The 241,238-nt window shown below is 42.5% G+C and overlaps 6 protein-coding genes and 2 pseudogenes across 8 annotated transcripts; 5 read left to right on the top strand and 3 right to left on the bottom strand.

The window, feature by feature from the left end:
• Positions 1 to 4,743: 4,743 nt before the first annotated feature.
• Positions 4,744 to 153,908, top strand: IL37 (interleukin 37). Its single transcript, XM_063616630.1, has 8 exons — positions 4,744 to 4,842; positions 84,506 to 84,731; positions 146,058 to 146,189; positions 147,907 to 148,037; positions 148,736 to 148,798; positions 152,070 to 152,189; positions 152,572 to 152,714; positions 153,494 to 153,908. The coding sequence occupies exons 4-8, from the start codon at positions 147,956 to 147,958 to the stop codon at positions 153,740 to 153,742; spliced, it is 657 nt and encodes a 218-aa protein (XP_063472700.1). The 5' UTR covers positions 4,744 to 4,842; positions 84,506 to 84,731; positions 146,058 to 146,189; positions 147,907 to 147,955; the 3' UTR covers positions 153,743 to 153,908.
• Positions 4,744 to 220,841, top strand: IL36G (interleukin 36 gamma). The gene is made up of 9 exons (XM_063616631.1): positions 4,744 to 4,842; positions 84,767 to 84,806; positions 205,823 to 205,930; positions 207,969 to 208,093; positions 213,649 to 213,841; positions 214,384 to 214,457; positions 214,983 to 215,087; positions 215,767 to 215,906; positions 220,627 to 220,841. Exons 6-9 carry the CDS (start codon positions 214,403 to 214,405, stop codon positions 220,834 to 220,836), a joined length of 510 nt encoding a protein of 169 aa, XP_063472701.1. The 5' UTR covers positions 4,744 to 4,842; positions 84,767 to 84,806; positions 205,823 to 205,930; positions 207,969 to 208,093; positions 213,649 to 213,841; positions 214,384 to 214,402; the 3' UTR covers positions 220,837 to 220,841.
• IL1A (interleukin 1 alpha) lies at positions 7,879 to 17,930 on the bottom strand. Its single transcript, XM_055241642.1, has 7 exons — positions 17,880 to 17,930; positions 17,161 to 17,215; positions 16,153 to 16,201; positions 15,042 to 15,264; positions 12,899 to 13,069; positions 11,404 to 11,528; positions 7,879 to 9,215 (listed from the first exon to the last, which is right to left on the bottom strand). The coding sequence occupies exons 2-7, from the start codon at positions 17,205 to 17,207 to the stop codon at positions 9,015 to 9,017; spliced, it is 816 nt and encodes a 271-aa protein (XP_055097617.1). The 5' UTR covers positions 17,208 to 17,215; positions 17,880 to 17,930; the 3' UTR covers positions 7,879 to 9,014.
• Positions 63,772 to 70,840, bottom strand: IL1B (interleukin 1 beta). Its single transcript, XM_055241643.2, has 7 exons — positions 70,727 to 70,840; positions 70,205 to 70,266; positions 69,588 to 69,639; positions 67,416 to 67,617; positions 66,704 to 66,868; positions 65,303 to 65,433; positions 63,772 to 64,591 (listed from the first exon to the last, which is right to left on the bottom strand). Exons 2-7 carry the CDS (start codon positions 70,249 to 70,251, stop codon positions 64,379 to 64,381), a joined length of 810 nt encoding a protein of 269 aa, XP_055097618.1. The 5' UTR covers positions 70,252 to 70,266; positions 70,727 to 70,840; the 3' UTR covers positions 63,772 to 64,378.
• On the top strand, positions 87,909 to 88,858 carry LOC129462943 (baculoviral IAP repeat-containing protein 8-like). Its single transcript, XM_055243418.2, is given in 2 exon segments — positions 87,909 to 88,019; positions 88,122 to 88,858. Coding segments are annotated over 2 exon segments (828 nt in total). The 3' UTR covers positions 88,839 to 88,858.
• Positions 155,888 to 169,789, top strand: LOC129462942 (cyclin-dependent kinase 8-like; annotated as a pseudogene).
• LOC129462175 (uncharacterized) lies at positions 216,423 to 217,198 on the bottom strand (annotated as a pseudogene).
• Positions 220,769 to 234,384, top strand: IL36A (interleukin 36 alpha). 3 transcript variants are annotated; one of them, XM_055241649.2, is made up of 5 exons: positions 220,769 to 220,856; positions 231,833 to 231,946; positions 232,443 to 232,582; positions 233,681 to 233,894; positions 234,241 to 234,384. In XM_055241649.2, the coding sequence occupies exons 1-4, from the start codon at positions 220,829 to 220,831 to the stop codon at positions 233,891 to 233,893; spliced, it is 495 nt and encodes a 164-aa protein (XP_055097624.1). In that variant the 5' UTR covers positions 220,769 to 220,828; the 3' UTR covers position 233,894; positions 234,241 to 234,384. The 3 variants fall into 3 exon arrangements, with proteins under 3 accessions (XP_055097624.1, XP_055097623.1, XP_063472702.1); XM_055241648.1 differs by having other exon boundaries at positions 234,225 to 234,384; XM_063616632.1 differs by lacking the exon at positions 220,769 to 220,856 and adding an exon at positions 231,313 to 231,740.
• The last annotated feature ends 6,854 nt before the right edge of the window (positions 234,385 to 241,238 follow it).

The following is a 241,238-nucleotide window of genomic DNA, read 5'->3' as shown; positions in this document are numbered from 1 at the left end:
TCATATCTGGGCACCTGTTGACCAGGTTCAGCTCACCAGTTGGGTACTCAGCAGGGCATGAAGCCACTGCAGCAGCCCTTCTCTTTGGCCGTAAATAGGGAGTTTGGAAGAGAGCCAGGGTTTCTGGATTTATGCATTTTGATATTTTCAATAGTGTATTAAATGTTTAAAATAGGAAAACTGATCATTATTTTTGTTAATGACTGAGAAAGGGACTCCTTCACCAACAGTTTCAGAAAAGTGAAGATGGTTCTGTTTTGGTCTCTGTAGAATCTAGGTGGTTGAATGCATCTCAGTTTTAGAAGTCACCTTGCCTGATATCCCACCCAGTGCTGGAGTATTCCACAGACCCCATGTAGGTACTGCACCTTTGCAGGAATACTGCTGGTGTTGGTGAGCTGCCTTACCTGTCCTGTTATTGGAGACCCCTGCTTATTAGGAAACTTAAAATAAACTCAAATGAGCTTCTTTGCTTACTGGTCCTAGTCCTTTGGAGCAACATAGGCCAGTTCTGCCTCCTTTTTTCCATCCTTTGGGTATTTGAAGGTCTATTTTGTAGGACACAAAATGTGGGAAAATAGCTAGGTAGGTTTAAAAATTCTCAACTCTACCAAACATGGTGGCTTATGTCTGTAATCAATCCCAGCACTTTGTGAAGCTGAGGCAGGAGGATTGCTTGAGCCCAGGAGTTTGAGACCAGACTGGGCAACATAGCAAGACCTCGTTTCTAAAAAAAAAAAAAAATACAAAAATTAACCAGGCATGGTGGCACACACCTGCAGTCCCTTCTACTCAGGAGGCTGAGGTGGGAGGATCACTTGAGCCCAAAAGTTGAAGGCTGCAGTGCACTGTGGTCATGCCACCGCACTCCAGCATGGGAGGCAGAGCAAGACCCTGTCTCCAAATAAATAAATAAATAAATAAAATTCTTAACTCATTCATCAAAGTATCCACTGTAGCTCTCCATGATCCTGGTGTTTTTTTTTTTTTTTTTAGAAGGATCTGGATCCATTGCCCAGCTGGAGCGCAGTAGCATGATCTCAGCTCACTGCAGCCCCCACCTCTCTGGCTTAAGCAATCCTCCCACCTCAGTCACCCATCTGGGTAATTTTTTAATTTTTTGTAGAGATGGGGTTTTGCCATGTTGCCCCAGGCTGGTCTCGAACTCCTGGCTCAAGCGATCCACCTGCCTCCATCTCCTAAAGTGTTGGGATTACAGGTGTGAGCCACCACACCAGGACGATCCTGGTGGCTTTAACGGTTTTCCATTGCTCTCAGGCTGATGACCGATAAGCCCCTGCAGTACTTGGCCTTTTACTCCCTCAGCCTTAGCCACCTCCCTTAGCCTTAGCCCACACTACTCTCCCCTTACTCAGTGTTATCCAGACACTTTGTTTTTTCCTTTCCATACTCCTCTCTGTCTGGGAATCCAACCTTTCTTTCTCATTTCTCTTAGTTGATTATTATTATTTTTACTCTAGCAGCCTTATTGAGATATTCGCATACCATACAATTCTCCCACTTACAGCATACAATTCAATTTTCTAACATTTTCATCACCCCCTAAAGAAACCCTATACTCATTAGCAGTCACTCCCCATTCTCCCTTCCTCTCAGCCCCTAGAAACCATGAATCTACTATCCATCTTTATAGATTTGCCTTCTGGACATTTCATATATATGAAATTATGCAATTTGTGGTCTCTGATGGGATTCTTTTGTTACCAAAATATCATGGGTTTGGTCTAGGTCCTGCTGCTCGCTGCACAGAAAGCCAATCAGTGGGATGACAAGGATTGCCAAGGAAGAAGGCTTTAATCAGGTGCTGCAGCTGAAGAGATGGGAGCTCAATCTCAAATCCATCTCCCTGACCTAAAACCAGGGGTTTACATAGCAGGGAAGAAATGTAACAATGCATAAGAAAACAGGAACCAGGGAGGGGCAAGGAAGCAATCCTGATGAATGAGTGGTCCCAAGTCTCATTGCCTGGATGTGGTGATCTGGCAAGTTTCAGTTCTTTGATACTTTTTTTGAGAGGCCTGAAGGTCTTTTGCCCAGGAAGGAACTCAAACAAAACAAATATAAGCTTCGAGCTTTAAGACCAGCAGGGTCAATTTCTATGTTTATCCAAAAGAACAGTCTATGGGACTATTGGTTAAATTTCACTTTCACTTAATATGCTGTTTTCAAGGTTTATCCACATAGCATGTGTCAGTACTTCATTCTTTTATGACTGGGTATTCTATTGTGTGAATATACAATATTTTATTTACCATTCATCAGTTGATGGATATCTAGGTTCTTTCCACTTTTTGGCTATTATGAATAATGCTGTTATGAACTTTCATGTATAAGTTTTTGTGTAGACATGTTTTCAACACTCATGGGTATATACCTAATGAGAGGAATTACTGTGTCATACGATAATTCTATCTTTAACCATTTGAGGAATTGACAGACTGTTTTCCAAAGCAGCTGCAGCATTTTACATTCCCACCAGCAGTGTATGAAAGTTCTAGTTTCTTTACATCCTCAACAACACTTGTTATTGTCCATCTTTTAAATTACAACCATCCTAGTGGTTGTGAAATGGTATCACATTGGGGTTTTTATTTGTATTTCCTTGATGACTAATGATGTTAAGCATCTTTTTATGTGTTTACTGGCCGTTTGTATATCTCCATTCAGAGTCTTTGCCCATTTTTAAATTGGGTCAGTTGTCTTCTTACTTTTTTTTTGAGATGGAGCCTCACTCTGTTTCCCAGCTGGAATACAGTGGTGTGATCTCAGCTCACTGCAACTTCTACCTCCTTTGTTCGAGTGATTCCGGTGCCTCAGCCTCCCAAGTAGCTGGGATCACAGGCACCTGCCACCATGCCCAGCTAATTTTTTTCTTTGTATTTTTAGTAGAGACAGGGTTTCACCATGTTGGCCAGGCTAGTGTCTTTGTTGACTCTTAATCATCCTTCAGTCTCAGGCAAAACATCCCTTTCTCAAGGATTGTGATTAGCTTGATTATTTGCTTATCTGTCTCCCTGCTAGTCTGTAAACTGAGGGTAGGCCACTATATTCATTGTTCTTGGCACCAAATAGAAACTAAATTAATGTCTTTTGAATGAATAGGGCTTTCTCCTTTTAAAGATCCCTTCAATACAGTAACCACACTATGTATCAGTAGCCACAAGCCCATTCAATAATACTACTAGCTCTTATAGCCCATATGTCTCTGCCTTGTCTACCACAGTATCAGCAGAGACTTTGCTAAATGCAATGGTAAAAATCAAAATACAGGCTGGGTACGGTGGTTCATGCTTGTAATTCTAGCACTTTGGGAAGCCAAGGTGGGAGGATTGCTTGAAGCCAGGCATTTGAGACCAGCCTGGGAAACATAGACCCCATCTCTATGAACCACACTCCCAACCCTCCCAGAAAAGAAAGAAGTATGGCTGGGTTGAAGTCACCAAAGATGGCTGACTGGCTGGTCAAGTGACTTTACCTGATGGTTTGTAGAATATTTACCTTCACCCAGGTGGGGGAAGTGCTTGAGCCAATCCTCAGTGTGGATTCAGGAGCTTGATTTAATTGGTGTCGTGATTGTGGATTAGATTCTAAGGGATGCATTCACTAAGTAAAAGTGATAATAGCTACTTTTAAGTAAAATAATGAATGAATCAAACACTCTAAATCCATGGTGCTATGCTAAGCTCTTTCTGTATTTTATCTCATTTGATATTACAAATATTCGATGTGTTAATAGTAATGACTATCTCTATTTTTACAAGTAAGGAAACTGACATTGAGAGATTAAAAGACTAGCCCAAATCACAAAGTAAATGAGATTTGAATCCAGTCTTGATTCCAAACTCTACAGTATTCTAAATTCAAGGAGACTAAATTATAAGATGGAGCGCCAATTTTACTTTATAACAGGGTTAGAATGGCAGAAGAGACCTGACATTCATACCTCTAGCCAGTGCATCATCTTCCTGCAGGCAAATATGCAGGAAATCTATAATAAGAACTTCCTTTGGTGAAGGCCAGGTGCAGGGGCTCACACTTGTAATTCCAGCACTTTGGGAGGTCAAGGTGGGAGGGTCGCTTGACGACAGGAGTTTGAGAACAGCCTGGGCAATATAGTGAGACCCTGTCTCTACAAACAAAAACAAAAACAAACACAAAACAACTTCAAGAAAACTCCTTTGGTATGGATCAGAACAAGACGAATTATCTATCTGATCCAAATGCTTAATGGCATTAAGCCACAGTCCACTCACTGCCACAATAGAGATATACCTGCCAATGCCACTCAGGTAATCCCATCAAAAGTGGTAATGAGGTCTGCAGCATGACTTGTTCTTAGTGATCCCAGCCTGAGACCTTGGGATTGCAGCATTTTATTCTACATATGCACAAAACATCTGTTGAATAATCTTCTAAATCAATGCGATACATTCATATCAAGAATACCTGTCTGTAATCTCCATAAACTCTCTCCTTTCTGTTTTAAAAAATAGTAACAGCATTTCTCCTTACATGACAAAGAAATGACTTCACCATCTATGAAATAGTGAATAGGAGCTGTGTGGAAGGAAATTAACTCTACTTCTTGGTGGAGATGAGAAGGGAGTGTTCCTCTGAAAATCAAGGCTCTTGTCATGCTAGGAGCCAAAGTCATTTTTTAGAGTGTGGAGAGTTGAGAAGATAAGACAGGGACCATCCACTGATGTTTTTCTTATTTCATAGGCCTCTCTCAATTGGACAAAGCACTCCAGACCTTTTGGAAGAGTGACTCCAAAGGCAAGCACCTGCTTGGCAGGCCCCTCAGCTTCTATGCAAGTATAAGTGAGTATATAAAATGGGGGTACTTGTGTTGTTGAGTACCTTATTTCCAAATAAGGACTGCCGGTGTCACTGTGGCTATGAGAAGGCCTCTACTGAATTGTTGGAAGTTGTGTGTTCTCATCTCTTCTAACCCTGGATTGACTTGCCCAAAGGGAAGCCATTATTAACACTACAATAAAACCATCCTTAATCTGGGACTCTTTTCATTCAGTGGTTCTTAACCAGTGATAAACATGAGAGTTACTTTTGGAGCTTAAAAAAATTAAGATGCTCAAGGTCTACCCAAACTGACTGAATCTCCAGAGGTGAGGCCCAGGGATGTATACTTTTGAGCCAGACCTCAGTTTACCCTCCAGAGCTTAGCCTCTTTGCTCATAAGGTTGCATAATACCCTTTGTTTATCTGTCAGCCACTCTGATAAAAAAAAAAAATTGGTAAGGGGTAAGTTTTAGAGAAGAAGGAGCAAAGGTGTTCTTGGCCAGTAAGAGCCAATGACAGGGAAATGCAAACAATGTATCCACAAGAAAGGTAAATTACCCTATAGAGCATTTTAGGATAAATGAACATCTCATGCCTAGGGTTGAGAGAGGGTACAAAAGAAAAAGAAAAGACCACTCTGGATACACAACGCAATAAATGGAATAAAGATTTTTTTTCCTTGTAAATTAAAAAAAATCCCTTGTTACTGAGGTATAATTTAATCTATTTTATGTGTAGTTCAATGAGGTGTTGTAGATAATAAATTTTTTGTAAATTATTATGTCATATAATCATACATTCATTTTTAAAAGTCAGAAATGTATATAACCATTAAACTTATAAATCATTCAGTCATTCAGAGATATAGATACACGAGCATATTTTATATCCACCACAATAATTATTACCATCTCAACAATTCCATCACCCCTCAAATTTCAAGTGTAGGTGTTTTTAAATGTCAGAGGAGTCTACTCAGTGGGAGGAAGGTTAGGGAAATATCTTTTGGCTTTTTGCCTCTGTCACTTGGGTTTAAAGGCAGGGATTTGGCTTTACTCTCATTGACTTGGAACCTGATATATAGGACCTTAAGAAAAGAAATAGACTGTAACAGGTTCTGTGCTAAGACTGTTGAGTCTCACCATAGTGACTCTCTTACTGTTTAGGCAATGAGGGAGGTGGGGCAGACCATAAGGATAGCTGGCCTGGGAGAATAACACTCCAAGGCCATTTCTACAATGATTCCATATTTCACTGTTAATCAGAGACTGAGCAGCTATTATACTTTTTAAGATTTCTTGAATTTGTGTTGCTTGCTCAGTGTTTGTATTTCCTTATTTCTTAAAATATATTAATATTAAAACAATTCTTTAATATTTCTTAAAACCAAAGGACAGTAAGGAATCAAGTCTTACTTAGTCTTGCTCTAGCCAGACTTGGGGTAAGGAAACCTAGGAAAGTCGTGGCTGCTAGGAAGAACAGGGTGAGACAAACGAGAGACCAGGTCTCTGTGGCGCTCTGTATCAGTTAAGCTAGATTTGATGCAAGTCATAGCAAACCCAGTGAAAATGGCTTAATAACAGTAGCATTTCTTGTTTTCTTAAAATCTGGAGGTAGGTTCTTGGTGTAACAATGTTGTCAGAGATGCTGGCTCCTTTTCTCCTTCCATTCTGCATTCTTCATTGTGTGGCTCTGACTTCCCAGTCGTTGCAAGTTGCTGACCACAGTTCCGAGCTTCACTTCCTCATAGAACATATCTCATTCAAGGAAGAAGGAAGATAAAGGACCATCTATATGGCTCTTTATTTTATCAAGGTAGAAAATCTTTTCCGGAAGTTGTTTCCAGATCGACATCTCATTTGATAGGATTAAGTCAACATGACCTAGTCATGTAAGAATAGAATGAACATAATCTTAAACCAATTGGATTCATCCACTGGGGAAGGGCATGTTGACGTCTCAATGAAATCAGGGTTCTGTCAGTAAGGAAGAAGGAGAGATGGCAATTGCATGGATAACCAACAGTGTTCACCATATACTTCTCTTCTCTCTTTGACATCACTTTTAGGATTTTATCTACTACATACCTACTGATGTCTTCCATATCTATATACAGTTATTTTTCTGAGTTCCAAATATGTTATCATCTCCCCATTGTACATCTGCAATTGACTGTCCTTCTAGTAGCTCAAATTACATGCCTAAAATTTTACTCATCATTCATCCTGGAATGAAGACCTCCATATTTCTACCAAAAATGTGGTTAAGACGCTGCCACTCATCCAGTCTCCAGTACCAAGAAACGGGGTCATCTTAGACTACTCCTTACCCAAATCTACCACACCTAATTCCAAGATCCCTTGATTTTAACCTTGATTTTCCAACTAAATATATATTGCATCCATGCTTGGATCTATTAGTTGTTCTTTTAAAATTCTCTTTTTTTTTTTTAACATTTTAAAAAATTTATCTTTTGAGACTGGGTCTCACTCTGTCACCCAGGTTGGGGTGCAGTGGTGTGATTATGGCTCACTGCAGCCTCCATCTCCCAGGCTCAAGTGATCCTCCCACCTCAAGCCTCCCAAGTAGCTGGGACTCCAGGTGTGTACTACCATGTCCAGCTCATTTTTTTATTTTTTATTTTTTTTTTGTAGAGATGAGGTCTTGCTATGTTGCCTAGGCTGGTCTTGAACTCCTGACCTCAAGTGGTCTTCCCACCTTGGCCTCCCAAAGTGCTGGGATTACAGGTCTGAGCCACCGTGCCTGGCCTATTAGTTGTTTTTAATGCAGCTCTGTATGTGTGAGTTTGTATAAAGATGGGAACACGTGTTTTGTGTATGTGTAATGTGAGCTTTAAGTGAACCCGGAAATATTATCATTCTTAATGTCATTTATACATACTGGCAGCTAACAAAGAGGAGAAAAAAATATAAAATCTTGGTTTGATTTTATAAAGTAACACTAAATACAATTATTTATGTAAATGTTTACTATTTGTCCCTAATTACCATGCAGTAAAATAATGATTAAGACAATGAATAGCTGTGTGTCAGAGAATTTTGTTGCAAGCTTTATTCAGTTATGACTGATAATACTCTATCAGTCACTATTGTTGATAATAATGTAACATTATGGTCTGATCACAATTTTCAGAACCTAGAAGAAACATTGATTACATTCCAGAAAAGAAAGTTTTGATAACAGTGGTCTCATGGTTGTCAAAGTTGAGTTCATCTGATTTTAGCATGTAGGACTTGATTGCAGGTGGAATTGAATGAAACAACAATGCCCAGGTAAGTTTAACGGCAAAAGAGTCAAAGATCGGACCAATTACTGGCTCAAAGTAATTAATGTACATTTATTATATGATCACAGGTCTCCCAAGTACTAGAATGCAGAGTTTCCTGGCTATGGGATAAGCACAGCTTGGAACAAAATGCCCTGTATTAATGAAATCAAACTTACTCATCCCAGAAAACACTGTCTGCTATTGTGGAGGATGCCTGGTCACACTCAGAGGATGAAGGGGCTCCCATAAATATAATATGTTATAATTATCTTAAATATATTTATAAATACATATATAAATAATAATTAAAAAATAACATTTAGTGCTTTGCCTTCATCTTGAGGCTCGGCTTCAAGAAGTATTTTACCAAAATGACCTCCCTGATTAGCATAAAAAACTGTTGCGGCAGGAAGGCTTAGGTATTATTCCCTCCATTTTGAAAATGATAAAACTGAGGTCCCAGAAACTTACGCTATTTGATTAAGAGTTCATCAGCAACTTAAAAGTAGAAGGCAAACAGTTGAAATGAAATCCTAGGTCCGTGGCTTCTTATTTCAACTGCTATTGTGCATATTTCTTAGTTTTCTTATGCCTTAATTTGCCCATCTGTAATATGGGTAGAGTCTTTTTGGTAGCCATAGTCAGTAGCTCTGGTCCTCCTAAGATTGTTATGAAGAATAATAATTAAAATGATTGGTACTATGCAAAATATAGGGTGTTCTTTAAATAACAAACAACATTATATGTTAGTGTTGGTTCCACTCTTACAAAGAGTGTAAACATTCATTTAGAATTACAAGGCTCAGTACGTGCTCAGCAAATGACTAACAGTAAAGGATTTGGCTTCTTCATGTACATGGTACATATGAACTGTCAACACTGCACAAGTGAGCAGACTCCAGACCTAAGCCTGGTCTTCCAGTATCTGAAAGTCAGTGATAGAGGGTGGCCCCTCTGCCAAGCACACCCAGTAGTCTTGCTTTGTGGCAATAAACAAGTTTGGATGGGCAACTGATGTGAAGTAGTTCTTAGTGCCGTGAGTCTCCCAGAAGAAGAGGAGGTTGGTCTCACTACCTGTGATGGTTTTCGGTATCTCAGGCATCTCCTATGAAGAAAAGAAGAGAATTCTGTTAGAGAACAAGATGTTAGAAAAAGGACTGGAGCTCAATCCCTTGGCATTTGGCCTTCATGAAAGACAGCACTTTAGGACTATGGCTGTAACATGATGCTATAGGCTCTTCATTCATTTGTTGATTCAGCAAGCATTTATTACATGCCTAGTAGATATGTGGCCCAGTCTATTAATAAGAGTTGATTTCCTTAGTTGATTGGAGAGAGATCTAAATTAGTTATGAAGATTGCCAGTGACACTAGTATCTCACTGTATCCAGGCAGGTAGGAGGGAAACATTGTTTCTGTCCTGCCTTCAACATAGGCCTAAGACATTTTGCATCAAATCTGAGCACTGGTGATTCTAAGCCCTCTAAACATTTTGATCTCCAAGTGAACAAATCATACCTTTGGGAAATCAATTTAGCATTTAGATGACATTTATCTCAGTATTTAAGTCAACAATTGAAGGTTAAACACACACACACACACATACACACACACACATATATACAAAATTCCTAAGTATATCAGTAACTAAACTCTTTCAATATACTCTCTTTAGAATGTACTTGTCTTGTGAGTATGAGTAGAATTTAACAATACTTTTATGGAAAAATAGATTTCAAATTCCAAGTTGAGATGCTTCTTTCCTACTCTTTTAAATCTAAAGCAAGTAAATATACTTTTGAGGCTTCCTTGGGGTTTCCAATGTCAGCAGGATTTATTTCCCAAACCTATTCCTCTCCTAGTTTTCCCTTCTCAGTAAATGTTGTTTCTCCTCTTCCTTCTGTTGGTTCTATCTCCAAAATATAACCCAATTCTGTCTGTTTCTTTCCACTTCTTTTCCTTACTCCACCCCCATGACTGCTGTGAAACCTCCTCATTGGACTTTCTGCTTCTCTATTGCCTTCCTTCTGATCTGTTTTCTATTTTAGGAAATATAAGTGAGGTCAGGCCATTGCACTGTCTGAAACCCATTAATGGGTTGGGTTTTCATTGTACCTCAAATGAAATCCAAATGCAAGCTCTGCAAGCACTAGTCTCTGCATATTTTTCCTCCTTCTCAAAATGCCCGAGTTCCAAGAGTGCTTCTTCTGATCCTTGGAGCTGTCCTTTACCATCTTGAAGTTGTAGGGCCTGGGTGCATTCAGACTCCTCTGAATGTCCTACCCCCAAACCCACAACCATGACCCGCCCCCTCCTGTCGGCAGCTCTCATCTCACAAGGGGCTTTGTTCTTACCACTTTGTCTAAATAGCACTCTCCTACTTTTCTCTATCTTAGCACCCTGTTCATTTTTTTTTTTCTGCAGCATCTTGCTCTTTTGTTGGTTGTTTGGGTTGTCTGTTTTCCATATCCTCCAGAAGACTAAGTTCTATGAGACTAGAGGCTTTGATGCACCACTGTCTACCTACACTGCTGTTGGCACTATGCCTGAAAAATAGAAGGCTCTCAATGAATAATGCTTGTTGAATGAGTTCATGAATGAAGCTACTGCCCTACTCTGTAGACATCACTTGCTCCAGGTAGGAAAGCACAGGCAGGCACATAAATTCTAGTTGGGAATAGAAGGTCTTGGATTATATATTTACAAATTGAGTCACCTACTTATCAGTGGAGAAGACATCTAAGGCTATTGTGTGTGTGTGTGTTTGAGGGGGAAAGTGGTAGTGGAGATAGGGCTGGGACGAAGGATAATGCTGACGTCAATGCAGAGAGAGGGGCACTGGAAGCAGCAGGCCCCATTTTGGGACTTGGCTCCCAGCTTGTTGCTTTGTGCCCATTGGCAGGTGATTAATCCTCTCTGATCTCAGTTGGCTTATTTGAGTTTCTTGGAGGCAGGCCACATTGTCCTAATGTCTGGTATTGTGTAGGTCAGATAATAGATGTCAGTAAAGATCAGTGGAATAAATGGATGCTCTAGGATGGGAGGTGAATAAGGTCAGGCAGGGAAAGGAAAAAGAAAGAAGAAGGTTATTTTCCTCTTACTCTCTGTTATATTTTCTCATAGATCCTGCCTAGGCATGCCTCTGGAAGCGATGGGAGCGGGGTGGGCAGGTGGGGGCTGTGGTAGGAAGGAAAGAGGACGGTGTCACCTTGTTAGAGGTGTCTGCCTATTGGGCTTATTTACAAACATATGAGATGTAAATGAGGGAAAGTTGGAGACAAAGGACAACCGACCTTCAGCAGCACCGGTTGGTCTTCATCTTGGGCACTCACATACAATTGAGTTTTTGAGATTCTTAGAATCACGGTAATTTTAGCATCATCCTTTGATGACTTATAAGCACCCATGTCAAATTTCACTGGTGAAGAGAAGAACCAAAAAGAAAGTAAATTCATTGTATTTGTATAAAATCAAGTATTGATGTAGACTGTGTGCATGGTTGTGTGTGTGTGTGTGTGTGCGCGCGTAGTTAGGTCCCCACCTATGGTGTAAATACCTGGAAGTCAGGAATGGAATTCTATACATCTTTGTGTCCTTCACAATGTCTTCCACACTCACCAGGCAGGTAAATACTTGGTTAATGTTCTTCGAATTTTCTACATTAAATGAATCTTTGGGGGCTGAGTAAGTGTTGAATCTCTTATAATTTCATTAGTGGGATAAGACCCTGTAATTCGTTAGATCATAAGTTCATAATGACCTAACATGGAGGGGTTTAGGAAGCTGATACACTCATATGTTGCTAGTGATACTGAAAAGTAGTTCAGTTTTTACTTACAGAATAACGTTTAGTAAGAGCTGTCAAATTATTTATGCCCATTGATCTAGGCATTCCACTTTGGGATATGCTCAAAGAAATTACCAGATAGGAGAAAAAACAATAATATATACAAAGATATTTGCAACAAGCTATTTAGAGTAAACCCAAGGGACCAACATAGCAATCTGATTGAATTGTCTAGTGACATTAAAAATGGAAAATACATATATGATGTCAATATTGGGAAAATTGCAGAAATAATATTAAGTAGGAAAATAGAACACAAAATAATTTGTAAATGTAGAGTGGAAAGCATGTTAGCTGAAGTGCATCCAATCAGAAAAAGTCTTGCTTGTTTATTGCAAAATTGCCTCTCTGGACCTTTGAAAATATGTATACTGTTGAGACTAAAACATGTCCGCCATGAAAATTGGATGCGTGTGATAAAAGTTTTTGGACGCTAAACTTCATCCTTTAAGCCATATTTGTAGCTTATTGGAGGTTTTGCCTCACAAATATGTTATCAGAGATAATAAAGACCTTCCTAATTTGGTGTTACTTGTGAGTTTGATCAACAGACTTTTTAAAGGAGAGTGATTGTTCTTCATTGGCTTCTGGGTAAATCTGAGTAAATCATTTAATATGTCTGACAGTCAGTTTCCTCAGTTTTAAAATTGAGGGTAAGAATGTCTGAAAGAACCAAAGAGGTAGTACATCAGCTAGCTTTGTGCACAACCCTTTACTCTCAAAGACAGGAAACTTCTCTCTTGTGGAACTTCCAGATTTAGTTGAACCTTCTGCCCTGGCTTGGGATTTTTATGGGGGTGCTGTGCTTCAAGCTATTCTAGAAGAATTGTGCAACCCAGAACTCTGAAGATGTATGTTTTTTGCAAGCAGAAAGATTGAAATAAATAAATAAATGAAAGGAGGGGAGGATGACAGAAATGTCTGGTGCCATTTTAATGTACCTGCTTCATCCAGATTATGTAATGCAGCAGCCGTTAGGTACTGATCATTGGCTCGAATTATACTTTGATTGAGTGCGTCATTCAGGATGAATTCATGTTTGATGATCCTCATAAAGTTGTATTTCACATTGCTCAGGAAGCTAAAAGGTGCTGACCTGGGCTTGATGATTTCTAAAACCATGATCACAAGTACAGATTAATGTCTATGTACAAACACAGATGATATACACACTCTAGTACAAGCAGGGAAAATAGTTCTGGAGGGGATAGTAGGAATATTCTAATCCAGATGAGGAAGCAAAGAGAAGTGAAATCATGCAGTCAGCAGTAGAACTGGTTTTCTAGGATTATCCTTGTTGTTACTTATGTGCTTCTTTTTAAACTTCAATTCCTCAGGCAATAGTTTCATTGTTTTTAAAGACTATTTGAGCAACTTTCTCATTTTTCATTGTTTGGGTGTTTCTAACTGACAAGGAAGACTACCAGTATTTCCCGTCTATGTTTTCAAACGAATGCACTCAGAAAAAAATGAATGCATTAAAAATAATTATATATGTCACAGAGAGTGCAGATCCACCACATTTCTGCAAAGTGGCACATATCAATAGCATCACAAATCCTCATGGCTCTAGGAAATTCTACTTCTAGGAATATATTCTAAGGAAATAAAGGGTGACAGAAATGAATATTTATTTATACAGATGTTCATTGTTGCATTGCTTATAATGGTGAAAAACGGGCACTCTAAAATGTCCTCAATACATTGCCAAGTAAGAAAAGCTGGATATGAAGTTGTAAATAGTGTGGTCTTGATGTTAGGCATATTTGTTCACATGTAGGTATGTGTATAGCAAAGATTTTAAGGAAACATACCGTAGTGCTGGCAGTAGTAAACTCTCACTGACAATATGAGTGATTTTTATTTTCTTATATTTTGTTACATTTTAAAACCTTCTAGGTGAACACGTGTTATTGCTTAGGTATTATCTTAAAAACAGGAATATTGGTTTATAGTTCATGTGGAGGCTTGTACAGTAAAGGGATGGAGGAGAAACCATGATTTTTTTACTCAGGTAGAACTGAATTAGATTTGAGGCTCTCCCACTTACAGATGTGTGCCATTGGGCAGTTTACCTATCTCAATGAGCTTAGTTTCCTTTTATGTAAAATGAGAAGGTAGGATTCTTGTGAGGTTTAGACATAATCCAGTCATTAATAAATTAGTATTGCTGGTAGTATTCATATAGGTAGTAATGATAGTAAGTAATAATAATAATAATAGGCCGGGTACGGTGGCTCACGCTTGTAATCCCAGCACTTTGGGAGGCCGAGGTGGGCGGATCACGAGATCAGGAGATCGAGACCACTGTGAAACCCCGTCTGTACTAAAAATACAAAAAATTAGCCGGGCGTGGTGGCAGGTGCCTGTACTCCCAGCTACTCGGGAGGCTGAGGCAGGAGAATGGCATGAACCCAGGAGGCGGAGCTTGCAGTGAGCCGAGATTGCGCCACTGCACTCCAGCCTGGGTGACAGAGTCAGACTCTGTCTCAAAAAATAAATAAATAAATAAATAAATAAATAAATAATAATAATAATAGCTAACATCTATTGGATGCTTACTATGTACTAGACATTATTCTAGTCCAGAAGTTAGGGAATGTTGACTCATTTAATCTTTATAGCAGTCAGGAGGGCCCAGCTAGCTCAGTCTGTAAAGCCTGAGACTCTTAATCTTTACAACAATCCAATGAGTGGAGGATTCTGATTATCTCCATTTTACAGTAGAAGAAACTGAATCACAGAAAGATTATGTAACATGCCCAAGGAGGCATAGTTAGTATGAGAGGAACATAGCTTGTAAGTGGTCTTATTACTGCTTTCTCCTGAAAGGCTAAAAGTCACATGACCTTTACAGTATGGCTAAGAAATAATGGCTGTGAGCAAGTATTCTCGATTCAGGCCACTTCTCATCTCTCCCTCCTGGAGAAGGATAAAAATTAATTTTCCTTCTGTATAGTTATCAGACTAATGCTTGGTTGTCTTCTTGTTATTCTGACTCCAGGTTTAATTTTCCCCTAAATTCTACTGTCCCTACTTGCTTAAAACTGTAAAAGAAAGATATTATTGTGCTTGACCCCTTACCTTCCTCTGAGTCATTGGTGATGGCCTTCAGGTCATCGTCAGTGATGGATTGGCTTAAACTCAACCGTCTCTTCTTCAGAACCTTCCCGTTGGTTGCTACTACCACCATGCTCTCCTTGAAGGTAAGCTTGGATGTTTTAGAGGTTTCAGAGATACTCAGAGACACAGATTGATCCATGCAGCCTTCATGGAGTGGGCCATAGCTTACATGATAGAAGGATTTCTGTGAGGAAGGAAAACAGAAACTGAGAGGCTGTTCATGGTCAGGGAATGAAAGTTCTTTCAGTAGGTGCTGTATTCAACAGATGTAGTGAGGAGGATCTCCATTCTGGTCTTAGGTAACTCATGTTTCATTAGACTTCCCTCCCTCTTTCCCTTTTGTCTCACCTTCCCTCCTCCTTCCAGGATAGAAAGATGATTTTTTGGGAAGACTTTTTCATTTATTTGCATGCTCAAAAATGAGATGTTGTAACTAAATAGGTTAACAATGATTGTAGTGAGTGGTAGCTTTCCAATTAGTTCCCTCTCAGTAGGTTAAAAATCTACTTAACAATGCTCAAAATATTTTAGAAATACTCCTTTGGGGACAGCTTTTAAAGCCAGTACTGAAGACATACCAGGCAGTACTTATACTGTCTATTTGTGGTCTCCAAACACAATAACACAGATTGGTGAGTGGCTGTGGATTTCTCACTTTCAATTGACTTGCTTCCTCTCTCTCAGCTTCATGTTTGGAGACTTTCTCTAACCTCTGATGCTGGTGTCAGAGAGGACAACCACAACACATCAGGTTAGGAGACAGACCCCTGGTGAAGTGGCCTGCAGGGCCTTTCTCAGGATGGCATAACTAACATCCCGATGAAGCCTGCCCCAGGAGACTCCAGTTCTCAGGGATTTGGGATAGTTCTGCCCTGTTCTAGGAGAAGCCAATGCACATCAACTATTAGTTTAGAGAGGCAGCTGGTCTTGCTTATAATGAAAGACAGGTCTCTGGACCACTAGTGAGGGTAAAACAAAAGCATTTAAGATTCAAGTCATTGCTGTTCTCTTTTGATGAAGAAACCACTGTGTAAGAATAGCAGTCCCATGAGAATTGCAGTCATTTGCTTACCTGATTCAGAGACAGATGATCAATGGAGGAACTGTCTTCTTCATTTTCACTGTCAAAATAAGATGATGAGAATGTAATTGTTGTTATTTCAGTGTGGTCTCTGGCCAACGTATTTTAATGGCCATGATAGTTGTGGGTCACACACATGCACATGGCCATTACTGTCATCTTTGAAATTTAAGGACTTCTACACATACACATAGATAGAGTAATTCATACCTTACTAATCTGGAATTAGTAATCATCAAAACAGGCTTTGAGCTTTACCTGTGCTTTATCTGTAAAAATTGGACTTGGCTAACAAATTGAAGAACTTTAATTGAAGTTCAGGGAAGAATGTTAAGCTCCTTAAGAGAAAATAAAGGTTTTGAAGCACTTCATTTTTATTTTAACCAAATAGATTATATGTTACACATTGCTTTCATGTATTCACTAAAACAGATTTCATAATTTATACTTAGTAAAATATCCAGGCAAAATTTTGACAGCCTAGTTTGCGTTAGTATTTACTACAGATAATGGAAACATCATGTTAGTTTAATATGTTCCGTAATTTTGTCTTTGTGTTCATTTACCTTTCTTCTACATCTGAGTGAGATTTGCCTGCATATGTGAGTTCACATGCCCAGCTTGCTGTGGAGCCATTTCCTGTTCCTGAATGAGATCAAGTTTTCCTGAGAATGGACCAGTAAAACCCATTCTTATATCAGGGCATGTGATCTCAACAGAGGCTGTGTCTAAGTTGATGCTGAAATTCATGTAGGGCTCAGCAGACCTCAAAAATAATTTTTCTAAAATGGCGGTCTCCCTGCCAATGTAATCTCAGTTTAACACGCTGAATGCTTAGTTTTTCTGGGTCTTCTCTGAACCTGCTCTGACTTCAGGACTAGTACACATCTCTACAGCCTCTGCCGGCCTGGCCCCATGCTGGTCACTGTTATGCCTAGCTGGATTCTGGTGAGCCTTGAAACCCTCATTAAATCATAAGAGATAAATCTTATTCCTTACCTGTAACAGTTCTTCAGGTCTTCAAACATGTCTGGAACTTTGGCCATCTTGACTTCTGCAACAGAGAACACCAGCCACCATCAGCTCAGCCAGCCTCTAATCCAGATACCTGTGAGTGGAGCCCCTCCTCTTTGTGCTTCCTGAAAACTTTGTTGAATGACTTCGTCCACATTCAGCATTTTCTCCATCTTCTAGCTCCTTTGAATTAGTTTGCTATGTACCTGTCTCCTTTATTAGATCGTAAACTTCTTTTAGAATATTTTATTTATATTGGTATTCCTTATGTGCCCAACCTAATGTATTGCACAGAACAGGCATTCAATCAATGAAAGTTTGAAGAGGTTACAAAAACACCACAAGAATAAGGTATTGGCCTTACGCAGAGGTAAGAGAGAGACAGAGTTGGAAATGTTCAATTTTCTCCTAATAATTTCGGATGAAGAGATTCCCTCCCATGAGAAGCCTCAGTTGTATTCACCCATGCCCTCACAGGAAACTAGTTCTGCCGTCCCTCAGTAAAATGAATCAGTCCTTATCAGCAAAATGAGAGAAACATTTTCTGAAATCTGACTGTAATTCTAGGTCACATACCAAACCAGGGAGGGACAAGAAAAGAAAGGAGAGGCTGTAGCTTTAGAGAAGGCAATGTGAGAGAAAACAGCCAAAGAGAAAAACAACAACAGAAAATACTTTAATAGCCAGAGATGTGAGGACAATACCTTTGCTGACTCAAGCGCCAATGAAATGACTCCCTCTCTGGCTGGCAGCTTAAGCCTGAGTCAGTCTTCTTTGCCTTTTGTAATTGTCTTAAGTAGGCGTGGCTACATGGCTACAAGTGCGTCGTCAAAACGGGGAATTTACAGGGAAGAATTCAGTTTTGTATTTTTCTATGTTCATTCAACTCGATACTGGCTAAAATAATGAAAGATGGCATAGCTGATATTATTGTTGTTTGCAGATATTCCAGAAGTTATTGATTTGGTTCATATATTCACCGCTTTGCTTTATAAGATGACAAACATGTAGTCTTAGAAAAAGGGAAGCGCAGGAAACTTATCAAGTTTCTAGGAGGAAGGGAGAAATCATGAAATCAGAAGTCAAGGGGCTAGATTTGGAGAGAAGTTTATTAATAATAATAGTTCTAATAGTAGCTGTAGTTGTGTTCTGGCTGAATTTGTTGACTGTGCTCCAGGGTTGAGTGTGAATTGGCAGAATACTTGGCAGCTCCTGGCAACTTTTGAGGGAAAATGAGCCATCTTTTCTGAAGAGGGACGTTTGCTTGATTAAGGCATAAATCACCTCAGAGTATGGGGCGACAAGCTCCTGGTTAGGGCAGGGTAGAGAAGAGAAAAGTGGTATTTGAGCACAAAGAAGTCTTGATCCTCTTACCCTTCTGAATATTGTCAACACATTTCCTACAGAGGAGATGGAGCTTCAGGAGAGAACTCTCCACCCTGGCCCTGTTACAGTAAAGTAGCCCTCTACCAAGGACCAGAGAGAAGCCTGGTCTTCTGTAAGATACACCCAAGGTGTGTCTTCTGTAGAAGGTGTATGCAAGCCCCGGGAGGTATGCGTAAGGCCTCAGCCAGAAGCCAGTGGCTAAGGTTGGGAATGGAGATTGGGAGAAAGGAAGGCATGGATTTTTACATATGAGACTTCAATGGTGTTGCCTGGTTACTATTATTAAAGAATTTCTCAGCTTTTATAATTCCCGTGGCCAGCCTAGTTCAGGTGGCAGAACACCAGACTCTTAGCAAATGAATGTTTTGGGTTGCCAGTTGGAGTTTAAGCCATGTATATTTTAAATAAAGGAAATGAACTAGGTGTGGTGGCATGTCTCTGTAGTCCCAGCTATTCAGGAGGCTGAGGCAGGATGATCACTTGAGGCCTAGAGTTTGAGTCCAGTGTGGGCAACATAGTGAAGCCCCCATCTCTAAAAAATAATAAAAGCAAAAAAGCGTGGATCTGGGAGGAAAGCATCTTGTGTGAGTTGGATAAAGTATTCCCTCTGTTCCTGTTTAATTGTAAATAATGGGGTTGGTTAGATGCCATAAGGTCTATTGCAGGTGCAAAATCTCTTATTCTGATTTAATGCCAGTCTAATTCTCCTGGTGATAGACCTGGTGCTATAATAGTTACAACAAGAGCCACAGAAATAACCACACTTGGATGTAAGCAATGTAAGTGTAGCACCAGACTAGGGTAGAAGCTTGGGTGTCTAAGGATGAATCCTAAAGCAACAGTGATGCCAGCCAACTGGCTACATTTCTGCTTACCTTGGTTCTTCCTTAGGCAACACAGAAATGTTAATCCTGATTAACCCTCTCCTCCTGAGAATCTTGTGAGGCCTATTGCTAAGGAACAATTGCAAAGCACATTGTGAATGTGAGCTGCTATGGAGATGCAGCTAAACAAAAATAATAACAACGCTAATGATGGCTTCAGTCACTCAAGAACCTGTATAGTCATCATTATAATGCCTTAGTTCACCAAAGAAAATATAGTTCTTATGAAAATACTGGTTTGAAAGCTTCAACAGGGATAACATTTTCAGGTAAAGGCCACCATTGAAAGCCTGAAGATATTTAGTTTCTGGGAGCAATGCGTACCATCTCTTTGGTAATCCAGGAAAAAACCCTGGTTCCGCCAACATAGGCAATACCCATCCTGGTCCCATCCTCACTCCTCTGTTGTAGATAATTCCCCAAAGGTGGCTGTTGAATTTTTCAAAGAGAACTTGCTTGAGAAACAGCCAACTTGGGTTAGAATATCACCCAACCTTTTCCTTCACATGATCTTCTTGTAAATTGATTTTTAAAGGAAAACTAGGATGGATGAGGTTCAGAGAGAGGTAGATCCTTGCACTGTTTTGGGGAGCCCGCTTTTCTGGGACTGTGAACAACAGTCACCTCTTCTAGGGAAGGGATAGTGGAACATACTGGGCAGGGCTCTACTGGGTAAATAGTGGAATATACTGGGCAGGCCTGTGGTGTGTGCGTTGGGAGCCATCCTGTGACAGGGACTTTGGGTGGCTTCAGGCACCCACCTCTCAACTCTGAGGAGGCCTCAAAAAACCCTTAATGAGTCACTGTCATCTAAATCATTTAGGAAAAAAAAATTATTGTGCACTTATTCTATGCCATGGGTTTTGCTAGGAATAAGCAGTTTTTTCCCATGATCCACAAAATCAGATATGCAAGGTGAGATTATCTACGTTGGTAGGTGACTGGATATGTTTTATAATATTGGAGCTTGTGGGTCCAAAGAACCATTGTGATGCCTTTCATGTGACAATTGTTTTATAGTTTACTTGCACTGTCTCACTGCCTCCTCACTGCACCTACAAGAATTAGCTGATACTGTCCTCTTTCATAGCTGAGGACACTTGAAGAGGTTAAGTGACCAACCCAAGATCACAAGACTGATGAAACCAGTGCTTGAACTCAAGCTTCTGATTCCGAGTCCAGTCTTCTCTTTCCACTGCATAAAGATGCTCGAGTCTCTTATCACCACCAACACCAAGTGATGGCTTAAAAAGATCATCCTTAGGGTCTTTCCCCCTCAAACATGCTATCATTCGGTAACTCTAGGATCCTTGTTAAAAAAACAAAAACAATGGCCGGGCGCGGTGGCTCACGCTTGTAATCCCAGCACTTTGGGAGGCCGAGGCGGGCGGATCACGAGGTCAGGAGATCGAGACCACAGTGAAACCCCGTCTCTACTAAAAATACAAAAAAAAAATTAGCCGGGCGTGGTGGCGGGCGCCTGTAGTCCCAGCTACTCGGAGAGGCTGAGGCAGGAGAATGGCGTGAACCTGGGTGGCGGAGCTTGCAGTGAGCCGAGACTGCGCCACTGCACTCCAGCCTGGGCGACAGAGCGAGACTCCGTCTCAAAAAAAAAAAAAAAAAAACAAAAACAAAAACGGGGGTTGGGGAGAAGGGATTGAAATATCTCCTCTCCCTCTCTTCATCTCCTCTGATGAAATCTGATTTTATTCTGTGATATATAAGACCTGAATGAAGGTGAGTGAAGTAATTGGGTACATGGTTAGTGGTGGAATCTGGATGTGAACTTGAGTCATGTTCTTGCCATTGTTCCATGAAGACAGGAAATATTTGTAAATATATTTGGAAGCAACTTTAAAATTGTTGCATGTGGTTGGGTCTGACAGAATCACTTGAATAAAGAGAAAAACATAACTTTGTCCTGTGAATTTTCAGAGAAATGCAATTATTTCCTTTCACGTGGTATAAAAGCTCTTCAGAGGAATAAAGCATGCATGAGCCAACACATGCAGAGATAATTGAGCCTTTAGTCGCAACTCATGCTCTAGTTATAATGTGTTTTTAAATTCCATGATAGCTACAGAGAAGGAAGAAAGGACTTAACATAACAGCCTACCATGTTCAAGGGATTATAATACATTATCTCACTTAATCCTCTCATGAAACCCGTGAGGTAGATGTTCTTATCACATCTTACAGAAGAGGAAGTCAAGGTCTGGAGAAATTAAGCAATGTGCCCAAGATTGCAAGGTTACCAAGTTTCCTAAATGGGATCCAGACACCAGGGCATACACTTCTTCAACCATGAGGATGTCTCGTTTCCTTAATGTAGCTGCTTCCTTTCCTGTGTTCTTTTAAATTAAGTTTTAATTATTCTGCTTTATCTTAGTTTATTGAAGGTCCCAGAATATGTTAGAGAAGGATGCATGTCGGAAACCATCTAGTTTAAACTTTTACTTTTATAAAAGAGGAAACAGGGTACAGGGGAAGTATGGCCCGAGGTCACATGGAGAATTCATATGAGAGTGGGAGGTAAAGTTAAAATTCAATTTCTTGAATTCTGGTTCAAAGTATCCTACTACTTAGTGACCCTGGTGCATCAGTGAAGAGAGAAAAAAAAAGAAGAAATAATCTCTAATGGCTTCTCACCCATAAGTAAAAAAGGAGTGGCTGGATGCCGTGGCTCATGCCTGTAATTCCAGCACTTTGGGAGGCTGAGGTGGGTGGATCGCCTGAGGTCAGGAGTTTGAGACCAGCCTGGCCAACATGATGAAACCCCGTCTTTACGAAAAATACAAAAAATTAGCTGAGTGTGGTGACAGGCACCTGTAATCCCAGCTACTCAGGAGGCTGAAACAGGAGAATCACTTGAACCCAGGAGGTGGAGGTTGCAGTGAGCCAAGATCTTGCCATTGCACTCCAGCCTGGGCAAGAGTGTCTCCATCTCAAAAAAAAAAAAAAAGTTACAAAGAATGAAACCCCGTTAAGTAAGTAAAATCAGCTATGATTCCTGCTATCCTGAAAGCTGACAGTGAAGATCTTCATCAATACTTTTCTAAATGAGTAGATAATTACAAACTGAGATAAGCACGGAAAGGGCGTGTGACATAAGCACATGTCTTAGACTGGGAGTGGACAGTTCAGTGGAGAGCAAAGAGGGAAAATTCCAGGCTGAGATAAGTCCCTGGGGGTCAAAAAGGGTGGAAGTAGGTAATTGGGAGTCTGGAGCTCAGAGAGAGGAGGGGGAAAGAGTGAGGGGTAAGAGTGGAGGGTGACTTGGTGAGATGAGGATGAGGAAGAAAATAAGAGCCAGATAGTCATGGCCTTATGTAGGCTCCATAAAGTCTTTACTCAAAGTTTAATGGGAAGCCATTAGAGTGGTATATATAGGTGACACAATCAGCTTTGAGCTTTTAAAGAATCACCTTTGTATTCGTAAACAATTTCTAGATTTTAAAGCAGTAGACAAAGGACAGAGATTATATAGAGAAATGAGAAAGCTTCCACAAAGTGTGCATGGAAACCAGTCTTTCTGCCTTAACTCAAACTGTGTGACGAAGGCAGCAAGTGCTTGGGAGCCCAGAGAGTCAAGGGATGGCCATGGCTTGGAGGATATGGAGCAATTCAAGTGGGCTAAAATCTGAAGTCCATAGCGGGAAGGGACAGCTTCATGTTCAGTCAGCAAATTTCTATTTAGCTGCAATTACCTCTTCACCTTAGCTCATCTGTTCTCTGATGGATGTGTGTATTTTTGGTTCTAAATTCCCTTTTCCTTTTCTTTGGAGATGGGTGATTGGTGTAGTCTGGGTATTTGTTCTCTCCAAATCTCATGTTGAAATGTAATCCCCACTGTTGGAGGTAGGGCCTGGTGGGAGGTGTTTGGATCATGGAGGCAGATCCCTCATGAATAGCTTGGTACTATCCTCTCAATAGTGAATGAGTTCTCCTGAGATATGGTTGTTTAAAAGTGTGTGGCACTCCCCCTTTGCTCTCTTGTTACTGCTTTCGACATGTGACATCCCTGCTCCCCTTCGCTCTCTGCCATGATTGGAAGTTTCCTAAGGCCTCGCCAAAAGCTGAGCAGACGTGGGTGCCACGCTTGTACAGCCTGCAGAACTGTGAGCCAAAATAAACTTCATTTCCATATAAATTACCCAGCCTCAGATATTTCTTTATAGCAACATAAGAATGGCTTAATACAGGCCGGGCATGGTGGCTTACGCCTGTAATCCCAGCACTGTGGGAGGCTGAGGCGAGTGGGTCATGAGGTCAGGAGATTGAGACCACCGGCTAACATGGTGAAACTCCATCTCTACTAAAAATACAAAAAATTAGTCGGGCTTGGTGGCGGGTGCCTGTAGTCCCAGCTACTCGGGAGGCTGAGGCAGGAGAATGGCATGAACCCGGGAAGCGGAGCTTGCAGTGAGCCGAGATCGCGCCACTGCACTCCAGCCTGGGCGACAGAGTGAGACTCCGTCTCAAAAAAAAGAAAAAAAGAAAAAAAAAAAAGAATGGGTTAATACAGAAAATTGGTACTGAAGAATGGGGCATAGCTATTAAGATATCTAAAAATGTAGAGTCAACTTTGGAACTGAGTAACGGGCAAAGATTGGAAGAATTTAAAGGGCTCAGAAGAAAACAAGAAGATGAGGGAAAGTTTGGAACTTCTTAGAGACTGGCTAAATGGTTGTGACCAAAATGCTGTTAGTGATACGGACAATGAAGTCCAGGGTGACAAAGTCTCAGATGGAAATGGGGAATTTATTGGGAACCGGGGCAAAGGTCACCCTTGCTATGACTCAGCAAAGAAATTGGGTGCATTGTGTTCATGTCCTGGGGATCTGTGGAAGTTTGAATGTAAGAGTGATGACTTAGGGTATCTAGTGGAAGAAACCTCTAGGCAACAAAGTGTTGCTTAGAAATTTCTTTTTTTTTTTTTTTTTTTGAGCTGGAGTTTCGCTGTGTTGCCCAGGCTGGAGCACAGTGGCGCAATCTTGGCTCACTTCAAGCTCTGCCTCCTGGGTTCATGCCATTCCCCTGCCTCAGCCTCCTGAGTAGCTGGGACTACAGGCACCTGCCACCACGCCCGGCTAATTTTTTAGTATTTTAGTAGAGACGGGGTTTCACCATGTTAGCCAGGATGGTCTCAATCTCCTGACCTCGGGATCCACCTGCCTCGGCCTCCCAAAGTGCTAGGATTACAGGCATGAGCCACCCTGCCTGGCCTGCTTAGAAATTTCTAAGCCAGGATATGGTCTGTCTGCTTCTAACAGCCTATGCTTAGGGGTAAAGAAATGACTTAAAGTTGGAACCTATATTTAAAATGGAAGTAGAGTCCAAAAATTTGGAAAATTTGCAGCCTGGCCTTGTGGCAGAGAAAGAATCCAAGTAGGCTGCAGAGCAATCATTGCTAGAGAGATTAGCATGACTAAAAGGGGGCCAAGTGCTAATATTCAAGACAAAGGCCTTGAGGGCATTTCAGACATCTATGAAGCAGCCCCTCCCATCACAGGTGCAGAGGTTTGGTGCGCTAGGCCCAGAGGTTTTATGGGCCAGGCCAGGGCCACACTGCTATGCACAGCTTTGGGACACTGCTGCCCGCATCCTGGCCACTCTGCTCTGGCTCCGGCCTTGGCTCAAACGGGCCAAGATACAGCTTGGACCACTGCTCCCGAGGGCACAAGCCATATAAGCCTTAGTGGTTTCCAAGTGGCGTTAAGCCTGCAGGTGCACAGAATGCAAGATTGAGGGAGCTTGGGCACTTCCACCTAGATTTCAGAGGATGTGTCAGAAACCCTAGGTTCCCAGGCAGAAGCATGATACAGGGGCAGAGCCCTTGCAGAGAACCTCTACTAGGGCAATGCCAAAGGAAAATGTGGGGTTGGAGTCCTCACACACAGTCCCCACTGGAGCACTGCCTGGTGATGCTGTGGGAATGGGGCTGCTGCCCTCCAGACCCCAGAATGGTAGATGAACCGGCTGCTGCCACCCTGAGCCTGGAAAAGCTGTGGGCACTCAACTCCAACCCATGAGATCAGCCACATGGGCTACTCCCAAGGAAGCCCACAGAGGCAGGGCTGTCTAAGGCCTTGGGAGCCTACACCTTGAACCAGCTTGCAGGACATGGAATCAAAGATTATGTTGCAGCTTTAAGGCTTAATGTCTTCCCTGCTCAATTTCAGACTTGTGTGGGACCTGTTGCTTTTTTTTTTTTTTTTTTTTTTTTTTGGTCAGAGGTGTTTGAACCAGAACAATTCCATCTTGAATAGGGGCTGGGTAAAATAAGGCTGAGACCTACTGAGCTGCATTCCTAGGAGGTTAGGAATTCTAATTCACAGGAAGAGATAGGAGGTCGGCACAAGATACAGCTAGCAAAGACCTTGCCGATAAAATAAGTTGGAGTAAAGAAGCTGGCCAAAACCCACAAAGCCAAAATGGTGGTATGGTTTGGCTCTGTGTCCCCACCCAAATCTCATCTCGAATTATAAATCCCATAATCCCCACATGTTGAGGGGAGGAAGTGGTTGGAGGTGATTGGATTTATGGAGGCAATTTCCCCCATGCTGTTCTTGTGATACTGAGTGAGTTCTCATAAGATCTGATGGTTTTATAAGTATTTGGAAGTTCCTCCTACACACATGCTCACACTCTCTCCTGCAGCTTTACGAAGAAGGTGCTTGCTTTCCTTTCTGCCATGATTGTAAGTTTCCTAAGCCTTCCTAGCTATGCAGAACTGTGAGTCAGTATAACCCTTTTTCTTTATAAATTACCAGTCTTGGGCAGTTCTTTACAGCAGTGCGAGAACTGCTGGCGATGAGAGTGACCTCTGGTTGTCCTCACTGCTCATTATATGCTAATTATAATGTATTAGCATGCCAAAAGACATTCCCACCATGACCCAAACAGTCATGCCTGTGCCTGTCTCAGCACCATGACAGTTTACAAATGGCATGGCAACGTCTAAAATGTACCCCACATGGACTAACAAGGGGAGGAAGCCTCAGCTCTGGGAATTGCCTCCTTCATTCCCAGAAAGCTTGTGAATAATCCACCGCTTGTTTAACATATAATTAAGAAATAACTATTAAGTATCCTTAGTTCAGCAGCCCAAGCTGCTCTTCTGCCTATGGAGTAGCCATTCTTTATTCCATCACTTTCTTAATAAAATTGCTTTTACTTTACTGTATGGACTCGCCTGGAATTCTTTCTTGTTCTCTTGGGTCTGGATCGGGACCTCTTTCTGGTAACATTTTGACCAATTTCTCCCTTCTGGAATGGTTATGTTTACACAATGCCTGTATCACTTTTGAATCTTGGAAGTAAATAATTTGTTTTTGACTTTACAGCCTCATAGGTGAAAGGAACTTGACTTGAATCTCAGATGACACTTAGGACTTTGGGACTTTTGGGTTGGGTCTGGAATGAGTTAAAAATTGGGGGGATTATTGGGAAGGCACGATTTTATTTTGCAATATGAGAAGCACATGAGATTTGGGGGACCAAGGATGGAATAATATGGTTTGGATGTTTGCCCCCTCCAAATCTCATATTGAAATGTAATCCCCAGTGTTGAAGGTGAGGCCTGCTGGGAAATGTTTGGATCATGGGGACAGATCCCTCATGAATAGCTCAGTGCTGTCCTCTGAATAGGGACTGAGTTCTCACAAGACCTGGTTGTTTAGAAGTGTGTGGTACCTCCTCCCTCACTGTCTTGCTCCTGCTCTCACCATGTGACATGCCTGGCCCTCTTTGACTTCTGCCATGATTGGAAACTTCCTGAGGCCCTCACCAGACACAGATGGTGGTGTCATACTTTTTGTATAGCCTGCAAGACCATAAGCCAAAATAAACCTCCTTTCCTTGTAAATTATTCAGCCTTAGGTATTTCTTTATGGCAACACAAATATGGCCTAATACAGTGATGAACAGGACTGCTTCCTCTTTCTCTTCTTTTTTAGAGACCTGTCCTTCTTTCCCTCTTCATGGATGCCCTTTAAAAATCAGAGTTCTCAGAGAGCTTCGAGTGTGGAAGCAGTCATGTCTGTGCCCGTCTCTCACTTTTCTTCTTACTAATTCTGGTTATCTCATCAAAAGTGCATTTTTAAGAAATTCCCTTTCCTTTTGAGTCATTTTCTTTAGTGGAGTCAAGGTTATCTCTGATCTGAGCTTGTTTTTCAACTTCCAGGAATAGCTTGTATTACTTTTTTCAGATTCTAAAACATGTTCATTAAATTTTGCTGAGGAAATATAAAAATATAAAGAAGAAAAGAAAATCCACAGTTTAATAACTAGAGATAATCATTGTTATGACTCCATTGTCTTTTCTTTCAGTCTTTCTTTTTTTCAAGGCATTTATAGATTTGTTTTTAGACAATTAGGACACTAAAAACTTTTTTTGATATTTGCTTTCCTGAAATCTAGAGAACATACATGTGGTAGGCAGTGCTCACCAAATACCTGCTCATACGAGAGATTACTCGATTAATGTCTGTCTTCATTTCCTGGTCTCCCTTGCAGTTTAGACTGGGGACATGTGTTTTTTTCTGGCCAGTGAACTGTGAGAGGAAGTGATAGATGAGGTGTTACGTGTCTTGGCTGATGCAATCAAGGGCCAGTGTATGCCTGTGTTACATAAACTTGCCCTGATGCAGCAACTTTGGAAGTCACGTGTTCTAGAGAATGTGCTACAAATGAATTAGGTGTGGTCACAAATGCATGAGAATAGAACAACCTGTATTAGATGTAGTAAGTCACTGAGATTTTGGAATTTATTTGTTACTGTAGTATAACCTTTATCTCAAATTCCTCTTTCACAAATCATTTTCTTCTTGGACAGAAATATGTCTAGATTAGCATTCCTCTGTCACATTCTCTACCTTCTGGGAGATGAACTTTCCAATAAGACAAACCCAGAAACTAATCAGATGCTTTCATGTTGGCCAAATTTGGATTCCAGATTAAAGATAAATTAGCTGTGAAAATAAAATGGCCAATAATAAGGTTGGTACTGTTGAGTTAATATCTCAGATACAAATCATGTAATAAATATATTACTAATCTAACATTTATATGGTGCTTTACAGTTTTTCAAAGCGTTTTTAATAAACACAAATATAAGCATTCAATCTGATACAAGGCTTTTTATCCATTGCAAATAATCAACAGTGAAGTCCTATGCCAGTGCACAGTTCTCTCCTTCCTCCTTTTGGTGTGAACTCCTGGCTGCAGGGGAGGAAGGGACCCTGGTTAGGGCAATTGTGGCGATGGACTGGGAATGGCAGGTGTGGCATACAATGTGGCTGCAGATGCAAGAGACTTGGATCCTCATCCTGGCTCTGATTCTAGGAGCTACGTGACCTCTGGCAATTCCCACATGTCTCTGGGCTTTCCTCATCTATGAAAGGAGGAGATTGGACTGGGTGACTACTGGGGTTCTTCCAGCGCTGTTCATTCAGTATTTCATGACTACCCTGAACATGACTACGTTTTGCTTCATGGCACCTCTACGCTCTTGATAGATTGTGTTTGGTTGCTCAGGACCCATGCTAGACACATTCTCCTCAATAGATCTTTGTCTCATGCACGGTTGAGTTACATTTACATACATGCTACGCTCTTTCTGCTTTACTTCGATAGCAAATGTAACTTATCACTCTGAATATAAATATAAATTTTTTTCTTTTCTAGTATAGAAATATATAACAGTTGCTGATAAATTAGAAGGAAATAGCCATTTAGCCATGTGTGTTAAGTGATTATGACTTAGCTTTGTTTTCTAGAAAGCTTGGCATACCTGAAAGACCATCGGGGTCTTTGATGATCTTCAAGAAAAGGACGCTTATAGGTTTTTGAGTTTGAAAGTCTGGACAAGTATTAGAGCATTTTGTTAAGAAAATGCACATCTAAAAAAAATATGATTATCGTTTTCCCTTTCTGTACTCTTCCCTCCATGAGGTCTTTGTGCTGCCCCTAATAGGCCATTCTACCCCATGCAAAGTTGCTCAAAGGTACTGTGGCTCCCCAAGAGAGAACAAGCAGGATGAGAGAGTCTGAGCCTGGACTCAGAAGGAAGACCCAGGGCCTGGGGGGAGCAGGTATTCCTGTAGAGCACAGTTCCATGCAAACCTGCCTGGAGCCAGCTTGGTAACCTGTTTCACAACTCTGTCATGCATGAGGCATTGTGTTAGAAGCCCTGGGGAAAGAGGTGGCAAAGAACACCACTTGCCCTTAACAAGCTTTTAACTTGTGAGGAAGGCAGGTGGAGATGACTGTGATGCCAGCAGAATAAAGAAGTGTTATAATAGAGAGGAAGCAGAGGGATGGGGAGGGAGCAAGTGAGGCTAACAGAGTGAACACAGGGACAGTTTCTCAGACGTTGCTATGTGTTAGCTTGAAGAGTTAGATTTGCATAGTGGAGGGAGAATGGACATTCCAGGCTGAGGAAATAGGATGAGGAAAAGCATAAGGCATACATTTCATGTCTGTTTCTCCTACTTAACTTTTTAGAGCTTCCATTGCCTCATCTGCAAAACTGGGATAGTAATTCTTGTTTTTTTGTTTTGTTTTGTTTTTGGTTTTTTTTGAGACGGAGTCTCCCTGTCACCCAGGCTGGAGTGCAGTGGCACGATCTCTGCTCACTGCAACCTCCGCCTCCCAGGTTCAAGTGATTCTCCTGCCTCAGCCTCCCAAGTAGCTGGGATTACAGGTGTGCACCACCACGCCCAGCTAATTTTGTATTTTTAGTAGAGATGGGGTTTCACCATGTTGATCAGGTTGGTCTTGAACTCCTGACTTCAGGTGATCCACTCACCTTGGCCTCCCAAAGTGCTGGGATTACAGGCGTGGGCCACTGTGCCTAGCCCTGGGATAGTAATTCTTACTTCACAGGGTTTTGGAAGGATGAGATTGTGTTTGCGAGACTGTTCGGTTTAGTGTCAGTTTCCTTTTCCTTCTCTCCAAATGTCCAGCCTTCCCCATTCTCTACACCTTTGCTCAATCTATTCTTCCTTTCAGATTTAGTCTCTCTCTCCCACCCATGGAATTTAGACCTTTCTTGGCCCTACTAGTCCAGGTCCTTCCTTGTTATAGGATGGAAAGCATAGATTTACTGCAGGGAATGTCAAATGTGGCTGGCCAAAAATAGAGTTAAAGCCCAATAAATTTGGAGTAGAATGCAAGCTTGTTAATAGTAGGTATAAAAGGCTGGAATAATTATTGAGGGTTATCAGTTCTTTCATTAATTCATTCACTGACTCCTTCATTCATAAAAGATGGCGATCTTTGATTCAGGAACATGCTTAGAGCTAAGGACTGTGTGGGAAATAAGAAAAGCATGGTTCCTAACCCCATGGTGCATTCCTACTAGCAGAGAAACCATAAATTACATGTATAATCATGGTTGGGTGGCACACCAGTCTGTTTGTGCTGCTGTAACAAAATACCATAGACTTGGTGGCTTATGAAAAATAGAAATTTATTTCTCACAGTTCTGGAGGCTGGGAAGTTCAAGTGCCAGCATATTGGCATTTGACCACACCTTCTTGTTGCATCCTTACACGTGGAGGGGACAAGGGAGCCCTCAGGGGTCTCTTTTATAAGGCTACTAATCCCATTCATGAGGGGTCTGCCTCCCAAAGAGCCTTCCTCCAAATATTATCACATTTGGGACTAGGTTTTAACATATGAATTTTGGAGGAACACAAACATTGAGTCTATAGCAGGTGGTCATTAAGAAAGAAGTAATACAAGGTGCTATGAAGATACATACTGGGGAGACCCTGATTAGTTTAAAAAGTCAGAGAGAGTCCCTGAGAAAGCAACATCATGAGTAGGAAGGGTAGGGATTAATCAGATGAAGGTGCAGGTAGAGATAGGGAGAGGAATTCATGTCTCAGGCAATGGGAAGAGCAGGTGCAGAGGCCCCAACACTAGAAGGACTATGGTGTGTTAGAGAACCTAAAGGAGGGCCAGGGGGGCAGAAGCCCAGAGAGCGAGGGGCAAGGGACATGAGATGAGGCTGAAGAGATGGGCAGGGCCAGGCCATGGGCAACCTGTGAACATGTTAAGGGCAGTGGTTTATCCTGAAGGCACTTTTGAGGTGTTTTAAACTGGAGAGCAAGCACATCAGATTTGTGTTTTAAAACAATCTATATAAATTCCAAAGGAGGGGACAAATGTGGGAGAAGGCGAATGCAGTCATCCAGGTGAGAGCCGCGGGGATGTGCTTGAGAGATGTATCTTCTGGAGGGAGCAGCCAGGACACGGTGTTCTGAGGGGAAAATGCTTTGAAGTATGATGGGCCTGTGAGGCAACACCGGCAGGAGTCACTTGTATGAATTTAGAGCTCAGGAGAGGCAGATGGGCTGGAGCTAGAGATGTGGCTCCTCTGCAGTGTGAGCTGTGAGAGTGGGTGGGGTGGCCAGGGAGGGTGTGCAGAGTGGGAAGGCACGCCCAGCAGTTGACGGACCAGTGTTCACCCAGGACAGGGCAGATGAGGGCCCCTGGGAAGCAGAAGCCGGAAGATGGGAGGGAATGTGGAGAGTGTGATGTCCTGGAGACAAGAGAGCCGACAGCTGTGGTTCATCCACATAGAGATATAATCGGTGTGGTACACACCTCCCTGTGAAGCCAAAATCATCACCGGCTCCTCATTGCTGCTGGTGTTCCTCATTGCTCTTTCCAGTAACCTCTGGCCTGATTTCAGTGCCTTCTCTTCAGTCATTCAGTGCTGTATTCTGCCCCCAGCTCTTTCTCAACTTAGAGGAAAATAGTCTGATAAAGTCTTCAATGAAAAATTCCTAGAACCTAACATGGTACAACTTACAGGCACTTATGTCTTTCAAAAGATGAGTTTGGAAAAAGCAAGGCCTTACCTTGGGCCTGGGACCTTTGCCAAAGTGAGGGCTGTTGACCCACTGAAAAAAGTAAATGCATGGGCATTAGGTACAATGTAATTTAAAATTTTGAAAATTAAGATTAGGCATTGTAATATTTTATTCCATTAGCCAGATGTGGTGATGCACACCTGTAGTCATAGCTACTTAGGAGGCTGAGGCAGGAGGGTGGCTTGAGCCTAGGAATTCGAGGTTACAGTGAGATAGGATTGTACCATTGCATTCTGGCCTGGGCAACAGAGTGAGACCCAGTCTCAAATAAATAAATAAATAAATAAATAAATAAATAAATAAAATTCTTTGTTCCATACCTGAAAGCAATGTTAAAAAAATCCGTAAATCCAGTTCATACTAAAAGTAGAAAAGGGCAATAAAAGAATATATAAATGACAAACAGAGTCTGTCAGAGTAAGGAGAAAAGATTAGAGAGGTAGGTGGCATAGGGGCAAATTGTGCTGGGCCGTCTACGTTTAATATCTAGACTTTCATTAATGAGCAGTGAGGAACCACTAGAGTGTTTCAGCAGAGTAGTGAGGGGACGCAGAAGATTCTGACAGTGGTGAACACAACAGATTATCACATGAAGTGAGTGAAGGCTGGGAGATCAGTCTGCTGCTCCAAGCGCACGAAAGGAGAGCCTGGGCCAGGGGAAGTGGTGATGGGCCCACCAAACTGATGGGAGGGAGGGTGGGAGAATAGATCTGTGGAGGGAGGCCCATCTGGGTGTGCAGGAGAGCAGAAGGGGGACTCTAGGGTAATATCAAGATCTTGACTCTGGACCACAGAAATAGAGAAGTCTGGAGGAGGAAATAATTTGGGGTGGAAAATGATGCTTTGGGCTTTAGACAATCTGAGTCACCATATGGGGCAGGCTTAACTGAATAGATAAGTATTTCCAAGATTTCCCCATAAGTGAGTTCTGCTTTGTCTGTGGACCCTGGGAATTTCTATAGACCTGAGCCAGGGGCATGTCAGAGTTTGGAAAGAAGGAGTTCTTAGAAATAGATAGAAAGAGTGGAAGTAACACATTTACCACCTCCTGGGTTTGAGGAAGGAAACTGGGCCTTCAGACTCTTGGTCTCAGATTTCCTTGAATGTAGCCTGAATAAGGCAGTGGGTTGTATTTCAAAGCCAAACTTCCAGTATTTAAAACCAGAGGGGGAAAGCGTGGGTTAATTAGTGCTATTTTGGAACCAACAAAGCATTTGAAAAATTAAAAAATAAAAAAGCAGCTGAGTGCAGTGGCTCATGCCTGTAATCCCAGTGCTTTGGGAGGCTGAGGCGACAGGATCGCTTGAGCCCAGGAGTTTGAGACAACATTGCAAGACTGGGCAACAAGCAAGACTCTGTCTCTACAAAAAATAAAAAAAATTAGTTGGGCATGGTGGTACATGCCTGTGGTCCCAGCTACTCCTAGGTTGATGAGGGACAATCGCTTGAGGCCAGGAGTTCAAGGCTGCAGTGAGCTATGATCACACCACTGCACTCTAGCCTGGGTGACAGAGCAAGATGCTGTCTCTAAAATAATAATCGTAATATATTTTTTTTTAAGTAAAAGAAAAAAGGTCACATCTTTCTCATACCAAAATAAATTCCAAATAAATTAAAGGCTTAAACATAAGAAAGTTAAACCATAAAATTACTAGAAGAAAATAAAGGCAAATATTTAGATAATCCTGGGGATAAATTTCTTTGGAATGATTTCCTTAAGATGAATCTCTGAAAGTGAAATTCAGGGTTCAAAGGTCTTTTCTTTGTCCTTTTCTTTTCTTTCTTTTCTTTTCCCTTTCCTTTTTTCTTTCTTTTCTTTCTTTCTTTCTTCCTTTCTTTTTTCTCTTTCTTCCTTCCTTCCTTCCTTCCTTCCTTCCTTCCTTCCCTCCCTCCCTCCCTCCCTTCCTTCCTTTCTTCCTTTACTTTCCTTTCTTCCTTTCCTTCATTCCTTCCTTTCCTTCCTTCCTTCCCTCTTTCTTTCTTTCTTCCTTCCTTCCTTCCTTCCTTCCTCCCTCCCTCCCTCTTTTCTTTCTTTCTTTCTTTCTTTCTTTCTTTCTTTCTTTCTTTCTTTCTTTCTTTCTTTCTTTCTCTTTCTTTCTTTCTTTCTTTCTTTCTTTCTTTCTTTCTTTCTTTCTTTCTTCCTTTCTTTCTTTCTCTCTCTCTCTCTCTCTTTTTTTTTTGGTGAGACAGGGTCTCATTCTGTCACCCAGACTGGAGAACAGTGACGTGAACATGGCTTACAGCAGCCTTGACCTCCCAGGCTCAAGCAATCCTCCTGCCTCAGTCTCTCGAGTAGTCGGGACCACAGGCACATGCCACCATGCCCAGCTAACTTTTCTTATTTTTCATAGAGACGAGGTCTTACTGTGTTACTCCAGGCTGGTCTCAAACATTTGGGCTCAAGCAATCCTCCCACCTTGGCCTTCCAAATTGTTGGCATTACAGGTGTGAGCCACTGCACTCAGGCCAAAGTTCTCTTCAATTGTAAGGTTTTTGGTACTCTATTGCCAAATTGTCCTCCAAAAAGATTATGTCTTTTTACCCTCCTGCCAACATTATATAAAAGTGTCCACTTTTGTAGACTTTTACCAATGCTGACGACTTTTGGTTTCAAAAAAGCTTTCAGTAATTTTCTGTTAATTACTTGTACCCTTTTTTATTGAGGGTGTTCAACTTTTTATTGTTAGCATATTCTCTCTGGGCTCCATTTGACGCCTTGGCAGCTTTTTGGGTAGTAGTTGCCTTTAGAAAAGTCCTTCTCGTCTGGCCCTTTCTAAGCAAATCTAGTGAACAGAATTGGCTCTATGCTCAGCATTGCTTAATACGGTTGATCCAGGGCCTAGGACTCATTCCTTCATTACCATCCACTTGCATTGTCTTAAAGCAAGGCTCTATTAATTTAATTTAACGTTTCCCATCCCAGCTCTTTAGTTTCATTAAACAAAGGCTTTAGAAGACTCCCAGTAGATGCCTATGTTGCTTCCTTTTAAAAAATTTTGGAGCTGTTTCCCTAGCCTAACCTTTTCCTCTGAGCAGGAGTTAAGTCCCTTCTACTGCATTCCTATGAAGATGGTGATTCAAAAGGCAGGGCACCTGTTGCTTTGTGAAGCAGTCCACTCTGCAGCTGGACAGCTCTGTTACTAGAATGTTCTCCCTTCTGGGGAGCCAATATTTTGATGTCCTCTGTGAGTCTCATCTGCTTATCCCATCTGTTTATGCCCTTGAAGATGCACAGGTCTGACACCACGAGGGAGCCCTTAGAAATTTGATGGCATTTCTTATGTGTCCCCAAGTCTTCTCCAACCACTCCTCCCAGAGCTTGTTTCTTAAGCCCCTTGTGGAGCTGATTGCTTTCCTCAAGGCAGCTCAGTTTTTCCCAGTTTGCTCCTGGTGGTCCTGAAATATGATTGACTCCTGAATACTCCAGGTGTGAAGGAGAGTGGAGGGTGACCTTTTTGCTTGTCATGGTCTGGGTTTTAAGTTGCTGTCCAGTGGAGCAGAGGTTACTTTCCCAGTGAACCACATTTTTTTTCCCCTCTAAATCCTTAGCAATTTTGTCTCTAGAGGCAAGACCTGGCCAAACCATTTGTGTTGAGGATTGAGTCAAGAATGATTGAGGAGATGACAGTAGTCCCCCATCATCTGAGGAGGGCATGTTCCAAGCCTCTCAGTGAATGCCTGAAACTGTGGTTTATAGAGTACCCAACTCTATATGTCTATGATTTTCCTATAAATTAATACATGCCTATGACAATGTTTAATTTATAAATTAGGCAAAGAGGCTGGGCACAGTGGCTCAAGCCTGTAATCCCAGCACTTTAGGAGGCTGAGGCCTCACCTGAGGTCAGGAGTTCGAGACCAGCCTGACCAACATGGAGAAACCCCGTCTCTACTAAAAATACAAAATTAGCCGGGCATGGTGGCAGGCACCTGTAATCCCAGCTACTTGGGAGGCTGAGGCAGGAGAATCGCTTGAACCCGGGAGGCAGAATTTGCGGTAAGCTGAGATCATGTCATTGCACTACAGCCTGGGCAACAAGAGTGAAACTCTGACTCAAAAAAAAAAAAAAATTAGGCAAAGAAAGAAATTAACAACAATAAGTAATGAAATACAACAATTCTAACAATATACTATAATAAAAGTTGTATGAATGCGGTCTCTTTCTCAAAATTACCTTTTTTTTGAGACAGGGTCTCACTTTATTGCCCAGGCTGGAGTGCAGTGGCGCAATTACAGCTTACTGCTGCCTCGACCTCCTGGGACCAAGCGATCCTCCCACTTTAGCCTCCTGAGTAGCTGGGACCACAGGCATGCAGCACTGTATCTGAATAATTTTGTTTATTTTTTTGCAGAGAGAGGAGGGCTCACTATGTTTCCCAGGCTGGTTTTGAATGCCTGGGCCCAAGCAATCCTTCTGCCATGGCCTCCCAAAGTACTGGGATTACAAGCGTGAGCCACCCTGCCTGCCCCAAAATTATCTTATTGTTCTATACCCACTCTTCTTCTTGTGATGATGTGAGTTGATCCATTGCCTCCTTGATGAGATGAAGTGAGGTGACTGATGTGGGTATAGTGATGCAGTGTTTAGGCTGATATTGGCCTGATGATATGTCAGAGGGAGGGTCATCTGCTTCGGTGATCCTGGATCATAGAGTCATGATGATGTCAATGGTTGGATGTCAGGAGCAGACGATGTCAATGACTAATGATAAGCTGGACAGGTGGGATGGTGGCACAAGATTTTATCACACTACTCAGAATGGAGCACAATTTAAAACTTCTGAATTGTTTATTTTTGGAATTTTTCATTAATATTTTTGGATTGCAGTTTACTGTGGGTAGCTGAAACTGTGGAATGTGAAACCGTGGAAAAGTAAGGGAGTACTGTATTATGGAACTATAACTCTATTTGGTAGGGGAACAGAATTCACATTTGTGGGGCCCAGGTCTCTGCATCTGTAGGGATCCAGTTGTTTCATTTCTCGTTGTAGCAAGAACTTGGCTTTGGAGTCAGACAGATTGATGTTTTCTATCATTCTAAATGGGTGCAGCTACACTTTCCTCAGGAGGTAGTTCTGAAAATTTAACAAAATGTGAATTTCTTGGTAAAAAAAAAAAACAACTCAAAAATATTCAGTTTCCTTTCCTTTGTGTCTGATGTACTCCATAAAATACTTGGAAATATGTTTCTCTCATAGAAATGTCACTGATCTTTGTAATTCTGATTATCCACAAACCTTGGAGATTAGCTGTTTCAATTTTCCTATTTTACAGATAAGAAAATGGAGCCCGTGGTAAGTTAAGTGAGTTACTCATGGCTACTTAACTAATATTTTACTAGGTGACAGGCCAGAGCTAGAGCCCAGGTCACCTTCTTATCAATGCCCTGCCTTGTCTCTGTGCCTTCCTGTCTCTCTGTATGTGTATGTGCCTGTGACAGTAAGGCATAGTTTAACCCGGTAGAACTACCGGTTTGTAATGAATTCCGCTTGTAAATGACTGACCATTCAAGGAACAAGTATTTTCTCTATGCTTGACACCTGTTTTGGATGCCAAAAAGGATACAAATGTAACTTCAGACTCTCTGGGCCTCATTTTGCACTTATTAGCATGTCCAAAATTAAAAAGACCGACCACACCAAGTATTGGTGAGGATGTGGAAGAACGGGAACTTTCATACACCGCTGGTGGGGATGTAAAATGGTACAATCCCTTTGGGAAACAGTTTGACGGTTTCTTAAAAAGTTAGACATATATTTACCATATGACTCAGCCCTTCCACTGCTAGGTCTTTACCCAAGAGAAATGAGAGCCTGTGCTTATACAAATGTCTATACAGGAATGTACATAGCAACCTTATTTGTCATTGCTAAAAACTGAGACAATTCAATGTTGTCAAGGTGAATGGATGAGCAAGCTGTGGTCTGTCTATGCAATGGTATCCTACTCAGCAAGACAAAGAGATGGGCTAAGGATACGCACAGCCATAAGCACGAATCTTGACATAATTGTGCTAAAAGAAGCCATATATGAAGGAGTATGTGCTATATCATTTTATTTATGTAAAATTCTAGGAAATGTAAATGAGCCTATGGAGACAGAATGCATCAGAAGTTGTCTGATGTTAGGGGGCAGGGAGTTTGGAGAGAGGGGTTACCAAGGGGCGTGAGGAAATTGGGAGTGATGGATATGTTCATTATTTTGACTGTAGTGATAGTTTCACTGGTGTATACATTTGTCAAAATTATCAAATTACATACTTTACATTTGTGTAGTTTTTTCAATGTTAGCCGTACCTCAGTAAAGCTGTTAAAAGACTATACTGGCTGGGTGCAGTGTCTCATGCCTGTAATCCCAACACTTTGGGAGGCTGAGGCCAGAGGATCACTTGAGGCCAGGAGTTCGAGACTAGCCTGGGCAATATAGAGAGACCCAGTCTCTACCAAAAAAAAAAAAAAAAAAAAAAAAAAAAGCCAGGCCTGGTAGCATGCAACTGCTGTCCCAGCCACTTGAGAGGCTGAGGCAGGAGGGTCACTTGAGCCTGGGAGGTGAAGACTGTACTGAACCATGATTACACCAGTGCACTCTAGACTGGGCGACAGAGTGAGACCCTGTCTTTAAAAAAAAAAATAAGAGAGACTGTCTGGACCTCATGATTGTGCACATGTAAAGGAATTGTAGTAACAATAATTCCAATTTCCCTAGTTCCTGTTCTCTTCTGACCAAGAACTTGGAGCTGCCTGCTAGTCTCAGCCTGGTGTATCTCGGAGTCCTCAGAGGCCATCTTACATGAAAATCAGTCTTGCAGCTACAGTCCCCCAGGCACTGTTCCTGTTGTTGCTGAGAGCTCATTGCCTGTGAAGCTTCATGAGGGCCCAGCACTCGCCCTGCTGCCGCTGACCAGGGGAGAATGCGGGTGTCCATTCTGGAGGCCTGTCTCTCCTCTGAGGACCCATGTGTGTGTTTTAAGGCCTGTGGCCATTCTGCATTTGGGTAGGAAAGAGGGCATCTCCCTGATACTCACTGTGTCTTGGGCACTTTTTTACACTCACATCTCACAGTGAAAATAACGCCTCCAAGCCTCTTTTTCTGTGACCTCCCGTGGCTGAGCAGAGACACCTGCTAAAGAAACGTACTGTGCTGTTTTCTCACGTCCCATTCCTCTGCGTGTTCTCCCTGCCCTTGCATACAGATCAGTTCATACTCATACATGACTTCCTGCTGCTTGCCCTGTCAGACCACCTGACACGTCTGGACGAGTCTATCCTAGCATGAGCACGAGGCCTCAGCTGGGCATTCCCTCCCCACAGTGGGGCCAGGTCTCCATGGCAGCTTCCCCGGCAAGTACCACGTACAGAAGACTTTTCCATTTCCCAGTGCCTCTTCTTGGGCTCCAACTTAGAGATGGAAGAGCCAGAAGGAGGGGAAAGAGGTGAAGAAAGAGTGAAGGATGGACCTGCTGCCCTTCCCCAGAGCTGTGGGTCGGGCTGAAAATTGAATGGGCTGTGGGGTTGATGTTTTTCTTTTTTTCTCATCCCCCAACCTCAATTCTCATCATGACATTTTCCAAACATACAAGTTAAAAATGAGCGTAATGAACATCTGCAAACTCATCTTCCAGAGGTTTTAATTTTTTTTTTTTTTTGAGACGGAGTTTCACTCTTGTTGCCCAGGCTGGAGTGCAATGGTGTGATCTCGGCTCACTGCAACCTCTGCCTCCCGGGTTCAAGCGATTCTCCTGCCTCAGCCTCCCAAGTAGCTGGGATTACAGGCATGCGCAACGCCCAACTAATTTTGTATTTTTAGTAGAGACAGGGTTTCTCCTTGTTGGTCAGGCTGGTCTTGAACTCCCAACCACAGGTAATCTGCCTGCCTCGGCCTCCCAAAGTTTTAATTTTTGAATATAAGTTTTGAGTGGACTAACCTGGAATACGTTTTAATTACTAAAATGAGACTTTTATCTTCTTTTTCAAAAATCCAGTTAAAAAAATAGTATTATTATTTTGTGTTTTTTAAAAAAGATCCAAGTTCTACATGTAAACAGTCAAATAGTTTTACAAAATTTGTTGCAAAAAGTAATCAGATTCTTGCCCTCTTCTCCCATCTGTCACTTCCTATCTGGTGTTTAGTACTTGTTTCTTAATGACCGCTTTTACTGCTACTTCTTGAATTTTGAGTTTTATGTATTAACAATTATCTTTGGAAAATGAGGATTTAGGTTCTTTGTCCTGCCCTAGTCTATACCACACGCATCCACATTTCCTACCTCCTGATCTTCCTAATGCAATTATATCTTCATTTTCTTAGACTACTAATCAGTGCTTGTATTATTATGAATATGTGCTATTCAGAACTGAACCATTAGTAAACTAGGTATTTTTCTTTGTTTTTTTTTCCCTCTTATTTGCATAGTTTCGTATGTACTTATAATGAAGGCTGGATATAGTTTATATTGGTGGTCTTCTTTAAGAAAACAAATATAAAATTGTAAACACAAAATTAGGTATAGGGTCTTGGAAAGGACTCTTGCAGATTAAGTGTTCTGAAATTTAAATTTGATTAACTTTACAGTAAATCCACCTCTGATTATAATTAATTTCACTTTAAACTTTTCACTAATTATTTAAATCTCCTCTTAAGACATTCAGATGTATTAGGCAGTTTCTTTTTATCTTAGGAAAAAAAAATTCCTAGCGCTCTCTGACCTGCTCCAAGTTGGACTGGTGGCTCCTTGTTGCTGTGCCTGCTTTCATCCTGGGATCTCCCTTCACCATCATGATTGCGTTCACCTCATTCCAGTCTTGGATCTTTCTTCTTGTTTCTTGAGTATTTTTTTTTTTTTTTTTTTTGCTTCATTCCCTTCAGTGGCCTCTTGGGAAAAGATGTGTAGGGAGAAAAATTTTCTTTAGAAACTTGCAAATCTGACAATATATTTATCCTATCCTGACATTTGGTAGATAGTTCAGCTGGGTATAGAATTCTAATTAATTTTCCTTCCTGATTTATAAGACATTGCTCCATTTTCTTCTGGCTTCCAGTATTGCTACTGAGAAGTCTGACACCATTCAAATGCCTGATTTTTTTCATGTGATTGTTGTTTTCTGTCTGGAATGTTGTAGGATTGCCTCTTTATCTCCAGTGTTCTGAAATTTCATGATGTAGGTCTTTCTTCATTCATTATGTTAGACACTCAGTGGGCCATTTAATCTGGAAAAACATGTGTTCTTCAAGTTCTACAAACTTTATTAATTACTTCCTTTTTCTTGTGTCTTTCTCTGGTCTGTTTTCAGCCCCGAGTCTCTTAGATCTGTCCTCTAATATTCCTGTTGACTTTACTTCATTTTCTAAGTCTTTACCCTTTTGCTTTTCTTTCCGAGAGACCTGCTTAACCTTATCTCCCAACTCTTTTATTGAATTTCATTTCTTTTACTATATATTTTTTACTTTGAATACACCTCTCTCTTCCTTGCATTTTCCCCCATAGTATTTTGTCTTCAATTGACAGTTCTAGTATCTTATTACTCTGGAGATATTAATAATAGTTTTTAAATTTTTATTTATTTTTATTTTCAAAACAGTGTCTTACTTTGTCACTCAGGCTGGAGTGCAGTGGTGTGATCATGGATCACTGCAGCCTTGATCTCTGAGCTCAAGCTATCCTCCTGCTTCAGCCTCCCAAGTAGCTGGGACCATGGGCATGTGTCACCATACCCAGCTAATTTTTTTTTTTGAGGCGCAGTCTCACTCTGTAGCTCGGTCTGGAGTGCAGTGGTGCAATCTGGGCTCACAGCAACCTCTGCCTCCTGGGTTCTGGTTCAAGCAATTCTCCTGCCTCAGCCTCCTGAGTAGCTGGGATTACAGGAACACACCACCATGCCCAACTAATTTTTGTATTTTTGTAGAGATGGGGTTTCGCCACGTTGGCCAGGCTGGTCTTGAACTCCTGACCTTGTGATCTGCCCACCTTGGCCTCCCAAAGTGCTGGGATTACAGGCGTGAGCCACTGCGCCCGGCCACTAATTTTTAAATTGTTAATAAAGACGAGGTCTTGCTATGTTGCCCAGTATGGTCTTGAACTCCTGGGCTCAAGCAATCCTCCTGCCTCAGCCTCCCAAAATGTTGGGATTATAGGTGTGAGCCACTGCATCTGACATTTTTAAAAAGTTTTCTTCTCTTTACCAAGTCTTTGTTCCCCTTTCTGCTTTTTTGACTTGTTTTATTTTGATCTCTATCTTGCTAGATACTTTCTGCTGATGTTTAGTAATACTAGATTTTTGAGAGTGGGCAACTGGAAAGCTGATTGGAAACTCTGAATACATGGGTGAGGCTTGTTGGCTGTGAGTGTCATTGCTTGATGTCCTGGCAAGGCCAATGGGTTTGGGACCCCTACTATTAGTATAGGCCTGATTCCCTGGGAAAGGCTCTTTTGATCTCCTGCCTGGAGGATAAAGGCCTGGCTACCAGCCTTCTGTATGTAATGTGAGGGAGAAGGGCTAGAATTTTCAACATCATGCTGAATCCTTTCAATGATCATCTTGTTTTTAGTAATCTCCTACCTTAACTCTCTGTCTTCTGCTAGTATGGGAAAGATGACCTGAAAATCTAACCATTTATTTTTCCCCCATTAATATCATTTTATGATTATTCAGAAGTTAAATAATTGTCATGCTGTTCTCCAAAAAGACTGAATCAACTAGCAACAAATGAGAATTTTCTCACAGCTCTGCCAGCATTTTAAAAGAATAGCTTTATTGAGCCCAGGAGGTCAAGGCTGCAGTGAGCTGTGATTACACTGCTATACCCCAGCCTGGGTGACAGAGCAAAACCCTGTCTCAAAAAAAAATTTTAAAGAACAGCTTTATTGATGTAAAATAGACATGCAATAAACAGAGCACATATTTAAATTGTGCAACTTATACTTTGATATAACCCTGTGAAAACATCACCACAATCAAGATAGTGAATGTATTTATCACCTCCTGATACAGTTTAGCTCTGTGTCCCCACCTAAATCTCATGTTGAATTGTAATCCCCAATGCTGGGGGAGGGGCTTTGTGGGAGGTGATTGAATTGTGGGGGTGCATTTCCCCCTTGCTGTTCTTGAGATAGTGAATGAGTTCTCATGAGCTCCCTTTCGCTCACTCTCTTTCCTGCTGCCACGTGAAGATGTGCTTGCCTCCTCTTTGCCCTTCTGCCATGATGTGTTTCCTGAGTCCTCCCTAACCATGCCTCCTGTACAGCTTGCAGAACTGTGAGTCAGGTAAATCTCTTTTCTTCATAAATTACCCAGTCTCAGGTAGCTCTTTATAGCAGTGTGATAAGGGACTAATATACCTCCTAAGTTACCTCAAGCTTCTTCGTAATTCCTTCTCCTCCCTTCCTTCATTGCCAAGCAAACAACCATCTGTTTTCTGTCACTGTAGATTAGTTTACATTTTGTGGGTTTTTTTTTTTTTGAGACAAGGTCTCACTCTGTTGCCCAGGATGGAGTGCAGTGGTGTGATCGTAGCTCATTGCAGCCTTGAACTCCTAGTTTCAAGTGGTCCTCCCACTTCAGCCTCCTGAGTAGCTGGGACTACAGGGGTACACCACCACAACTGGCTTAAAAATTTTTTTAAATAGAAATGGGGTCTTGTTATGTTTCTCAGGCTGGTCTCGAACTCCTTGCCTCAAGCAGTCCTCCCTCCTTGGCCTCCCAAATTGTTGGGATTACAGGCATGAGTCATGACTCCTGGCCTAGTTTACATTTTCTAGAGTTTTATATAAATGGAAACATACAGAATGTATTTTTTTGGGGAGTGGGGGAGTGTTTCTTTCTTTCTTTCTTTTTTCTTTTTTTTTTTTTTTTGAGACGGAGTCTTGCTCTGTCTGTTGCCCAGGCTGGAGTGCAGTGGTGCGATCTCGGCTCACTGCAAGCTCCACCTCTCAGGTTCAAGCAATTCTCCTGCCTCAGCCTCCCAAGTAGCTGGGACTACAGGTGCCCGCCACCACACCTGGCTAATTTTTTTTTGTATTTTTAGTAGAGATGGGGTTTCGCCATGTTAGCCAGGATGGTCTCGATCTCCTGACCTCGTGATCTGCCCGCTTTGGCCTCCCACAGTGCTGGGATTACAGGCGTGAGCCACTGTGCCCAGCCCAAGTGTTTCTATTTCTTAACCAGCTTTCATGCAATCTTTTTTTATTTTACCATCCCTCTGATCCCACTCCCAAAGGTACTAGATGTTGATTGGTCCTTAGGATCAGCTACCATTTGCCCAACTGCTTTCCAGCCTTCAAAAAAATTTTTTCTTTTCTTCTTAAAGATACTCCTGTGTGAGGCTCAGAATTCTTGAATTGCTACTGCAAATATGAACTCGGTGATGTGAATGCCAGGGAATTGCCTGATTGATCAAAGAAATGTATCCCCTTCTCCCTCACTCTTGTTGTCTTCTCATTTGTTTTCCCCATCCTTGTGGATTCATGAATTTAAATACCCCTTTAATGTCATAATATTTTAATGACATTTGGGGAAAAATACAGAATTAGGTGCAAGAGTGCATAGCTGTTATTTTTTTTTTGGCCTCTGAGACTGTTCATATATGCAAGTTATTTAACAGAAAGTTCTGCAGTGACCTGAGATGTCAGGGGGGTCTGACAGAGCATGTTTGAAGGCAGTTACTGGAAAAAAATAATGCCATTTCTGGTTTGTACTTCAGTAAGTTCAGATGACCCAATATATTGTTTACATGTGGCATTCAGTAAAAAAGTAGCTTCCCCTCCCTTTCTTCTTCCTTTTCTCCTTTCCTGCTTCTATGAAGCATCTGCTTTGGGAAACTTCTCAGGAGGAGAGCTTGCCAGCCCGTGGGTAATGGAGAGGTCTTGCAGAGATAAAAGAGATGCTCCCACTCAATGCAGGGTGGTGTGGAGGTCAATGGGGATATGTCTGGCATCACTCAGGAATGGGCCTTCCTGGCAGGGAAGAGAAGGGAGGGGAAAGAGGAAGGAAGTCAAAGATGAGTTGCTGAATACGGGGATTCCAGGGCCTGGAGCCAGGAAGAGAACTTTGGGAGGTGTGAACCTGGAGGGCATCAGCTGATGAGGAGCAGCCTGAAGTCCAGGGAGGACCTGTTTTTGGTGGCCAGGAAGAAAGTGCCTTCCACACACAGGGAGGCCACAAGGCTGATGAGCTGGGGGTTGGAGGGACAGCCCTAGGACAGGCTTGGGAAGCAGGCTCAGGTAGGGACTGTGAGGTTCTTGTTGAGTCTTTTTCATTCCTGGTCTTAGAAAATAGAATCCAAGGCCTCTTGAGAGTGGAAGGTGGGTTAGGAGGAGGGTAGATGGGGCTTAGGCCCAGGACACCTGTAGAGCCACTGCCCAGCTGTCTCTCAGGGACTCTGCTGAGGTCACTCCAAGGATGATTCTTAGCCTTGCTAGACAGTACTGACAGAGGGAACCGTAGTATCACACCCTCTTCCTTCTCTTTCAATGAAAGTTTAAAGGTCACCATTTCCTCTGGCAAAAGAAGTTCCACAAATATTCCATTTCTGGTCTTAGAAACAGCAAGGTATCAAGCGATTGCAAACTTCCTGTGCTGGGGAATTCCCAAGGAAGTAGGAGCAGAGTTCTGGTGGAGACAAGTGAATTCAGAGTGATTAGTCAGTAGCAGTAGCAGTAGCAGTAGCAGTAGCAGTAGCAGTAGCAGTAGCAGTAGCAGCAGCAGAACCAGAATTTCCCCGCACGTGTCTCAGGCACTCATTTGCCAACTCAGTCTCTAAGTATTTTTATTGGCAGGAAAAATAAAATAGCTATGAGTGAAATAATTCATTTTTCAGACCTGAGCCTCTACCAATTTTGTGTTTAAAGGCCTGTCTCTCTTTACCTTTCCCTGGGATGGCAGATGCAAATGTTCCTGATGTCACTGTCAAAAAAGAAGAACTAGTGGGTATATTGTATACTTGAGTTCCAGCCATTTGTCACAATAGATAGAGATGACTGCCATGTATGTAGACTTTCTATAGACTGTGTGCTAAACCCGACCTGCCACTTCCAAGGAGTAGATGAGGAATGTCCATGGTTCTGGGAAGCCCTACCCCAATTTGGGGCAGACATTCCAAAACTCATTTTCTGTGGATGGGGTTTGATGGTTAAAGGACAGCCTGGAGTAGCTCGTCTGTACTGAGGCCCAGGAGAGTTACATGCTGCTTCCCATGTTATTCATCATTCCCCCATGTGAATAGCTATGGTGTGAGGTCCAAGGTTAGGGCCTTTCTACCATAAATGGGGGAACAAAATTCCCCTACCAGCCTGAGAAGTTTCTGTTATAAAGAGGCCTTTTTTTTTGTGGGGGTTGGGGGACAAGCAGACTAATGTGTTATTTCCACACAGTTTGTTTTAAAATGTAGACGTCATACCCAGGAGAGGTGGTGTGGTGAGTCACAGCGGGATTAGAAGGACCAGTCCGAAAAGCAGAAGAGGGTCAAGTTCAGGGCACTGAGGACTACTGTATTCAGTGGCATGAAAGGCAGATGGCTGAACAGGAGGGGGACATTACTTTGCTTGTTCTCCTTGAGCCTTGATTTCCTCATCTAAAAATAGGGTCATTTATTCACAGAACATTTATTAAACTTGTGCCGGGCACTGTACCAGGAGCTGGACTAAAAATTAAATCCACCCCCATGAGCTGCTCTGAAGGCTAAAATATGAAGTATGTAAAAGTAACCAAGTGCTGTACACATGCAGCTATTCAGTGACTGTGTGGGCATTGCGGGAGATTTTAATTTTCTTTTTTATATCTTTCTCTTTAGTGAGAGGTGTTGGTTGTTATTATTGTCATCGCTGTAACTGTCTATTTCACTTGCTTTTTTGTTGCCTCCAGCCCATTCCAGGGCTGTCATCTAGGACACTTCTTATCACCTAAATAACCAGGGAGGCAAAGCGCTTTCTTAAGAGATGGATCCAGAAGAACAATGCTGGTTTTCTCTAGGAAAAGCGGCTGTGGGAAGTAAAGATAAGAAGGGAATTGGCCCAGATGAATGTACAGAGCCTTATTTTTTTATAACACAGCAAGATTAGATACAAAACAGGACAATAGCATCATCTGTTTTTATAACTGGAAAGGACCTCACTTTACAGGTGGGGAAAAATAGAGTGGAGAAGTGAAGGGAATGGTCACAGAGTCAATCAGCATGTCTGCGTCAAAGCTGGGATTCCCGGTTCAGGGCTCTTACTACAGTGACGTATGGCTAATATTTTGGCATTGTTTCGGGGGAAAGCTGAAGCACTGATGGTGTACGTCACTCTTGAGATAGTCTGTAGTCCAGCAGGGAGGAAAGCAAGGAAGGGAGGTGGAGGCCGCATTTTTGGGTGTGACATTTCGTTCTTGTTTTGTGGCCAAATCATAGTGTGATTGGGACAAGCCACTGCCTTTCTCTGAGCCTCCGCTTTCTTTTTCTTCTTAAGAGGGAGGGAATAGTAGAGTAAAAGTAGTCATTTTATCAAACACCTGCTATTTTGGAGCCATATCGCAAGTGGGTTGGGGGTTGACCAGTTGGCTTTATCACCCCTAGGATTAAATCCAACCTCGATACTGTGGTATTCCCAAACTCCGGTCTAATCTTCTCCATCAGCCATGCCCCACGACACCCTGGTCATATCTGATGTTGCCCCTTGCACTTGCCCCCTCCTTACCTTTGCTTTCTGACCTACCATATGGCTATTGGTTGAAATTCTCATTTTCCAGGGCCTTGCTTAAATATCATCTCATCCATGAAAACTTTCTTGAACCTCCTCTTGCCCTGTTCCTCCCTAACCTCTCAAGCCAGAATTTATTTCCTTTTGTGGCCAAGGGACTGGGTTTGTGGGCCAAGGGACTCTCTCACGAGACTTAATATTGAGACCAAACGTCTTTAGACCTCACCAACCAGAGAGATGAGCATCTATGGAATGCAGGCTTTTGCCTGGACTTGCTGATGCAGGGCCTCTGCCTTCCTCCAGGGCCTCTCCTGCTGTTTTAGGAATTTCCCTCATGGCATAGTCCATGAGCTCAGGGTCAAGTTCATACATGTTTTTACTTCTTCTACTCTGCAAATGGCCTTTTTGAATTCTGAGGGTCCTAAAGCTGCTCTGCAGTTTGTGGGGTGAGTGGAAAGGGGCTTTCAAAAGTTGTGCTATTTTTTCCCACTCCAATAGCATGGAACACAAAGATGCTTACAAATAGCTGCCTTGCTTTCTAGTCCCAACTTCTCTCTCCTGAGGCTTTAAAACCAGTCCCCTAGGTTGAGCTGGACTGGAGTTGTATCCTATCTTCATTATCTGTCTAATCTCTTTCTACTCTCTAGAGAAGATATTATATATGTGTGTATGTATGTGTAAGTATATAATATCCATATATAGAACATATATTGTTATATTTACATATACATACATAATATATGCATATATTCATATATACAGATGTAGTATCAAAGTTGGAATTAAACTGTATATTTTGTAATTTGCTTTTATTTGCATCTATCACTGTAAAATGAATATTTATCCATACCATAAGATATTCTTCAATGTATTTTTTTTTTTTGAGACAGGGTCTTGCTTTGTTGCCCAGGCTGGAGTGCAATGATCCGATCTTGGGTCACTGCAGCCTTGACCTCCCTGGCTCAAGTGATCCTCCCACCTCAGCCCTCTGAGTAGCTGGAACTAGAGGTGTGTGCCTCCACACCCAGCTTTTTAATTTTTTTTGTATTTTTTTTAGAGACAGGGTTTTGCCACATTGCCCAAGCTGGTCTTGAGCTCCTGGATCCAAGCAATCCTCCCACTTTGGCCTCCCAAACTGCTAAGATTACAAGCATGAACCACCACACCTGGCCTCAATGTAATTTTTAATGGCTGTATAGTATTCCATCATGTGGTTGTACCCAAAATTATTTAACCAGTCCCCAGTTCAATTTTTTTTTTTACTATTTTGAATGATGTTTTAGTAAATACCCACAAAATATGTACAATGGCTGGGCTTAGTGGCTCACTCCTGTAATCCCAACACTTTGGGAGGCTGAGGCAGGTGGGTCACCTGAGGTCAGGGGTTCGAGACCATCCTGGCTAACATGGTGAAACCCCATCTCTACCAAAAATACAAAAATTAGCCGGATGTGGTGGCACGTGCCTGTAATCGCAGCTACTCGGGAGGCTGAGGCAGGAAAATCACTTGAACCTAGGAGGCGGAGGTTGCAGTGAGCCGAGATCACACTATTGCACTCCAGCGTGGGCAACAGTGAGACTCCATCTCAAAAAAAAAAAAAAAAAAAGTACAATTTGTTGTACCTCCCTGATTATTTCTTTTAAGTAGAATTTTCTTATAATTATTTTTTATAAGTAAAATTTTGAATCAAGGGAGAAGCACCTGGAGTCCTTCAGATACCTATTGCCAAATTGAACCCTTCTGTTCCAGGTTTACTACATTCAGCATGACTCAGGGTTTGGGGAGTAGAGGAGGGGGTGGAGGCAGAGGGCCTCTCCCTGTCCCCACAGACCTCCCTCAGTGAGGTCCAAGTCTGGACAGGTGGAGTGTGGCATTGCACCGGCAGGTCCTGCTTCCTGTAATTCCCCTAAATCCATCCAGTGGAGCCTCATTGTTCAAGTCTATTTTTTTTTTTTAATTCCCCTGAGACGGAGTCTCACTCTGTCGCCCAGGATGGAGTGCAGTGGCGCAATCTTGACTCATTTCAACCGCCGCCTCCCAGGTTCAAGTAATTATTCTGCCTCAGCCTCCTGAGTAGCTGGCACTACAGGCGTGTGCTATCACACCCGGCTAATTTTTTTTTTTTTGTATTTTTAGTAGAGACGGGGTTTCACCATGTTGGCCAGGCTGGTCTCGAACTCCTAACCTTGTGATCTGCCCACCTCTGCCTCCCAAAGTGCTGGGATTACAGGTGTGAGCCACCAGGCCTGGCCTCAAGTCTATTTTATAATTCCAGGAGACCTGGTATTCAGAGGGATTAGGGCTGGCGGAAGGGCCTCAAAGCTTTCGAGGCCTGGGGAATAGGCCGCAGCCTGGTTCAGGGTAACCCAAGTGATTTTGGTTCCAAAGGGACAGGAAAAAAAGTGATTGATATGGAAGTTGTCAAAGTGCAACTGTCAAGACATTAAAAAATGTAACCCTTTTACTAATACACAGTAGACTTGTGTTAAAAATTTAACTGATTGTAAAAGGAAAAAACCAAATGCAGTTTTCCCTACCATACTGTCACAACACCTCAACACTGAGTTCTTCTGTGACCTCTAGTCACCGAAATGCTTGGGGATTTCTCCCACCACCAGTGCTCCAGCAGCCGACACCAGCTGGATGTCCTAATTCACTCCAACACTATCTACCTGGAATTAGCGTTGGATCCCACAGGTTGAGGGCTCAGTCTCACAAGACTGCCTCCCACTTCAGGTGCCAGTTACAAGTGGTAGGTTGTCACCTATGCTTCTGACTGATGGCCTATAAATCTGGGTTCGTCTCCCTCGGGTTCCGTGAATTTGCTAGAGCAGCTCACAGAACTCAGGGAAACACTTAGGTTTACCAGTTTATTCTAAAAGGTATTACAAAGGATACAGATGAATACCAGATGAAGAGATGCGCAGAGCAAGGCATGTGAGAAGGGGCGTGGAGCTTCCATGCCCCTCTGGGGCACCACCCTCCAGGAACCTTCATGTGTCCAGCTATCTGGGAGGCCTTCCAAACCCTGTCTTTTTTGGGTTTTTAAGAGTGGCTTTATTATGTACACGATTGACTGAACCATTGGCCATTGGTGACTGACACAACCTTCAGCCCCTTCACTCCCCAGTGGTTGGGGAGTGGGGCTAACAGTCTCAAGTCTCCAATCCTGCCTTGGTCTTTCCTGTGACAAGCCCCATCATGAAGCTACTACACTGGGGCTGCCAGCCACCAGTCATCTATTAGCATGCAAAAGACACTCTTATTATTCCAGAGATTCCAAGGGTTTTTAAAAGCTGTATGTCAGGAAACAGGAGATGAAGAACAAATATCTATTTCACAACATCACACTCGTTGGGGGAATTGACAGGATAGCAAAACTGGTTAAAGGAGGATAGGAGAGACTGAGATATATATTTCCATATATATATATATATATATATATAGAGAGAGAGAGAGAGAGAGAGAGAGAGAGAGAGAGATGATGCAGATATACATATACATATAATCAGTGGAATAAAAAGTGCTGGAATGAGAAGCAAAGTTAGCTGCATGCAGTGGTTTGTGCGTGCAATCCCAGCTATGCAGTAGGCTAAGGTGGGAGGGTCACTTGAGGCCAGGAGTTCAAGACCAGCCTGGGCAACCTAGTGAGACCCTATTTCAAATTTATTAAAAAATATATATTTTTAAAAGAAGCATAGTTATATACAAATTAGGGCAATAATATTAATTTGTTACAAAAATGAAGCAAAGTTACATACAAAACAGGGCAATAATATAACAGTTGGGTTTATCTTTTCTACTGAACAGAAATAATTTTATATTCTGGTGGATAAAAATTACTTGCCACTCATCAATCTTCTGCAAGTTAACAAGTAACTCTACAGAGCCTTGTGTTCAATCAATGGTAAATAGCAAGTCAAACAAAAATACTTTCCTTTACAGAAGGGGTCAGCAAACTATGGCCCATGGGTCAGCTCTGGCCTCTTGCCTGTTTTTGTAATCAAGATTTACTGGAACACAGCCACACTCATTTGTCATGTGTTGTCTATTGGCTGCTTTCATGTTGTAATGGTGGTTGAGTATTTGTGACAGAGACCTCATGCTCTTCACGCTGAAAAGATTTACTATCTGATCTTTTACAAAAAAAAATTTCTGGACTCATGCCTGAGAGCATCAGATGCCCTTTGGGCAGGCAGCTTAGACACTAAAAAGGCACACTTACTCTCTTTGCCTTTTCCTCGCATTTGGATAATTTTTAACACAGTGTTTTCGCCTTTTCCCTCTTATGTCTGCTCTCATAAGGGCAGTTCTGCCTTAGTCAGTCTAATTGTTTAGACTTTTGTGATGCTAAATCTGTAAAAATGCAGGGATCCAGCCTGGGCACAGTGCCTCACACTTGTAATCCCAGCACTTTGGGAAGCCAAGGCAGGAGGATCACTTAAGCCCAGGGGTTCTAGACCAGCCTGGGCAACCTGGCAAGACCCTGTCTCTACAAAATAAAAAGAAAAAAATTAGCCAGGCATGGTAGCACCTACCTGAACTCCCAGCTACTGGGGAGGCTGAGGCAAGAGAATTACTTGAGCCCAGGAGGTTGAGGCTGCAGTGAGCCATGATCATGCCACTGCACTCCAGCATGGAAGACACAAGACCCTGTCTCAGGAAAAAAAAAAACCAGGGATCTGGGACATGGAGTAGGGATTTTTTTTTCTTTTTTTAATTTAAATCAGAGCAGCCTCCATTCCACAAAATTGAATAAAAGTTCCCTGGGGCAGGGATTTTAACAGGGAGTTTGGAAGAGAAAGGTGGAGACAGCAGTAAGGAAAATGGATATGAGAGAAAAAGAGAATATTAAGAAATGTTGCTTGGACAATGTACAATTTTCATGGAGTTTGTGGAAATAAGCAAAGGATCAGAATTATTTTAAATTGCTTTTTTTTTTCTTTTTTCGGAGCCAGAACGTGTGTGCGTGTGTGAATGTGTGTAAGCGTGAGCGTGTGGTGGGTGGGTGGATGTTTTCCTGACTGGAACTCAGTGCTGAAATGGACATCGCAGTTGCTCATCGTCAGGGATACAGAGGAACCAACAAAGATGAAGTACACAAGGATTGTCAATCTGTTGGGGATGGCTGGCTGCACAGCCCTGTGAAGACCACCTGGGCAGCTCCTCTCTCAGGCCTTCTGACTTGAAGAATGGCCAGCTCCTGTGGGGTCAATACAAGAATAACTTATGTGCACAGAAAGAATATTTACAGTTACTTGAGCTTAAATTTATATAATTAAATTTATTATAATTATAAATTTAAAAACATAATTTTCTTTTTTTGAGACAGGGTCTCACTTTGTAGCCCCTGCTGGAATGCAGTAGTGCAATCTCGGCTCACTGCAGCCTTGACCTCCTGGGCTCAGATGATCCTCCCACCTCGGCCTCCCCAGTAGCTGGGACCACAGGTGTGTGCTACCACACCTGACTAATTTTTTTTTTTTTTTTGAGGTGGAGTCTTGCTGAGTCGCCCAGGCTGGAGTGCAGTGGGACTATCTCAGCTCACTGCAATCTCTGCCTCCCAGGTTCAAGTGATTCCCCTGCCTTAAGCCTCCCGAGTAGCTGGGATTGCAGGAGCCCGCCACCACACCCAGCTAATTTTTTTGTATTTTTAGTAGAGATGGGGTTTCATCATGTTGACCAGGCTGGGCATGAACTCCTGACCTCAAGTGATCCTCCCGCCTCGGCCTCCCAAAGTGCTGGGATTACAGGCATAAGCCACTGCACCTGGCCTAATTTTTTTATTTTTAGTAAAGATGAGGTCTGTGTTGACCAGACTGGTCTTGAACTCCTGGGCTCAAGTGATCCTCCTGTCTTGGCCTCCCAAAGTGCTGGGATTACAGGTGTGAGCCACCATGCCTGGCCCCTAAATTTTCTTAATGCTTTAAGTTCAACTTACAAATCTTACTATTCTATTTATAAGGCCTCTTTTTAATGTAACAAAGAGAAAAGCCACTTTTCTTTGAATTAATGCTCAGTTATGCCATTGCTTTACATCACCAACCTAAATCACAAATAGAGAGAGGCTCTCTAAAAGAAAATGATGTTTGGGAATAGAGCATTGCAATAGGAATATGCACTCCATAGTAAACTCTGTGCATATTCAGGATAAGTAAAGAAGACAAAGGTTTTTACAGGAAGACAAAGGTTTTCAAAAGAAAAAAATGAGCATTACATCACTGTTTTGAAATAGTTATGCTGGGCTACTAAGATCAATAACAAAGATATTGCCAGTCTGAGGTTGGACAGGCAGTTGCTGGGCACATGTCCTTTTAAAGCAATATTTTTTGTGTAAGGGTGCAATGGCCTTTGTGCAAGGTTTTGTTTTTTGCAGAGTCTTTTTCATGATCAGGGATACAAGCGTGAGAACCCTTTCTTCATGGCCTTCCCTGGCTCCATTTATCAGGGTTTTCTTAACATTAGTGTCTCCATTTTGATTTTGACAACTTTAACACCATATTAAATCCTCCTAAATACTTAACTCTCTTTTCTAGCATAGTTAATTGACTTCCTTTAAATATTTTAAACTACAAATTTGATATATCTGATTCTTTCAAACACTGCAAGTGTCTGCCTAGGCAGACTTAAAAATCTGATGAATAAAATCTTTCTAGCCATCTAAGCAGTCCCTAAAACTCCAAAAAAAAGAAAATTAAGGCTGGGCGCAGTGGCTCACGCTTGTAATCCCAGCACTTTGGGAGGCCGAGGCGGGCAGATCACGAGGTCAGGAGATCGAGACCATGGTGAAACCCCGTCTCTACTAAAAATACAAAAAAATTAGCCGGGCGTGGTGGCTGGCGCCTGTAGTCCCAGCTACTCGGAGAGGCTGAGGCAGGAGAATGGCATGAACCCGGGAGGCGGAGCTTGCAGTGAGCCGAGATTGCGCCACTGCACTCCAGCCTGGGCGACAGAGCAAGACTCCGTCTCAAAAAAAAAAAAAAAAAAAAAAAAAAAGAAAATTAAAAAAATGTAGTAAATCAGACTCAAAATTCACGCACCTTTTACAAACTTAACCGCATTGTTTTAGACATTTCAAATTAAAATAGAAGTCTAATGTCAATTACACATTTCAAATTGGAATTAACAAGGTAATATTTTATATTCTTTAATGTGCAGAATTGTCTCAGACACATTAAATAACAAAGGCATTACCTGGAGGATTCTAAAACAACACTTATTTGTAAACTCAACGCAAAAGTGTTGCTGCAATGGGTTTCCTTTAGGTCATCAGCTCTATGCCTTCCCCTTCCACCGCCCCACCGGTGTTGTAAAGCCCTGAACTAAGGGGTGCAAATTGCAGATTAACCACTACAGGTGGTTCCTAGGTCAAAGACTCTGACACTGAGGTTTCTGAGTCAAAGTTTCAAGTACTTGATTTGGGCTGTTGGCTAGTGACTCTGAGACAGGATCATTGGTCTACACTAGCCACAGGGTAGAGGCATTCTCAGAGTTGGGATCAGGCTCCTAAGTCAGCGAGAGGCCCTAAGACTTTTTAGTTGTGAGTTGGTTTCGTAACCAAGTCCCATGAATACCTTTTTTTTTTTTTTTTTTTGAGACGGAGTCTTGCTCTGTCGCCCAGGCTGGAGTGCAGTGGCGCAATCTCGGCTCACTGCAAGCTCCGCCTCCCGGGTTCACGCCATTCTCCTGCCTCAGCCTCTCCGAGTAGCTGGGACTACAGGCGCCAGCCACCACGCCCGGCTAATTTTTTTGTATTTTTAGTAGAGACGGGGTTTCACTGTGGTCTCGATCTCCTGACCTCGTGATCCGCCCGCCTCAGCCTCCCAAAGTGCTGGGATTGCAAGCGTGAGCCACCGCTCCCGGCCTGAATACCTTTTAAATGTCATGCTTACCTATTTTATCTTATCTGCTTTCAACTTTTTCCACCTGATTTATGTAGGTACAATTTTGTACCTCCTATCTGGTTTGTAGTTAATATCTCTTATTGCTTTATCCTATTCAACTAATTTTTTTAGTGCCTGTTTTTTTTTTAAATGTGTGTTGATGACTACAATTCTAAACTCGTTCTACTGATTCATGGGTGCTTTGAAATCTGAGCAGTCTTACGCATTTACTGCCTGTGATGGCCCATCCCACCAGCTAAAGTGTGTGGCCACTGCTTACAGCACCATGTGATAACGAGTAAGAGAGAGATGCCACCCAGACTCTTCTAGGAGCAGCCAGTAGGACCTTCCAGGGGTTGCAAGCAAACCACAGCAATATGTGGAGTGTGGCAGAGGATGGCCCCAAGAGGATGTGGCAGCGGCTAGTGCAGCTTAGCTTAGTCTGAGAGGAAGAGCTGGAGAGGAGAGCCCAGTCTGTACAGGCGTGACAGCCACAAGGCCTTCAACAGCTAACATGGCTGAGTGGACTTTATGTGCTATCTCATTCAGAAAACAGGAGCAATCAGAAAGGAGTTACCTCCTATTTCTACCCCAGGAATTGCTAACCTACTTGCATCTGAATGATGTCCATCACCTCCCTTCATCACCTCCTCTGGGGGCTCTGCAAGGATTTGACTCCTGCATTAGTGATCTCTCTCACCTACGTTGTGATTCATATGAACTTACTAATGTGCTATGTGACAACTACCATATTAAACATAAAAACCCTCTTTTGATTCTATGGCTCCCTCCAGCTACCCCTGCATTTCTCTGTCCCCCTGCCCCGTCTCTGCACCCACTTTTATTTTACAGCAAAACTACTCAAGGGAGTCTCAGTGCTCCTTGGTTCCATGTCTCCACCTTTCATTCTCTCCTTAGTTCACTCCTGTCAGGCTTCCGTCCTCAAGCTCTTCTTCCGCTGACATCCTCTTTCTTGCCAAATTCAATGGCCAGGTCCTCACTTACTCAGCTGCTCAGCATTGTTGGGCCTGGTGGACCACATTCTCCTTTACCCACCTTTTGTTGCTCTCTCTTCTCTCCAGATGTTTCTCTCTTCTCACTGGCTACTCCTCTTTTGTCTCCTTTGTTAGCTCCATTTCTTCCTTCCAATCTCACTGTGCTGGTGTGCCCAGTGCTCAGTTTTTAGCTATTTTCTCTTTTCCAGTGGCATTCATTAGATGGTTTCATGTGATCTATGGCATTATATGCCTTCTACATGACAGTTACTCCTGAATATGAATCTCAGGAAAGATTTGGATTTATTTTTAATTAATTTTTTTAAATTTTATTTTAATAAATGAGGTCTCTCTCTGTCATCCAGGCTAGAGTGTAGTGTTGAGTGATGTGATTATAGCTCACTGCAGCCTTGAACCATGGGCTCAAGTGATCCTCCTGCCTCAGCTTCCTGAGTAGCTGGGACTACAGGCATGTGCCACCATGCCTGGATGACTTTTTTTTTTTTTTGTAGAGACAGAGTTTTGTTCTATTGCCCAGGCTGATCACAAACTCCTGGCCTCAAGTGATCCTCTCGCCTCAGCCTCCCAAAGTGCTGGGATTACAGGTGTGAGACCTGCCTGGGCTGAGATTCAGATTTTGTATTCAACTGACTATTTGACATCTTCACTTGGACACCTAAGAGGTATCTCAAATATTAATTAACTTGGGCAAAATACAGAACTTTTGACCCCTGCCCCCACAATACTTGCCGCTTCCCCAGACTTCTCCATTTCTGCTAAATATCCCCAGTTACTCAACCCTCAAACCTATGAATGCCCCTTGGTTTCTTTCTTTCCCTCATCTCCTACGTTGATGCCATCAGCTAGTTCTGTTGCCTTTATGCCCAGAATATAATCCTCACCACTTTCTCTCCAATTGCCCGAGTCTAAGATGTCAGTCTCTCCTGCACAGTCCATTGCCCTGGCCTCCTGATTGATCTGCTTCCACTTTTGACTTCTACTCCTTTTGACTTCTACTCCTCCTTCTCTCAGGGTAAATTTTTCACAGCAAGAGTGGCATTTTTAAAACCATATATTAGATCATCCCTTTTGTGTTTGGGAACCTCCAAGGGCTTTGCATCATATATCAAGTTGACACCTCTCCTACTCAGGCCTGGCTCTTTCCTGCCCCTCTGTCCTCTCAGCCCCTCCACCCATTGCTCATGCTGCTTCAGCCACACCAGACTTCTTGCCATGCCACATTTGTGCTAAGCCCACATCCAATATCGGGGCCTTTGCACTCGCATTTCCTCTGCTTGGCATGCTGTACCCCAGATCTTTGCATGATTGGCAGCTTCTGTACATTCAGCCACCTGCTCAAGCCACCCTTTCAGAGGGCCTTCCCTGGCCACCTCACCTGAAATAGCACCTCTGATTGCACCCATCCGGTTATTCTCCATCCTGTTCTCTTGCTTGGTGATTTTCCATCACTGATGAGGAAATGAACCATGGAATGCTAGAGCTGATGACCAGAACTTTCCCCTACCCCCACATTATTACAGAGGAGGAAATGAGGTCAGAGGTAAGATGGGCCCAGGATTTCTACTCCAGCCTGGACTGCAGGCACAGCACTGACCTCAGCTGTGCTCACTCTTGGCATTCATCCAACCCTTCCATCTCCAACTGCCCCATTTACCAGAAAGTGAAATGTTCTCAGAGACAGTGAGCCACCTGACTTGGACAGCAGCCCAGGGCCCCTGGCACCCTGCTTTCTTCCTCTCTGCCATCCTTTCCCCTCCAAGACCTGCCTTTCTCTGTGATTCTGGCCCACATGCTGCATTTCATGGTTTTATGACCTGATTTCTGAGAGGGATTTGAATTTTCATGATTATTTATGTAAGCAAATCATTACACTTATACAAATGAGAAAAGGAGTGCTTTGGACTTCCCAGGGACAAAATTTTATCACTTGGCTTGCTTCCATATTGCTAATTAAGGACCCAGGATGTGGGTGAGATGTGCTAAAAGCTGGGAGGAGGCTCTGGACTCTGACTATGGGCCCACACCCCTGGGCAGGCATCACACTAGTCCTTTAGGTCATCCTCAACCCAGCTTCCAGTTGAATCAGATGTTTGTGAATAACTCAGCAAGGCTCTATGGGAAATGAAGAATGAGGTGGGGAAGAGGTCTGTGCAGAAGACACACTGACTTAGCCCTCTACCTCTAACCAGGGTGTAGCAGCCACCCACCCCCCAAGTCTGTCTTCCAGACCATGTATGGTTTCCTCCACCTTTGCATCTTTTATCTTCTGCCAGCCCAGATGCTTGCTGACTCCAACCCAAGCCTATAGGATAAGCCACAGCCTGTCCCTACAGACTATGCATTGCAGAATCTAAGACATCAAGTCAAGTTCAGAAGCACTTGTCTTCTCCTCTCCAGGTACACAGGCTCTCCTGGAAAGCTGGTAGCAGCTGTGGAGGTGTGGTGTGTTACCTGCTGCAGGTGCAGACAAGTTGACTTCACAGCCCTTCAGAAAGACTGCCTTCTTCCAGTTGTATTTGTGTACTTGGTTGGGTGTGGGGAGGATTCTCAGCTTTCTCCACTCAAATTATCAGACCCTTTCCATTTAGTGGTAGACCATTTCCCTCGTCCAGGCCAAGGGCACATAGTACAGAGAAATAGGGAGTTGTTACCCAGGGAGAGAACTTGGCTCTAAGCCTGTAATAGAAAGGTCAATTCTAGTCTGGAGGGTCAATTTTAATCTTTGGCTCAGATCCAGAAATTGGAACCAAGGCTTTTGAACATTTTAATGCAGGGGATTTAAAAAATGATATAAGTCATTCACAAATATATTTGCTTAACATCTAAAGAGATCCCTCAAAACATTAGAAAAAATAAGAACAAAAATCTAATAAAACAAAATTTGTTAAACACATTTACCAAATTTTTTTTTTGGTAAAAATTCAAATGTCATAAATAAAGCTAAAGTTCCTCTTGATGACTCGCTCCTCTGCCCTATTCCACTCCAAGTAACCACTATTATCAGTCTTGCCGATACCCTTCCAGACCTCTCTACCTCTACATACCATTAGAAGCACATGGTTTTGCATTGCGGATGTGCAGTGTTTTGTTTTACATAAATGTTATCACTCTGTTCTTGTTCCACAATTTGCCTTTTTCTCTCAATGATTTGTTTGGTCATCTTTCTATTTCAGTACCATCTCCTTTCTTTTTAACTTACCATTGTTTATTTAATCTTGCCTCTATCAACAGATATGTAGGTTGTTTCTAGTTGATTTCAGTAAGTATTTATAAACAACGCATCAGTAGATGTCCATAAATTTCTTTAGGGAAGATGGCAAGTAGTGGAATTGCTGAGCCAAAGAACATGTTTAAAAAACCCAAAAAACTAGACACTACCAATTTTCTCTCCAAAATGGCCATACCCACTTACCCATACAGAGATGATTTGGAATATGGCTTCCTCACAAGGTGAGATGCCTTCACAGTTTCATTCTTCCTGGCATGTCTTCCCTTTTGTATCTGAGAGAGCTGGCAGAATTGTATCACTAAATCAAGGATAGGGGGTCGAATGACAGCTCAAGCTCACAGGCACCTCTGCTTTCTTCCCAGACCACCTGCTTTCCTGCCACCAGCTCTGTTCCATCTTACAGAATGGTTGCCACTTGGGTGTCTGCTCCAACAGCCATGTCATCCTTTGCACTGCAGTTATGAAGCAGACAGAGCTAGGAGAGGGGCTTGGCCAGCCTCTGCCCTAGCTTGGAGAACTTCAAAGAAGGAGGATATTGAGAGTGAGCTGCCGAGGACTGGCAGCTCCCTCAACTCAACAGTTGTCCTTCCACAAGAAGTCAGATACTTTTTTTTGGATAAAATCTTTAAAAATTATTATTTTATTTCTGAATAATATATTTACATGATTCAAAAATCAAACTGTAGGCCTGGCATGTCTGCTCATGCCTGTAATCCTAGCAATTTAGGAGGCCGAGGTGGGAGGATCACTTGAGCCCAGGAGTTCAAGACCAGCCTGGGTAACATAGTGAGACCCTGTATCTACAAAAATTTAAAAACAAAAATTAGCTGGGCATAGTGGCTGATATGGTTTGGCTCTGTGACCCAACTCAAACCTCATGTTGAATTTTAATCCTCAATGTTGAGGGAGGGTCCTGGTGGGAGGTGATTGGATCATGGGGGTGGGTTCTCCCTTGCTGTTCTCATGATAGTGAGTGAGTTCTCACAAGACCTGGTTGTTTGAAAGTATGTAGCACCTCCCCCATCACTCTCTCACTCTCCTGCTCTGCCATAGTAAGACGTGTGTGTTTCCGCTTTGCCTTCCGCCATGATGGTAAGTTTCCTGAAGCCTCCCAGCTATGCTTCCTATACAGCCTGTAGAACTGTGAATCAGTTAGACCTCTTTTCTTCATAAATTACCCCATCTCAGGTCATTCTTAATAGCAGTGTGAGAGTGGATGAATATAGTGCCATATGCTTGTAGTCCCAGCTACCCAGGAGGCTAAGGTAGGAGGATTGCTTGAGCCTGGGAGTTTAAGGCTGCAGTAAGCCATGACTGTACCACTGCTCTCCAGCCTGGGTGACAGCGAGACCTTGTCTCCAAAAAAAAAAAAAAAAAAAAAAACCCAAACTGTATAAAATGTGTTCATAAAAGTGTCTTGCTCCCACACCTGTCCCTATATATCTTATTTCTCAGCCTCTAACAACTACTTTATTCATTTCTTATGTATCTTCTAGAATTTAAAAAAAATCAAATACAAGCATGGTGGAATGTATTGCCCTTTTTCCCCTCCCTTTTGTTACATCAGAGTTAGCATATCATAAATACGGTCTGCATCTTTTTCTTTTTCAGCCATCAGCATGTCTTGGAGAGGATTTCATATTCGTGCAGACAGCATGTATTAATCAGTCCTTGCATTGCTATAAGGAAATACCTGAGACTGGGTAATTTATAAAGAAAAGAGGTTTAATTGGCTCACAGCTTCACAGGCTGTTCCACAGGAAGCATGGCAGCATCTGCTTCTGGGGAGGCCTTAGGAAGCTTTCACTCACGCAGAAGACAAAGCGGGAGTGGGTGTCTTATATGGAAGAAGCAGGACTGAGAGAGAGAGAGAGAGAGAAAGGATGCCACATACTTTTAAACAACCAGATCTTGTGAGAACTCTATCACGAGAACAGCACCAAAGGGATAGTGCTAAACCATTCATAAGAACTCCACCCCCATGATCCAATCACCCCACACCAGGCCCCACCTCCAATATCGGGGATTACAATTTGACATGAGATTTGGGCTGGGAAACAGAACCAAACAATACCAGAGTGCTTTCTCATTCTTTTCTATAGCTGCCTAGTATTCTATATCCTTTACTTCATTTAGCCAGTCTCTTGTTGATAGACACTTGGGTTACTTCCAATTTTTCCTATTACAAATGATGTACAATGAATAATTTTGATCATTTTTCATTTCACATGGGTTATGTCCATCTGTAGGATAAATCTCCAGGAGTGAAATTGCTAGATCAAAGGGGAAGTGCACTTGTGATTTTCATAGTTAGCAAATTTTGTTCTATAAGGGTCATATCAATTTATAGTCCCACATGTAATATTTAATAGCGGGGATTTCCCGACAGTTTGACCAACAAGGTCTGTTGTTAAACTTTTGATTTTTGTCAGTCTGATGGGAAAATACTAGTATCTCAAAGTGCTTTTAATTTGACTTTCTTATTACAATGTTAAGCATTGTTTTACTCTGCCCAAGATCAAATAGTATTTTCTTTTCTGTGAACAGACTGTTAAGATCCCTTGCCTCTTGTTTTGCTGGATTTTTATTCTTTTTCTTCTAATGTTTTGAGGCAGTTCTTTACATGTGAAGCAAGTTATCTCTTTATGTGGGATGTGAGTTACAACTACTTTTCCTCTGGCTTGTTTTGTGCTTTGACTTTGCTTCTGGTGATTCCCGCAATTCTGAAAATGTACTTTTTGCATCATTCATTCTTATACCCCCATGCCCTTGTTCATGCTGGTTCCTCTACTTGAAGGCCTTTTCTTTTCTTTTTTTTTCTATCTGGGAACATTTTTTAGAGATAGGGTCTCACTCTGTCATCCAGGCTGGAGTGCAGTGGTGCGATCATAGCTCACTGCAGTCTTGAACTTCTGGGCTCAAGCGATCCTCCAGTGTCAGCTTCCCAACTAGCTAGGACTACAGGTGCATGCCAGGATGCCTGGCTGATTGTTTTATTTATTTATTTATTTATTTTGTAGAGATGGGGGTCTCACTATGTTGCCCAGGCTGGTCTTGAACTCCTGGGTTCAAGCGATCTTTCTGCCTCTGCCACCCAAAGTGCTGGGATTACAGGCGTAAGCCACCATACCCAGCCCATATGTGGAACTTTTCTGTTTATCCCTTTAGGCTTGATTCTTATGTCACTCTCCTCACTCCTTCCTGGATACTCCTTTTGTATTTTATCTTGCTCTACTGTCATGTTGCCTTGTTTTTGCTTGTATCTATCTGCCTCTCCTATCTGAGGAGGAACTTGTTACCTTTCTTGTCTCTGTACTCCCAGTTCCTAGTACATAGCGCTTGCTCAACAGATGTTTGGTGCATTGATAGATAAATCACTGGTAGCTGTTACTACCAGTCCTGACTCCCTGCAGTGCTTCAGCTGATCCTGTTCTAGACGTGCACTGAATATCCTTTTGTTGAACAACAGAAATAAAGGGGATGGGTGAGGAGGATAGTCTTTGGTGGCCAAGGATGTTTCTAGGTACTTCACAGCACTCAGCCATGAGGAGTGGGCTTCTAGTCCCCCAAGAACTCTCACAGCCCTGTTTATCTTTACTGTTCAGTGTCAAATCCAAGACAAGTCAATGATCAGGAAAGACCTTTTTTTTTCAGTGAAGTTTATTTCAGAACCATTGAACAGTATGATATTTGCTCATTTATAAATATTCCCATTTAAATAATCTGAGCTTATATATTTTCAGTCTTAATTAAAGGACTTGATTTAAGGAGAACACACCAGTCCAAATTGAATTGATTCCATAGCTATTAGAAACTAGGCTCTTTTACAGACACTGCTACTTCTTGCCCCCCTTGAATAAATTAGACCAATCAATAAAACAAACAAACAAATAAATAAATAAATAGGGAAGCGGTTGCTCATCAGAATGTGGGAGCGAATGACAGAGGGTTTCTTAGAACCAAATGTGGCCGTGGTTTCTGTCAGGTGGGCTTTAAGTGAGTAGGAGAGGTGAGAGAGGCCTGGCTCAACAAAAGGGCTGAGGATTGGCCCTGAAAGGAGAGAGCTGACTGTCCTGGCTGATGGACAGGAGATCCTCTTAGCACTACCCTAAGGCAGGCAGTTGGGCAGTGGTGTAGACAACAGGAAAGTCCAGGCTATAGCCATACTCAAAAACCTTTCTGTTCCCTTTCTGCCAGCCCTAGGGATTGAGTCCATATTCAGCACAGGACCCTCTGGGTACAGCTCTCTTTAGGAAGACACAAATTGCATGGTGAAGTCAGTTATATCCTGGCCGCCTTTTGTCCCTCCCAGGAAGACAGGCATGTTTTCTGCTTGAGAGGTGCTGATGTACCAGTTGGGGAACTGGGCAGACTCAAATTCCAGCTTGTTATTGATTTCTATCTTGTTGAAGACAAATCGCTTTTCCATCTTCTTCTTTGGGTAATTTTTGGGATCTACACTCTGCAGCAAAAGAGAAAGAAGAATTTTTGTGAGGCAAGGGACAAAGATGCTATGGGAAAGATGTTCTTTGGTTTGGCCAGAGAGGAAACTGATGAGCAGGTCACATGATCAGGAGCCAGACTCCTGAGTTATAACTGGGCCCCCAACTTTCCATGTGATTATTAAAATAGCCCTTCTTCTTTTCTAAAACTTAGTGCCAAATGCTGAGGAGCATAATGTAGGTGAGAATTTTTTGGGGGGTGAAAATTAAGCTAGAGCTTCTTGAAGTACCTAGTTTCCAGGGGCTTTTTATTGTATTTTTCCTTATGGTTCTAGAATGACATCAACTTGGAAATGAAGCTTTTGCTGAGAAAGCTGGAGGTGATAGTGGTGGTGATTTTGGGAGTGGAGTGGACGTGATAATGGGACCCTTTAAGTCATTTATTTCCCAAGGTGTTTATCAAATGAGAGTAGCCCTAACAGTATATAATCTGTTGGGGTTGTAACTATGGTAGGACATAATAACATCAGCAAAATGATTTAATTTTCTGCAGCAGGATTGAAGGTTGCACGCATTTAAAAATTATGTTAAATTTATTTACATTAATGCAAAATTGTCAAATAGACCTGTTCCCAGCTTTTCCTAGGGATGGGGGCGGGGAGAAGGTGGTTGTCTGGGAATAAGTGGTAGCAGGAGGCTGAGAAGGGCTTCATTCCATAGCATTCACTTACCTCCAGCTGTAGAGTGGGCTTATCATCTTTCAACACGCAGGACAGGTACAGATTCTTTTCCTTGAGGCCCAAGGCCACAGGTATTTTGTCATTACTTTCTTCTCCTTGTACAAAGGACATGGAGAACACCACTGAAGAAAGAAGGGGGTCTTGTGGTTAGGGACACAGCAGTGCAGGGTCAGCCCAACCCCTGGGCCCCATGAGTAGGATACATGTAATTTGGTAGCCTCTGTGGGAACCCACAGTGAGGTTCCTTGGCCTAAAAGACAGGATAACTTGACTTCTCACAGACAATAGCAGGGTCCTTTCGTTGATTTACGGTTTCCCCTCAAAGGCCTGAGGGTTTCTCAGAGCCTCATAGCAGTAGGAATGGAGAATGAAAGAGAGTCTACATTTTAAATGCTGAAAGGAAGGAAGGAAGGAAGAAAGGAAGGAAGGAAGGAAGGAAGCCATTGTGTCACTGGTTGGCAATGTGCCCATCCACAGGAGCAGAACAACTTGATCAATGTGGAAGGAAAGGAAAGAGGTGAAGCTGTACTTCTGCCAGAAATCAGGCCCAGAACTGTTTCAGGAACAGAGAGTAGCCCACGGGAAGAAACTAGGAGAGGAGAGGCTGAGCTGGGAAAGTGGCTCCAAAGAGAGATACTCATTTTGATCTTCCTCAGTCACAGCAGTGCCAATTGGAGGCCCTGGGATCACTCTTACTACCCGATTCCAAAGAAACAGGATTTTCTTGGCCTGGCTGAAAGCAAATAGCTTCCCCCTGAGTGAGGCTGCCCTTCAAAGTCAGCAGCCTTAGTTGCCCACACTCCTGTGCACAGGCTTTGGCTACTGTGGCACGATGCCAGGCAGATCGCCACAGCTAATGATGGGCTCACCACACTTGAAACATTTGCCAGTTACAACGGAGAGATATAATTTCCTGCTGGGCAGTAAAATTTCCCTACAAGGAACCACCTGGCATTGGGTGGGACGGATGTTGGGGCAAGGGGGCAAGACTGGGGAGGTGGGTGGACACATTATCGCTCTAGCACTCTTGTTTTAGCCTCAACAACAGGAAGAGAGAACCCACAGGCAGTTAGGCCATGTCCATCAAATGACCCCATATTGTGGAAGAATTGACATTGCACTATGCCCAAGAGACTTGGGTGGACATGGTCCTGGGAGTGCTTGAGCCATCTAATTTCTCAGGGTCACACTCCTGTTAACAAATGCACTGGCTGGTGCAATCAAATGTGCCATTTCTAGGACCAAAGTTTGTATATTCCTTTTTTATGTTTTTTTTTTTTTTTCACTTGTGTTGATCATTTGCCTTAAATTAACTTTCTACTTTGTTTAAAACATGGAGAATTAGCAAGCTGCCGGGAGGCCAGGCAGGGAAACCAGGATGTTTCCATTTACCTTGTTGCTCCATATCCTGTCCCTGGAGGTGGAGAGCTTTCAGTTCATATGGACCAGACATCACCAAGCTTTTTTGCTGTGCGTCCCGGAGTGTGCAGTTCAGTGATCGTACAGGTGCATCGTGCACATAAGCCTCGTCATCCCGTGTGTCAAAGAAGATAGGTTCTGAAATGTGGAGCACATGTTGTTTAGGTATAAAATCAGAAGGGCAGGCCTCATGAGGTGAGGCAGCAGAATTTGATTTCTTGGAGGACACCTGAGCATATACAGTCAAAGTCTGATGACAACACCGGTAGGGACGATGCTGGGAGTGGGGTGGCTAAGAACACTGGACCTGACACTATTAGACATGGGTTCCAGCTTCAGGTCTATTACTGCTCACTGTGGACGAGCAACAGAGCTACTTAGGTAAAATGGTGATGGTCATAACACTAGCCCACAGGGAGGTTACCAACCTCTGGTGACAATGTAAGTGAAAGGCCCCTGAGAAAGAGTGAGGGTGTTGCAAATGTCAGTAGCCATAAAGATCTTCTTTAAGAATAGTTTCTACTAAAGAGATGATTGCTTTGGTTTCCAGCCTTCTTTGTTTTGTCTCCCCGCTGGGCCTTCTACCTTTAAAGGGCTTTGGCTCTGGGGAAATTGAGTTAGCTGGGGCTTGATGGCTTCCAAGAGGACACAAGTGGAGATCTACTGCCTGCTCTTGGCTAAGTACCTTCTTCAAAGATGAAGGGAAATAAGGTGCTCAGGTCATTGTCCTGGAAGCTCTGTGGGCAGGGAACCAGCATCTTCCTCAGCTTCTCCATGGCCACAACAACTGACACGGCCTGCCTGAAGCCCTTGCTGTAGTGCTGGTGGGAGATTCGTAGCTGGATGCCGCCATCCAGAGGGCAGAGGTCCAGGTCCTGGAAGAGGCACTGCAGAGAGAGCGAGGGAGGGAGCCTGGTGAGGTAGTCCTGCCAGGAACCATGCTTTGACATCAGAGAGGAGAAAGCTCAGAGAGGAGGAAGGGGCTTGAAAGAATCCCGAGCTTCTAAAGATCATCCCTCTCTGGGCTGGGCGTGGTGGCTCATGCCTGTAATCCCAGCACTTTGGGAGGCCGAGGTAGATGAATCATTTAGGTCAGGACTTCAAAAGCAGCCCTGGCCAACATGGTGAAACCCCTTCTCTACTAAAAATACAAAAATTAGCTGGGTGTGGTGGGGCACACCTGTAATCCCAGCTATTCAGGAGAGTGAGGAAGGAGAATCGCTTGAACTCAGGAGGCAGAGGTTGCAGTAAGCCAAGATTGTACCACTGCACTCCAGCCTGGGCAACAGAGTGAGACTCCATCTCACAAAACAAAACAAAACAAAATAAAAAGTTTATCCCTCTCTGAAGCTCAAGGAGGTTAAGGGTGTACTCAAGGGCACACGGCAGGTTAGAGGCAGACTCAAGACTAGAATGTGGGCTTTCTGACACTTAACAGGCTATTCTTTTAGAATAAATCCCATTTCTACTTTGTTCATCTTTTTTGTACATGCCCCACCTACACCATACATGTATACCTTCTCTATATCTTTTTGTATCCCTAATGCTGTCACACTATGATTTGCTTTTTCATGCAGATGACCATAACATTTTCCATTCACCTATGCTCACTCAGCAGGTATTCAATTTTTCTACACCGTTCTTTTTTTTTTTTTTTCCTTTTTCACAACACTGTCTCATAGACATTCTGCAAATCCTGTGAGAGTAGTTACTTTTTGTGAAATGTTACCACTTTCCTCTTATTCAGAGAAGCTCTGTATTAAGGCTTAACTGAGGTTGCCTCAAGGCATGATAATGGTTCAAAGGCTTGAAAGACAGTTAAAGAGACCTCTAAGTGTACAAAAGAAAGTTGAGCAGGAGAGAATTTCCTGCCTGGAGCAGAGCCAAGCTGCTGGAAGAGGCAATGGGGGCAAAGGCCAGGCAGACAAGCCAATGGGCTCCTCCCACAGCTGGAGCCAATAAGTTATGCCAGTCTTAAAACTTTTAAAGAAATGTGTTTTTAACAAGACTGAGGACTGGATTATGAGGCTAGGGGAGGCTGTCACAGGCTGGAATAAAATAAAGCCAGAGAAAAGTGGCTGCCTCCCAACCTGCACAACTGACCTAGCTAGGCTGATGGCTGGGCCACCTAGGAAGGCTACTGGGCATCATATAAAACAGAAGGGACAGCAGGAATATAACATGGCTCTCTGCAAGGATGAGCCTGAAAAATGCCCATTTGCTCCCCAAATGCCCTTAGCTACAACTGAAAATATTTCAGAACTGGAGGTTGAAGGATGCCAGCATCTCAGAGATCATCCAGCTCAGCCCTTTATTTTTCAGATGAGGTCCAAAGCGGGTAAAATGACTTGTCAAGGTCAAACAGCAAGTGAATGCTTTTCTTTCAAGTCTCAATTCATCTTTTTGTTTACATCATCTATGTCTTGTTGTTATAAGTTTCACCCCAGGGAAGTTTTCTACTCAAAAGGGGTAGACATATGTTAGTTCTCAAGATCATCTCTTGGTTTCAGAGTTTAACTCAAGTGATTGGCATAGGCTGAACCCATCTCCTAAAAGGAGAATCAAATTTGTGTTGAAGACTTGGTTGTCTTCCTACTACGAAACGGGAAACATTATCACTACTCCTCCCCTGTCACCACCAAGCGTGGCCACCACCACCAACATTAGTGAGTGGTTATGGTGATATGATGACCAAGTGGCCAGGTCAGCAAGTGGTGCAGCCTGTGTATCACTGGAAGAGGTTAAAGTTGTTCTAAAACAAAATGCCACGGCATCAAAGTGGCCCAGAACTCTCTTCTTTGAGCTTTCCCTGTGTTAGAGCCCTTCCTTGGGTTGGGAGTTAAACCCATAGTCTTACCTTCATCTGTTTAGGGCCATCGACTTCAAAGAACAAGTCATCCTCATTGCCACTGTAATAAAAACAGGGACATGTCTCAATTAGGTCTTCTAAACAGGTTTATTTTTCCTTCCCTGTGTGCAAGACTTGACTGTTCATAAGAAACTGCAAACAGCCTGTCTCTCAAAGCTGCCTGAAAGCACCTGGCAATTTCCACAGTGATATGTGCAGAACAGTCTAGAAGGCAGATTCTAGGCTTGGCAGGTGAGCACCCTGGGTGCTCCCTGTTGGATCTTGAGGCCTAACCTCTAGCCCAGCAGAGTCAGCTAAAATCTGAGCTCTCTCTCTCCCTCCAAGCCACACTTTGCAAAGGGATTCCTTGTATTGTCGGCTTGGAATCTTTTCTCCCCATTTGCCTCTGCAGGAAGCCCTTGCAACAACACATCTGGATACTCTCCAGGCCCCAAGGCTGGAGGGACTTGTAATGGGAAAGTGGTCTTTAAACCAGATTTACTTGGCACCCTGTTTGCCACTGAAAGAGGCAATTTAGGGGAAAAATCTGGTCTCCAAGCACAGATAACACTCTACTCTTAAAAGAGGAGACCTGCTCATGTTACTCGTCTCAGTGTCCCACTGACCTGTAGTAAGCCATCATTTCACTGGCGAGTTCAGGTACTTCTGCCATGGCTGCTTCAGACACCTGTGTAAAAAGGAGAAAATGAGTGACTTCCCCATGACAGCTACGTTCATGTGTGATTTCTCTCAGCATCCAGTGCATGGCAGTTATGCAAAGAAGTGATCTCTGAGTGAATGAATGAATGTGTGAAAGAGAAGTCCTTTGGGTCTAGAGAAAAGCATTTGCTAAACCAAACCCCAACTAGCAATGTATTGGCTAGGAGAGCTGGAGCAGAGGCTTTGACACTAACCTTCAGGGTGTCAGCTGCTAGATAAGCAGTATTCATTCCCAGAATATTTCCTGAGTCATAAGCATTATATTACACCTGGCATTTTTGTAAAAAGCTGAGAGAGGGAGGCAGAGAGGGAAGGAGGGGGAGAGAGAGAGAAAGAGAGAGAGAGAGAGACATATACATACACACAAAGAGGGAGAGAGACAGAGAGACTCCTTTAGCACCTAGTTGTAAGGAAGATTAAAGTCATACTTGAGCAATGAAGATTGGCTGAAGAGAATCCCAGAGCAGCCTGTTGTGCCTTGTGCCTCGAAGAGGTTTGCTATCTGCCAGTTTCTCCCTCGCTGTTTTATGGCTTTCAAAAGCAGAAGTAGGAGGCTGAGAAATTTCTCTGTTGAATACCTGATTTCACAATCAAGTTAAAGGAAAGGGGAAAAGAGTATTGGTGGAAACTTCTTAGGGGAGGGGACTAATAAACTGAAATAATTCTCTGGTTTATGGAAGGGCAAGGAGTAGCAAACTATGACACATTTTGCAAATGTATCACCATGCAAATATGCATTGTTTTTCTGACAATCATTGTGCAGTTGATGTCCACATTAAAATCCTGGATTTTCCTAGGTTAGAAGAATGTTTAAATTTAGTATATCTGGGACAAAGTGGAAGACATACAGATTTATACATGCAAATACTTTTCTTCATTCACTTCTTTGTACTTAAGTTTAGGAATCTTCCCACTTAGAGATGGATAAATGGGTACAATGAAGGGGCAATAGCCCTCCCTGTCTGGATTGAGGGTGTGGGTCTCTACCTTGGGTGCTGTTCTCTGCCTCAGGAGCTCTCCGTCAGTTGCAGGAGCCTCTGGGGAGACACTTGACCTTTCTTGGATGGGGCAGAGAACATATGGCATGCAGGGTTCAGGCTCCTGACAGAGTTGGGGCAACCCTGGAGATAAGCTTACACAACCCTGCAAGACCAGGTGCTGTTACCCTAGCCAATCTCATGGATAAACCAGATCAATGCCAGATGATCTCTGCCTAAAATGATTTTTTGGTGAACTCTGAAAAGTGGAATATTGTTTCTGTAAGAATATCCATCTGAGACTCTATCTCTTGGTAATACCAAGAGTTATCAGTTTCTCTTTAACCGAGACACCAGCAAAGTGCCTGCTCCAGGGTACTGCCCAGGGAAGCCCTCCATTTGTAGAATGAATGAGAGTCCAGGTCATGAACAGTGCCTGGAGTCTAGGAACACCCTCCTTTGCCTCTTGGACAGGTCTGCATCATAACACTTTTTTTTTTTTTTTTTTTGAGACGGTGTCTCACTCTATCGCCCAGGCTGGAGTGCAGTGGCACGATCTCGGCCCCCTGCAAGCTCCGCCTCCCAGGTTCACGCCATTCTCCTGCCTCAGCCTCCCCAGCAGCTGGGACTACAGGCACCCGCCGCCACACCCGGCTATTTTTTTTGTATTTTTAGTAGAGACGGGGTTTCACCATGTTAGCCAGGATGGTCTCGATCTCCTGACCTTGTGATCCGCCTGCCTCAGCCTCCCAAAGTGTTGGGATTACAGGCGTGAGCCACCATGCCCAGCCTGTAACACTTCTTATAGCACTAAGTTGAAACCTTACTCCCCATTCTGGTTCCTCCAGGAAACTATGAAATCTTTTTTTTTTTGAGATGGAGTCTTGCTCTGTCGCCCAGGCTGGAGTGCAGTGGCGCGATCTCGGCTCACTGCAAGCTCCGCCTCCTGGGTTCACGCCATTCTCCTGCCTCAGCCTCTCCGAGTAGCTGGGACTACAGGTGCCCGCCACCACGCCCGGCTAATTTTTTGTATTTTTTTTTGGTAGAGACGGGGTTTCACTGTGGTCTCGATCTCCTGACCTCGTGATCCGCCCGCCTCGGCCTCCCAAAGTGCTGGGATTACAAGCGTAAGCCACCGCGCCCGGCCTATGAAATCTTTTTGAGCCAAGTCTAGCACAGTGCCTGGCATGTACATTCAGGCTGCTTGAATGGGTGAATGGGAATTTGACAGCATTTTTATTCAAATTAGTATGTGCCAAGTATTGTGCTCGCTCTGCATTATCCAAGGGACTGAGCCTCTGTGCAAGTATTTGAGGCACAAGGGAAATAGGCTGTACTGTGGGAAAAAGAGCATTTCATGGACTTGCTCTCCAAGCAGCCTTCTGATTTTTAATTTGGCTCCCAGTATCTTGATATCAGGAGTCAGTCACAAGAACTCCATCTTTGGTAAGTTATATTTTCCACAGGAAATCTAAAAGCTGTTCAATGTGTTAGTTTCCTGTGAATTTGATAAGCAATAATCTATTCCTAACACTGAGCCCTCATGAAATTTGGTGTCTGGTCCTGCAGATAGCTAAAGGCCATGTCTGGGTGGCCTAGGGGACTCCTCTGTTTTGCCTCCACAGGATCCACTTTGCAAATTAACCACCGGTTCTCCCGTTGCAGGAACTGCCACCTTCCTCAGAGCCTGTCTTTCTTTCTTTCTTTCTTTCTTTCTTTCTTTCTTTCTTTCTTTCTTTCTTTCTTTCTTTCTTTCTTTCTTTCTTTCTCTCTTTCTTTCTTCCTTCCTTCCTTCCTTTTCTTCTTTCCTTCTTTTCTTTCTTTCTTTCTTTTTCTTTCTCTCTTTTTTCTCTTTATTTTGATCTTTCTTTCTTCTTTCTTTCTTTCTCTCCCTCCCTCCCTCCCTCTCTCTCTCTCTCTCTCTCTCTTTCTTTTCTTTCTTTCTTTCTTTCTTTCTTTCTTTCTTTCTTTCTTTCTTTCTTTCTTTCTTTCTTTTCCTTTCTCTCTTTCTTTCTCCCTCCCTCTCTCTCTTTTTCTCTGTCTCTCCCTCCCTTCTCTCTTTCTTTCTCTTTCTCTCTCTGTCTCCTAGACAGGATCTAGCTTTATCCCCCAGGCTGGAGTGCAGTGGTACAATCATGCATTCATTGCATGATCACAGCAGCCTCAAACCCTTCCTCAGAGTCTTTATGCGGCAACCAGCAGGGTCTGGATGGTTGGTGGCTCTGTGAACTCTCCTGACAGAATACAGAGATGTCTTTGGTCTGTTGATGTGATTATAAGCTGAGCAAAGGAGGATCAAAGCCAGTGACAGAAAGGGAGATATGCAAGCGACCCAAGCATCAGTTCTGAGTTAGTCCATTCTGCTTCTGGGACTTGGGATACCAGGTCAGAAACCTTGAGCTTCTACTTCTCCATTTTCCAATTGTAGCATCCAGGACCTCAGAATCTGCCAGCTGAGAGGAGCCCTAATGATTGTCTGGTGGGATCTGGTGGGACCACAGAGATGAAGACATGAATAGCTATTTGAATGTGAACAGCAGACGAAGAAATCAAGGCTAGGAGGGACGAAGTGACTCATCCAATAGCACAGTGTGGTTGAAGCAGCACTAGTATCCAGGTTGCATGAGCCCCTGATGCTTTCGCTCAAGGGAAATTTTGGAGCCATGGGGCAATGCCCCGTGACGTAACAGTCTCCACAGTTCTGCCATGTCTCATCCTGGCCCTGTAACCTGGACCCAAACCTGCTACCATCCCATCCATCTCAGGAAGTGAAACCTCTTATGTCAAATAGACAGGTTGTGCAATGTGTGTATCAGATCCTGTCTTCTCAAGGAGACCGCTCAGGCCACAGCACTTCCTTCCGATCCCTAATGGGCAGAAAATATCTCGCTATAGACATAGTTGGCACTAAGGGAGGGAGTGAAAGAGTGATGATGATGTAGATGGTGATGTAGTCCCAAGGAAGTGGAACAAGCACAGATGGGGAGCTGGAAATGCCAGGATGCTCCAGCTTTCGGGGAATTATTCAGCTCTTGAGTCACTAAAGCCTTTCTCAGCAGCAAGTTCCTCTTTACCCTGGCAGGTCATTCTTCCAAAACAGGAGACTGACATTTATTCAAAGCAGCAAGTGCCCTGATACCATCTTGTGTCTGATCATGGGCTTCCCAGCCAGTTATCAAGGTTGATCTCATCTCATTGATCTTCAATCATTTTGAACAAGAAGACAAGCAGAATAATCAAGGGTTAGTTCTTATATTATCGTGTGTACATGTAGTGATGTCTGTTCTTTGCAGTGAGCTGTTCCTTCATTGTTCACCCTCCTGCTTAGAACAGAACTAAGCAATCTGCCCCCACCATTTTCCCCAATTTCCCATCTCATTCTTGGCACTGGCTTCCTAACATTTGTTCTTATGAGTCTCATTTTCTTATATCATTTCCATGAGTCCCTCTGGGATCTTAAAGTATGAAAAATGTTGTGTGTACCCACACCTGTCTCTGTGGATATTTCTCTCCTTTCCTTCTGCTTCTGGGATTATTTGGGAATGGGCACTATGATTTTTATCATATCGCTTCCACTTCCTTTATGGCATCATCTCCAATGGGCCTCTTCTCCCTCTTGGATCCAGGTTCTCAGACTGGGGACATGCAGAGTCCAAGGGACATTCCATTCTCCTCCCTGGTCTAGAACAAGGAAGGCTTAGATATATGAGCAGGTGGCTGGGGCTGGCGAGCTATGTAGTCTCCAAAGGCTGTTCCCTGATGTTGGAGTTGTTATGTCAGTTCTGGGAGGCCAATAAGACCTCGTCCTTCCTTTGGATCCATAAGAAAAAGCCCCTGGGTAGGTAAGATGGATGGCAGGGCTCTCCTACTCTATGTCTTTTCTCACACCTAGTGGGTATAAGAGAGGGGACCACAAACAGAGGGGGCTCTGGCACCACTTATCCAGGGTCTGGAAACATTTTCTGTAAAGGGCCAGATAATAAATGTTTCAGGTACAACTACTCAACCTTGCATCATTTCAGAAAAGCAGTCAGATAATACATAAATAAATGGGCGTGGCTGGACTTGTCCTGCGGGCCCCTGTCTTATAGCACTGTATTATATCATTTTTTCTTACATACAAATTTAGAAGCAATACTTAAAAAAAAAAAGCCGTCCTTTATTGAGCACCTGCTAAGTGCCAGGTACCTTTTTTTCCCTCATTATCTTATTAACTCTTCATAATAACCTTTAAAGTAGATAATATTGAACCATTTGACCTATGCAGAAACTGAGGTTGAGACAATAACTTATTTAAGACTGCACAAACAGTAAATGCTGGAACTACGACTCAAATATGGGTTAACTGAACCGAAACCAGATCTTTATTTCTCACTTTTAATTGTTACATATGTTTATTGCCACTGTCTTCTCCTGTCCACACGGTGCCCATCGGCAGACTCCTTTCTCATTCTCAGTGATCGAGTGACATTCTAAACTACATTGGCCCGGCAGATTCACCTCTGTCCCCTAAATGTTTCCACATTGGCCTTTTAGGATTGAGATCCTCTCTGTTCCCTTGTCTTCCCTCCTTTCTTCTTCTGGCGGTGACATGCTCTGTGAATTTCTTTCTTTCTCCTCTCAGGGTAGTACTGGGACTTTCCAAATCAGGGTTTTTAATGATCTCTCTTCCCTTTTCTGAGTTTCTTCCTTATTCCTGTTCACTTTCTCATCTACAAGTGGCAGCTTTGTTGCTGGAGGATTTCCTTTGTCCTTTTATTCTTCTTTAAGACTTTGTCGTAACTGTCTAAAGCAATCCCTTGAAGGTATCCATGCTTGGAATTGTGTGCTTATGATGCTGAAAAATACTTCTCTTCTAAAAGCTATGATAAAATGCTTCTCTCCCAAAATGTCTGTCGTTGCTGTATTCTACTCTCTGGTTATTATACAATCAAAGATGATTTGGTCTTTTCCTTCCAGGACTTTGTTAATTTCACTTCTTCAGCTGCTTCCCCCTTGTTGGCTGTAACTGAGTTTTCTATCTTCTGGGAGAAGAAGTTCTCAGCAAGGCCACTCAGGATTTGTTGGGTACATTGGTCAAGTCTAGGACCCAGGCTCTGGGTGGCTGATTTCCTCTAATTACTGAGCAATGTAAAATGAGGAAGTCTGATTGTGTAAAGGTGTTAAACTTTTGTGTGAATGCAAAACTTTAATACCATGAATAGAGATTCCAGAATTTGCCAACTTCTAACGGGATTCCTTTCACTCCCTGACATTAGAATGTTAGAAAATCTACTATGAAACATCTATGAGGCTATCCTACAAGGCCTGTTTTTCAAAATAAGTTTTCACAAGGACTGTTATTTGGGATGATAGTTCCAGAAAGGCACTATCAAAGTTAATTGATGATGTGTGTAAGCTGAAAGTTATATGTTAGAACTAGTAGTGATTTCAAAAATATCCCTTTTAGGCTTTTTGCTAATATATCTGCTCATTTTCAAAGTTCCAAATATTATAAAAGTATTTAAAGTAAAAAGAAGAAGCCCTCCATTTCTGCTGGCCCACTTCCCTGTCTCAACCAGAAAGTATTTTCCCAGGCAATGCTACCCCAGGACTTACACTCCATCCATCCATCACCTACCATAGGTTCTTTGAAGGGCTCATTTTGAGCGCTTCCTGAGTGCCTGGGATCTGTTATTTCTCTCCATTTCTACTGCTGCGTGGTAGTTCAAGCCCTCCTCCCTTTTCCTATAGGCCATTTGAATCATCTGCTAATTGGTTTTCCTGATTGCCACGGAAACTTCATCCATCCCTTCCTCACACATCAGCCACAGAAGTATCTCCAAAAAGCAAATCTGGTGATATGAAGCCCTTGCACAAAACCCATTCATTACTGGTTCCCCACCTCCTTTGTGGATAAGTTCAAGCTCCTGAGTGTGGCAAGCAGGGCCCACCTGGAATCCCCTGCCCTCCTCTCCTATCCCACGCATCAGACTTTCCAGACTATTTGCAGTTCCTTGAATGTGCTATTCTTTCTAGTCTTAGCGCTTTTGCATAACCTGTTCTTCCTGACTGGAAACTCCTTCTCCTCCTTGTAGTTTGGCTAATTTCTAGTCTTTCAAGACTCAGCTCATGCTTCACCCCCTCTATGACAAGTCCTTTCCCAAGCTGGGTGGTGGATGCTCTTCCTCTGTGCTGTGTGAGTCTTGAACATCCTCAGCAAACCTCAGCTTTGTTTGCTTGTCTCCCTTGCTGTAATGCACCTGATTCAGGGCTGGCATATATTGCTCACCTCCATGACTGGCTCATGGTGGTGCTCCATGAATATCATCAAACCAAATGAATGAGAGCTATCATGCCATCATTCGTGACTTCCTTCTGGAGCTAACCTCCCCCGACAGGAAAGCGTTTCCTTAGGAAAGAATATCTTTGTGTTAAATAAAAGTAGAGACTCACCAGAAGCACTATGTCCAGCTCAGAAAGAACTGCTCAGTAAGCAGCCTTGTCAATGAGGAGGCAGCAAGCTGGCCCCAGAGGCCTCAAAGTGGGAGAGTAGAGAAGCGCAGTTCCTGCCACAAAGGCACAGTGGACATCTTGCTCCCCTGGCTGGCGGGAAGCAGAATGGTGTCCACCTGCTTCCATGGGAATTCTGCGCCTTTAATAAAGTTTTATGGGACAGGAAGGTGACTGGCATTGACACTGTAACCAGGAATGGGTGGTGCCACCTTTCCTGTGTCTTACCAGAAATACCTGTGGCAGGTAAATTTCTAGAGAGACACTCCCATTTCTCCTATATAGCAATTTTGAAATGTTCCCTGAGGGCTTTCCAAATTCATCTGGGAACATAGGAGTTCCAGAAACATGAAATCAAAGGTGATGGTATGCCAAAGAAAGTAGCTTTTAGAATGACTTACATTAGCCATTCATCCATTCAGCACACCAGGCATTCAGTTTGAGGGGTGCGTGTGTGTGTGTGTGTGTGCATGCGTGTGTGCATAGGGGAAGGGAAACAAAACAAAAGTACACAAGACATGATAGTTGTCCTCAAGGAGTTTTTGCAAATGTTCACAATTTAAGAGAATATGCTGTGCTGTGGCTGGTGTATAAACCAACTGCTAGGGAGAGGCCTTCCACACACACTCGGGGCAAATGCGACCTCTAGGACTGCCAGTGGAATCTGGGCATGCTGTTTGTGGTTGATAAACCCTGGTCCCTTGATCAGGGACCTATATTTACCTTTCCTCTCCCTGGAAGTCTTCATTAGTGAGCACCCAGAAGGTCTTGCACAGTGCAGAGGGAGGCACAAAGATAAGAGTTTGAAACCAGCCTGGACAACAAAATGAGTTTCTATCTTTACAAAAAAATTTTAAAAAAATTAGCCAGGTGGGATTGCACGTGCCTGTAGTCCCAGCTATTCAGGAAGCTGAGGCACAAGGATTCCTTGAGACCAGGAGTTTTGAGGCTGCAGTGAGCTATTTAGTTGGCGCAAAAGTAATCGTGGTTTTTGCCATTAAAAGTAATGGCAAAACTTTTAATGACAAAAACTGTGATTACTTTTGCACCAATCCAATATGATTGCATCACTGCACTGTGCTCCAGCCTGGGCAACAGAGTGGGACCCTGTCACAAAATAATAAATAAATAAAATGTAAACATGTAAAATAACAAAACCAAAAACAAAAAGGTGGGTGTTGAGACCCCTGAATTGAGGAATAATAGGAAGAAGTGTGATTCTGTGTGTGCATGCATGGGTGTGCACTCTGAGTGCCTGGGTGGCTCACACTGGGCTAGTTCAGGTGGCAAATGGTTTTCCTCCAGCTGGGCTACCACCGTCTTCCCCCAGGGCCTGTCCATGTCTTTGGTGGCAAGATGCCTATGGACTAGAGTCCCTCCTCAGAGGAAAGGCTCCTTCCATTTCTCTGGCTTTCAGGTAGAAGTCCATGACTTCAACAGGTCCCCACTGCAATGTTATGGGTTAGTTTAGGTGGGGTCTCCTCTGAGAGCCTCCCATAGCCCAAAAGGCCCTGTCCTAGCTGGCACTGCATCTCCCTCTTCCCAGCTCTCAGCCTTTCTCTTTGCTCACCCCACTCCGCACAGGCTTTCTGCCTGATCCTTGGATGTGTCAATCCTGCCCCTAAGAGATGCAAGGCAATTTGTCCTTTTATTATTAAGATCTCTCCTGAGGCCAGGTGTGGTGGCTCACACCTGTAGTCCTAACACTTCGGTAGGCCAAGGTAGGAGAATCGCTTGAGCTCAGGAGTTCCAGGCTGCAGTGAGCCATGATTGCACCATTGCACTCCAGCCTGTGTGACACAGCGAGACCTTGTCTTTTTTTTTTTTTTTTTGAGACAGAGTCTCGCTCTGTCATCCAAGCTAGAGTGCAGCAGTGTTTCTCTGCTCACTGCAGCCTCAACCTGCACATTTTTTGTAGAGACAGTGTCTTGCTATGTTGCCCAGAGTGGCCTCAATCTCCTGGGCTCAAGAGATCTTTCCACCTCAGCCTTCCAAAGTGCTGGGACTACAGGCGTGAGCTACCGCGCCCAATCAAGACCCTGTCTTAAAAACAAAACAAGAAAAAACAACTCCCTCAAGTCTTTTCTTTTTTTTTTTTTGAGACAGAGTCTCGCTGTGTCGCCCAGGCTGGAGGGCAGTGGCGTGATCTTGGCTCACTGCAAGCTCCGCCTCCCGGGTTCACACCATTCTCCTGCCTCAGCCTCCCGAGTAGCTGGGACTACAGGTGCCCGCCACCATGCCAGGCTAATATTTTGTATTTTTAGTAGAGATGGGGTTTCACCATGTTAGCCAGGATGGTCTTGATCTCCTCACTTTGTGATCCTCCTGCCTCAGCCTCCCAAAGTGCTGGGATTACAGGCATGAGCCACTGCGCCCAGCCAGACCTCTTGAGTCTTAAACTCCTCTGTAGTTCCAGCCACCCTTTAGCACATGACTCTGTTAATTTTGTTCTCACTGTCTGAAATCATCTCCTGTCCACTCTTGACTGACAGGTCTCTGCACTAGCCCATTGCTTAATCAGAGTAGGCCCCTGTCAGCTTATTCATATTGTGTCCCCATGCCAGTGTGGATGATTAAAATTGTTGAGTGGAGGCTGATCAAATGAGCCATCTCCTTCCAAGTCCTCACTTGCTGGCTCCTGTCTTAGTTTTATTCTCCGTTCTTCAAAGAACGTGAGCCCTGGAAAGTATTTTAGAGTCATTTAGTTCAGCACCTTTGGATGGGAGGGTCCTGCAGATTGTTTTGCTCTAGCTGACTAGGCAGGATTCCCTGCCTTCTCTCACTTCTGCATGGGACTTCCTTCTGAAATTGCTGCTCAGTCAAGAGAATGACCTTCCCCAACATAATCCTACTCCACAGGGACTTAAAGGTGTCAGAGATCTCTTGCTCATCTCTCTGGCCAGCTGCCATCGTCAGTTTATAGCCAAGGGACAAGACTAGTTAGCAGATCAGGCAGGCCTCAGACCCCAGCGTAAGTGCCAGACTTCTAGCTGCAGTTGTTCCTGCCCACAGTGGGCGTTCAGATGGAGAGAGGGCATGGCACTACACTGCGCTCTTGTCGAAACCCAGGACTCTGAAATCTCGGTGTCAGCCCCAGGCCATTCTCTTCAGCAGAACTTCAGTCAGTCCTGTCACTAGGAGATGGGACCCTGCCTGATTGCATTCTTACAAATGGCTACATTGACAAGAGGACTAGACTTGACTGAGTGGAGATTGGGGGAAAAGGAAATAAGCCCTCAGTGCTTTCTCTGAGCACATGTCACCCTTGCTGGCTTAGCATCTATTGTTTGTCAGAAGACTTAGCTCTTACCTTGGCAAATATTCTCTGCTTGACCAAATTTTAGTCAGGCTCCTGAACCTTCTCCCAGGCACATTTGTACACTTTCTTGTGAAATCCTTCTTTAGCAAGAACCTTCTATGTTCAATATCTGATCACCCTTGAAATCTCACTGGATTCCCCATCCTCCACCAGCCCCAAAGTGGTGTCCAATCAGCCTGTCCTGTCTTCAGCAAGGATCCTCTTAGGTGGGTTTAGGCAGAAGTTCCCTTATTTTTCATGTTTCCTCTTAGTAATTTCGCATCCACTGATCTTTGCTCTGCTTCCTGGCTATGAATATGTTCTTGCCCGTGCTGTATATGTAGTTGTGTTCAATCTCTCTCCCCCACCGCAAAGTCCCATTGCAGTGTTTCCTGTATCTTCTGTGCTGGTTCTGAATAAAATCTTCCTTACCACGAATTTAAAAATATCATTGAATTTTTTTTTTTTTTTTTTTTTTGAGACGAAGTCTTGCTCTGTTGCCCAGGCTGGGGTGCAGTGGGTTGAACTTGGCTCACTGCAACTTCCTCCTTCCGGGTTCAAGTGATTCTCCTGCCTCAGCCTCCCGTGTAGCTGGGATTACAGGTGCCCACCACCATAACTGGCTAATTTTTAAAATATTTTTAATAGAGATGGGGTTTCACCATGTTGGCCAGGCTGATCTCGAACTTCTGACCTCAGGTGATCCACCCGCCTCAGCCTCCCAAAGTGCTGGGATTACAGGCATGAGCCACTGTGCCTGGCCAAATAATTTTTTCTTTGACAACATTGTCCTGTAGATAACTGGATTTCAAGGAATTAACCTCTGTGAAATCTAGCATGTTCTTTGACTTCCTTCTTCTAAAGGTTGATTTTATAGGAGGCAATATTTTAAAGTATCAAGGCCACCTGGGAATTCATTTCAAGCTCACTTTGTGCCAGGGAAGGGAAATTTTATTGAAAATTTCTTTTAAGTTCTAGCCAGAAAAAAAGCAATCTTAAGAATAAGGAAATAGACCCGTCATTTTAAAACCCAGAAAAGAACCTTTCAACATAGCATTCCCCAGGTACCAAGCCTCCTTGATTAGTAGGAGGTTGCTTTGACTGTGACTGGTCAGGAACATACCTGGCTCTCCTCACCAGTGTGTAAGTTCCTGGAGAGCTGTGACAAAATCACCTACATCCACTCCTCGTGTGCCATCTTACCTATAGTATGCACTTCACAAATGGGCTGGTGGATTTCAGGGGGCACTCAGTGGATAAGCCAGAAAAAACAAAGAGGGGTTTATATGTAGCTTTGCCCTCTCAGCTATGTCCCCAGAAGTTACTCAACTTCCTGGCTGGGTGTCCTCATGTGCAAAATGTGGACATCAAGACCTAACTCTCAGAGTTATTATAAAGATAAACAAAGTCACACATGGGAAATCACCTAACAGAGATGGACGTGGTTGACAAGCAGGAAAGATTCGTTTGCCCTCCTCCCTCCTCCTTCCTTTCCTTCCTAATGAGGATAGCCTTGTCTTTATTGCTGCCATCGAATCTCTGATGTCAGTGGTCACCCAACAGGGATCAGTGGTCACAGGTGGGCATGTGTGTTAAGACTGCAAAGTGTTCCCTGGTAGCGTTTACTCATAAAGCAGTCAGCTGGCCTGAGCTGCAGTAGGGATGGGGAATGCTGCTCCGGCATGCATCCCTGTCCCTAGGTCTCATCCGTTCCCTGAGGCCTTTGTCCAAATGGGGATCTGCATTGGGCTCACCACAGGCTCATACTCAGACTCAGGATCAGGGACGTCCTGAGTTTTCCAGCATCTTTAAGAATTTAGCAGCACACATTCTCAAAGGTTTGATACCTTTCATATAATATTTTTAGTACTGCTAGGAAGACACAGATGAATTAAATATGGGTACTTCTTTTCTGGGAACTTATTATCTTGAGTACAAGGAATTAAGAGTAGGAGGTGAGAAGAGGCACTCTCTTTGGCCACCCCCATGGTCTGGTGACTCTTGGAATCATGTTCACAGATGTCCGCCTCTTGGATGACAGCCTCCAGCCTTCCTGCTTTCTCACCCTCTCTCTTCTCAAAGCACCAGTGATTTGTCCTTTTCAGGATCGCGAACCCATAGACATCCCCTCTCTCTATCGGCCCTTTCTGCTTTTCTGTCCTTTCTGATCCAGCTTAATTTCTGTGCCCCATCTCTTCAACCATTTTCTCGCTGGTCTCTTCAGCACCCTTCCCATTTTTATTCCATTACACTCACCAGACAAAACTTCAGGCTGGGTTGTATCGCTAGTCTGCTTCCTCTGTATCTCCACTGGGCCTGCTAGAGGAGGTTGGGAAATGAGTTTACTCAGCCCCACAGGTGGTTGCCACCATGGGCACAGGACCACCACCACCCACTGGGCTCTCACACTGCCCACCAGTCCTACAAAGTTTCCTAGTCTGCTGCCCACAGTGATGTAGAAGGAAAATAAATCTTGGGGCCTCCAAATCACTAAGCTAAAGGGAAAAGTCAAGCTGGGAACTGCTTAGGGCAAACCTGCCTCCCATTCTATTCAAACCCCTCTGCTCACTGTGATAAATACATATCTGATTGCCTCCTTTGGAAAAGCTAATTGGACACTCAAAAGAATGCAATTGTTTGTCTCTCACCTACCTGTGACCTGGAAGCTCCCTCCCTGCTTCAAGTTGTTCTGCCTTTCTGGATGGAACCAGTGTACATCTTACATATATTCACTGATGTCACATGTCTCCCTAAAATGTATAAAACCAAGCTGTGCTCTGACCACCTTGAGCACATGTGGTCAGGACCTCCTGATGCTCTGTCATGGGTGGGTGTCCTCAACCGTGGCAAAATAAACTTTCTAAATTAACTGAGACCTGTCTCAGATTTTCAAGGTTCACGTGTTGGTAACCACGAAGGGATTCTGAGTGGAGATGCTTCTTACCTTTGACAAATCTCCTATTGGTGTTTGGTACCAGCATGAGCTAACTTTATGGCTCAAACCAATAGGACAATTTGCTGAGGTCTGAAAGCATCTCCTTCAGAGAATTCCTGATCTCCCAAAATTTGGTCAAAATCAAAAATTTATTTTGCTGTACAACTCCCTGTTTTTTGTTTTTGTTTTGAGTTTTACTTGCTTCCAACAAGGAAGGCAAGATTTTCTGCTTCCATGATGATGGAAGGCAGGTAACTCCTTTAAGGAGTTTGAGCTCACTCCCCGCAGGTAAGACAGGAGACCACCCCTCATATTGTCTTATGCCCAATTTCTTCCTCCAAAGAAAGAAGTGAAAACTAAAAGGCAGAAATGAAATCCACAAGCAGACAGCCCGGCGACACACCCTGGGCCTGGTAGTTAAAGATCGACCCCTGACCTAATCGGTTATTTGCATAAGAAAAGCACTGTGAAGATCCCTGTCATGTTCTTTCCATTCTAATTACAGGTGCATGCAGCCCCCAGTCACATACCCCCTGCTTGCTCAATCTATCACAACTCTTTCACGTGGACCGCCTTAGAGTTGTGAGCCCTTAAAAGGGACAGGAATTGCTCACTCGGGGAGCTTGGTTGTTGGAGACATGAGTCTTGCCAAAGCTCCAGGCCCAATAAAGCCCTTCCTTCTTTAACTTGGTGTCTGAGGGATTTTGTCTGCGGCTTGTCCTGCTACACAGGTAAGACGAGTTCAAGTTTTATTTCTTGCTTCTAGAACGGTAGTGAGCAGTCTTCAGCCTGAGACCCATCCCTAGGTAAGTAGCTGAATTGGGGTTTTTGTCTTGGCTAAAGTTTAACAACCAGCTGGTCTTAATTTCTCCTTACCATTAGAGCACTCAGTAATTGTATAAGTTGTGTGATCATTTATTTTGCTTAACTGTTTGTTTGTTTCTGTTTTTATTGCTGTTTCAGTCTTTTTCCCATTGGGTTTGACCTACTCTATCTGACTTGATCAAATCCAAAGGAAAATTCCAAATTATGGGGAATGAGGCCTCTGAAGTGGCTAAATTCCCACCCTCCCACACACACAAACGTGGTATGGTGGGGGAAAAAACGGCCAGCAAAAGAAAAAAAAGAAAGGAAAAGATGTTTGATTTTGACCACCAAACGGGCTTTATTTATGTAACAAGGCCACCTTTTTTGCTAGCCAGGCCAAACTGAAAGAGCAATGGCTGTCGCCCCATGCTGTAGTTCCATAGCTAAGGTTCTGCCTTTTATCCTACCACGACAGCCTGGGTTTGGTTCCTAAATCAAGCCTTTTCTAGTTTGATACTTGGTAATGCTGAAATAGCAGCAATTTGTCCTAGCTGACATATCGTAATAAGATTTTAAAAGATTTATTTTAAAGGACCTCAATGGTTAAAAGTCAGCTTAATTAAAAGCTAGTATCCAAGATGTGCGCACGTGTATGTATGCGTGTTTGTATTTAAATGGCCCTCATGTTTTTTTTTTTTTTTTTTCTTTCCTAGGAACTTGTCTTTTTTTTGAGCAAAAGTTTTTTTCTTCTCTGTTGACTGGATTCTGTTTTCTTCATTTACTTCTGCTGTCTCTCCTTTCTCTTGCACCGTCTGCTGCGTGAGAGACCTAAAATAGTTTATAATAGCCTGGAGTTCCTTAAAGAAAATGGAGAAGGTGCCAGGCTCCCTTTTGGGGAGAAACTTCTATTTTTCCTTGTGGAATCCCTAGAGTGTAAACAGACAAGTTCATTTCAGCTCTTAAACTGCCTGCGTTTGTATTGTGTTACCTAATTTTTTTGACTATTATATTTTTGACTAGCTATTGCAACAGAAGCTACTCTTGGGTTTTCAAGGAAGACTGTAGTTTAGACATGTAGAAATGTCTTTAAAAAAAAAACTTTCTTTAAGTGCACTGTACAAGCATCATATGGTCTAGCCTCGTAATAATTTTCCCTTTTTGGAGACCAGGATTCAGGGTGGGCTTTACCCAGAGCTCCAGTTAAAAGAGAGGTAGTCTCGGCCGGGCGTAGAGGCTCACGCCTGTAATCCCAGCACTCTGGGAAGCTGAGGCGGGAGGATCACCAGGTCAAGAGATGGAGACCATCCTGGCCAACATGGTGAAACCCTGTCTTTACTAAAAATACAAAAATTAGCTGGGTGTGGTGGCACGCGCCTGTAGTCCCAGCCACTTGGGAGGCTGAGGAAAGAGGAGAATCGTTTGAACCCGGGAGGCGGAGGTTGCAGTGAGTCGAGATGGCGCCACTGCACTCCAGCCTGGCGACAGAGTGAGACTCTGTCTCAAAAAAAAAAGATAGGTAGTCTCGATGTTGTTGTACCCGAGCAAGTTAGAGAAACGCCACACTTTGAGACGAATTTAAGAGTCCTTTATTAGCCGGCGACCGAGAGACGGCTGACGCTCGAAATTCTCTCGGCCCCAAGGAAGGGGCTTGATTTTCCTTTATGCTTTGGTTTAGGAAGGGGAGGGGAGCTCAGTTGCAACAATTCTACAGAAGTAAAAACTTGCAAAAAAATTAAAAAGACAAATGGTTACAGGGAAACAAACAGTTCCAGGTGCAGGGGCTCTAAATCTATCATAAGATGTTAGGTATGGGGGCTCTGCCGGACACAAACTCAAGGCTTTATGGTGTTATCTCTTGAGCGAAATCCTGGGAACTTCGTACATTGCTTGCTTCAGTACCTTATCAGTTAATTGGACTCTTTGATATGTTGAGAGGCAGTGTACACAAGTTAACTCCTTGAGGAAGGGGGTAGGTAAGGAGTCCTTGATGTCTTGTAAATGAAGGAGCCAAATGGAGTTCGTCCGGCTTTCTCAGCTAAGGGAGAGCTTATTCATGTGGAAACAAGGCTAGGTGATTAAGGGAGAAAGGGAGAGTCTAAAAACAAGGTTAGGTATTACAATGTAAATACAATTGTGCTCCTCATACAATCCTATGGTAGATTTCTTTCTTTTTTTAAATTTTTTTTTGAGAGGGAGTCTCGCTTGCCCAGGCTGGAGTGCAGTGGCGTGATCTAGGCTTACTGCAAGCTCCGCCTCCTGGGTTCACGCCATTCTCCTGCCTCTGCCTCCCGAGTAGCTGGGACTACAAGCGCCCGCCACCACGCCCGGCTAATTTGTTTTTTTTTTTTTGTAGAAATTTCAGTAGAGACGGGGTTTTGCCGTGTTAGCCAGGATGGTCTCGATCTCCTGACCTCGTGATCCGCCCGCCTCGGCCATCCAAAGTGCTGGGATTACAGGCGTGAGCCACGGCTCCCGGCCCCTATGGTAGATTTCTATAATTTTATGATTGATTTGGCATCCATCCTTAGTCTCCCTCTAGCACCACCAGACTTTTTCTCTCTGTACCTTGAGATGTAAATTTTGCTATCTGAATTTTCGTCTAAGAGTTGTTTCCTTTAATATGCAGATTTAGGGCTATTTAGCTGACAACTGCCAAAGTAGTGAAACAAGTTATCAAGAACTTGAAAGTCTAAGGTAGGAAAAAAAAAGTCTTTATGAATCTATAAGATGTACTTCTATTGGCATGCCTAATACGTCTATGTATTTATGTGTTGTGTACACAGTTTTTCACTACTGAAAATATATAGAGGAGCTCTAATTAATTGGCTTAAGACAATAAAAGCGTATCAGGAAAAAGGAAAAGACAAGTCAAATGCTTTTTCAAGTTTATATAACTTAAGTAAAATCTTTAATAAATAAGCTAGCTTTAAAATTATTTGAAATGTCTTAAGAATTGCCAGCAGGTTCTGGGTTACAGAACCAGTGGGGGTGCAGTGGTTGAGGGTTGGTGGGGTGGGGGGTGGTACGAGGGCTTCGTTTTTTCTTGCTGCCCCCTTCTGGCTTGGGGAAGTGCCAGGACCTTGGCAGCACCCCGAGCCGGCATGGCGCTAATGGAGGGATGCCAGACCCAAGTGGCTAAGGCCCGGCTGCAGAGCCAAGTTGGCATTTCCAGATTGGGGCTCGGGCCGCACCCTCTCCAGGACCCTCCCCTTGTACCAAGCAGATTGTCGTGGGCAGTTTGGGCCAGCTGTCGTGGCGTGGAATTTCCCAAATTCAACAAATCCTCCAAGAAATCCATCCATCCATCCATTCATCCATCCGTGGCAGATTATGAAGCATGAATCATTACTTTTGGGATGTGGATATATTCAGTTAACAAGGAGCAGCTTGCAAGAGCTGGATTTTATGCTTTAGGTGAAGGTGATAAAGTAAAGTGCTTTCACTGTGGAGGGGGACTAACTGATTGGAAGCCCAGTGAAGACCCTTGGGAACAACATGATAAATGGCATCCAGGGTGTAAATATCTGTTAGAACAGAAGACACGAAAATATATAAACAATATTCATTTATCCCATTCACTTGAGGAGTGTCTGGTAAGAACTGCTGAAAAAACACCATCACTAACTAGAAAAATTGATACCATCTTCCATAATCCTATGATACAAGAAGCTATATGAATGGGGTTCAGTTTCAAGGACATTAAGAAAATAATGGAGGAAAAAATTCAGACATCTGGGAGCAACTATAAATCACTTGAGGTTCTGATTGCAGATCTAGTGAAGGCTCAGAAAGACAGTACACAAGACAAATCAAGTCAGACTTCATTGCAGAAAGAGATTAGTACTGAAGAGCAGCTAAGACACCTGCAAGAGGAGAAGCTTTGCAAAATCTATATGGATAGAAATATTGCTGTCGTTTTTACTCCTTGTGGACATCCAGTCACTCGTAAACAATGTGCTGAAGCGGTTGACAAATGTCTCAAGTGGTACGCAGTCATTACTTTCAAGCAAAATTTTTATGTCTTAATCTAACGCTATAGTAGGCATGTTATGTTCTTATTACCCTGATTGAATGTGTGATGTGAGCTGACTTTAAGTAATCAGGATTGAATTCCATTAGCATTTGCTACCAAGTAGGAAAAAAAATGTAAATGGCAGTGTTTTAGTTGGCAATATAATCTTTGAATTTCTGGATTTTTCAGTTATTAGCTGTCTTATTTATCCAATTTTTTTTACTGTTATTTAATTGAAACCCTGGACTAAGAAGCACCATATTATAACTGATCACAATGTGTATTCATAGTATATTGACTTAATTTCTAAGTGTAAGTGAATTAATCATCTGAATTTTTTATTCTTTTCAGATAGGCTTAACAAATAGAACAGTCTGTATATAAATGTGGAGATTAGAGTTAATCTTTCCAATCACATAATTCGTTTTGTGTGAAAAAGGAATGAACTGTTCCATGCTGGTGGAAAGATAGAGATTATTTTTAGAGGTTTGTTGTTGTGTTTTGGGATTCTGTCTGTTTTCTTTTAAAACTGTAAATATGTACTTGTGTGAATAATTTTTTAAAGTGATTTTACCATTTTTGGAAGGGTATTTAATGATAGAATATTACTGAGCCAACATGCACTGACATAGAAAGATGTCAAAGATATATTAAGTGTAAAATGCAAGAGGGAAAACACTATGTACAGTCTGAGCCAAATCAAAGCATGTATGTTTTTCACATGTGTAGAACAAAAGGTTTGGAAACATATGCACCAAATGTTAAATGTGGTTTCACTTGAGGGGGTGGGGGGATGGGCCCCAGAGGGGTTTTTATAGGGGCCTTTCACTCTGTATTTTTTTTCATTTTGTTCTGTTTGAAATTTTTTTTTCTTTTTAAATGGAGTTTCACTCTTGTCACCTAGGCTGCAGTGTAGTGGCGTGAACTCGGCTCACTGCAACCTCCACCTCCCAGATTCAAGTGATTCTCCTGTCTCAGCCTCCCATGCCTCCTGTGTAGCTGGGATTACAGGCACCCATCACCATGCCTGGCTAATTTTTGTATTTTCAGTAGAGATGGGGTTTCACCATGTTGGCCAGGCTGGTCTGTAATTCCTGACCTCAAGTGATCCACCCACCTTGGCCTCCCAAAGTGCTGGGATTTCAGGCATGAGCCACCACACCCAGCCCTGTTGAAATTTTTTATAAGTATGTATTACTTTTGTAATTAGAATTATTAGAAAGCATTTTACTGATTTAAAAGCTTAGACATGTTCAAATGCCTGCAAAACTACTTAACACTCAGCTTTAGTTTTTCTAATCCAAGAAGGCCGGGCAGTTAACCTTTTTGGTGCCAATGTGAAATTTAAATGGTTTTATGTTTTTCCTGTGTTGTGGATGAAATATATTTCTGAGTGGTGGTTTTTTGACAGGTAGACCATGTCTTCTTGTCTTGTTTCAAAATAAGTATTTCTGATTTTGTAAAATGAAATATACAATATGTCACAGATCTTCCAATTAATTGGTAAGGGTTTATCCTTAATCCTTGCTAGTTTAAGCTTGCATAAGTCACTTTACTAAAAGATCTTTGTTAACCTAGTATTTTAAACATCTATCAGCTTATGTAGGTAAAAGTAGGAGCATGTTTGTACACTGCTTGTAGTTATGGTGACAGCTTTCCATGTTGAGGTTCTCATATCACCTTGTATCTTAAAGTTTCATGTGAGTTTTTACCACTAGGATGATTAAGATGTATATAGGACAAAATATTAAATCTTTCCTTTACCTAAGTTTGCTTTCTTGACTAGTAATAGTAGTAGATATTTCTGTAATAAATGTTCTCTCAAGATCCTTAAAATCTCTTGGAAATTATAAAAATATTGGAAAGAGAAGAAGAACAGTTTTTAAAATATATATATATATTTTAAAAACTGTTCTTCTTCTCTTTCCAATATATATATTTTGAGATGGAGTCTTGCTCTGTCGTCCAGGCTGGAGTGCAGTGGCGCAAACTCAGTTCACCACAACCTCTGCCTCCCAGGTTCAAGCGATTCTTCTGCCTCAGCCTCCTGAGTAGCTGGGACTACAGGCGCATGCCACCACACCCAGCTAATTTTTGTATTTTCAGTAGAGACGAGGTTTCACTATGTTGGCTAGGCTGGTCTCAAACTCCTGACCTTGTGGTCTGCCTGCCTCGGCCTCCCAAAGTGCTAGGATTACAGATGTGAGCCACCGCACCTGGCCAGTTTTTTAAATATATTTTTAAAAACACTTGAATAAGAGTCAGTGTAAACTAGAACTTTAAAAATGCTTCACAGAACGCCCAGGGTTTACATTACAAGATTCTCAGAACAAACCTATTGTAAAGGTGAGTAAGGCATGTTACTACAGAGAAAAATTGGGGAGCAAAACTGTAAAAAATTATATTTTTGCTGTATTTTCTAAGAGAAAGAGTATTGTTATGTTCTCCTAACTTCTGTTGATTACCACTTTAAGTGATGTTCATTTAAAACATTGCAAATTTAAATAAAAGTTTTAAAAATTAAGTAATGACTGCCCTGAAACAAAATCATTCCCAGCATACATTTTTGTTTGGATTTATTAATCAAGCAATTTTATACTTATCCCTGTCAAATACTATAAGGTGTCAAAATTTGGCATAGGGATTACAAAACTATAAACCCAGCCCAAAACAGAATGATCTTTGCTTGTTTAATCTTTGATAAATAAGACATTAATATTGGTTTAATGAAAATAGCTACATCTTGCATTATTTAGTAAAATTACCATAACTTCTAACTTTGTGGCTTTAGGCAGTCTAGTCCACAGGCAGGAAGGAGGTTTGTTTTTGAAAAGGACTGTTATCATCTTTGTTTCAAAGCTAAACTATAAACTAAGTTCCTCCCAAAGTTAGTTCAGCCTATGCCCAGGAATGAACAAGGACAGCTTGGAGATTAGAAGCAAAATGGAGTCAGCTAGGTCAGATCTTTTTCACTGTCTCAGTGATGGCAGTTTCATAACTTTAAATGATGGCTATCACAGTTTTCATAAATAATCTAGATAAACAGTTAAAATAAAATAATTAGGTAAATGTAATGGGATAAATATTTGTAGACAAACTCATCATAATTTAGAATCTAAAGTTAAATTAAATAATAAGTATTTCATTATTTGGATATTTTCCAAGAAAAACATATTGTAGGAAACCATTCTTTCTAAAAAAAAAAAAGTGTCCTTTTAAAAAGGTGAATAATTTTTGTCTAACTCAAAGTTTATTGAAAAGTTATGTATAAGACAAGGTAAAAGGAACAAGGAAATAAGGGAAATGTAAAGAAAATTATGGAAATAAAGTGGTATTTTTTGGTAAGAAAGCTTAAAGAGAAATAATTTTTAGGTAAGAAAGAATCTTGTATGATAAATTTTGTGCTAGAATATAGTGACTGGCTAAGAAAGGGATGTTCAAAGCTATTTATGACAAACGCACAGCCAATATCATACTGAATGGGCAAAAGCTGGAAGCATTCCCTTTGAGAACTGGCACAAAACAAGGATGTCCTGTCTCACCACTCCTATTCAACATAGTATCAGAAGTTCTGGCCAGGGCAATCAAGCAAAAGAAAGAAATAAAGGGTATTCAAATAGGAAGAGAGGAAGTCAAATTGTCTCTGTTTGCAGATGCATGATTGTATATATAGAAAACCCCATCCTCTCAGCCCAAAAACTCCTTAAGCTGATAAGCAACTTCAGCAAAGTCTCAGGATACAAAATCAATGTGCAAAAATCACAGGCATTCCTATACACCAATAATAGACTAATAGAGAGCCAAATCATGAGTGAACTCCCATTCACAATTGCTACAAAGAGAATAAAATACCTGGGAATACAACTTACAATGGATGTGAAAGACCTCTTCAGGGAGAACTGCAAACCACTGCTCAAGGAAATAAGAGAGGAAACAAACAAATGGAAAAACATTCCATGCTCATGGATAGGAAGAATCAATATCGTGAAAATGGCCATACTGCCCAAGTAATTTATAGATTCAATGCTATCCCCATCAAGCTACCATTGACTTTCTTCATAGAATTAGAAAAAACTAATAGCCAAGACATTCCTAAGCAAAAAGAACAAAGCTGGGGGCATCATGCTACCTGACTTCAAATTATTCTACAAGGCTGCAGTAACCAAAACAGCATGGTACTGGTACCAAAACAGATATATAGACCAAAAGAACAGAACAGAGTCCTCAGATATAACACCACACATCTATAACCATCTGATCTTTGACAAACCTAACAAAAATAAGGAATGGGGAAATAATTCCCTATTTAATAAATGATGTTGGGAAAACTGGTTAGCCATATGCTGAAAACTGAAACTGGACCCCTTCCTTACAACTTATACAAAAATTAACTCAAGGTGGATTAAAGATTTAAACATGGCCAGGCATGCTGGTTCACGCCTGTAATCCCAGCACTTTGGGAGGCCAAGATGGGTGGATCATAAGGTCAGGAGATGGAGACCATCCTGGCTAACACGGTGAAACCCTGTCTCTACTAAAAAATACAAAAAATTAGCTGGGCATGGTGGTGGGCGCCTGTAGTCCCAGCTACTTGGGAGGCTGAGGCAGGAGAATGGCGTGAAACAAGGAGGTGGAGCTTGCAGTGAGTGGAGATCACGCCACTGCACTCCAGCCTGGGCAACAGAGTGAGACTCCATCTCAAAAAAAAAAAAAAAGGATTTAAACATAAGACCTAAAACCATAAAAACCCTAGAAGAAAACCTAGGCCATACCATTCAAGACATAGGAATGAGCAAAGACTTCATGATTAAAACACCAAAAGCAATTGCAACAAAAGCCAATTGACAAATGGGATCTAATTAAGCTAAAGAGCTTCTGCACAGCAAAAGAAACTATTGTGAGAGTGAACAGGCAACCTACAGAATAGGAGAAAATTTTTTCAATCTATCCACCTGACAAAGGGCTAATATCCAGAATCTACAAGGAATTTAAACAAATTTGCAAGAAAAAAAACAACCCCATCAAAAAGTGGGCAAAAGATATGAACAGACACTTCTCAAAAGAAGACATTTATGTGGCCAACAAACATATGAAAAAAAGCTCATCATCACTGGTCATTAGAGAAATGCAAATTGAAACCACAATGAGATACCATCTCATGCCAGTTAGAATGGCGATTATTAAAAAGTCAGGAAATAACAGATGCTGGAGAGGATGTGGAGAAATAGGAATGCTTTTACACTGTTGTTGGGAGTGTCAATTAGTTCAACCATTGTGGAAGACAGTGTGGCAATTCCTCAAGGATCTGGAACCAGAAATACCATTTGACCCAGCAATCCCATTACTGGGTATATACCCAAAGGATTAGAAATCATTCTACTATAAAGACACATGCACATGTATGTTTATTGCAGCACTATTCACAATAGCAAAGACTTGGAACCAACCCTAATGCCCACCAATGATAGACTGGTTAAAAAAATGTGGCACGTATACACCATGCAATACTATGCAGCCATAAAAAAGAATGAGTTCATGTCCTTTGCAGGGACATGGATGAAGCGGGAAGCCATCATTCTCAGCAAACTAACACAGAAACAGAAAACTAAACACTGCATGTTCTCACTCATAAGTGGGAGTTGAACAATGAGAACACATGGACACAGGGAGGGGAATGTCACACACCAGGGCCTGTCAGGAGGTGGGGGGCAAGGGGAGGGATAACATTAGGAAAAATACCTAATATAGATGATGGGTTAATGGGTGCAGCAAACCACCACAGCACATGTACACCTATGTAATAAACCTGCATGTTCTTCACATGTGTCCCAGAACTTAAAGTAAAATTTTAAAAAAAAAAAAAGAAGGAAGGAAAAGGATGTTCACGACAAACCAGAAAGTCCAAGCATGTCATGAATAGTCTGTGTAAGTCACAATAAGAGGATTTATTTAAAAAAACTTTTATATGATCAAGTTGTCTATAATTATATGGAAATTATAATGGTGTTTCTAGAGATTGGGTTGATGTTAAAAAACTACTTATACATTAAAAAAATTGGCTAGAACAATGAAATTTTCTTATGGAGTTGATTCACTCTTAATAAATTATGAGACTTAAGAATTTTTTTTAACCCAAAGTTCAGCTTTTATTGCATCTCGCTGTTTTAGGTTTTCTCTCCCCTTTAAAGGGTGGGAAATAGTAATGCCCTCCTTCAACTCCATTCAGCTCATATACGTTTTTTTCCCTCAGATTCTGTTTGTTGTGTCCTGATGCTAACAATGTTTTCTTAAAGGTCTAAAGGAAATGTTTTCTTCCAACATAATATTCTGTGCATTGCAGAAAGTCTTTTCTTTTGCCTTTTGGTAACTGGCTTAACAGATTTTATGTTTTGCTGAAATAATTTCTATGCCATTATTATTAAGTTTTGATTTGCTTAGAAAACACTGAGATTAATAAAATTTTTTAAAAATTATGATTATTACATCCACATATCTTTATGTATGTGCTTTTAAAGTCCTTGTGACATTGAGTTATAGGGCTTGACTCCTGGGTCTTAAAAGGACAAGTCCTGCTAAATCTTAAATACTGACAGCAATTAAAGGCTCATCTTCAGGACTGGTAGGAGATGCCAATCAAAATAAACTGCATTCTTGAAACACAGAGCCAGAAATTAAATCTATTCAACTCAAGGCCCAAAGACTATAGTGGAAGAGGTGGGTGTGTGAGATTGTAAGGGTCAATTTTGAGAGATAAAATAAGTTCAGTTTCTCTATAAATTAATCATAATCATTAATGTCAAAGCCACACTGATGCAAGATCAGCATATGGGTCCTGTATCAGATTAACAAGGTTTTCTTGAAGCATTAACCTACTCCTTAATAAAGGTTATAGAGGTTATAGAAGGCTTCTGGAAGTTATAGCTATGGTCAAGATAAAAATTTCATAGATTGTTAATACAATTTTGGAAAACAAATTTAATTGGCTTCATGCTGTTTTTATTAGGGCTTATTGTTTGGAAAATTAAGTCTCCTCTCTCAAAGAATGAAGGCTTTCCCCTTTTTTTTTAAAAAAAAAAAATCCTTGAGTTATCACTTTGGTCAAATGAATGACTTATTTTATAATGACCTTTCATCAAGTGTTTTAAACCTTTCAAATTTGACAAACTTTCCAAAATCAAACTACCAATTATGTCTTTTTCTGACCTAATGAATCCTTTAAGATACTAGGTTCCCTAAAGTCCAAAAAAAAAAAAAACATAATGTGGCTTATTTCGTATACAAATTTTACAGGAAGCATTGTCAAATATGAAATGGTGTTTGGTTTTGTTTGGGCTGTATTTGTATAAATATGTTATTGGTATGTGTTCCAAAATTATGGGAAACTCCTATAATTCTGATATGACTTGGTGTACATTATCAGTAATAATTATAATTGTTATGGTAAATTATTGTGTGCCATGGAGGTAACAAATTTCCTCATCAAGTGTGTCTTTGACTATGGTTGCCCTAAAACTTTTTGTCGTCCACAGACAATTGTTGTCTTGCTTTGGTCCTCTTTAGAAGGTGGTTTTATAATCAGCTATAAAACTCTAATGGGTGCTCTTGAATGCAGGCTTCTGATAGCTTTGGAGACTGTGACATCAGAATAGAGGAAAAACTTTCAGGATTCATAGAGTGCTGAAATATTCATGAATATCAAGCAGAACAGAAATTAACTTCATAGATGGAACTAAAAGAATGCTGAAGTAATCCTTTTGACTTTTTTTCTTAAAACGTTGTTGATCCTTCGTTTTGTTTTTCAGAGGCAAGGAAATTTTTCTGTTGAGCTATTGACAGCTTTTAACAATTAAATATACTCCTGTGAACACAATTTGGAGCATATTTGTTTCTCTCTATATATATTTGGAAATAATTTTTGAGTATTCTTAACTTATGGCAATATAGTTATTTACATAAGTACAATAAGAATCTGTTTTCATTTGTAACAGAACACAGTTGGACGAACTGGTTATTTTACCAAGGCTTTGACTGCAATGCTGTCTTTACTTTAAGGAATCAAACTTGACTTGTGGAGCCAATTAAAGCCCCTTAGGAAAACTGGCCTCATATCTTATCTACCCAGTCCCCGTACAGGGTTCCTGACCTGTGGTAATTAAAGAATGTCACTCTGACAGGCCCAGGAGCCCAAAGTTTATCTTGGAACCTCAAGAGGAGAGAAATTCACCCAACTCATAGGTATTTTGATGGTACAAATCCATGGCTGGGCTCAGCTTTACAAAAGTCTTATCTGAGATTCCTTCTATGGAACAAAGTTACATCAAAGCCAATTTAAAAGTCCATGAAAAACTAGTTATTCTTGCTGCACTGTATAAAAATAAACAGGTCAAGTATAATAAAGCAAATCAGTCCTACCATGATTTGTCTAGTAAAAATGGGAAACTGGAGAGAGAAAAATTATGTTTCATAAAACTATAGTACACTTGTTGATCGATTCTAGTCTTGCTTAATGTTTTTCAATTTTTATTATTTTCTACAGTTTGGACTGAATTCTAGTTTTTCTTGGCTATCGGTCTTTAAAATAATGTTTTCAATTCTTTTTTCTTCTTTTCCACCCCAAGTTTTCCTAATAGAGAGTCACTGAAAACTAAGCTATGCTTTTATAAAGCCCTGCAAACTGAAGCTAGACAACTTAAACTTCAGAAGAAAATAACGGCAACCTATTTACATACATAAGCCACTTTCATATGTGCTTACTGATGTATAGACTTCAGAGGAATGTGGCCTATATCAATTTTACAGATTGTTCTTTTGTTTGTTGTTGTTTTCCTCCCTTCCTCCCCGCATTTTTTCTTCATAGGACATGAAATTTCACAACCTGCTAAAAATGAACTTTCCTAATAACTCAGAATGTACCTGTCTAGGAATAAACCATCCTAGCCTTCAGCAATCAGATGAAACCTGGGACCAGAGACTCATTTTCTTCTAAAATGCTTTCTCTAAAAGATTTTAAAAAAGAAAAATGGGGAAATGTTAAAGGAAAATAAATCTTGGGGCCTCCAAATCACAAAGCTAAAGGAAAAAGTCAAGCTGGGAACTTCTTAGGGCAAACCTGCCTGTCTTTCTATTCAAAGTCATCCCTCTGCTCACTGAGATAAATGCACATCAGATTGCCTCCTTTGGAAAGGATAATCAGAAACTCAAAGAATGCAACTGTTTGTCTCTCACCTACCTGTGACATGGAAGCCCCCTCCCTGCTTCAAGTCGTCCTGCCTTTCTAGGCAGAGCCAGTCTACATCTTACATATATCGATTGATGACTCATGTCTCCCTAAAATATATAAAACCAAGCTGTGCTCTGACTACCTTGGACACATGTGGTCAGGACCTCCTGATGCTCTTGTCATGAGTGGGTGGGTGTTCTCAACCTTGGCAAAATAAACTTTCTAAATTATGTGTCAGATTTTTGGGGTTCACAGCAACCATTTAAAAAACTCACCATTGACCTGAAATCTTGACCTTACGCTGTTCCTCACACTCAGTCATGAAAATAGACACCATCCTATGAGCTCCCTCAGCCATGTCCTGCCACACTTCCAACATGTGTCCCCATCCACCATCTGTTGTCTTATTGCTGCATCCTACCCAGGCCCTGATCTCTGGACCCATTGTTGTATAATTAAGAATTTGGGGCTGAACATGGTGGCTGTGGCTCACTCCTGTGATCTCAGCATTTTGGGAGGCTGTATTAGTCAGGATTCTTAAGAGGGATAGAACCAATAGGATATATATATATATATGATACATATATATATATAATCTGATACATATATATATACCTGTATATAATAGGATATTATATATCTGTATATAATATACAATAGGATATATATGTATATCTGATACATATATATATATCTGAGTTTATTAAGGAATATTGACTCACATGATCACAAGTTAAAGTCCCACAATTGGCCGTCTGCAAGCTGAGGAGCAAGGAAGCCAGTCTGAGTCCCAAAACCTCAAAAATAGGGAAGCCAACAGTGCAGTCTTCAATCTGTGGTTGAAGGTCCAAGAGTCCGAAAACTGAAGAACTTGGAGGCTGATGTTCGAGGGTAGGAAGCATTCAGCATGGGAGAAAGATGTAGGCTGGAAGACTAAGCCAGTCTAGTGTTTCCATGTTCTTCTGCCTCCTTTTATTCTGACCACACTGGCAGCTGATTAGATTGTGTTTACCTGGATTGAGGGTGAGTCTCCCAGTCCACTGGGAAAGGGTGGACTTTCCCAGTCCACTGACTCAAATATAATCTCCTTTGGCAACACCTTCACAGACACACCCAAAAACAATACTTTGTATCCTTCAACCCAATCAAGTTGACAATCAATATTAAACATCACAGAGGCCAGGGCAGAATGATTGCTTGAACCCAGGAGTTTGAGACCAACCTTGGCAACACAGGGCGATCCCGTCCTTGCAAAAAAAAAAACGTTTAAAAATCAGCCAGGATAATTAGCCGTTTTCTGTGGTCCCAGATACTTGGAAGGTTAAGGTGGAAGGGTCACTTAAGCCTGGGAAGTTGAAGCTGCATTAAGCTGTGATCTGTCGTTGCACTCCAGCCTGGGCAACACAGCAAGACCCTGTCTCCAAAAAAAAAAAAAAAAAAGAATTTGATCTATGTTCCAGGTTCCTGACATGGAGCTTCTAAAACTGTTGGAATTTTCTGAGTAATATAAGTGTCTTTGTTATGTTAATGAGCTAACTCATGGCAGGGCCTGTAGATAGCTTCAGGATGGGGTCTACTCCCTGAAAAGACCAAGAAGGTAATTAGAGTTGGGGCTTTGAGCCACATGATATTAGCCAACCCTCCAGACCTCTAGGGAGAAGAGGGACACTGGAGATTGAGTTCAAGTACATGGCCAATGATTTAATCAATGATACCTATGTAATGAATCCTCCCTAAAATCTCTGGACATTGGAGCTCAGAGGAACTTCCTGGTTGGTGAGCACTTGATGTGCTGGGAGGGTGGTGCATCCTGATTCCTTGAAGGTAGGATGCAGAAGCTCTGTGTTTTTTACTAGTCCTCTCTCTATGTGTCTCCTCATTTGGCTGGTCCTTCTGATTTGTATCCTTTATAATAAAATTGTAATAATAATGATAGCATTTTCTTGAGTTCTATGAGTTGTTATATCCAGTTATTGAATCTGAGAGAATTGTGGGAATGTTTGAACTTATGGCAGTCATTCAAAAAATATGAGTGTCTTGGGGACCCCTGAAGTGTGCCTGGCATCTGACGTAGGAACAGTTTTGTTGGGGACCGTGCTCTTTAACTTGTAGAGTCTACACAAACTCTGGGTGGTTAGTGCTGGAATTGAATTGCAATACATCTGGCTGGGGTTTAAACAGAAGGCCTGTGTTCTCAGGGACCTTGCTCTTTTGTGCTCTGTCTGTGTCTCTCTCTCTCTGTCCCTGTCTCTATCTCTGTCTGTCTCTCCTTTAACTTTGTACTCTACTTGTTTCTCCTCACCAGACCCACTCAAGTCTTGCTTATCTAAAGCAAAACAAAATGGTGATGGCAGTACCTCCTTATTAGTATTCTCCTCACTTGCTGCTTTGTTTCTCTTGAAAGAGTGCCTTCACTTCCTTCTCTTCCCACTCATCAGCCCTCAACAATTTTGCTTCTTCCTACTACTTAATCAAAACTTCTTTCATAAAAGTTATTCTTATTCCCATAGTCAATGAATAATTCTCAGCTTAAAAAAAATCCGTGAGTTTCTCTGCAGCATTTCATACTATTTGACAATTTTCTTTCCTTCTTAAACTACAACACCCTCCCACCCCAGTTTCTATAATATTGCACTGGGATTCCTTTGTCTATTCCTCTCTCAGTCTCCTGTATAATCTTCTTTTGTCTGCCCCTTCTAAACTGCACGTATTATCCATTCCCCACCCTCCTCCTCAATTCCTAGTCCATGAATGTCTTACCGTCCACTCAGATATCTGGGCGTGTCACCTTGAGTCTGTCTTCTCACTCACCACTCTAACCCCACATCTGATCACTCATCATATTTGATTCCTTCTGCCTCCCACATGCCTTGTGTCTCTGTGCATTTATATCCTCTGCCTCTGTGATTGCCACAGTCCACACAAAAACAGCTTACCTCCTCAACAGTCTCTCTGCTTCAAGTTTTGTGACCCTCCTACCTGTTCTTCATCTCACAGCCAGGGTGATATTTCCAAAACAGATGCAATCATGTAGAGCCCGAGCCCTGGCCCATGGCAGGTGCCAGTGACCTTTTATTGCATGCATGAATGAATGTTATATCCCTGCTTAAAACCCCCAATAGTCTCCCATGGCTCTTTGCATCCAAGCTCTTTGACACAATTTCAGGTTCTCCTGACTTGGCCGTTGCATGCTTCTTTCACTGGCCTTGAATAGGTCATGCTTATCCTTCCTCTACCTGAAACACCCTCCTTCCCTTCAGCTGGGTAACTGGAACTTATCCCTTAGATGTCAGCTTTCATAGGCTTTTTCCTGCCCCACCTGCTATATGGTTGTAGGTCACTTCCTGCTCCACCTATTGTATATTTATTACATTTTATTGCAATTGTTTGTAGTGCAGTTACACACCCACCATCAGTATCTCAGCAGCCACATCAGTGCACACTTCTGGTAACACTTGGTGAGGTCAGACTTGTAAAGTGTTGACACTGTATTTGGTATAAAATGGTATCTTATTGTGGCTTAATTTTCACTTCTATAATTTTTAATGAGGTTGGGCATTCAAAAAATGTTTCCTAGCCATTTGTATTTACTCTTAAAAAATCTATGTTAGAAAACTGAGAGAATGTATTTATTCTTTTATGAAATGTATATATTTTTTCCTGCTGGGCTATTTTTTTTTCTTATTTATTTGTAGGAGTTTTTGTTTTTGTTTTTGTTTTTTTGACAGAGTCTCACTCTGTCACTGAGGCTTACAGTGACGTGAGCTTGGTTCACTGCAACTTCTGTTTTCTGGGCTCAAGTGATTCTCCTGCCTCAGTTTCCCGAGTAGCTGAGATTACAGGCACCCGCCACCATGCCTGGCTAATTTTTGTATTTTTAGTAGAGATGAGGTTTTGCCATGTTGGCCAGGCTGGTCTTGAACTCCTGACCTCATGTGATCTGCTGGCCTCCCAAAGTGTTGAGATTCCAGCGTGAGCCGCCACAACCGGCTGGGGGTTCTTTATATATTCTGAAAACTAATCCTTTGTGAGACATAAGTGTTGTAAATATTGTATCCCAGTTTGTGGCATGTATTTTTAATTTTTAATGGTGTCTCTCAATGAAAAAAGCTTAACATTTAAATGAGGTCAAATTGATCACCTTTTTATTTATGGTTGATTCCTTTGGTGTCATGTGTAAGGAATGTTGTTCCTTCCTGTCCCAAAGTTGCAAAGATTTCTTGTGTATTTTGTCCTGAAACTTTTAAAGTTTTGCTTTTCCCATCCGTGCACATTTCACATTTGCTACATCTCACTGACTGCTTCCTCTACTGCAGAGCAAGCTCCATGAGAGCAGGAGGCATGGGTCCCGCTTCTTGTTGGTCCCCAGAGCCCTATGTCATGACTAGGACCTGGCAGGGGACTAGTGAGTAGCTCCTGACTAACTGACTCAATGAATGAATGATTGGATGATTGAACAAAGTGGTATGGGAGTTCACAGCGAGCAAGAGATACCTTAGAAGGGATGAAGAAGGAGATGGTATAGGGTAGTGGTTCTCAATTCTGGGTCCACAGTGGACTCACCTGGGGACCCTTAAAATGTTCCGTGGAGGATACCAGCCCAAGAGATTCTGTATGACTGGTCTAAGACGTGGTCTGGGCACCAGGTGATCCCAGTGTGCAGCCAGGCCTGAGGCTACTGGATTTGGTGGTAAATGAGGTAGCTATCAAGGGTACAGACGTTGGTGCCAACAGGTTTGGGCTTGAATTTCAGCTTTGTCACTGACTTGCTGTGTCCTCCTGCACTCGTTGAGCCTGTTTTCTCACCTGAGAGATGGGTGGGATAATACCTACCTGCTGTGGTTGTTGTGAGAGTTAGAGGAGATAAGCATGTTCCTGGAATGAAGTGTGTTCTTAATCCATCATAGGTTTTTTGTTTGTTTGTTTGTTTTTTCCTTTTCAAGAATGAGGTTGAGCCAGACTTTGACAGCTGGGTGGGAAGTGAACATGTGGTGATTGGGAGAGAAGGGCAGTTCATGTGAAGGGAATGTAATAATTAGAGAGTGGGTGTGGGAAGACATGCTGGGGAGAGTGAGCAGGCTGGTTAGCCCTGGTAGAGGGTGCAAGAGAGCAGTGGAGAATCTGCCAGGGAGACAGGTGGGCGACCAGGGTGGCAAGGGTGTGGCTTTTCCCGGGTTCCCATGGACACAGCTATCCTCCCAGATGCCCAGCCCAGCTGTGAGTGAGCAAGAGTTCTGGATTGTCTCTCTCACTCTGTCTTTTTCTCTCATTCCAGAAACAAAGCAGTGACTGGTACTTAGCAGGAGGATCAGGTCAAGTTGGGAGAAACTTGCTTCTGCTCAGGGGAGCAGAAACAAGAATGGAGGCCCCACTCATGCTGGAAGATGATGAGGGTTTTGGTTCAGGGAGGAGGAATACTGGAGGATCTAAAGGGGCCTGGGAGTGGGGCAGGACCCTGCCTTAAGACAGGTAGAAATATTTTCTATAAAAAATAGGGTGGAGGTTGACGGTAGGACCAGGCATCTTTAGTTGGCTCCCCGGAGTGTCAAGCCCTTAAGATGGTCTTTAAAAGCCATGCAGTGGGGTTTGAATCTGGTGTTCAAGCTCATATGTTATTAACATAATGACACTTGGAAACTATTTGGGAGAGCTCAAGTGAGTGGCCCGGAAGTTCTGTGTTGGTGCAGGAGGTGACTTAGGATGTGCTGCTCCAGACTTACATCTTTGACTGCACACCTGACACTTCATCTGGCTGTCCTGTAAGCACCTTCAACTTAACATGTCCTACACAGAACTCTTGATATTCCTGTTCCTCCCCCAGTCTCTCAGTTCTTACCAAATGTTCTTCCAGTTACTCAATTGCTCAAGTAAAAAATCTAAGTCCTTCTCTTGGATTTCTGTCTGTTCCCTCAACATCCCACCTATCTATGAGTGTTCTGTGGGCCCTGCCTCTGAAATAAATCCTGCCTTTGTCTCCCAGTTCACTCCAGCTGCCCATCTGGGGCTGCACCCTCCTCCTTCCAGGCCCTCTCCCTTTCCTTCCTGGTGCTGCCTGTCATGTCAACCATATGCATCAGTGCGACCAGGACATTTGAAATGCAACCAGTACAATTGCGTGCGGTTATGCCTACCAGTTTTTCTTCCTTAAACATTTTATATTTATGTTTGAAAGCATGCCACCTTTCTTCACTTGCCAACTGACAGATTTATTAGTTGACAACATCTGCTGATAGCATCAGTAATAAGTTAATTGTTTTTGCACACGTAGCTTTAATTAATCTCATTATCATTTATAGGAGTTATTCTTTGTAAAGGGTAACTGAGTTTTCCAAAACAAACAGAAATTTGGGGTGTGCCCATGGAGCGTGACTCATGAAATCAGATTCTTAGAAGGACCTCCGCAAGTCTCTGGGTTGCTGTTAATGAGCCTGGCTGGCTGCCAGGGGTGTGTCTGCCCCTGATGGGGCCACCGCTGTTCAAATGCTCGCCTGCAGCATTACTTGCCTAGGTAGTGCTTGTTTCTACTGAACTGTCAGGGATCCAATTCTTTGTGGTCTAAGTAACAATACTCAGATTCACAAGGAATTGATTAATAAGCCAGAATGCCAATGTATTACATTTTTGATGAAGACCATATTTACAGTGATTGTATCTGCTCAAGCTCAAATTAGGATTAGAGTTCTGACAAATACATATGTGAAAACTATGAGGTTAAATACTTGAAATTTGGACTTTTCTAGAAAATCTGAATGTGATTGCCATTCACATACCTTTCTGGGGATGATGATTCTTGTACTTTTATTTTAAAAGACATAGAAAACTAACTTAAGAATCAGATTGCTTGGCTGGGCACAGTGGCTCATGCCTGTAATGCCAGCACTTTGGGAGGCCAAGGTGAGTGGATTGCTTGAGCTCAGGAGTTTGAGATCAGCCTGGGCAACATGGTGAAATCCCGTCTCTAGCAAAAATACAAAAAAAAAAAAAATAAATAAATTAGCTAGATGTGGTGGTGCGTGCTTGTAGTTCCAGCTACTTGAGAGGATGAAGTGGAAGAATTGCTTGAGCCCAGGAGGTGGAGGTTTCAGTGAGCCGGGGTTGCAACACTGTACTCCAGCCTGGGCGATAGAGTAAGACTCCGTCTCAAAAAAAAAAAAAAAATCAGATTGCTTTATTGCTGGTTTTCTTTCTAAAACTGAGATTGGGTCCCATCATCCCCTGGCCCCCATTAGTTAATGGTTCCTTCTTTGTCTATTGAATACAATACAGATGTCTGCTTTTGTCTGCTTTTGGCAGCATGGTTGAGTGTCTGCAGGGTCTTCCTGACTCAAAACGAGTAAGGCTTAGATAAAACACATTTTGAAATGCATTTCTGGATGAATAGCAAGGAAAGGAAATCTCTTCAATTCCTTTTTCTGTCCCCCTCTCCCTACCCCCTCCAAGTGGGCTTAAGCAGGAATGGTAGTGAGCAACAGGTAAACACACATCAAAGGCAGTCTTCCTCTCTGAGGGAAAACACTTGTATCAGCATTGCAATCAATGGGCCTCTTTAATTATGTGCCAGTGGCAAAAGGGGGTGCTGAACCCAGGGGCCTGCCTCAATCTGGGGCCTTTGAGACAGAGTAAAGTGGTTTCAGGTTGTTGGCATTTCCTTGCCCTTCCACCCAAAGCAGACGCAAATGCTCTCTGGAGGCAAGTTCCCCAATTCAGCCATAGAGTACAACTCCCACAGACTAAGATCACCCATGTACAAGCTCACAGTCAAAGGTCACCAAACCCACAGAGCAATAAACAAATTTATGAGTGATGTGAATGAGAATAAACAGAAACAATAACCACCAGTTGGGATGCTCTAAGTCTTCAGCTGTTAGAATTACTGAATATGGAATAAAACTGCCACAATGACAAACACGCATCTAGTACTTACTGTGTGCTAGGTTCTGTTATAAGAATTTTGCACATTATGCCAGATACCGACTCAGTTCACACTCACCCTCCTACTGTGCCCTCTTAATTTGCACTAGATTAAAAGGTAGAAAGGAAGAGGCAGCTATTCTGTTCTTGGCAGTGCCTCTGGCAGCACATGCAAAATGGGTAGTAGCAGTGGCAGTCACAGGTAAATGGCCTTCTCACAGTGTGGAGTTAAAGGCATGGGACTGAGACGAGCAAGATTCCTAAAGGGACAGTGGCCAGTAGATGACCAGGGGCTACTGGAGTGGCTGCATGGCTCTGTGGAAGCTCAGAGGAGCCTTGGTTCCTGCAGGTGCAGTAGCAGCTTTCTTAGTTCCTGATCTCTGGGTCACACGATCTTCCCCTTTTTTGCTCTCCACTTTGAATTCTGTAACTGACTTCCTTGTGTATACTTCTCTCTCTGATTGAAATAGCCAGACTGGTTTCTGTTTCCTGATAAGACATTGTCTGGTACAAACACCGTAACTCATTTAATCCAATATCTCCTATGAAGGAGGTACAATAATTATTCCTATTTTACAGATGAGGAAACAGAAGAGCAGAGAAATAAAGTCAATTGTCTAAGGTTGCACATTTAGTCAAGGGAGGGGTTGATGTAACATTATGTAGAAAACATCTAAGGAAATAAAAGGCGTAATTTAGAAATAAAACTAGGCAGGTTTAAAAAGATGAAGTAATCTGTAAGTAAAAAATATAATTGTTGAAATACATATCTTAGTGGATGGGTTAAATAGCTGAAGAAATGATTAATGAACTGGAAGGTAGTTCTGAAGAAATTAATCAGAATTCAGCATAGATAGAAAAAGTAAATGGGAATTTACAAAAGTACACAGGAATTATAAAAGAGAGGTTAAATGATAGGGAGGGTAGAATGAGAATTAACATTGGTCTAACTGGAGTTTTGGAAGAAGAGAATAGAGAGAATGAACAAAGCAATATTTAAAGAGATGGCTGAGAATTTTTCAGAACCAACGCAAACTATGACTTCACCAGTAGAGAAAACAGTGTACACTGAGGAGGATAAATAAATATACTACGAACAAATTGTAATAATAATACTAAACAAAGACAAAGAGAAGTTCTTAAAATCAGCAAAAAAAGAAAGTCAGACTTAGAAAGAAATGACAATGGCAGACTACTCAACAACAACCGTGGAAACCAAATTCAGTGAAACGGTATTTTCAAAATGCGTATTTAATCTATCTTTGAAGAATAAGGGTGAAAAGGGTGAAAATTTCTGCCTTACACAAAATATCAACATTAACAAAAAGTAATGAAGGCAATATAAAAATGTTTTCAAATAAACAAGACTGAGAGATTTTACCACCAACAAGCATTCATTAAATGGACTTTTAAATGCAATTTTTAGGAAGAAGGAAAACAATTCCTAAGGAAGGTCTGAGATGCAAAAAGGAATTATGAACAAAGAAATTGTTGAAATTATAGGTGAATTAAAAAAAACTGCCTGCATAAATGATAATAATGACAATGATGCTATTAATAATGAGTTCATGAGGATAAAGAAAAGGACAGAATTAAAATACTAGAAAACCAAAGCATGCGTGGAAAGGATTCAGGAATTACTTGAAGGTTAAAGTTCTAGGGTCCTTCTATCCTTCTAGAGGGGAGTCAATATATTAATTTTTGACTGTCACTTACACAGTGAAAAACTTTAAGGATAACCATAAAAAAATAGAAATAGAGAGTATAACTTCTGAAACAGTCAAGGGAAAAATATGGAATAAGAAAACTGACCAAAAAACATCTCAGTCAATCAAAAAAAAAAAAAAAAAAGAAAAGGTTTGGAAGGAGAAAATCAAAGAAAAAGCAGGACAAATAGAAGTGGAAAAGAAAAAGGTAGAAGAAACAGGTCCAGAAATATCATTGATGCACTAAATCACCATTAAAAGATGAAAACAAATGAACAACATCAAAAAATTCTAGTGACTGTAGTAGTGCTGATCAGAATAGGCTCTAAGATAAGATGCATTATTGTGAGTCAACTTGTGATGATGAAAGGTTTAATTCACCAGAAAGACACAATTATAAACTTATATATATCTAATCAAATAGTTTTATTTTATTTACTTTTATTTATTTATTTTTTTGGAGACAGGATCTTGTTCTGTTGCTCAGGCTGGAGTGCAGTGGCTTGATCTCGGCTCACTGCAGCCTCCACCTCTTGAGGCTCAAGCTTTCTTCCTGTCTTAGCCTCATGAGTAGCTGGGACCACAGGCACACACCATTAAGCCCTGCTAATTTTTGTATTTTTTGTAGAGATGGGGTTTCACCGTGTTACCAGGCTGGTCTCAAACTCTTGGGCTCAAGCGATCCGCCCCCATCAGCTTCCCAAAGTGTTGGGATTATAGGCGTGAGCCACGGTGCCTGGCCTCAAATAACTATCTAAATGAAACAAAATTACTATGGCACTAATGAAAAATGTATAAATCCATAATCGCAGAGGGATTTCAACTTACTTCTTTCGATTATGTAAAGGTCAAACAGACAAAAGACAATGACAAAACTTAATGCAATGAACAAGTTTGATTTAATGAACATATATTGGATATGTACCCAAGAATTAGAGAATACATACTAGTTTTGAGTTTATGCAGAACATTTACAAAAATTTAGCGGAGGCCTAAATTATAAAAAGTTTCTATCATGCAGAATGACACACAAACCCCTGAGTCCGGAATTCAAAGCCCTCCACACTCTCCTCTACCTTTGCATCTTTATCCTCCACCACACTGCAGTGCATAATGGGCTACTACTCACTGCTCTTGATTCAAATTCCATGTTCTGTCAGCTCAAATCATTCTCTCTGCCTGGAATAACTACTTCATACATATTCTACTATTGAATTCCTGTCTTAGCACCCCATCTACTCCAAGACGATGTCCAGTTGGGGTTACTCTCTGTCCCATTTTCTTTGATTACCCTTTTTTTCTACTTCCATTGTATTATTGATCACATCCGTGCCACAGTTTTTGACTTTGTGTCTGCCTTTCCTCTTTTCTAGACCCTGAGAGCTCCTGAAGGTTTGGGTCATTTCTTTTTTATTTGCTCATTCCTCATGGCACAGTGAGTGCTTAATAAATGGCAATTGACTGAAATTAAACTGTATCTAAATGGACATATTCCACTTCTGGGCCATTCATTCTTTCTTTCTAGTGGAACCAGGAGATGGGGAACCGTAACATAAGTAAGCTTGTGCCATGTGAAAGAGCATGGAACCTTCCCTTGAGGGCCAAAAAAGAGCAGGAAAAAGTGCAAAGACAAAATCTTCCATTTTTAAACAATGTAAGAATGTGGTCCACCTCATGCTCAGGTGGGACTTTATCATGACGTTATTTCTGGGGACTTATAGCTGAATCATTTATGCAAATACACATTTACCTTCAGTGTAGGGAACTGAGGACAGGAATTTTGTTGATGCAGACTCTTGCTAATGAGGCTAACACTTGGAGAATTTTTATCATGCATTCAAGAAGCTTGTTTTACATTTCTTCATTAATACTTTAGTTGGTGGTTTAGCTTTAGTTGTAGGCTTATCAGATATTTGGAGATATCTTCATAAACGATGGCTTTGGTTTTAGAAGAGTTATTCTGAAGCTACTATTTCTGGCAAGAATCAAACAGCATGGCCATTTGTTTTGTAAGGCCTTTCCTAGAATATGATGGTAAAATCTACGTGTGGAAAAATGCTTATTCTTCTGTCCTCTATAAATATGAATCTAGTTTGTCTTCAAAATAAAATCAAGTGATTAAAATGTAGTTTTCTAAGAAGATAAATGGAGCAAAGCACTCTGTGTTTCACAATGTTGGAAATCACTCATCCCTCATGTAACTGTCCCAACTGATCCTGACTCACATGAATGAATTAAAATAAGAGTTAATAATATCAATTTACATTTTTAAAGACACTTTCCCATGTTTTAGACTATTGGTTGGAAAAGCTGGTAGGTGTACAATTTGTGGAGAGTAGGCTGTTTTTGTCTATCGTGGTTTGACGTATTTCAAAGCCATATCTAATTTTGTTGCAAAATGGTCTGAATTCTACAAAAATGTTGAGTTGTATAGTGTGAAGAAGTACGGAGCCATTTACTGAAAGGCTGGGGGGAAATGAAGAGGCCCTGAGATAAGGCAGCAGTGGTGGGAACACAGTGGAAGGGAGGTAGTTGAGATATGTTCAAAGTAGAATCAGAATGGACATAGTGAACAACCAGATGCAGGTGGGGGCTGAGGAAGCAAAGTTGAGGATAATTCTGAGACTTCTAGGTTGACCCACTGAAGTTACACTATTCAACACCACAAGGAAACCAGGGGAATGAGAAGGCATATTGGTTTGCTTTGGAGTGGAAGGGCAGTGATGTAAGAGGAGTTAATAAGTTAAAGTTTGGATATGCCTGAACTTCAATTTGATATGTGCATTTGATATACCCTTGGGATGACCCTCCAGGCAGTGGTTGAACATGTGTATTTCTTCGTAACTGATAGACATCACAGACTCACATCAGTAAGGAAGCAACGGAAAACTTGATTGGACGATATACCTGGAACTCAGTACCCTATGACTGGAGCAAGTCTCTGTCAGTGAAATGAGGATAAGAAGAACCTTGACCTTGTGGAATATGTTGTTAGGAATATATGTGATAAATAACATAGGATACTTCCTACAGGGCTCCACATGTAGTAAGGGCTTGATAAATGCTTGATAAATATTATCGTTGTAATTTATTTCCAAAGTAAGATGCCACTGGAGGAATCTTTGGAACCCAAATTAATAACAAATAGGACTGGATGCAATGGCTCACACCTGTAATCCCAGCACTTTGGAAGGCCAAGGCAGGAGGATCTCTTGAGCCCAGGAATTCAAGACCAGCCTGGGTGACATAGGGAGACCTTATATCTATGAAAAATTAAAAAAAATTAACCAGATGTGGTGGTGCGCACCTATAGTCCCTGCTACTTGAGAGGCTGAGGTGGGAGGATTGCTTGAGCCCATGAGGTTGATGCTGCAGTGAGCCATAATTGTGCCACCACACTCCAGACTGGGTGACAGAGTGAGACCCTATCTCAAATAAATAAATAAATAAGTACAAACCAGCAAACACTAATCCTTTCTAGAGATTATTGAACTCTGGAGGGCAGATCTGAATGGAGCCAGCAGAGGGACCTGTGGAGATCAGCCTGGCCCTGGACAGCACCAGGCAAGATCAAAGAAGAGGAGGTAATGGGATTGAACAGGGTTTAAGCCATGAGGTCTCAAGAATCCGTGAAGACTCAGACTAATTTTTTTTTTTTTTTTGCATGAGGATTAAGGTGGTTCTAGGAATTTCAATGACAGCAGGGTTAATGAAGGAATGCAGGGTAGGAGAGCTGAGGGAAGGCATCTGAGGGAGCCTGGCTTATGAATGGCTGCATCAGTATGGCTCACCTGCTTTCCCTTGTATCTACTTAGCAGATGACCCTACCCCAGGCCTCCAGGGCCAAGGTCATTTCCGCATAGTCATGGGTCCTTGAGGACCTGGAGCAGTGTAAAGAAGACAGAGTCTTAAGAAATTGCATTAACAGTCATGGTGCTTGGCAAGTATCGTCATCGTATGCCAAGCCTGATCTGAAGGGGTGCATGCTCATAGGTAGCTGCTGCCCAAGATTACAGCAGCTTCTTCAATCCCAGATCCATGCTCTCCTATATTCGTTTTTCCAGGGGTTCCTGTCCTTTGACAGTGATGAGATGCAGAATGACTTATTGAGTTATTCTCCTGATAGTTTCCAACTTTTCCAAATGACAATGGTGCATGGAGCTTGAGAGTGGAAATGAGGCCCTAGGGATAGCGTGCTTAGGAAAACACTCCCAGCCTGATGTAATTCTGGGGGTACAATGGCATTTTCATCATCAAGACTGATGTAAAGGATGACTAGCAGTGAGTTGGGGGTGACTCGCACTGGGGCTAGGTTTCTGATTCTGCCTAATCCAGACAGAGCAGAAGCACTAGTGGGCTGGTGGAGGGCCTCCAGGGCCTCACTTAACGTCCTGGAAAAACAGCTCCAGATTGTTGGTTCACGTTCTGAGGACAAGCTTGGGTACTACAGGATAGAGAGGGTGGTGGGAGATGCCGTGGCCTGCCCTGCTGATGCCTGCCCTGCCATTCCTGCGTGTGACGTCTCTGGGGCATCTTGCCTTCCCTGCCCAGACCTGTAGTTCAGCTGAGGGCATGTGGAGGCCAAATGGCTTCTTAGAGTGTTACTTTCCTTGAACAGCTCTGCTGGGAGAACTGGAGGAACTAGCTAGTCACGGTAACTGCAGCAGTCAAAGGATCGTCCTGGTGGAGGTGCGGTGGAAATGTGGAGAAAGAGAACATATAGCGTTTTCCTTGGAGATGTGTGGGCATGTCATAGAGGAAATACCCAATTCCTGAGCCCTCCAGGAAACCTTGAAATATTAGGTTAGTCATCCCCAAGGAAGTCTAAGAATTCTGGTCTCATCCATCTCCTTTAATTCTCACAATGATCCTACATGATATTAAGGAACACGGGCCAGTAACCCTCCAAGCAATGGATGTGGTGGCGAAGTTTCACCTCATGATGGAGAGGAGGTTGGTTTGAAACCTAAGAATTTAATTTATTGTTTCAAACTGTTCTCCACTTAGCGTTATTAAAGCATACATAATTGACACATGAAAATTGTATATGTCTACGGTGTACAATGTGATGTTTCGATCTATGTATACATTGTGAAATGATTGCATCAAGCTAAATAACATACCCATTCATCGTATTTCAAAGGAATTAAACTCAGGCACAAAAGAGAGGTGCTGTTGAAGAGTAGGGCTGCTCTATCCAAGTAGTATGTCTGGGGGTGTCCTGGATCAGGGTCCTTTTGTGCTAGTAATAAACCAGCCCTTCTGGGGCTGTTCCACTTTCCCCACATTTTCTTCTGGAGCCTTTCTAAGAATTAGGACATGGCCACTTTCTCTGAATAGGCTTCCTACTTCAACAAGGACGGGGGCTTGTGCCGCCCCATGCCACTTCAGTGTCCCTACAGCACAGAGCTGAGTGCACACTGGCTGAGTGAGGAAATCCCCTTGGATTAATCTTGGTTCTAAGCATCATGGCTGTATTTCACACGTATATGAATTACAAATTACAGCATAGTCGAATAAGGATTTTTGTGCTACAACTGGAATCCCAGATTATGCAAATTGGATAGTATAATATTGAAATTCCTAGGACTTTTTATTAGTTTTAAAAAATTATACAAGCTTAGAGTAAGAAATTAAACAGTGCAAAAGAATTCACTGTGAAAAGTAAAATGCTCTGTCTCTGCTGAGAGACAGAATTGCAGCCCAGATACTACTGAGGTCAATAGTTTTTTTTAAGCATACCATTTTGATGGTTTATGGGACTTACAGCTCAAGAAGCTTGACACTAGGGTTGATCTCAGAAAATCATTGTTGCAGATATTAGATATGACCATCTCACAAAGATACAGACACAGACACAGCGATTGGAGATGTTCATTAGGGCTTATGGGCTGCTTGTCCTTTCTGCTCTGTGCCCAAGTTGGGCTCACAGTGGCCTGGCATCGGCTGTGGGGAGAATACTGGCATGGGGTTAGCAGGAGCCCACTTAACATGTCCTAAGCCACCTGGAAGAGTCCTTCAAGGAGACCAGACCCCAGAGGCCCTGAGGAAGGAAGGACTTTTGCCCGTTTTTAGGTTTTCTAGTCCCACAGTTTAGGGAGGAATGGTTTGGCTTTGGGTCGTGTGCCCCTTTACCGAGTGGGATGGGATGTGCCCATGAGCCATTGAGCTGGGTCTTGGAGAAGACAGCAAAAGTGGGAATAAGAGGTCAGGAAGCTGTGTGGTTGTAGGAAATCCCAGCAAAGGGCCTGGGGGTCAAAAGTGGTCATGGTAGTGACGGTGAAGGCTGAGGTGGTAGAAAATCAGAGGACTATAAACCCTATGGGCTGCTGGTGACCTGACCGAGCTCCTATGCTCTCCTGGTTCATTTTAGGCTCTGTAGCAGCAGATGATTGGCTGGTGTAAGAGCAGTGCACCTGCCACATCAGGCAATCCAAGGCAAGTCCAAGCTACGCTGGGAGGAAACCCGAAGGCAGCTGCAGGTAGACTGGTTGAAGACAGACAGGCAGGCAACTTGTCAATCAGATTTGTGTTTTTAAGGACTCTCAACTGGGGAGCCCTCCATGACAGATCAGATGAGAGAGGAATCTGGGTCCGCCCATGTGTCAGGCTACCAGAGGGTCCCATCGGTGCTTGGATCTTCTTTGCAGCTGGGTCTGAGGTGTGCAGGTAGCCAGTGAGCTGGTCAGAGGGGCCTATTGCAAAGCTAACCAACACCTTCCCAGGAATGCAAGCACAAGCACCCCACCGCAGGCAGGCGGGCAGGCACTTCTCCTTTTGCCACCAGGACCTCACAGAGGCTGATCTGGCTCTGTGAGGTGGGAAAATGGGTTGTACTTAGTACATAGAGATAAAAGGCTTAGGAGGCCCCTCCATCCTGTGACCCTGTCCCCAGATCACAGGTGCCGGCAGGTGCTGCTATTTCAAGGCTGGGCCTCAGTGCAAGCTTGTGGTTTCTTGCCCACCTGTGATGTCCTCCCACTAATGAAGGGGCTCTCCATCCTCTCTCTGACTCCAGCAAGTGGAGGCTCTGGCCCCTGGGCAAGACACACGGGGAAAATGCCATCTGTTATCCAAATATATTTCAATGGGACAGGAAAGGGATCCCTATGTCATCTGACCCCCTTCCCCATTTACTGGCCTTGTACCCAAAGCTGGACATGCTGTGGTGATAGGGAGTCAGAGGGGGAAGATTCAGGGGAGAGCCGTGCCAAGGGGGCCCAAACAACTAGGCTGACCAGAGCAATGCCTGGCCGTGACTCATGGCTCATGTGTTATATCCTGGGTGTGTTGAATCATCTCTGTTTAATCTTATAAAAAAAAACCCTTTCTTATGACAGAAAGATCCCTGGGTTTGTTATTTTCAGTTTATGCAAAGTGGATAAGAGGGGTGAGGAGTTCATGTTGATTGTCCAGGAGGAAAAACCGAGGCAGACACCAGAGCTGGGGCTCATTCCCACAGTTGAGGGTGCATCACCCTAGTCTTTAGGCAGAGAGTGCTTCCCATCATGGCCTGGGCCCCAGCTCCCCTCACATGCTCGGTGCTGCTGGGGAGGCTTGGAAGGGGCGTGGAGGCATACCATCTGCTCTTGGGGAGCTTGTGTCCTGTTGAGAGAGAGGACATGCACACATCCGCCTGCACGGCAAGAACTTCCAAACCTGGCTGCTTAGCGTACTCCAGGGATATTTCAAGTGAGAAGTTCAGGAATATGGAAGCAGGGACTCAAGCAGGAACCATGGATGTTGGGGCGTCCATGAAGGGGTAGCCCTGACTAAAGGAAGATTTAAGGAAAAGCACCACTCTTTGTATCCAAAATAAAGCCAGTGCCTGTTGTTTTTTGTGTTATTACTGGAGAAAAGGTCAGGGCTGGGCTCTCGGGCTCCCCACTTGTGAGGTTCTTGGGACTGAGGCCTTTGCCTCCAACAGTCTCTTGGGGTCAGAGGCTGTTTTGTTCTTGTTTCCTCATTTAAGCTGCAGTGGTAACAGGCCAACACACAGGAAATCATAAGTCAGGAGGGCCACTGCCATGCAGGAAGGACCCATCTGAACTGCTGCAAACGGCAAGTTGGAAATCATTTACTTAATCGTGACTTAAATGGCCAGACAGGAAGGCTCGTTTATCCAAGGAAATATGAAGGCTTATGGGTTCTGTGTGTGTGTGTGTTGCTAAAATAGAAGTTTCAGCAATCAATACATACACAATAAATATTTTATTGGTTTGATTCATTTAGATGTTTCTGGGGCTAGTTTTGAACATTAGGAAATGGAATCATTTGATCATTTGAATTTACCAAAAATGTGGATATTTCTAAAGTAGCAGAAATAAAGGACTTCAGTATTGGAAGGGGCCTCAGTTGCTCCCTCTCTATAGATGGGGAAGGGCATCAAGACAGATGGCGTGACTTGCCCAGAACCACTCAGCCAGGCACAGAGGGAAGCTGGGTCTGACTCACCACCACCCACAGCTGGTCCCTGCATTTTGTAATGCTTTGCTACTGACAAAGTCTTTTGCGTGCCTTATCTCTTTTGATCCGTACATGTTACAGCTGTGGATAACTAGTCCTTGATTCCTCCTCAAAACACCACAAGCATCCTATTGTATTTAGATGAGCCTGGTCTTTCCCTTCACCCGTGTCCAACATGTGAATGTGCTGCACCATGCACATTAAAGGCCTCCCTGGACCATTACTAGTGAAGTGAGGCAGACAATAGCAGCTACTGTGGATCACACATCTTCTGTGTGACAAGGACACTGTCAGCCATTTCATATTTATTATTTTATTTTCTCCTTACGACATCACTAAGTACTGGTGATTATTATCCTTCCCTCTTTGCAGGGATATAAACCAGGCTTAGAGGAGTTAAGTAACTTGCCCAGGTTCCTGTAAACAGGAAGGACAGCAAGTCCTCTCTGAACGTCACCGATAGGTTCTTGGACACTGACTTTAAGTGAAACAACATGCAGCAGGTCCTTGAATAATGTCATTTTGTTCAATGTTATTCATTTTCTTATATGTCATTTTGTTTAAAATTGTGGTTTCCAAGAACCTGTTGACGACATTAATAGGCTCTTAGACGCCAGTGCTATTTCTAAGTCAGAAGTAAAAGAATGTGAAGTGGAGACTTGATAAGGGACTGTGGGTGTTGGGGCATCATCCATGTATTTAATCCAATATATTCAAAATGTTACTTACACAGTCAATATAAAAATTGTTAATGAGATATTTTACATTTTTTATTATGTGCCATTTCTTTGAAATTTGGTATGTGTTTTACACTTTACACTTCAATTCTGACAAGCCAATTTCAAGTGCTCAACAGCCACATGTGGCAAGTGGTCACCATATATGGCAGTGCCACTCTATAACAAAAGAAAGAGGAAAATATTTCTGGAAGGATGGTTGTTGGGAGTTGATGCCATGGTTAGCTCTTAAGGAGCTGAGCTTTCAACATTTCTGGCATGGAATATTGAAATATCAGCAAGAAGTTAAATGACATAGTAGTCATTATGCCTAAATTATTGTTATTTTTTGATTGAAAAAAGTTGAATATTTCAAATATCAAGGTAGTAGTGAGATATAATAAAGAGAGAGTCAGTTCTAAGTATAGAATTGCTGATTCAGTTAAGCTCTGTTCTCCATCTTTTGGGCCACATTGAAGAGGCCATTTAACTGCTTTCAGCCTCAGTTTTCTCCTTTGCAAAATGAGGATTACACCACCTGCCTCACAGAGATGTAAACTTATGACATGTTATCATGATTGCCAGGGCCCACCTGTTTTCTTTTAAACATTGAAATCACTGTGCCTGAAACAGGGATTTCCCTGCCCTTTGTGCAAGCTCCAGAAACAGGAGTCAGCCTGAGTCCCGCAGCTAAGAACGTGGATTCGGGTCATTTTCTCATAGCGAACACACTTCACAGGTCCTTCAAGGGAGCACGTTTTCCTATAACTCACCTTAATCTCAGTTGAAGCCTCGTTTCTTATTTTGCATTGGGGCCGAAAACTAAATCTCATTTCTTTCAGGTAAACTTCAGCAATTCAATAATAGTACAGTCATTTTATGTTTCAACTGAACCAAGTCAGGGTTCCACTCCTGCCTCCCCTTTCTGCTCTGAGGACATCCATGAAGTGGAGGGGTCTATGTAGCCTGGAGCTATTGGTGAGGGGCGATGGGTCCGTGGTGGTCTTGGGGAACTGCGGGGCTGTGTCTGGCTGGTCTGGTGTCTGGTGATTGGCCTTGCTCCCCGCGGTTCATGCTGTAGGACAGTTCATGTTCTTCTTGTCCTGATGATCAGCTTTTAGGCTCATGGGCCTCTCTCTGCTGAGATATGGAATAGGACAGCCTCTGGATCTTCTTATAAATTATCCTGGGGCCACAGGGGACTCTGTATGTGTCTGTGCCCACATAGGATGATTCTGCCCAAACCTTTGCTGCCATTTCTTGCTGTTCTGCTGTTTTTAGTCTCTTGAGGGCTTGCAGTTTCCTTGGGGTCCCTGTGGAAGCAAAGCAAAGTCCTCTCCACCCTCAGATGTCTAAATGTATCTGGGTTTTATCGTCCACCCATCCCAGAGCTCAGTCTAGAGGAGGGGGCAGCCTTCGGGTTCTCTCCTTCTTCCCAGAGTCTCTTCCTTTGCACCAGGGCAGCCTCTTCCTATCTGTTGGAAAGGGCTGTCTGGTTCTTAAATATAGAGTTGCAGGTTTGAGGGGTGTAGGCTGAGGTAAGGCAAACTATCACATGGAATAAAAATTACCCTGTGTCAAGGAACAACCAGAGCTGGACGGTTTTTAAATGTGAAAACCAATTTTATTCAGGGCTATGGTGAGAGGTGAAGTGAGACCTCAGTATAGAACTGGGCTCAATTCCGAATGCAGCATGGGCAAATGGAATGTATAGCCTCGGAGCAGGGTGGGAATCTGTGGATGAAGAATTACTAAAAGGGCATATCAGGGGTGAGGGGACGTCCTGGCTACACCCACTAACGACTCTTGCTGAAGAAAGGCCTGGTGATCAGACATCACTGGGGAATGGTGGGGGATGAAGAATCCAATCAGATGGATACTGAGGGTAAGGGGATCTTGATAAACTGGCTTAGGAGAGTTTTTGCTAAAACTGATTTTCATAGGTAAGTCCACAGATAGGGCTTGGAGAAAGTTCAGGGACCTGCGGTTTGGTCGAGCAGACGCTTTCTCATCTGTCACACTGGCACTGGCACCTGGCTTTCCTTTAGTACCCCCCCTTTTTTTTTCTGGAGTAGTTTTGGGAGACCAGAGGAGCAGGGAGTTAGGAAGAGTAGTCAGAAAAGGCCAGAGAAAATAAGGAGGTGTCTGTAGGGAAAGTACTTAGATCCTCTAATTAATTTAATTTAATTTGTTTATTTGGGACAAGGTCTCACTCTGTTGCCCAGGCTGAAGTGCAGTGGTGTGATCTTGGCTCACTGCAGCCTCGACCTCAAGGCTCAAGCAGTCTTGCCACCTCAGCCTCCTGAGTAGCTGGGGCTTACAGGTGTGCAGTACCATGCCTGGCTAATTTTTGGGGTTTTTTTTTTTTTTTTGTAGAGATGAGGTTTCGCCATGTTGCCCAGGCTTGGTCTCGAACTCCTAAGTGATCCATCCACGTCGACCTCCCAAAGTGCTGGGATTACAGGCGTGAGCCCCTGCGCCCGGCCTAAATTCTCCAATTTTTAAATGCTTGCCTGCTCCCTGTTCCAGATTTGGGATATTGACTGCCGTTAATTCAGCGATTTCTCCCTGTGGAGAGGTAGCCAATAGGAAGCAACAAGAGTGAGGAGTCCTTATATTGAAATAGAGGGTAAGAGAAGAGACAGATGTTATCTTGGCGGTGATTTAAGAACAGCGAGTCTGTAAGCAAAGCAAAGCAAGGCTCCCAGGGGCTGAGAAACAATGGCTTTCTGGGGAAGTGTCTGTGTTCAGAACCTTAAGTTGGGAACATCTCTGAAGATGTTTGCCATGAAGGTTTTCTTCTGAAGTTGAGTCTTTCATCACTAGGTAGGCGTGTTTTGGAGGTTCTATCAAACAGATCCTGTGTTTACTAGAAAGCCGTGGTTCATAGAGCCCCATGCTAATTCTGCAGGTAGCAAGGTGGCCCTGGCCTGACCCAGGGACAGAGTGGCTGTCCTCCCTCCAGTCAGGAAACTCTCTCCTGCCACCTAGTGGCTGCATACCCACATTTCAAGGGAGCTTCTGCGTGGTGAGTTTACCAGACTACGGTCTGAGGTAGAGTTAAGCAAAACAAAACTAAACTGAATAAAGAAATAGAAAGAAAATCAGGTGTTATAAAAACAATTTGGCATTTGTTTGTGTTTCAGCTCCGTGTCGACTTATTGCTTCCACAATAGTGCCGATATGCACCAGGCACTGTTGTAAAACTGAAAATATGTTTTCGGATGTGCCCAGTCTGTGAGTATTAAACGATGGTTGATTTGAAATTTGCTATGATTCATATTTCTGGGGGTAAGATGCAGGATTTCTTTGGGGGGCCTAGGATGTGGCATTCTAGGATTCTCAAAGAATCAACCCTGGTAGGACCAGGAAGGGCTGAGCTGAGGCCTCTCTGCTCATGTGTATTTACTGGAGATCATTGAGACAGATGAGCCTGAGTGCACTTTTCACCAAAGCCACAGCAGAGGGGGAGGAGGTGGAAAGAGAGCTCTCTCCATTTCTGAGAAGTTAATGGTAAGAATGGCATACATACCTACTCTACAGTTGAAATTGGAAACCACAGCATTAAGTGTTTCCAATGAAATTTGGCAATTTGGGAGTTTTCTGAGCTGCATTGGATGTGGTTTTGCATGCTGTTAGGATGAGCAAGAGATGATGGAGAACATCTTCCTTTTGAACTTCCTCTTGGATGTGGGTCACTCCCACTCATGGAATTAGAAAGCTTAGGCCTAGACTTGAATCTCATCTTCTCAAGGTGCTCCCAGGCAAATCACTTAAGATCCATCTTCTTCTCCTCCTGCTCCTTCTCCTCCTTCTGAGTTTTTTCTTTTCTTTCCAAAATTCAAATGACACAGTACTTGTAGAAGAAAAGGTCCAAGTCTGCTTTTACAGCTCCCCTCATCCCCAAACGTACTCTGACCCCAAGATGACCACGTTATCATTTGATTGGCATCCTTCTAGTTTCAACTCATTTCTTTGCATGTATATGCACGTACATATACACTATTTTATTTTGCCAGGGGTCACGGTTAGCTGCATTAATTTCTTTTAAAATAATCTTTATTTAGATATAGTTTACATTTAACGACATACTCATTTAAGTGTACAGCTTGGTAAGTCTTCACTGTAAACCAAATATAAAATTCTAAGCCCCTCCAGCCATCTGAATGGACCCCTCCTCTTGCCAAGAGCATTCCAAAGTTAACCTCAAAAACCAGTTCAGGTCATGATGGAAGGGAAGGTTGGACATGCCCCAGTATACCCTTCTCCCTTTTGGAATTCAGGAAAAGCTGACCAGCATTAACATCAACACAGACCTTATGTCTGATAGGAAACTTTGACAATCTATTCCCTCTGAAGCTTGCTACCTGGAGGCTTCATCTACAAGACAAAACCTTGGTCTCCACAACCACTTATCATAACCCAGACATTCCTTTCTGTTGATAATAATCTACCTTGTAACCTGGAAGCTCCCTGCTTCAAGTTCCCCCACCTTTCCAGATTGAACCAATGTAAACCTTACATGTATTGATTGATGTATTATGTCTCCCTAAGATGTATAAAAGCAAACTGTATTTTGACTACCTTCGGCACAGGTTGTCAGGACCTCCTGAGGCTGGGTCACGGATGCATCCTTAACCTTGGCAAAATAAACTGTCTAGATTGACTGAGACCTATCTCAGATACTGTTGGGTTCAAATATATAACTTATGAAACTAATATACAAATCAAGTCATAGAATATTTCCATCACTCGGCCGGGCACGGTGGCTCACGCTTGTAATCCAAGCACTTTGGGAGGCTGAGGCGGGTGGATCGCGAGGTCAGGAGATCGAGACCACGGTGAAACCCTGTCTCTACTAAAAATACAAAAAATTAGCCGGGTGTGGTGGCGGGCACCTGTAGTGCCAGCTACTCGGAGAGGCTGAGGCAGGAGAATGGCGTGAACCCGGGAGGCGGAGCTTGCAGTGAGCTGAGATTGCACCACTGCACTCCAGCCTGGGCGACAGAGCAAGACTCCGTCTCAAAAAAAAAAAAAGAAAAAAAAAAAGAATATTTCCATCACTCCTTATCTACCCCCAAATTTCCTTATGCGTCTTTGCAGTCAACCTCCCACCCCATCCCCAGGCAACCACAGATCTACTTTTTGTCTCTGCACCTTCAACTGACCCTTTCTGTGATTTCATATGAATGGAATCATGCGCTGAACAGTCTTTTGTGTCTGGCTTCTTTTGCTCAGCATAATGTTTTTGAGGTTTGTCCATGTTTTTGTGTTTGTCAATGGTTACTTTCTCTCCATTGCAGAGTAGTTTTCTATTGTATATGTGTACCACAATTTGTATATCCATTCCATTTCTGATGGACATTTGATTTGTTGCCAGATCTTGGCAATTATGAATAGAGCTACCAAGAACACCCAGGTACAAGTCTTTGTGTGGACTTATGTTTTCATTTCTCTTGGAATGGAACTGTCATATCAATAAGTGTATGTTTAACTTTGTAAGAAACTGCCAACAAATTATCTGCGATGGTTATGCCATTTTGTTTTTCTACAAGCAATACACGAGAATTTCAGTTGCTCCACAACTTTGCCAAAACTTGTTTTCTTTAATTTGGACATTTAAGTGGTGTACAGAGGCATCTCACTGTGGTTCTAGTTTTCTTTGCCCTGATGACCAATGGTGTTGAACATCTTTTCATGTGCTTTTTGACCATTTACATATCCTCTTTTGTGAAGTGTCTGTTCAAATATTTTTGCCCATTTAAAACATGTGGGGGTTTGTCTTATTATTGTGTTGGGAGAGTTCCATATTTATTTATTTACTGAGATGGAGTCTCACTCTGTCGCCCAGGCTGGAGTGCAGTGGCGTGATCTTGGCTCACTGCAACCTCCACCTCCTGGGTTCAAGCAATTCTCCTGCCTTAGCCTCCTGAGTAGCTGGGATTACAGGCGTGTGCCACCACACTGGCTAATTTTTTGTATTTTTAGTAGAGATGGGGTTTCACCATGTTGGCCAGACTGGTCGCAAATTCCTGACCTCAAGCAATCCACCTGCCTCGGCCTTACAAAGTGCTGGGATTACAGGTGTGAGCCACTGTGCCTGGCTCATATTTATTTTTTATTCTTTATTTTGTATACAAGTTCTTGGTCAGATACAATAATACCTGGTCAGATGAGATAATGAGTTGGAAAATGCTTTGCAAATGGGGGAGAATAATTTAAATGTTATTTATTCATTAAGGGCAGAGGCCCTTCCTGTTGTGGTCACAGAAGCCATTTGCTTCTTCTGCCTCTTATAAACCAGCAGAGTTGAGCTACACAGGCTGTCTGTGTTGGCTGCTATTAGTTAATCAGAGAGGTTTTTTTTTCTTGCCTTGTCATTCTAATTTGTGACACACAATTAGCCACAATATGTGTTTTCAGTTGTGACACTGGCCTGGGAAACCAAGGGATGTTTGAAGTGGATTTCCTTGATTTTGCAATAATTGTGTTTTTCTGCATCTTCTGTTAAACACAGATTCATGGAAGCAAAACATGGAAGCAAAGTACCCTGGAAATCCCTCCTTCTTTATGAAATTGATTTCTCTTAAATGTAATGTTTGCTTGTTCCCTTACTTTAAAAGCAATTTAAGAGTTTATTGAGAAAGTGAGCCCTGGAAACATAGATGCATAGAGAGAAAATTCCACCACCCTCAGGTCCCTATTGTCTTCTCTCATAAAGTATAATTTCAGGGCCTTTTCTGCTCTGATTTGCATGTTTGTGAGTGTTGCTATTTTAAGTATTTGGATTTGGTCTGCAAATCCTATGAGAGATGGCAACAGAGTAGGGATCTCAAAGCCTACAGGATGTGTTAAGTCCAGCAGGACTTTGTATTTACAACAGAGGGTCCTTGAAGACATTCCATATATTATGCTAGGGGAGTGGCCAAGCAAACTTTAATGTGTCCCTATGGTGGGATATTTGGGGTTAATACCTGCCCTTCTCTTAATTTCTTTTTCTTTTTCTTTCTTGTTCTTTTTTTTTTTTTTTGAAATGTAGTCTTGCTTTGTCACCCAGGCTTGATTGGAGTGCAGTGGTACGATCTCAGCTCACTACAACCTCCACCTCCGGGGTTCAAGTAATTCTCCTGCCTCAGCCTCCTGAGTAGCTGGGACTATAGGCACACGCCACCATGCCTGGCTAATTATTTGTATTTTAGTAGAAACAGGGTTTCACCATGTTGCCCAGGCTGGTCTGAAACTCCTGAGCTCAGGCAATCCACCCGCCTTGGCCTCCCAAAGTGCTAGGATTATAGGCATGAGCTGCTGGGCCCAGCCTTCTTAATTTCTTTATTTGATTTTTATTTTTCACTTCAACAGTCTGATAAAAAATGATAATGTAATTGTCTTAGTCCATTTTGTGCTTCTAGGACCAAATACCTGAAACTGGGTAATTTATAATAAACAGAAATTTGTTTGGCTTACAGTTTTGGAGGCTGGAAAGTCCAAGATCAAGGAGCTGCATCTGGTGAGGGCCTTCTTGCTGCGTCATCCCATAGCAGAAGGTGGAAAGGCAAGAAAGCATGCACAAGAGGGTTGGGGGGAGGAGGCAGAGATCATCCTTTTATCAGGAACCTACTCTCATGATAATAATATTAATCCATTTATGAGGGCAGAACCCTCATGACCTAATCACCTTTTAAAGGCCCCATCTCTCAACACTGTTGCATTAGGGATCAAGTTTCCAACACATCACATTTTGGGGGACACATTTAAGCCATAACACAAGTGAACTTAATATGACAGCTAATTATTTCTAAGTAAGCACACCTAGCAAATTTTTGTTTGTTTTACATTTTTATGATTGCAGCCAGTGTCAGACTCTCTACTCCTAATTCCACATTCCTCCCAGGTTTGTTCTAATTCCATTTCTGTCTTGTATTGTTTTCTGCCTACTCTTTTGTCTTGGAGCAGATGGCTTATTCCAGTTTATGTGTAATAAAAGATCTGTACCAGCTGCCTTGATTCTACCTCAGGAAGCCATCTGCTTCTCTCTGGGCCCTGCACCTGCCCCAGTGTTCAGGTGTTCCTCATTTTCCCCATCTCACAGCTTAGTCTCCTAACTGGTCTCCCAGCCCTGCCCTTCTCTGCAAGGACCCATCTTCCACATTGTCATGAATGGGAACATTACAAAAGGAAAAACTCAAAGGAATGCTGCCATGCCTAAGGACCCTAACCTCGAGGGACTATATGACATCTGTGTCCAGAATGCTCTGTGACAGCTCCTCAGCCCCATCTCCAGTCCAACCTGGCACTGAGGCCCAGTTAGATGGAACCACTGTGTGTGCTCAGAAGAGGCTGGCTTCTCCCTTGCCCTTGGGTATTTTCTCTGCCTAACAAGCTCTCCTTGATCCCTCCCCTTTGCTGGCTTTCCTTAGATGTGAATGTCACAGGAACAAAGCCATGGTAAATGGGTTCCCCGTCGTGTCCGCAGCACCCAGCTTAGCACCTGGTATGTACTAAATGAAGACCCTCTGGATGAAGGAACTGTAAGCCATTCGAGGTCCAGGTGGCTGTACTGTAAATGATCTTAAGCACTTTCCCCTCCCACAAGTAGGGTCTAAAGATGGTTTTCTGTGGGTCTTTGCCCAGTTGTCAAGAGACCCATAGGCCACAGAACCTCAGCACAATAGTGGTAACTGTGCCATTCAGCTTTCTGTGTCCTCAGACTCCAGCCTTCTTGCTGGATCTCTTGGATCTTGGAGTTTCTCTCTTCTTTCTCTTTCCTCCCACATGCAGGGAAGCTCAGGCCTACACACCTGACAGCTGGCAGTGGGAACTGTGTATTACCTGGTTCCTTTTACCTCCCATGAAGCTGACTTTCCCAGCTAAGTCTTTACTCGGTGGGGGCAGGTTATCAGAGGTCCTGGTTATCCAAGTAATATTAAGGCCTTTGTAGAGAATTGGAAAGCATGGAAAAATGGAAGAAAATCATTACCAACTCCGCCTTTCAAAGGCAACCTCTCTTCATGGATTTCTAGCCTGTCGTCTGACTTCTGTCTGCTAGCCATTTTAACAGGAATCCCCAGATTACAGCCATGCCTTTACATTTTAACATTTCTTAGGTAAAAATAGTCTTCACTTAGGTGATTCTCCTAAAGGGAATTATAAAATAATATTTTAAAAGGAAGATTGGAAGATGACAAAAGAATCATTTTTATTCATATTGGAATTGGGCCTTGAAGCAATCTACTGTGTGGAGGTGAGATCACACCTAAGGGATTAAGAAAATGAGGAGGCTGATGCTTGGAAAGAGGACAGTTGGTGGTAGATTTTCCAAGTGAAACCAAGGGATGAGTTGGCAGACAAGAAGCTGGCAAGTGTTCTCCACACCTGGACGCCTGGGTGGAGGTGAGAGAGTGGAACACTTTGAGAGCTCCCTGGCTAGGAAGAAAAGAGAAAGCATTTCCCGACAGCCGGTGGAGCAGGAAGGGTTGGCCTGCACAGTGCTATGATGAAATAGCAACCTGTAGAAACTTCTAGATTTCCCACAGTGACTTTCTGCACTGTCACTAGAGTGCAGTGTGGGACTCTTCTGGCCACACGGTCCACTTTGTGTCTCCCTAACCAAGCGTGTGGTCTCCCCACCCCTGGGATCTTAGATTGTGTCATACTCATACCTGTATTCAATCTATTGGTCAATAGTTATTGAGCACCTACCACATGCTACCCACTGTATGTAGTGCAGAGTGCTCAGCAAAGGATTTTCAGGTTAAATCCTACTATGTATCTCTTCTCCCCTCTTGGGTTCTCAATAGAGGAAGATGTACGTAGCTAACTCTCTATAACAAAGGGCTAACTTTGTACATGACTGGACAAGCATCCAGTAGCATCCCAGTACAGGGCTCCTCTGGTATCTGGGTTGTGTGGGGCCCATGGTTGGGCTCAAGTCTGGAGAAGAGTGTCACGCTAGTGTCCTCCCATCCAATACTAGATGGTTGGGTGTGTGAAATAGACTCTGCGTTTACCTGCACAGCCAGCCATGTGAATGACGGTTGGAACTGGGAATGTGTGGTGGATGTTTGGGTCTCCTTCCAGAAGGCTCTGACCAGGCACCTTTATTACTTGGGGGCAGGAGAAAGAGAGGGCAAGAGGATGGCCAGATCTGTCCTAAGAAGCACGTCCTTCCTCTGAGTGCTGCAATAAGGGAAAGGGAGCCTACTCCGCTGGGGCTCAGGAAGTGAGCATGGACCTGGGCACAGCCACGGGCTATCAGCACACCACCAGCCTGCTCCCCGGCCCAAGGCGCCCCAGCACGTGTCAACACAGCAGATTAGCAACTTCTCCACCTCTGCAGGGTTGGAAAGCAGGGATGGAGGCATAGAGGGGGCATGGAGGGCGCTGAGGGGCAGAAGGAAGATAGCCTTCCTTGGAGAAGAGACATTTAAGCTGGGCCCTGAAGGATGAGTTAAGGATGAGACCACAGAAGGGTGGTGCTGAGGTCTTAGCGTAGGCCTGTCTGGTTGGAAGCTGGGTCTTAGCCATTTGGTGGGGGTTTAGGGACTGGGATTCAGCCTGCGGGGGAGGACACTAAGAGTAAGCATGTAGGTTAGGATTCTAGTCCAGCAAATCAGGACCATAGAACAGGAGTCACAGTGGGAGAGCTGTACGTTCTTAGGAAACCACAACAGACGTACTTACACAGACAAGGAAACACAGTTGGACTACCAGCACTTCATTCATCAAACACATTATTATTGAGCATCTAATGTGTATTAGGTTATGTCACAACCACTGGGGTGACAAGATAGACAAGGCTCCTGTTCACATGCAGCTTATGTTCTTGTGGTGGAGACAGGCAACAGACCAGTCACAAAAAATAAGTTAGGGAAATACTGGGATGGTAACTCGCTCTGTGAAGAAACTGTTACGTGATTGGGGGAGGGTGGCAGGTATGGAAACTGGAGAGGTGGGGCAGGGAAAGTCTCTGAGGGGTGCTGATGAGAAGCAACTAGGCGTGAGAAGATCTGGGGAGGAGCCGGGCAGAGACCGCAGCATGTGCAAAGTCCCTGAGCTATCGAAGGAATCTAAGAAGGAACCTGGGGAAGCCCTGTGAATGTGGCAGGGTGAGTGCAAGACTGAGAGTGGAGGGCGTGAGGTCAGAGGCGTAGATGGGGCCTTGTCAGTCAGGGCGAGGAATTTTAAGATGGGGCCCATTGAATGGTTTAGGCTGGGGAATGACAAGATCTAATTGACACTGTAGAAGGGCCATTTTATTCTGGGCAGGGTTGAGGCAGGGAACTCTGTTAGGTCCACAGGAGTAGAGATGGTGGCTTGGAGCTGGGTGGTAGCAGAGGGCAAGGAAGGAAGTGAACAGATTCGGAATATTCTTGGAGGTGGGGTCAACAGGACTGGTTAATGGCTCCCGAGAAGGAAGACTAGAAAGGAAGCAGGTTTGGGCAGGAGAAAGGCAAAAGTTTGGCTTTGGCCATTTGAGGAAGAGATGCTAAGTGACAGTGTCAAGTTGGCAGTTAGATAAGTCTCAATTCCATGGGAGAGGTAAGGACTAAAGAGGCAAATGTAGAAGGCATTAGTTAATAGGCAGTTTGAAGCCATGGGACTGGATGAGATGCCCTGAGTATGCCGGTACCTGGGCCTCAGCTGAGTGCAGTTAAGACCACTCCCAAATCCTACTGGCTGGTGGGGACTGGAGAGGGCAGGGCAGTGTTCAGCTTACAGGCTGTCAGTCTTTCATAACCATGTGTGGGTGTAGCTGGCTCAGGCTGAGACTGGCACTGCCCCCATGTCTTCCGCATTCCTCCCCGCTTATCTCCACTCAACATGGTTCCTGGAAGGCCCCATTTTCTTCATACCCCACCAACTGGCCACACCAGTCGGGCTGCAAAGGCCACAGCATAAGTCTAAATGGTCTTTGTTTACATATGGCCTCCTTGGTTGCCATGTCTTGGTGTCTGCCCTCTGTCTCGGCTGGTTGACGGAGTAAAAACCCATATTTACATTACATGGCATCCTCTTCAGTTCCTTTAGGACCCTTCATCTCAAGAATTGCAAGAGATTTTAACAGTCATTCAATCTCCATTTTGAAGATGAAAAATTGATGACCAGAAAAGAGAAGTGACTTGGCCAAGGTTTCAAAGAAAAGTCAGTAGGAATTGTGAATTCCTGGAGGCCAGGGGCCATTAGTGCTGTTCTTGATCAGTATATGGAGATGTGAGTTTCAACAGTAACAGGGACATTTTAAAATTAAAATGACTTAACCTTTAGAAAATGTCTTATTTTGTAATAATGATGGATTCACAGGAAGGTACAAGGAAATGTCCAGAGAGTTCCTGAGCCCCCTTCAGCCAGCTTCTTCCAATGTTAACATCTTGCATTATTATAGTACACCATCAAAACTGGGAAATTGATATTGGTACTGTCTAGATAGCTTACTCAGATTTTGCCAGTTATACTTCCACTCATTTGTGTGTGTGTGTGTGTGTGTGTGTGTAGCTCTATGCAATTTTATTATGTGTGTAGCTTCATGTAACCACTACAATCACAATACTTAACTGTGCCCTCATCACAAGACTCTTGCTATACTTTACAGCTGTATCCTCTTCATCTCCAAACCCTAAGCGCACCTCACCACCTCCACCATCTCTAATCCCTGGCAACCACTATTCTGTTCTCCATCTCTGTAATTAATTATGTTAATTAATGTTATACAAATGGAATCATGAAGTATGTGTCCTTTGAGATTGGCTTGTTAGTTTTTCACTCGGCATAATTTCCTTGAGTTTAATACAACTTGTGTGTAGCAGTAATTCTTTCCTTATTATTGCTGAGTAGTATTCCATGGTATGGATATATCACAGTTTGTTTAATCCTTTGCCCATTGAAGGACATTTGGATAGTTTCCAGGTTTTGGCTATTATGAATAAAGTGACCATAAAACATTTGTGTACAGATTTTTGTGTGTTCATAAATCTTCATTCTCTGGGATATATGCCCAGTAATGAAATTGCTGGGTTGTGTGGTAGATTGATTTTTAGTTTTAAAAGGGACTGCCAAATAATTTTCCACAGTGGCTATGCCATTTTACATTTCTACCAGCAATGTATGAGTGTTTCTCCACATCTTCACTAACAGTTGGTGTTATCACTATTTTTTCATTTTAGCCATTCTTATATGTGTGTAGTGATACATTGTTATGGTTTTAATTTGCATTTTTCTAATGGCTAGTGATGCTGAGCATCTTTTCAAGTGTTTTATTTACTAATCTATAAGCCCCTTTGGTAAAATGTTCACTCATTTTCTAATTAGATGTTTTTTTAATGTTGAGTTTTGAGAGTTCTTCAGATATTTTAGATACAAGTCCATTGTCAGATATGTGATTTACAAATATTTTCTCTCAGTCTGTAATTTAGTTTTCATCCTCTTAACAGGGTATTTTGGAGAGCAAATATTTTTTCATAAGGTTCAAATTATTAATTTTTCTTGCATAGTTCACACTTTTAGTGTTAAGTCTAAAAACTGTGCCTTGTCATAGGTACCAAAGATTTTTTCCAATTTTTTTTCTAGAAGTTCAGAGTTTCATGTTTTACATTGGAGTCCATGATCCATTGTTAATTAATTTTTGTATATAGGTTGATGTTTAGGCTTAGGGTTTTTTTTTAAATTACATATGTTTAATTGCTCCAGTTACCTTTTATTGAAAAGGGTATCCTTCCTCCATTGAATTGCCTTTGTCAGAAATTAATTGGAAATATTTGTGTGGGTCTATTTCTGGGCTCTTTATCATGTTACTTTTAAAAAATGCATCAGTTCCTCCACCAATGCCACATTGTCTTGATTATTGCAGTTATATAGTAAGCCTTAGCATTAGGAAAAGTGTTTTTCCTGCTTTATTCTTTTTCAAGCAATTTTTGGATATTCTAGGGCCTTTACATATAAATTTTAAAATAACATTGTCTATGTCTACAGTAAGCCTTATGAAGATTTTGATAAGAATTGCATTATGCCTATATATTAATTGAAAAAGAACTGATGTCTTTATTCAGTTAATTCTTCTAAACTATGAACATAGCCTCTCTCTCAAAGCATTTAGGCCTTCTTTAATTTCTGTCATTAATTTTTTAAAATTTTCATCCTAAAGATTCTGTATATGTTTTGTTGAATTTATGCTTAAGCATTTCACTTTCTTGGTAACAATTGTAAATGATTTTGTGTTTTTTATTCCACTAGTAGATTTTCAGTGTGTAGAAAAGCAATGAATTTTTGTGTGTTGATCTTTGTTCCTACATCTTGTAACATTATTGAACTCACTTATTAGTTCTAGGAGGTTTTTTCATTTTTCTTGTAGATTCCTTGAGATTTTCTATATAGACAGTCGTGTTGTCTGCAAACAGGCACAGTTTTATTTCTTCCTTTTCAATCTATTGCTTTGTTTTTTTTTTTGCCTTATTGCAGTGGCTGGAACTTCTAGCACTATGTCAAATAGCATTGGTGAAAGCAGACATCCTTGTTCCTTGTCTTAGAGGAACATTTGGTCTTTAATGTTGATTTAAAAAATTCCTGGCACTAAGTTATGGTGTTTTGGGGGAGGGAGAGGTAGGGTGAGATGGGGGATTACCCCTTATGTTTACAAGCTGGGATTTTTTTTTTCCTATGTCTAATTATTTTCCCCTTTGGCTTGAAAAATCTGATAAAACATTTTAGGAGTGTGTATAAAATAGAATTAGCCAAGTGCAATGCCTTTATTCAGAAGAAATTTCATGGACGTTGTGCCTACTCTCTTGGCTTCCTGGCTTCATGGCTTTCCAGATCCCAGAGTAAGCTCTGGATAGTAGAGGTTATAGTAAGACTGACTTCTAAATAAATGAAGTGACTTTAACCTTACTGATATGGCTTAAAGAAAAGGAGTGGCCTTTAAGATCCATGAACTTCTCAAACACAAGTGATAACGTTATCTCCATGCATATATAATACTAAATATAATGCAACTGAGAGAAGTAGGCTGTGGTAAGAAAGGAGACCCAAGTGCTATCTGAAGGCAGCACTTACCACTCTGCTTCATCCCACTGAGGAAACAAAGCATGAGTATTGCCAGATTTTCTTCTGTTTCAAGAAAAGCCAGAAATGCAGTTTTTACGTGAAATGTCCTGATTTTAATGTTGGGAACTAATTTATGTTTTGAAATAACATTGTGTGGGACAAGTGAACTTGTATGTGGAACTGCTTTCTCCCAGTGGCGACCAGTTTGGACCGTTGATACTCAGCAAGGTCAGCCAAGTGTGCCTTGTCATTGTCAGTCATCAAGGTAATGTGTGATTGGTCAAGCAATTAGTTTTGCTCAGAGTCTCATGTGTTTTCAAAGGACCTGAGGGTTCATTTGCCCATGCAGATCTTGTAGTCCTGTTTATTCTATTAATTTATCTTGCAAATCTATAATGTTTTATTTTACTCAGCGAGAGCCGTGGCAACCTTTGGTCTGGACCCTTTCTAATGATCATTTAGTATCAGGCTATGTGGGATTTGACTGTTTTGCATTGCCTGAAAGCCAATGGTATCACTGCTCCTCTAGGTGTGGCAGAGATGTGAGGGAGGGAGACTGACAGTCTGTGGGTGTGTATGCAATGTTGGGGGAATTGAGGCACAGGGGACAATACTGTGGTGTAGAAAACTAGTCTAAGGTAGCATCAAGAAGTCCATGAAGCCAAAATGATTTTCATAACAGCACATTATTTGTTTTTTCCCCCCTCATTTTTTTTTTTTTTTTTTTTTTTTTGAGACAGAGTCTTGCTCTGTCATTCATGCTCGTGTGCAGTGGCGCAATCTCGGCTCACTGCAACCTCCACCTCCAGGGTTCAAGCAATTCTCATGCCTCAGCCTCCTGAGTAGCTGATTACAGGTCTGCACCACCCCGCCGGCTAGTTTTTGTATTTTTAGTAGAGACCGGGGTTTTGTAATGTTGGCCAGGCTGCCCTGTCTTTTTTTTTTTTACTAGTGTCCAGTGGAGTTTTTTAGGGGCTACATAACATGATATTGTCATTAATCTAATGGCTAATGAAAGGGGTATGTATATGTTTTTGTGTTTAAAACAAACTTCTTTGGGGTCCTCAATAATTTTTAAGAGTATAAAGGGGTCCTGAGATCAAAGAATTTGAGTTCTGCTGGACTGGGACAGTAGTTGTCAACCCAGATTGTACATTACAGTCATCTGAGAAGCTTTAAAATAGTACTGATGCCCGACCTTACCGCAAACCAATTAAGCCAGAATCTCTGTGGATGAGAAGTCTTCATTGTCATTATAACCATGACCATCATCATTGTCACCATCAATATCACCATTATCATCATCATATCATCTTCATTATCATTGTTAGTATCACCATCACCATCATCAGCATCACCATTATTATCATCATCACCATCATCATCATCATCCCCACCATCATCCTCATCAGAACTTCACCTGCATGGAAGACAATCCACTATGCATCAGGTGCTATGCTATTTGCTATACTCCTTATTCTCACAACTGCCCAGAGAGGCTGATATTGTCTCACTTTATAACAGGAGGAATCTGGATCAGAAAAGTTAAGGTAAGCTAATTCACAGAGCAAAAAGAGATGGAGCCAGGATTCAAAACCAGTTCTCTGCTACATCAGTGTTCTCAGTCTTTGCACTATTGAGAACCTCTTTAGTTATGCTTTCACCCCTCCAATACCACAGTAAATTTTTTCTTTTTTTTCAAATTATACTTTAAGTTCTAGGATACATGTGCATAATGTGCAGGTTTGTTACATATGTATACATGTGCCATGTTGGTGTGCTGCACCCATTAATTCATCATTTACATTAGGTATATCCTAATGCTATCCCTCCCCCTCCCCCCACCCCATGACAGGCCCCAGTGTGTGATGTTCCCCACCCTGTGTCCAAGTGTTCTCATTGTTCATTTCCCACCTATGAGTGAGAACATGCGGTGTCTGGTTTTCTGTCCTTGCAATAGTTTGCTCAGAATGATGGTTTTCAGCTTCAGCCATGTCCCTACAAAGGACATGAACTCATCCTTTTTATGGCTGCATAGTATTCCATGGTGTATAGGTGCCAAATTTTCTTTTTTTTTTTTGAGACGGAGTCTCGCTCTGTCACCCAGCCTGGAGTGCAGTGGTGCAATCTCGGCTCACTGCAAGCTCTGCCTCCCGGGTTCACGCCATTCTCCTGCCTCAGCCTCTCTGAGTAGCTGGGACTACAGGCGCCCACCACTACGCCTGGCTAATTTTTTTGTATTTTTAGTAGAGACGGGATTTCACCGTGGTCTCGATCTCCTGACCTCGTGATCTGGCCGCCTCGGCCTCCCAAAGTGCTGGGATTACAAGCGTGAGCCACCGCGCCTGGCCTAGGTGCCAAATTTTCTTAATCCAGTCTATCACTGATGGACATTTGGGTTGGTTCCAAGTCTTCACTATTGTGAATAGTGCCACAGTGAACATATGTGTGCATGTGTCTTTATAGCAGCATGATTTATAATCCTTTGGGTATATACCCAGTAATGGGAGGACTGGGTCAAATGGTATTTCTAGTTCTAGATCCTTGAGGAATCGCCACACTGACTTCCACAATGGTTGAACTAGTTTACAGTCCCACCAACAGTGTAAAAGTGTTTCTATTTTTCCACATCCTCTCCAGCACCTATTGTTTCCTGACTTTTTAATGATCTCCCTTCTAACTGGCACCACAGTAAATTTTTATAGATTTTATAAGCAAACTATATTTACTGTGCAAGAATTAGTTTATTTTTTAAACCATGTGTTGCAAATGTACAATGGTCAATTGTGATATTTGCTCAGTATAAGATCATCAGATCACAACACAGCCTTGGGGTAATTCCATCTAAAAGCAAAGAGACCTGATCCTATATTAACCGAGAAGGCTTTATTTATTTATTCTCTATACACGAGCCAATTTGAAGAGAAAGCCTTAATGTGGTTAACTATGTAATTTTTCCTGACTTTTTGAAATTCTGAGAAGAGCTCATGACTCTCCCATCTCCTAATTCTACCTTGGTGGATTTTAGACTGACCACAACTCATGGGTAAATGAGGGAAGAGGAATAAGAAACCTTGCTTTTTTCCCCCCCTTTTTTTTGGCTGGCTGCAGTGGCTCACACCTATAATCTCATCACTTTGGGAGGCCAAGGTGGGAAGATCACTTGAGCTCAGGATTTCAAAACTGGCCTGGGCAACATAGTGAGACCCCATCTCTCTAAAAAAAAAATGCTGGGCATGGCGGTGCATGCCTGTAATCCTACCTACTCAAGAAGCTGAGGTGGAAAGATCACTCGAGCATGGGAGGTCAAGGCTGCAGTGAGCCTTGATTGCACCACTTCATTCCAGCCTGGGTGACAAAGCAGAATGCTGCCTCAAGAAAACAAAAACAAAACCTTACTTTTTTGGCTATTCTTTTCTGATAAGAATGGTATAGAGATGGGGATGAGGCTGGCTATTGTATGAGAGAGCAAACAGGGTCCAAGCAGTGCTCTGGGCAAATTTCCAGGGAAGGAGTTCGGAGTGGTAGAATACCCTGGGTATGCCCAAAGCATCACCTTGCAAATAGCCTGTCATTAATAATTTGTTTCATTTGTTATGACTGGAAACTGGCTTTGTGTATGCCAGAGAATGGGGGCAGGAAAGAAAGATTGGTGTCTTGAGCTCTCTGTGCCTCTGGGGCAGTGATGCTTTTCCTCTCATGTGGAAGGAGAGCATGACCAAAAAGGTGCACAAATAAGGTGTCTGTGAGAGAAATTAACCTTCCAGATACAGAGACACAGCCTTCCCCAAGAGGTTCTCATTGCTCTGCCTTTTTTCCTTTTTTTTTTTGCTTGTTCTACCATTAATAACAGAAACTGATTATGACCTCAAAAGAGAGGAGAAAGCAACTCTCCCCACCCTAGAGCTAGTTAACTACCATATCCTCCTAGATCTCAGTTCAAGAGTCACTTCCATCCCCAATAAAAGCCCTTGAGTGCTGAGCACCTCTCCCTCATAGCATTTGTCCTAGGGGTTTTTGTACATTTTCTTGTGTGAAACTTGGATTGACATCTGTATTTCCGACTAGATTACAGTTTCCTCAAAGGTAGGGATGTCTTGCTCACCATTTTCAGTTCCAGCATCTAGACAGTACCTCAAGTAAACAAGGCCGAGGCAGGCGGATCACGAGGTCAGGAGTTTGAGACCAGCCTGACGAACATGGTGAAACCCTGTCTCTATGAAAAATATAAAAATTGGCCAGGCGTGGTGGCAGTTGCCTGTAATCCTAGCTACTCAGGAGGCTGAGGTAGGAGAATCGCTTGAACCTGGGAGGTGGAGGTTGCAGTGACCCGAGATCCACTGCACTCCAGCTTGGGCGACAGAGCAAGACTTCGTCTCAAAAAAAAAAAAAAAAGAAAAAGAAAATGAAATGAATGAATGAGTGAATGAATGAGATGAATGAGTTAGCAGTGTTGGATTTAAGTGTTGGATTCTTCCCAGCTTGACTTTTTTCTTTGGCTTAGTGATTTTGAGGTCCCAAGATTTATTTTCCTTTCACAAAAGTGATCACTACCATAAGATCTTCAGAAAAGGAAATGTGGCAGGCCAGGTTTCACTAATGCAGATCTCTATAATAACTGTTTCAGTACTGACTAAGTGGTTAAGTTAAATATTAAAAGCCGGTACCCTTATACAAAGGCTGGAATGTAACAAAAGCCCATCAAGAGTTTTGCCTGGGCCTTTTCTGGGCCTTAAAATATGACAAAATAAAGAAGGAATTCTTAACAGGACCCATTTAGGATTAAACAAGTTTTATTGTGGGTCTGAAGAAACTCCCCAGGCCTCCACAAACAAGTTTATTGGTGCTCTGAAGGAACTCCCCAAACCTCCATGATTTAGCAGGGGACAAGATAAGGGTAATTACCCCAGCACCTGGACCCATTTAGATTAAGTAAATTTATTGAGGCTCCAGGGGAGGATCTTCTGGACTCAGACCTTAGTTATAGATTAAAAGAAGTTAATCACTTACGTCTTTAGATGAATGCACACTTACACATAGACACATAGCTTAGAAGATATACAAGCTCTGGAAAACGTCATAATTTTGAGTTGGCCTGGTGATAATTTCCAGGCCTTCTCCCTGTAACTGGTTGCAGAAATAAAAACTCTCTTCCTCCCCAGCTCATCTGCATCTCATTATTGGGCCATGAGAAATAGCAGCCCAACCCTCATTTTGGTCCTGGAACAGAAACTCTGGATGAACACTATCAACAGAGCTCTTTGCCATGATGGAAATGTTCTATATATTTGCCGTACAGTAGTCATTAGTCACATGTGGCTGCTGAGCACTTGAAATGTGGCTAGTGAGATGGAGGAACTGAGTTTTTAATATTACTCAATTTTACTTAGTTTAAACTTTAATAGCTACATATGGCTAGTGGCTACTGTATTGAATAGTGTAGTTCTAAACTATGTACTTCAAGTAGAAGGAAAATGATCCCAGAGGGGAGTCAAAGAAAATTCTAAATATATGCAAAAATGTAAATGAACACTCATGCTATAAAATAATGTTATTTTAGAAAGTTTTAAAAGTATACGGAATTAACATATATGACATTAAAACTATATAAGTTGGGAGAGGATTGAGGTAAGTGAAGGTGTTCTGTGGGCCTTAAATTAGATGGGAGGAAAATAAAGCTACTCATTAACATTAGTTTTTTAAATAAGTTAAGGATCCATGGATTACAGAGTAATTTTAGGTAAGTGCTAAAAAATAGAAAATAAATGCATAAGTTTCAAACTAGTAGGAAGAAAAATGAAATGATAGAAAATATTCAAACCAAAAGAAAGCAAGAGGGGGAGAAGAAACAGAATGAGAATAATGAATAGAAAACACTATAACTGTTGTAGATTTTCAGTCCAAATGCTCTATTTCATTGATTTAAGGGCAAACATTTATTCCTATTTTTACTTCTCTGAAATTGGGAGGCATATGCCAAGCTGTGTGTATTACAAGCTCTGTTAGCCAGCTTGTGTCAACTTGGTTGGAACTCTTCATTTGGTCATCAGTTGAGTTTTGTGTGTCATTGTCATTACATGTTTTGAGTTTAACTGCTGTTTAGAATGTCTTCAAAAAGATGCCCTCTGACTTGTCATAGAAACAGAGCAGCAGGATGAAAATTTAGTATTAGTGAAGCAATTCCAATCTTTTTTGCAAACACCAAGAGCTATAAAAAAGAAGCTACTCATGACTTGAAGAAGCTGTGTACTTTTTCTTTGCTTCTGGGAATGTAAAACCAGAGAAATTGCCATATCTCTGAGAATTAAGGAAAGAAATTTTGAGGTACAGAGAAACCGATGTGATTGATTTATGCACATCACAGAGATATTGTTAAGGTGTGTGTCTCAGGAACTAATTGGTGGTGTTTTTCTTTTTAATTCATACATAAAATATGGCTGTGTTTTACAGTCCATGGTGTTTTAGATGTTTGATGTAAATGATTTACATTATAAAGCTGAATAAGGAAAGCAAACAGAACCCATGCTGTTTTTGAGATACAGCTAAAATCAGCTGGGCATGATGGCTCACGCCTGTAATACCAACACTTTGGGAGGCCAAGGTGGGTGGATCACCTGAGGCCAGGGGTTCGAGACCAGCCTGGCCAACATGGCGAAACCTCATCTCTACTAAAAATACAACAAATTAGCTGGGCTTGGTGGTGGGCTCCTGTAATGCCAGCTACTTGGGAGGCTGAGGTAGGAGAACTGCTTGAACCCAGGAGGTGGAGGTTGCAGTGAGCCAAGATCGTGCCATTGCACTACTCCAGCCTGGGCGAGAGAGCGAGACTCTCTCTCAAAAAAAAAAAAAAAAAAAAAAGAAATACATCTAAAATGTAAGAATGGAGAAGGTTGAAAGAAAAAGGATGGAAAGAGATATACCACACAAAAACTAATTAAAACAAAGCAGCTGTATCTGACAAAGTGGACTTTAAGGCAATAAGCATTGGTAGAGATAAAGAGGGTGTCTCCTTAAAGATAAAAGCTTCAGTTCACCAGGAAGATATAACGATTCTAAATTGGAATTGGCTCTGGAATTAGTTAGACTTGGGTGCAAATTTTTTTTTTTTTTTTTTTTTTTTGAGACAGAGTCTCGTGCTCTGTCCCCCAGGCTGGAGTGCAGTGGCACCATCTTGGCTCACTGAAAGCTCTGCCTCCCGGGTTCACGCCATTCTCTTGCCTCAGCCTCCCAAGTAGCTGGGACTACAGGTGCCCACCACCATGCCCGGTTAATTTTTTTTGTAGTTTTAGTAGAGACGGGATTTCACTGTGTTAGCCAGGGTGGTCTCGATCTCCTGACCTCGTGATCCGCCTGCCTCAGCCTCCCAAAGTGCTGGGATTACAGGCGTGAGCCACTGCGCCCGGCCTTGGGTGCAAATTTGAGCTTTCTCACTTATTAGTGTAAGACATACAGCTAATTTCTAAATCTTCCAAACCTCAGATTTTTCACCCATGAAGTGAGGATTATTACAGAGCTCACTAATAACATAGCCTCAAAATATATAATGCCAAAATTGAGATCAAAATAATAAATCTATATTACACGGGAGATCTTAATGTACCTCTTATATTGTTGATAGACTAAGATGATCAAAAAAATAAAAAGAGAGCAGTAAGGAGAGCAAGCATTTAATCAATAGGACCAATACATTTTAATCAATAGGATCCTCATGAATATATACAGAATACCAAACCTAACAACTGCAGAAAACATGCCAAACATTTAGGTACACACATTGTGGGAAAATGCAATCTTGAAATGAGCGGACTGACATTCAGAAGCTGTTAATAAGAGCACTAATGATGGGGATTGCAACCATGTCTTTACTGACTTCCAGAAGCTTCTTACAGTAAACATGAAATCACATAATTTCTTCCACTTTCCTACTGTTTCTTGTTCTGGGCTGTGTCCTGCTTACTGTCTAATATCTTGGCCCCTTAAAAGTTGCTAATCTTCCAAACCTTATTACTATGACTGGGCCCCTGGTCCTTGTTCATGGGCCTTGCAGATACTGACTGTACACTTATCTGGAGCATCCAGTGCCTACCACCTGACCCAGATTCCTCATTGCACTCCTCCCTCCTCCACCTAATGGGATTTGCTCATACCTCTGTGGGACCCCTCCCATTTTCCCCAACTGAATACTTACCAAGACAATGCATTGCCTTACTCCCTTGGACTCTGCTCTGGGCATCAGACTGAATGTTTCCACTGAGCATCTGCAGCTGGATCAGTTTCCCCAGCACCGTCCAACCCCTTGAGCATGGCTAGTCCTAAAGCAGAGAGTTAGCCTTTCTATCCCTGCTGCTATACATGCTGGGATATATAATAAGAAATGACAACATCTTACGATAAGGCAGGCTGCAGGAGGCAGGAGGCAGGACTCAAATTCGTGCTTATCAAATAGTGCTCCAATTCTTTGAATATTGGACTACAGAATATGTCATGGATCTATACTCAGGTGGGTTCCCTATTACTCACTCCACTGAGGCCAGGTTGTGGGATTAGCTGTCCAAGAGGGAGTTTCAGTCTCACAGCATAGGGTCATTCTGAGAATTACTGGCCCACACTTGTGTGGAGACCTCCAGAGAACAGAATCTGGGTTGGTGCAGGGTACTTCCAGGAGGAGAGAAGTGGCAGGAGGTGACACAGTCGTCCTCAGGATGCCCAGCCCCACAGTCAGAGGGGAAGGGGCAGAGCCACATGCATGAAGAAGCTCTCCCCAGTACGTGCCGATCACAGGGCTTCCTAGCTTTTGGGCCAAGGAAACAATGTGGGAAGCAAAAAATGGACAAGTTTCTCCTCCCTTTGCATGAAGACTGAGCAGTTTTACCAGATTCCCAGGGAAACACCCTTCCACTCTGGGTTGAATGTGAGTGAGAGACATTCAGCTAGAACACTAGAAAAACTATTTCCTGAGCCACTCGCCTTTAGCCCTAGAAAGTGTTGGATTTGTCCTTCGTCTTTGTCACAGTAGAGACTGCTGAGAGCGTCAGAACTTGGGCTCTGGAATTAGACAGATATGGGTACAAATCTGAGCTCTCTCACTTATTAGTGTGGGACGTAGAGCAACTTTTAAAATCCTTCCAAACCTCAGACTTCTCATGCATGATGTGAGGATTGTAATGGGGTCCACCTAATAGGGGTTTTTGAGAATTAAAAAAGTTATTCAATGAACAGCATTTAGCAAGATGCCTGACCATTGAGAAAATAACAAATTGTTTATTATTGTTGTTATTATTAAACATCTTTCCTGCACCTTCTGACTGGGGGCATCACATCATCAGAAATACCTAGGATGGGATGGATTCCTGCATGGGCTGAGCCAGGGGTGCAATAATGGAGGAGTGAAGAAGGAATAAATGGAGACAGAAATCCCCAGGAGACCAGCATGGTACAAGGCTGAGCTAGTGCTGCAGAGCCTCCTTGGAACAGCCACAGAGCTTGCATCTGGCCCTGGAGGATCCTCTTCCAGCTGGCAGGACCAGCCACAACAGTGGCTAGGGGATTTCCCAGGGCGTGGGCTCCTAGGAGTTGATTTGGACCAGGCCTGCCTGGAGAGGGATTATAACAGGGATCCTTCCCTACTGGCAGGTGATTTACCCCTCAGTGAGAAGCTCAAGCATTTGTTTGATGGAAGGTGGAAGGCCCTGTGCTGGGCCAGTGACTGTCAAGGATGGGCGAGTGGCCAGAAAATAGCAAATAAGACAATATGATAACACAGTTAACCACCACACTATGTGAAGCTATAATATGGGTATCTGTGATAGACAATTCTAATATAGAGAATAATTCTAAGGTGTCATTCTCCCCCCATGCCATAAGCACACGGCCTCTGCCTGGGTTTCTCACTGTGGAATGTCCTCCTGGTCTCCTCATGCCCACAGAGTGGGGAGGACGCCTACAGTAACACCGGCTTTCCTGCCATCTCCTCCCTGCAGCCCTCCTCAGCCCCCTCTGCACAGGGAGGTTTCCTCCCTGTTGTCGCCGTGCTTTGTACTTCTTAGTGGTACCTGCCCACAGGTATTGGTGTCCTTGTCTCACCACCCTACATCACTGTAAGCTCCCCAGGAGCAGGCTTCCTGTTTGACTCACCTGTGATCCCCCACCTCCCACCCTGTAGTGCCTCAAGCATTGAGGACAATCACTGGCTGCCCCTTAACCCAGAAATGCTGCCGAGACGGGAGGCCATGGCCTAAGCTCCTGGAATGGGGTATTACTACCTCAGCACAAAGGCCTTTGCACAAATGAAGGCTTTAAAAGTGCAGTCCTAGTCAGGTGGAGGAGGGCTCATAGGATTCCCAGGAATCTGGATCATTCTCTTGAGAGTTTTCCCTCGTCTCTGTTAAAACTCACATCCTATGGCCCAAATAACAACAAAAAATGGGTGTAAATTCTTGAAATAACTTGTGGATGGGGAAACAAGGCCCCCACCCCCCCAGAGCTGCCAGAAGCTTCAGATGAGGGTCCCAAATGCCAAAATGTCTGATCTCAGAAAGGATGGCCAGTGACCTGGGGATACATGCTCTTTGCTGTGTCACCCAAGGAGCAGCAGCCTCGGCCCTGCACAGTGACCAGGACCCTGGCTTCCCATGCTGGGCAGGAGCTGGTGTCTGATGAAGGGAATGCCTGGCAGCACGTGCTGTCTGTCTCCTCCTGTCAGCTTACCTGGCTTTGCTGCGAAGAGGCCACTTGAATTTCTTTAAAGGTGGAATCTCTCAGTGGGGTCTAATCTGTTCAGAAATATCAAACTTAAAGTATAATAATAATAAAAAAAATAAATATCAAAAGAGTATCCTTGGGAATGACTGGAATTCCAGAGTCATCTGGTAATCCTCATAAAACAACTCCTGGATGTCTCTCAGCACATCTGCCACCTTGAACGAGGGAGGCTGGTTCAAACGGAGGGGCATCGCTCTACTGCACCTTTTTTTTTTTTTTTTTTTTTGGCCTAAAGTGCAAAAGGAGATACCTTTCATATAAATAAATCAACTGCAAATCGCTAGTCACTCTGAGCCCTGTCTCTTGCTGTGGATGCAAAGGAACCAAAGGCCTTTCTCCCCGCCCAACACACACATAACACACACACAAAATCATAAAAACATACATAGCCCCAACACATACAACACACAACACACACACAATATATACACACAACACACACCAAACATGCCCACAAACCTGTGTCCAGAGATAGATTCTGCCAGTGGGTTCGTGGTCTTGCTGACTTCAAGAATGAAGCCGTGGACCTTCGCGGTGAGTGTTAACAGCTCTTAAAGATGGCACGGACCCGGGCCGGGTGCGGTGGCTCATGCTTGTAATCCCAGCACTTTGGGAGGCTGAGGCGGGCAGATCACGAGGTCAGGTGATCGAGACCACGGTGAAACCCCGTCTCTACTAAAAAATACAAAAAATTAGCCGGGCGTGGTGGCGGGCACCTGTAGTCCCAGCTACTCGGAGAGGCTGAGGCAGGAGAATGGCGTGAACCCGGGAGGCGGAGTTTGCAGTGAGCCGAGATCGCGCCACTGCACTCCAGCCTGGGCGACAGAGCGAGACTCCGTCTCAAAAAAAAAAAAAAAAAAAAAATGGCACGGACCCAGAGTGAGCAGTAGCAAGGTTTATTGTGAAGAGCAAAAGGACAAAGCTTCCACAACCCAGAAGGCGACCCCAGCAGGGTTGCTGCTGCTGGCTGGGGTGGCCAGCTTTTACTTCCTTATTGGCCCCTCCCATGTTTTGTTTCCATCCTATCAGAGTGCCCTTTTTTCAATCCTCCCTGTGATTGGCTACTTTTAGAATCCTGCTGATTGGTGCATTTTACAGAGTGCTGATTGGTGCATTTTACAATCCCCTTGTAAGACAGAAAACTTCCTGATTAGTGCGTTTTACAATCCTCTTGTAAGACAGAAAAGTTCCCCAAGTCCCCACTGGACCCAGGAAGTCCAGCTGGCCTCACCTCTCAACCCTATACATGGCATGAAAATACATATGTACAAAACATACATACACAAAGTATACATGCATCTCCCCAAATATACACATACCACAGAAACATACACACAGGAACTCAGCTACCTGTCAAAAGTCTGAATGGTGACTACCTCTGCAGTGAGTAGTTAGAAAAGTGAATTTGTTTTTCAATAAATTGGAGTACTTAAAAATCATTGTAAGATGGAAAATTTTAAAAAGTATATGAAATAAAATATGTATGTCCTTTGGCCTAGCATTTACACATGTAGGAATTTATTCTAGTGAAGTAATCAATGATATATGCAAAGATTTGGACAAGCATATTAAGCACAGAATTATGTATGCTTATATGTATATATATGTATCTCATACATATAATAGTGTAAAAGTGAAAATAACTCAAATGTTGAAAATTGAGGATTAAACTATGATCTGTCCATATGTGACATACAAGTTAGCTGCCCCTTATTCTCTCAAGCTTCAACCTCCTACAAACAAACAGTGTCCCTTGTGTATCAGCATTGGTACAGATAATCAAACTTATTAAGGTTTTATATGGGGCAATAAAGGCAAGAGTTTATGAATACTCCATACTACACTATGTAGCACCCCCTATTAAAGACAAACTCTTCTCTCTCATTTCCCTTCCTTTCTGGAACCACTTGGCTGAATCTCTACAAGTCTCTATTGTAACCACCTCAACACGGCACCCTCCCTGCATCTCCATCTTCCCTGTCCTGAGAGCAATGGCCTGCTGCCCCCACACTCACATCCTCATTCATTCCAGAAGTCAGCCCACAGAAGTGCCTACAGTTACCCCAACCACCTTCTTAGAAGATAAGTTAGTGTTTGTTTTGACTTTTTAAAATTTTTACTTCCTCTTTTCCTTCACAATCTCATCCCATCCCAAGAGGTTTATCAAGAAGTTCTCTAAAGATATGTGTCTCCTTACTGGGAATTTAACAGACAAATCAGGGATTTTTATTCTAGCCATCAAGGGGATAACATTTTTTCAGGTCTTTAGACAAATAGTGGAATGCCTTGCAGTAATTAGATATACTATTGTAGAAAAGTATTGATGAAATGGAGCGACATTTGAGATATCATATTGAGTAGAAAAGGCAAGATACATTAAGTAGGAAATGTATCTTACAAAATAATTTGTCAGACACACTCCTATATTTGTATGTTATATAAATGTGTATGTGAAGAAAGGCTAGAGGATGAGACCACAGTCTTCAGTGAAGTTTAAGAGATGAGGCTGCAGCATGCTCAGAAAGGCTTGGGTTATAGTTCTTCCACTAATTAAGGATGTGATCTTGGGTAAATTGTACATCTCTCTAAACTGCGCTACCTTTTGTCTGTAAAACAGGGAGGATGGTATTTACCCCCAGGGTCATCAGAGGATTTGGTTGGAGAAAAAGAAATAAATGGGCTGAGCCCAGATCTGGCACAGTGAGAGCACGGTGGTTGACTATTGTGCTGGCCTGTTGTTCCTGTGTTATTGACATGCTGCTGGTGGTGGTCCAGAAGCTATTACCTTAACTGGCTATGTGGATTTCCCCTCATACTGACCAGCTGTGTGTGGTGTTGTAAAACATAGCCATACACAGCAACTGACAAGGGCAAATGCAATGGAAAAATGCAAGGAAGTGCAGGTAAACAGCTAATGGGCCGTAGAAGGAAGCTAGTCCTTGGAGGGTTTGATCAAGGAAGGTCCCTTTGCATGTCACCTTTGAAGGAGAGGGGACATAGAAGAGGTATAGTGCATCCCGGAGTGTACCTGGAAGGGGACATGAAAAGAGGACATTTTTCCCTGGGACATGGGGACTCCACTTGCATGAACTCTGGAATTGGGGCAAAGAACCATCATGAGAACAAGGGCTTCCTTGAACTTCCCAGGCTCATTGGCTGATCTAAACCCTGTGCCCTCTTTCCTTTACTCTTCTCTGTTTTCTATACCTCTATTATTGGACTGGACTGGAAGCCACCTGATCTATCACAAGTGCCTTGAAATGTGTTGAATGGGTGTGGCACAGTCCTTAGCAGAGTGGCACTACCCCCACAGGAATTTGTTTATACCCTTGGCATGGAAAATAGCAGGAAATGAGTGATGACTGATAACTGAGGATGCGATTTATTATTGGCTAAAGGAATACTGTGTTGTATTTGTATAGCCACTCACAGACTGTTGATTACAAATGAATACCAGACCTAGCTCCTTCCAGTAAAGGATCCTGAGAACTGAAGGCAAACAGAGCTCCAGGAGTCCAAGACAGAGCCACAGACCACAAGGATCACTGGCCCAGGTAGGTGGTCCTCCTGTGCTGGCTTTCAAGGCCAACAGGCATGGATGGGGAAGTAGAGTAGCATCTGGCCATCTAGACCCTTGTTTTTTATCCCCACTGGAAGCATATCTGAATTTTTAAATATGATCTCTGAGACCTGCCCAGAACACCTTGTTCTCAGCCCCAGTAGCAGCCTGCTGTCTCCCAGGAGAGCTTCCACTAACAAGTAGGGCATTGCTGGAGGGCCAAGCAGACACTAGCTTAGGAAACCCAGAAACCCTGGAAATGCTAGTCCCTTCTCTGAAGGCTCAGAAGACTGACTTCAGAGTCTAGAAAATATTGGTCCTTGGGAATAGATTTTGAGTGCAAAGAGATGGATTTCAGATGGCCAGATGCACTGCTTCTTTAGGGAATTCTGTGAAAGCTCCCTGCAGTTACCTTAATACAGGCAGCAGATTTCATGAGTACCCCCCAGGGATGGCCCCAGGTCCTCCAGCCTGTGAGCATCCTTCCATCCTTCAGCTGCACCACAGTATATTTATATGTCTTTGGATGCCTACATTTCTGCCAGACATCTTTTGCTCTGATGTTCTGGTTGCCAAATTCTCTGTCAAGTGCCTCTAATTTTTTGTGTCCTTTGATTTACCCCAACATGACAAAGGCAGTTGTGCTTCCTGTATTCAGGGATACTGCCAAACCACAAACAGGTTAAAATCAAATAGCAGATATCCCTGTTCTTAAAGACCCATCAGCTCTACCCACCTGCTCCTCCTCACCGTCCTTATTGTTGAGTCCTTAAGCCCTTCCTTGTCATTTTTATTTTTTGCATGAACAATTTAGTTCCCTTTGTCTCACTCCTAAACCTTTCTCAAAGGATTGGGTTTGTACACAAACTGCCTATCTCTGCAGTCTTAGAAGTGATATGATTCTGAACAAGTCACTTAACTTAAGATTTTTTATCTGTAAATGGGAATACCAATTTTTGCTCCACTTCTGTCCTATGTTGGCCTGGGCTGATGTTGTGGAAAGCTCTTTGTCAACTGAGATAGGGTGTGCAGAATTTATATATATAAATATATATCCTCCAACCCCTCCCAATGAAGCAAGTCATGTGAGTCAATCCTATCCTAAAATATTAGGGATTGAGCCTCCTGGGACATTTGGTGGCTTAGGTTTTCATGAAAAGAGGTTGCAGAGCAACTGCTTTTTGTTAGGCAAAGATTAGGCTACTGCAGAGACTCAGCAAACTTTTATAGAAGGTGTCAGATGGTAAGTATTTTAGGCTTTGCTCGCCAGATGATCTCTCAACTAGTTAACCATGCTATTCTAGCCTCAAAGCAGCCAGAGACAATATGTAAACAAGAGCATGGCTGTGTTTCAATAAAACTTTATTTAAAAAAACAGTCAGGGACCAGATTTTGCCAAAGGCCATAGTGTGCCAGCCCCAAGACTACAGCAATGCACTTTTAACTTTTTTATTTTATTTTTATAAAATGCCAAGATCCACAAAAATGCTATTGCACCCTGTGTGTTGGCACTGTGACTCACGGTTTGGAAAATTCTGCTTTGAAGGCATGATAGACAGGAGAGCATGGTTGGGCCCCTTGGTGCCTTTCTGGATGCAGCGAGCATTTCTAACTAGAGGGCAAGGCCAGTGGTTTGTTCAGCACTAGGGTCATCCAGCAAGGTGTCCTGGGGTCAGAAGCTGCCATAACTGGTTCCCTTTCTATCTCCTTAGGTCTTGGACTTCATTCCATTTTCTGTTGAGTAATAACTCAACATTGAAAATGTCCTTTGTGGGGGAGAACTCAGGAGTGAAAATGGGCTCTGAAGACTGGGAAAAAGATGAACCCCAGTGCTGCTTAGAAGGTAAGGTTCTTGTAGAAACCCACCTCAGGGCCAAAGTGTAATTCCTAGAGCAGGACTTTGCTAGGTGCTGTGCACAGACCCAGCTGTTTCCTGATGACTTGCACAGTAAGTGAGCTTTCAAATTTCCCTGGACAAATAACTAGACAAGAGAAATTCTGGACGGGAAAAGGAAGCTTTGCTTCAGTGTCCAGGCACATCAGGTGGTAGATAAAACGATCGTCCTCACCTACAGATTTGGGGCTTTAGCATCCTGTTTGCCAACTGGATGGTTGCATATCCTTCAAAATGCACCTCTTCCCTCCCAACCTTCCCAAGTGGAAGAGAAGCCTCCAATGAGAAGCGACTCTCTAAGGCTGGGTTGAGAAAATGACCCAGGCACAGGGCATCTGAGTATTCCATGAGGAACACATTTGGGTGTTGCCCATGGGGGATAATAGGAGGAGGCTTTTGACCCAAATGATTGTCTGCTGAGGTGTGAAGGGAGAGGCCTGTAACATGCCAGAGGCCAAACTCCTGAGCCAGTTCATCTCTATTCTATGTTTTTGAAGAGGGAAGCTGTGATTTAATGTCATTACTATCATGCTGCTCTAGTATTTCTCAGCACATGCACAGAAGAAGGAATTAAATGGTCCTTGATACCCCTAAATCCTTGGAAAATCCGAATTGCATATGCTTAACCTCACTGCGTCTGACTGCAGACCCAGCTGGAAGCCCCCTGGAACCAGGTCCAAGCCTCCCCGCCACGAATTTTGTTCACACAAGTAAGGCCTCAGGGTGAGGTGATGGGGGTGGCTGAGGTGCGAGGGTGGGGGTGGGGGATGGAGTCATTGGGCCCTCTTAGAGGGTGGGAGAATTGTAGACTGGGGACACCTAAGGGTGCTGGATGGGGCTGAAGTCTTTCCTTTGTGGAAGCAAATCCCATTAGGAGATAACTCTGGGAAAGATGAGCCCGGGGAGGGGCAGGTGATGCTCACCTGCTAAGAGGCACACGGCAAGGAAGAGTTTGTGCCTGGGAAGCTTCCGGGTGCCTCTTCTGACCATAGTCAAGAGACTGGAGACACAGACCTCCTCCCAGCACTGATGACAAACAGCCATGTGGCCAGTGGGTGTGCAGGGACACCCACACCACTAAGGGCTCAGGGCAGCGCATTCAGAGCCTGAACCTTCCTCTCATGCTGCCATTTGAACACCACAACACCCTAATAGGAAACTGTTAACATTACCACTCTTCAGGTGTGGAAACCGAGACAGACAGTGGAGATTCCCTGCCCTAGGTGACACAGGTACTAAGTGACAGATGTGGAAATTTAAAGGTACTATAACGTCTGCCTGCCTGACTCAGGCTTAAGGCTCCCATCACCTCCTCTTCTCAGGACAGAGTCAGGAGACCTCAGCCTGAGCCCCAGCTCTAGCGCTGGCTAATGTGTGAATACTGAGCCTCACTGGTAAAATGGCAGAGAGGACCAAATGGGACCAGGTGTGTAAGGGTGCCTGGCACAGTAGGGGAGGCTGCTGTCGCTGCTCCACCGCTGCTGCTGCAGTTACCTTTGATGTTTTAGTTTTGTTGTAGTTACACCATTGCTGGCTTTGGATCTGCACTGTGTCTACTCCAGGTAGAACCAAGCACACAAGCCTCTCTGTCGGGCCTGTCCTGACTTCTCCTTGTCAGGGCTGGGATCTCCTTCAAATCTGGGGGAAGTGGTTCTCCAAGTCTGGTCCTCAAACGTCAGCAGCATCAGCGCCTAGAAGTGTTAGGAATACAGATTCCCAGGCCCCACCACAGACCTCTTGCATCAGAAACTTAGAGGTCTGAGGCTCTAGGGGCTGCTTTAACAAGCCTTCCAGGTTATCATGATGCACCTTGAAAGTCTGAGAGCTACTGCCCTACAGAAAGTTACTAGTGCCCTAAAGCTGGTGCTGGCATTGATGTTACTGCTGCTGTTGGAGTACAACTTCCCTATAGAAAACTGCCAGCACCTTAAGACCACTCACACCTTCAGAGTGGCCTTGAGAAAGATTTGGGGTCAAGGATGATGAGCACGAAGACCACTTAAGAGGACAGTGAACTAGTCTGCGTGTGAGACGCTGAGATCCTATGTCAGGCTGTGATAGGAGGGAAACAGAAACAAAAGGAAAGAACAGCTTTAAGAAGCACTGAAGAGGTACAAAGTAAAATGATGGTGCTAGAAAAGTAGCTTCTTAAAAATAGCATTTTCCAGTCTCACCCTGGACTAACTGAATGAGAATCTCAGGAGTGTGAGGCCCAGGTATCCATGGTCTTAAAATGCTACCCACCAGGTGATTGCCAGTGTGCACCAGGGTTGAGAGCCACAGCCTTAGGCCGTGCCACTCAAAGGGTGTCTTCAGATCAATAGCACCCACAGCTCTGGGAGTGCATCAGAAAGACAGAGCCTTGGCACCACCCACACCTACTGAACCATAGTTCGCAGGTGATTTCTTGCACATTAAAGTGTGGGAAATGGAAAGGCTTAGAGTTCAGCTAGCTCAGTGACTCAGTCAACCTGCACCTGCTCCATGAACTCAGACTGTCAGGGATGGGCCCAGAAAAGCTCCTGAGGAGATTCTGATGTAAGGCAGGGCTGAGAACCATGGATCTCATCTGACCCCATATCATTGGGGAGTTACTTAGGATCTTGCCTGGGACCAGTCATCTCTTCCATAGACACTGAGAGTGTCCACGATGCTTGGGGCACTACAGGGTGGGAGGTGGAGGATCACAGGTGAGTCAGATAGGAAGCCTGCTCCTGGGGCGCTTACAGTGCTATAGGGCAGCAAGACAAGGATGCCAATACCTGTGTGCAGGTACCACTGATGAGTGCAGAGCACTGCAGCACCAGAAAGCAAGCTACCATGTGCAGAGGGGGCTGAGGAGGGCTGCAGAGAGGAGGTGGCAGGAAAGCCGGTGTTACAGGAGGAGTCCTCCCCACTCTTTGGGCATGAGGAGACCAGGAGGACATTCTACAGTGAGAAACCCAGACAGAGGCCATGTGCTTATGGCATGGGAAGAGAATGACACCTTAGAATTATTCTCTACATTAGAATTGCCTATCACAGATACCCATATTATAGCTTCACATAGTGTGGTGGTTACTGTGTTTTCATATTGTCACATTTGCCATTTTCCAGCCACCCACCCATTCTTGACAGTCACTGGCCCAGCATGGGGGCCCCTGCCCTTTATCAAACAAGTGCCCAAGCTCTTTGCGGAGGTGAGGGTCACCTATCCAATCAGAGGCCAGGAGGGAAGGTTCCCTTTTAAGACCCTACTCTAGGCAGGCCTGGCCCAAATGAGTTGCTAGGAGACCACGCCCTAAGAACCCTCTGAGCACTGTTGTGGCTGGTCCTGCTGCTAGAAGTTGTTCCTCCAGGGCCAGGTGCAAGATTTGTGGCTTTTCAAAGGAGCCACTAAAGTTCCAGCTCAGCCTTGCACCATGCTGGGCTCCTGGGGGCTTCCTGCCTCCATCCCTCCCAACTCTTCCATCACCGCTCCCTTAGCCTGGCCAGTGCAGGGATCTGTCCCACTCTAGGCACTGCTGATGGAATGATGCCTCCAGTCAGAGGGTGCAAAAAAGAGAGTTAAGAAAAACAATGATTATAAAAAGTCCTTTTTATAGGCCAGACATTTTCTTTGCTCAGGCTAAGTGCTACTTATTTGAGTAAGCATTTTATTTCTCATAACTCCTCTCTCAAGTAGGTGCTGCTATTACTCTCATTTCACAGATGAGGACATTGAGGTTTGGAGAGATTTAGTAACTTGTCCTCTGTCCTACAGCAGAGCTGGGATTTCAATCTATTTGTCCAAATCTGTTACCCATGTGCTTGCACAGAATGCTTAATTGCTTGTCCCAGCAAGACAGAAAGCCCGGGAGTGGAAGAAATATTCAGTGGCTGTGATGTCTGAGCCCACAGGCAGGGTGGAGAGCTAGGACTGGGACCCTTGGATGTGGGGAAGAAAGGGCTGAGTCTTCCATTTTCAATGTGAAGTGTTGATATCTGGTGATATTGATCTAGGTCCAAAGGTGAAGAACTTAAACCCGAAGAAATTCAGCATTCATGACCAGGATCACAAAGTACTGGTCCTGGACTCAGGGAATCTCATAGCAGTTCCAGATAAAAACTACATACGCCCAGGTGACTCTCAGTTTTGGCTGTGTTTTCTGTCCCTATCCAGCAGGGGTAAGGCCTCCCACTAGATGGGCTCAACTCCATGCTATACCATGCTTCATCTCCAGCAGGTGGTGGAAGTGGGGAGGAGAGGCCCCAGGGACTAGGGCATCAGAAGAAGGGTCTCTAGCAATGACCGATCTGAAAGGAGTCTTTCTGGAAGGGCAGGAAAAGAAGAAGGAGGCAGACACTTAGATTGGAAGAAGAGGAAGCTTAAACCAGTGTGATGGAGGGAGAAGTGGACCACAGAGTCAAGAGGAGAGGGACTGCACATCAGGCCTGAAACCCCAGCAGACAGGAGAGACCTTTCCCTGCTCTCAGAACCCACACATGTTCTGACTTTTTCCAGAGATCTTCTTTGCGTTAGCCTCATCCTTGAGCTCAGCCTCTGCGGAGAAAGGAAGTCCGATTCTCTTGGGTGTCTCTAAAGGGGAGTTTTGTCTCTACTGTGACAAGGATAAAGGACAAAGTCATCCATCCCTTCAGTTGAAGGTGAGAGTTCTAGCTCAATTTCCTGTGCCTTTGGCTACCCCAAAGTAAAAGGCCAAGATCCTCAATGCCTCTCGCTTTCCTGCAAACTCTTATCTTGGCCAATATAACAGGGACATCCACCTTTCTGGAAGCACCAGGCAAAAGAGCCCCATACCTTCTTCTCTTGTTCCTTGCCCCTTCTAGGGAAGGAGGAGAGACTCCTCACAGCGGGGAGACAACAAGGAGCTGAGCACCCGTTCTCCTCTCCTGGGCCCACTGGTCCTGGCCCTGGGCCAGCGGCGCTCCCTTCCTGCTGTGGCCCTCCATGTAGCAAGCAACACAATTGGGCCAGGACCCTGGTGTGCTGCTGCAGGGTAGGAGGGTGTGAGGGAGCACTTGGAGGGCAGTGTGTCTGCCCTGTAAATTTAGTCCTGGATGGAGCATCCTTTCACTTGAGGGGAGAAATCTTAGGAAGCTCAGTTAGATACAGATCTAAGCCATAGTCTCTAAACTAATTTTAAAAACTATAGAGCTGAGATTTTGGTATCCATCTGACTCTTACATCTCTCTCTCTCAATTTATTTTTAATCTAGGGGACAAGAGGGCCTGGAAAAGAGGGCATGATTGCTTATCATCCCTTAAATACCAGTACCAAGGCTGACACGTCATCTTCCCCAAGGACCATCTGCCTTCTCTCTTTTCCTCCTCTCCTGTGTAAAGGCCTGGAGGATGAGCACATGTGCTGTGTTTTCCTCCCTCTCAAAGCCTGTGCTATCTAATTAATCCCTTTTACCTTACAGAAGAAGAAACTGATGAAGCTGGCTGCCCAAAAGGAATCAGCACGCCGGCCCTTCATCTTTTATAGGGCTCAGGTGGGCTCCCGGAACATGCTGGAGTCGGCGGCTCACCCCGGATGGTTCGTCTGCACCTCCTGCAATTGTAATGAGCCTGTTGGAGTGACGGATAAATTTGAGAACAGGAAACACATTGAATTTTCATTTCAACCAGTTTGCAAAGCTGAAATGAGCCCCAGTGAGGTCAGCGATTAGGACACTGCCCCATCGAATGCCTTCCTCGCTAATTTGAACTAACTAAAAGCACAAAACCTGCTCACTAACCTTTCTGTCAGTGAGTTTCATTTCTCATTCATACTTTAAGGATTTGTGTTTTTAGGATATAGCAAGAAGTTTGTTTAATTAAAAAGTTCTGGGTTGGAAAGAGACTAGCTTCTGCTTGTGTACTGCTACCCTGAACCATCAGACATCCATGTGTGTGTCACATGCTATGATGGGGCCAGTCTGACTACAATACTTGCAGCGGGAAGGAGCAGCTGGGTGCATGCTGTGCTCTAGAATTAGTCTTTCCTACTGGGGTTTGGTAGATTCTGAGGGCATTGATCCTGGGGCAGAAGTGGCTGAGTCTGTGTCTAGGGCACAGTGTGCAAGAAAGAAATGTAACAGCAAGTCATGATCCAGCCAAGTGATAATGGAAAAGGGGTAGTTGGGTCCCAAGTAAGGAGCAGGGTGACCTGACCTGTGGGAAAGTCACAGAGACAAGGAATCTGGGTCAGATGACAGCCAGGAGACCAGGTGAGAAGCCAGGTAGTGTCTGGGAGGCCTGTCAACAAGGGCATGGTCCTATCACTAAGCAGGGCTCAGATCCTCATAATGGGGGAGAGGAAGGCTGGCCGAACAGAAATCAGGGCCTGGAAACAGAGTGAGGGGGTGGAGACAGGGGACTGAGACTTGGAAATTAGTTTATTAGTTTTAGCTCTTCAGTTACAAGCAATAATGATCGCTTCTAGCTGATTTAAGCAAAAAGTATACTATAAAAAGAGCTTTCTAGAAGGATATTGGGTATATTCATTTCTTACTGCTGCTGTAACAAATTACCACCAACTTAGTGGTTTAAACAATGCAATGTATTATCTTGCAGTTATGGAGGTCAGTCTGGAATGTGTCTCACTGGGCCAAAATCAAAGTATCAGCAGGATTGCATTGCTTTGGGAGGCTCTAGGGGAGAGTCAATTTCCTTGCCTTTTCCAGCTTCCAGAGGCCACCTATATTCCTTGGCTAGTGGCCCACTCCCATCTTCGCTTCTTGGGTTATTCTCACACTGCTTTACTCTGACCCTCCTGCCTTCCTCTTTCACATATAAGAATGCTTGCAATTTACACTGGGCCCACGTCAATATCCAGGATACTCTCCCATCTCAAAGAGGCTTAACTTTAATCACAGATGCAAAGTCCCTTTTGCTATGTCATGTAACATATACACAGGGTCTGGGGATTAGAATGTGGACATTTTTGGGGTGCCATTATTCTGCCTATCATGTGAAGTAACTTTCAAAATGGAAAGACATGCTAAAGAACAAGTCGGGGATTTCTGGCAGGCCAGAAATGACAGAAGCCAGAAAACGTTGGTCCCATCACTCAGATGGGTAAGAGCCAATCATGCTTTTTGTCGGTTAGCAAAAGATTGAGATTCTAAGCAAAGCATGTGACTGCCCTAGTTTGGGTCATGTGTCGACTCCTTGGTCAGTGAAGGGCAGCACACCTTGATCAACACTCCCTCCAAGACTGTATCCAATGAGGCCAGTGATGTTCCTCAAAGCAGAGCTGGAGAGCTAATCTCAGGAGACAGGCGTGTGGGTGGTGGGCAGGAAGACAAAGCTCACCCGTAAAGGAGGAGTAGGGACAGCACCCCAGGCACGGAGGTCAAGTGAGATGACACCCATGGGAAGAGCTCCGATAAGGTCGGCTGCTTCTGTTTCTGATCCTGATGGTGATGGTGATCAACACCAGCCCAGTGACAAAAAAGTACACAGTATATTTAGTAGATGTTCTCCACACAGAGAAATGGTAAATATTCCAGGCGAGGAATACTCCAAACATTCTACCTTGATCATTACACTTTCTGTGCATGTAATGAATACTTGCATGTATGCCATAAATATGTGAAATATTATGTATCACTACATAAAAGAAAAAAAAATGTCGCCAGGTGACACTGATACTTTGGAGAGGAAGGCATGTCTTCTTCATAATATCACAAAACTATTTTCACGACAAAGACACAGCTGTTCAAATTAGTCTCTGAGCCAGGGCTGTCTCATGGCAGTGAGGACTTTGGTTCCCTTACAGACTAGCAGAAAGGAGATGGGGCTTACTGACCATGGCCTTGAGGAGACCGAACATGCAGGCCAAATGGAGACACAGACAGCCTGGGCTTGGTCCTGCTCCATCCCCTTCCAAACTGGTGAGATACAGTGAGTCACTATGGCGTGAGTCACTCATGCTTCCTGTGAGGCTCCACCAAGATAGCAAATGCATCAACACCTTACGGAAGCACAAGGCCCTCTGTATTGTTGACTTCACGAAAGGCATGGTTGTGATAATCACATTGTAGGCTTTTGGGTGAGAGGTGAAAACCCCAACTATCATGCATTGTAGCCCTCTGGTGGAAACTGTGCTTCAGGCTCTAAATTTCAGGCTCTAGACTGACTCAGGGATGAATATCTGGAAGGTGAAGACAATCTGTGGTCTCTTCTCCTGTGGAGCAGGAGTCAGCACTTTTCATAGAGTGTCAGATTCTATATATCCTGCCGCATGCTCTGTTGTTACAGCACAAAGAAGGCCACAGACATCATGGCTGTGTTAGCAAATACAAAAAACAGGCAATAAGCTGTATTTGGCCTTTAGGCGGCAGTTTTCCAACCCCTGCACTAACACAAGGAGCTTAAAGGTGGCGGTGGTGGTGTGCTGGAGCTAGCTTATATCAGCTTGCAATAGCCAATTGCTAACATCTCTTCCAAACTCTGTGTCTGTGCCTTCATGTTGGTAGTTTGAAATTGGCTACCCCATTTAATGCTGCAACCTTTTCTCACCCCAGCACTACTGACTCCCCTTTGCCCTGTCTTATTTTTCTCACTCTAACATGCTATATAGTTGCTTCTTATATTTACTGTTTGTGTCTCCCACTAGCATTGTAAGTCCCACAAGTGCTTTGCTCTGTGATGTATCCCAAGAACCCACTGCAGTGCTTGGCACTTGTAGGAACTCCATAAGATTTTTATAAATGAAGAAAGGAAGAAAAAAGAGAGGGAGGGAGAAAGGAAAGGAAGGCTTCTACTTAAATGATGGCCTTCTCCTTATTTCTATAGTACTATGACTTCCCCTGCAAAGCAGATGCATTTTGGAAAATGTGTATAAATAAACTCAGGTGGTTTTGAATTTCATTTTCCTAACTAATTGTAATCATGGGTCTTTATGTTTAGTGAAAAAGTTTTGGCCCTTATGCATCACACCTGAGAATCCCAAAGTATTGGTTTGTTAGGGCTCCCATAAAGAACCATAAACTGGGTGGCTTAAAACAACTAGTTCAGGAGGCCAAAGTCTGAACTCCAGGTGTTGGTTCATTCTGAGGGCTCTGAGAGGGAATCTGTTCCAGGCCTCCCTTCAGTTTGTGGTAGCTCCAGGGTTCCTCGGCTGGTGGCAGCAAAAATCCAGTCTCTGCCCCCATCTTCACTTGACTATCTTCTCTCTGTGTTTCTGTGTCCAGAATGTCCTAGAAGGACAGAGTCATACTGAATTAGGGCTCACTCGAATGACTTCATCTTAAGTTGACCTGTATCTGTAAAGACCTTATTTCCAAGTAAGGTAACATCCACAGCTACTGGGGGGTAGGACCTCAACATATCTTTTTGGGGGACATAATTCAACTCATAATACCCAACATGATAACTGTTCATCTCATGAAATTTAATGTCTCTCAAAAGGTGATCTCAGGGCATTTAATCTGTGACAGAAACTCCCATAGGAAACATTCCAACCAGAGGCTCCTTTCACAGCTGGTCACTCCTCCTACCCCATCCGACGTCCTGGGGCAGGGTGAGGCAGGTGGGGACAAGAGGAAGGCTGTCCTGGGAGTAGGAAGAGAAGACCTTTATTCACCCGGCACTCTGTTTGGGAATGAGCTATCCAGCACAGGATATAATAAATAGCGTTAGGAGTGGTAGACTCCAAACATTTTTTTGGTCCCAGTTATCCTAATCAATTAAACAAAGTCTAGAACACGTCTTGAAATGCAGGCATTGGTACATTATGAAACTTACACAGAATTCAAAAATTTACAAGGGCTAAATAAAATAGGGACTGACATCTAATATTTTCTTCCCACATTCCCATGCACTGTCTGGCTCAACCAACTCCAACCCTCACTCTCATCCTGGTGGACACATGCCTAGTGATGTGAACAGCTGGTTCTCAGGGGGGCTGGTGATGGTGGATATACAGCTTTTGCCAATTTCCATGGCATAACTACTCCAAATATGGGCAATTTCAAACTACCAACATGAAGGCACAGAGTTTGGAAGAGATGTTAGCAATTGGCTATTGCAAGCTGATATAAGCTAGCTCCAGCATACCACCACCGCCACCTTTAAGTTCCTTGTGTTAGTGCAGGGGTTGGAAAACTGCAGCCTAAAGGCCAAATACAGCTTATTGCCTGTTTTGTGTATTTGCCAACACAGCCATGCTGTCTATGGCCTTCTTTGTGCTGTAACAACAGAGCATGTGGCAGGATATATAGAATCTGGCACTCTTTGAAAAGTGCTGACTCCTGCTCTACAGGAGAAGAGACCACAGATTGTCTTCACCTTCCAAACATTCATCCCTGAGTCAGTCTAGAGCCTGAAATTTAGAGTCTGAAGCACAGTTTCCACCAGAGGGCTGCAATGCATGGTAGTTGGGGTTTTCACCTCTCACCCAAAAGCCTACTCAATTTTTTACTGCAAAAACATGTTATCATCATTATTTTTTACTTAGCCCACCTTTCCTTGGCAATTTTCCATAGGAAAATGCGTTCTAAATTTCAACTCATCAGGGGACTTGGAGCCTCTGGACACCCCCTTGTTCCTTGCCCACAGTCCCTTGCAGAAGGTGCCTTATCAGACAGGCTCCATGCCGGGGCTCAGGACAGGATCAGAGGTCAGTTGCACCAAGGGGGCAGGGACAGATCCTCTCTGCTGACCATGCAGAGGGGACTGTTCGGCACACTGTAATGGTCCTGGTGATTTCTGGTCCATAAGGGAATTTTCACATGCATCGGGTGATCGTCACATCTGCACAACACTCTGAGGAAGGCAGGTTGAGAATTTGTGTGCCCATTTTATAGGTGAGAAAACAGATGCAGGATGGGCGCGGTGGCTCGTGCTTGTAATCCCAGCACTTTGGGAGGCCGAGGCAGGCAGATCACCAGGTCAGGAGATCGAGACCACGATGAAACCCCGTCTCTACTAAAAATACAAAAAATTAGCCGGGCGTGGTGGCAGGCGCCTGTAGTCCCAGCTACTTGGAGAGGCTGAGGCAGGAGAATGGCGTGAACCCGGGAGGCAGAGCTTGCAGTGAGCCGAGATTGCGCCACTGCACTCCAGCCTGGGCGACAGAGTGAGACTCCGTCTCAAAAAAAAAAAAAAAAAGAAAACAGATGCAGAGACATCAAGTAACTACCACAGTCATGCAGGTTTTAAGTGGCAGACTTTCAGGTGTTGTGACTCCTAGTCCAGAGTTCCTTGCACTGCCCCTGAGGTGCTAAAACTCTACTGTGCTTTAAGACTCACTTGGGGAGCTTCCTAAAAAGAGAGATTGCACAACCTGAGATTCTTGTTTAACTTTTTAGCTGCCTTAAAAAAAAAAAACTCCCAGGTAATTCTGATGCAAGCGGTTCTTTCTTGTCCACCCTTTGAAGAAACACTGCCTCCTCCCCATACATTTCATTAGAAAATGGTAACATGTTTTTCAGCCTGAGAGCCATTTCTGGGTGACTGGACATCCGCAGCCTGCTGTACTAGCTTGCAGTCTAGGCTTAAACACACATGATAAAAGATGTCCTACTCCAGATGATATTGAGAGGTGACAGTGTGCTGGCAGTCCTCACAGCCCTCGCTCACCCTGGGTGCCTCCTCTGCCTGGGCTTCCACTTTGGCAGCACTTGAGGAGCCCTTCAACCCGCCGCTGCACTGTGGGAGCCCCTTTCTGGGCTGGCCAAGGCCGGAGCTGGCCCCCTCAGCTTGCGGAGAGGTGTGGAAGGAGAGGCCCGGGCAGGAACCTGGGGTTGCGTGAGTTCTGGGTGGGCGTGGGCTCGGTGGACCCCGCACTTGGAGCTGCTGGCCGGCCCCACTGGCCCCGAGCAGTGAGGGGCTTAGAACCTGGGCCAGCAGCTGCTGTGCTCAATTTCTCGCCGGGCCTTAGCTGCCTTCCCTCGGGGCAGGGCTTGGGACCTGCAGCCCGCCATGCTTGAGCCTCCCCCCTCCTCTGTGGGCTCCTGTGCAGCCGGAGCCTCCCCGACGAGCACCGCCCCCTGCTCCACAGCACCCAGTCCCATCGACCACCCAAGGGCTGAGGAGTGCGGGCTCACGGTGCAGGACTGGCAGGCAGCTCCACCTGCAGCCCCAGTGCGGGATCCACTGGGTGAAGCCAGCTGGGCTCCTGAGTCTGGTGGGACATGGAGAACCTTTATGTCTAGCTAAGGGTTTGTAAATACACCAATTGGCACTCTGTATCTAGCTCAAGGTTTGTAAGCACACCAATCAGCACCCTGTGTCTAGCTCAGGGTTTGTGAATGCACCAATGGACACTCTGTATCTAGTTACTCTGGTAGGGACGTGGAGAACCTTTGTGTCTAGCTCTGGGATTGTAAACGGACCAATTAGTGCCCTGTCAAAACAGACCACTTGGCTCTACCAATCAGCAGGATGTGGGTGGGGCCAGATAAGAGAATAAAAGCAGGCTGCCCGAGCCAGCAGTGGCAACCTGCTCAGGTCCCCTTCCACAGTGTGGAAGCTTTGGTCTTGCTCTCTTTGCAATAAATCTTGCTGCTGCTAACTCTTTGGGTCCACACTGCCTTTATGAGCTGTAACACTCACCGTGAAGGTCTGCAGCTTCACTTCTGAAGCCAGCGAGACCACAAACCCACGGGGGAGGAAAGAACAACTCCAGATGCGCCATCTTAAGAGCTGTAACACTGCGAAAGTCTGCAGCTTCACTCCTGAGCCAGCAAGACCACGAACCCACCAGAAGGAAGAAACTCCAAACACATCCGAACACCAGAAGAAACAAACTCCGAACACGCTTAAGAACTGTAACACTTACCGCGAGTGTCGGCGGCTTCATTCTTGAAGTCAGTGAGACCAAGAACCCACCAATTCCGGACACAATATGAGTCTGAACCATGGAAAAATTCCATTGTGTAGCACATCTGGTGGGTGTGCACTGTCTCCAGCAGCGAGGCACCCAGTGAAGACAGCAGCTGGGAGAGGCTTAGTTACATGCAGTGGGACAATGTGGGCTAGACTGCTGAGCCCTCTGCAGTTTACTCTGTCAGGCAATGAGGGTGAAAGGCTGAGCAGACCCACGTGCAGACCATACCATCCAAGGAGACAGATATCAGTCAGGCCAACCCCAAGTGCAGCTGGAGAAGCAGTGCCCAGGTATGACCGGATGTGTATCCAACCAGGAAATCTACATATAAATGTAAGAGGAGAAAATGAACAGATGTTGCTCTTATATTTATATGTAGATATTTATGAAGAGCATATAATTTTGTTTTGTGTTTTAAGAAGTTTATAAGTATGCCTTAAAAATGTACAGTATGTATTGTTTCCATTAGATGTTTTGTTTTTCATGCTTATCCACATTGACATTGTAGCAACAGTATAACAACCTCCTCTACAAAAGCAGAAGGAAGTGAAGCTTTGAAGGAAGCACCCAGTGAGCTTGCCCCTTTCAGGTGGGTGCAGTGAGCAGGAGTCAGTGAGGTTGGGATCCTTTGAGAGGAGGCAGTCATTAACCAGGAAAACTGCACTGCATCCTGGCCACACCTGACCCTTGGACAATTGCTTGGAGCGCCTTCCAGCTCTTAAGGCTTGCGATTTCTCTCTCTCACTCTTCACCCACGATGATTAAATCTTCTCCTACAGAGTTGGACAACAAAGCCTTGGGTTCCTGCCTCCCCTGGTGTGATCACGAGGCATAGACATGGACAGGAACATGTAGGTGTCTTCGAAAGCTGAACAGTTAGTAAATTTCAAACCTCATTTCACCCACCAGTAAAATGGGGATAATAATAAACCTATTTTACATAGGGTTGACAAGAGGGATTCAATGAAAGTTCGTTATTATCGTTTGTAGTAGCAGTGTTGATAATATCAACTGAAAGTTCATTATCATTATTAGTAGCAGTATTGATAACCCTCTTTTCTGTGCCTTCTCACTGGTGGGCCCAGGCCATCAGCAATGACCAGGGTGTCATGGATCTCTGCTGCATCTGGCACCAGCTGTGTCAATGGTGAGAACAGTACAAGGGTGGGCAGGGCAAGGCAGGAAGCACCCAGGAGCAGCAGCTTCGTGGGAAGAAGATGGCAGAAGCTTAGGGACAGTCAGAGGGGGTGTACCTCCTCTTGTGGAGCCTTTCTGCGTGGGAAGGACCTGCTGCAGCAGTGGCCATAGATTCACCTGAATATGGGTGGAATTAGGCATTCAGCTGGGTTAGCCGTGCCTAGAAGGAGGAACTCTAAACTGAAAACTTGTCCCTATTGCCACCTGTGATAGGCAGATGATCCATCCATCAGTGGCTGAGCTGAGGTGTGCATGGGGATAGGTAAGAGCTCACATACAGGGCTGATGACTGAGTCTATTTAGAACAATAGATGTAAAATCTGTTAATGTAAAATGTGATAGATTATTTTGTCAATTAGCAATGATACCATATAATTATATACATACATAAACATAAACACACACAGTATTGTCCCCTACTCATTTGATAAACCTGATGCCTTTAGCTGGGATTCCCAGCTTTCACTCTCCTCTCTGTCGTCTGCTGTCTATATCCTCCCCATCCTGTAATTCTGGCTTATATGCCACTTCTTCCCTAAAGGCCTCCCTCAATCCCTTGCTGGAAGCGACATTTTCCTCTTTGAGCTGCCGCTGCTTGTGCTTTGGTGAGGTCAGCTGTATTGCAGTACCTTGTATTGCGGTTGTCACATCATTGTAGAGGATTAATTTCTCACACATTCCATATTTTTCAAAGGGCCTAGTGTGGGCCTTTAACAGTAACTATGCCACCACACCCAGTTAATTTTTTGTATTTTTAGTGGAGATGAGGTTTCACCATGTTGGCCAGGCTGGTTTCGAATTCCTGACTTCAGATGATCTGCCTACCTCAGCCTCCCAGAGTGCTAGGATTGCAGGCATGAGCCACTGCACCCAGCCACCTATCAAAATTTTAAGTGCCGTTTTTATTTTTTATTTTTTGTGGAAATGGACAAGCTGATGGCAAAATTCACATGGAATTGCAAGAGGCTCCAAATAGCCAAAACAATCTTGAAAAAGAAGAACAAAGTTGGAGGATTTACACTTTCCAGTTTCAAGACTTAGCTACAAAGCTACAGTAATCAGAACACTATGGTCCTGGCATAAGTGATGCTGGACAGGTGAGCCCCAAAGTGGGATTTAGGGTTCTTGGCCTTGCCCAGAAAGAATTCAAGGGCAAGCCAATGGGAGAAGAAAACAGCTTTACTGAAAGGGCAGTATTACAGCTCCAGCCCTGTTACAGCTCCAGCCCTGTTACAGCTCTGACTACTCCTGCACAGTAGGGCTACCCTGTAGGCAGAGAGTAGCAGCTCAGGGCAGTTTTGCAGTCATTTATATCCACTTTTAGCACATGCAGATTAAGGGACAATTTATGCCGAAATTTCCACGGAATTGGTAATAACTTTTGGGTCATCGAATCATTGTCATGGAAGGGAAGCGGGGAACTCCCTGGTGTTGCCATGACAACGGTAAACTGATATGGCAAACTGGTGGGTATATCTTATGAAAAGCTTCTTCCACCCCCAGCCCTGTTTCAGTTAGTCCTCAGTTTGGTCCAGTGTCAAAGTCCTGCCTCCAGAGTCAAGTCCCACCCCCTAACTTATAAGGAGAGATGTAAACACATGGAATAGAATTGAGAGTCCAGAAATAATCTCATACATCTATGATCAATTGATTTTCAGCAAAGGTGCCAAGACCATTCAATGAGGGAAAGCATCATATTTTCAACAAATGGTGCTGGAAAACCACATGTGAAGGAATGCAACTGGGCCCTTATCTCACACCATATACAGAAACTAACTCAAAATGGCTCAAACACTTAAATGTAAGTGCTAAAACTATAATATTCTTAGAAGAAAACAGGGATGTATCTTTATGACGTTGGATTTGATGGTTGATTCTTAGATGACACTAAAAGCATAAGCAACAAAAGAAAAAGAATTTAAAACTTTTAGGCTGGGTGCACAACTGTAATCCCAGCACTTTGGGAGGCTGAGGCAGGAGGATCTCTTGAGCCCAAGCGTTTGAGACCAGCCTGGACAACATGGTGAGACCCTGTCTCTACAAAGAAAAAAAAAACTACCTGGATGTGGTGCACACTTGTAGTCCCTACTACTTGGGAGGCTGAGGTGGGAGGATTCTTTGAGCCCAGGAAGCTGAGGCTACAGTGAGCCGAAATTGTGCCACTGCACTCCAGCCTGGGTGACAGAGCAAGACCCTGTCTCAAATAAATAAATAAATAAATAAATATACAAATACATAATTATAGATCTCTGGATCTTGCCTTTGGAGACTGACTCAACTAACTGGTCTGGGTGGGAGCCCAGCCATTTGTATTTTTTGAAAACTCTCCAACTGATTTTATTGTGCAGCCAAGGCTGAGAATCACTGTATCATAGGGTTGGACTCCTAACTGGAAACAGTTTGCACCCTCAGGTGTCACAGCATTCTGATAGTAGTTAAGCTTTCCTCCTAGATTTTCTGATATTAGATGAGTCATGTTTACAAGTTTTTACCAAGAGAAAAACTATCTTTCTGCCCTTACTTTCTCTCTTACACTATTCTAATCCCAGAACCCTCTGGAACTTCCACTGGGAGATGAATCTAGAAAGTGACTCTCTTGGCTACAACAGAGAGTAATGTTGGCCTGTTTGTGCCAGATCCAGTTGGTGCTAGTGGTGGGACAACACCTCCCTGAAATCCCCTCCTCTCCTGTCAGATTCAGTCCCCTATTTGCATCACGTACAATCATCACTATGGGTTTCTATTACTTTGCTAGGGCATTTGGAGGTCACATATATACCAACTATTAGTTTTGAGCCATGGTTCCCAAAGTGTGGACTGTAGGGCACCTCAGCACACTCACGAGGTGTCATGGGATATTTAAATATTCTGAAGAAAACACAGTGACATCTGTCAGACCCATGAAAACCATTGGCATTAAATTGTTTCAACCCAATTACTTAAGAAGCAGAACTGGCCAGGCACGGTGGCTCACACCTGTAATCCCAGCACTTTGGGAGGCTGAGGCGGGCAGATCACGAGGTCAGGAGTTCGAGACCAGCCTGACCAACATAGTGAAACCCTGTCTCTACTAAAAATACAAAAATTAGCCGTGCATGGTGGCATGCACCTGTAATCCCAGCTACTCAGGAGGCTGAGGCAGGAGAATTGCTTGAACCGGGGAGGCGGAGGTTGTAATGAGCCGAAATCATGCTACTGCACTCCAGCCTGGGTGATAGTGAGACTACATCTCACAAAAAAAAAAAAAAAAAAAAAAAAAAAGAGAGAAGCAGAACTGTCAGGTGTTTCTTTTGGCTTAAAGTACTCTGTGAAGAAATTCCTGGGACACTAAGGATACCATGAACTGAGAGAGTTTGGGAACCTCTGCTTTAGAAGCTGGAGGTAGCATTCCTTGGGCACAGTACTGCCTTGGGATAGGTAAATCCTTTTGATGGTGTATTTAGGTGTGGCATGACAGCTCTTAGAGCAGGACCAGGATATGCTTGGAGACAGAGGGAACTAGATTGAGCTGCCAGATAAAGACATGCCAGCCTGGCAGGGTGTAGTGACTCATGTCTGTAATCCTACTGCTTTGGGAGGCTGAAGTGAGAGGATTGCTTGAGGCCAGGGGTTTGAGATCAGCCTGGGAAACAAGAAGACCTCTACAAAAAAAACAAAACAAAACAAAAAAACCACATGTGGTGGCATGCACCTGTAGTCCCAGCTACCTGGCAGGCTGAGGTAGGAGGATCACTTGAGCCCAGGAGGGTAAGGCTACAGTGAGCCATGACTGTGCCACTGCACTCCAGCCTGGGTGACAGAAAGAGACTCTGTCTCAAAAATAAATTAAATAAATAAATAAATATATAGTGGCCATGACATCCCTAGAAAGACAAGGGCCTGGGAATAGGTAGAAGCCAAGGGAAATGAGAAATGAGAGGGGGGGCCCTGGAGCTGGAACTGGGGGAGCAGGATGGCCTCTGAGAAGTTTCTGATAGCGTTGTCACTGACGTGTCTGATGTTTAGTTGTAATTATTTGCTGGGCCCCTGTCATCCCTCATATCTGCTAGCTCCTTGCTAGTCAAAGTGTGGTCTGGGGATCAGCGGCATCAGCATCACTTGAGACCTTGTTAGAGATGCAGAATCTAGAGCCCCACCCAGGACCCAGAAACAGAACCTGCGTTTTAACAAGCTCCCCAGGTGATTCTCACACACGCTCGCACTTGAGAAGCACTGGGCTAGTTGACAGACTCTCAAGCATGGCTGACATTGAAATATCCATGGAGCAGGCTTGGCATTAGGATGTTTAAAAGTCCTCCAGGTGTTTCCAAAGCCAGATTTGAGGAATTTCTGGGCTCATAAGAATGTTTTGTGATGGTGCTTTGTGTGTGTGTGTGTTGTGGGGAGTTCTGGGTCAGTTGGCACCAACACAGGAAACAATTGAAATATGTGAGCCATGAGAGAGAGGTCAGGAGATAAAAGAAATTAGTGACATGAGAGGTACTCCTCAGGTGTTAGGAAATAGGGTAGAGCAAACCGGGTTTTCCACCGTATGTTGGATAGGGGTTCAAGTAAATTTCTACTTAAAAATTACAAACAGGGGCTGGGTGCAGTGGCTCATGCCTGTAATCCCAGCACTTTGGGAGGCTGAGGAAGGCGGATCACAAGTCAAGAGATCGAGACCATGCTGGCCAACATGGTGAAACTGCGTCTCTACTAAAAATACAAAAATTAGCTGGGCATGGTGGTGCATGCCTGTAGTCCCAGCTACTCGGGAGGCTGAGGCAGGAGAATCTCTTGAACCTGGGAGGCAGAGGTTGCAGTGAGCCAAGATCGCGCCACTGCACTCCAGAGTGAGGCTGTGTCAAAAAAAAAAAAAAAAAAAAAAAGAAAATTCCAAACACAGTGACCCCAAGCCTGCAGGACTTGGAGACATCTAGGTGACTGATACTCAATCACAAACATAATTCGTCACAAGGCTGATGAAATTCACAACAGACCTTCAGATGGTATGCACTCAAGTGATATCCACAAGTTCACCTAAAGAAATGCTATAGTCAGACATTTGGCATCAATCTCCATCAAACAAAGATAGTCCAAAGCAACGGGTTCCAAAAACACTTTCCTAAGACAAATTCTCTATTTGCATTTGATATCAGTCATCCCAGCCCTTGGAATAGAGGAGCGAATGATACCAGTGGTACCCTACCACAATGCACTAAGGTATTATACTCTCACGCTCCATTTTCTCCCTCTGTCTACATCACTAATAACTCTTTGATTTCTGGTGCAAGCCCTCCTGGGAGAAAAAGTCTACTCTTGTACCTTGGAGCAAGTTGCTCGGAGTAGGTATTGAGCATAAAATTTGGAAAGTTAGAAAAGCTATTAGAAGGAGATCCTTCTAGTTGAAAACACAGCCTGGCCAAGTCAATGATGCTATTTTATCTCCCCAACCTTGCAGATCCATAGCTAAGGAAGACAATTTAGGCTTGGGCTAGAGGGTGGGAAAGGGAAAAATTACTGATGCCATAGCCCAGAGAGGTGTTCCAGTAATTTGAGGGTGATGACCACATACCTGGTTCAGGGATGTACAGTGTTGACAGCTGTGAGTGGATGCCTGGAGTTCTGGCGTGTCTTCTAGCACAATGATACCTGAGACTCTTGCATCATTGGGAATAATAAAATGGGGGTGGATAGATATGAAATTATGATAGCAATAAGCAATCAGCTAATAGCTTCATTGATGGGACAGATTAAAGATGACTGCAAATTCTTTGGTCCAGGATTGGGATATAGGCAGCATGTGTATTGGAACGCTGATAGTCTGAGACCATGAAAAGTCCACCTACAGTATCGGTAGGAGGAACAAGCCTCACTTTCTTCAATGGGGGTCCCTGTGTGTGACTGCTGTCTTGATTCCCCGGGTGGCCAGTTTCATTTGTGTGTCTTTGGTCCACTTGACTCTGGGGTGGCTCTGTGATTGCTTGACCAATAGAATGTAGTGGAAATGATGCTGTAATCATTTCCAGCCTCTTCCAGTCTTAAGGAACTGGCAACTTTTATTAATACTTTCTGTCCCTTGGAATACTTGTTCTTGCAACCCATCCATCATACAGTGAGAAATTCTAAGCTGCCGCATTAAGAGGCCCACATGGTGATAAACTGGGGTCTTACATACAGCCCTGGCTGCGCTCCTAGCTGATAAACAGTAGCAACTTGTCACCAGGTGAGTGAACCACTTAAGACTGCATCCTCCAGCCCCAGTTGAGCAATGTGGAACAGAGTAAACCATCTCAGCTTAGCCCTGCCCAAATTGCAGAATTATGAGCAAAATAATCCACTAGGCTTTGGGCTGATTTGTTCCAGATTACTGGAACAGAATTTGGTACCAGGGGTGAGGTGCTACAGCAACGAAAGCTTAAGACATGTGACTTTGGCTTTGGGTCTGAGTGGCAGGGAGAACTTGGCAGGCCTCAAGGAAACTTTTAGGGAGGGTTGAAGGATAGTGAGGAAAACAGTAGGGGAAGCTGGAGGAAAAAATGATGCTTGGTATGTAGTGGTGGGAAGTTTAGCAAAACTCACCTGAAGTAATGTGGGAAATTGTAAGAACTCAGAACGATTTAAGGGCATGTTTTATAGGTCCTTTAAGAAACTTCTAGGGCTGGTCCCATGGAAGCCTCACACATGGTAGAGAAAGGCTGCCTTGAAAAGAAATATAAGTGTGTTTTTTGGTCTAATAAAATTGATTATAAATGGATAACGCAAAACATTTTAAAGAATTTTACTAGCTTACATTAGCAGATTTGGATCCAGTGATTGTTACATTCTGGTACTGAGCCCCTGAATTACTTCTTTGAGTAAGGCATTATACCAAAGCTATTGATATTTGGGCTTATAGGGTGTATGTTTGAAGAACTACTAATGTCAAAACCAATATTTCGCGGTCGACAAGAGGACCTCAAAACTGGTAATCCTTATCAACATGACTGGCTGGACAGAATACTCAATGTAATGGGATTTCCTGCAAATAAAGATTGGGAAGATGTAAAAAAGATGCCTGAACATTCAACATTAATGAAAGATTTCAGAAGAAATATGCATACTAACTGCAGCCTTATCAAGTATATGGAAAAACACAAAGTTAAACCAGATAGTAAAGCATTCCACTTGCTTCAGAAGTTTCTTACTATGGACCCAATAAAGTGAATTACCTCAGAACAGGATCCCTATTTCTTAGAAGACCCACTTCCTACATCAGACGTTTTTGCCAGTTGTCAAATCCCTTACCCAAAATGAGAATTTTTAACAGAAGAACCTGATGACAAAGGAGACAAAAAGAACCACCACCAGCAGCAGGGCAATAATGGAACTGGCCGAATGGAACTGGCCACCCAGGAATCAAGACAACGGTCACACACAGGGACCCCCGTTGAAGAAAGTGAGGCTTGTTCCTCCTACCACTACCTCAGGTGGACTTTTCATGGCCTCAGACTATCCGCGTTCCAATCCACATGCTGCCTATATCCCAACCCTGGACCAAGCACATCACAGCCGAAGAGCAGCATGGGATACTCAGCTACCTCCCAGCAGGCTCCACAGTACTCACGCCAGACACATGGGTACTGAGCTGCATCGGAATCTTGACCATGCACTGTTGTGAATGCTGCAGGGCTGACTGTGCAGCTCTCTGTGGGAACCTGGTATGGGCCATGAGAATGTACTGTACAACCACACCTTCCCAGTAGCCAAGTTCCTTCCACCACTTTTCACAGATTAGAGTAGTGGCTTCCAGGTTGTACCTATTTTGGAGTGAGACCTGAAAAGAAAGTGCTAGCACAGTTTGTGTTGTGGATTTGCTACTTCCATAGTTAACTTGACATGGCTCAGACTGACTAATCCATGTTTTTCAGTCATAGTCTGTAGCAGTTGAAGCTGAGGATGTGCTAAGGGCAAGCATTGTCTTCGTATGTCATGAATTCTTTCAGTGTTACAACATTATCTGACCAATAGTACACACATAGATCCAAGGTTTAACTAGTACTTGAAAACATACAGTAGGTCTTAACTCAGTGAAATAACCAAGACTCAAAATGAGATTATTTTGGTACACCTTTCTTGTTAGTGTCTTATCAGTGAGTTGATTCATTTTCTACATTAATCAGTGACCAAGAATATTGCTTGGATTTTTCTGAAAGTACAAAAAGCCACATAGTTTTTTACAGAAAGGTTTCAAAACTCCTAAAGATTAATTTCCAAGTATAAGTTTGTTTTTATTTTCAATCTATGACTTGACTGGTATTAAAGCTGCTATTTGATAGTAATTAAATATATTCTCATTGATATAAACCTGTTTGGTTCAGCAAACTAAAATGATTGTCGTAGACAGTGCTTTATTTTTCTTGTTGGTGTTGCTGATTTGTGAGCATGCTTTAAGATGAAAAAAGCATGAATGTTAACTTCCTTAAAAAGGTGCAGCATCCAATTCAAATATTATTGTCCTGATTTTAATGCTAGTTGATGTAGTGCTATTAAAATTTTGTTCAACATGGACACAGAGAGGGGAACAACACACACCAGGGCCTGTTGGGGGGTGGGGATGAGAGGAGGGAACTTAGAGGACAGGTTAATAGGTGCAGCAGACTACCATGGCACACATGTACCTATTTAACAAACCTGCACGTTCTGCACATGTATCCCATTTCTTTTTTTTTTTTAAGAAATAGAAAAAAAAAATAAAATTTTGTTCACTGATTCTTCCTTTTTAAAACTTGTTTGCCCGTTGTTTAGGATGCCCTTATTTCAGCAAAGGAGAAGGAATAGGAGGGCCTTAGAATTTTTGAGGAAAAAAAAACCTATAACATACAATGTACTGTATCAAATTATTTTACATGAATGACACAAGTATTCTGAATAAAAAAAATTGAACATTGTTAAAAACAAGGTGTCATGTAATTTATTTTTCATAAATAAAAAAATTATAGTGGCTTAGACTGAAAGGAACAGAGAATTTAAAAAGGTAAAAAGAAGCCTTAGTATATTATTCTATACATTTTATATGTGCCATATTTGCCATAATTGGATGAGGCTTTTGGGACCCTTGGGAGGTTGTGAGTATATTTTGCATAATGGAGGAATAGAAATAGCTTGTACCCAAAAGACAGATTGTGATAGATGCAAATTTGTTGACCCTTATCCCATTGAGAGATGTCCTCTATATGTTTCACTCTTGAATCAGTGCAGGTTCTGTGACTGATCAATAGAATATGGCAGAAAAGAAGTTTTTGCCAGTTTCTGGGCCAGGGTCTTAAGAGACTGTGAACTTTCACTATTCCTCCACCCTTCTGTAGGTTGGGATACTTGCTCTTGGAATCCAGCTGCCATTCTGTAAAGAAGCCCATGCAGCCCGAGAAGGGGCCATAGGGAGAGGGCCCTTGGTCAATAGCTCCCTGTCAATTGTAAGCACCAATTTGCTGGCCACTTGAGGGAGCCATCTTCCGTGTGACCCTCCAGTCTCAGTCACACTTCCTGACACTGCGGGAACGGAGACAAGATGTCCTCATTGAGCCCTGCCCAAACCACAGATCTTGAACAAAATACACGAGTGCTTTTTTTTTTCTTTTTTTTTTGAGATGGAGTCTCACTCTGTCACCCAGGCTGGAGTGCAGTGGCATGATCTTGACTCACTGCAACCTCCACCTTCTGGGTTCAAGTGATTCTCCTCTTGCCTCAGCCTCCCGAGTATCTGGGATTAAAGGCATGAGTCACCACGCCCGACCACGAGTGCTGTTTTCAGCTACTGTTTTGGGATGGTTAGAAATGCAACAGTAGATAGCAGAGATATTTTGATTTTTGTAATTTTTTGCTGTAACCATCTTCTACTGCATGAAATTATCTAAAACATGTGGAGGAGGTAGAAAAAGATGAGGTGGCTGCACATCCACTTCTACAACAAGCTGACCACAGAAAGTAGCCAGGAATGAGAGGGAAGGGGCAAAGACTAGGCTAAGTCAGGGAGTGAAGTTGGGCTCAGGGAAGACTTCTGCTCTTTTTCATTCTTCTTAACAATCAGGGAGTCCAGGCAGAAGTGGCCTGTCCCATCTCTTCTTCCAGGTGCTCATTTAGACTCAGCTAACATCTCTCCCCACCTCCTCTTTAACACACGAAGGACCTTCTGGAGACTTCTCTCAGCTAAGCCCTACCAAGGGCTTACTTCTGTCTATGGCCCCTTGGCTACTTTATGATTTCATGTTCTTTATTTTTTTTGGGCAAATATTCCTTAATATTTTTAATTTTTAATTTGTTAGGATCATTATGTTTCATAATGCCAAAAACAGATGGTCAACTTAGGGAAAAAATGTATAAAGCAGTGAAGAACATATGTAACAATGAGTACTATGATGCACATTTACTGAGCGCATAATACATGTTAGGTACTCTCTCTCTTTCTGTGTATTGCACTTAACTCTTACAACAACCCTAGCACATAGATAAAGGAACAGGGGCTTTGAGGCTGAGTAAATTGCCCAAGGTCCCATGGCTGATAAGCGGGAGAGAGGCTGTAGTTTTCTGTCCCAAAGGCTATGGTCCTAACTATTACACTATGCATCATCTTAAGCACTATGAATGTTTAATGTCTGTCCTTCCCGTCTTTTTTTTTTTTTTTTTTTTGAGACGGAGTCTCGCTCTGCTGCCCAGGCTGGAGTGCAGTGGCACAATCTTGGCTCACTGCAAGCTCTGCCTCCCAGGTTCACGCCATTCTCCTGCCTCAGCCTCTCCGAGTAGCTGGGACTACAGGCGCCCGCCACCACGCCCGGCTAATTTTTTGTATTTTTAGTAGAGACGGGGTTTCACCGTGGTCTCGATCTCCTGACCTGGTGATCTGCCCGCCTCGGCCTCCCAAAGTGCTGGGATTACAAGCGTGAGCCACCGCGCCCGGCCTTCCTGTCTTTTATGTGTGTGTGTGTGTGTGTATTTATAAATATAGAGGCATGCATGGAAAAATTCACTTATAACCTATTTTGTCACTAACAGTATATCTCCAATGCCTTTCTGTCAAAGATAGCCTTCTACAGATCATTTTTAACAGCTTCATGATGTTCTATTAAATGTGTAAAGATATGCAGAAAACCTCATGCTCTTTTCAGCCATTACAGGAGTTTTTAGTAAGGGGAGATGCATCTTTGTTAGGAGAACTTCTTGTTAGTCTTCCCTGGGGATTGGGACTCCTCAAATTGTACCAAAATAACAAAATATGGTCATTAAGATGTGTTTGAAAGAGAGTTTGTTCTGTTTATTATCCTGGCCTTTGTTTTGGTGAAGTCTGATATAGGTAAGGAATAAAGATTGGGCAGAAGTGGGGGAGGAGGGCTGAGTAAAATAGTTTTCAATAAGGAGGGATGAGACTGGAGCTAGTCAAGTTTTGGTTGGAAGTAAGGAGTGGGTGATGGAGGAAGAAGGAGCAAGGGAGGGAGAGGAGAAGAGAAAGGAGGGGAAGGGAGAAGAAACCATCTAGGATCTAGCGGTTTCCTGACTAGACTGAGGCATGGAAAAAAGGGAAAAGTGAGTGATGGGCTCATAAGTTGTTTTCTGTGGGGCTACACTGTAAACCCTCTTCACTTCTCCTACAAGTCTCCAGCATCTTCTATATTGCTAAGACATATTTGATTGGCATGGGAAGCTGGAAGGTGAGGAAAGAGGACAGCTTCCATGTGGGTTATACATGGAGGTGCTGCAATTCATTGAAGAGATTTCATATTGTTGGACATTAGGTATACCCTATAAGCTCAGCAGTGAGGTGAATATTTCCTTAGAATATAGCCTCTAAAGAGGATTCTAGGTTAAAGAGTAGGCACAGGACAAGGCTTTTAGTATATTTGAAAACGTTAGAAATGGGAAGGTTTTTGGGGGGCGAGTTGTTGTCTTAATATTTCATTTTTCTAGCTTGTGTGACATCCTTTTGAAAGCAGCAATTCTGGCCTTTGTGAGAGCTTGTGAACACCTGCAGGTGTGTGGACTGGTGCGTCCCTTCCTTCCTATATGCACGGCCCCAGCTGGGCCCAGCAGAGTGCTGTTACAGAATAATTTCCAAGGGCTGTGTCTCTAACCTTTGGTCTTGTCCCCCATTGCTGTAGATTTGGCCAATTGACTTCATAAGTGCCTCTTATGAACATAGATGTTGGCAATGGAAGTTGAGGACCAGTCAGTGGTTGTTTTATTGAACACACAGGGTAACTCCCAACACAATGCTGACCTAAGAAAATTCCAGCCACCCTGATTCTCAGTCTCTTTATGTCTGAAAGGGTTCTGTTCCACTTTTTCCCAGATCAAAATGTCCCTGCAGCTACTCAGCAGAGCTGTTTCAACTTATAGGTAGAAGAGGTGACAGTCCACAAACAGAAAGGCACAGGATGAGAGTGGTCTGGGTGATGCTTCCTGTAGGGGAAAAAGTGATGATGGTGCATCTGCACACCTATGTTCATAGGTAAGTCTGGGAGAAGGTGACCTCCCCTTTGGTTGAGGTGTTGAGGCGTCTTGTTAGAATGGCACTATTCCATGACCTGATGCATTCTGTGGGTATTTTGTGGTATGGCCACTACAGGTACCATGCTAGGAACAATGCCAGACACTGCCTGCTAAGCCACAGCATAAGTCACATGAGCATTTGTGGACTTTGTGAACTAAAGTTATTGAACTAAAGTTATCTGAAAAGGAATTTAGGGAAAGGGGACTTTATTCCAGTGAACAATTTGCAAACCAGGGGGAGATACCCTTCAGTGTAAAATGAAGATGTGTGCGCCCCAAATAACAAAGGGAGAGTTTGTCTTTTAGAGAGAAAGTTTCCATCCAGGTTACGCTTATGCAAATGAAGGATGCAAACTTGCTTAGTTCTGATTTGTTTACACTTGCTGAATTCGGATTGGTCCGTGCAGGGTTTTCTGGGAACTCCAAATACATGTGTGACCTCTAGTCATACATGGCAAATGGCCACTTGGCTCTAATTTGAATTTAGGCCCAGTTAGTCACTCAGGATTAACCTTTTTCAGGGTTCACAGCTCTGAACAATGGACTTAGACCTGCAGGACATAGTCTGTTCCTAACTCTGGGACTACCTGTGCCTTTTGACAGTGCCCAGTGAGCAGCTGTGGCTCTGGGCCTGAACCCACAGGGCGATGAGGCACAGAGGTATGCATGGAGCAGGCTGTCCTTGCTGAGTGATCATGAAGATACACTTACATAGAGCAGCACCTTTCCTCCCAGTCTTTGTGATTTAACTCATTAGACCATTATAACAAGAGTCAGTCCTCTATTTAACCCATGAAGCATAGGTGGAGTCCAAGCTTAGTTTGTGAAGGATGAGCCAAAAGGATTCTTCTCTTGTAGACCTCAAGCTCAGCTCTCTCCATGGGCCGTGGAGTAGGTGAGAAGGCCTCTGTCTTCCAGAGCCCACTGCCAATCATCTACATTTTCTGTTAGCCCAATTCTAGGACAGTGCTTTACCAACTGAAGGGTGAGACCCATCATAAGTTATAAAAATCAGTTGAAAAACAAAAAGGTACAGAACAGAAAATAAAAGATGAGAATCTATTAAACATAGTGATGTTACTGGAAAAGGGGGTCTCCAACCAGACCCCAAGAGAGGGTCCTTGGATTTCACACAGGAAAGAACTCAAGGTGAGTTGCAGGGTGCAGTGAATTGAGATAGTTTATTGAAAGCTATTCCATTACAGAGTAGAGCATCCTCAGAAAGCAAGTGGAGGAACATGCCATCATTAAATTTTTCTTATATAGGAATCTTGTCTATATAAAGACTAAACTAAGCTGTGCCTATGTGTGGGTGGGCTGACAGCATGAAAAAATTTATTCTCCTATTGATTTAAAGAAAACTATCCTTGACATTTTAGTGTGTTTAAGTACATCAAAGCATAACTATAATTATCTTGAAAGCATATATTTTTATGGGTATTGGGACATCTGGGCTTTCTGTTGTTGTAGAAGTTTGTCCTTGCAGGAATTACCAAGCCACTTCCTTAGCTGTAAACATCTTAGGGCCATGGGTCGTGACTGGCAAGGAATGTGTCTTGCTAGTTTTAAGATGGGCTTGATTTGAAAATGGTGTCCATCTGGGTCTCCTAGGCTCCTGCTTTCCTAACAGTAAGGGTAAGTGCTATGTTATGAAATGTCATTTCTGCCTTTAGCTTGCAAACTCTTGATGGTGAAATTCTCCTGTCTCTTTTCAGCGGGGTATTCTGCATCCATGTCTTCACAAGGAGCTGAAAACAAATTGGGTGGAAGCTGCTGAGTTTTATGGGACACACTCATGTTTTAATGTCATTTGGTGTGGAATTCAGATGTCCAAGCAACATTTTACACTACAAATCTGCAACTTTAATAATCACTCAAAGTACCTGAACCTCAATGCTTTCAGACAGACTTGGTATAAAGCCACCACCTCTTTCTATTATGGCAGCCCTATCCTGAGGACACAAATTTCTGCAGTGCTTCTGGCATATCTCTGATTAAACAAATGTCAACAGGGTTAAAACAAACGTCATCTCTGATTTGTTTGTTTTAAAGCCTGGATTTACTCATTGAATATTTCACTCCTACTAGCATGTCTTGTAGTAGTTTTCTTCAGGAACCCTAATTATTGCTATTAAAAATATGTGTGCAGCTACATGTTTTTTTTTAATCAATTTGCAATGAAAATTTTAATTGAATAATCTATTAGTGTTATTATTTGAAAGTGAAATCTTTTCTTTTTGCTTTCTTGTTCTCACACATAGTGCAGACAGTTTCCACACGGGCTCATAAAGGGAATGATTCTGCCTTGTGTGAACGTTTTGCCTTTATTGTTAATTGCACCATTTTGTGACTAGCTTCTTGACCCTGTTGTAACCAAGCTCATAATGTACATTATTTCTTACTTTGCACTTGTAGACACTTGAGGAAGTTCCCATTCTTTGTTTCTTCTTGCTTTTGTTCCCTGTGATAACTTTTTCATGTAGACATTTTTTTTTTTTTTTGAGACGGAGTCTTGCTCTGTCATCCAGGCTGGAGTGCAGTGGCATGATCTTGGCTCACTGCAACCTCTGCCTCCCGGGTTCAAGAGATTCTCCTGCTTCAGCCTTTCTAGTAGCTAGGATTTCGGGCGTGCACTACCACACCCAGCTAAATTTTTCAAATTAGCCACCCCACCTGGCTAATTTTTGTATTTTTAGTACAGACAGGGTTTCAGCCATGTTGGCCAGGCTGGTCTCGACCAGGTGATCCACCCGCCTTAGCCTCCCATAGTTGCAAGAGCTATTCTGAGCTCAGGGCTCTGGCAACCACAAGCCCAAGATGCGGTCTCCAACATGTGGCCATTCAATGTCATGGCGCCCTCCACTGGTCCTGGGAAGCGTAGCTCTGCCAGTAGCTCCAGCAGGGCACAGCTGTTAAGTCGTGATGTTCTACAGGTGACCGAAGGGCAATCTCTGGACTCCTTAGCAGCTAGGTCCTCTCTGTAGCAGGACCCAGGAGAAGGCAGGGGCTGAGGATGGCTCTCTTAGACATTTGTGATGAACCAAACGTGTGCTTTCATGAAACTTCTGTGAGCAAGCAGGTGAGTAGAGTTGGGTTATAAAAAGTTTTAGGGTCTCACTACAGAGCTGGACTTGCTGTGTAGATGGTGCAGAGCCACTGAAGAGTTCTACCTGGGGTCATGGTGTGATTGGGTTTGTGTTTTAGGAGGATTTCTTGGCCAGAATGAGGCGGGCAACCCAGAGCAGGGAGTGGCTAGAGGTGGGTGTGCAGTTATGGGCCAGTAATCCAGGTGATAAATGGTGTCTCTGAGCTTCAGGTGGGTCTCCATCTGCTCTGTACCTTTGAGACTGGCCTTATGGGCTGCCTTAGTGGTCTATTGTCCTCTATCTCCTGGTTGGGCTCAGGCAATGGGAGATCAGAGGGAGGAAAGAGAGCTTGGTTAGAGTGCACCCACGCCCCTTCAGGTTGGCAGTGGCCACATTCCCCTATACAGAAGGCCACAGCTTCTGTCAGTGGCCCTCCCACAGCCCCACCTTTCTCAGTGGGCCAGCCACCTTCCCATCACTTGCTCCTCCTCCTCCAGAGAGGATTGTGGATTTCCACTGTCAGCGGTGCCTGGAGCTCCACCATCTCCTGCTGCTTCCTCTGGTCCTGCCTGCAGTTTTATAAATAACCCCTTCCATACTTTACCTCCAGCGTGCACCTTTTGTATGTATACTCTGCACCCTGACAGCACCTGACTCATGCCAAAGACTTTGAATTTTTTTCTCCAGGCAACAGGAGGTCATTGGAGGGTTTTAGACATTGAGAACAGATGTGTATTGTGGAAATATCTGTCTGACTAAAGTGACCAGGATGGTCCAAAAGAGCGAGAATTTGAGGCAAGCAAACCATCAGCAGGCCAGCAGCAGAAATCCAGGTCATAAACAGGGAAGCTGAGGCTCACAGGGTTGGATCAGGGAATGGGAGAGGGAATCCAAACAATTCCATGAGCATGTCAGTTGCACATATTACTTGGTAACTAATTTTATTTTTATTTTTATGTTTTGAGACAGAGTCTTGCTCTGTCACCCAGGCTGGAGTGTAGTGGCATGATCACAGCTCTCTGCAACCTCTGCCTCCTAGATTCAAGCAATTCTCCTGCCTCAGCCTTCCGAGTAGCTGGGACTACAGGTGCGCACCAGTACACCCAACTAATTTTTGTAAGTTTAGTAGAGATGAGGTTTCATTGTGTTGGCCAGGCTAGTCTCAAACTCCTGACCTCAGGTGATCCACCCACCTCAGCCTCCCAGAGTGCTGGGATTACAGATGTGAGCCACCGCGCCCGGCCGGTAGCTAATTTAAAAAAGCTGTAAATTTAATGTTTTGGGTTTTTTTCAGGCCACAAAATGATTGTGTGTCAAAAATGTCAATAGCATCAAAATGTTCTGCTTTTCCCTGTCTTAAACCACTCCTCAGCATTTCCCACACAAGCTGGGCTAAGCCAGCTGGCCCCTTTATTGGTATTAAACCTGGATCTTTCTGGAACCACTGTTAAATCTCTTAGACTAGTCTAAGAGATATATATATAGTCAGTAGCCTGTATAGTGTCATCGAAGTATAATGTGAGCCACATGCATGAGCCACATAGGTAATTTTAATTTTTTTTGTAGCTATGTTAACAAAAATGGAAAGAAATAGGTGAAGTTAATTTTTCAAATATATTTTATTTAACCTAATATTCAAAGTATTATCACTTCAAAATGCAATTCATATAACATTGTTGAGACATTTTGCATTCTTTTTTTGGTAGTAGATATTTTTTATTCTTAAAATATTTAATGGACAAATAGATTATATATATTCAATGTGATGATTTGATTTAACAAGCATCTCATTTTCTCTACTCTCAGGCTCTGGCAACTACCATTCTACTCTGTTTCCATAAATTTAATATTTTCAGATTTCATATGTAAGTGAGATTATGTGGTATTTGTTTTTCTGTGTCAGGCTTTGATTTTACTTAGCATAATGTCTCCAGGTTTATCCAGGTTATCACAAATGTCAAGATTTTGCTGAATAATGTCCCATTTATATATATATATGCACCTCATTTTCTTTATCCATTTATCTGTTGATGGACATTTAACTTGTTTCCATATCTTGGCTATCGTGAATAATGCTGCAATGAACATAGGAGTGCAGGTATCTTATTGAGATACTGATATTATTTGAATGTATTCTTTGAAGTGGAATTGCTGGGTCATATGGTAATTCTATTTTTAATTTTGTTAGGGAATCTCCATACTGTTCTCCATAATGGCTGTACTAATTTGCATTCCTATGAATAATGTACAAGGGTTTCCTTTCCTCCACACCTGGCCAACACTTACCTCATTTTTTAATAATAGTCATTCTAACAGGTGTGAGATGATATCTTGTTTTGATTTGTGTATTTCTCTGATGATTAGTTATGTTAAGCAGCTTTTCATACATCTCTTGCATTTGTATGTCTTCTTTTGAGGAATACCTATTCAGGTCCTTTTCTCATTTTAAAAAAAAGTCAGGTTATTTGGTTTTTGTTACTGAGTTATGTGAATTACTTATATATTTTGGATATTAACCCTTTGTCAGATGTCAATATTTTCTCTCATTCCATACCTTGTGTCTTCACTCTGTTGATTGTTTATGCCATGCAGAAACTTTTTAGTTTGATATACTCTCACTTGTTTTTGCTTTCATTGCCTGTACTTTTGATGTCATATCTGAAAAATTATTGCTAATGCCAGTGTCAAGGACCTCTTTCCCTATGTTTTCTTCTAGGAGTTTTATGGTTTTAGATCTTACATGTAAGTCTTTTTCTATTTTGAATTAATTTTAGATTTTGTGTAACACAAGGGTCTAATTTCTTTCTTTTGCATGTGGATATCTAATTTTCCCAACACCATTTATTGAAGAGACTTTCCCCATTGTGTATTCTTGGTACTCTTGTCAAAGATTAGTTGACTATACATGCATGGGTTTATTTCTGGCCTGTCTATTCTGTCACACTGACCTATGTGTCTGTTTTTTTCCCAGTGCCATACTGTTTTGATTACTACAGCTTTGTAATATAGCTTGAAATCAGGGCATGTACTAGGTCTTTGAAATCTGCTGTGTGTTTTATTCTCAGAGCACATCTCAGTTTGGACCAGTCTCATTTAAAGTGCTTGATACTCACCTGTGGCTAATGGCTGCAATGTTGGGAAGCACAGTGTTAGACTTTTGCAGAGATTGCAGACAGACAATTTTGTGTTTTTTTTTTCCACCTTAGTTAGAGAGACAAATGAAAATATAAACTCACACAGTCCTCACATTACCACTGCAGTCCTAAAACTGGCCCAGGGCAGACACTTGGATGTTGTCATTTCTTTCCTCAGCTCTGCAAAGCCCAGCAAAGAAAAACTTTCAGTCTTCAATTGTCCGCATTCCTCACCTAGTGGCTTGTGTTTTCATAGCCAGAGTGGAGGGGCTGGGGGAGACAGGTAAGAGAGAAGCTTGGCCAGCTCTTGGAAGATGGGAAATGGCCAGACTGTTTATATAAAATAACTCTGATCCACAATCTGCAGGACTCAGCTCAGGAAACCCACTCATTATCCACAATAGCCAACCCAGGAAGCCTACTACCAGAAAGTCAGACTTGCAGGAAGTGAAGACCACTATTTCTAGCAAACAATCCAGGGAGGCAGTCACTCCTGTAACAGTCAATCAAAAATGGCCAACACTTGATTAATAACTGACAACTGCCCTAAATTTTTTGTTCCCTCTTCCAATGTAGGACCAACCAGAGAAAGCCGAACATGCTCCTAATCAATCACACAGGAGGCCCCATTCTAGTTAGCCACCTGCAACTCACCCACATCTACAGCCTCCAATCAGGGCATACATGAAGACTTCCCTTCTTTCTGCTATGAGGCTTTCTCCCCTGCTTACTTCTGCTTACTTCTGGCATTACTATGCCAAGCAAGTGATGGTGGCGACTCCCTTGTCAGAGCAAGCTCTGGATAAATAGTCTTTGCTTGTTCTCATTTGGGTGGTCTTTGTTTATTTCCACACCCTGCAGAGGGTAGAGGTGAAACCTTTACCCAACTTTAGGCATCCATCCATCTCTACAACACAGGCCTCACCCCTCCCCCAGCCAACAGCCTGATGTTTTTCAGCAGGTGGGTTCCCCTTCCCCTGTCAGCCCCACCTGTGGTCTCAGCCTCCGAGAAGACTCACAGTCAACTTGAGACCATTTGTTCTTGGACTTCAGTTTCCCTAGTCATATTTGTCTCTTGGGTTGGAGCCATAATTACCCTAAACACAGGCTAAGCTGGAGCTGCTGCATGCCTCAGATTGTTATTTCATTGCATGGCATGGCCTTCATCAAATGATTCCATCTGATATTTTAAAGAGAAAATTGGAGCCAGAGGTGGGCACAGCCTCACATTTACCACAAAACCTTCTGCCTGAACCATCTTGGCATCTGTCCCTCCTCCCTTCCCCTTGTTACACTGGAGGAGGTCCCTCTTCTGTTCACAGACAGCTTCTGCTCTGGATTCTGAGTCTCAATCCTCTAAGCCTTCCCAGGACCTTTACACCATGTCCTTCTCTTCTGAATATTGGGTGCTCCTGTCTGGACTGGATCCTTCCTGTAGAAATTTAAAGCTCAATGCTTCTCATAGTTAAAAACAACACAACAACAATATCTCTTTACCTGTGTTCTTACCTGAGCTGTGGTCCTGGCTCCCCACCCCTTTCAACCCAGGTGTGAAGAGTGGTTTCTGCTGTCTCAGTTCCTTGTTGCTGCTCACTACTGGCCTGCCCTGTGCCCTCCTTTTCACTTGCTCAGCCTTGGTGAGGGGAACCAGCTGAGGGAGAAGAAAAGGAAAAATCTGATAGGTAGACAGTTAAGGCTAGTCTTCAGAGAAGCAGCCTGCCTGAAAAATCATAGCTACAGGCAGGCAAAGATAGAGCAGCCTGGGGAAAACTCAGGCTGCACCTGAATAGATAAGCAGCACAGAAGCCTCTTGTTCTTTGTATGATTAGTGAGCTCCCAGAAAAAGTTTCCTCCACTTCTCAGATATGTACATGGTGGGCTCCATGGCAGCTTACACAGGGAGGGGATGGGGGCTTGCCTAAAACAAACCCACAGTTATACAAACAAGAGAAGCTACACTTTATGCTTACCTGGAGACATCCCACAGCTGCATAGATAAGGGAGAGTTATACAGACAGTTTTACAGATAAGAGAAGTTACTCAAACAGCTGCAGAGATGAGAGGAGTTTCTTATAAAAACTTTTGGATTCAGCTGTCAAAGTGGCAACCCACTCAGGCTCCCCTCTCCACTGCAGAGAGCCTTCTTCTTTCACTTATTAAATTTTCGCTTCAACCTAACCCTTTGTGTCCATGCTCCTTAATTTTCTTGGTCATGAGACAATGCATGCAGATAACATCTGAGACGATGAGACCATTGACCCTGACCTGTTTCACAGCCACTTTCTTTAGATACACACGGTGGATGTTTTCACATGGACATTCTAACATGACTCGACCTCCTGGCAGCATTTATAACAGATCTCCCTCTCTCCCACTGAGCCCTGCCCTAGGCACGGTGAGGGCCACTCTCCTGGATTCCTTCCACCTTCTTTGGTAGCTCCTCCATTTTCCTTGTCAGCCCATGGGCGGAGCAAGGAAAGGGTGCAGCTTGTCCAGCTCAGTCCTGGGCATCTCTCCACTCTGCCCTTTGTTCCTAAGTAATTACATTCATGCCCTTTCTTAAAGGATTATTTATAGGCTGTTGGCTCCCCTGTTTGTGTCCCTACCAGTGCTTGTCTGAGTTCCAAACAGCCATATGATCTTCACAAAGCTCATTCTGGGAAGAACATATTATTATTACACCCATTTTCATTTGAGAATTTACATGCTCACAATCATACAGCTGGCAGCATGGATTGCTGGCCAGGCTCTGTCCCTGTCAGGGTCCTCTGGAGTCTCTGAGAAAGCCCTGAGATGCTCAGCATGGAGGTTCTGTCTCCTTCTTGCTGCTGCTCCTCGCAGGTCAGGCAGGATCCTGATGAGAGCGTGAGATGGTACGAGGGCTGCTGTGCAGGTAGCACAGTTGGACTGGCTGGTGGCTGAGTGAGGGAGGGAGTTTGGTAAGAGAAAGCTAAGAGAAAGATCAGTTGTATAAACTTGGAAATCATCAAATATGTGTATTTTTCATTCATGGAAAGAGAAGGAAAATCGGGAAAAATTGGAATACGTACTTTGCATTTTTAGCACCTCTTAGAGATCTAATACCACTGCATTCATTTGCAAACATAAAATATATTACCTATGAATTATAATAAGGAAGAATAAAGCAGAACATTTTAGGCTTTGGGCTGGTAGAAGCTAGATTTTAATTCTTTATAGTTGTTAAACTTCCCTACAGATTCTGCTTTTTTGAGAACGTAAGTCTCATGTGTGTAACCTCCATTTTAAATCTCTTTTTCGGCAATATAACATTTATTTAAGTTTATTTTTTTGCTTTCTCCCATTTCACTTAGTTTGTGAAATTTTAAGGACACAAAAGCCATGAGACTATTATTCTCACCTCTCAGCTTTAACTGTCAATATATTTTTAATAAAAGAAAGGAAACATTACAAGGGTCTCTTTTGGCTCTCATCCTCTTTTCCATCTCTTGTCTCCTACACCCTTCCCAGAAACAGCCGCTATCATGAGTTTAATCAGTCCTTTCTGCTTGTTGAAACTTCCGAATACATATTCAGTTGCATTTATGTATATAACTATGTGAGATTTTGAATATTTAAAAATGTATGTAGGCATATATTATTTTATAGTCTTGTTGATGAATAACTGATGCACAATGAAATGCATATATTTAAAGTGTACAATTAGATGAGCTTTGATCTATATATATATATATACCCATTAAACTATCCCCACAATCAAGATAATGAATATATTTGTCATCCCTCCAATATTTTTGTGCTATTTTGCAATCCATCCTTTCCTCCTTTCTGCCCCATCCCTAGGTAACAACTAATCTGCTTTTTTGTCTATAGATTAGTTTGCCTTTTCTGTAATTTTATGTAGATGTGATCATACAGTATGTAACTTTTGTGTGGCTGCTTTCACCTAGCATAATTGTTTTCAGATTCATCCATGTTGTTGCATATATTAATAGCTCTTTCTTTTTTATTACTAAGTAGCATTTCATTGTATCACTATACCACAATTTTTATGTTCCAGTCATCTGGTAATGGACATTTGGCTTGTTTCAACTTGGGGCTAGTATAATTAAGGCTGCTATGAACATTTGTATATACATCTTTATGTAGACATTGCTTTTATTTCTCTTGCTTGATTGTTGAGAAGTGGATCATACAGTTTGGGTATATTTAACTTGAAAAACTGCCAACTGTTTTCCAAAGTGGCTGTGCCATTTACACAGAAGCGCTTAAAAGATTTAGTTGTGTCACATCCTGATCACCACTCAGCGTGGTCAGTCTTTTACATTTTAGCTGTTCTAGTGGGTATGGAACACACATTCCAAAGTGCACGTTAGGTTCATTGCATGGTCCCAGTCTGAGTGAGTGTGGGTGTGTAAGTTCTCCCTGCAGTAGGGTGGTGTCCTGTCCAGGGCTGGTTTCTGACTTGTGCGTGAACTGCGATAGGTTCTGGTCACCCGAGATCCTGAACTGGAACAAGTGGGTTGTAAAATGAATGAAGGAATGACTTATAATTATTATGAAATACAATTCTGGGCAAGGTGCTGCTGGCTCATGTCTGAAATCCCAGCATTTTGGGAGGCTGAGGCAGGAGGATTGCTTGAGCCCAGGAGTTGAAGACTAGCCTGGGCAAAAAACCACAACCCCAGTCTCTACAAAAAATAAAATAAAAGCTAGATGGGCATGGTGGCACACACCTGTAGTCCCAGCTACACTGGAGGCTGAGGTGGGAGGATCTCTTGAGTCCAGGAGGTTGAGACTGCAGTGAGCTATGATTGCACCACTGCACTCCAGCCTGAGAAACAGAGTGAGACCCTGTTTCTAAAAAATATCTTAAAGCATTTATGATAATCATACAAATGCATAAGATACGATGTGGTACAAAAGTGCTTAGCGAGCCCACTGTGTTTTCTTGTTTGCTGTGTGGTGGTAGGAGAGGCTCTTTAAAATTTTTGCTTTGCAAACATTTATTTCTTGACTTAACCCACTTCCACTATGACCACCATAACTCACTGATTACCAAAAATCCGGTAAATAATGATTTTACTTGTTTTTATTAATCTTTCTTAAATTCTGTATAACTCATATTTATTTTGATATTTAATATTAGAAGTGTTTTGTGTCTTTATTTACAAGTTTGATGATGTTCTTGTGACCAGAAACATGCTGTAAAACCTAACTCTTCTTTATATCAATCAGCCTATGGTAAAATTGGTTTCACTGTACATCGTTTTGCTTAAAGTCAAAGTTTCCAAGAACCTAGTGACATTAAGTCAGGACTTACCGTAATTTGATAACTTATATTTATGTCGGTGTGTGCATATATATGTGTCTGTAAAACCATTATGGCTGTATACATATGATGGGTAATGAGCATGTCCATCACCTCCTAAGGAATTCTCATTTCCGTTTGTAATCTCTTCCTGTCTGCAGGCAGCCACTGATCTTCTTTCTGTCACTATAGAATAGCATGCAATTTGTAGTTTTATATAAACAGAATCATACAATATGTACTTTGTTTTGATCTGGTGTCTTTCATTCAATAATAATTTTGAGTGTCATTTATGTTATCATGTGCATAAGTAGTTCTTCTTTTGTATTCTAAGTAGTAGTCTGTCATATGGATATACCATGATTTGTTTATTCATTCACTTGTTGATGAAAATTACATGTTTACTCATTAAGTTATCGGTTCTGGATCTTTTTAGTTCCTTGTGGGGACCCAGATATTCACCTGGTATCATTTTCTTTCTGCCTAAAGGACTTCCTTTAATATTTCTTGCAGTGATGAATGCTAGTGATTAATTTTTTTGCTTTTGTATTCCTGAAAATAAGTTTTTATTTCACCTTTGTTTTGAAAGAAATTTTCACTAAGTATAGAATTATGGATTGATAGTTTGTTTCTGTTGCTGCACTTGTGTTTTTTTCTATTTGTAAATCTGCTGTCATACTTACCTTTATTTCTGTGTATATAATGTATATTTTGTTCTGGTTGCTTTTAAGATTTACTCTTTATCACTGATTTTGAACAATCTGATTCTGATGTTCCTTCATGTAGTTTCATCATGTTTCTTGTGCTTGGGTTCTTTGAGCTTCTTGGATCTGTGATTTCATAATTTGTGTCAAAGTTGCATTGCTGGAGGGCTCAGGAGGGTCTCTGGATGCTGGTGAGTCTCCAGCCCCAGCCAGTGTCCAGGTTCTTGACACCATCACGAGAAAGAATTCAGGGACAAGTCAGAGTGAAGTGAAAGGCAGGAAGTTTTTATTGCAAAGCAAAAGTAGACACTTAAGAGAGAAGTATTCTCTCTTTTTATTTTGAAGTTCTGGGGTACTTCAAAATGTGCAGGTTTGTTACATAGGTGAATGTGTGCCACGGTGGTTTGCTGCACCTATCAACCCATCACCCAGGTATTAAGCCCAGCATGCATTAGCTATTTTTCCTAGGGCTCTCTCTCCCCCACCTCACCCCTGACAGGCCCCAAATGTGTGTTGTTCCCCTCTCTGTGTCCCTGTGTTCTCAGTGTTCAGCTCCCATTTATAAGTGAGAGCATGCACCATTTGGTTTTCTGTTCTTGTGTCAGTTTGCTAAGGATCATGGCTTCCAGCTCCATCCATGTCCCTTCAAAGGACATGATCCTATTCTTTTTTATGGCTGCATAGTATTCCATGGTATATATGTACTGCATTTTCTTTATCCAGTCTATCATTGATGGACATTTAGGTTGATCCCATGTCTTTGCTATTGTGAGTCTACAAGGAGCTTAAACAAATTTACAAGAAAAAACAAACCCCCATTAAAAAGTGGGCAAAGGACATGAACAGATACTTCTCAAAAGAAGACATTCTTGCAGCCAAAAAACATATGAATAAAAAGCTCAACATCACTGATCATTAGAAAAATGCACATCAAATCCTCAACGAGATACTGTCTCTCATGCTGGTCAGAATGACAATTATTAAAAAGTCAAGAAACAACAGATGCTGGTGAGGTTGCAGAGAAATAGGAATGCTTTCACACTGTTGGTAGGAATGTGAATTAGTTCAACCATTGTGGAAGATGGTGTGGGGATTCCTCAAAGATCTAGAACCAGAAATACCATTTGACCCAGCAATCCTATTACTGGGTATATGCCCCCCAAAATATAAATCATTCTATTACAAAGATACACGCAGCTATATGTTCAATGCAGCATTACTTGCAATAGAAGTGCTCTCTCTTAATAGAGAAGGGCATGCTTGTAAGAATGAGTCGCACACAAGAGAGTTTTAGTTTCTAGTTTATGAGCGTTTCTTTAGTTAGGAAGTGAAAGAGTCATAAGGTATTCTGGAAAAGGATAGGATTATAGGGACCTCCCAGTTACCACCCACTTTCTCCTTTGTTTGGATTTGCCCAAGAGTCTTGGACTTGTCTCCTGGATCAGCATTTTGGCTGTTTTCTCTCCCTTATTTTAGGTTTACTGTTATCCTGTGGTTTCTTTGCCTAGTTCCTGTTTTAACTGCTGTTTGGGTCTTTCCAGCCTCCTGCGACTACCCAGTGCTATTCCTATCTCAGTTGCAAATTTAAAAATGATGATTTCTTCAAACATTTTTTCTGCCCCTTATCCTCTGTTTAAAAACAAATAGAGGTAAGAGCTGAGTCTCCAAAGTTATTTTTTCTCTCTGTATTTTTGTTTAAGATAGTTTATACTGTGCTGTATTCGGCTCATGATTTTTTCTATCTTACGCAATGTGTAATCTACTATTAATGCCACCCAGTGTATTTTTATCTTAAATATTGTAGTCTTCAACTCTAACAGTTCATTTTGGATCTTCTTATATCTTATACATCTCTACTTAATATGTTCAGTCTTTCACTTTTTGAACATATGGAGTACTTAGTAAACTGTCCTTTTCTGTTAATTATAGCATCTTTGCAAGTTTAGGTCAGTTTTGAAGTGTTAATTTATCTCCTCTTTATGGGGTCATATATATATATATGTATTTTTTTGAGATGGAGTTTTGCTCTTGTTGCCCAAGCTGAAGTGCAATGGTGTGATCTCGGCTCACTGCAACCTCCTTCTCCCAGGTTCAAGCGATTCTCCTGCCTCAACCTCCTGTGTAGTTGGGATTGCAGGCGCCCGCCACCATGCTGGGCTAATTTTTATATTTTTAGTAGAGATGAGGTTTCACCATGTTGACCAGGCTGGTCTTGAACTCCTGACTTCTGGGTGATCCACCTACCTCGGCCTCCCAAAGTACTGGAATTACAGGCATGAGCCACTGTGCCCGGCCTTATGGGTCATATTTTACTGCTTTTTTGATGGCTTAGAAAATTTCAATTGAATGCTAGGCATTGTGAATTTTACCTTGTTGGGTGCCAGATATTATTTTTGTGTTTCTAGATATTAATATTCTGTGTTTCTATAACTAGTCGAGCTGTGTGCTAGGATGTGATTAGTTTACTTGAATACAGTTTGATCCTTTCAGATTTTCTTTTAAGATGGGTTAGGTGGGAACAGAACAGCATTTATCCCTCTACTAAGACAAGACACTGTGTACTCTACCAATGCTCCATGAAATATGAAGTTTTCCCACCTGACTGGTGAAAACAGGCACTGCTCTTGGCCCTGTGTGAGCACTGGGACTTTCCTGTCTCTTTTTAATGTGCTTATGTTCTTCTCTACCTTCTTTAACATATAAAATAATCATAACCATTTAATGTCTGCCAATTTTATTGTATGTATAATTTCTAGGCCTGTTTCTGTTGATTGCTTTTTCTCTTCATTATGAATAATATTTTCCTGCCAATTTTCAAGGCTGGTAATTTTTTAATGGATGCCGGACATTTTGAATTTAACCTTGCTGGGTTTGATCATATTTTAATATTTCTTTAAATATTCTTGAGTTTTGTTCTGGGACACAGTTAAGTTACTTCGACATGGTTTCATTCTTTTGAGGCTTCCCTCAAAGCTTTGTTACGCAGGTCCAGACAAAGCGGGCAGGTTTTAGTCTCAGTTAATTTGAACTTATTATTGAGGAAATATTAACTTGAATACTCCATATGCATTATAAGGTTGTTCCACTCTGGCTGGTGGAAACATAAAAGATTCCTGTCCTTGGGTGAGCTTTGGACATCATTCCTTCTGTTCTTTTCCACATATTGAGTAATATCCTTACATGTATGCACTGATCAGTACTCAGCTAGTGACGTCAGGGGAATCTTTTGCAGGTCGCTGGAGCTCTCTCTCTCTCTCTCTGTAAAGCTCTTTTTCCCTACAACTGTCTCCTCTCTGATACTCTTGCCTACATATCTGTGTTAGTGTTCCTAAATTTTCAACTTGGTTTCCTCAACTCAGGTGAACGCCAGTCTCTATTGAGTTCTGCTTCCTTGTGCTGCAACTATGCCCTTACTATGCCCCTTAGTAAACTGGGGCAATTGTAAGACTCAGCTTATTTCACCGCTTTTCTCAGACACCACTATCTAGCTGTCTGTTATCCAATGTGTAACAAACAATGCTTTGTATATTTTGTCTGATTCCTAAGTTGTTTAATGTGGAAGGGCGTATCTGAATCTTCTACTTCATCTTGGCTGGAAGTGGACAGAAGTCAATCTAGGCTTTGACTTTTGCCACTTATGTAAGAGTCCACAAATAATAGCATAGGGTTTAAGAGCATGGGCTCTGGTTACTAATTTTAGTATCATTCTTTTTATTTATGTAACCTCTTCTTAATCTGTACCATGCAGCTAATAATTATATCTCTTCACATAATTATGACAAGGAGCATTTGAGCCAACTCCTAAAAACATAATTAGCCTAGTGCCAGACCCACAGGAAGTACCCAACAAATGTCAGCTTTTATTAATAATTAAGCACTTTTACATGATTGCTCTGGATATTTTTCAAAAAGCGTTTTAATATTTTGGTGGATTTCTAAAATGCCATTACTGGGCCAATGCTTGGCTGTTTTAAATTTTTTTCTAGTCTCTTGTCCTTGGATCTTTCAAATCTGTAGCTATTAATACATGGCAGGCAGCCCTGCACACCTATGGCCACATTTCCACCTGTTGCCTTCAGCCAAGCAGAGGCCACGTTAGTGCATCTGCTGACTGTGTTCCTGGTTAGGAGGGAAGGGGGCAGGTGATCCATGGAAGGACAGGGGCTAGAAAATCAAGTGTGAAACTCAGAGCCTTAAGCAAGTTTGTCAGCTTGGTCATTGGAAGATAATCCTCTGGTGGTTCCCAGCCCAGGCTGCACATCAGAGTCACCCAGGGGGCATGCCATTGGACAGCAATCCCATTCTAGGAAAGTCTGATTTAGCTATAGGAGGCAGAATCCTAGGACCTGTACCCTTTAAGCACCCTAGATGACAGCCAGGTTTGCTTTCTAACAATTTCTCACACCTGGTAGCACCTTGGATCTCTGTCCCCCAAGCCCCATCTCAGGATCACCAGACAAACTTTGAGAAATAGCAATCCTGAGGCTCCATTCTTAGGGACTCAGGTGAACAAGTGCTATAGGTGATTCTGAAGAGCAGCTTGAATTGACATCCATTTGTATAGGACAGAGTTTCTCAGGCTTTAACTTGCATCAGAATCACCTGAAGGACCTGTTGAAATAGATTGCAGGGCCCCATTCCCAGAGTTTCTAATTCATACATAGCTCTGGAGGACCTGATAATTTACATTTCAAACAAGCTTCCAGTGATGCTGATGTGCTGGACTGGTGGACGGCACTTTGAGAATGACAGGTTTGGAGTTTTAGAGTTAACAAGGCACTTGTACCTTCATTTTCTCTGTTAACCCTGAAGTCAAGCCTGCAAGGAGCCACAATGAGCCCTGACTTACGGGAGCAAGAGAGAGGCTTAGGTGAAGTCACTTACCCAAGCTCTTCAGTCCTTCAGCCAAGGACCTTCTCACACTGACTGGGCGTGACAGCATCCTGGTGCAAGGAACTCAGTTTAAGGTGCTAACACTGCAGGTGGCTGTGGATGAACTTGGCCCTGTTACCTGTTACCAGATAATCCAGAAATCTGCTATCTCCCAGAAACTCAAGCTAGGAAACTCTCCAGATTATCCTGTTGGTGAATGTGGCTAAATCCTGGCCACCTTCCCAAAGAGTCTGTACTGCCGCTCCTGGTGGGTTCCACCCAAACCCTCCTGGGCCCCTTGAATCCCCTTCTCTGTCCCAGCCCATACCAGAGGCTCATTCATCCTTCATGCAGTTAATAGGGTGCACTGGAGCCTCACTCAGTGTACCCTGGTCCAGGAATGTCTATCCTGTGTGCGTATCTGGAGCCTTCAATGCAGCCAACACTGGCTCCAGTCTGAGAGGTGATAGAATCACTGCTGTGCCCCGGCCCAAGTGGAGGAGTGTGGGGAAGGGAGGGCAGGACCCAGGGAGATTTCATGCAGCAGTGAACATTTAAATTTAATGATCCTCCTCAGTTTTGAAGTCCATTGGCCAGCAGTCTGTGTATTGTTTTTGTAAGTGTATGTGCTATGTTGGAGGAGGAGGGAATATGAGTTTTCTCAGACTTACAATCTTGCTGCTGATATCTGTCCTTGAAAATGGGGGTGAAATTGATTCTTTTCTTTATCCTTGTTTGCATCAATCACCCAGGCCATCCTCATCTCTTGCACTGTAATTTTGATATGGCTTTTTGCATCTTCTGCTCCAGTTCCATCCACTCCTCTCCACCTCCAGGGGTTCTTTCAGGGTGTCTCCGGAATGCTTGGTTCATCCTCAGCATGTTTCTGCACCTCTTATTTAACCCTTTCCTTCACCCTCCTGCTCTTACTGAAACCTGGCTCTGCCTGAGAGTACGGCTTTATCTCAGTCCTTTCCAGGGGTGGCTGTCTTTTTTCCTCCCTTAACCCTTATGACACAGGGACCAGGGATGGGGTAAGGTCCTCCTTGATGCTTCCAGATCATTCTTCCTCTTCCAATTTACTGCTGTAGCTCCAACTCCCGCCGCCCTCTAGTGTGCCCTCTTAATGGCAGTCATTCACCATCTTCCTGTCCCTCCCCTTCATTTCTTGGAGGGTGACTGTCACTTGCTGCAACAGAACCCTGTCCCAATCCTTGATGGTTCAATACACACTAGGCATTCTTTTTAATAGGGCAGCCTCTCAGGTCTTTAATTTTCTTCCCTCCAACAACCTTGTAATGATCCCCCAGCTTAGCCACTTACTGCCAGATCATTACCAATAACTCCAGCCCCTATTTAATTCTAGTTTCCAATACCCTAATCTGTGACCTCACATTCCAACCTCTTGATTCTTATCCCCTGAGCCAAAAAATCCTTTGATCCATGCAATCCATTAAGTCATCTACCTTTTCACCATTCTTCACCCCACTAGGGTTCTCATTCCTTTATTACCCAGATGAAATTCCAAGGCCTGTTGGAATTACTCCCTTGCAGCCACTGTCAATACTTCTGCCCCTTTTACTTCATCACCCTTATGTGGCAAAACCACAGCCCTGGTTGAGTCCAGCCTTATCCCTGCTCTGTGCCGGCACCCGCACACGCATGGCTGATGGAGGTTGGAAAAATCCACGCACGCACAGAGCCCTATGTGTCAATATACGTTTCCAACCTCCAGCCTTGCATATGCCTCAGTGCTCCTGGCAATACATTATGGGTTTTCCTTAGTTTCTTCAGTCTCCTGGGTTCCTAGGTGAGTATCTCACACATTCTTCTCTCTCTGCAAACCTCCAACACCTCCACGTCACTTTCAGCTGATGACTTTGTTTCCTATTTCACTTGAAACACAGAAGCAAACATAAACAAATCCCACCCACTGCCACCACTCTGCCCATCTGCCAGCATGGCACCCCCCAATCTAGGCCTTTCCTGCTGTCACTTGGGGTGAGCTGACTATGCTCCATCCAAGTCCTTTTTACTTATGCACTCATCCTGTACCCTCTCACCTGCTCAGGATGTGCCTCTAGCAAGTCCCCTCATGCTCTGGCAACATCATGGTTCCTCTTCAGCAGACCAGTTATACTGGCACAAAGCATGCAATTGTTCCTCCCATCTCCACCACCCTCTCCATCTCTCTTTCCATGTTGCTCTATCCTTAATTATAGCAAAACCCATAGAAAGTGTTATAGAGGCCCCCCTTTCTGTAATTTCTCCTATTCTATTTTAAACTCGCTCCCAAAGTACGCACCAAAGTGGCTGTAGTCTCTGCCATTGCACCTAAACTGCCCTTGCTGAGGCCATCACCAGCCTGCACATGGCCAAACCCAGTGCTGTCTCTGCTGTCCTCTTATTTGACTTGTGAGTCATGTGAGCATATAAATGATCCAAACTGCAACACTCCTAAGAAATGGTTGTACCTGGACAAGAGGTATAAATTGGGGCCGTCTTAGGAAAGCACATATGCAGCCATCCTACCTTTAGGCACTCACTGTTGGATGCAATCGGTCACTCTTCCTTGGGATCTTTCCGCCATTGGCTCCACTATCCGCACTCTCCTGGTTTCCTCCCCTCTGGCCGCTGTCTTTGGTCTCCTTTCTGATTTTGCTGCGTCCTCTGTCCTCTGAATGATTGCTTCTCCACTACGGGGTGATTTTGCTCCCCAGGGGACATTTGTCAATGTCTGGAGAGGTCTATGGTTGTGTTTGAGGGTGTTGCTACTGCCATCTAGTGGGGAGAGGCTAGAGATGCTGCTAATGCCCAGGACAGTCCCCATAACACAGAATTATTCAGCTCAAAATATCCATAGTGCCAAGATCAAGAAACCCTGCTCAAATATTAGCATGTGCTGAAGGCCCTTCTCTTTCCTTTATCAGTATCTGCCTCCTTAGGGATCTTTTCTAGTCTCAGGGGTTTAACATTTAAAAATCCCAAATTAGGCAATAAATTAGGCCCCAAACTTCGCTAGTATAAAATGTAGAATTGTATTATTAGAAGGCTAATAAAATGACCTGGTGAGCATCTGCAGCTAGCCTCTGAGCAATTCTGGGGACCACGTGCAAGACAAATCCATCTGTTCCCTCTCTGTAATGTGGCGCCACCGTGTGGCAGTTTTTCCTCGGGTTAAATATCTTTGGGGATGCAACTTGTCGTGGTTAATGGCTGTGTGAGGCCAGGGCGTGGTGATAAAGGAATTAATCAAGAATTTAGAAAGGCAGATTTATTTAGAGAAAAGGAGAGATACATTGCAAGGGAGCAACGGGCAATACAGCAGAGGGAAGACTGTCTGCAAAGAGGCAAGGGCTACGTATGACATAGGGCTGCTTAGGCTGAATGCTTGCAGACAGGATGCTTGCGTGCAGGTGGGCTGTGAGCTGAGTGCTTGTAACTGGATGCTTGGGTGCTAGTGAGCCATTGGCGGTTGACCCTATTTCTTGGAAAATTCGCTCCCTGCAAGCATTTTAATACTAAACCACCAGGTCAGTTTGAATTTTTTTTTTTTTTTTTTTTTGCCTTTAGTAGGGCCTGCCATTGTGAGACTATCTGAGGTAAATTAGACACCGTCCTGGTTTAAGTCAATGCTCCAGTGACTAGGCAGGGAGCTCTTCCTTGAAGAGGGTGTGGGCAGTGGGTACTTCGCATGCTGTCCACACCAGGCGAGCTGTTGCTTCAGGGCCTTTGCATTTGCTCTTTTCTTTGCCCAAAATGCACTTCTCTCAGTGTTCACATGATTTTACTCCCTCTTCTTCTTTTAGTCTTTGCTTAAATATCACCTTCTAGGGAGCCCTTCCCACACCACCTCTTCGAGATTTGAGCGTATGCACCCCCACCCCAGCCTTCTTATCCCTCTCCACTGCTTTCTTCTCAAAGAACTTGTTACTTTCAAATAAAATAGGTTACTTTCTAGTTCTAATTTTACTTTTTTTGTTTACTTCATATCCATACCCATGTAATCTCTGGAAGAAAGGTTTCTTTTTGTAGTGTATTTCTAGCACCTAGAACAGTACTTGGCACATAGCAGGTGTTCAAAAGTATTTGTTGATAATTTTCTCAAAGGGCATGGAGTCTTACAAGTTTGAGAACACAGTTCTAAGCACAGCTGTTTAGAGACTATGGATGATGCTAATGGCTGTATTCCCAGTAGGTGGGGCAATCTTCAAATTGACCTGGAATCCTTGAGATCTAGGGACAGTCACCAGGCACTGGGCTCTGTGGGGAGAGATGTGCTGGTTTTTAGAGAGGAGAATGGCATCCTGGGGGACTTGGCCCCAGAGCTTTCCTGTCCCAGTCTCTTCCCAACTGAGTCCCAGAGGCAGGAGGCCTTGACTGTGGCTGGTCAGTCCTGTAACTGTTTCCCTCCCATCTACACAGATGCAAAGAAGGCTAAGAAAAGCAAGCTGTCAGGTGAGCAGGGGCCCTGACTCCTCCCCAGAAGGCACTAAGAACTTCCATAGGGCAACTGGAAAGAAGGTTCTACTTCCTTACTGGCAGCTGTTGCTGGGGAAAAAACCAGCCTCAGCCCCTACCCTGTGCTGAGAACCTGAATCCAATATCAGGTTCTCCAACAAACTTGGATCCAGCTGACCCTCACAAGGGGTCAGATGCAACCTTGTAGCATATGGAAAATGGCAGCAAGGTCCTTGTGTGGACTATGCCTAGAATCTAAATTAAGACAAGGCCTCAGAGGGGCTAAGTGACATCTGTCTCCAAAGTTTCACAGCTAGTGTGTGACAAAATCTTGATTCCACCCTCTCAGGTTTTACCACAATCCCAAAAAAGGTTGAAACAAGAAAAGTTATCTTTGGGCAATTACCTCTTTCTGTTCCTTGCTTTACCTACTGATGTTCTAGGCTCACCCTCTGGTCTGTAATCTCACTGAACTGACAGATCCCACATGGCCTAAATGGTTTTCACACTGGGTTGACTAGGCTCTCCCATTGCCTGTCCTACTGTCGAAGCCACCTCCTGGGTAGGGTGCCCAGGGTCATTCTGATGCTGCCTGACTTTCTTTCCAGCTACTTTTGAAACTTGGTATCCATGGCAGAGGCTTAAAGGGCATGTTCCAAATTCCCCAGTGGCATCAAGGAAATCAGCATTTCTAGAAAGCTCTATGAAGGCTTAATTCTCATTGTCCAATCTAGCTCCTGGGTCATGGGAGGCATTCAGGAAATATTTGAGTGTAAGAATGAGTTGCTTTACCTCCAGAATATCCTTCCAAGGGCTCTGAAGCAGGCTGTGGAGTCCTGCTGGCTGACCACAGTTCATAGGTGGCTCCCAAACCTGTGGTCTGCATCCATCCTTTGTCAGTGTCACTGCCATTGTCCCACAAATGTCATTTGGGCCCAGCCCCTGGGATAGTAATCAGTCTTTACATAGATATACATTGTGCTTTACATTCACAGTAATTCTGAGAGGACCTTAAAATAAATTCCATGTCAGGTCTCACCAGCCCATGGGTTACAGATGGGGTTACCTTTCAGCCTTGTAAGGTGCCCCGTTTTTGAGTGTAGACATGGACCCACAACGAGTCCACTCCCGCTGTTCCTCTACTCTTGCTGAGGCTGCTGCTGCTGCTCTGCAGAGGTTGGCCAGCTATGGTGCCTGAGGCACCTGCATCTTCACAGCACCAACTTGCATGGTGGCCAGGGTGTAGTTGGAGAGGGATGCTCAGATGGGAGGCCAATGGGAGCTGCTTCAGGAGGCAAATCCAAGTCACAGAGATCGAGTCACAGAGAGCATAGTAAACTCAAAATCCCTTCTTTTCCTTAATAACTGAGATGCTGTCACTGGGTTAACCTCACCAAGCCTTGTTTTGTCTTCCCTTAGAGTGATTCCTCTCTTAGAAGGCTCCTCACATCCTTCTGGGGAAGGCTTCTAGTGAGTCCACAGATAGCTGGACCAGGCATGTCCAGAAATAATCTGATTCTCACATTTTGAGTTAGCCAGCATTCCCAGCTGTATCCCCATTTTGTGTCTATATAAGTTACCAAAGCCCACAAGCATATTAGGTGGCTCCTTAGTTTGCTTTATGATTATGCCTTGTGTGTGTTTGTGTGTGTGTGTGCGCCTATGAGGATTCCTTCTCTCCAGCTCCTGCCAAGGCTTCTCTTCCCCACTGATGGGCTGTAGTTCCCTGTCCTTTTGACTTTGGGCTTAATCATGTGACTTTTTTGCCAAGGGGATGTGGGCAGAAGTGACTGGGAGCCATTCCCAAGCTCAGGCCTTGGGAAGCATGGCGAGCCTATGCCAGCCCCCTCAGAACTCCTTCCCTTGGCCATGAAAAGAGAATAACCTGGATTGTACCTTCAGCCCATGTCCTAGAATACAAACATGGAGAATAATGAACTTGACTCAAAGGCTGAAGGGCAGCTGAGCCCACATGAGGTCAATTGAACTGCAGCTACCTACAGACCTGAGAGTGAAATAAACATGTATAAGTCTCTAACATTTGGGGTTTGTTTATGTAGCATTATTGTAGCAGAAACTTAAATAATACTGGGGGGCTAAATATAGTGGACCAGTGACAGCACAGAATGGTAAAATGGAGTGATGGTTACTTACATCACAACTCTTCATCTCCGTTGATGGACACTAAAATCAAAGTGGCAATTACTGAGAGTTGGGAGTCATTGAGTTGCACCATGATTGTTTAGAATCATTGACAGTTTGAGCTCTAAGTGATTACAGAGATGGTTTCCTCAGCTACAGGTAAATAAACAAAGGCACAGAGAAGTAAAGTGACTTCTAGAGGATTTCATTGACATTGAGCAGCAGAATCAGAGCTAAACAATGAGTCTCTCATCTCCAGCCTTTCTATTCTTGTTTCCTAGGTTGGGATTTTGGGAAATAGTGCAGAGAGATTAGCAGCAGTGACATGGAACAACGTGAGCCTCAGCTTCCATCCCTGAGGCTGCCTTCATCTGCCAGGGAAATGTCTCTGTATGCAGCCTTGCCCTCTGCATACAGTGTGTATGGCCACCTGAATAAGTGTCCTTTCATAGCGACTAATGGATTAAAATGGGTGCTAGAGCAGTGCTTCTAAAAACACCATGTATAAATCATCTAGGGGTCTTACTAAAAATGCATGCAGATTCTGATTCAGTAGGTCTGGAGTGGGGCTTGACATTCTGCAATTCTAACACATGGACCACACTTTGAGTAGCAATGTATTAGATCATTCCAGTGGAAGCATGTATGAGTGATGGAATGAACAGATATAATTAATCCAGGTCAGGTAAGTGAGGTACTGATACATATTAAGTTGAAATGAATTTCACATCAAAAATAATGGTTGCACAGTGACTTTTACTGCCCCCAAATTCTTTCCTTTTGAGTGGTTTCAAAGTGAACCGAGCCAGCCAGGTTAAGTCCCTGGTTTGTTGTGTGATTAGAAGATTTGATCCAGCTTTCTGCTCCTTCTAATTCTTTAAATATGCAATGGCCTTCTAGAAACTTGTCTATCAGGCTCCCCATGAGCCACCTGTGTTAATATCCTCCCCTCAGGACGTTTCCTGGGTCAAGGAAGGAATTAGGGACTAGGAAAAGTGGAAAGGTTGCCTGACAGTGAGAAACTTTTTGCACTTCTATTTGTTCAGTTCTAAAATGTGGGTATTGTTGGGGCTTCTAATTTGAATCTAACCTGAGATTCAGGCATTTCTAGCTATATATGACCAAGTATTAGGATGAGTTCACTAGAAGCCTATTTTCAGGAGAGCAGTCAGTTAAATTGATGAAAAAACATGGGTTGGGGAGGATACCTCATTAGTAATAGCAATGTTTTTGAATCAGAGAAGTGATTTTGAACTCACCGTAATAGTTTTTTCACTTAGACTTATCTCTGGGTCAACCCTTGTTGGACCTATATTAGAATCATTTAGTTAAGAAAAGGTGGGTGTCATTAGGAAAAGAGCCATTTATTAAAATGTCCTGTTTGACATTAGGGCACTGGCAAGACTACAGAATCAATAGATATTTAAAAACAGCCAGGTGCGGTGGCTCACGCCTGTAATCCCAGCACTTTGGGAGGCTGAGGCAGGTGGATTGCCTGAGCTCAGGAGTTCAAGTCCAGCCTCGGCAACACGGTGAAACCCTATCTCTACTAAAATACAAAAAATTAGCCGGGCATGGCGGTGTGCACGTATAATCCCAGCTACTCAGGAAGCTGAGACAGGAGAATTGCTTGAACCTGGGAGGCAGAGGTTGCAGTGAGCCGAGATCACACCATTGCACTCCAGCCTGGGTGACAGAGTGAGACTCCATCTCAAAAAAAAAAAAAAAAAAAAAAAAAAGTATAGTGAAAAAATGCCCTAAAAAATTCAAAAGCCTAAATGAAAGAGGCCAATACACATCAAAGAAACTGAAATGGCATTCTAGAGTATCCTTTTCCTAAAAGCCCTAGATGGGAATAATTTTCTGGATGATTATTATCAAACTTTCAAGGAACAGTTAATTTCTTCTATACACAAATTGTTTCAGAAAAAAAGAACAAAAGTTGTCCAACTTACTTTATGAGGTGAGTATAATTTTGATTTCAGAACCAGAAAAATATAATAGTAATAGACACTATAGTACCATTTCACTTATGGATGTGACTAAAAATGTTCTAAATAAGGTGTTAACTCTTCAAATCTAACAACGTATTAAAAGTATTTTATTATCCCATAGGATTTACCCTACAAATACAAGGAAGAGTTGGCATTAGAAAATTGGTCTAATTCATTACATTAATAGATAAATAGTAAAAAGCCATATGATTATCTCTATGGATGCATAAAAAGCATTTGATAATGTTCAACATCTATTTATGATGATTTTTTAAAAAAAATTAGGACTAGCAGGAAAGTATTTTTTTTAACCTGTGAAAGGCTATATATCACAAATCTATATCAAGCATAAAACCTGACACAGGAAATTTAAATTTATTCTCCTTAAGATCAGTAACAAGACAGAAATTCTTATTACTATTTAATGTTATAGTGGAGATCCTCGAAAATACTTGGGGATAAAGAAGACTGAGAGATATAAGCATTGGAAAGAAAGTTATAAATTTGTCCTTATTTGCAGATTATATTATCAGAAAAAAAGATTAATTAAAAACTATGAGAACTAATAAGAGTTCAGCAAGGTTGTTAGAAACAAGGTAAATTAGAAACACCAGCAACATTTCTCTCTGTCAGCAATAACCAACTAGAATACATGGTAAAGAAATACTACTCATAATAGCAATAAATACTGCATATGTCTAGGGATTAACAACCAAAAATACACAAAACCTATATGAACACATTAAAAAATCTTATGTAGATTTTCTGATATAAAACTGATATAGAAGAGAATCTGAACAAATGGAGATGTTGCAGGACAATTGATTCCAGGAAATGCCATGGATACCAAAATCTGAGGAGGCTCAAGGCCCTTATATAAGGTGGCATAGTATTTGCATGTAACCTAAGCACATCCTCCTGAATACTTCAAATCATCTCTAGATTACTTAAATACCTAATACAGCGTAAATGCTATGTAAATATTTGTTATATTGTATTGCTTAGGGAATAATGACGAGAATAAAAGCACACACTTGTGCAGTACAGATGTAGCCATTCTTTTTTTTCCCAAATATTTTTCATCCACAGTTAGTTGAATCCACAGATGTGAAACCCATGAAAACAGAGGGCCAACTGTATTATCATGTACTTATATTTCTCCCAAATTAATTTGTAAGTTTAATATGATCCCACAGTTGAATTCTTTAAGAAACTCAGTAAACTTATTCTAAAGATCTCCAAAAAGCTAAGTCAATTTTGAAAAGAAAGAGTAAGTAGAGAGACATATTAATTAAATCATTAAGTGGGGGACTGATAGCCTTAGGGCTTCAGAATATTGTTTATATTTTCAAAACATTGTCCAAAATTTTATTGTATTTAAATCTTGTGAGTAATTTAGAAATTCTATTGTTGAATTAAACAAATTTATTATCATATTTTAAGTTTTTCAAATATTTTATGCAATTTGCTTTGAAACGTCCTTAAGAATAGAGAAAACCTAAATTTTTAGGAATTATCTGAAGCCATAAAGGCCTTTATGTACTTTATATGTAAATAGACCTATTGTTTCATGGATATTTATTTTCTGGCCAGTATAATAGATAACTTTTTATTAAAGCTGGGTGTCTCAGGTTTATAAGGTGACCACTGTTTGTTTTGTTTGGAGAAAACCAAGAAGAAATTAAAAATGTAAATCACTGATTAGGCGATATACTAAAGAATTTCTCCATTTGGATCTGCCTTTCCTGATAATTCTTCTCCTCTTTAGCCTAAATATCTTGTTTGCATGGAAAATTATCCAAACAATCAACATATCAAACCAAACACTCTAGCAGTTTACTATAATACATTCATTGTTTTCTTTTTTTAACTTTATTTTGAAATAATAGTTACTGAAAAAGTTGAATGAACAGTGGAGTTCATATATACCATTCTCCCAGATTCCTCTAATGTTGAAAACTTAACCACAGTATAATGATCAAATCCAGGAAATTAATATTGGTACAATTTAAACTACAGAATGTATTAGAATGTCATCAACTTTTCCTCCTAATATCCTTTTTCTGTTTCAAGATCCAATCAAGAATGCCATGGTTCCATTTGTGTATTTAGTTTTTGTATCTCCTTAGTCTCCTCAAATCCGTGACCGTCGCCTGGTTTGTCTTTATAACCCTGACAATTTTGGAAGTATTGGTTAGTTGTTTTATAGAATGTTTCTCAGAATAGGTTTGTCTGACGTTTTCCTTAATTACATTAGAATTCTGTTTTTGGTAAGAATACTGCAGAAGTCCTGTGTCCTTATCTGTTTATCAGATTGGGGTCCAGAATGTCAACAAGCCCGATTACTGGTGATGTTAACCTTGATCACTTGGCTAAGGTGGTGTCTGCTGAGTTTCTTCACTATACAGTTGTTATGTTTTTTTTTCTTTTGTAATTTATAAATAGCATGAGATATTTGGAGACTATGTTAATATCCTGTATCTCCTCAAACTTTTGCCTACTGGCTTTGGAATTTATTGTTGGATGTTGCCTGTAAGGATTATTACTGTGGTTGCTTAATGGTAACGTTGTATTTCCCTAATTCCTTCTTCATTTATTAATTGAAATTTTTCTGTAAGGAAGAGCTGTTATTTCTCCCTCCATTTATTTATTTAACTATTTATTTATATCAGTATAGACTCGTGGGTATTTATTTCCTTCTATGGGTTCTATTACTCTGTTTTAATTTTAAAGCATGAATAAAAATTTATAAGTTTAAAAAGTACCTGCAAGAACAAAATAAGAAACACATTTCTTTCATGAAATTGAGCTTAAGGTGCTAGTTATGGAGTGCCACCATTAATAGCTAAGGGCACATGGCAAAATTGCTCATTTCCCAGTCTGTGTGGTAGTTGTTGGTACCATGCTAGGGACCAATGAAGTAAAGGAACAAGAAAAAGGTGCCATCTGGCAATAGTGCTATTGGTAGACACAAAGCCATCATGAAAGATGTTTATACAAACAATAGAATTCCAAAGACTAATAAGTAAAAAAGCATTTCCTGTGAATTTATGAATAAACAGATATTAGTATTACTCGGTTAATAACACTGATTAGAATTATTGAAAAGAAATGCTTGGAAGCACATCATTTATTTTGTAAGGAAGTACCAAATAAAACTCCTGCACATGAAGTATTGAAAGTGATAAAATATTGAAACTCTGAAACTAATAAAATATTATAACTCTGTTGGGATCTGTGTACTGGTGGTGTGGCTGCAATGACAGAAAAGTGTAACATTATATTTGTCAATAAAAGAAAGGAAAGAGGTATAGATTTAAAGGATAATTGTACCCTGGAAGCACAAGTTAAATGTATCAAACCATCCAGAGTAGTGGCAAGGAAGATTTCATCAGGAAAAAAATGATAAACACGGCCAGGCACGGTGGCTCACGCCTGTAATCCCAGCACTTTGGGAGGCCAAGGCGGGCGGATCATGAGGTCAGGAGGTAGAGACCATCCTGGCTAACACGGTGAAACCCCGTCTCTACTGAAAATACAAAAAATTAGCCAGGCGTGGTGGCGGGTGCCTGTAGTCCCAGCTACTTGGGAGGCTGAGGCAGGAGAATGGCATGAACTCGGGAGGCGGAGCTTGCAGTGAGCCGAGATCACGCCACTGCACTCCAGCCTGGGCGACAGAGTGAGACTCAGTCTCAAAAAAAGAAAAAAAAGAAAGATAAACACCCTGCCATTTGCTACCACTTACTTGTGTGAACAAAGATTCTTATTGATGGTGGCATCTGAAGAATTTGAAGAGATAGATCAAGGTTTAAAAGGCTTGATTAGACCTTTTAAGTGTAAAGTCTGTTTTAAAATAAATATCTCACAGAAGCAAGCAAGTTTCTCACTAAAAATTTAGAAAAATATTTGGAATATTTATATAAATTCAATATTTAGTGCTTTCCATAATACTTTGTATTTTAATTTAAAAAATACATTTTTCCACAAAGTTTATATAACCATTCTTGAATCCCCTCGAGTTTTCCCCCAGATTGAAACAATGCAAAAAGTTGGGGAACATTGGCCTTCAAGTCTGGAACCCAGCCCTCTGGTCTTGAGAGCAGAGGTGAAGACCTCTCTTTGTGAATTTGTGAGTAACCTTGGACAATTACATTGAGTAGGAGAAAAAACAGAGGCAATGATGTTAACCACTGTGGACTCCAGACCCTTCCTCAGTTTTCTAGTGGTAGAGAGAACCTCAGTGATGACTGAAATTTACCTTCTCTTTTATAGGTTGGTCACTGTGGGGGATGAGTGAGCAGACTTAATTTGATTTAGGTAAATGAATGTAACATTTCTTATAGCTGAATGTAGAATGCAGTAACACTACATTATCATGGTGGCAGGAGACAATGTGCAGGTGGATTGCAGGGCAACAGGAAGTCAAGTGCTCTGGTGACAATGGTGATTTTACAGATGATGGAGCCAGCTGACTTCTTTGGACAGGTTTGGAGACCATGCAGGAGAGAAAGACAAATTAAAAACTGTGAATATCTCATTGAGAACAAAGTGGACAATCAGCAAGACTTCGTGGCAGAAGGAATCCCTCATTTCTTGCAGTTCCAGGGAAGAAATAAATGAAAATGAAGCTTAGTGCTTCCTGCTAAGTGCTACAGTTGTGCAGGACCGATTAATCCCTTAACCTGCCAGGTTTGTTATGACAAAGTCAGGGCACTGATGGGGAAGGAGGTGACTCTGAGACACCATATGGGGACGTTTGATCAGACATATATGAATTGAGAACTTCAAAACTTCATATGTCCTTGAGGCTCCATTGACAACTGAGGTAGACAGTCACTATCCTTTCCCACTGCATGTGAAGCATTTGAGTGTCTGCACCTGAGCCAAGTTGCCTCACAGGCTGATGAGAGGTCTCCTCATGAACCCCATGGAGCACTGACAGGAAATTTACAAGGCTACTGTGAAAGGAAATGGCCTAAACTCCAAAAAAGTTAAAGAAACTTGTCAACCGGGTGTTGTTCATCGAAATATATTCTAAATGTGTTCAACCAGGATTGGGCTGAATTTGTCAATAAGCGTGGGCCCATCGAGGATTTGGGATGCAATGTATTGATTTGAGTAGCTGGAGGTAATGTTAGTTTATTGTCTGCTAGGTTGACTAATGGATGCTTAGATATGGCGGTGGTTTACAGTTAGTAAGGCTGAAATACTATAATTTCTTTGACATAATGTAATGATCCTTAAAATTGGAGCTTTAAAAAACACTGATGTTTGAGTGACTCCCTGGAGATTCTTATTTAAGTGGTTTGTGTTGCCATGTGGACAGAAGGATTTAAAGATTATACTCAGGTGATTTTCACATGTTGTTAAGGTTGAGTGATTTCTGTACAAGAAACTCAGGGATGAGGATGCTGGAGTACATCTCTTATGTGCAATCCACACAGCTGTCCATTAATCACACACCTCAGGAAGACCAAGGGACTAAGAAGAAATGTATTGGTGAGGAGCACACTGGCATCCAGGAGAGCTCACTGGTAGCTTCCCTCTCTAGGCTGGAGGTGATGGTATGGGTGCTGCAGCAGGTTTTCAGCTCTGATGAGAATTAACAGGATTGCAGAGTGGAAGAGGCCAGATTGTGGCACCTCTCATCATAAACAAGGTGAGTGAAATGATCACAGTTAACCACAGGGGCAGGATACTAACTAGAGTATTTGAACTTCAGGACCCCGTGGCAATGACAAATTCATCTCAGGGTCTGTAGAAATGAAATACATGGAAAAGCTTCTAAGGTGTTTCTTTTGTTTGTTTGTTTGTTTTGTTTTTTTTTTTTGTTTTTTTTTTGAGACGGAGTCTCGCTCTGTCACCCAGGCTGGAGTACAGTGGTGCAATCTCTGCTCACTGCAAGCTCCGCCTCCTGGGTTCACGCCATTCTCCTGTCTCAGCCTCCCGAGTAGCTGAGACTACAGGCGCCTGCCACCACGCCCAGCTATTTTTTTTTTTTTTTTTTTTGTATTTTTAGTAGAGACGGGATTTCACCGTGGTCTTGATCTCCTGACCTCGTGATCCGCCCACCTCGGCCTCCCAGAGTGCTGGGATTACAGGCGTGAGCCACCACGCCCGGTCTCTGAGGTGCTTCTTAACACATATGGGAGGAAGATTTTTAGGTCTGGTGTACAGAAAAGAACTCAAATTGCTGTAGTGGAAGTGTATAGCTTTTTACCCAATTTCCAGGTCTAAGGAAGATCGAAGCCCTAGATTCCTCAGATGAAGGCCAGGTCCAGTTGAGGAGGAACTTTGCATAGTGGCATGTTATGGTCTGAATTGTATCCCCCTCTTAATTCACACGTTGACGCCCTAACCCCTAATGTGACTACTTGGAAATAGGGATTTTCAAGGGGTAATTAAGGTAAAATGAGGCTATAAGAGTAGGTCCCTAATCCAATGTGACTTTACAATGCGAGGAAGAGACACCAGGGATGCACACAGGGTCATGTGAGAACAGAGAGAATGTGGCCACCTGTGAGCCAAGGAGAGAGCCCTTAGGAGACACCAAACCTGTTGACACCTTGATCTTGGACTTCCAGCCTCCAGAACAGTGAGAAATGAAGTTCTGTTCTTTCAGCCACCCAGCCTGTGATATTTTGTTATGGCAGCCTGAGCAGACTAATACATGGTGACTGGTATATAGTAAGAATCTTTCCCCAAGCCTTCGCCAGACATACTTATGGTCATTTATCAAGGCTGTGCCCTGGGAGAGCGAAATAGTATCTGGGGGTTTCAGATATTGCCTGTGTATTGATGGAAATCTCCAGGGGCAAAAAAATGCCACAATGGTCCATCAGTCACAGCAGAGGATTATAAAGCAGAGGAGACAGATGGACTCTGGGTCTGATTTTGTCTGAAGAGGCAGCCTGAGATTATTTCTTTGGGCTCAAAATATACAGTGCGACAAGATAAATTTAGTGACTGGCAGGATGTCCACATTGGGTTCCTTCTTATAAAGTGAAAGTTGTTATGGAGAGAGGGTCAAGGGGAAGCCCCTAGAATTTCTCCTGACCCTCTGCCAAGATGATAAACCAGAAACCCAATGCAAAACTCCATCCCTGGGGGAGTGACTAGAGTTAGTGTCACCATCACAGACTTGAAAGATATTAGGGTATTAATTTCATATCCCCGCTTAATTTGCCTTTTTGCTGGCACAGATACTACATGGGTTGTGGAGAATGCCAGTAAATCACTACAATTTTTTTCTCTTTTTTTTGGTATTTTATTTTATTTTAGATTCAAGGAGCACACATGCAGATTTGTTACCTGGGCATATTGCATAATGGTGAGGTTTGGGCTTCTAGCGTATCCATCACCCAAACAGTGAACATTGTACCCAATAGGTGATTTTTCAACTTTTGCCCTTCTCCCACCCAACTCCACTGTGGAATTTTCAGTGTCTGTTATTTTCATCTTTATGTCCATATGTACCCACTGTTTAGCTCCCATTTGTAAATGAGAACATGTAGTGTTTAATTTTATATAGATGGGCAGAAAGGGATCACCTTACTGGCTGGGCTGATTGATCCAAATTGCTCAGGGATTGCTGCTACTCAACAGAGGTAAATAGGACTATGTCTGGAGCCCAGGAGTTCCCCCGGAGCATTGTCTTGTTACTCCAGGGAATCTCTTGCTTCTTTCATGTCTGGTAGTTTCAGTCAACGGAAAATTGAAACACCCAATAAAGAAGACCACTGAGGACCTGGATTGCACAGAAATGGAGACTTGACTCAACAGTAAAGTGAAGAACAGCATCCAGCAGAGGTTCTGGCAGATGGTGAGGGGAACATGGGATGGATGGTAGAAGAAGGCAGCTATGATGACCAAACTTGGCTTTGGTGAGTAACTACAGAATCAAGGAGTCTCGATGTTCTATTTAACTGTTTCCTCCCTATCCCTGCCTTTTTCTCTAACCACCTTACATGAGTAACACTGGGAGTGGCTTTTAAAAGTTTCAGACAGGAGTATGATTACATTGACCTAATGTGATGATTCAGAATTTCACCTGTGAGAGGGAACACAAATGTCTTACCCAAGAAAGAAGAATATGGACCTGAGGGGCAAGAGGCATGGACTACGCTGGATAACTTCCAATTACCTTTCCAAATCCACCCTCCATGCTTCTCTCCTGGCTGTCTGCCCAGGAGGCTGACCTGCATCTGTGGGCTTCCTTGCCTTCTGGCTCCTGGTTTCCCTTGGCTTCTGGGTTTGGCCAAGGGGGAGTAGTGAAAGGAACTTGGAGAATGGGAAGTGTCATGTCAGGTTCAAATCAGTGTACTTGTGCTAACTTGAATGGGAGTGGGGGTGAGGGAAAGAGGTTTCACAGTGACTCAATGGCCAATTAGATGCTCACGAATTCATGGCTTGTTGCAAGGCTTTCATACACTAGCAATCATGCAAATATATTTTGCAGGGGGTTGGAGATAGGTGGTTCTCGTTACTCTTTTCCCAGTAGGGCTCCTGGTGGCGATGCCAGATGGAAAAGAGGACTCAGAGTTCTCATGAGCAGAGCTTCTACAGGCATCTCGCCATGGCCAGTTTCTTTGTGGTTTTTATGGCCCTGCACAGGAGTGTTCATAGCCATGATCTCAGCAGACTTTGGCTTTGCTTTCTTGTCCAGTCTTGGGAGTGCCTGACCACAGCAGTTATATATAACATTATCCCCTCAGATGCATATGTTTATCACTTTGAGGGATCAGCAATTTCACTGTATAGTATCATGCTGTACAGGTTTGTACAGGAGCAATAGGCTGTACAATATAGCCTAGGTGTGTAGTAGGCTGTGCCATCTAGATTTGTGTAAATACACTCTATGATGTTTGCACTGTGAAACATCATTAAGCCATGCATGACTGTATTCCCTGGTTCCTTTCCTATGGGGTCACTGCAGGCTATTTTTCTTGATGAAGGTCACAGCTCCTATTAGGTGGCCTTGTTCACAAAGTTCTTTCTCTCCCTGGGTTCTAGTAACCTCCTCTTGTCCTTTCAGGCCGAGGGGCGGCCAGAGGTATACCCCACTTTTAGTAGCCTGAGGTTCTGTACTATGCCTTGGGATTTCCCTGTACTCTACCCATATCTTTATAAATAACTCCTTCATAAATACCCATATCTTTATAAATAACTCCTTCACTCCAATTGCCAAATTTGAACATGTCATCTGTTTTTTTGTTAGCACCCCGATCGACACAGCACGGCTCCCAAGTTGGCCCAAATAGACTAGAAAGACTTTGATAGTTGTAGGGGAGACATTCCTTTTTTCTACAAGATGTGAATGACTGAGCACACGGTTCTGATTGACATAGGCGCCCTCTAATGGCCTTGGAGAAACCTGGCCTTAAGTTATGAATTAAACTTAAGGCCAGAGAGAATTTTTTAAAATACTGGTCCTTGCTCACCTCATACAATTATCAGGTCAGCAACTCTGATAATTAATAATTCTAGACTTCTAATTATGTAACCTAGTAAATATTTTTATTGTTTTAGCCACTTTGAATAGGATTTTTCAGGTTTTGAAGCTGAAAATAACTTAAACTGATAGACTCTTATAAGTACACATATGGGGCCAAGGGTAAACACATTAACATTTTTAATAGCCTCTACAAAATTGCTTTCCAAAAAGTCTGCAATGATTCACACGGCCATCCATGTGGTGAGTGAATCTATTGTCTCACACTATTGCCTACTATCTTTTTAATTTGTGCCTTCCTGATGGGTGGAAACTGAATCTCAGTATTGCTTTGATTTGCATGTTGCTAATTACTAGTGTGGTTTAGTATAATTACTTATATTTATTGGACATTTATATTTTCTACTCAGTGAAATACTTTTTACATCAATTGCTCATTTTTCTATGGAATTATTTGCACTTTTCCTGCTGCTTAGTAAGAATTATTTACAAACTTTGGATATTAATTATTTGTTAGATGTGTTACAAATATTTTATCTTGGGTAGTCTGTCTTTTTAAATTCATTTCATGATGTGTTTTGTCCAAAATTCTAAAATTTGGGTGATATTCAATTTATCATCTTTTTTTTTTTCAGGATTTTGCACTTTGTGTGATTTGGGGCAAAGAAGGCTAAGTGTTCTTTGTCATTTGGCTCTTTGTCTAGGAATTTCAAACTCTAGGCATTTAACCTAGACCCTTTTCTCGGGAGTTGCACTATGGGCTGTCTAATTAAGGCTTTTTATTGCTTTAGTTCTTTGTTGTTGTTGCACATAAACAACAATTTAACCAATACCTGTTTTAAATTTAGAGAAATATGCCTTTACAATAGTCCTATATGGTATGGTTCTTTTGTCTTAACTCTTTTAATGTTTCTATTTATTACTGCCATTTTGATGAGTAGCTTTGGGGTTATTTTTGTTATTCTGTCCTTCACTTAAATATCGTGTTGGCCCATGTGCCAAAGTCTGGAGTTTCGTAGAAACCAGCTTCAGGAAGATGTAATGGATCAGCTCATAGGAAGCAAGTCTTCGATGATGGGCTTGGGCTATGTGGAGGAGCAGAGGCTTTCGGCCATGTCCATGCACATCATTCCATCTACATCGGGTAAAAGCTTTACCACAAAGCCTATGCCAAGAGCTTCCTTGGCATTTTCCCAAGTCTACTAGAGTACAAATGGCCCCACACTGGTCTCTGTGGTTCATGGTACACGCCATGTTGCCCCACCAATTTAATCGAGATGAATGCCAACTTCTTTCCAGTGGCAATCTTCAGGCCAGGTTGTCAGCCTGCTTGTAGATAGCCCTTGATAGGTAATAGGCCACATGGCTTTGGTCCTCTTTGGAGGCCCCAAGGAGGACCTATGACTCCAGCAGAGAGCTCTGGATTTGGAGTCTGGAGTTATAGATTCTAAGTTTAATTCTACTACTAAGGTGATTTTTTTTTTTTTTTTTATGGTTGGCAAAGGTGGGGGCTGAATAACCTTTACTGCTCCATGGCTCCCTCTGCTTTGTTATGATTGTGTTCCTGGTTTCGTGAAAAAGGTGTTGTAGAGATTCTAGAGATTGTAGTGGTGGTCAGTAATCAAGTTCTCTTACCCTACCTGCATTTCATTGATATTCCCTCAACTTAATAAGGTAATGAGCATCTTAAGTGAACAAACCAGTAGCAGGGCTTATTACCAAATGAATGTAGATTGACAGTGTCATAGAGCTTGGAAATTAGAATCTGGACTATGTATTTTCTTAAAATCATTTTCATATCTAGGGAATTTGGCCTTGTCAGTACTTATGGTAATTAAATTCAAGCCACACTTAATGATAAGCATCATTGTCATTGTTCTCCATGATAATAAATTGTTGATAATAAATAAAACAATCAATGATAATAAATAAAATATAGCAACGCTATGTTCTTTAATTTTTATAACCAGAATCAATATTGATGGTTTTCTCAAGTACAGCTAGGGTATCATGTAATTATAACATCCATCCCTTCCACTTTAAGATAAACGTTCGGGGCCATTTCTTCCGTAGATGTGCTCTCTGCTCTTTAATGATCAACCCCAGTGATTCAGTTCTCCCCTTTTATCATCATCACTCCTACTCCCTCCAATTTCTCTGATACTTATTCACACTAACAGTTAAACTAGGGACTTCAGGATGGATGCTGAGTGCTGGGAATTCTAGGAAGGATTGGATTCTCTGAGTGCTTGGAAGCTATTGAAGGGTCAGGACCAAGTGGAATGAGGGCTGAGGCCGAAGAGGACACATGTCACCCTCTTATATAGTTTTTGCAACCTTCATCTGGGCATGAGAAGTTCTAGCTGTACCCACAGTCTTTTGAACCAAAGAAAATTCAGCTGTTAGAGTTGTGTCATGTGGGCCCTCTGAGCATCCTCTTGTTGACCCCTCCCCTCCACCTTCATGCACCAAGCACTGACCAGACTGTACTCTCTTTTCAGAGGTCTGAGCATCAATTTGGCAGAGAACACCTCACCTCCGACTCATATCTGGAGATAAGTCCTACAAAAGTGCTCCTTTGAGACCTAGGTTCTTTTGCTCCCTTTTGTTTCCTTCCTGTAGTTGTTACTATCCGAGATACCACAGCAATCCCTTAATCTTCTTTGGCCTTCCAACACACATGTATCTAGTTCCTTTTATTCAATTCCCTTTGTTTGCAATTCCTAGCATGTATTCTGCTTTCAGAGGGATCCCAATTGGAAATTCAGGCTTAAGGGATTTGGGGGTTCAAATGATGGGAATTTTGGATGCTGTTTTGTGGTAAACATCCCAAGAAAGGAGTTATGTTGACTGATGTGTAATGGAGGGGATCTTTAACAGGGCAGAGGAGACTCAAGTGAGGTGGCACTGGCTCAGGTTGACTTTGAACAAAAGTGCACCTGACATTACCACACTCTTTCCTAGGGTCACAGAAACGCTGGAAGCCAAAAGTGATAGAATTGGGGCCATGGCAGGAAAGGATCATGTTCTTCCAAGGCCAGAAAGGAGAAGAGGATGAAAAGTAAGAGACGTTGAGTCAGGAGATTCTTTGCAGGGCTGGGAAGAGGGGCTCATGGATGAGCTTATCTGGAAGGTTCTGTCTCATTCTTTGTGTTTTCTTCCTTATAGATGGGTAAACCTGAAGCTGTTAGTGCTTCAAGTCTGTCTCCTAAAACTCACTTCACTCTAGTAGTTAACTTATACCTCTGTAAATTTTAAGGCTTGGCTACAGCAGATAGGATGGGGTGTATAAACACGATATAAAAATAACTATTACCACTGATCAGGAACCTAGGGCAGAGGGTGGGGGGATAAGCTGGCATCTGGGGCTCAGATTTGGGAGAAATCACTGCCCACCTCTTTACTTCCTTAGGCGGTTCTGGAGTCCACTGCATTTTGAGGGTACCTGAGACCAGGATTGCCTCAGTTAAAAGACCAGTCTGCATAGTCCCTGTGGCTCCCCATGTGGATGGAGCTGAAAGAGTGTTAGGTAGGGGAGCTCTACTGCCTGGCTTTCCATTCAGGTGTGGCCTTAGGTGGGGTTGTTGAGAAATGCCATAGGGACCTTGCCGAGATGTGTGGCTAATTTTACTCTTACAGGTTGCCTTTAGTCTGACTGCAGAGGGCAAGGCTCCCAGTCCCAGGAGATGGAGTCCCTGACATGAGAGTGCCTGGCATTTCCAGTTCTAGCTCCAGAATGACATGACAGGAGAGCTGAACTCCGGGGAATTCCCTTAGTTTCCCCTTTATGAGAAACCTAGGATCTGTCATCAACCTCATTTCCTTGTGGTTGATTTTGTGCAGGTTGGCTCAACACTTATTTCTCAGGGAGACCGGATGGGTGATACGTGTGCTTATTCTGTGATTTCTTCCTCCGAGCCTCACAGGATCTTCTGGTAGGAGGAGCTGGTTTTCTTTCATGTCATATGTTTCTCATGCCCCACCCAGGAAGCTGGGGCCTCCCTCTCTGCTCATCCAGATAAATGATCCAGGCTCCGTTAGAGCCCATCACTGCCCTTGGAAGTTGCTGGAGTCACGATTCAGTCCCCTGGACTGTAGATAAAGGCCCTTTCTTGCCAGGTATAGTCAATAGCTGGAAAGCCTCTTCTCCCTCCCTCTGGAGCCTTTCCTCTCATCTGTGCTTTGGGGCTTAATGAAGGGAAGGGCCACATCAGGCTGGCTCTGTGCTTTGTCCTGTGTGGCACTGTTTCTCACTGGGGAGTTGCTGGGACCCTGGCAGAGTGGCCCTGGCATGGGACCCTCCCCTGCTCCTAGGCGAAAACAATGCCGACGAAGGGGTGGAGGCTTCAGAGAAGAGGAGGCAAGGCATCAGGTGCCTGTGGGTTATTTAAGGTCAAATTGTATGCCTGGCCTTTGAACTCCTAGGAGAGACACTATCATACTATCTGGATCTCCAGGTGGAGGAAAATTCTACCTGCTCTCCGTTTGCTGATGGTTCCTTCAAGTTTTGTCCCAGATGTGGCTCAGAACTTCTGACCAGAGCTTCGTGTCAGGCCAGGTTTCCCAGCTCCCTGTCTAGAATGAGGGCCTGAGGAGCTAGTGTCCTGGAAGGTCTTGGAAACATCTCCTGTGGTTCATCTCTTCTATGTCTGCCTTCACAGGTGCTGAGACAACCACACTATGAGAGGCACTCCAGGAGACCCTGCCGGTGGAGGAAGGGCCGTCTATCAATCAAGTGAATCAAGTGCTGTTGGGATGGGGCTCTGGAGGCTTAGGCCCTCTGCACTCACACTATCTCCTGTGGAAGCCCCAGCCTTCTCTGCTCCTCTCTGTGCACTGCCCTTCCCACCTGGTGCTGCCCACCTACCACTGAGCCCTGGGCTTCTGGAGGGTGGGAGCTATTGCTTAGTCACTGCTCCAGCTCCAGTCCCCAGCACCGGGCCAAGTACTGAATAGGCACAAAAGAGGGAAGCTGGGCCTTGGCACACAGGTTCTGTGAGACAGCTCATTGCCCTCTGTCTTGATAGTTTGCCCTCTTAAACCAGTGACTTCCCTTGGTAGCCCTTGCCTTCCTCACCAGAGCTCACAGCTTCACTAGAAAGAAAGACTGGGCTGATGGGTGATGTGAGTGCTGCCAGCTTGGGGATGCAAACCCATACCTCCCTTACAAAATGGCCTGGGTTAGATACTTTTCTCCTGGGTCTAGTAAAGCAGCCTTGATTATAATATTTCTTCATTTTTTTCTCTATCCCAAAATCAGTGTATAAACCTATTACTGGGACTATTAATGATTTGAATCAGCAAGTGTGGACCCTTCAGGGTCAGATCCTTGTGGCAGTTCCACGAAGTGACAGTGTGACCCCAGGTGAGTGGTCACCCTGTGCCTTCCCCACTGTTTGCACTGCTGTGGCTGGGAAGCTGGCACCAGCCTTTTGTAAAAGTGTGACTTTACAATAGGGCCCACCTGGAGTGGGAGAATTTCACACCTAATTGGGAAGAGAAGTCAGGGAGAACTTTGTGTTTCACTAAGATGAAGAAGCCAGAGATGGTGGAGGAGCCTCCTAGGGAGTAGGAAAGCTGCTTTCAGTCATCTGAAGCCCTGCCTTATAGAAGAGGAGTATCTTGTTCTGCATGACTTCAAGGTGTCCTAAAATGACTAAATGGGTGAATACTACAGAAAGGCAGGTTTCAGCATCACATTGGGAAAAACTTGCAGAAAGGACCGAGCTCTCCAAGAATCAGAGGGGCTGCTTGGTGTAGGAGCTCCCCATCTCCACGTGCTCAAGCAGAGGCATGAGAATCTCAAGAGCATACTCTGCTGTCTGCTTAGCTCTCTGTGTTTGCTCATTTACTAGGGCAGTGATTGGCACGTGGTATGAATGAATGAATGAATGAATATGGGGGTTGGCCATTTGGTGGGTCTAGTTGGAATTACACTCTTCAGCTCTTTTCCAGATCCACTTGAGGATACTGCCTTGTTAAATCAAATAATCTTTTCTGACTTCAGAAGGAAACTGATACCATCTCTCCTCTTATCTTTACAGTCACTGTCACTGTTATCACATGCAAGTATCCAGAGGCTCTTGAGCAAGGCAGAGGGGATCCCATTTATTTGGGAATCCAGAATCCAGAAATGTGTTTGTATTGTGAGAAGGTTGGAGGACAGCCCACATTGCAGCTAAAAGTGAGTAACTAAGAAAAATATTTTAAAAGCCTTTCCTTTTAGAAGTGTTTGGTTGAATACCTAATTTTAGAATTAAAAAAAGAAATAGTCTCATCTTCCTAAGCTTATTTATTCCCAGCCTCTTTTAAGTTATGTGCATGCAATACACTTTTCTTTTTATCCTGGCTGTCAGTAGTTAAGGTCCTTGTTTTGCTTTTTTTTTTTTCCAAGCCAAACTGTATCCAGCTTTATTAAAGATACTTTCCATAAACAGTCATGGTATCTCAGGCAGGATATGGGCAGACAATCGTTAAGAGTATACAGCAAACTTCAAACTCCCTTCTTCAATGGACTACCAAAAATCAGAAAGCCACTATAAAATTCAATGAAGTCTTCATCTGATGCTCTGAACAGGGAAAGTTTAGAGTGAGGGTTGACGTTTCACATTTAGCATGTTGTTTACCAACTTTTCACGAGTCAACCCTGACTTTCAGGAAGTGAAATGAAAATGGTAGAATTTATCTGAAGATCCACAATCTAGAAACAGAACCACTGCTCTTTTGACAGGTGCCATCTCAGTGGCATCACTGGAAAGTCCAGAGTGCCTGACATACTGGTAACCAATGATTGAGGGTCAGGTCCCGACAGATGTCTGGGCTTAAAGGAGTTAACTCTATGCTGAAAGATGGAAAGGGAGAAGAGGACATAAAAATGAATTTGTTTTCCATACCACAAGGCTTTTGTGCCAAGGTGGCCATGTGTGTCAAAGTCAGAGAATCCCTCCTCCTGGGAGCCAAGAGGAACTCTCTCAAAACTAGAAGGGAAAGGTGTTTTCCCCACATCGATCCAGCTTCGGAGACATTCTATTAGTGACATATGCCCCTTCCCCCAAAACAACAATGAAGTGTTCTGTGTGCTAAGAACATAGCTTTTAAAAAGAAAAGTAAAACAAAATTCTGCATTTTTATAAAACTTGATAAAAAATAGTATTTCAAACTCTACAGTTACCAGAAGTACACAGTTATCAAAAATGCACACACTACACTTGGCATCTGCAGCACCTTCAGCTTTCTGTGCCTTCCCTGTTTTGGCATCTCCATTTTCTGCAGGGTTATTCCCCTCCTTGCCAGCATCAGCTTTTCCCTTTTTCCCTTTGGGTACCTTCTCTCCCTTCTTTGCAGGGGCATTTTTAGGCTTGGCCTCTGGATTTGGAGTAGCAGGTTTAGCAGACAACTTTGCGGGTCTTCTCTGTGGTTTATCCTTCACCTTGGCTTATCTCCTTTAGCATCCCCTTCAGCCTTTCTCTTGGGCATGGTGGCGGCGACCCCGGCGGGATGTAGGCACTGGGTGCGGGATACAGCAGTGTGCGGGTTTTGGTCAGTCTGGGGGCTGTTCTTGCCTCTTCTTCACACTGTTCCATCTTTCTTAACCTTTGATATATTCTTGGCCTTCATTTCTTCAAGTATATTCTCATCCTTATTTTCCTTTTGAAATTCCTATTCATCCATCATGGAAAGTTATAGACCTCACTTCAATATCTCACAATATCTCATCTAATTTTTTATATTTTCTATCCCTTCATTGCTTTTTAAAATTTTGGTGTTGCATCTGGAAGAATTTCTTGCTTTGCTCTGCCAGCTCATGGTTACATTTTCAGTGTTGTCCCTTCTGGAAATAATCCTTTTGTAGCATTTCCTGAAATTTCAATCTTTACTGTTTTAATTTCCAAGCTCTCTGGTTTGTTCTTCTTTTATTTTTTAATGACTGTTTGTCCTTGTTCCACAAACTTCAGTTTAATTCAGTTTGATTCAACACAATCCAATTCAATTAAGCACACGTATGGGCACTTCCTGGCCTCCAGCACTGCGTAGATGCTTGAGATACAGCTCTGCACAGAATGGCAAAGAACCCTGACCATGTGGGGCTTGGATTCTAGTGAAAGGAGAGAAATGGCAAACAATAAATGTAATAGTAGGTAAATTTGTGCTATGTTAGAGGTCTTTACCTCTTCTAGAAAAATAAAAATGGTTACAGCAGGATAGATAGACCAGCAGTACCAGGAACACAGGCGGGGTCAGGCTGCAGTGGTGAATAGTGCAATAGGCATCATTGCCTAGGTGAGATGTTAGTAGGGAGTAGAAAGAGCTAGGGAAGTTAGTTAGCAGGTGTCTAGTGAGGGCACGTCGCAGGACCAGTGAAGACTGGTGTGCAGGAGTGAACTGAGGAATGAGCCCAGAGAGATAAAGGCAGACATGAAAGGCTTGTCCTTTGCAAGGACTCAGCCTTGCAATCTGAGTGAAATGGGAAATATTAGAAAGTTTTGAACAGAGGAATGGTGTGAAAGGGCTTAGGTCTAAAAAGGATCTCTCTGGATGCTTGTTGATCTTAGACTGTGGCCGGCAAAGGTGAAAGTCCTTCAGGAGACTTTGAGGTGATCTAGGTGTGATTTGATGGGCCAGGAGATAGCAGCAGAGGTGAGGAGAAGTGAGTCAGATTCTGGTAGTATTTTAAGTGGAGGAAACAGGATTGTGAGTGTGATCAATAAAGTCAGGACTGAGAATGACATTTTCTACTTTGTCCTGTCAGCTAAGTCACCCTTATGTTGTGCGTTTGTTCTCAGATGGGGACTGAGAATTGACCATTGCGTTTGGCAATGTGTGGGTCATTGGGGACCTTGGCAGGAGCAGTGTTGGTGCTGTAGTGGGGGCAAAAGCCTGGATGGAGTAAGTTTAAAGGGAGGAATTAAAAGAAAGGAATCAGAGACAGCAGATATGGACAGCGATTGCAAGAAGTTTTCTGCAAAGTGGAACTGGCGGCGGTGGTGGGTAAGCAAAGTAGTTATTTTGTTTAAGATGGTATAAATGACAGCAAATATGCTGATGGGAATGACTAAGAAGAGCAAGCAAAATTGATGGAGCACAAGAGAGCATGGAGAATGGCTAGAGGGATGTCCTTAAGTTGCAAGTGCAGATAGGACGTTTCACCCAGTCCTCCTCAAGCAGGGAGGTGCAGATATGGGTGCCATGTGCTGGGAGCCCATGTTATGGTGTGGTTTGTACAAGTTGTCTTCTAATTACTTCAATTTTCTCAGTGGGTAGGAAGTTGAAGATAATGATGGAGGAGGTATGGGAGTTTCAAAGGAGGAAGCATTCTTCCATTTATTAAACAGCAAATCTCTATTGAGTAGAATGCTGGGGGCTTTCCTCTTTGTTGAGGAATACAGTGATGAACAAGTCTATCATTCTGGGATTGATAAATAAATATGCTAAGTTTAGATAAGAGTTGGTACTAATGAAGAAAATGACTCAGGAATGTGATCACAATGGGTGGGAGGGGGGATTCCAAACCGATTTCTGCTGGGATGGAATGTTCAGTGAAGCTCTCCCCAAGGAGGAGACCGAGATGATGAGGAGGAGCTGGCCATGGGAAGATGTGGGGCTGGTGTGAGGTGCAGCGATAGTGAGTGCCAGGACCCTGGGTGGGAACAGCTTGGCGTCTTGGAAGACAAAGAAGAAGACAGGTGTGGTGGGGGCAGAATGAGCATGCAGGAGAGTGGTAAGAGGGCGGGGCAGCAGGTAGGCAGGAGCTGGGTGGCGTAGACCCTGTGGGCTTTGCTGAGAAGTTTCAGTGTAATAATAATAAAAAATCATGCAAAAGGGTATCATAATCTTATTTATTTACTTCAGTTTAAAGTTTGCTTACCTGCCTTGTGGAGCATGATTATTAGAGAATAGAGTAGGTTCAAGGAGAACGTTTAGAAGTTCACCCTAATTGTTCAGCTGAGAGGGTGATGGCCTGGATTGGGGTTGACACTGTGTGTGGAGTACAAGAAGTGACTCGATTCAGGAAATATTTTGGTATTTTGGAAATAGAGTCCACAGGCCTTGCTCCTGGGTTAGATGTTAGGGGATCAAAAAAAAAAAAAAAAAAAAAAAAAAGAAATGTCAAGAATGACTCCTAGGTTTCTGGCCACCCAAAGAATCAGATTAACTGGAAGCCATTAATTGAGTAAAGGAATCCTGTGGGAGAAAAACTTCCCACTCACAGTGGAATGTGGCTGAATTACAGATCATTTCTGTGTCTCTCTTGAGATCTTGAACACTTGCAATTTACTTAGAAATACTTATTTTACCTAATATACAATGCACATACATACAAATATATAGACATACAGAATATAGTTCCATATACAATATAGAAAGCATTTTCTGATTGCTCCATTTACCTTCTTCCTTTGATACAAATCCTTTGATTTGTTAGACCTTCTTGTGTCTTTTTCATTGGTATTTATCTTTCTCATATATGTGGCAATTAGTCAGAAATTCATACCCTAACCTGGCTGTCCTTTGTCACGCCAGTGGTTCTTGCAGGGTAGTGACTCTCACTGTTGTGGCATTGGTAAGGGAGGTAATTTACAATTTCTTCCTTTTCCTAAGGGTCCCCTCAGCCTCTTGTGTGAGAAGAGTTCTAACTTGTTGTTGAAGTGTGGCTGCTTGTTCATTAAACTCTCCCTTGTAAACTTCCTACACCGTCTCTGGATTTGAGGGTGGGGGCTTGGAAGGTAAAATTTCATGTATGTTTACTCTGCTGCTCCTTCAAAATGTGTGTTTCTCTAGGCCTGCTCTAATAGATGGATAAGGTTTTCTGGAACTTTGGAACATATAGTGAATTATTATGAATAACCTTGAATATCTCAAACAGCTTCTGTTTCTCCTCATGGGTACTTGTTCTGACATTTCAGGAGCAGAAGATCATGGATCTGTATGGCCAACCTGAGCCTGTGAAACCCTTCCTTTTCTACCGTGTCAAGACTGGTAGGACCTCCACCCTTGAGTCTGTGGCCTTCCCGGACTGGTTCATTGCCTCCTCTAAGAGAGACCAGCCCATCATCCTGACTTCAGAACTTGGGAAGTCATACAACACTGCCTTTGAATTAAATATAAATGACTGAACTCAGCCTAGAGGTGGCAGGTTGGTCTTTATCTTGAAGTCTCTGGTTCCCAATGTGTTTTTGTCTACATTTTCTTCGTGTCATTTTCACGCTGGTGCTGAGATAGGAGCAAGGCTGCTGTCATCATCTCATTTTATAATGAAGAAGAAGCAATTACTTCATAGCAACTGAAGTACAGAATGTGGGCTCAGAAGCAGGAGAGCTGGGTGGTATAAGGCTCTCCTCTCAAGCTGGTATTGTGTAGGCCACAAGGCATCTGCACGAGTGACTTTAAGACTCAAAGACCAAACACTGAGCTTTCTTCTAGGGGTGGGTATGAAGATGCTTCAGAGCTCATGCGTCTTACCCACGATGGCGTGACTAACATGGAGCTGATCTCTGTTTCTGTTTTGCTTTATTCCCTTTTGGGATGATATCACCCATAGTCTTTATATGTTGCCAATATACCTCATTGTGTGTAATAGAACCTTCTTAGCATTAAGGCCTTGTAAACAAAAATAATTCTTGTGTTAAGTTAAATCATTTTTGTCCTGATTGTAATGTGTGATCTTAAAGTTAAATAAACTTTGTTTATTTATATAATAATAAAGCTAAAACTGATATAAAATAAAGAAAGAGTAAACTGAAATTAGCAAGAGTAGTTGAATAAAGCCATTGCAGTTGGTAAACCTGGGACTGGGGCTAAGCTGGGGACAAAAGGGCCTTCCTTGGTGGATAGTGATGGGGTTGGGGGTGAGAAATTTGATATGTAACAGGGCTCTGCTATTTGGCTCCTTTCTTTATGGTCGAATAGCCTTGGTTTTTCCCTGCTTCCTCTAGTCTTTTCCTTTTAGACCATCTCACCATTCACATACTTTTTTCAAAAACTTCAGTAAAGATGTCTTTTTTTTCTTCGTGGAAGAGAAAGCCATGCTTTCCCAACAGCCACCTTTAGAAGATATATTCTGACGAAATTAAATAACTGACTGATATAGTTTGCATGTTTGTCCTCCTCCAAATCTCATGTTGAAATGTAATCCCCAGTGTTGGAGGTGGAGCCCGGTGGGAGGTGTTTGGGTCATGGGGGTGGATCACTTATGGCTTGATGCTGTCCTCAGCATAGTGAGTGGGTTCTCACAAGATCTGGTTGTTTAAAAGTGTGTGGCACCTCCACCCTCACTCTCTCTGTTGCTCCTGCCTTTGCCATGTGATGTGCCTGCTCCCCCTTCACCCTCTGCCATGATTGGAAGCTTCCTGAGGCTTCCCTAGACGCCAAGCAGATACCAATACCAAGCTTCCTGTAAAGCCCACAGAACAGAACTGGGAGCTAATTAAACCTCTTTTCTTAATAAATTACCCAGTCTTGGGTTTTTCTTTACAGCCATGTAAGAACGACCTAACACAGTCACTGTGTGTATAATTGTAGAAATATATACCTCAAATCTGATTCTGCATATAATAGATTTCTTTATTTTTACTCTAACACTGAAAATGCAGAACATTCTGTTTGCTTAAGTACATTCTTCAAAATAGCATAGCAACTTATTTTTTTTCTACTTTTGGGCAATCAGACTGCATCCACTACTAACAATTACAATAAGCAATCGGCAAGCATGGATTTAATGTGATATCTCTTTATTCTTTAACTTTTTCTTTTTGGGGGGTTATTTTTAATTAAAAATTTAAAAATAATTTTTAAAGCTCAATTTTTACGTATCTTTTTCAATTGACAGATAACAGTGTATGCTTTTATTGGGTACCACATGATTTTTGAAGTACATGTACATTTGTGGAATGGTTAAATCTAGCTAATTAACAAATGTACTGCCTCATATGGTTATAATTTTTTGTGGTGAGAGCATATAACATCCACTCTCTACATTTTTTGAAAGAATATATCATCATTTACTATAGTCTCCTTGCTGTAAAATAGGTCTCTTGAAATTTATTGCTCTTACATAACTGTAATTATGTAGCCCTTGGCTAACATCCCCCCATCCCTCCTCCTGCCTAACTACACTAGCCTCTGGTAACTACCATTCTACTCTCTACCTCTATGAGATCAACTTATTTTAAATTTCACATATGAGGGAGATCATGTGGTATTTGTCTTTCTGTGCCTGGCTTGTTTCATTTAGCATAATGTTCTCCATGTCATCCATGTCGTCACAACTGGTGGGATTTCAATCCCTTTTTATGGCTAAATAGTATTCCATTATGTGTATGTACCACATTTTCTTTACCTACTCATCTGTTGATGGACACTTAGGTTGACTCAATACCTTGGCTATTGTGAATGGTGCTACAATAAACATGGGAGTGCAGATATCTCTTTGACATAAAGATTTGAATTCCTTTGCATAGTGTGATTGCTGGATCATATGGCAGTTCTATTTTTAATTTTCTGGGCTTCTATAATGTTTTTCAGAGTGGCTGCACTAATTTAAATGCCCCCCAAGGGTGTATAAGAGCTCTTTTTTCTCCACATCCTTGACAGCACTTATCTTTTGTCTTTTTGATGATGGCCATTCTAACTAGGGGGAAGTGATATGCCATTGTGATTTTGACTTGCATTTCTCTGATTAGGAATATTGAGCATTTTTTCATATTCCTATTTGTCATTTGTGTGTCTTTTTTTTGTGAAATGTCTATTCAGGTATTTTGCCTGTTTTTCAAACAGGTTATTTATTTATTATTATTATTATTATTTTTTGCAGCTGAGTTGTTTAAGTTCGCTATGTATTTTTGATATTTACCCCTTGTCAGATGTATAGTTTGCAAATATTTTCTCCCATTCTGTAAGTTGTCTCTTCACTCTGTTGATTGTTTCCTTTTCTGTACAGAAGCTCTCTTGTTTGATATAATCACATTTGTTTATTTCTGATTTTGTTTTTTGCCTTTCATTTTGAGGTCTTATCCAAAAAATCCTTGCTCAGACAATGTTTCTCATATGTTTTCTTCTAGTAGTTTCACAGTTTCAAGTCTTACATTTAAGTATTTAATCCATCTTAAGTTTTGTATATGGTGAGAGATAAAAGTCTAATTTTATTTTTCTGCGTGTGGATATCCAATTTTTCTGACATCATTTATTTATTTTTTGATAATAATAATGACAATTACAGCATTTACTATAATGACTTTTAATACTCTAAGGTGTGTGTGTGTGTCTGTGTTTTAATATTTTACAAATTGTCACAAAGGCACTCAACCCCATAGAAGATGTAGTATTTTTTAGTGTAAAGCAATTTTTATAGTCTTGACAAAAATCATTTAAAATTCAGTCACAAAACAAATTAATTTTCTATTTCATGAATTAAAAATTAAAAGAGACTAATAAAAAGCTTTATTTGTTTTAAATCATGTTTCCCTTCTTTTTTGGGGACAAAACAATATCTACTTTAATTAGGTAAATCTTCCTCAGACTTTGATGTTGTATTATAGTGTATATCATAATTTTACCCACTATGTTTAGAGATTGTTTTTTAAATTAAGTATGTAATAATGCCCACACCTTTATTAACTCTGTTTAGCTGCATTAGTTATGATGATGCTAAAGTCTCTCATATTTCATTTTTTCTTGATGTCATTTCATCAAACCATTAAGACTCATGGTTAAAATATAATAAATATATAATAGAGGCATATATTTATTTAACACAATGCTTGTTGTTAGTATCATGTTCACAGTGGTGGGAGCCATGACTAATTCATCAGTGTCCACAGTGCCTTGGCAGTAGGTCTTCACCATTAGATCTCATGTTGTAGAATTACTTTATCATTTGCTTTAAAAAGTGTTACTTGCTTAATAATTTGCTTAGAGTAATGTTTGCTATTAGTGTATAAAAATGCTACTGTTTTTTAGCAAAGACTTTGGACCAACTGAAATGTCCATCAATATTAGACTGGATAAAGAAAATGTGGCACATATACACCATGGAATACTATGCAGCCATAAAAAGAATGAGTTCATGTCCTTTGCAGGGACATGGATGAAGCTGGAAACCATTATTCTCAGCAAACTAACACAGGAACAGAAAAAGCAAACACCACATGTTCTCACTCATAAGTGGGAGTTGAACAATGAGAACACATAGAGATAGGGAGGGGAACATCACACAATGGGGCCTGTCAGGGGATGGGGGGTAAAGGGAGGGAGAGCATTAGGACAAATACCTCATGTGGGGCTTAAAACCTAGATGATGGGTTGATAGGTGTGGCAAACCACCATGGCACATGTATGTAACAAATCTGCAAATGCATCCCAGAACTTAAAGTTAAAAAAAAAATGCTACTGTTTTTTTGAATGTTGATTTTGTAACCTGCAACTTTAGTGAATTAGTTTATTATATCTAACAGCTTTTTTTCGATGTTTAAGACTTTTAATGTATAAGAGCATGTCAAAAGCAAGCATGGACAATTTAACTTTCTCCTTTCCAATTTGAATGCCCTTTATCTCTTTCTTTTGTCTGGCTCTGGCTAGGACTTCCAGTACTATGTTGAATAGAAGTGGTGAAAGTGGGCATTCTTTTTTTCTTCCAAATCTTAGAATAAAAGCTTCAGACTTTTCCCCATTCAGTATGATGTTAGCTGTGGGTTTGTTGTATATGGCCTTTCTTATGTTCAGATACATTCCTTCTATATCTAATCCACTGAGAGTTTTTATCATGAAGAGATGTTGAATTTTGTCAAATTTTTTTTCTGCATCTTTTGAAATGATTATATATTTTTTCTTTCATTTTGTTAACATGGTATATTATATTTATTGATTTGTGTGTATTGAACCATCCTTGCATACCTGGGATGATTGGCTATGGTGAATAATCTTTTTAATGTGCTATTTGAGTTTGGTTTGCTAGTAGTTTGTTACGGAATTTTGCATCTATGTTCATTAGGGATATTGGTCTGTAGTTTTCTTTTTTGGTGGTGTTCTGGTCTGGTTTTGGCATCAGGATTATGCTGGCCTTATGGAATGGGTTTGAAAGAATTCCATTCTCTTCATCTTTGTGAAATAGTGTGAAAAGGCTTGGTGTTAGTTCTTCACTAAATGCTTGATAGAATTAATAGAATTAAGGAATGAAGCCATCAGTCCCTCGGGTTTTCTTTGATGGGAGACTTTTAAACTACTAATTCAATCTCCTTTCCTATTGATCTGTTCAGTCTTTTTATTTCTTCATATTTCAATAGTGGTAGGTTTTATGTGTGAGGGCTTTTGTTTTTTTCTGTAGAGCCAGTTATTAAAAATGTACTAGTATACCATTAAGTGAACTTGATGATCATGGACCTGTTTCAGCTCTTCCTTCACTATAGGGCTAGGGTTTTGGTTAGATGCTATGTTGTTTTGGACTCCCTGGTTGGATGTTGTATTGTATGGGATTCCATAGGCCCCTAGACAGTGGTTACAGCTGAGGTTCTGAATGTAAGAGAGCAAACCCACACCCAGACTATGTATTCATCCCTGTGAGGACAAACTGCTTTCCTTCCAAGAGAGAGGGGCCTGACATACTTAACCTGCCACCGCAAGTTTCTGTCTCAGAACATTCTTGATTTTCCCTTAATCTGAAAAACTTAAGAAATTTTGCAGAGTATGAAATTCCATTGGAATGTTTCCTTTCTGCATTTTGAGATACCATTCTATTGTCTTTTGGCTTTTATTGTTGTAATTGAGAAGTCAGTTGTCAGTCTTTTGCGCCCCTCGAAGGTAATGAATTCTTATTATCTGCTACTTTTACACTTAATTTTTGCCTTTGGTTTTATAAAATTTCAATCTGATGTGTTTAGAAGTGAATCTTTAAAAAATTTGTTATTTGAGATTTATTGTGTTTTTTGAAACTGAATCAGTGTCTTTATTATTTGAGAATATTCCCAGCCATTCTTTCTTCAAATAATTACTCTGCCTTATTTTATCTTTCCTCCTAGGACTCCAATCAATATCTTGCATCTTCTCACTTTATTCTCCACATTTTTTCCACCTTCTTCTGTATTTTCCGGCTTTCCTGTGCCTGTGCTCCAATCTGGATTTCTTCTCATTTGTCTTCAAATTTGCTAATTCTCTTTTCTGCTGTGTGATGCCTACTGCTAAATATAGCTATTGGCTTATTTAATTTAATTTAGTTATCATACAGTCATAGAGGTTCTGTTTGACTCCTTCAAATCTGTCACTTTCCATAGTTTTCTGTTCTAGAAAAATATTTTCATGTTTTTCATTTGTTTCTTAAACATGGTTAGGATGGTTGCTTTAAGCTGTGTGTAAAAAATTACAAAATGTGAAGTTTGTGTAGCTATGTTTCTGCTATCTTGTTTTGTCTGCTTTGTTTCTTTTTTCTTGTTCTTGTTCTTGTGACCTTGTTTACTCATATGCCTGGTAATCTTCAACTATGTTTGGCTTGTGCCTTTGAAGATGTATCTGAGTGACTCTTCCCTCCTCCAGAGAGACTTTCTTTTTGCTTCTTGTGGAATGAGTGTAGCCTACATGAAATTGAATACAGTTTGAGTGTTTTTAGCTCAATGAAGCTATGAGTATTCAGTGTGAAAATCTCTGTGAGAGTCTGTCCCTGGCCACAGCCCTCCGGAAATGCTTCTTTTCTTTTTCTTTCACTCTTCTCCTTTGTTCAGTGCCAAGACAGTCCTCTCCATTGTTCTTAGAGGTTGGAGAAAGGCAATCTAGATTTCATGAGCTTGCCACCTCCCCAGCCCCAACCCTGTGCACTGACTTCTTTATTTTTGTGCTGGTGTGACTACAGTACTGAGCATAAGGTGTACTGTATCAGCAGAGAGCGTATAGTGGTTTTACTGTTTCTTTATTTTAGATCCTGGTTCTGTAGGTCTGGAGTAGGACCTGAGATTCTGCATTTCTGGCAAGCTTCAAAATAATGCCAATGTATCATCCATAAAGTACACCTTAAGTATTAAAGATGTACACAACAAGGAAAATTTTATCTAATGATTTGGCAATACATGAATAATAGTAGCCAAAATAAATGGTGGAAATTGTGCTATAGGGTTTGGGAAAGATTTGCAGGGTAGAGGTGACTATATTAAACCTTGAAGTGAGTAATGAAGGATAGATAGGGATGGACAAAGGAATGAAATCCCAAGACAGGTCTAGTTCTGCATAGCTGAAGAGAGAGAGAAGGCTACAACTCTAGGCTTTACTCCTGTGGAATTCTTTTCTTGCAGAGCGAGAAGTTTCCTTCGTCATATTTGGCTCAGTGTCCTTTCTCAGGAGCATTCACCCTTTTGGCTATAAAGGATGTTTTCTCCATGCTAGAGAGAAATAAGTACAGCTCTTGAACAATCTGGTATCACCACAGCCCTCACCACCTCCACTGATGGCACTGTGGCCCAAGTACCCAGGCCATATAGAGCTCCAAGTATCTATGGGATGAAATAAGAATTTTAAAGGACCTACATCTTAGCTGTTGTCACAAATGAGTTTGCATTAATTTGTGCGGCATCCAAACAAATGTTTTGTCTGTTTGCATCTTCATACCTGTGGAAGGACCTTGGGCCTTTTCCCCCAAGATATTCATGTGGGTTCAGTTCTGTGTAGAGAGAGTGGAGCTGATGTCATAGGCTCTGAACTTTCTTCTTTGGTATGGAAATCATCTTATGCTAATGGAGACCTGAGGAAGCTCCTCTTTATAAACTCAGTGTGATTCCAAAGTCTAATTTTGACTCAGGAATACCTGCTACACATTTAAATTTGGGCTATACATGATTTCACACTCTTGAGGAGGTGACTGTGGGGCTACCTGGGACAAAATTTTAATGGCCTTTTATATCATACCATGCAGTAAGAATACCTGGGAAGGAGACAGGGTGTAAACAGGAGGAAATTCTCCTGCTGGCCAGATAGGTCATTGATGAAGTTGCAAAAAAACCAAGATCTGAGATGATCTATTGGTAGTCACAGCAAAAATGCTGACTGAGCTAAACAGGTCAATCTGGGGCTTGGTGACAGACATAGGGGACTCATTAGGTCAGTTGCTCCAGGAAGCTGTCACTTATGGAGAGCTTTTCATGCTCTTCTTTAACCCACATAACAGCCCAGCAAGGTGTAATTCATTTCATATTAGTCATCTGAGGATCAGGGATGTGATAGAATTTCTCCAAAGACACAATTCCAAAAGTTGCAAAACCAAATTTTGAATGCACATCTTTTGAATACAAGTATTTTGCTTTCGAACACCAAACTACTGTGTTAGTTTGGGTTCTCACCAAGGCAGATCCTGGATGCAGGGAGCTCATTCAGGGGATTATTCCAGGAAATCCAATAGAGAAAATGCTAGTGATCTTGTTACTATTATGGGACAACTCTGAGAAACCTTAGTGTTATCGTATCAGAGGATGGGGATGCTGAACATTTGTCTACCAGTTTCTTTCACCACTTACTGAAGTTGCCCCTGAGATGGAAGCCCTAGAGGTGTGAAGCTGACAGATGCTAGGATCTCCAACAGCAGTTGTGAACTCAGGTTTTTGAAGGTATGGAGCAGAGCATCAACAGTATTACCTCAGCTTCCTTTTGTTGAAGACCTAATGTCAGGTACTGCGAGCTCAGAGCACTGGGGCATCTGGCAGCCAGGCTTCCTTCCCTGCTGTATTAGTCAGGAGCCTCCAGAGAGATAGAATCAGTAGGATGTGTGTTTATGCACACAAACACACACATATATACAGAGTTGGCACTTTGTATCTGCAGGTTCAACCAACCAACATTGAGGGATGCTGAGCCTGTGGATAAAGAGGGCTGACTTTTTGTATAAGTGGGTTCTGCAGGGTCAACTGACAAGCCTGTGTAGAGACAGGGTTTCACCATGTTGGCCAGGCTGGTCTTGAACTCCTGACCTCAGGTGATCTGCCTGCCTCAGCCTCCCAAAGTTCTGGGATTACAGGCATGAGCCATTGTGCTTCAACTTTAATTTTTTTAGTCATAATTGTGTAGGCTGATCCAATTGAGATGTCTATGATATTGGCTATCGTTTCTGCTGTTAATGTTCAGTCCTCTTCAATTAGGGCACAAAAAGATTAGTTTTTTCCTTGCAAAGTGATGTGGATGGTCTGCTGCTTCAGGTGCTATTTTCAATATTGTCTCACTTCTTAAAATGAGTTATGCATTGTAAACTGCTGATTTCTTTGGGGCATTGTCCCCACAAACTTTTTATAAGCCACCAATGATTTCACCATTCTTCCACCCAAGTTTCACCATAAATTTGATTTTTGTTCTTGCTTCAATTTTAGAAGAATTCATGTTGCTCTGATAGGGGCTCTTTACAAACCGATGTCTTACCTTTCTTAGTGCCTCAAACTAGATCCTTTTCAAACATCTTATAACAAGTTAGTAGGAGTTTATTTTGGTGCAAAATAATTCAAAATCCGTGCAATATTTTTTTCATAATATGCATTTTCCATGAACTTTTTGATTACCCCTTGTATGAAAGGGGGTTTATTAGGGGAATAAGCTCATGCAATTTTGGAGGCTGAGAAATCCCATGACAGACCATCTGCAAGCTGGAGACTCTGGGATGCAGGTAACATGCTCAGTTCAAGTCCTAAAGCCTCAGAACTAGGAAGCCAATGGTGTAATTCTCACTTTGGGATAGAAAGCCTGAGAACCCAGGGAGATGCTGATATTAAGTCCTGGAGTCCAAAGTCTGGAGTTATAATATCCAAGGGCAGGAGAGAATGTCCCAGCTCCAGGAGAGACAGAAAATCACCTTTTCTCTGCCTTTTTCATGCCATCCATGCCCCCGGCCAGTTGGATGGATCCCACCTACGTTTAGGGTAGATGTTCCCCACTAGTACACTGACTTACACACCAATCTTTGGAAACACCGTCATAGACATACCCCAAACTAATGCATTACCAGTTCTTTAAGTATTCCTTAAGCCAATCAAATTAACACTTAAAATTAACCATCATGCTACCTATACTAGAGATAGTGATCTAGAATCCATTGAGGTGGCTAGGGTGCTCAGGAGCTGGCTTTGCTACAGTAAGACTCCCTTCTCCCGTGGAGAAGCAGCATGCACAGTGGCTCTGAGAAACTGGAGGAGGGTCACTGGAGTCAGTGTGCTTCTGGTCTGAAATTGACCAAGAATATCGTGTCTGTGGACCAGGAGTAATTAGAAGCTACAGAGGTCTTAAGAGACCCATCCCTCCTCAGTCTACCTTGCACTTACTGGGGGCTCCCACTCTTAGGAATAATTCCGTTGTTTCATTTTGTGGCATCAGAGATGAGTCATTGGCCCTAAAGAAGTCCCATAATGTTTCTCAACTCAGTATCTGTGACTATATTTCCTGCTCTTAAAAGCTTAGCATGCCCTCATTTTTCAGGGTGCTTGGATAAGTCTTAACCATGCAGTTCATATAAAGAGTCACTAAATCCTCTGGCATCAGGAACTAGAAAATATCCTGAGTGTTGGGCAGTCCCAGCTCTAGTGAGGCAGAACTTCCTTCCTTGCCCATGTGGATAAAAGGCCTGGGCCCTGTTATAGCCTGTCAGAAAACCCAAGTGCAGTAGAAGCCATAGTTCATAATGGTAGGGATACAGGGTCCTTCGTAACAGATTATCAGTGTGGCCTATGCTGGAAAGTCTGGTGACCTCTGATTTTTTTTTTTTTGCTTCTGGGCCTTTGGCCTTGGCACTCTTTGTCATATTAGAGTTCCTGGGTCTAGGCTTGAGCAGGATTCATAGGTGCAGCTGCTTCTTCTGGAAGTAGACTGCATCCAAGAAAGTAAGGGTGCTGGGTGAGTTCTGGGAGTATGGGTTCTGACTGGGGTCACTGCTGAGCTGGCCGCCAGTCTTTCTTCTGACCCAGGGTTACACTGTGGCTTGGGACTGACTCAGGTCCTCTCTTGGGGTTCGTCTGCACATAAAAGGACCCCTATCCTTGGCAGTTCTGAAACAACACCACCACAATGGAAAAAGGTAAAGATCCTCATGGAAGGGCAAAAAATTGACAAGGGGGTGATATTCTGTGCTCTCATTCTTACTAATTTACATTTTGACTTTCTCAACAGCATTGAAAATTGACACGCCTCAGCGGGGGAGCATTCAGGATATCAATCATCGGGTGTGGGTTCTTCAGGACCAGACCCTCATAGCAGTCCCGAGGAAGGACCGTATGTCTCCAGGTGCGTAGCCGCAGTCTGTCCTTTGGCCAGTGCTGTTGTGTGTTTGGTGCTCAGACATTATTCCACAGTGGGCTTGTTGACTGGGCATATCTACAGACAGGAGCATCTCACAGACAATAATGAATAGAGGGTGAGCATAAGGTTGTTCTGGGACTATGGTCATGAAGTCAGAGAAGAGAGAGTGAGAAGGGAGACTGAAGGGTCAGCCTATGAAAAACAGTGGAAGACATATTCTGAGAAACTTCAAGGAGTAAGAGTAGGACAAAAGAGGGTAATCTATGGGAGGACCAGTTTTTGAATCCATGAAAGACTGACTTGTCTAATGGAAAGTGTTTCCCAAACATAGGATGGGTGTCTGGGTTAGGTGGTGGGTGGTGGGGTGACAACTCTATGAGTGCACTGTGAGTGTCAGTTAGCAGATTCCCTTAAAACTCTGGCTCAGAGGTACCACCCCGGAAATGGCACCTGAACACCACTTTTCACATCATGTTCCCAGCCACTATTGCCTTAGCCTCATGCCGACATGTGGAGACCCTCGAGAAAGACAGAGGGAACCCCATCTACCTGGGACTGAATGGGCTCAATCTCTGCCTGATGTGTGCTAAGGTCAGTGACCAGCCCACACTGCAGCTGAAGGTGAGTGTGGAAGACAGATCCTGTCATTTATTTGATGGAAACTCAGATTTTAGGATCCTTTAAAAGACAATGTACTTATTATGCTCATGCATTTTTATTTTTGGTTTCCTTTGGGTTGGTATATGTTATGAAAGACTACGAAAAATTGCAGAGATGTTTTGAAACAAACCTACTAAAATGACTTATTATTTTAATTTACAAAAATATTAATAATTTGGCAAGGACGATGTCTAACTTCAATAGAACACACACACAGAGTAAAATCAGCAATGGCATTTTAGCAGTTAATTGTCACAAAGTAGATGAACTTATTAAAACATCTTTTTGGCAAAAAATACATTGCAACTTTAAATGAACAAACATAATTCTCTGTAACAAACACTTTAATAGTTGCAATTTTCCATTATTAAAAAAAGATAATTACAGCAGGTCTCTGTGTACTACAGGAACTGCCTTGACCCTTTTCAGTAAACAAGCATAGGCAGACACTCAACTTGATGACAAGATATAAAACAGTATTTTTCAGCCAGGGGTGATTTTGCTTCATGGACATTTGTCAATGTCTGGAGATGTGTTGTGACAACCTGGGATGGGGGTGTGATACTTGCATTTATTGGGTAGATGACAGGGATGCTACTATACATTCTATATTATACAGGACAGACACTGACAACAAAGAATCATCTTGCCTAAAATGTAAATAGTGCTGAAGGTGCAGAAACCTGACAGAAAACAACTATGTTTTAATTTGAAATTTACAGTAACTGTTACATAAATATTCTTTAAGTTTCTGTTTCTGAACAACAAATAATGGCTCAATCAATGCTTTATATTCTCAAAAACTTTCATGTCAACACATTTTTCAGAGCCTCACATTAAGAACCATTAAAATTTGTAGCCTGAGTTTCAGCCACAATCTTAACACATAGAAAAGAATTTAATTTGTATGACTTTTAATCCCATAATATGAAACAGAGGTCTCCAAGCTGCTTCAATGAGTAGGGAATGCTGTCCTTGGACATGGAATATCATGGTGTAAAGCATGTGAAACGTTCAGACAGTTATGTTTCTTGCTGGTGTCTCCTTTGCACCCTTCAGGAAAAGGATATAATGGATTTGTACAACCAACCCGAGCCTGTGAAGTCCTTTCTCTTCTACCACAGCCAGAGTGGCAGGAACTCCACCTTCGAGTCTGTGGCCTTCCCTGGCTGGTTCATCGCTGTCAGCTCTGAAGGAGGCTGTCCTCTCATCCTTACCCAAGAATTGGGGAAAGCCGACACTACTGACTTTGGGTTAACTATGCTGTTTTAAGGTCAGTTGGGTTTGGAGGACGGTCTCCATGCAGGGAAAATCTTAGTATAATCTTAGCCTGGAATGGGCAGGGAGAATTTGTTACTGGACTTTTCACGTAAGAGTATCTTATTGCCTCCCAATGTATTCATGCAGTGACCTAAGTGCTGGACTGGGTCCCTCTTCCTGGGGCCATGTGGAAAATAGTCCAGGGAAATTGAGGGCCTTGCCATGAGCATGTGGCTGAAATATGGCACCATTACAAAAATAATAAAGAAAGCTCTACTTAACATACTTGCTAATAATGCTCCAAGTAAAAATGAGGGTGACGACTCTTGAATTTTAAGTCCAGGTCTCTGGATTTTCAGATACATTCCTCTGTGATGAAGTATCAAGACCTTTTGGATTCTGACAAGGAGAAGGAGATATAAATGTTCCATCAGAAAGAGGAGACCAAAAAGAAAGCTGCGCTTCTCCTGGGCTTGGCTTATGTCTCAGTGAAGTTATATATGCTGGTGCTGGTTTGGGTGAAGAACTGCTGTGGTTTATGAAGCTTTCACCTAAAGTGTTATCACTGGACCTCAAAAGCATTAAATTTGTGAAATAAAAATTTTGTCATCTCAGTGGCTCTTTTATGAATCAAATGGCTTTAGTGGAATATTGTGGTTATAATACTGATTCCTTGCATTTTTAAGGAGTTTTATAGTTTGTAAAGCAGGCTCCCATGAAGGTTCTTGTTTCTAAGAGGAATCAGTAAGATTGTTGGGGATGGTGGTATCTTCCCAAACTCGGGTTTCTCCAGGCCTCACTACTGGGGTGGGTGGGACAAAGAGTGCTTCACTAATAGAAATTTCACTCCATATTTCAGTGCACAATGGAGGTGCACAGCTAGCTGAAAAACCCTCCCTGCCTTTTCTGGCAAGGATTTCTGAGAGTCTACTGTGGGTTTTTTTCCTGTGAACTCACAAACCATGAGTGGGATATGGGTCCCACTCATCTAGAGAACATTTATTTTGAAGCCTTCTTTTTAATCCTCTCTTACTTTGAAATAAGTTTTCTTCTTACAGAATATTAGTTGAAATTTTATTTCTTGCCATATTATGATTCCCAAAATAGTTCATCTGTATAGTCCTGTTGCCATGTTTACGTTCCATTATATTTTTACTCGTCCCTAAGCTTTGGAGGAAGATGTGGAAATGCTGTTTTCCTGAGCACATTGATGAATTCCAGGGCCCTGCAGGCATTGCCCCAACCTCCTCATCCCATCTGATGTCTTCTCCCATTCAGCGTTTGAGTGACCACATTGATGTTAGAGATTACATTTATTCCTGGTGACAGTATAGCGCTCCCCGAGCTTTTCATTTCTCACAGTTCCTACAAAAAAGTAGAACTGTTTCTCCTCTGCCTTTCCCTGTGCTGGTAATTTCTCTAGACCTCTGAGATGACCAAAACACTTAGGAGAGTGAAAGGGGTCTATTAATGCACTGGGTTAATGGACCTAAACTGAGATGTATGGACCAGCTGTTGGACTAACTGGGATGTTTGATCTCCTAAACTCAGGGCTGGGGAGAAATCTGGCCATCTTTGATGTTGCCTGGATGTTTTCTGGAAGAAGAAATTCAACTTCTCTAGAAATTTATGTCCACTCGTTTTTATTCTCCTTTATTTTCTTATAAATGCATAAAACATTGCATTTTCTCTTAGTATCCCTTGAGATACATCCTATAATTATTTGTATTATGGCTTAATATGAGATATACCTGCCTAATAAATTTTTAAATGTACAATATTGTTAATAAAGTATACTATAGGTGTACATTTGTACAGATCTCTAGAACTTATTTCTCTTGCTTAAATGAATATTATATGCATTGAAGAGCGTCCCTTCATTTCTCCTTCTCCTAGTCCCTGGAAACCACCATTCTACTCTGTTTCCATGAATTTGACTATTTCAGATATCATATCTGTAAGTAGAATCATGCAATATTTGTCCTTTTGTGACTGGCTCATTTCACATAGCATGATATACTCCAGGTTCTTCCATGTTGTCCCAAATGGCTGGATTTTCTTCTTTTTAAAGGCTGAATAATAATCCATTGTGTGCATATGCCACATTTTCTTTGTCCATTTATCCATAAATGGGCATTAGGTTGTTTTTATAACTTGGCTATTGTACATAATGCTGCAATGAACATGAGAGTGCAGAATAAATTAAATATTTTAATGTAAGACCAGAAACGGCCCAAACTCCTGGAAGAACACATAGGGGAGAAGTTTCATAACATGAATCTAGGCAAGATTTCTTGGATATCACACCGAAAGCACAAGGAACAAAAGCGAAAGTAGACAAGTAAGACTATCAAACTGAAGAGCTTATGCACAGCCAAAGAAACGATCAGCAGAGTGAAAAGGCAACCTACGAAATGAAAGAAAATATTTGCAAACCATGTATCTCATAAGAAGTTAATATCCAAAATATGTAAGGAAGTCACACAACTCAATGGCAAACAAACAAACAAACATTTGATTAAAAAGGAGCAGACTTGAATGGACATTTCTCCAAGATACAAATGGCCAACAGGCATATGAAAAGATGTTCAGCATTTACTAATAATCAGGGAAATGCAAATCGAAAGCACAGTGAGATATCACCTGTTAGAATGTCTATTACCAGAAAAACCAATGTGTTGGCGAGGATGTGGAGAAATTGGAACCCTTGTACACTTTGGGTAGAAATTTGAAACAGTGCAGTCACTATAGAAAACAGTATAAAGGTTCCTCAAAAAATTAAAAGTAGAACTATGATATGACCCAGAAATCTCACTTCTCATTATACACCCCAAAGAATTAAAATCAGGATCTCAAAGAGATATCAGGACACATCCTATAATGTTGATACAGTGTTTTCATTGTCTTTATTTCAACTTCAATCTGTTTTGGTTATTATTTTCGTTTAAAATATGGATTATATATATTATTTCTAAATTCCCAAGTGGTTGGATAATTTGGGGGCTACCTTAGAATCGTCTATGTTTATTATTGCCTATGTTTAGATGGAATGGCCTGTATGGTATCAACTTTGAGCATTTTTTGATATTTCCTTTGTGACTTTATGCACTAAAAATAAGTTTTCCATGCAAACCTAAGAAAAAATAACACTGATTTCCAGGCATAAATTTAGACATATATAAATTATTTATTTATATATAATATATTTCATAATATGAGCATATAATATTACATAGAATTATATATCATGTATTTTAATATTTTGACATTAATAGATACATAAAATTTAACATATATGTATTTATATATTTATAAGTTGAATTTTGTTAACTATTTACTCTTTATATTTTTAATTCTTTTTTTTTTGCTTGATCTATCGGTTGCTCATAGGGAGTATTAAATTACCTTACTATGACTGTATTTTTAATCAAATTACGTTATTATTTTATACTATTTGCTTAGATTACTTTAACTCTGTTTTTTGGTACCTAAAGGTTCATGTATGCCATATCTTCTTCTTGTTTCATACCTTTTATCCCAATGAAATATTCATCTTTGAACCATTATTGGTGTTTTTCTTAACTTCTTTATTGGTTGTGCATACCATTACTTCACCACTTGAAAACACCTTCTTTTCTTTGCATTTTAACATCTCTGAAACCTAGATGCATGTTACTACAATGGATGGCATCTTACTATATTGTCAGCCAAGTGGCAGTCATGACATAGTGGTCATTGCCTATGCATTTGCAAATATAGTTGGTTTTTCTGATGCTGTGGTTGGACAAATGTTTCCCATCTGATGTTTCATTCAGTACATCATCAAGAAAAAACATTCATTGAAGGAATATGATCCTGGTTGTTGGTGATGAAACTTCTATTGACACATCCTGTAAATTAAAAAAGCAACAGCATCAAAAGTTGCTGAATGGAGGTCAGCAGCTTGGAATGATGTCTGGAGGTAAGGATGGATAACTTACGAAATGCTGTATCACCAGTACTCTTGTTGGCACAGGAGAGTTTTATCGGAAACAAACGGTGATTCTGAGTCAGAAGTGATTAAGCAGAATCACATTCAAAATGTAAGAAGTTTTAGGGGTGGGTGCAGTGGCTCATGCCTGTAACTCCAGCACTTTGGGAGGCCAAGGCGGGTGGATCACCTGAGATCAGGAGTTTGAAACCAGCCTGGCCAACATGGTGAAACCCCGCCTCAAATAAAAATACAAAAATTAGCTGGACGTGGTGGTACATGCCTGTAATCCCATCTACTCAGGAGAGTGAGGCAGGAGAATTGACTGAACCCGGGGGACAGAGGTTGCAGTGAGCCAAGGTCATACCACTGCACTCTAGCCTGGGTAAGAGAGTGAGACTCTGCCTCCAAAAAAAAAAAAAAAAAAGTAAGAAATTTTAGGAATGCTTTAATTGACTAATCTCATTTATATTTACCTTTTTGTGAGTGAAAAGAATACTAGATTATAAATATATGTCCTTAAAACAGCTCCATTTACATGTATGTTTCTAACAAAGTATTGTATTGTAATTGGGCAATTTTTTTTTCTTTTTTGGTAGTACATAAAATAATTGTACATCTTACAATCCATGGCATTTTTCAATGTAACATGATATTGTCAACTGCTTTTTTTGTGTTAACATTTGCTTGACATATATCTTCATCAATTCCTACATTTTCAACCTTTCTGAATTATTTTCCTTTACACTTACCTCTTATCAACAGCATAGAGCTAGACGTGTGTGTGTGTGTTTGGTTTAACAAGTCATCTGATAGTCTTTTTGTTGAATTTGGCCCATTCACCTTTATTTTGATCACTGGAATGCAGAATTAAATATGACATCTTTTCTGTCTTTTTCGGTTTGTACTGTTTTATTTTGCTTTTCATTTTCTTCTGATAGTTGAATCTGATATACTTTGGAGTATTGTTGTAATCTACACATACCTACTAGTGAGTTCTTACTTGTTAAGTAATTAGTTTAGTTTTTTAGTGCAGAAATTGTGATGTATTACATGACATGTCATTATAGTACAGGAGTGTTTTGGTGATATATGGGGTATTAATTTGGATTTTTAGGTGAACTCGTTATTTTTTCAATTTGATGTAGTGAAATATATGCCACAGTATCTGAAAATTTGCTATCCAACATGGCTTTAGGATCAGATTAACCACTTGAGTTTCTGCTTTGTGAATTACTTGTTCATTGCATTTGCCCATTTTCTTCTCTTGATGCTATTATATCTTTCCTTTTTCTTGTTGGTTTGCAGAAATTTATTATATATTTTTAAGTCTTAATTCACTGGTTTAGTTGTTGCAACTATCTTATTTTAACTTGTCATTGGCTAACTTTTTCCTATGGTGTCTTTAATAAAGAGAGAAATTCTTATTGTTTGCTGTCATCAAATCTATCTTTTTTTTTTTTGACAGAGTCTTGGTCTGTTGCCCAGGCTGGAGTGCAGTGGCACGATCTTGGCTCACTGCAACCTCCGCCCCCCGAGTTTATGCCATTCTCCTGCCTCAGCCTCCCAAGTAGCTGGGACTACAGGCCCCCACCACCACGCCCAGCTAATTTTTTGTATTTTTAGTAGAGACGGGGTTTCACCACATTAGCCAGGATGGTCTCAATCGCCTGACCTCATGATCTGCCCGCCTTGGTCTCCCAAAGTGTTGGGATTACAGCGTGAGCCACTGCACCCAGCCAAATCTATCTTTTTTAAAATGTAGGGTTTGAGCAATTGGATCTTTTTAGTCATTTTTAAAACAACATTAAACTTTACCAAATTATTAATATGTCTTCAACCTTACCTACTGAATATTTTGAATAATCATCCTGGATTTGTTCTTCTGCATTTGGAGTGCTTCCTTCAAGAGGGATTTCAGTAGCAGGCTGTGTGGGGCAAAGCTTCTGAGCCTAGGAGGCTCCCTGAGAACAGCTTTTATGTTTTTCTGTATGATGATAATTCCAGGAAAGGTGATTTTTAGGGGACTGGTATGCTGGAGAGAAAACAAGGTCATCAAGAATTAAGGTAGCCTATAATAAAATTGAAGTTTGGAAAGAAAAAACAAATGTTAGGGAAAGGTCAGAGTGACCTAGGACCCCAGGAGATGACTAACTCAGTATCCAAGAGAAAAAGCAAGAGAGTGGAGAGATGCAAATGAATTTCAAGACAGAGGTAGGGTGACACTAATGTAGTTGGTTTATATGCACTTTTTCTGCTGAATGACTAATGTGCTGAGCATATTATCCTTCTTAGCCACAATACCCACCCTGAAAATTATTCCCATTTTATAGAAGGGAAATCAGGGGCTCAGAGCTGTGAAGAGACTTGACTGAATCCATACAGCTAGAAGCAGGCAACTCCAAAGTTTGGACTCACAGGTGCTGAATATAAACCTTATACATTGTAGGCAATAGTAATCACAAGTATCTTCCATTGAACCCCTCTTCATTTCCAGGTACTGGGAATTGGGAAAAGGGCACTGGGAAAAGCTGAAAGTCAATACTTCAGGCTTCAGAAAGATGCCTCCCTCTTCTGGAATTCTGAAAGAGGGAATTTGAGTCTATTGTTAGGGACCAGGGTGCCCACAGTGGTGGCCTGCCCTGGGCTCTGAGTTACAGAGGCTTGTTAGGTGGAGTCAACTTTGTTCAGCTCTAGGAGGTGTACTCTTGACCTCAGGGAGTGCCCATGTTCAGATGGAACAGCATCCGGAAACCTGACTTGGGAGAGTCCGTCAAAATGTTGATGTAATCCCATTTCTTTATTTTTACTGTCTGGGGATTTCCCTCACCTTCTTTCCTTTAGTATCTCTAAGCAGTCTGACCTGTGCTACCATTGATATTTCCCCACCCAAAGCCTCAACAGGAAGCAGCTTTCTAGAGAGAGAAGCCTTCACATGCTCCTTTGGCTAAAGGAGCACAGGGGCTACTAGAGAAACCACATGTCCACTGGAACATGGAGACCCCGATCCACACAGGTGTCTGGACTGCTTGGCCCAGCTCATGCAGGAAGCTGCTGGCCTCTGATCCCAAGCTCACTAGTGGGCCTTTGGCCTGGCCCTGGCCATCGATGAGAGTCTTTGCTTGTGCTGGAATCAAAGGGACAGCTGCTTCTTGTTGGACAGTGAGTTGGTGGGACCATGCTCTGTGCTCCCCACTGGATACACTGTGTTTAGAAAGTAAAAACATGAGGCTGGAATAACAAGGCACAGATAAAGCCCACTGCAAATTAACAAGTAATAATATTTCTCCCAATAACATGCTGCAGCTGTAGTATCATAGCATTCCTCTTCTTTGAGTGGCTACTATTTTTTTAATCACTAAGAGACTTTGTTCTTTACAACCATGG

The sequence above is a fragment of the Symphalangus syndactylus genome, chromosome 14 (assembly GCF_028878055.3).
Source record: "Symphalangus syndactylus isolate Jambi chromosome 14, NHGRI_mSymSyn1-v2.1_pri, whole genome shotgun sequence".
NCBI classification, from domain to species: domain Eukaryota; kingdom Metazoa; phylum Chordata; class Mammalia; order Primates; family Hylobatidae; genus Symphalangus; species Symphalangus syndactylus.
Note: the sequence above shows the minus strand (reverse complement) of the source record. Positions and strands in the feature narration are given on the sequence as shown.

Excerpts from the sequence above, each read along its gene's own strand:
- IL36A (XM_055241649.2), top strand. The coding sequence starts at position 220,829 with ATGACTGAACTCAGCCTAGAGGTGGCAG. Across the intron at positions 220,857-231,832 it reads ACTCAGCCTAGAGGTGGCAG|CATTGAAAATTGACACGCCT; the intron begins GTTGGTCTTTAT and ends CTTTCTCAACAG. Across the intron at positions 232,583-233,680 it reads AGCCCACACTGCAGCTGAAG|GAAAAGGATATAATGGATTT; the intron begins GTGAGTGTGGAA and ends TGCACCCTTCAG.
- IL37 (XM_063616630.1), top strand. The coding sequence starts at position 147,956 with ATGTCCTTTGTGGGGGAGAACTCAGGAGTGAAAATGGGCTCTGAAGAC. Across the intron at positions 152,190-152,571 it reads TAAAAACTACATACGCCCAG|AGATCTTCTTTGCGTTAGCC; the intron begins GTGACTCTCAGT and ends GACTTTTTCCAG. Across the intron at positions 152,715-153,493 it reads ATCCATCCCTTCAGTTGAAG|AAGAAGAAACTGATGAAGCT; the intron begins GTGAGAGTTCTA and ends TTTACCTTACAG.
- IL36G (XM_063616631.1), top strand. The coding sequence starts at position 214,403 with ATGAGAGGCACTCCAGGAGACCCTGCCGGTGGAGGAAGGGCCGTCTAT. Across the intron at positions 214,458-214,982 it reads AAGGGCCGTCTATCAATCAA|TGTATAAACCTATTACTGGG; the intron begins GTGAATCAAGTG and ends TCCCAAAATCAG. Across the intron at positions 215,907-220,626 it reads AGCCCACATTGCAGCTAAAA|GAGCAGAAGATCATGGATCT; the intron begins GTGAGTAACTAA and ends CTGACATTTCAG.
- IL1A (XM_055241642.1), bottom strand. The coding sequence starts at position 17,207 with ATGGCCAAAGTTCCAGACATGTTTGAAGACCTGAAGAACTGTTACAG. Across the intron at positions 16,202-17,160 it reads GACCTGAAGAACTGTTACAG|TGAAAATGAAGAAGACAGTT; the intron begins GTAAGGAATAAG and ends TTATTTTGACAG. Across the intron at positions 11,529-12,898 it reads ACATAATCTGGATGAAGCAG|TGAAATTTGACATGGGTGCT; the intron begins GTACATTAAAAT and ends TCTCTTCACCAG.
- IL1B (XM_055241643.2), bottom strand. The coding sequence starts at position 70,251 with ATGGCAGAAGTACCTGAACTCGCCAGTGAAATGATGGCTTACTACAG. Across the intron at positions 69,640-70,204 it reads GAAATGATGGCTTACTACAG|TGGCAATGAGGATGACTTGT; the intron begins GTCAGTGGGACA and ends TTTTTATTACAG. Across the intron at positions 66,869-67,415 it reads TCCCTTCATCTTTGAAGAAG|AACCTATCTTCTTTGACACA; the intron begins GTACTTAGCCAA and ends TCCACATTTCAG.